At 36.1% G+C, this 288,358-nt stretch overlaps 4 protein-coding genes, 1 long non-coding RNA gene and 1 other non-coding gene across 10 annotated transcripts; 4 read left to right on the forward strand and 2 right to left on the reverse strand.

Annotated features, from left to right (window-relative positions):
* Positions 1-35,493: 35,493 nt before the first annotated feature.
* On the reverse strand, positions 35,494-126,482 carry LOC134137089 (uncharacterized). 3 transcript variants are annotated; one of them, XR_009957620.1, is made up of 5 exons: positions 126,277-126,482; positions 124,039-124,147; positions 106,365-106,531; positions 88,537-88,668; positions 35,494-35,554 (listed from the first exon to the last, which is right to left on the reverse strand). It is a non-coding gene; the product is annotated as an uncharacterized LOC134137089 (long non-coding RNA). The 3 variants fall into 3 exon arrangements; XR_009957624.1 differs by lacking the exon at positions 35,494-35,554 and adding an exon at positions 43,343-44,057; XR_009957622.1 differs by lacking the exon at positions 35,494-35,554 and adding an exon at positions 78,729-78,796.
* Positions 79,781-153,241, forward strand: IGF1 (insulin like growth factor 1). Of its 2 annotated transcripts, none has more exons than XM_062569588.1 (4): positions 79,781-79,933; positions 106,306-106,462; positions 141,084-141,265; positions 152,536-153,241. In XM_062569588.1, exons 2-4 carry the CDS (start codon positions 106,312-106,314, stop codon positions 152,593-152,595), a joined length of 393 nt encoding a protein of 130 aa, XP_062425572.1. In that variant the 5' UTR covers positions 79,781-79,933; positions 106,306-106,311; the 3' UTR covers positions 152,596-153,241. The 2 variants fall into 2 exon arrangements, with proteins under 2 accessions (XP_062425572.1, XP_062425563.1); XM_062569579.1 differs by lacking the exon at positions 79,781-79,933 and adding an exon at positions 101,671-101,901.
* Positions 153,242-164,060: 10,819 nt separating this feature from the next.
* TRNAD-GUC (transfer RNA aspartic acid (anticodon GUC)) lies at positions 164,061-164,132 on the forward strand. The gene has a single exon. It is a non-coding gene; the product is annotated as a tRNA-Asp (tRNA).
* Positions 164,133-206,633: 42,501 nt separating this feature from the next.
* On the forward strand, positions 206,634-207,913 carry PMCH (pro-melanin concentrating hormone). Its single transcript, XM_062569616.1, is given in 3 exon segments — positions 206,634-206,886; positions 207,412-207,615; positions 207,864-207,913. Coding segments are annotated over 3 exon segments (507 nt in total).
* Positions 207,914-208,167: 254 nt separating this feature from the next.
* PARPBP (PARP1 binding protein) lies at positions 208,168-256,720 on the reverse strand. The gene is made up of 11 exons (XM_062569630.1): positions 256,681-256,720; positions 255,260-255,412; positions 246,920-247,141; positions 245,261-245,371; positions 243,487-243,657; positions 241,948-242,102; positions 226,145-226,328; positions 221,498-221,676; positions 218,366-218,447; positions 209,285-209,420; positions 208,168-208,612 (listed from the first exon to the last, which is right to left on the reverse strand). Exons 2-11 carry the CDS (start codon positions 255,407-255,409, stop codon positions 208,278-208,280), a joined length of 1,725 nt encoding a protein of 574 aa, XP_062425614.1. The 5' UTR covers positions 255,410-255,412; positions 256,681-256,720; the 3' UTR covers positions 208,168-208,277.
* Positions 256,721-256,804: 84 nt separating this feature from the next.
* Positions 256,805-282,931, forward strand: NUP37 (nucleoporin 37). 2 transcript variants are annotated; one of them, XM_062569645.1, is made up of 10 exons: positions 256,805-256,891; positions 258,250-258,454; positions 260,145-260,269; positions 261,216-261,288; positions 267,034-267,128; positions 278,937-279,027; positions 280,802-280,983; positions 281,504-281,563; positions 281,926-282,019; positions 282,748-282,931. In XM_062569645.1, the coding sequence occupies exons 2-10, from the start codon at positions 258,299-258,301 to the stop codon at positions 282,859-282,861; spliced, it is 990 nt and encodes a 329-aa protein (XP_062425629.1). In that variant the 5' UTR covers positions 256,805-256,891; positions 258,250-258,298; the 3' UTR covers positions 282,862-282,931. The 2 variants fall into 2 exon arrangements, with proteins under 2 accessions (XP_062425629.1, XP_062425639.1); XM_062569655.1 differs by having other exon boundaries at positions 281,513-281,563.
* The last annotated feature ends 5,427 nt before the right edge of the window (positions 282,932-288,358 follow it).

Consider the following 288,358-nt stretch of genomic DNA (forward strand, 5'->3'; position numbering starts at 1 on the left):
CACGTGGTTAGAACTATCAGAACTAAGAGGTGATGGAAAGAATGTAGAGGGATGAATGGTCCAAACCTGTAGGCCTTCCCTGTGCATATCTTCCATTAATTTCACACAGAGAGCCATGCACAGAGCATGTCTACATCATTCTATCCCTTCGACAGGAAGATGATGACACTGGACTGGGACTCAGAGTTCAATTCCTGTCTGTGATGCAGGCTTCCTGTGCAGTTTTGGACAAATCAGGTAGGGAAGAAATCCAGGTCACATGGAAATGAATAGTAAAGCTTTCACTGACCTGAGGTCAGGATTTCACCTTAATCTGTTTGCACTGTAGCTCCTAATCTTTCACCTGAATCTGTTTTAGTGCATCCGTTTTTTGTCATAGCCATGCAGGCAAACTTTTCAAGTCAATGACTGTGTCTTAACATGAATCTCTGTGCAGTATCCAGGATCAACAGCTGATATCAGGTATGGCCACTAGGCATTCCCTGTCATGCAGCAGACAGACAGTAATAAACGAGAAGCATGTGCACATGACTTGAATGGAAACAGATGGAGAATACAAATCCAGAAGATTTAGTCTGACAAGATCACAGCACTATGCTCCATTCTTAAACCCTCCAATGTCTTATAAAAACACAGAATCTTCCTGTATGCTCTGCCTGTTAACAGAGAAGAACAATGCTTCTGGTGCAACAGAATGCTATATTCATTGATGAAGTATTCACATTAAAAATTTGTTTTTGTTTGATATTTTATTTCAGCTAACTATCTGAATCTAAGTACAAAAGCACTACAAACCAACAAAATAAAATGACTCGGAAGCATCTTTCATCTTCAGTATGTAGGAGGTGAAGAGAGATCTGAAAGCCATGGTCTTTCAGGTCTAGCTGTACCTAACCACTGGTTCTCTCCATGAGGTTATCTCTCAGTTTACAGGTTTAGCATTTGAACATTTCATACTACATCCATGCTGCTTCTAGACTGAGGCTCATACCTACAGCACCACAAGTCACTGTATGTGTATACTTTCATAAGCATAGCGATTAGAGGAAACACTGATCAAGTATGCTGTCCACTTTCATATATAATATTCTGCTATAGTGGCTATGAGTGCGGGGATGGACAGAACTCTACTGTGTTATTCTTTGTACAAATACAGCGCTAATGTTTTTCAGCATGACAGGCAATGATTTCATCACATCACTAGCTTTACCTTCAGCTCCACTTTTTCCACAAGATTTATATAGGCATATCTAATTCCACATTTCACCCCTTTCTTCCATTGACTGAAGGTGCTTCTGCTGGTCTGTGTGCCTTGCTTCTTGCATTCAGAGACTCCCGGTAGCTTTTTTAGAAGTTTTCTAATTCTTCACATTTTTCTGTCTAAAAGAAGTTGACCTTGTTCTAAGCTAAGGTGTAACTGCATCCTCCTTTTAAAAAGAGACAAAACAATACACTGTTTAGCTGCATCCATGCTAGCAAAGTAAATGTGCTAAGGAATGTTCTCTGGCGCATACTGCATCCATTCTAGTCACTTTTCTTACCCACCAAACTGGGGTGACTGAGCCAAACTGCCTACTGGGAATGGCCCTTGGCATGCACTAATTTCTGAACCACCCTTGGGAATTGTCTAGGAGAGTGCTGTCTGAGCTGAGTCAAAATGCTGCCGACATTAGGCTACTAATAGAGAAAAGTGGGATTCATCTCTCAGGAACACTGCCTGGAATTGCTTAATTTTCTGCAGGCAGTGTAGCCCTTAGTTCCTGTATCCCTGATCTGATTCCTGCTAGGCATGTGTGTTTGATCTACACGTGCAGTGTCATATTCCTCTAGTTCCTGCACAGCAAAGTCACCTAAGGCAGGTAAGCCAACAAAGCTGACAAAGAACATAAGCCAACAGAGATAGAGGTAGTATCAACAGTATTAACATAGATAGATTCCACTTTTCACATCATAAATATAAACAAATAGAGAAGAAAAACAAGAGAGAGAGGGAAAAAAAAAGGAACTGCAGAGTCAGAAATGGCTTTTTGGGATAGCTATACCACATTGCCTTTCACTCTCAAATATTCCTCCTTACAGTTCTTTGTTATATTTCTAACTCCTGACATTTCCCATCTCCATGTGTTTTCTGTACCCCCTGCCACTTCCTCTGTGATCTTTTTTCTTCCCTTCACACCTACTCAGATCTATTACTTCTGAATCAGTTTTGACATATATTTCTCAAATCATTACTTTCCCCCCTGTATTATGTGTCTCTGATTTAAATTCTCTTCTACATATTTTTTCTTCTTCCCCATAACTACAGAAAGCTCCTCTGTTTGATTCTCTCTTAATCGTTCAAGATTGTTTTCTTCCTTTTGTCTTTAATCTTGATCATATATATTTTTGTTAAAAATCTGGGATCATTCTTGGATGCCTTCCTCTTCTCATAACTCTTCATTGCTGTCTCTTGACACACTTTTTATGCACTTATTCTTTAAGACTTAGGATACCACAATGATCCTTGCTATTTATTTCTTAGCTGTAGTCCCATTCTATTGTCTATTTACCCTGTACCCCTTGACTCTTCTCCTGGACTTTCCACTATCAGTCCTCAAATAAAACTAATAATAATGGTAAACATAAGTTATTCAAAACTGTGGGAAGCCAAAGAACGTGCTTCTGTCACTGTCAGTGAGTGTTGCCATGATGGGATCATGGCAAAGACAAGTGGCCAGTGTGTAGCCACTGTTCGTTGATTGGTGGGTTGCAAGATCTGGTACACTGACATTTGCAGTGACACTTCCCAGCGCGAGTCTGGCACATTCACACCCTGACACCTGACTTTCCCTTAGGAAATTCCAGCAGCGTTTAGCTGTCCGTCTTTGCAGGTCTGCTTCAGATGTTTCAGTCAGTGCAACCCTGCTGTTAACATCCGTGTTTCATTTGCATTCAGGTCATAGACTACCTCAGTTTATTGTTTACCCAGAATTCCCGTTACTCCTCTGACTGATATTTTACATAAACTAAGGTCTAAAATCAGTAAGATATTCAAGCTTATATCTAAGGATATCTGTTCTGCAATAAGAACAGGAAAGGCAGTATAGAAAGACTTTAGATACGTCAGGCACTGGCAAGAGTTCAGATGCAACAGCCTGGAGTTTAGTGCAGACTAAACACCTAAGCATATATCCAGGTCCTTGGGTTTGTTCTGTGGCCCCAAATCCTGAAGGAAAGCCAAGCCAGCTTTTTTTGAAGGAGCTCAGGCATATCTGTACTGCCTTTTAGTCATTGCTGTGAATGCATTATGAGATTGGAGGGAAATACAGAGCATGCTCCAGTCTCTGTTGGCCAATGGCAATATTATTAGGCAAGTTTCAAGCTGTGATCAACAGCATTGGCCAACCTTTGAAAACTTATAATCAAAATAGAAGCCCACTAGCAATCCCTGAAAGTCACCCATAGACTGGGCACAACTTACTAAGCCCAAACAGGAGTAAATGGTGACATTCTGTGTCTGATATACAGGAGAACTGGATAAACTAGTGGTCCTTTCTGACATTAAAATGTCTGACTCCTTGAAGAAGAAAATTAAAAAGGAGATTTTTTTTTAAATCAACAATATTGATATTTCTATTTCGTATGGCTTGAAAAGTTTTGGACAAAGTTTATTTAAAATTTCTGTTTCTCATACCATTCTTTTTCTGTGAACACCATTAATTTTATTCAGTAGAAAATGTATTTGCTGTTCTACAACTTTTCAGAACTTCCTCTAGTCTGGAAAAGTTGTAGGGCTACAAAGCTTCATTCTTTTTCTTTTTGCTATGCTGTAATCTTTACAAAGTTGAGAATGATTTGGAAGGTCACAAATAAAAAGGAAAAGGAGAGAGAAAGGGAGAGGGAAGAACTTAGAGAATGAATACTCCCTAGACATTAGTCTTTACATGGCATTAAGTTGCAAGAGAATGTAGGGTGCAGGAAGGAAAAAAAAAAAAGGTGGGGAATAAAAGAGTGGAATATTTGTTTTCAATAGCAAAATGGAAATTCAGAAGAAACTGAAAGCTTTTCCTGAAAGTTCTGGGAAAAGGTCATTTTATATTGAAATGTTTTGTTCCAAATATTTTTTTCAGTCAGCTCTAGATAAAACTGTTTGAGTTGAACTTTTGTTTCATTGGCTGTTTAGCAGTTTCAAGACATAGATAAATCTTAGCAAACTCCCCAACTATTTCTTTGTGGGCCAAACAGCTAACATTTTTTCTTCATAGGATTTTACCCCTCCCCTTAATTTTAAGAGTTCTCCACAGATTTCATTTGATCTTTCTTGGGTTTTGGACTGTTTAAAATTTTTGTTGAAAAAATAAAATAGAAAATTGGGGCTTTGACAAAAAACACTTTTTGCAACAGCATTTGCTTTCTGTCAAGGGCTTCTTAGTTTTTCCTCTTTTTTTAAGAAAGCTCTAAAAAAAGAACATCCAAAGAAATCAAGTTTCATTTCTAGCTGAATTTTTCTAAGAAAAAAAGTATTTTCAACCAGATTATTCACATCATCTAAATGATAAGTTCTTAATAACTTTTATAAGTTAATGGATACATACAATGGATACATACTTTCTAAAAAAAAAGAAAGAAAAAAGATCAGAATTTTTGTGGTAAATAATGTTTTCTATTTTTATAAGAAAAGCTACAATCCAGCAGCAAGCTACCGAGGAGTTTCCATTTCAACTTAACCGAGGGATAAATTTTCAATCATGCTGCTAATCTAGGCTTGTCCAGTGAGAGCTACTGGCTTAGCACTGTGGTACAATCTGAAAACTGCAAAGTTTCTTTGAAATCATAGTAATACAAGCATGCCATATGGATATAAGCAATAGAGAAAACTATAACCAACCCAGAGCAAGCCCACTGTATCCAAAGGGAAACATCACTTTTGGAATGATAGAGGTTATACAACCTATTGACTGCATAGGCTGGACATTAAGTTTTGAGAGTCTTCTGTTACAATCACCTTGACTTGCACTTGTTCTAGGCTGTTATTAAAAGTTTTGCCAAAGAAAATTTTCAAGGAACCTGTGAATGTGGGGACTGTGAGGTACTGTGTGCAATCTGAGTAATTTCAGGGCAGAGCTAAGTATCCTACTTATTAGGGCCTAACATCTTATATGCTTTGCTGGATGTTTTTACAGATATGGTCCTCTACCACACCGAAAAAAAAAAAAATCCGTATATCCCCCTGTATTTCCCACTTCTTCCTGCCTGCCCCCAACCTTAAACACATGATTATTATGTGATTATGGACTTTTTTTCATACTAGGATTTTTTTGCCCAGAGTTGGATAGAGTTTACAGGACTTCTGGGACTGGGAACCTTGCAGGATGAGAATATATGCTGTAACTAAACAGTGCCATGCTCCAGTACCCAATACGTGATGGGATTTTCTTTATGCCTGTAAAGAGCACTTTCCCTCAAACCTAGTGTTAGCTTTTCAGCAGAGGCATGGAGTTTCTATTTTCTTTGCCTGCGGCTAGAAACCTTTCTTGGCTCCCTACCCAGCCAACCAGCACTTATTCTCTCAACAGTAATAATCACATCCAAATTATATTTGCTGTTAAACAATGTCTCATTTCTTTCGGAAACAGGAAAAGTGAAAATATGTATAGGAAAGCCTTTATTCCTACTCACAGTGACAGGATGTGGGGTTACAATGGGTCATGAAAGAATATGGTGCAAAAAGTGAAGGTTTGTTTGAGAACCTCTGCTGTTGAGATCAGACCCTGAAAACTGCTTTTTCTTCATAAGGGGTTGAATATTCCTACTGGCAATGACTATTTGTTTCAATTCATGCAAAAATTTGATCTTAGACTGACTTCAAGTACTTATTTATTTTGGGTTCAACCACTTAACCACCCTCATCCTTCCCCCAAAAAGCAACTATTTCTACAGTTCTAATCCAGACTGTATTTCTCAGATCACAGTTTCACATTGCCTTTTCTTTGGTGATAGTGCTGATTTAAGGAGTTTCTGATCCCTTTTTCCTTCCTACATCCAATCACTTCTGACCCTAAACTGAAAAATGTGGGCCCACACAATAAAGTGGATAAGAGAATTGAGATTAGTCTTTGCTGTAGAAACGTCTAACCAACAAAATGAGTATTGTGCTTCTGGCTAACTCTGGGCACTGAGAGAATAGATTCATTCTGTATAATATTTTTCTCTAATGTTCCCTAGGCATCCACTATAGACCACTGTCAGAATCAAAACAAAAACCATCATAAAGCCACCAAACGAATGGTTACAGTCACCTCATCTCAAAAAGAATATGCCAGAATTAGAAACATTACAGAGGAGGTTGGCAAAAATGATCAACAGAATGGGGTAGCCTACACAGTCTAGAACTCTTTAATCCTGAAAAGAGACTAATGAGAGGTGATGACATGGAAGAATTTCTATAAAAATCCTGTTTGTCACTGTTCATAGAAGAATATTTCAGTTATGATAATAATGTATGATTAAACTGTGGAACTCATTGCTGCAGGATTTGCAGAGAACATTTACACAAATGAACTCATGAAGAGATATGACAGATCTATAAAAGGCAAATAAATCAAACCTCATTAAACACAAAGATATAGTGTCTGGGTCTGCAAGCTTCTGTCTCAGGACTGATAGGAAGTTCTACTGGTGGAAGTATCTGTCTGTGTGCTATCTTTTTATATTCTTTCGCTAAGCACCTGCCATTAGCCACTGTCAAAGAGAGAAGGCGGGGCAGATGGATTTTGCCTTGACCCAGTATAGCTGTACTTACAGAACACTTTCTGGTTTATCTTTCCAGCTCCCAAAGTAACTTACATCCTTAATCTCTTAGACCATTCTTCTAAAACTTCAGATTTGGAAGACAAATATAAGTGTTTTGTTTTACTTGATTTTCTTACCAAGGATAAAAGAATTCACACCGGTGAGAGAAGGCTGAAATCTGTGTAGCCCTATCACGCATCAATTTAGATATAGAGTATACAGTTTTTAAACTTATCTAAACAAACAAACCTTTCCTCAGAAAGTTTTTTCCCATTAAGGACACTATTTTAAGCATTAAGGATGTTATTGATATTTCTACTGTTAATAAAAGTAAAAGTACTACACTCAAAACTTTCTGAATCCATCACAACCTGAAATTATTTTTTGTTCTCATGTCTGCAAGGAAGAAACTGCTGCCATTTTTATTTACAAGTAGAAAATACCCTCTAAGTTTTCCTATTTTCTAGGAATAAAACGATTGCAAACTTTTACTAGAATGTTAGGGTTTACACTTTGTTTAATATTAGAAGTTTTCAACAAGCAGCAGGGGTATATATATCAGAAAACAAAAAAAATTCAGAGCTCTGTAGCAGACCACATGGATGGATTTTAAAGATGATGTTTATTGGAAATGAATGAATCTGTCTCATAACATCAAAATAATTTTGCTGAAGAAACTATTTTCAAGTATTTTTCAGGATGCATTAGGGAATAATTATGCTCACATTACATATTTCGATACCACTGATGAGTATTTCCAGTCTGGGAAGTGACATAGGCAGAACACCACTGAAGTCATAAAACTTGTTGTTTTGTTCAAATAGGTGGCTTGCTGCATCCAAAAGGGGTTAGATCTTTCTGAGGAACTACTGTTGACTTAGAACGCAGTCACATGCACACTTACTGTTAAATGCCACCAGTAGTCTTCTGCCAGTGGGCACCAGTAACACTGGAAAAAACAGCATGTAGGTTATCCATTGAAAGAGTCCTAGTGCTCTGGATTAGAAGCTGGGCTAGAATTTGGAACTGCAAAGTGAACATCTCAGCCTTTACTGAGGGGTTGGGGGAGGAAGTCACTGGTTACATTTCTGCTGAAAGATTGCTTCATTTAGTGAGATACATTATAACATCTAATATGCTGGAAGAATATTGTAGTACAGTGGAGTGAGTGCTAGCATTTCCTAGCGCTAGCCATATAGTAGAGGTTGGGTCACTAAAGACACAACCACTGGATTTAGTAGCTGAATTATAACCCTGTCCTCTCTAGATGTTTTTGAGTTTTGGAAAATCAAATAAGAAAAATAAATGTGTCAACCAAAACCAACAACCACCACAGAGAAATTCAACCAATTAATAAAGCATAAATCAAAACCTGTAGAAAAGAAGAGAGGGTAAATTATCAGAGTTCCTCACACACCCATAAGCAGATTGTACTGATGCCTTTTCGACCTTTGTTAGCAGTGATCGTCTTTGATCTTCCATGTGACCATCACAGTGCCACTGCGTATTCTGATGTCCATGGGGCTTGCTAATCAACTCTAAAAGTGAAAGCACTGCCAAGAGTTCATGTTTATTGCTCCCACAGTTTTTCATTTCAGTGGCTGCATTGGCTTCTCTACATTTGTTCTCAGGAAACAAGAAGCCAGTATCTCCTGGTGTTCTCTTCTGAAAGCATGAACAATCATCAGTGCCTACAAGAAAGAGTCTTGTTCAGATCATCAGCATATCCTGTTAGGAGAAGTTGCACTGCTTTGCTTGAAATATTCTCTCTTAGTTGTGCTAATGGTAACTATTGTACATTCTTGGAGTAAGTTTTCTGTTCTATTCTTCATTCTTGACATATAGGTCTTTAGGCTAACCATGGTTAACCACCTTCAGTTCAAGAAACCCATTACATTCTGGCACTCATATTTTTGTTCTCCTGCCCCTACATCTCATCACCTTTATACAGTGAGATGTGTAATAAGCTTTGTAATAGTGCTCCATATGAATAAACTTATTAAACACTCCAGAATTGTATTCTCATAACCGAACTATTTCTGTTAACCCCATGTAAGTATTTCAAAGCACTTTGGTAGTAGTTGGCCCCCCAAAAATATAAATTTATGGACTGTTGAACACGATCAGTTATTAACTCATCTGGAATCGAGTGTGTATGTGGGTTCATACTACAAGCGCATAAATGATTGCTTGACAAAATGTGACATAGAACAATTTAAAGGGTTTTAAACAAGAGGTTTTTTATAAAAGGTTTCTATTTAATTCATAGAAATTATGAACCACATTCAGACAAAAGTGAACAAGACGTTCCTACTATTTTAACTTGTTTGTTTTTCAGCATTCTGATTTTTAGAAACGTGCTAATGCTTAAAGCTAGATAATTTACTCAGGTCCTTGGATCAAGAAAACTGCATATATTCTGAGACCTAAGGAGCAGAAAAGATTATTTAAAATGCCATTAGCATTTCTCCAAAAGTCAGAGCAGTGATATGTTGATATTATCTAGTGATGTTCTCCTGATCTCAGCATGTTTCATTACACTTCCAACACTTTTGCAAATTCTATGTTTAGGCAAGGATCTCCCTGCAAAGAGCCCTCATGGACCACTTCATGTTTCCTCTCGTAATCATGGATATTCTAATCATGTCCTTTTCAAGCCAGAATTTCAAATTAAAGCTTTTTTTTCAATTTCATGGACACTTTCTGAGGTTAAAATGGTTCTTTGTATAGTAGTTTCCATCATATAGATTCCTGTGGTATATGGTCTGTTTTTACCTCAAGTGATTTATAAGCATATTCATGAAACCACTCATAAGCCAAACCAGTAACCAGCAGCTGTATTTCCCAATCCGGGTATAGTTCTGTTATAGCTAAATCTGTGTGTTGAAAGGATATGCCCCAGTTTGTCTTCTTTCAGAAAGACAATCTCTAACCCACATAAATGTGTATCAACTTGGACTCTTTATTAAACTGAAAAAAAAATTAGTTTCAGCTCCTCTGTGGCAGTTCCCCAAATCCGTCCTCTTGTAATCATAGCAACATTCTCTATTGTCCATTAGCAATAAGCTCAGTGGAACATTTATTATAGATCAGGGATAAATTTGCTTAGAAATAGTAACATCTGTGAATAACTGGGTGGCCTTTTTCTTTTGAAGTCTTTCCACTTGTCCAATTACCTTACTTACTTTCAGTCAAATTCTTTTGTCACAACGCACAAATCATAGTATGTTTCCTAAATAACCAGTCTTACTCATCCCAATTGGATATTATTTCTCACTCAATTTAAGGCTCTTTTTTGCCTGGCATACATTACATAGATTTTTATAACACATCATAATTTCTGTCCCAAATAAGCACATCATCAATCATTATTTCCAGTCAAAGAGCTTTTGGTACATCTTATGTGTCAGTGGAATCCTGCAGTGAAAGTACTTAAACTTATCTGCCCAGCGAGAAAATTCTAACTAGAGATGCCAAAACCATTGGCTGATGGGGTTTTTTTTTTTTTTTAAAAAAAAAAAAAGCCTAGGCTTGACCTTCTCAGCTCTTCTCATAATATAAGAGATATCATGATAGCTTTGTCTCCTTTGATATCTGTCTCCAGTGGCCATAACATCGACCTAGTCACCTGGCATCTAAGTTCATTCAATGTATTCTAATTTTACTAACCCTTTTGCTTTCTTTTTCTAGGCACTGAAAGGATTGTTTGCACGGCATATAGGTTTTGGCAGAAAACTGGGATCTGTACTGATGTGTTGTATTACATCCTTAATACATCTCTCACTATTAAATACCTCATATTTTTAAGACTCTATTTATGTCCCATTCAGAAGATCTGCTAAACAAGTTTTGATCTTCAGAGCAGCACACAATTCCAAGAGGTTTTCTGTTCCATTATTTTAAAACCTGAGTGACGTCAGTTTAGCACAAGGTTGTTAGTGTGATTTTTGCCACACAGACTCATATTATTCTTGCTCTGTAAGAATAGTTCTGTGGTTTTAATATTGAGTAGCCATCAACTTTTTTGTTAGCCTGTTCATATTTCACTTGAGCTATTTTGAAATTGACTATCCAGGCATTCCTGGTACTGCAGAATAGTCTCTTGAAGAAAGCAGGTATATCATAGCAAAGAATCATCATATTCAAGTTGCATTGCTTCACCCTGCCTCAAATCCCAGCACCCTTAAAGCAGGATGAATACAAACAGATTGGAGTCACTTCTCATTCTTCTACTCCTGGTAGCTTCTCAACTAGTTTCTAGAAATTTTCTTCCCAGAAAGCCTTTTTTTCCTCATGCTCCCTGTGTGCCCCAGGATGACACATAAACCCTGAGCAACAATTCCTACTTCCTCCCATACTAGGACTCTCAAGCAGTGGTTCAAGTTGCCCACAGAGTTTGGGCAGTTTCCTTCTTTGGAAGGTTTCAAGACTGAACTGGATAAAGCTTTGAGAAACTTGGTCTGATTTCACACCTGACCCTGTTTTGAGCCCCTTCCAACCTGAATAATTCTATAATTCTCTTTTTTTGAGACGGAGCAAGGTCTAAATTCCTTCATTACTGAAGTTATAGAAAGTCATGGATTTGATCATGACAGCCCTCATAAAAACTTCCCAGAAGACTTCATGTTCCAGTTATACCGTGAGATAGTCAGCCTTCATTTTCTTTACTCAGACCTAGCACTACAATCAGCTGTAGCAGCAACCTAGTGGCTCATTAGGAAAGCGGCAATTCAAATGTTTTTCGCAGATGTATCCCCTGTACACAACAGTAAACATTCAATGCTCTTCCACTGGCTACTAACTCACTATTATTACCAACCAGACAATAAATGAGATAATAATTATCTTCTTAAAACTTCTCATTTCTCAGTTTTAAAGTAGATATGTGCCAGCGAACAGGATCTAAAGCATAATATAAGATTATAGGGAAGTGCTCTGGAAGTTCCCAACAAAAACTTAAACATATATAGTACTCTTTATGGTTTATGGAGTGTTCATGTATCATGGACACCAGGGCAAATCCTAACTGCTGATATCAATGGAATTTCACACAGAAGTCAAAATTTCCCACTTACCCGGACAACTTTATATTTCTAATATTAACATACATTAAAACTTTTTCAGATATAATAAAAATCAAACATGCATTAAGTACTTGCAAGATTAGAGCCTAAGATCTAAAACATCCATTTAGGTCTAGTGAAAATCATAATCTGGAGCAGAATCTAAAATAAAATCCAGATCTAACAATCCCCTCACATATTTTGCAATTTGAAATCAAGACTGTATTTACCTGCACATCTATGCAATGTCTAAAACATGTTGAGTATTCAACCTGATAAATAGTGCAGTTACAGATATATAGATAATATATTGTTTTAAATATAATACGGAAAATAATATTTTATATATATTTATATGTTTATGAGTATGTATAATATTTTATGTATAAACATACACAAAACTTAGTTCAATAGGCTTCAAACAGTCATTTCTTAAACTCTTCCATTATATTTTATGATAAGCATACTGTGACGCCTGGTCCCTCCTCCCTCCCCCACACCCCATGAAAGTTCGGTCCAGAAATGAGGTCAGTAATGTTAGGGTTAGGCAGATCTTCCATAAGATCATGAACACATGCTGCTGGCATGTATACATATGGTGATGATCTAGTCCTAGAAAGATGGCACCAAAATCATTGAGCCTCCTTGTTCAGCTGTATTAGTGGTAGTAAAACTTAGCCCCATACTTTGCTTTGTTTCCTTACTTTATAGAATCATAGAATCAGTAAGGTACCCTCCCTTCAGGTACTTGTACACATTGATAAGATCCCCCTCAGTCTTCTCTTTCCCAGGCTAAACAGGCCCAGCTCTCACAAACATTCCTCACAGGGTAGGTGCTCCAGTGCTGTGATCATCCTCGTAGCCTTACGCTGGACTCTCTCCAGTAGCTCCATGTCTCTCTTGTACTGGGAAGCCCAGAACTGGATGCAGTACTCCAGATGAGGCCTCACCAGGGCTGAGGAGATCACCTCCCTTGACCTGCTGGCAACACTCTTCCTAACGCACCCCAGGAGACCATTGGCTTTCTTGGCCACAAGGGCACATTGCTGGCTCATGGTCAACTTGTCATCCACCAGCACTCCCAGGTCCTTCTCTGCAGAGCTGCTCTCCAGCAGGTCAGCCCCCAGCTTGTACTGGTGCCTAGGGTTATTTTTCCCTAGGTGCAGGACTCTGCACTTGCCCTTGTTGAACTTTATAAGGTTGTTCTCTGCCCAGCTCTCCAGCCTGTCCAGGTGTCTCTGAATGGCAGCTTCCTCATGGCCTGACTGTGCCTGTGGAAGGTATCAACTTCACCCCAAATCAGCAACTGTTCCTCCATACTTAGGTGGAATATATCAACTACTTGCTATCTTTGAGACCCTCAAGCCATTGTTGTATGTCATGCTCTGTATCAACTCCCATCCACAGGTCGGGGGTCGCAAACAGCTTTTCCTTGGTGCCAATTGAAAGACTTGGGCCAGAAGCAGCAGAGTTTCTGCATTAGGAATAGAATCCAGGTAGAAAAGGGGAATAAATTACAGAACGCACTTAGCAGATGGAAATATTTTCCTGGACCATCATAGAATTCTCTGGAATGAGTGAGTGGAAGCTTCTCCAATTCTAACCCTTAATGATGAGCTATATTCCAGCATACAAAAAAAAAAAAAAAAAAAAAAAAAAAAACCAACTAACCAAACAAAAAAGTTAACTCCAAAGTGGTCTTTCAGTCCTTAGGCCAGGCCCACGTCTCCACTCTCCTCTGCTTTCACCCCACAACCTTGGTGCCTCTCGGAGATTCTGGCCAATACTAGAGATGCCCTGGAAGGTGGCTCAGAAAGGTCTGGAGATTGTAGAGAGGTGTCTGTAGAGAGTCTAAGGAGCAAGCACAGCTGGCAGCACTGTGTGTCTTGACTGCTCCAAAATCTTGGTACAAATTATGCTGTCTCAATATCTACGCCAGATCAAGGATCCCTCTCACAAATGTCTTTTCTTCTCCAAGTATTCATTCAATATTTAAGCAAGCACCTTGACTTTTCTCTTGCAATTAAACAAGAAATTCCTCACATTCACACGTTCCACTCTCTGTAACTATTCTACCATCCTGACTTCCAGAGTCATGTTCTTGTCTATCCCACATCACTTGTCTCTAACTTCAAATTGCTGTCATCTTTGCGTCTCCACTATTCTCTGGCCTCTGTATCTGTCATTGCTACACAGTCCTGCTGCCAACATCTCCCTACTCTCTTCTGATTTCCCCACAAGCATGCCTACCTTCACCAGTCTTGCTATCCTTCACCTCGATCTGAAGAGCTTAGGAAGAAATTGTCTCTGGGTTCTTTCTTCCCCTGTGACTGGTGAAAATCAGCTCCAGATGTTCTCAGAGAGAATGGGTACACCATAAAGCAAAAAAGAGGTATTTTATTGCTTGGACAAAACTGAGAGTAGGAGTGCACGGAGAAACTCTGGTGTATTGTGGTCTTCTCATTTCCTTCTTGCTAAGAGAAGGCACAAAGAAGTTTGCTTGTTTCTTCAACCAGCTCTTACTGAATGCTCTACCAAGCAAGTAACCAATTATAGGGGCTTTGCCCCAAACAGAATTAACATTCCATAAAGAGCTGGAAAATTTGTTATTATTGACCAGAAGACAGGATATTAGCTTTAGTCAAAATACTGTCACTTGTGAAAACACTGTAGTTCTCAAAACTTCATTTCTGTATGTTTTCTCAAAAAACTACAATAGCTTTCTGTTTAGAAGCATTCAACTCAGAAGTGAACCTTAAGTGGTCATTAGGAATTAACTCCAGGAACAGAATAATTAAACTCTTTTGCATTTCCACAGCAAAAAAGAAGAAAATAATTCTTCCCATTTTTTCCCTCAAGCCGAAAAATGACAATATAGAATAGTTTTTTAATCCCACACAATTACTTATATAATGTTTTTAATTTAGATTTCATTAAGACTTTGACAACACCCAAAAGAAAGTTTTTGTGGTCCAGTTTCCAAAGCAGGGTGTTATACTGAGGGACTTGACCACATTTGAGAAAGACTTTGAAGCTACAGAATTAAAGTCAAGAAGCTGGATTAAACACAGAGCATTACCTCCACAGCAGCCAATCAAACTGACAAATCATGGGATACAAAGTACTCCTTTTTGAAATCATGCAAGTCCCTGGGGCTTGACCTTATTACACATCTTTTGCACTGAAACTTATGCCTACAATATGCAGTGGACATTAGCACTTGAAAATAAGCTACATTCTACACCAGGTCAGGGAAGGGACACACAATCAGAGATGCAAGAGCAAGGACTTAAATGACTTGTGAAACAATGAACTTGCCTGGACTGTAGCCTCAGTGTTTATTTGTCTGTTGCCTGTGAGTTCTTTATCTATATTCTTCCAAGAAAAAAAAATCAATTAAACAGCACAACTTTCACGTACAAGGCTTAAAAAAAAAAAAAAAAAAAAAAAAAAAAAGAAAAAAAAGAAAAAGAAAAAGAAAGAAAGAAAAGAAAAAAAGAAAGAAATTGCCTTGTAGCACAAGTAGAATGTGGTTTTAAAGAATTAAGGGATTGGTGTACTGCCAGTCACACTAACTTACAGGTGCCATGGGTAATAAAGGCTTAAAATTCTCCCTCTGTTGGAACTGACATATTCTATGAAATGTTTTTGGTCTTGGATTACCTCTTTCACATTCAACATTACTGGGCAGAAAACTTTGTGCATCATTCCCCTTTGTCTCATAACAACAAGAAGGGAGGAGTACGCATGAGGAAGACTGACTAGTGATCAGCTAGAACTTTGACAACTGCTTATGAGGCAGAACAACACATCAGCAGAGCAGATCAGCTGTTCTGATCAGCATCAGAGCAGGAAAGATGGCATCAGTGCTGCCCTCTTCTCTATGAAAGGATTTTGCCCCTTTTGGGGAAAAAGCTTACTTTCCTCTGTATACTCAGGTCCTGCTCCAAAGCCACTGAAATCAGAACAAATATTTGCTTGGACTTCAGAGGACCATGAATCAGACCTATAGCCATTTGATCTAGCTGGCATGAAGGGTGGAAGTTGGGGGCAGAGTCAGGGTTCCTTGCATTCCCTCTTGTTTGCCCCAGTAGATGCGAAGTCTCTGCATTAACAGCACTCGGGCTATGGGTAAAATCCTGGTAGTAGGATGAGTCAGGGAATAGTAGGGGTGTCAGAGAAAGAAGGTGAGAGAGAGATTGAAGAAAGCTTATTCCCCAGCGGTGCTGAGTAAGGACTGTCCTTAACATTTCCCATCTGATCACTACAGAACTATTTATAACTGTCCTTGCAGGGAAATACACAAGATATTAATGGATGCAATACAGCAAACAGCTGAGTCACAAGGTCCCACCCTCACATTCTCCAGCACTTGAGCTCAGCCGTCTAGGAAGTGCCAGAAACTATAACGCATTTTTATAAAAGAAAGTGCTCATATCTCTTAGACAGCTGATGTTTGCCTGCTGTTGGCTGTTGGAATCATAGCTTTTGTCTCAATTAAGAGCAGCCACAAATATTCCCATAAACTCTCAGTAGTTATCCAATAGTGCAGTGTGAGCAGACAGATGTGTGACACAGAAGAGTTAGAACAGAGATAGCAGGTGAGCCAAGGAAGTTTTGGCCGTCCCTTAGAAAGGAAGACTTCTGAAGGCCATTTAAATGTCTGCTGAAATCAACTGCACTGCAGTGACAAAAAGGCTACTTTGCAACATTTGCTAGAACTAAGAAAAAAATCTTGTTAGATGACTCTGAACAGATGGACTTAGCAACTGGAAATGCTGAAATCTACTCATTAACTCAGAGTTAAATTCTAACAATGATTGTGCAATCAAAAACTATGGCTTAAAACCTGATTTCCAAATCAAACAGCCCTGTTTTCATCTCTCTGTAAATTCTGACAGCCTTGCCTAGCTGACTAGCTGCATTTGTTACCAATCTCAGCTATAATGCTTTGTGTTGCCACCAGGGTTTCCCCCCATTTTATTACATGCTGCCCTTTAAAACACTGCTTCCAAATAGAGGTGTTAACCAATAATGTGTTTTCCAGTTATCAGCTAAACAAACATTTGGTTTAATATTAAGCAATTGTCACATGTTTCTTCACGAAGAAGGGACTCTCCTCCCTCAGAAGCTTAGAGTAAGGTTTATGATTAAAAATATTTCCCATCTGGTGACTACAGAACTATTTATATTTGTCCTTGTAGACATTATGTAAAATACTAATGACACAAGAACTTCCTGTAGATACTCCTTATCCCTGAGTACTTTCTTGTGCATCTTATGATACATTTTAATCTTAACATTCCTATAAGGTGCTTTTAGGTCAGATGATCAGAAAGCTGGAGCATCTATCCTGTGAGGAATGTTTGCGAGAGCTGGGCCTGTTTAGCCTGGGAAAGAGAAGACTGAGGGGGGATCTTATCAATGTGTACAAGTACCTGAAGGGAGGGTGTCAGGGGGACAGGGACAAACTCTTTTCAGTTGTCCCGTGTGACAGGACAAGAGGCAATGGGCAGAAATTGAAGCACAAGAAGTTCCGCCTGACCGTGAGGGGGAATTTCTTCACCGTGAGAGTGACAGAGCACTGGACCGGGTTGCCCAGAGAGGTTGTGGAGTCTCCTTCTCCAGAGATATTCAAGGCCTGCCTGGATGCAACCCTGTCTAACACACTCTAGGTGACCCTGCTGAGCGGGGAGATTGGACTAGATGATCTCCAGAGGTCCCTTCCAACCTTACTATGATTCTGTACCTTCTGACCTCCACCAGTGATACAGCCCCAGTAAGATTAACATCAGCACTGATACCACATCAACTTACTTGGAAAACAGAAATGTCATGTCCAGAGCCACAAAGCAACAAGGAAAGGTAAGGGATAAGAGGAATACCTGGAGATAAGGGTGACAAAGACGTATCCAGAGACAAATGATAAACAGAGAGTCTCAGTACAAGCTGACAAAGTAAGGAAGTGTCCAGACCCCTGTGGAACAAAAAACTTTTTGGAACATGGCTCTTAATTTATTGTAGCAATAGGGTTTTTTTCCCTATTCAATTCTTAATTGATATTACAAGACAAAATTAACAGCCCTGCTTCTAAGCAAAGTAAAGTTAGATCCAACAACATCATTCCACAATGCAGGAAAAGATTGCTTCAGGGAGCTCAGTAGATAAATAGGTAGGACATCACTTTATGTGGATAAACAGGAATGTCAAATCAGACCTAGTATGAATTAAGCTTTTAGGCCTCTGTTAAGTCTGTAACCCTATGAAAGTTTTGAAACATGATGATCAGTAGGTGTTATAAAAAATACATACAGACTAAAAAGGCAATTGTAGGACAGAAGAACCGAAAAGACAAAATTTAGGATGTTAACAACAAATATCCTTTCTGTATCTTTGAGGGACATCATATTCTGAACATCGTATATGTGTTAGAATGCTGTTCAGAGCAAAAGCAGCATTAATTATGCCTCAGAAAGATGTAGTACAGAGCTTGCAGTCCAAGAGTACAAATTTGTCACTATGAAAGATGAATTCAAGTCTTTGTAACTCCACCTCATCCCCAGCCTGTAAATTGTGAGATTGGGATGCAAAGTGCCTATATAATTTTAGATGTATCTGTGACAGAGACCATGAGAGAGAGGCCCCTATGCAAAGCTATCTGAAGAAAATGGAGATCCTCCATAGGCAACTATTCAGTGCACTTCATTGAGCAGAGTTTAAAACTCCAAGTTATGTCAATACTTCCTTTTTTCTGTAACATTAACTATGATGAAGTTGTCCTTCTCCCCTTCCCAGCTGAAATATCCTTCTGAGGAGTTTTGACTAAGTACAACTGTTAACAATAAACAGAATTACCCTAAATTACCATCTCCAATCTTTTGTGATTAATAATGATATTTTCATTACTTTTTTCCTTGTTGTTGCTTTCCCACATTGTTAAATGTTAGGATGTTGATGATAGCATTTACCCCTATAAAAGCTTTCTTGAGGAGTTCAGCTTCATTCATTTGGGATCTATGCCAGACATTTTTGCAACCAAAAGCTACCACTTCCCTGTCCTTCTACCATTCGTTAGCTGAGTGCATTCGGAAATCTTTTGCCTTTGCTCTCTTGGCACTACCTCTCATAGGAAATTTTGAGGTGGTCACATCTGGAGGCAGAGAATTGTGGTTTATCCTGAAAATCACATTATAGGAGCACGTTATAAAAGTTTGACAATGAATGTATTAAAAAAAAAATATCTGGACAGAATAAAATCATAAGAGAGCTGACAACTCATTCAAATCCAGGTAACTGCCAATCACTACAAGTTAGATTATAACTTTGCCTAAATTCTCAGTAAAAGGGGTAGCAAATCTCCAAGCAGCACTTCAGTCAGTATCCAGACTTTGATTCCTACTGTTTATAGCTGCTTACCCCTACACAGGTCAGTACCGAGTGAAATCTTGGTCCTTCACCTTTTCTGGCCTGCCCAGGTCAGATGGATGTTAAAACAAGGATCTTTTAAGCAGAAGTAACTCCTCCCTGAACTCTGAAGCAAGGATACCTTAGGTATGTCTCTTAATCAGTGCATCTGTGATTCCATCTTCTGTAAAAATACAGTTTAAACAGCAGGCTCTGCATAAAGATCCTCTTTGGTCCTACAAATTCTTTTGAGGAAGGATAAATAGAAAGACAAGTAAAACACCATACTTAGGCAAAAAGTAATCAACTAGTGTCAGTGACAATGGATTTCCAAGTATTTTAAAAATAATAATTTCACAGACTTTAATTTTTAGGTTTGCAGAAAAGCAGAGCAATTACTAAGAAAATACATTTTATTTTATTTCATTAAATTAATTGTTATTTATAAAAAGTAAGTGAAGACACTTTAAACTTTTCTATTTTTTAATCCAAAAGAACAAAACCAAACCAAAGCAATCTCTCCCTCCCTGTTTTAAGACAATAGTCCTACACCTAAATCAGAGGCCTGAAGAAGCCCAACAGCCCAAACAGCCCAAGATACTCCTGTTACCTCATGAGTTTTTGAAGAAAGCCTACTGCAGCTACTTGTACTATGTTAACCATAAACGTCATCCAGTAATTCAAACACTGTATGGACAGACACAATGGTTGAACACTAGAACAAATTGTCTTACAAGCCCATTATCAATAAACCATCTGTCAACAGAAGACTCTAGATGAAGACAGACAAACATTTGTCCAGAATGACATATGAGTCCACCCTGAGTTAGAGGAAGTAGCCTAGACAGCTACTGTGTAGTGCATTTTCTATGAGTTTTTTGACTCAGATATTGGACTGTTAGGTTTTTTTGCAAATTTTGGAATCAGACCGGTTATGACTACATTTACAATGTCATCTGCTATGCCAAACACAGAAATATGTGGAAATAGGACTGGATTTCCCGTATCATGCGAATCTAGTTTCCTGCCTTCACATGCTTTATGTCCTATGAATTTTTTTCATAGGTCTATTGAGAATCATCATTAAAACCTGTGGTTTCCCTCCTTACCTTCTCCCTCCCACTACCCTTTTGGATAATAACAACACAGAGAAGGCCAAGAGTGCTTTCTAAACACAGTAGGACCTCAGCACAAAATGTGATGCTAACAGGAATAAGTAAGCTGCCAGCAATAGTACTGAAAGGTCTGTTTTCTGGGTTTCTGGAAAAGAAGGATGTGTGGTGGATTGGTCCCAAGTGAGAATGCAAATATTCAGTTACCTGTAACAGATTATTTGGATTGTAGGTGAATTTATAACTATAGCTCAGATTTATTGGGATGATTAGCTTGAGAGCAGTGTATCATAATCACAGCTGTGCTTCTTCTAGGCTCTGCTCACATCCAGGAATAGTTTAGCTGCCTTTGATGGCTCAGAACCCAAATTGAGACCTGCAGGAGCTAAACTTTCATATTCTGATTTAGAAACATCCAGCCTGGTGTCCACAGAGAGTTGGCTCAAGTCAAACATGTCTTTTAAAACTGGACTTAGTACAAGCCTTAGCTAAAAGAAAAAAAATAGCTTGGTGCATTTGTACTGCCACCCTCAGCACACTGTATTCTGAGTGAGCCTTATAAACACTGAGTGACTGTGAGGTTCACCATGCTCATGCTAAGAGGCCCTCCTAGAACCAGGAGTGATGGGGAACACACAAGTGGGACATCTCAATTGCTCAGCTGCAGCCAGTCTTTCTCTGGCTGAAAAGTCCTAGTGAAGACCTACTTGGTGGTTTATTCATCCCACTTCTCAGGGCATCACCTGAAATTCATATTGACCATAGATTCCCAGATCCATATTACCTTGGAGCGCGGAATCTCCTAAATGCACCCTTGTTGAGTAACTGGTCCTCTAGCTTTGTGCTAGTGAGGCTGACAAAATAGCGTCTTTTTCATTTTGTCCTCCGAAATTTTTCAGTCCAGGCACAGTCCAAAAACACCTTCCAAGAGGGGGCATGTATGTATAGCCACAAATACATAATGGTGGCCAGCTGCAAAATCTGCAGGTGCTAGATGATTTAAGTAAATCAAAGCTAAAGATGCTCAAGGGGACTTTTAGAACAATCTTTCTGAACGAGGTACTTGACCACCACACTTACAGATGTAGCCCATCACAGTGTAGTCTACATGAAGTGACTCATACAAAAAGGAGAATCTGAGCTAGCCAAACACCTTCTGAGCCTGCACAGAGAAAACAGTTAAGGGTCTTCTGGTTGTTTTAACAGGCATCTAGAGCCAAATGAAGTTACTCTAGTCATCTGCACAGTTCAGACAGTTATGACAAGACATAACAGGAGATCTGTGATTTTCCGGACTGACACTTGGATGTTAAGAAGAGTATCATGGGACATCTCAAACAGCACTAGACACTTATGTTTAAGCAGCTGAATCATCTCCTAAGTGTCGCTCAAGACAACAAAATAAAAGCAGTTTTTCAGTGTATAAGGGTAGTGAGTAGGATGATTGGAGGCAGATTTTGGGGGCATTGCTAAGTCTTGCATGTATCTGTTGCTTTGACATTCATGCCAGCAGTCACAGCTTTGCAAGTGAGCTCAGAGCACAGGTCTTAGATACAATTTTAATTGAAATAATAAGAATAAGGAATAGCAACAGAACTTTCAAATAGCCTTAAAATAATACCGTATTTATGTTACTTAAAATAATATCAAGTGTAACTAGAATTACAAACCACAATAAGACACTCATGCCTAAGGACAAGCCATCAACTACCTGTATGAAATTAAGGGATTTCATTCACACAAGTATTTTGACATAGAATCATTCAATATAGAATCTTACATCAGATTCTATTCTCGAAGAAGAACTATTCTGTTCTAACACAGAGTACACACTGTTGTATAATATAGCCATGACCAGATCTTCTTTTGCATCACTTTAATTCCATTGATATCTGTATAGAAATTTATCCCCCTTGAGAAACCAATCTTTTATATTTACCTTCAAGTAAGTACTTAGGAGAAGGGTAGTCAGTATTTTAGATCCTATGAGCCACATACCAAAAAGTTCACATAGCCAGGAACTGCAAGACCAATACAACATACCTTAGAGAGCCAAAGTAGTAGTTCACAGTGTGAGGGAAGACATCTCTCAAGGATGTCCCCATACTCCACTGTGGAAGGGAGCTGGGAGGGCTAACAAAGTTCTAGAGCAATCCAGGAATATCAGTCTCAGCAGTGTCTTCTGATTCACTTCCTGACACTTCAACTTCTCAACAGCTACATCAAGCTCAATAAACTTTCTATATTCTGTATATACTTAAGATGCGAAATGGAAAAATGTTATGGCATATTTAACTAGTCATATATTCTTTCTTTTTCTCTGATACACACTGCAGTACAACGCAGTAGAACAATCATACAAGGGAAAGCTAAAGAAAGGGAGGGTTCATAAGGTAATAACTGCTGTCTAAATCTTCCCTGAGGAGGTATGATACTTAATAAGTTTATCCTAGTAATGTTCTAGAGAAATTTCTCCACAAGTCTACAAATCAGGAAAGAATATTATCCTTTATGGAGGAATTCAGGACAGTCTATGAATGCAATAAAGAATTATATTCTTGTTAGAGGATCCTATACATTCTTACTCACGGTTATTATTCCTCGGTAAATTCTGCACAACTTTTCCATAAAAGGATATTTTAAAAAGAAATAATGGGTACATATGGTACTGGTCATATCAAAATGAGAATAATGAGCAGATTTTTTTGGAAACATATCCAAACAAAATTCTCACTGATGTCAATCAGCCTTAATCAACTGAAACTGATTAATAATAATTTAGGAACCCACTCTCAAATTCTATCTTATTGGCCCAGCAAAGATTTGAAATACTTTTCTCCCTGATGATTGAATTCATGCAAGTCAAATTTTCTAAAGAAGGCCAGCATATGGAGTTGAAGCTGACACACTGTCTATTTGAAAAACTAAATGCAATCAAATGAAGATATATATTTTTAACTCTAAAAGTTGAGTTTCAATGGATTAATCTTACATACAGTATCCTGGAATATAGCATATATTTCACAACCTGCTTGTGTTGTGTATTTGTTGTATGTATAAATTAAGGGACACTGGAAAAAAGATGTTGCATGAACATTGCAAGACCTCTGAGACTTGAAAATGCCACTGACTCAATAGAAGTAAAATGAAAAAAAATAGAAGTAGCAATATTCCGCAGACAGCAAGTACCTGGAGCAATGAAGGAGAATCTAAGGAATGAATCTAAACTCAAAATGAAAAGGCAAAAAAGGGGACAGACCCTGTACCCAAACCCATGAGCCTAATCCATCCTAACATTCCAGGAGTTGCCAAAGGAAGGAGATGATGAAGACGAGGTGCTGGCAAAAGGTTAGAGAATGATTTTGGAAGCAGGAATACCAGATCATCAGATGAAAGAAAATTTAAAAGCAGTGGGAGTAAAGGATTGGGTCACAGAAGGAAAAAAAAAATGGGCTGAAGAAGAAAGGCACAGAAAAAACATCTGCAAGCAGCACCAGTGATGGGGGAGAAAAGAAGCAGGAGACACACACCCAGGTGCACCATTGCCAAGCAGCCTGAAACGAAAACCAGCATCATTTGTGTGGGATTTTTTTCTCGCTCTCGCTCTTTAGATCAAAAGGAGAGCAGCAATGCAATCTGCTCTTTGCACAGAGCACTTTCAGCCAAGGGAAGGAGAGTGAACACACTGAAACATCTGTTCCAAGAAGCCACTTGAAAAATAATCTTATAATAGCATGGGGAAAACATCTGTGCAGCATGCACCAGACCACCAGTAGTGCAGCAGTGGAGGACTAGGAGGGGGAAGGAAGGCAGGAGGGAGTGAGCGAGACAAAGTGGAATGGGATTAGGTCAGGGGCAAGTGCCCCAGTGAGGGGCATGACCCATATGTGAAGAAACTGCTCATTTGGTGTCTTTTCTCTTCAAATCCTCAGCAAGAGGCAGACGGATTTCTCACCCACTGAGCTGTGTTTATTGGCAGATATTACTAAACATGTGCAGCTTTGAAAAATCCCAAACTACAATCGATGTGTTTGAGAGGCTGCACGAAAATCTCCCTGTCCTTGGCCTCTACTCTAGCCCCCACTCCTTCTTCCTCAACTTGCTTTATCTCTGCTGATACTGGGACATACATGCTGGGAAAACACTCAATGCTAGCTCAGGTGGAGAGAACTAGTGAAGCCAAAGTATATTTACACTATGGGTGAATTTGACCTACTGTGTCTCTTACAAAAGACAAGGCCACTTGTTTTCACCTTCAGCCTCAAAATAAACACTGACATTCAGGGAAAAAAAAATCTAAAACTGTCAAAAAACATGCACGCACATGTGCATTATGCTTTTGACTTCTCCCTTCCTCTGTTTTATTTCAAGAGAACTGTACACTTAAAGCTGCCCCTATGCAAGTGTCAGTAGCATGTCAGCAGGCAGGACGCTTCTTACCCCCACCTTGTGATGTTTTTTGCAGGAGTTTTCTAAGCAAAGTAGTCCACTGTAGTCAGCCTTTGTCTGAGCCCTCTTGGTTCTCCAAACAAGAAAAGCCTTTCCAAATCTTCTTGCTCATGGGAAAGAGTCAACAGGTCCAAAACGTAAAACTTTTCATACAAGATTTAGGTGATGTGAACAGGCATATCAAATTCAACAGAGAAGTACTAGGAATTGAAGTAATAGCTGTGCTTATGTAGGTGTAGCCTTCTGTTTCAGCGCAGACAGGAGAGAAAGGTCACTCTATTCTGTGCATAATCAGATTTCACTGTGGGAAAAGTGAAAGGGAAATGTGAGAGTCTGACTAGTTTTAAGAGTTACTTATTAGGCTGAATTAACTGTACAAAGACACAACAAAGCTGGCCAGAAGAAGACATACTGCCTATTAGGAAACAGTAAAGACTGAATATAGCAATGCACCAATGCATGCATAGATGGGATAGAAAGTAATTAGATTACTGCATTGGAACGGATTCCTGAGCAAAATGTACATATAGAGGTAGCAAAGCGTACTATGCAAAACTCTTCTTTGTATCAGTCTTGTCTTAATACTGCTCTATAAAACCATTTCTTCTATATCATGCATAGAAAAGCAGTAGGAGAAGAAACAAAAACAGAAGGGACATGCTGGGAAGTTAGGAAGAGGAGTGAGTGAGAAAGAGAGGAAGAGACTGCCTTACCCCAGATCCCAGTCTGATAAGTACCTCAGTAAGTAGGCAAAGTGTGAGGAATCAGGAAACACCCAGGATTAAGACTTTCTGCTTGATGCACAACAAGGAATGAGTCTTCTTATCACGACTTGTTGTTATGTTTCTGATGGAGGTATCTCATTTCTAGCAATGTTTGGGAGCTTTTTTTTTTTTTTTTTTTTTTTGCAATGGAAAGCTAGGATTCTTTAAAAAAAATCTCAGAAATTTACAGTGGAAGAAAGTTATTTTCTGGCCAGCTCTAACATATAGTCATATTGTCTTCAAATGGTTTTATCAGTTTAGCTTCCACATGCCCACGCAAACTAATGTATGTATCACAAACTAACAATGGTAAGAAGAAAATTATAAGAGAAAGCTGTGCTGGTTTGATCACATTGGCTTAAAATCATACTTTCAGTTAAGCAGGTACTACTTGATATGGAGAGCATGCCTGGAATTAAAGGCAGTTTCACTCCTATCTTTGTTTTTGCCAGCTGCAAATCCTGTGAATTAAGATCATTTCCAGATAAGGGATGTGAGAGGGGGACTCAGAGGAAATGCAATTGGATATATAGGCGGGGGCACACAGCATGGGCGTTGTAGGTAAAGATGAAAAGCTTGAATTTGACATGGCAAGTGACAGGAAATCAATGGAGTGCTAACGTGTGGGAGGAAAGGAATATGACTTTAGCAGAAATATTCAGGACACATGTGAGGGCAAGAATAGAGGAACCATGGGGCCAGACAGGAGAAGCTTACAGTAATCAAAGTAAGAAATGTCTGATACACTAACAACATTTTGTTCTGGCAGTTTCTTCTCTATTACAGGCAAATCAAATTTTAAGTAAAAGAGCTGTTAAGTGTTAAGTGAGCTCAAAATCTTTGACAGGTCCGGGACCAATTTTATGTTTCAGTATATTGTAACTGTGTCATGGATTTTCAAAGAGAATATTGTGCAAGGCCATACCGCTCTTATTCCCTAACCTCATTCCTCAGCATGGTATCAGCTGGAATGTCATCCAAGGGACCAGTATTCAAAATACTCTCCCACTCAAATAATTAGCAGAAGTATCAGAAATCCAGCTCTTTAATCCCTATCCTATTGTTTGGAAAGCATTTGCTCAGAGTGAGTCATATAACATATTTCACCGACATTAGTGTTATGCCAGTTTTTTTCTAAACCTGAGTAAGTTTTCTATTAATCTACACTGATGGCTGATATTCCATGGAAGCAGCATTTGGCCAGCTCATTTTACAGTATCTCTAATGTAGGTTAGGTTCTGGAGCACAAAGTAAGACGACTTGCAGGAGGAAACAAACTCCACCCCACCTGCTTTGCATGCTGAAAGACTTCTTACCAAAATGTGAATCCAGAATAGGAGCCTTCAAATCTTGGTAGAGATGTCTTATTTTCAGAGCAGTCTTGAGAGAGATTCTTCTACTGAATCTACTATTAGTGAAAATCTACTGAATATTCTTGAAAGTAGAATCTCTTATGTTGAAGGTCTGCCCTTCTCAGGCAGTATCAGTTTCCATAGCTTCTTTTACATTAGTGTGCGACAATACTATGTTGTATGGGAGTTATACTAATTTATGTACCGCATTAAATGGAAAACAGAAAATAAAAACATGGAAAGGTAAAGCTAAGGATAACACAACTAACGTTATGCTACACATGCTGTAGGACAATCTTTGCTTGTCCAGGACTGCCTTCCTCAAAATTCATCCACACTCTTTCCCCACAAACAGGGCAGGTGATTTGCCTGTTGGCACATATTTAGAGTTGACTCCAATTTAACTAATTATTTGATGAGAATCATGGTGCTTGACAAACCAGTATCAGCTGTTCATATATTGTTGGCCTTGTGTAACTCCTTCACACTTTTTTCCCAACTTGGCAAAATCAGGGTAGAACATTTTTAATTTTTACAATTAACTTTCTATGGCATAGATAAAACTACTTCTGAAAAAGAATGATAAAATGCTGTTGTTTAACAAAAAGAAAAAATATGTAATCTCAGCTAATTTATCAAACTTTCACTAGTTGCAGGTCTTTTCATTTCTGAAAGGGTAAGCTAAAGGTTCTGAAAAAGTATGGAGTTCTGAAGGTGACATATTGAAAGACAATTTTGAATTGATTCACTTAGACACTGATTGAACGATTTTTGAAACTTCTCAGAATATTCAGGGTTTATTCAGGGATTAGAGAGTTAGAATTTTTGATAGACATACATACTACACTTGTCTGTAAAATAACAGGCTGAATAAGTGTAAGACTCTACTCCTCCACTATGATCACCTTACAAGTTTCCGAAATCACTCTAAATAATCTAATAGGTCTCAGGAGAGAATACAGGCTTATCTAGAGGGGATGAAGATAGGAGGTTCAGACCAGCTGCGTTTCATTAGGTGGCCATCGGTCTTTAAAAATGCTTGCACTACACTTTTGTAGGAGATGAGGAAAACGGGTAATGGCCTGCAAGACTGCAATAACACCCTAGAAGCATGACCTGTACAATGTACCACTTAGCTTGCCTGTTTGTGGAAAAGGCTAGGGCTAATACAATTCACGGGCACACATAAGAATGGACTCTGAGCACAGGGTACCGAGTGTTAGGATCTTTGTGCTGAGAATCTCATATGCAAAAACAACATATTTGCAATCCTGAAGCATTAAGAAGGCATCAGCCTAAGTGGTCAGAGTGTGCATATCTCAAGGCTTGACCTTCTCTCAAGGAGTAAGTTCAAGGAGGAGTCAGAAAACAGAAAGCTAAATGGTAATGATGGAGGTCCAATGCTAATGAAGACTATGCAGTGTGTAGGGCAAATAGCCTGAGAATCTGTTTGATTACACTGAGAAGAGTGAAAAGAGGAGTAAAATCTAGTTCTGGCAAAACAAGGTTTTCTAGTGCTGTGAAATGAGTGTGTGTCACTAGAAAAATAATTGCTAGTGGATGAAACAATGTGGAGGTCAGTCTCTGAATAACACTAGTTCTCAGAGCAGTCATGGAGTGACAAATAAAGGCTGTGAAGTTAGAGCACCAGCCTCCATAAGACACAATTTTGACTTCAGTGGGGTCAATACCAAAGGTTTTCTACTGCTCCTGATGACTTTGTATCACCACAGGAGCACACTGTATAAATTGGGGTTGAATTATGGATATTGATGTACTTTTGAGCCTCTTTAGGAACTGCATGGCTACAGCTGTACTAGGAAATCATGCAAACAGGTGCCCATTCTCTGGCCCTTCAAATCAAATGGCATATCCTCAACAGCAAACTTGCATCCAGGTAGCTACACTCTACACCTACCCAAAACAAGGTGGTCTCATCCATATTGTTTTTTAAGAACTATCCTTGGCCCTGGACCATAACTGAGTATTACTTTGGAGAGTACAAATTGGCATGGATCAAAACTGTGCAACAGTATGCTAACAGTTGAATGTGAGAGACTAGCAGAGGACAATACTCAAATCCTAAATCCTGACCCTGGGTAGTATACTAGTACAAGTGTAGTCTGTAGGACCACAGAGTCTTGGAGGTTAAAGAGCAAGAAAAAAGCAAGGGACATTTATCTAAAGACTGGACTGAATTATTTTCTCTGAGTTGCCCATGCAATCTGTTGTACCAAAGGACAACTACTAATAAGAAAAAAGATCTTCTGAGCATGGAGTCCATACTCTACTGATTGTCTTATTGGTATCTGAAGATGGTCTCACGGATTTCCAAATAAGTAGATTTAGAGATTGTTCTTATGGTGCGAAAGTAGTTGATGAACTGAAGGACTTGAAGATAGCAGAATCTCCAGAGTAAAGACTACGGCAGTTAGGATATGTGCCCCCAACATGTGTGAAGACATGTTGAAGCCTGAAGAACATTCCATGAAAAAGCCATGGGGGATTAGGGGCTAAACTGTTCTGAGGCAAAAAACTAAAATGCCATTGGAAGCCACTTGGCTTAACTCAAACTGAAAATCTCCTTTTTTCCCTGTTTGCCAAGAAGGAAGATCTTGGCAATAAAAAAGTCCAGGAAAACAAAGAAAATTGCTAAGTAACTAATGAACAAACTAACAAGCAAAATGACAGAAAAATGATCACAAGGCCAAAAACATTGCAGCCTGTGATGAGAGCAGAGCTACATCTGAAGCCAAAGGCAGTTGAGGCAAACCAAGGAGGAAGACATTCAGACCACTCTTCATGACATGCGCAGAACACAAAAAGAAATACACCATATATATGCTGAATGGGCATTCCAAAGCCAAAAATTATCTTGGTTTGAGAGGACAAGACACGTGGGCATCTCACAGTAGATCTACACATGTACCAACACTGGAAGGAGCAATATGGTGTTTTACTACAATAGAAAAGATGGAATTCTCACTCTAAGTGAAAAAGAAAATGAAGCCTTAAATATGGCCTCACAGTGGCTCCACCATAATTGCTAGTTCCCTGCTGTGTTCCTTATACAGCAGGTCTAGTAGTGACATCTGGTACTGATTTAGGGTTCATCTGCTTTACAAAAACAAACATATTGTGGGGCCTCGTTACAGCATGCTTGTCCCTCAACTTGGTTAAACCACGTTCCATCTTGTAAAGTTGATGTGACATAAGTGTTTGCATTTTGGCCCTGAACCATGCTACAGATGTTGTAATGCTGAAGAGCCTGAAGTGGCTTAATCTGCGATGCAGGGGATCTACAAGGAAGCAGCATCATTTTCATTCCTTAAACATAGTGGCATTAACCCCTTCATGTTACCATTTACACACGTAGAATTCTCAGGCAAAAAGGCCATGGACATGGAGATCTTTCCCCATTTGTTCACACAGCCAGATACACATATTCATTTTGATTTAAACACAAAAGAAAACGTTTGTGGGCCAGACTAGGGGCTGCATGAAGTGGGCACATTCGTACAAGGTACCTGAGATAGGCCCAGCTGCTTCAGCAAAAAAAAAAAAAAAAATAATCCCAAATGCCTTCTTCAGTACCAGAAAATTAATTAAGATTTCATTGTAGAATATTTCAGTATGTACATCCTCACTTACTGCTCTGGGGACTGCATGCTGACAAAGCTGCTCCAGTTCCAGCTATTGCAGAAACTTCTCACGCTCTGCATGCTGTTCATTCTCATGTGGCATTCTCTTTCACTTTTTTGCTCCAGCTACTGTTTCTCTTGCCAATAAAGATTAGCATAACCTTCAAGAAAATCTGGCAGAAGGTCACGGTCATTTTAGGGAGGAGTAAACAGAGCAAGAAAAGCATAGAATGGGATTACTAGAATACTGTAAGAACTCTTTGCCCGTGTCATGTTGTCAAACAAAAGTATATTAGTATTTAACTCAGTCCAAATTTTTACAAAAACTCTACTAGACACCTGAGAAGTTGCATGGGTCTGGAATTCAGGACTGCATTGGACCTTAAAAATATTTATAATAGATGGCTGCTTACTCAATAATGAGTGTTTTTCCATTACTTGGGGGGAGGGAGTAGTAGAAGAAACAATTTGGTATATTTCTATTTCACATTTTAAAATCAATACATATTGTTATTCTCCATAGAGTCTTTCTCTGCCTTTTAAGTAACTGGTAGAGCAGATTTTTATTTTTCCTTTAAGAAAGAAGAAGCTGATCATATCAGTCCAGGACTTTTTCCAAAAGACATGGAGGGAATGAGGTTTCCACATACGAGGGCCAAAATACAGATGTTTGGCCTAAAATTGTTTTTATTATTTTTATTTTGGATTTTGGAAAAATAAGCACACAAGTCTCCACAAAAGAACACAAGTACATGTGTTCTCTCTATTACACTGGAAGAAAATGTAGCAACTCAAAAGGACAAAATGAGCAGGTCTGCTTTCTCTAAGCAGAGGTTTCAAAAATGGAAAAAACAAGCAGACAGAAAACAAGTGTAATGAAGGGACTTTGATCCTGAAGGAATGTCTTTTTTTTTCCAAATGAACCAAGTGGTATAACAAAGGATTTTACCTTCCCTACAAATCTTGTCTTGCCAAAAACAAAGGCGCAACGATTTCAAAAAGCTTCCACAGCAAGAAGCAGAACCAGACTATAGACCATCCAGGGCAGCAAATACGGAAAAAACAAAGGTGGAGTTTAAATAGTATATTAATATGAGAGGAGAGAGCTGAACTTATGGCCCAGTGAAATCATCATCTTTGGATCTTTTATAAACTGTTACAGGAACTCATAAGTGATTTTCACACATAATGTTTGAGGTGTGTGATCTTGATCTGGTGTTTGAATTTTACTGACAGTTGCTGACAAAGGATATGTCTGACTTAAATGACAAATACAAGCAAACTAATGTAGCCACTGCCAAGTATAAACAGAGAGGAACTGGCAGCGGCACTTCCATCAGAATTTGCAGAATAGTGTTTATTAGCTTTGGTGTATACATATGTTTTTTTCTATAGCAACAAAGATGAACAGTCATCCTCTTTATGATCAGCACCAAATCTAGTATGCTCTGTATCCTGCCTGTGAAGAGAAATGGTTTAGTCTACGTGAAGTTCAGTTTGGTAGCCAAAAATTGAAGAGAAGTTTATGATACTGAAGTTCACATCCTGTGCATATATGGGATTTCCCTATGGATCAACAAGGTAGATATAACAGCAGACCTTTCAATCTTCCAAAGACAAGTAACTGAACCAAGTGAGAAAATATAAAGATTGGTCAGTTGTCATTGCCATTTTTAAGATCGTCTAAAGACTACTGTCCCAGCTGGAAGTATCAAATAACTTCCTAGTACTGAGTAAGGCATCAAAAATAACAATCTGTGAGATCTAATCCGTTCTTCTAGCAGAGGAAAATTCTGAGATGACGTTCAATTCAAAGCAGGGTACTCAGGAATGCCCCCAGAAGTGCCAAAGACGTTAAATTCCACAATACAAGAGTGGACCTGAGATTCTACACCGAGCAGAAGAACAGCAGGATGATTTCTCCCATCCAACAACACTAAAGGCTGCAACAATTAAAAAAATTTAAAGTTAGAAGTATTTTTTTATTTCAGGTGATTTTCAGCCACCAACAACACTCATCAACCACTATATCATAGATTCTATGCATCAAGATTTAGGGAGCTGAGAAAAGCTGCAAAAGTAACCCAGCTGATCCTTAAGAAATGTTAGCTGTTTTTCAAGTGAGATTAGAAAGCAAGTAGAAGATAATAGAGTTCAATAGCTGGGTGATAAGTGAATTAAAGGTAAAATTTGGGTTCTATAAAATAGCAAGGTAACCTCTAAGGAAAGAAGAGGTCACACGGTTTTATGGCCTTCATCTCAGCAAAACAGTTGCCCGTCTTCTGGGTGGCAGATGATGTAGTCAGGAAAACTTAAATCTATTCAAACTACACAAAAACTACATATCCAAGCCCATAAACCGACCCAAAACATCTTTTTTATGATGAGCTGAAAAGCAAAAAGGTATGCTGAGAGGAATTAGGAATACTGTTGTTTGGAGCCTGGAGATGCAGAAAAATGTGTTAGAAGTGGTCATGTAGGAGAGGAGAAATTATGTGATTAGTACTAGTGAAATTTGACAGGATAGGTTCTACAGATTTTGGAAGATAACAATTCATGTCTAATGTGTTCCGTAAAAGCTATAGCGGAAAGTCATGTGGGATATTTTGCATGCAATATCTTGTTAACACCATTAAAAAGTTGTAGACGACTAAAGTTGACTCCCCACAGTTTATGGGTAAGGTACTAATTACTTAAATTAACAATATCAAACTAGGAGGTCTCTTTAATAGACAACGCATTTCACAAAAGTATAGGACAAGCTTTCCCTCAAAAATCTGGTTATTAAAAGCAGAAAGAAAAACTATGTTATCAGGAATGTCTTTCATCCCGCAGATCATTTTCTCAGTCTACACAGACAGTAATAAAACTTGAGAAATTTCTAAAACTGATGGATCTTTTCTTAACACAGGAGTTCCTGCATGGGATATTAAGTAAATTGTAAATTACTCACCATAATGGACTGCATTATGATAAATAAGGAATAGTTAACGGCTTAAAATTTGAAAAATTAAAAAATTACCTGATGAAACCAGGGCTTGATTTATTTAGAGCAAACAGGATATGTCACCAACCTGAAATATCTCTTGCTGAGTCTTTTAAAAGCTCCAGTTGTCGAGGCTTAGAGGAATAGCTGAGATGATAGCTGGGAACATACATTTAAGAGAAGAAGTGCTAAAGTAATCAGGAATTGTCCAAGAAACATCTTCCAAGATGCTCAAGAAGCCAAGATTCCACACATCTGAAAAAAGATATTGAACCAAGAAGACACCTTTCTCAGTGAAAGTGATGGAAAACTTTGTGTATTTACACTTACATACAAGCACAAGCATATAGTGCATGAGCTTTTGTACATTCACGTGTACATTCGTACGTGCATGCATACATGAAGAGGGAATTAAAAATAATGAAATGACAATGGCTATAAACTACAAATGGAAATAAGTGAGTAATGAAGTCACTAAGTCAAATGAATCAATGAATTATCATAAATCAACAAATTTAAAATAGTAATTCATTAAAAAGTATTTCAGGAAAAATAAAATCCATGAATGAAATACAGGCCAATTGCTAGATTCAGACAGCAAGGTGTGAAGGGTGATGGAGGAAAAGAAGAAATGGTCGCTAGGTATTTCAGTGACATTTGGAATGAGTCAAGTTGTGTATCTACTTTATAAGATATTAGTGCTAGATCAGAAAAATTGCCATATATAACAAGGGGGATATGAGGCAGCCTCTGTGACAATTAAGCATTTCCAAAAACATTGGCTTAGGTATCTTAAGTTAACGACTGTTCTATGAATCAGCTGACAAAATTTCTAAATCGGTGATGTAATCTTCTGCCAAATATTAAAAAGAAAAAACAAAATAGAAAAATTCTGGAAGACTAGAAAACTATCAGCTCAGTGGTAGAGAGAATCTTGCACTAAATGTTCATCATCCTAAATAGAAAAGGCAAAATATTGGAAATTTTGAAGTCCATCGTGGGTAGAAAATGTAATAGCAGACACCTTAATAGTGGCATCAATGAAATAAACAATTCAGCCTTGGAAAATAAAATTAAACTAAAAAGAAAACAACACAGAAAGATTCTTATTGAGAAAATGATGCAAACATAATTTAAAAAATCATATAACATTTTACAGTGATAATGAAACCAGCTTCATTAAAGAAAAGAATAAAATTCACTCTCAGTATTGTATAAGAGCAAAAGATAATTAAGGTTAATTTGAAAAAAAAAGGAAATTCCAATAAACACATGATGTAAGCATAGATAATTATCAGAAATTACCCCAATGTGCTTCCCTGTTTCTTTCCACCATTGCCTCTTAGAAAATTAAATGGTAAGTATCAGTAATCTAAGCAACAGCCATCATCTGTATCCACAACTTGTACAGTCATTTAGAAAAACAATATACACTCTACATGACCACAGAAACTACCTTCAGCTGCTGAATTCTTTTCCTTTTTTAGGTTGCACAAATATGACTCAAATATCACCCTAAAGTTAATTTTATCAATGTTGAAAGTCAAGAATTATTCTAGCATTTGCACCCTTGCAGGTGCCTTTTATGTATATGTAATCTGCACATATTAGAAATGGATGTTCAGACTGAAAGATGACATCATGGTTTTAAGAACCTTATTTTCTACCCAGAAAAAATGACCATTAGATCTTTCCAACGCATCTACACTGCTTCACTATTATTTTTAAGTGGGAAAAATTTGCTGAAAATTAATGAATAAAACATACAGCATAGACACTCTTATTGTATATATTCAGATGTAGACAGTAGATATTCAGTCTGAGTATTAGAAAGTGCCTGGCTTTCAAAATTTTCAGAATAAGATAAGCATCTAATTTAGGAAACCCCTTTTCAATCTCTCAAATTACACTTTAAAAACTTACTTTTGTAATTACTTTTGAAAATCTTGCCGACAGAATTCAGTTTACCATTTTGCTACTTCAAACTTCATTTTTTCCTGCAGAAGCACATCCTGAAAGAGAAGGTTAAAATTGATGGTATATTACAGACCAAACAACAGGCCTTGGAGTCTGTCAAAAAGAACTGCAAGTGAAATCAGAGGAGGAAGGTCAGCTGAACCCTCCCATGGGCTCTCCATCCTCCTGAATGGATGCCATACATCCTCAATCCTCAAAAACTCTCCCTAGGCACCTAAATTGGCTCAGCAAAGCACGGTATGTCATCGGGCTTCACATAGCAGGGCATCTGCTGAAGTCTCTCCAGTCCTCCCGTAATCATTTGTGTGTAATAACTGTTACACAGGCAGTATTTTGTATTTTTAGTCCCCAGTGGGCCACGTTATCTCAGTGAGGAATGTTTGAGTGTTGGGCATATTGGTTCCCCCAGTTACTTTTCTGTCTCTTGTATCCAATCCCCCTATCCCCAGTCTCCCTTCCTCTTAATCTCCTGATAAGTTATGGGTCATGTTGGCCCACTCAGGGAATAAAGTTTTGTTGTTGTTTGAACACTGATCCATTTCTGTTGAGCTGCAGGTGTTCCTCCCACTCAGATTTTTGGCTGTTGCTTAAAGCTACGTGCCTCTGCCATGGGCTGTTGAACAGTGGTCCCTCTATGACTTTGCAGGGGAATAGGCATGCAGAGAGCTTGGCTGCTGAATGCTTTGTGAGTGGGATGATGGAGGTAGTTGCAGAGACCAAGGAGGTCCAGCTGTGAGGCCCTTTAAGGTAGGGTATGTAAACCATGGAGTGTTAATGGCCTCTCATTAGGCTGGAAGGGTGTAGCAGCTCTGTGAATAGATGTTTCAGCCAAAAGCATAAGCACTGGACAGATGAATCATTTCACTGCAGAGCTGAGGAAAAGGGTGGCAGAAGGAGAAAAGCTCTTGTCTCTGTGGAGGCAGAAGGTTTTCTTTTTGAGTGTACCTTTCCATCCTGCAGAGCCTGATCAGCTGGCTCCATCCAGATACTATAAAGTCTTAATCAAAGCCACAGTAGCCAGTAATGCTAACCTTATTCCACTTCTCTTCTCTCACACCCCTGCCTCTTCAACCACCTCCTAATGAACTGAAAGGCAAGCAATCTGCTTCCCTCCCTTTCTTGGTGAGAAAACACCACTTGGTGCGCTGAAGCTTGTCAGCTACATTTTCCCTAGCAAACACTCAGGCATAGGCCTGTGAGGGTTTCTAAGGGTTGCTGAGGCAGCAGTCACAGACATGTACCAATCTGCAGGAAAGATCCTCAAGGGCCAGGGCAAACAAAGTCAGTGATCCTACTTGCCCAAAAGGAATGGTCATGGAGTAACACCAGGGAGCGAATGAGGGAAGGGAGGGGAGAGCTAAGGGGGACAAGGACAGATAAGCAGTGGTACGCAATTACTTTCTGCTCATCGTATGTCAGCTGTCTCATTATAAAAGGCATCAACATGCAGTTACATTCCTTCTGTCTCACTCAGTCCATTTCTGGACACTCAGTGTGGCCGTGTCAATCTGCAACAAGGGCACAGATAGTGTCCCGGACACAAGAACTGTCCTGAGTGCCCAGCCTATTTGCACTTGCTGTGAAGAACCATGCATACGGCTGTCAAAGAGGACATCACTGTTCTACTGCTTCCAACTCCTCAGCACCAACTGCTTTGTTCTGCTAATCTACTTGTACAGCAAGGCATATACTTGCTAACATAGTTTATGCAGTTTGTAATTCAGTAGCTTCTGGATTTGCTAGAGCGTCTACTATCCGTAATTCTGATCCAGAATATCAGGTTTTGTCTGGCTGTCAAAGTTAGCAACATATTAGACATGTAAAATGCTTAATGAAAATACAAAATCATTCCTTTCCTTCAGAAGAATAATGAGATTGTGTAGTAATAGCTCTAAAAAGCATGGATTGTCCCATTCTTTTGAAGAAATTGACACCAAAACTGGAAGTAGATTAATTTGAATGGCAATATAAAATTTTTTTTCCCTGTTATTTGTCAGGCATAGCAAAGCAATGTGCTCATCTTAAAAATCTAAATTGCCTCTTATCTGGGTACACAGAACTTGATGTTGTCTAATCCTTCCTTTGAAGCAGTCAAGATATCCAGGTTTTGTACTACTTGTCTTTTCCTCATCAGTAGAACAAACAAAAGCAATTACCATTCAGAAGCATTGTGAAAAGCACTACTGTAATGCATACACACAGAGCAACTGTAAACAGAACAAGTATCTTTAATGCTGGCACAACTGTGAAGTATTTGACTTTGCACCTTTAACACTCTTCTAGTATCTTTTACAGTGTAATTTATTGCTTTTTAGCTTAAAAACTAGAGATCCAACCTGAAGTATTCTACTGGTCCTCATCTGAATCAAGACTTTAAGAATCACAACACAGTCCTCTATAACACGACCCAACAGAAAAAAGGCAAGATTAGAAACTTAGCATCCTCTGTCCGAGCTTGACATTCGTGAAGGTCGAGACACAACCTGCTGAGAGTTTCCGCAGTCTTTTTACAGACAGAACAGGAATGCAAGGCCTAGAGCGTAAAAGACATTTATTCTTGTGTTTGCAAACTCTTCTGTCCCAATCTCCAGACCACTCCACACTCTCCCTACACTGATATTCTTTTCATTCCTTCAGAGTTATAGTATTTCTGTGCTTATTCTCCTCTTCCCTTCCTCCCTCTCTACCTCCTCCATGATGTTCTACAGCTACTGTTTCTACAGAAGCTGTAGAAACAGTACAGAGGATATAGAAAGACTACTTAAAGCAAGCAAGGCTAGAAAATGCAGATATCTCTAAACTAGAACTAAGTCATGACCAGAAGTTGTACAACATTGTGCAGAGGCAGGAGCAACCATCTTTGCACTGCAAATGTAGATATATCAGTTCTTTTCAAGCTAGCATGGAAATTGTTAAAATGTTGCAGGGCATAGACACTGTTCTTCATGTAGCATCTTGGAAAGAGTTTCATGGGGAATCTATTTGAATAATTTGCCCAATGAGCCTGTGAAGATGTTTCAAACACAGCAGTAATGGTCCTTTGGCTCCCTGAGCAGATGACACATGCCAAGACAAAGGGAAGATTCATAAAACCTGTGTGAAAACGTGTTAACAAAACTGTATCGAGGATGTGTAAATTAAGATTATTCAGAGAACTGCAAGTTGGCAAAAGCTGGATGAACCTTCAAGGAGAAAGTAAAAGACTCATATCTAAAACTCAGACAATTCTTCTAGTAAATAACAAGTTCCTGCTCCAAAATATGGACTCATGAGATCATTGTTATGGTGACAAGTGTAAGACAAGTATGTGTAAAACTTACCATTTGAGAAACAGTTGAAACGTTTAAATGAAACTTAAAATGAACAAAACTAGTCCTAATTAGAGAACACATGGGAAATTCCAACCCAAGCAGTTTAATTTTCATATTAAATTTTCATATTTCAATTTCTATAGCATGTCTACTAAGTGACAATAATTTGTTTTATGCTCTACAAAAAAAAAAAAAAAAAAAAAAAAAAAAAATCTTTCCATACCTGGAATTACCATACAGAATATTAACACTATATTGTTAAATAAATCTTTCATTAAAAATTTTCCCATCCAATGCTCAGAAAAATCTTAGATATAAGTTTGGGTCAAAGAGAGTCACTGACTCCAAAAAGATAGACAGTATTTGCAGAGATTAGGAAGGAAAAGAATGATAAAGAAACTAAGTAAAATTAGAATGAAAAGATAAAAGAGTTAGTTGAATTAGACAGAAAGATGTTGTATGATATTGTCCTAAGGGGCAACACAGCAAATGAAAATATGAGAGTTGGAAAACGGAAGATTATTTAATCTGGAGTATTTCACCTTTCTTCTGCACGTATCAAAGGATTTTATCAAAAAAAAAAAAAAGAAAAGAAAAAAGTAAAAAATGAGTAACATGCATGATATAACCACTTTTACATCCAGGAATATTTTAACCAGCTTGTAGCTATCCAGGGACATATTTATAATAATGGAGGGTCACTTCATACACCAGCTGGAGTCCATTCCAAACTTCATTTTGACTTCTGTTCAGAATAAAGACCTGAAGCATGTGGGGTAATAGACAGAGACCTCAGAAGTTCTACATTTTATTGCACTTTCCTACTCTCATCCTGCATATTTATGTGACTTAAAAGTCTCTCCTAGCAAATGATCCATTTACCATGTGTTATAAAGTTTTTTCTTTCTTTTTTTTTTTTTTTTTTTTGAAAATGTAGACTAGACAGGAATATGCATCCAAATCACTCCACCTGCATCAGTTTAAACTAAAACTAGCTGAAAGTAACTCATCAAAAATGTGAAAGAAATACTAACATTTAGCTTTTAGAAAGGTATTTGTGTCATTTTAGTTTGCTATGCATTGAAGTCATCTTCAGGAGCTCTAGGAATACAACTTTGGTTACAAATTAATTTGTAGCTGAGGAGGGTGAGAGAATAGGAGTTACACAGCAATATTCCCTTGAGAAATGCTAATCTGAAAATGCATATAATGTTCTTTTTTTAAAAGAAGAAAAGGATGAGAGTTCTATTGTCACTAATTTTCCGTACAATTTTTTTCTTTGAGAACATATTGAACAATTTAATTACAAAGTAGCCTCAGATTATTACAGAATAATCAGTTAATAAATCAAAAGGACTCTTTTCATGGTATCCATAAAGGCACAGAGCTCAGCAAATTTAAGGAGCAAAAATTAGCAATCTAAATAATTATAAATAAGCTACAGAAAGCAAATGTGCTTCCAGTACGGAAGTTCATTTATTATTAGGAAATGGAAACATAAAAATACCAGTGTGAGAGGCTTCACAGCCAAAGTACACTTCAGCAAAAATACTTGAGCACACTAGCCTTGAACCATTAAAGCAGATTCTAGAGCATGGATGTTTTTCTAAGAGTTACTGTGAAACTTAAAATAGAATAGATCACTAATCTAAAACCAGATTTCATACTTTCCCCTTGGTGTCTTATAGACAGGAGTTCTCTTGAATATAGAGAATATAGCTCAGCTGACCTGCAAAGCATAAAGCTTAAAGCTTAAGCAAAGGAGAAATCTCATTCAAATTAATATACATTCTGGGAGTCAGAGCAACCATACCTGTGAAGAAAGTAAACCAGTCACAGCAGGGAAAAAATTATCCAAGTGGTACGCAAAGATCAAATTGGATTTTGGCAAAATTTATTACTAAATAATCAAATCTTGAAGGTGAGAGTCAACTTTTTAATACTGGATTATGTCCAAACCAGAAATACTCTGCTTGAAGGGCAGAACTGCCTGTAAGTGATTTTCTTTAAAAAGCATTTACATACAAAAGGGGGATCAACATTGGCTCAGATGCTATGTAGATCTGATATTTTAAGCTAATTGTTATTTCAGTTAAGAATTTTCAGTTAATACTACGTGATGTATTTGAAAGTTTGTAGTCCAGAAAACGTGGCCATATTCATCCTTGAATATCAAGATAGAGACAGAAACAGGCATTTTGAAAATAAACTTGAATGAAAGTAGGTCTTACGACTTTCACACTCACATTCTAACATTAGCTGCTAGAAAACAAGAGGCATAGGTATGGCATAAATGTCTCTCTTAAACAGAGCCATTCTATCTATATAATAGACTTACAGTGATAAGAAACACTGAAAGAAATCTTTTTTCAGAGTGCCTGAAAATCTCATCAGAGCGAAATGAAATGTATAAATCTAAGGCTATTAACAGTGAAAATGATCTTGCCCACTGTAGCAGCTTTTTTTTTGTCAAAACTATGTCCAGAACAAATGCCATAGCTAAATTTAAGCATATCCTCAAGAGCTTTAGGAGGGAAACTGCAGCTTAGTGTCTGTAGCTTGAGTGAGCAAGTGAAATCGTTTCCTTTAATTGTTTCTCAAGTCTGTTCTGTAAGTCATTTTGCAAAAGACACCGTGGAGATAGTTTTGAGAAATTAGTGTAGTGCACTGGAAATGATTTCAGGCTGATTTCTGTGGAATCAAATGGGGAAATGCTGGCCCCTCTGACATCAGCAGCAAAATGTGTATTTACTTCTGAAGGAACAAGCTTTAGCTAAAGACTTTTTCCTCCATAAGCACAGCTACAGTATGAAACTATATACCTCGCTCCCTTCTATACCAAATATGAGACCTCAACACAATGCAAGTAAAACTATACTTCAGAGGAAAAAATAATACGTACTTCTTGACTTTGATCCTCCTGCTAACTTCCTAAATAAGGTTAATTCTAATGGTTCTTTGTATTATGTGGACAAAGTTCATGTATGATAAATGAGATACTCATTATATAATAATAAACCCCATGAGATGATTCTTTAGAAGCTTTAATATCCTGACTTCTAAAATCTAGGAAACAGCAAACTGACTGCAGGTTTGATACTTGTTGGTACATGGCATCTAAGTCACAGATTAGGTCCAAGAGCTCTGAAGATGAAGTATTACATTTCAAATGTAAAAGGGTGAGGAGCATTTCGTGTAAAATTTACTTCAAAGTGTCACTTGAAATGCTGTAAAATGTACTGCTATAACTACAATGCTATGACCTTTTACAGAATTATGGAACTAATGTATTCCACACGTTCATGGTATTCTCTTATTCAAATACAAATACAAAAAAAAAAAAAAAAAAAAAAGACATCATGCTTTCAAGTTTTTGAAGTAGAGTTAATTTCTTAAAAATTTGCCAAGATGTTCTGCAGATTTTTGCTGGTGCTGCATTTTAGCAGCAGTAGCATAAAAAGATTTTTCAACAGTTTAGTGGAAAATCAATTATAAATTATGTGAGGTACCTCCAAAATTTTCCACAGAAATGGGAACACATCCATTCATTTTCTGTAAAACAAAATGGCAAGGTTCCCTGCAAATTTCTTCCAGTTTTTCACCTCAATTTTTAACTGGATTCAGTGATATTCTTGTTTCATTCGTGTTCAAGACATCTTTTTACAAGAAATTTTTGTTTTCTTTTCATGTGACGTTTTCCCTTTAAACTTAGGTGGTAATTTTACCTAAGTTATGCCACGAAATCTTTTAACTTAAGTCTTTCTGGAAATGAGTTAACCTTTGCAGTGTATACCACATGGAGGTTTTGAATTTCTGGACAACACAGCTTGTTTGAATATTCATTCAAAAAAAGAGAAAAAAAAATCAGACTCCATGGACTCCATGCAGTTTTTGTTTTTTGTTTTTTTTTTCTTTATCACAGTGTGATGGAGCCAATAACTTTGAAATTGGTAGATGAGAATTTTGTATTTTAAATTACCAAGAAATAGAAAAATAGATGAAAATTCCATTTTAATTGTAACTAGGATCCACACAAGCAAAACAAAAAAAAATAATCTGCAAATTCAATTCTATACCTTATACACACAGCTCTAGTGCTGCAGAAACTGAACTCCGTCAGTGCAGAACTACCTCTGCTTACATCAAAGGGCAATCAAAGGGCAGGCAAATTTCCATTTGAGAAAGAATTATAGTATCCAGTCTCAAGAGACCTAGATGTAAAATAGGTATATTCCTTGTGTAGATGCATTCTAGAGATAGCCCCATAAGGAATACAGCAATTCTATCTTCAAACTGATAAATTCACTAGTATTGCTAATATGCTCACCATCGGATTTGTTGAGAAGACAGTGATGAAAACAATTTGAAAAAAGGAAGCTTCCTGAAGATCCTCAGGGAAGTGCAGTTGATCTTGCAATCAAGTTTCAGACAAATGAGACTACAACTTAACTGCTTATTTCTTACTTTAAAAAAGTTTATATTTTGATCATTTGCCCCCCCCCAAAAAAAAAAAAAAAAAAAGATAAAAAAGCTCTGTTCTCTCTACACAGAAATATAGAGGGCATTTAAAATTAGAAAATGCAAGCAAATTGCAGGCTTTCCCTCCCTCTCTCTGTCACATATAAATTCAGGTTTTATATGAAACAAGTAAAAGTTATCTTCCTTCCACACAATTTAGATGTAAAATGATCACATACTTGGAAAATGAAACATTTATATTTTTACAGATTACCAGCTTCCAATATGACCTAAAGGAAGGAGCTGTGCTTTACAAGATTGATTGATTCAGAAGTAGTTCTCCAAATCACAGGAAAATAAGTCTGCATACTAGGCCATGAACAGAGCATAATCTTCAGGGATGGCAGCCTGCTCTTACATTTCAAAGTCTTAAAGAACCAAAGAGGATATAAGCTGTCACATTCAGCTCATTCCTTCTACTCGCAAAAGTCAACAGGACCCTCTGACTGAGGTTCTGCTTGCTGCACCCATTCCTCATCTGGTACAATCACTGTAGTTTGCCAGCTACAAAGCTCCCTGTTGTTTCAGTCTTTCAGTGTCTCCTTTTCTTTGACATTCTTCCAACACATGCATCTTCATTCTGTTTTGAAATGTGGATCGTTCTCAAGATGCTGCTTCCAGAGTTTGGGAGAGAACGTTCCCAGAGAAAGATCAAAAATTATGGATTTGCAATTCTTCAGAAGAAAGGTGAGGAAAAGGTTCTTGGCACCTGCAGATAAAATAAAAACAAATCTTTTTGTCTAGATTTCTAAAAATGACTGTATGTCTAGACAGTCTTTCTTTAGACCAACCTTCATGTTCTAACTTTTCTAGTCTTCCACTTTGCTAAATCCTTGATCATTCACCTTATCCAACCACAGCCTTCTAAAAATTAATCTAATTCAAACTCATTGCTTTTTTGCCTATATACCCTTAGGGTACACAGACAGGCATTTTCAGAGGGGAGTTCTTCCACTCCCAGAACAGAGGTTTCAGATGGCTAAGGTACAGACAGAGCCTGGATGCAAAGATCTGGAACAAAGCTCAATCCAAAGGTTATGTCTGGGTTCTGGGAATGAGCAAGCAGATTGGTATTATTCATATTCATCAAAAAGAAGGTAAAAGGGAGGATTAATGGCAAAAAGATTTAGAGTTTTTTATTTAGTCATATCAGATTTGAGTTAACAGCTGGAAATCTGCAGGAAGATCTTAAAGAGAGAGTAAATAAGTCAGTAAAGTAAAACATGCTTTAGAATATCTAATTGGAGTATATTCTTAATGCTCTGGGACTATTTTTCAAATTTTTGTTTTCAAATATTTCAATATTTGTTTTATTTGAAAAGCATTTGGGGATATAATAATTATCACCACCACCCAAAGCTACTACTATAAATGACCTATCTCTTCTAGCTCCTTTCTATTGATGTTCCACGTACAGTCATTTCTAAAACTTGGAAAATAAATTAATGTGGCTTTCATGAAAAATGTTTTAGTTGTCTGCAAGGCAACAATGTATATAAGTTTTCTTAATGTTTTTACTTAATTAATGTAACTGGCACATCTCCGGTATTCCTCCATTGAAATTGTATCATTAGTCTGGGAAAGGTCAACAGGAAAGTGAAAATTTAAATAGAGTTAATTGCAATTCAGTTGCATTATTCTATAAAAACTGTGAGGCACATTCAGCACATTAAAGATCGATCTGATCTTTGTTTTATTCTTCCTCTTTTCAAAATCTCCATGGACTAATGTGTCCCAGAGTGTCTCTGCTACAGTTTCTAGGCTTAATGCACCTCTGATCCATTTTGTTTCTTTCAATGGTCCTAACTGAGTCCTAAACCTTGAAATGTCACCATTCATGTCACCATCATTCCACCCTTTACCCCCAACTCCAGCCAGGAAGACATTTAGGCTTCAGTTGCTTGAGATGATCTCAGCAAGTCTGACTTCAGGGCAGAACCTCCAGCCTGGTTTTCTCAGACAATGACAGGACTAGAAAGTGCCCAGCCCTCTATCACAAAGTCAATTATCATCTATGTTGAATGATAAAAGCTTCAGAGAAAACAAACCATAAGGCAGTAAAGAACTTGCATGTGAATCTTGTTTATCAGGCTGGCACCCATCTTCTACACAAGAATTCCCTGTAGAAGAATTGGAGAGCCCGATTAAACTAATCCAGATCTTTTCACCTGCCTCCTTGTCTAATGAAGTCCTTTGTGCTTTCTTTGGAATATACGATGCCACTTTTTCAGCCATATGCTGTTTCAAGCTTAAAATCTGCCAGACTTCTTTTTAATCTAATCAGAGCAGTATGGGTTATTTGTCAGAGTGAATCTTCAGAAGATTCCAAATCATCATTGGCAACTGAAGATAATCACCGTGATAGCCTCCCCGAGTCCATGAACTTTCTCTTCCCCCAGTAACCTTAGTATCAGCACAAAATTTTCCTTTATTACCTTTTTTTTATCTAGGAACATAGTTCCTGGAAATCTCTCAGAGATATTCGATAAGCTTTACAGCATTAATATGATGCATATGCCACGCTTTCAAAATATTCCAAAGTACATTTTTTTGGCTTCATTCTTTAGTATGCTGAGCTGCATAAACTACAAGGTGGTGTCTTATTCTATGATATCTTCACTACTAGAAGAATTTTGGTAAAATTAATATATTAATGTTCTAAATTTCACTAATATTAGTAATCTATTTTAAAATACATTTGATTTTTTTCCTTAAAAATATGTATCAGTTTTAATCTGGAGAGTTTCAAATGCTGTAGATTTTATTAATTCCTGCTTGTTCCTAAGTGAGACCAGTCACATACACTTCCATCTGACATATTACCCCTAGAAAAGCAGCCAGGAAGTCTGACGTCTTAAGAGCCATCCACTCTGATCTGCAGAGCATTTTAAATATAGGACACAAATAAAGTTTCCTCTTTCCCAGCAGGAATACCAGCAGTAGTGCCCCAGATTCAATTACAAGGAGCTACCCTAACTTAAGCAATATACATGAGGGATTACATTTTAGGCTATTAAGGCATTTTCTAGCATCCACATTCATATCTGCAAAGCTCAGCTGTATATGGACCATGAGTTTTGCACCACCTGTATGGTTTAGGTTTGAATTTCAGAAATATATATACCAAAGTATACATTCAACATAGCAGTAGCTGTTTAAATAGCATCAACACACAAAGGGTAAGAATTTTGCCATAGTGTCCTTAGGTAAGTTTTATACTCCTGAGTGTAAGCACTAGGTACTTTTCTACAGCTATACAGCTTCAAATTATGGGACTAATCCTGTAATCCACTTATATCTACTCAAACCCAGAGAATTCTTTGCATGAGGACTGAGTTACTAATCTAAATCTCACAAATACTTTTTTTTTGTTTTCAGCTGGAATGTATAGTACAGATTATATTTGACTACTTTTTCATAAAGTTCAGTTTCTTGCAGTGTAAGCAGAGCAAGTCTTCCATTTACATCATACTGATGACTATTGCTTTGTAATCCACAGTTTATGAAACAATTTTTCTAGTGAGCCTTAAAAGAGATAGGTTCCAGCACATCTCCAAATCACACATTAGCACAATTCCCATCATCTCAAATGACAGCCTGTCAACGTTTTCATAGAAGTCAAGTCAACATTATCAATGAGGCAAAAGAACTAGGCACAGGTATTTCCAAGTATTGCTTTCCATTACCTACATTTTCTTTTAAATCTACACAGGATCAAATTCCATTTTTTAGCCATCAGGTCCAAGCTAAAGCCAGTTTTGTTCAGAATTAGGTTGTAAAGTCAGAAATGGTTCTCAAGCTAGATGTTAAAAAATCTCTTCAGTAAACTCTGTCCCCCATTCCTTCTGCCTCTAATCCCACATGTATCCACACCCAGTTCACAAAGCAGCTCCTCTCTCTTCTTATGCTCCTATCATCTCGGACTCATTACCTGGAGACCACTGTTTTCTTTATGTAAGGAATGGCCCAATCCTCACCCCCACATGGCCACTTCTTCTCCTGGCACTGCTCAATATTCTTTTGACAACAACCGTCATAAAAATGTTGACTTCAATAGAGGTTCATAGATTTCATCTTGCGAATGATTTATATGTTTATATGCTGTGCAATCAAAAGAGGAGTTATAGAGAGAGAGAATACTAGCTGAATCTTTAATAGGCTGAAAATCAGCACAGTCCTAGAGTAAACATTATTTCCCTTTAATCAGCCTCTGAGCGACATTATAAAACACTTTCAGCCATTAAGCAGACTTCTAGTCTTAAATACAAGAGCCACTCTCCTAACATAGTCTAATAAAATGTGAAATAAGCCTTCTTCATAAAATATTTAATAAATCTATAAAAGTAGAATAACACATAATGGGCAACCCCATAAAATCCATGAAAAGTAGTATTTAGACATTATATTTCATCGTTTCTTGACTTACCAAATAGATTATCCAAACAAAATAGCCTATTGCACATCACAAAAATTAACCACATCCTAAAAACGAGACAGAGAAATATGTGGAGATGCTATTCTAATAAGGATTTCATTGGATTTCTATTGATTTGCAGAAATGGATTAGCTCCATCACTCTTGAGAGGACCATGTTTCAGTTCTCATTGAAATCATCAAAATGTCTACCATGAAAAAGAGTGAATTACTGTAGTTATATGTACTGGTAGGCTATTAAAATATTGTCCATATGACTTATTTCAGGAAAGATAAATGTATCGTATATAGAAATCTCTCCTATATAACTTAGATAGGGGAATTTCTCTTGCTCTGGATAGATATACCTTCTGAGATAACTCTTACTTGCTTTACTCATCCCAGAGCAAGAAAAGTGATAAAAGTTCCATTATCCTACATAATGACACTTGCATAAATCAGACTGGATTTGGCCTTGAAGTTAAAATGAAATAACTCCTAGAAGGACAAAGAAAAATAATTTACTAGAGAAAATACAGATCAATCAATAGTCAAAAATATCCTCAGTTTCCAAAGTCTAATTTTGGAGTTATGAATATTAGTTAGTTTCTCCACCTAAAGTTAGATTTTCTTTTAAATCCAGTGAAATCTGTGAATTTCATATAAATACTTATGTAACATATAAGAAAGTTTTGAGGAAAAAAATAAAATCCCTGTGAGGTGAAACTTAATAGATTGCAGTTGGTTGCTCCAAACTGTTTGCGGTTAAAAGTATTTTAAAAGCACAGTGTTATTACACTATGAGTAAGTCAGGTTTTCTTTCTTTCTTTTTTCTTGTTTTTCCTCTCCAGTATAATTTCTTACCAGGAACTGACACCTTGAGCAAAATCTTACATGAACCCAAATGCCAGATGTAAATTTCCCTAAGTTTTTCTATGCGACTACCTTTTTCTGAAGTATCATGTATGCAATAAGCCCAGTTTCTGGGGCACTGAGCACCCAAAAACCCAGTTAAATCAGTGATGGGGTAGCCTTTAAAAACTACTTGTAAGGCAACAATACTGACATAGAGAAAGTAACCCTGGAAGCTACTAGCATGGAGAACACCCATTGGCTCATCTGGTATTTTCATACATGAAAAGTCAGATGTTTTGGAAGCTTTCTGTCCTCAAGTCTTAGAGGGAGCTGGAACTTCACTCAGACTTACTATGGAATTTCGTAGTGTCCATCTCACAAATACACTTAGACATTTTAAACCAAATTAATAAAAAACAACTGTGTGCACTTATCTATGTGTGTTTGTATAGGTGTTTACATACACACACACGCACTCCTCCATATTGTATTCTGAGGTAGTCAAAATAAAAAACTCCTTTTGGTTTAGCTTTCACTACTTAGAGTTCAGCTCAAAAGAATGGAAACAACATGTGTATATTTTTCATACCTATGCCAGTAAGAAAGATTTGACCAGCCCTTAGAGAAGCAGCAAACCAATCACCGTATTACTAAGCTACTTACTACAACATTATCATTTTCTTTTTGGTGAGGTCTTTCAATTTGGAGACTCTGAGCAGAATATCCTGTTCAGTACGATGTCACTGGATTCTTGGTAAATTCACAGAGTCTTGTGAACTTTTGCCCTTAGCAAAACCATAAGGGTGAAACAGTTTTAAGATTAATGTAGCTTGGACCAATGTTACTAGGAAGCTACTTTTTTGGTTTGGGACTGGCAGAGCCCAATACACTAAAAAGGAAGAAAGGTAGAAGAAATAGGTCTGGTAACATAGTTCACTACGCCAGTTTCATATTAATTTAAAATTCTCCTATATTAACCAAAACAACTTGACTTTTTTGCATTGTCAGTACAAGAAAGTGATAGAAGGGGCTTTAGTATGTGGGCTTTAGAATATGTGGAAAAAATGATATCTAATATAATGACAAAAGATTAACACTTTGACTGCCAAATGCTTATTACCATATTTTGCAACTCTGACCCTCAAGAGAAAAAAATTTTGTTCATTCTTATTACAGACGTTCTACAAAGTGAAACTGCATCAAAAAACAACAAAGAAAGAGAAAGTTATTTTAGTAGTAAATAAGATTATGACAGATGCAAAAATGAAATTATCTTAAACTAAATAAAGTGTTGAGCTGAGACTCAAACTTGTGCAAAAGGGATTCCTTCTGTAAAAATAGTCATTACACAGTCTTTTGAGTAACCTGTTTTATCCAGTGATTGGCATAGGGATAATGTCTTCTGGATCTTTTGAGAACAACCCTGAAAATCACAGCTCCTGGAAAATCATGTCTCAATCTGCTTTCAAATGGTGACTTAAACCTTTATGAAAAGATAAGAACCCCAAAACTTTACCAACATAAGCTGTCTTTTCAAAAATGAGCCAGTGTTTATTGATTTCCTGGATCTGGAATACAAGCTTTTGAGTTACAAAAGTTTTTTGTCAGCCAGAGAGCGGATTAGCTGTCCAGGATCTCTTCTGGTCTATCTCTGGAAGACTTCCTCTTATCCAGCTTCTCTTTGTGGCTATATGAATGCCGAAGGAATTAATGCTGTATAAATGTGAATGTTACAGTTCATTTAGTGGTAAAGCCAATTTAAGAAGTTCCTGTCCACTCCCCAGCTAACCCTTATCTCAGCTGTTTATGGCGCCACACTGTAAACAGATCACTAAAAGCAGAATAAAGGCCACCCAGATAGCTATATCTGCACAACTAACAGTGAAGTTACATAGTCTCTTTAATCCAACTCATATGCAAGTTGGCAAGGAAAAAGATAGTGAAAAGGGTAGAAGAAAAGGGATCCATCTGCAGCCAGATCAGTTTGCTGAACTAACTTACAGAATGAATGCTCACTCCCTAATACTGGTATAGGGGAGATGGCAGGATAGAAATATGCAGTCAGTGGATAGATAATGAAGAAATTGCCTCTCTTTTTTTTTCCCTTGATCTTCACTTTAGGAGGAAAATGGAGAGACTTACATCTCAAATATAAACAAACCTATTTTTTTTCACAAGAGAGATTTTAAAGCGGTTTGAATAAAAATGATATTCTCTTCCAGCAAATTCCTTATTTTTATAGCAATGATACAAGGCACTAACAGCTTCCCATGTAATAGGCTCAGTTTAGTCTACACTACTCTGTGTTTCCTGTACTGAAAAGCACTGAAAAGCCTCCTGGGAACATGCATACATAGGAACTTGTAACAACTCCAGGGTTGTCTTCACAAATATCAATATCACCTGAAGGGAAATTGCATTACAGACAGATAACCAGCTGCTCTTTTTCCCCTTCTGATGCAACACAACAGGACTTGGACACACAGGATTAGGAGACTGATGCCAGTTTCTCTGGATCAAACTCTCACAGTGACATTGGCTATATCTGTGTGAGCACAGCCTTAAGCATCTGAGCTCAAGTTTTCAGATCTCAAATTTGTTTCCACACCTTCCCACCTATTGATCATTAAGTCCATCCAGACAGCAGGTGATACTCTAATATTAACAAACCATGTTCCCATCTAGTGCCAGTGTAAACTGTTGATTAGTCTTCCTAAAGGTCTTTTAAAACCAGAAAACATAAAATCTGAATGAATGCATTAAAATATTTTAAATGAATGTGTCCTGGGAGAAAAGATAGTGCCATTGCAGAACACAGCCTTTTGTAGTGTGAAATTACTAACTGCAGATATCTTCCTTCACTCATTGCTTGCACGGGCCCCAGAATTAAGACAAGAAAGGAAAGAGCCATTTGCCAGCAGCTTAACTCACTTCCATTAAAATAGCATTAGGCAGATAAATTTGGTTAGGGGCAAGAGATTGGTTTAGAGGTGGAAGCGTCACAGTTGGTCTAGAGTCTATACAAACAGATGCACAAGAACTAGTGTTGGAGTTGGGATTATGGTCAGAGTGTCCATGAGCAACCATCAGGGCCCAGAAACAGACCGAGTTTAAAACGGAAAGTGTTAAATGTTACTTTGGCAGAGGATGATCCTGAAACTGGAATCAGCAATAGCTAAGGTAAGATCTGGAAAGGGCCACTGGGTTCCAACTAACAGAACGCTTGCAGATGTACAATTCCAGCCTCATTTGGCCTGAAGAAAAAGATTGCAAGAGAAACCCAGCTCATTCCTAGCCTGTCTATTAATGGTAATAGTGCCCCAGAGAGTGCTAGCAGTCAGTGAAAAAGATATCCTTCTCAATGTGGGAAAAACAAAGCAACTGTGCCCAGGAACTTCAAGGAACAAAAAAGGGAATTTCAGTTATAGCACTTCCTAGTGAAGTCTTCAAAAGCATAAGACACATTTCTATACAAGCAAGCAAGCAAATTTCTCTGCGAGGATGCTGGGAAAGTAGCATATTCCTTAGAAGCTCTATCTCCATATCTGCTTGAAGCTTTAGAAATAGGACTTTATCCCCTATATACCTTTGTAAAGGTGTATATATACCTTTATCTCGTATCTCAGATTTACCTCAGCAAGTTGCTGAAGACTTTGGCAGTCAGATCATGTTTCTATGTCTGTAAAGTGTCTTTTTTCCAGGAAAAAAAAAAAAAAAACCCAGAAACTCAGTACTGTCTGTGGCAAGGCATATAGTCTGACCAACAAAACTGCGTGCACTATAACCCTGCTGACTTCAGTATTATGCCACTCTCTATTCTTACTCTCTTTCTAGAAACTCTGCCGCATTACTGGAAGGGACTGGGCTTTGCAAACAGCCTGAAATATCTTTCACATCATTAACTGACAGAGAACTTTTTGCCAAACAAACCAGAACTTCTCTCACATCAATCCTTTTGCTTGCAAGAAAAGGTGCCAATTCCAAGCTTTTTTGAAAGAGCTGGGAAAGAAGATAGGAAGGAAGAGGGTAGAAGACATCCTGGAGAAGACAAAAATTTATTCCAGAAGCAAAAAAGTAGTGCAAAGGTGCAAAAAAGCACTTCTTAACAGAGCTGTCTTTCCTCTTCTTTGTTGCACTCTTCTTTTGGGACAGACTTTTGACTCTCCTGCATTTGGAACAATGATTGTCTGAGGAAAGGAATCATTTCCTTTCTCTCTCAAGTTCAGAGATTCCCTCTTATGGGAATCTTTCAAGCTGCATGGTATCACCATACCTGAAACCATGTAAAACTTCTTTTAGAAGAGACAAATGATTAAGTAGTTCCCTATTTTTTCTCTGTAGAACAGCCCCATTATTCACCCAACAGTGAAACTTGGTTTTGAAAATACCTGTTCCCAGCTTGTAGAAGGATTCACATAGTACTCATGCCTTCTTCATGACCCTCTCCTGCTTCCCCAGCTCTCCTTCCCCTGTTCCCTTCACACTTTCTCTCCCCACAGACATACCCATTCCTTTCGTTCTAATGAGACCTAGTTCTCTCCCTATAGGAGAAGATCCAGAATCTTCCTCCTCTGAGCACGAACATATTTTATATTGCAGTCTGCCAATGCTACATAGGTGTAGCAGCAAGAGGAACTTTTTCAAAAAAAAAATCAAATGTAGAAGTGGGAGAAAGAGAATTCTGCTAATCGGTTTGACTGCTAGTAGCAGAGATCAGGTCTGTGACCTGAGCAGTTAATGGGAGGCAGACATCAACACAGGATTTATGTCATCGTTCATATTTAACCATGAACTTATTTTGCTCTGTGATGTAACGTTACTCAGCTAACAGAGCCCTACAGTCTTAAAGCTTTTCATCTGTAGGCACAGGCAAGCTTTTGTCGACATGAGCATGGCTTCTAGCATTAAAATCTTCAAACACAGAGTAGATCTGCTATGGAATCTTCCAGGGAAAATCAAATTAGACAAGAAAGAATTTCTGGGATAAAAATCTTTTTTTTTTTTCATTAAAAACAGGCCTATTCATATGAATAAATAATAAAGGAGGAAATGTACAAAGACATTTTTGTTCTTTTGGTCACCTTTAACATTTAGAAGGATAAATAGCCTACAAGTTGGATGTGGTATTGACATAAGAGGTATCATTCTAATTAATACAGAACACAGAACTTTTATTGGAGAACAAGAGCAATGAGTGCAGAACGGTGACTCTCTCTTTAAAATATTTGGAAGACAGGCGCACACTATGACCTGCTTCCAGTTTCCAGTGGTATTAGAGATGAAGCCAGTATAAATCCAGTTGTCACAAAAGGACAAGTTATAGTATATATTAAACCACAAAAAAAATACTTTCAAATAATATTAAGGGTATGACTTAAGCCCACAAAAGCTAGGAAATTCAGAGTTAGGGCTGCAACTCTGTCCTTAACTCACCCCATTTTGTTTAGTTATTGTAGCAGATATGAGCAGAGTTACATGAAACATGATGGTTTTGGTTTACAAAGGTTAATGCAAAATTTGGCATTTTTTTGTGCTCGGTAGAGTTGGCTAGTTTAGCTAGAGCTGAGGAAAACCTTCTGATAGAGTGCAAGATCATTTGAGGATCCAGATCTCATGAATTAAACATTACTAATATAATACATGCCTGATTCACTTTGTGATCCACGTTCCTGGACTTCAAAGAGTTAATTTCTTATGGAGACATTTGCTGGGAGGTGATTACTGGGCTAACGTGAGAGAAGAAAACCAGCTACAGAAATTAGTTGAAGGAGCTATATCTCTGATAACCAAGAAGAGCATGATTTGCACCAAATCCTGATGCAAAGCTATGAGGAAAGAGAAACAGAGAAATGTCTGCACAGGTTTCATTTAGCTCTATATGTGTCTTATGCTTGCTGAAGTGAAGAGCAATCGCTTTCTGGAACTCTTTCAAAACTTATGTATGTTTGCTGTCATAAATTGTAAGCATTTAGGATTTCCATTTAAGATTTGTTAAAATCATGAATCATTCTAGCAAATATTATGATTAATTCCAGCATTACAGCAAATTTCAGCCTGCCATGTTGGAAAACTTCTCTCACTGACCACGTCCTGCAGGTAGAATTGAAGTGTGGAACATGATCTTTCTAACATGTCAAACAAGCAATAACATGCATATCTGAAGAGGTGAACCTGGGATGCTTGAAGAATTCAGATTCTGATATTTGTCAGAGCATTTGTCAGACATTTGGGAGTCTGGAGCCCATGGAAGTTTGACGGTGAAGTCCAAATATCCTAAGCAGGGGGCAGATGGAGAGCGTGTACTGAAGAAACATGCAAGAAATGATTAAGTCAGAAAAAGCTGCTGAAGCCTACAGAGATGAAGGGAAATTTAAACCACATGCACATATTACTATGGAATCAGTAATATACCATAAAACTTCACCAACACAGCAGTTTGGTGAGGGTCCATTGCGGAAAATTTAATTAGAGCTTTGGGAAATAAACATTAGAACGTTACATGTATAATTTACAGAATCACACAATAATTAAGGTTGGAAGGGATGTCTGGAGATTGTTGACTGCAGCACTCCTGCTAACCAGGGTCAGCATTGCTCAGGGCCATGTCCTGTTGGGTTGTGAATGTCCCCAAAGGAGAAAGACTCCACAACCTCTCTGGACAACCTGTTTCAGTGTTTGATCACCCTCACCATAAAAAAGCTTTTTCTTATGTTTCAGTGGAATTTCCTGTTTCAGTTTGTGCCCATTGCCTCTTGCCCTTTCACACGACACCACTGAGCAGAGTCTGGATCTCTCTTCTTTACTCCCTCCCATCAGGTGGTTATACAAAGTGATTAAATCCCCCAAGCCTTCTCTTCCTGAGGCCAAACAGACTCTCCTCTTATCTCACCTGCTCCAATCCCTTAACCATCTTTGTGGATTTTGCTCCAGTAGGGTTATGTCTCTCATGTGCCCTGCAGCCAGGACTGGACACAGAGCACTCCACATGTGGTTTCCCCAGGATTGAGGAGAGGGGAAGGATCACTTTCCATGATCTGCTGGCAGCACTCTGCCTCGTAACACCTAGCATGCTGTTGGCCTTCTGGCTGCAAGGGCCCATTCCTGGCTCATCGACATCTTGTTGTCTGACAGGGCCCTCAGAGCCCTTTCTGCAATGCTGCTTTTCCAGTCAGTGGGCCCCTGCCTGTACAGGTGCATGAGCTTATTCCCTCCCAGGTTCCAGACTTTGCATTTCCCTGTTTTCAGTTTCATGAGGTTCCTCTTGGTCCAGTTTTCCAGCCTGCTGAGGTTTTTCTGAATGGCACCAAACCATCTGGTGTATCCACCACTCTTCCCAACTTTGTATTGTCAGCAAACTGGCTGATGGTGCACTGTGACCCATCATCCAGGATGTTAATAAAGATGTTAAACAATATTGGCCCTGATATTGACCCCTGGAATACATCACTAATGACTGGGGTCCAGCTGGACTTCATGCTGCTAATCAAGCCCTTTGTACTCAGCAGTTCACCTAGTCTTCCATCCACCTCACTGTCTATTTATGTAGTCCATACTTCATCCATTTGTCTTTGAAGATGTATTACATCCTGAGATGTATTTACACCAACAGACATACCTTTTTGCTGATAAGCGTGCATCTACAGAAAAATTTTCATTGGTACTGTTATGTCAGGTGAACTGTAATTTTTCCACACGTCTAACTAATCTTTCAGAAAAAAAATTTTTACACAGAGCCTTGGCTTCATTGTCGACATTATTCTCAAGGAAGTCAGGGAGAGCTGGCTTGGGCCCACTAAATACATTGGTTCAGCCCCTCTGTTGGATTTCATATGGATTCACATCAGTGACTTCATCTTACTTAAAATCAGAGCTTATGTGGTGATTGATCTCCAAAGTTCATTTGAAATAATGATCCTTTAGTTTTTATGTGAAGTCAGGTATCGGTTCATGCTTTCAAAAAATCCAGACAATGAGTTTCTTCAAAGTTTTCCAAACATTTCAGAAAGCTGGGCTGGGTCTTGAATTTGCAATGAATTTCACAACTGGATGAGTTTAGAGTAATTCTATGTTTCTTCATGAGAGTTGCCATGCTCTTCATAAAATACAGTAACCTGTGGTTCTGTGCTTCTTCGCATTAGATATGCATGAGAATCTGAATGAAAGCTTTGTGCTTTGTACTTTTAAAACAAAGCACAGAGATTTAATAAAACTGACATGCATATGAGATTCACTCTTTTAAATCCCTCTACACTGCTTTGAAATTGTGATAAATTATAACTGAAAGTACATGTGTAAGGCTTAGTTAACCTACTTAAGGAAACACAACTCTTGTAAACAGACTGTCATCTATTTATAAAAACCACATTAATTAACTGACAGCTTTTATTCTAGCTGGCCTTCTATCATCCATGCTCCAAGTGAAGACGAAAGCACAAAGCTGTCATCATTCTCCCATTCACTTCTAGACATAAATCATGGAACCCATTCTTCCAATGAAATCCAGTTTCATATCAATTTTACAGCTAGTTTGAATAGGTGTCAAAGAAAACTTTTTTTTTTTTTTCATTTAGCCTATAGGTTTACATTAAATAAAAAAATAAAAATTAACTGAAACAGCCCAGTTTTACACAATTCCCCAAATTGTCATAGATTTGCTGGAAATGCAGCCTGTGTCACCAAAAGGTTTGCTGTTTTTGTTAAATACAGTGTAAGACTTGAGGTTCGTTTACTAAATGTTTCATGCTACTACATAGATACAACTAGACAGACCATTTTTAAGAGAAATCTATATTGTAGACATACAGGAAATCAAGTTACCATCCATCGGCTGAAATTCTGACATTTTATGTTTGCCTTCTCAGCTTTATACATAGGCAAAGCACTGCAACTTTTTTCCTCGAGGCTTAAGCTTGGCTGCATTACTTTAGAATTGATGCAGGCCAAGACAATACACAAGATCACCTTCCAAGACTGAGCAAAGCCCTCTGGAACTCAACCATGTGCCTGAGCAACCATGTTGAATTACCTGATATTTGCCGTGAGCAGAAAACATGCTCATACGCTGTAACTGTTGTTTTGCTGATGCAAATTGCTTTTAAGCTACTGTGAACCAGTTGTGAGCCCTCATCAGGCTGAACAGGCTGAACTCAGTTTGTATAATGCAATGTTTTGGAGCAACCACTATCACAAATGTTATTGAAAAACAAGTCTCAGCTTAGTCTCCTTGGCAGTAATGTTCATGTTCAATAAATTCAGCATTTAATAACTCAACTTAAATCAACTATGTTTAATTTTCCACTTCCTTTCTATGAACCAAAATTTTCTCAGAAAAAGTTTTAGCTTCAATCAGTAACTCACCTGAAGAATGAACAGGAATTGACCTATAATAATAAACATTAATAAGTCCAGTCACTTAACTCAGGAAAATGTTCACAACTGAGACCTGAAACTCTGTTAAATTCAGAATTCACTATAAGCCCTAAATACAACCAATGTTCCTTGAAAGGACTGCAAATATTCTAAACAAGCCATGACCCAGTTTTCAGCACAGTTGCGCCAAACTATTTTTGTGTTTAAATAAAAATAACAAAAATGCACATTTTTTCATAGTTTCAACACAAATTCAAGGGGGCAGAAGGGGGAGAACTGTGGGCTGAGATGAGTTTCACTTTACAGTTTTGGAACAACCAAAACTCAAAGCAAAATGAACATGGTGAATGCATAGAACCACAAGAACCAAAACCAAAGAAAAGATTGGAATGGAATGTTATTACAGCTTTTATATCTATCAGGCTAGCTGGTACTATCTGGCCCCTATCACAATAGTATTTGAATAATGCATTTTGTAACGATTTTTACGTTTGTTTCTCACCAGTGAAACTGTTACTGGAATAGTGTGTATAATACTGATGCCTACACTTTAAAAAAGATATTATAAAAATTGTAAAAAGCTCAGGAAAGAAAAATAAGAATGAATCATGGTTTGGAAAACTAGCCTTAGAATGACAGAACAGAAAAGCTCAGTCTAGTTAATTTATCCAAGAGAAACTAGGTAGGCGACCTGACATTAGTTTATCAGTGGTTAAACAAGGAGAAGATTTTGGATAGTGGATATTTTTTTTAATTAAAAAAAGTAGCAAGAACTAATAGCTAGAGATTGCAGCTAGATAAATTAAATATAAAAATATGGTGCATAGTTTGGATTATCAAGTTAATAACCAACAACTTACAAGTGTTACTGTAGAATTATTCATCACTTCAAGTATTTGAATGGAAAAGAAATGTCTTAAAATATTTTTCCTAAATCCATCAAAGGGGCTTAATGCTAAGGTTATTAGGAAAAGATTTAGAATCAGATTATGGTAACCTCAGTCACAATGCGATGAATAAAGAGTGGAAAAATTCCCATATATATCAATTTATGAGACCCACAGATGACAATGAAAGTTGAAATTTTCTAATTTTCAGAAATTTCTAATGAATTATTTTCATTCTTGGCCTAACTTCCATCAATGTTAATACGATTTTTACTGTCAGCTTTGATAAAAGGAGCACAAAGTAAGTTTGAGGACTCAGGAAAATCTTACCCTTAGTGTCACAGAAGTCGACATTTGAAAGGAACTGGCTGTTTTTCTCCTTTACATTATTTTAGTAATAAATTCTTTAAGGAAAAACAAAAGTTAGTAATCTTACTCCCATAAAGAAGAATGATTTTACACCATTCCACTCCAAAGATAAAATTGTCACAGATTTGCTGTGTCACCAAAAGTTTTGCTGTTTTTGTTTGTCTCTTATTTTGAGAAGAAAGTAGCAATACAGGAAACCACAATGGAAGCCTTAGGAAATAGTCTTTAAAGTAATATATAATTGCAGCACTGTTCCTTTCTTCAAGTATTCCAGATCATATTGTTTACTGACTGTCATAAACAGAGTCGGAAGGAGAAACCTCTGCTTTATCGATCAGTGAAATGCAACCATCCTCAAATGCAGCCCAACAAAATTTCCCAGTGGCTTCTTCATCCAAAATTACACAGAATTTGAGTGAGATAGCCGGATTAGCAAAAACAGTCATCTTGCAAGAATATGCAAGTCATTTCCAACTGGATTTTGTTTTTACAGGAAAACATGCAAGAATTTTGCTATTGTTCTCCCAGAACACTGCAGTACTAACTCACAAACAAATCCTCAACTAATATGAGAGGTACTTTGCATCACCAGAAGCTCAGAACATTCAGTCAAACTTAAACTAGAACATAAAAGCTTTATTAGAAAAAGGTTTTAGTCTCAGCTCCTCAGGATCAAGATGTCTTTCCCTATATATCTTGTAATGGGACTAACCAAGATACTAGAGGTTGGTATTGGACAATGATCCAAGTTTTGCCACCAACTGAATAAAACTTCCTCTCAAGTTGGTGGGAGTTCTCCATTCTGTTCTGCTGAAGGCGTTAGATTTTGGCCCAGTAATAGAAGGCCCTGCTCTAATTAAGTTATTCATTTTTAACCCCAAGCATTCCCCTTCCTTGGTGGACCATGCCAAGAAAAATCAAAACCTGAGCACCATATAAGTAATACTAAGCAATGTTTTTTCCTGACACAGGGAGGAATCTCAAAGCTATTTAGAAACAGTGATCACCAACTGGAGCCAGACAATTCACAATATATGACGTGCTTTTCATTGAGACCATCCCCTGTTGTTATATGCTGAACTTTTTCTTATGCGTAATGCTCTTATGCATATTGCTTAACCTATAAACTTATCTCACCGAAATTACTGTTAGTTGTGTGCCTAAGGTTGCAAACGCAGAATTTGGAAGTCAGTTATTTCTTAAATATTACTCAACTTGTCACTAATGTATTTCTACTTTTTATATTTAAAACATCATTTAACTGAACGGAATATTCAAACTATCACTTTGGTCTTAGTTCTACCAATGCTTAAAATTCATCTAATTTTGCTTTTGTAGATAGACCTAATGCTCAGGCAATCCAGAATAGATAACACCAAACAAAGCTTGAATATATTACTGTGACAGTAAGCTGTCAGAGTTAGTTTAAAAAGAAAAAAAGATTTACAAATGTAACTTGTAAGTTACTTCTAAAAACTTTAAAGTTTTTAAAAATAGTTATGTTGCTTACATTTTGTAAGGATCAATTTTCACAGGTTTTTGCTTTTCTACAAAATATTTTCTACTTGTTTAATTCCTTTCAAGTGATTCACATATAGAAGTACAACAGATTGCTTTACTGATTTACATGTTCTTAGTTGTTTGTATTTTCCTCCTCTTAGAATGTCTGGTGAGGTTATGGATTTCATTCTTCTAGGTACATCTGGAGTTCTTTTGCGTTTACAAGGGCATGTGCAACATTTAAATTCAGGAACTTATGCTGCTCCTGAATAGGAATAGTCTAAATTCATGCCCAAGATCTCCATCTCATGCGGTGTATATCATGGATGGTCATCATTTAGGGAAGAACTTAATAGTAATTCCCACTTTTGAGTGCTTGACTTTGAATAAATACCTACATTTTTAAAACAGATCAACCAAGAAGTGGGCAATATCCATCAGCTTACATTACTTTGATACACATGAGTCATGAGCAGGGCTGAAACATCTTGGTGCACTGCACAGACTACTAACATTTAGGAAAGGAAGGAAGCTGCTAGTAGGAATAGCTAATATGCAAGTTATCAATACTAGAGGAGGAAAGGGGGAATAAGACACATTTTTCTTAATTTTTTAGAGGTGTTTCCTAACAGTAAAGGAATGTTAAGACTCAGGAAGTTCCAGTCTTTATATTCTCTGTGAACACGTGCTGTAGAAAGGAGAGACATAGGTCCATTCTGTCCAGCTCTGATACCTTCTGCCCTCTTACTCTCACACACTTATCATCTCTTTCCCAGTCTTGTTCTTTCCTTGAGTTTTCCAGGTTAGATGACACAGGCTTTTTGACTGGCTTCATCTCATGTAACAGTGGCTAGGCTGACATGTGAAAATCATCTGCACTAGATTTATTTTTTTACTCAACAGAGCAAGATAAGCATTTCTAGAGCCCAGTTATTCCTTCCAAATACAGATAACTGAAACAGTTCCCAGTCTAAAAGTCCCTGTAACTTTTCACTGGTGATAAAAAGGAGTCTAGGCAATCAGCTGAGATGTCAAAGTTTATGTCATAGACAGCTAAAGTTAAGTGAGATTAATCCAGTCCTTCATAGTCAAATTATATTTGTAAATCAGGTGTTCTGTAATTAAACCAAGGATGTACAGACACACAACAAACCCCCTGTGACTCTTGCTAACTATTTTCAGGTGGAAGATAAATACCAGTAATGGCAAATCTAAAAGTAATTGATGTTCACCAGCCATGTCTCATATACTAATTTCTATATTAATGGACTATTGACTGAATTCAAAGATGATATGTAATCAATGCACAAGTGAGAAGGACATGACTGATGGTAATTATTAATTTAAGATAATTTCAGTTGCTTACTATGGAAGCTGCCATGCCCTATCCATCTCCTAGGCATGCATTCTTACTCCTACTCTGATGCTAGCATTCATAATCAACAAACAAATTCAGCCAGAAAGTTAGTAGTCTTCATCTAGATTAGTTCTCTAAAGGTCATGAAGTGGGAATACGTCACCACAGGCTTAGGGACAGATGAGGTCATCTCTTTTGACAGAAGCACGTACTTAGATCAGCTTCAAGTGATTGTGAAACCACCGTCTTAGCCACAAGCAGCATGCTGATTTTCATTATCTACTGCATTCCCACAGCATGTAACCACTTTTCTCAGATTCTTGCTAAAATGCAATGTAAAACTCAATAGAGACTGCCATTTGTTAGTGCCTGAGAATCATTTGACAACTGGGGAAATAGCAAGTGAGTACTGAAGAAGTAAAGATCTTGGTGTTCAAGAGTAAACACAATCAGATCAGTGGAAAGTTTCATTTTTAAATGGGAAGAAGATAAGTGAAGAAAATTTGCAGCCAGAACAGCTCATAACATCCTGAAATTTTCATTCAAAATGGGAAGAAAATAGATATCCAACATAAAGATCGCTTCTTGACGAATTTTGCATCCCTGCTCCAAAATATAGGGGCTCAAATCTTCTCAATAAAATAGCTGCAACTTTTTTTCTTCGTTTATTAGAAATAAATGGGCTATTTGCAGCAAAACTTGCTCAAAGAAATCCTTTCTGAGGTAGATACTTATCACCGGAAAATTTGCTTAAATGGTAAAGTTTAGCTAGTGAAAACAAGATTTCATAATAAGACACATTTGAAAACTTCAGTACTAGACAGTGTTTACAGTCCCAGTAATAATACTTATACAAACCTCTATATGAGAAATTCTGGTGGTGAAGTAAGAACAGTGCTGAGCAGTAAATGCTGTCTTTTTTAAGTGCTGATACTATAGATGCTATATGAGCTTACATATATACATATAGAGCTATATGTACTTACACTGTGTGCCATACAATAATAATATGTTTTAGTACATCCTGTATAATACTCATCTTCACAAAGACATACAGAATATAGAACAACTGCTAGTCACAAATAGCCTTATGGGGTAAGCATACATTACTATCATGATGCAACTACTTATGAGCAGTTGGAGATACACTTCAGAAATAATGTTCAGCCTTAGCTGTCATGTCCAATAAATATGTATTAATTATTATCAATTTATATGACAATAGTTTTTAAAGAGTCCAGTGAGGCACTGTGTAGGCCTACTGAAAACATAGCCCCTGTGTTCAAGAGCTTACAGTATAAAATAACTATCTGACCTATTTGTCATAATGATTCTGAGCCAGATATTCATAGGGATTTTCTTGTAAGTGGTGTTTTGATTGCACATTTCTCAAAAACACATATCTCTTCAAGATCTTCTAGGTAATACACTAGTAAAAGGAAATTTTACTCCCCCCTCTCCCTCTCCCTCTGAGCCTAGTAAGGGCCCAAGGGCTAATCAAAACCACTACAGGCCTTTTAGCAACTAATCTGAATTAATCAAATCATCCCTGCTGTTTTTTGTTAATGTTTGGACAATCTAGCTTCTCTGCAGTATGCTCTAGCAGCCTGAGTGCATGACAGGGAGCCAGAAACTCCTTGAGTTCTACTTCTGGCTCTGACAATGATTCTCTCTGCGGCTTTGGGCAAAGAATCATTGTTCTATAGTAAAATGCTTGTATTGGCAAGATGATGAACTACTGTGGATGATCTAATAAAATTTTTCCATCTTTAATTTCTATGATTCTGTAATGCTAACAGCCTAAGTTTTAGCCTCTTCATCCTAAGAGAGGAGATATGTATTTACCCAGTTCGCTAGCATGCTAAGAAGGATTAAAGTTTATACAGGACTGAAGCTACAATGCATAATTAGTATCTTTCTTAGTAGCTTGTGAACCACCAACACCTCTAAAGAGCACGTAACACAAGGTCAGATTTAATAGCCCCCTTTCCCCTCTGCTAATCATCCTAGCTTGGGCTTGCTGGAAAATTCTGCCTGTAATGATTCGGTGACCAACCTGTTCTGTTTTGACCTTGCTTCTCCAGAATGTTTCAGAAGGGTAGCGCAACCTCCAAATTAGCCAATAGTGGATTTTTTTCTTCTGCAAAAGGGAAGGGAAGAGGTTAAGTGCAATAGGGCAAAGTTCCTAGAGCGATGCTTCTGCCAAGGCATACAATGACACAGTCATTCTATGAACGCCTGCATTCCCCAGCTGTTAGAACCAGCTCAATTACACCCACTGGTTGCTGACTGAAGATAAAGACTGTTATGGATGACTCTAACTTGACCTAGGGAATGGACTAAAGCATAATAGCTCTAAGTCTGAGATAATCCAAAAAATTAAAAGCCACCTTGGGCTCTCTGACTTTCCCTAGATATGCAAAACATTGGCTAGACTGGAGAATCTAGCTGTCTTTGATGATACTTAAATGGCTTCCCAAGGCTATAAATTGAGAGAAACAATGATAAAGAGCATTATAAAAATGTTGAGATTTTTTTTGTTTGTTTGTTTGAGTTCTCATATAATATGTTGTGTCTGGAACTTCCTAATCAGAATTACTGTTTTCCATTTAAATGTTTGTCAATGGTTATTTGTAGGCTACTTTTTTGTTCTGGAGAAGTTTTTTTTGTTAGTTTCTGGAAATATCTATACCATTTCCCTCTTCTAACCCCTTTTCTGATTCCCTCCAATTTATTTTCCTCATTGTAAGTGCCCAGAGCATCTCTGCCCAAGTGCATCTTTTAGATATACCATCTCAGTTCCTTGCTATTCTGAAAATAATATTCCCCTAAACATCTCGTGTTTCTTTCTCCCACTCCTGTCATTATCTCATCTCTTAGTCAGGGAACTGCTTCATTCCTCAGCCACCCATCTTCTCCTCTTTGTCACTTTCATAAAAGCTCAGAATTTCAAAACCTCCAATCCCACCAACCATCATCAAGCAAAGGAATTTATTTCAATAATATTTTTTTAATTTCATCTGTTCCTACATCTAAGTCTCCTCTCTTTTCTATGCCTGTCTGTAAAACCTTTGTGGAAAGCAACATCCTTACTTTCAGTTTTCATTATACTTGCATAAGACTAATAATGCCATACCTCTGAAAATAATTACCAAAATTTCTGTGTCTAGGAAGAAATAAGACGTATTTTAAAATTAATGGTCCCACAAACATAATTAGCTTCATATTAGCTAAGCTGTTTTATTTGCTATCCAAAGAACACCAGTCATAGCAACCTTTGTTGTCTGCTGCTATGAACCCCATTCTGTCCTTTCAATATATGTGCATGAGTCAAAAGTGGGCATGGCTGATAATATGTAATATATAAAAAGTGATGATGATGATGATATATAATACAGTCTGCTTACCAGCTATGTAACACTGGAAGTGAGTATCACATGGAAGGAGAGAGCAGAGAAGAATAACCAGAGAGTATGTTTCAATGAAGGATCATTATCAGCAGCTCTGCCTAACACAGTTCCCAAGGAACTTATTATCTCGTTATCCTGCCACAGCTGGATGTATTATAACCTATTATCCAGCTACATCAAAAATTGCCTTCCTCACATCAGGCCATGTCCAGAAGCAAATATATGGAAATGATTGTTAATGAGTTATGTCAATGCTTGGCAGGGATTTCCCTCTCCTTGTTTTACTAGTTTATAGTGCTGTTCCCACAACTGCTTTTTTTCTTAATCTATATTCTTTGATAAAACATGTACCTTTGGTCCTTGGCTTCACTGCTGTACGTTCTACTGAGGTACATAAAACAAAAAGAAGGATGATGTTCCTTGCTTAAACAGTGGCAATATCTCTGCAGGACAGACAGGTAGCTAAGCATTCTACACTCTCCACAAGCAAAACAGGGGAGAGCGATACAGTGAATGTGGCATGGACCCCTATGCAGCTCAGTAACATTGCAGGGGGATATGCTGATCTACAAGATCACCAGGCCCTCAAACTGAGAGGGAAAAAGGAGGAGGGAATTGTGATTCAGCACTCTGTCCAAATTACAGTGCATTTGGAAGTTTTTAAACACATGGCAACAGTCAGAAAACTATGCTTTGCAATGATGTGACTATATATGAAAATACTAACAATATTAATGCATTGCTCTTATGAACTGGAATTCTGCCAAATTAATTATTCCTCCAAAAGAGATCTCATTGCCATACTTTTTAAATAGTTTTATAACTTCAGTCAATAGACACTTGCTATCCTAAATTACTTGATAACAACATGGCAAAATCATGAAAATTATATACAATTACTGTTATTTACACCACATATTGGTAGAGTTGTTGGATTAAGCAATCAGGCAAACTACAGAGAAATAGTTGGTTAACCGATTATCGTATTTTCTTAGAAATGAATGCATAAACCTCAAGACACACCACAGTTAAAAGTTATTTCAGTTACTGGCAAACAACTGAAAGACATCTAGAAACCTCTGGAAAAGGATACCCCTTCCCCCAGAAAAAATTTACTTCATGCAAGTCACAAGAAAGTTATTATCCAAGCTAGGTCACTGACAAGAGATGTTTTTAATGATCCCATTGAAATTATTAATGCATTTAACAATCACTTTGCAAACTATAATATTATATCCTGGGAGAATACTGAATCATGCTGGTTACTTGGATGAAGATCAAATAAGCTCAGGATGAAAAGATCAGACTCTGAGAAAGTTTGGAGCACTTTGTGATTAATAAAAATTAACTGTCAGAATTGTTTGATTTGCATTTAAATCCACAAAAGGGAACCTTGTGTTGACTGGATTTTACCACTTGGTTTAGAATCATACTATAACAAAGCACACCTCTGCACTCAAAAAATACAAGCATTAATGCACTAGAAGGACGAATCTAATATTATAGTTATACACAAATATGATACAGTAACCTTGCAGGCAGATGGTGTAGGACTGAAACCCCACTGAAGTCCACAAAATAGAACTTACTGTAACACTCTACTAATGCATATCTATTACAGCACTTTGCAGACAAGAAATCCTTGGTCTCTCTGTTTACTTTCCAAGTAGCTTAACGATGAATAGCATAAATCTCCTAAGTGATCATGTGATATTAAACAATTATGTGCATACAGATTTCTTGTGCTATCTTACAGCGCATGGAAGATTTGCAGCCTATTGTTCTGTTACATTCCTAATTGAATTGTAAAAGATCTCATTACATTTTAGATATGATACAGACAAGGAATATTTTTTTTTTGTGAAGAAATAAAAATGTAATCATTGTGAAAGAGGAAAATGCATGGAACAATTCTGTCAAGAATGGTTTGGTGATAGTGAATCCTCCTGGGGATGAGAGTATTGAGCTAAAATCTGAACACACTTTAGCTTACTTCTCACTTCCATTAAAATTCCCTTTTGTCTAATTACAGCATTGCTCCATAGCAGGAGATGACAGGGCTGCCTCATGTTCCATCTGGTGGAGCATCGTACTTCCTGTAATCCTAACAAGTAATATTCACCATTCTGGAAACTTTCTCCTCTGCTTAAATTTACCTGTTCTTGTATCTCTTATACCTGACCACAGTTCTAATCCAGGTTGGGTAGGTGGTGACAGAAAGACATTATTCATGCAATAGCATCCTGATAGCAATTCATTTCTCTTTATCACATGAGTTAGAGAATGTCTGTCAAGTATATATTGTCAGTGGTATTGCAGGACAAGAAATATTGTGACTGGAACCCTTTCTAGTAGAAATTACATGGAGTGGCTGGACCATGGAGAGTTCTCTAGACTCTCATTCCTCCAAGTGGTTCCTCAGGTAAAAAAAGAGACATTTTGGCATGAGGGACTTCAAGAATTTCATTTACTGTTGCCTGTCACAAACATATTTAGGCAGTAAATGAGTTATTTCTGTCTGGAATACAGAAGGGCCTAAACTAGAAAATTCAATTATTTAATTCTATGTATAAAAAAATACTTGAAAAATTTACAAAGTAAGATTTAATGTTGACCAGCTCTATCAAAGTATCAGTGGTAATAGCATCCTGTTCAAAGACAAAAAGCCTGTTGCAAAGAGGAACTGTTATTCAGCAGTTAATGAAACATATAGTTAAATGTACTACTGTACAGAGCTGCTACTTAATTATATACTAATTTTCTCTGCTGAAATGAGTCCTAAATTCATACTGCAAAAAACCCCAAAACTCACATATAAAAGAGAAAAGGTAAATCTTCAGTGCTACAGGTATTCCCCTCCTTCATGCATACATTTTCTATTCATTATCCATTCTTAAATTATAATGAATAATCAGAGATAATTATCACATTTCTATAATGACAGAGAACCTGCACACGCTAAGATAGTGGCATAATTTGATATTTATGAAATGCTTCTTTATTTATGAAGCATCTGTCTAGAAATTCAATTCCCCCCACTGCAGCTTTTCATTACAATTCTAAAGCAGATGAATAATGAACAAGATTCCTATCTAGGCTATTAAAATTTGAAAAACGAATACTCTTTGATGAATCCAAACCAATGCCTCACCCAGCTACTGTATGAAGTTCTCAGTATTTTCATTTATTTTTCTGTTTCCTATTTCAGTCAGAGAGGTTAAAATAGGGAAGCCAATATCTGGAAAAGAAACAAAATAAAAGAGGGACAGGGGAATGGGTGTGTGAAACATTAGGGAGGTTAAATAGCAAAAGGTTCAGATTACAGTGCATAAAGAGGCCAGAGGAATATTAAAAAAATATGAAGCTCATAATATTGGACAGAGGATTAAAAAAACCTAGAGAAGCAGCATAAGAATATATAGATGACAGCTGTGGGTGGGTGAAGAGAGAGAAAGAATAGGAAAGGCCTGATCTTGTTCCCACGGAAGTCAATGGCAAAACTCTCATCGACTTCAGTGGGAATTGGAGAGGCCCACAGTGAATGAAACTTCATCACCAGGAGGGAGGGAAAGGGAGGAGAGCTGGAATTAATAGAGAAATGAACAGGGGTAGGGAAAATAAAAACTGAGAACAGTAATCGAGGCCTGAGGTGACACAGTCAGAAGAATATCCATAGCCAAAACTATTAGGGAGCTGAAGGCCCTCAGCACATCACAGGACTGAGAGCCTGGCTGAGACTCAAACTCTAGAGCTCTTACTCCAACAAAATTCCTCTCAACTTTCCCAGTCAAAGATTGCAGAACTGCAATCCTCACATCATTATTGATTTTGGAAATAATCTTTACTAAATATCAGTCCTGTCACCTCTACTTCACAATAATCCAACATAAAAACTTCTGGGACATTTTGTCAGGTACGCTACTACTCATTGTGGGTAACATAAGGGTAGCTTCAAGAGGCTTCAAGTCATTACAAGCAGTGCAGGAACCGATGCCTATAGCTGAGGCTGCTCAATGCTTTTGAACTTATAACTCTGCTTTCAATTATGAAAAGTGTTAGTAAATTTTACCTACTCACTTTTACTGTGTCTTGTAATAGTTCATATTTTTCTTAAAGTCCTACTTCTATTTTTTCTCCCTCAGTTGCTTAACCTGAGCATACTCCAAAGCTCTCAGAAATCCAGAGGCAAATAAAAAGAACCTAAGTGTCAGTATTATGATATGGGTCTGGTGTTAAACCATGACTTTCCTGATCTTTGCGGTACATTGTCCTTAGAACACCAATTAACCTACCACCCTTGAATCTCATCATTTCTTCACTAGCTAGCAAAGATTTGTTAAACTCATTGGCAAAGTATGTGTATCCATTCCCCCCTAGTGGAAGATAAAAGCCCTCTGCTACTACAAATTACTTCATTAGCTCAAGTGTTAAACAGCTGTGTTACATATTTCAAGAACCCAGCCCCACTGAGAACCTGAGTGATCATCCACAAAATTTCATAGGATTGAAAGTTGGGTAGTTTTTTAGTCTAATTTTTGTTGTTTTGTTGTTACTGAAGTGACGATTGCTTTATGCAACTCTCTTGTGCATGTGTATTTGGATACAATCAAAGTACACAACCACACAGTTCTAAGTGAGGTAAGGCATAATTTAGTGCACAGTGCTCAGGACTGTTTAGTGAATGAGGATAGCTACCAGAGTCTTGCCACAAAGCATGTAATTAATGTGACAGGAACATGCAGGAGGTAGAAGGATGCCCTCAAGGTTACAGAAGTTAAAGCTTCCCTGGGGAAACTGGATTGCATCACAGCTTTTGCTGCAATTCTTAGAGTCTGCTGGGCGCGTCAAATAGTCTGAAGGTCTCTGAACTAGACAAAGTGGTTGGGGTTTTTTTTGTTGCCCAGTGTGAAACCACACAGCAGGCAGGCTGAGCTCTTGCTGCAGTAACCAACATCAGTTGCCCCAAAGAGTCTCAAGGTGACCTCTACTCTGCACTTAGATTCTTCTGTAATGCCAACTAATCCATTTCAGACCAGGTACCTTGACTGTTTTAGCTATAATCTGTGTCATAGTTCTGTGCATAAAATGTGATGATAATAGTCTCCACTGGACAGGACTGTCATAAACATAAAATCATTAATGTTTGTAAAGTGTTATGGAACAGACTAAAAGGGGACTGAAATGACGAGAGTAGGTCTTCATTTGAATTTAAACCAGAGTGTACTTCTAATACTGAGATTCTGTAACATCCAATTTCATTTTCCACCTCATCTTTCTGATGTGAATCAAACTCTGAGCTCCTGCACAATAACTTTTGCGGGAATACTAGGAAGGGATGATAGAAACACTGGTTTCTTTTGAAACTATGCCACAGTGTGGAAGGACCATGAGTAGAAACTTTCCAGTCAAGTCATTAGGCTCCAGGCAGCAGCAGGGCTGGATTATAAAGCTCTGAATCCTACTGCAGGTTTTTCTTTTCTTTCTTTTTTTTTTTTTTTTTTTTTTGAAGCTTGATTATTAGGAAAAAACAAAATAAGTATTCTCCGTATTGAGCACTGAGTGCTCACTCGTTTCCTCCCCCACTGATCCCTCATTCTCAGCTGTATGTCCTAACCTAGCCATTAGACTAAGTAATTATGCTCCCGATCCAGTGAAACTTGAATGCTTTTTTACACAGTGGAATGGTTGTTGAGCAGGAATTTGATTCCTCCACCAGGGAAAGAGAGAGAAATTAACTAAATCTGTATTTCAAGCACACCAAGTGAATGCTTAACCAGTACACTATTGCATCACCAAAATCACACTGCAGTACCTCAATTCTGCTTTGCTGCCTTCTCCACTAATCAAATTTGGAAAGAATAGTGTTCCCTGCTCTTTATTGGAGGCAAGAACTTAATTACTTCACCCAGAGTTATAGATAAGGCTTCCAGTCCGAAGTGCAAGAGTATGCATTCCTGTACCCTTGTAACCTTCAAAGACGGGAAGACATAAACTATGCTTTTGTCTTCAGTAATCCTCTATGTTCACCCCTGGACAGTGACCTACTCAACAAGGTGCATAGCCCTCTGAAATATCTTTACTCTCTCTTTACATCACATACAGAGTCTGTGCACCTCACTTCAGGGTTCTGGAATCTAAGGCTACATATTATTTTTGAACTAGCCCATTGGCACTAATACAAGGGCCCAGTAGAAATAACTCTGTGCACAGAAAAAGTTATATATTCAGGAACAGGTTTGGATGGCATATGATAAATAATGCATATGGTCATATGTCAGAAAATGAGACTTCGAAGAACTACTGAATAATGACCAATTCAATGAGCACCATTTGTCACAGCTATTAATGAGGTTGGAGTTCTGTAGGAAAAGTGAGATATGGTAATGTAATTAAAAGTAGTACATAATGAAAAGCAGTATCATACCACATTTATGAATAGAGAACAAATTTATGTTGAAACAGCCACTTTACTGTTTGCATTTCTTATTTTAGTAATATCCTTTAGGAAGGGATTTTTTTTTTATAAAGTCAGTTTAGATAAAGAGATAAAATTGTTGCAGGATTATATAAAGTTTAAAATGCAATATAGAATCCCTCTATATGGCTACTGACTAAGAAATGGAGAATACAATGCATTATTACCCGCAGATCTTTAGAAGTTGGCTTGGTTTCCAATTCTTTTTCTTTTTTTTTTTTTTTGACAATTCAAAACTCCATACAAATGACTCATTTATTACAATTAAAATACCTGTGATAAGGTGATGTAATACACTAATAGTCTCACCATTCTTACAGAACTGTTGAGAGGCCTAATGAATATATTGGCCTGGCCTTACTTTCCTTTCAAGGCTGTTTATTTACACAAATTGAATTTTTGATTGGTGCAAGGAAAAGGAACATACAAACTTGTCTAACATGTACAACAGGATTTGAAATGTTCCTATAAAACTACTATAACAGAAGAACACCACAACACTGCATATATAATGCTTTTAGATAATAACATCAGTACAGTATTATTATACAGCAATTGCATATGCATCCTATCCTAATGCTGTCACTCCCCAGGCTGTCATTTTCAAATCAAGGGTCAATAATTCCCGGTGGTCTTTATTAACTCTTTTTTTTTGAAAGACCAAAGCTTAAAGCTGAGCCCATGGGGTATTATCAGATGGGAAATATTAATTTAGTAAAGCATCTGAACATTTGGAGTAAATTTGAAAACAGAACCATCTGTTATATAAACTAATCCAATAGACTCCACACTTTGTATAACCAGCCGCTGTCAAGTACGACATTATGAAACCAAGTAATAAATCTTAATTCAAAAAATGTTTCTCCATTTGAAAGGTTTGAGAATTTATTTTTCCTTTCTTGTTTTAATGTAAGCTTGATGCAAGTTGGCAGAATTCTCTGACCTGCAGGGGGTCTAGTATTCACTTAGATCCCTATGGGAGGCTGTGGATGAAGTCTCACAGAGGTCAATTGCAAGGCAAATCCTATGATACATGCCTCTTTTGTGCATCAGCCACTTACTCTCATACACACCGTGTATAAGTTCCTGCGGCTGGTTTTGAGATTGGTAGCCCAAGGTGCAGAAATTCAAAACACAGATTGCACCTAGATTTTCTGAGACAAGTCAAAATAATGAAAAATATTTCCTGCAGCAAGGTTTAAATTAAGAGTTCAGGACTTCATTCATCCTGGGCTGTGATCCCTGGTAAAAAAGAAACAAACTACCTTTCCAATAGTTAGCATGTAAATACGATTGAGTCAGGTCAAGTTTCCCCCTTTTTCATAGTGAAGGCTCTGGCTTTATGTACTAGTCACCACCTAGTTTCTTACAAGATGCCAGAAATAATTCTGTTTATGGCAGCTGGTTGAACATGTTTAAGCTGATAATTCCTGCATCTAACTTATGTAAGTCTGCCCTTGCCGCCATCCAGCGACATAGCAGAGAACTCTTTTCCTTCTAGTCTTTGGATACGGCTTCCCTTCTTAAGTCATGTCACATCAAACTAGAAGAAGTTGGGTAAACTTCCTCCCTCCCCCTCTTCTTCCTTTCATACCAATTTTATCTTTTTTTTTTTTTTTTGTATCAATGTAACATCTAAAGAGGGAAATAACTGAGTGTCTATATATATATGTCTTCAGAAGAGAACAGAAGGACGCTAGGATTCCTTCCTAAGGTTAGAAAGGCTCCCAAACTAGGTGTGTTTTCTAAGTACAGAAGGAATTTAAACTTTTATTCCTAACTTTCCAATCCAAAATATAACCACAGTTGTCATATTACATCAAAAGAAAAAATCATATTTTTGGTAGCTGTTATAAAGATATTTTGCTTTCCTGATTTTTTTCCTCAGAACATATGAGCCATAGATTTGCCACCAGGCACAAACAACATTTGTATGTACTTAGTCAATTATGAACCCCCTGGAAAAACTGTGGATATTAGTACATGAGATACTGCAGATTCATCTGGGGTTTAGGCTGCTTTGGCTTAGTTCAGACTAAAGTGTGGTGATGGAAGCCAACGACTAAATTAAGCAAGAGAGCAAACTTTTCAAAGCACTGTGCAAACAAACAGTGAAAAGGGGAGAATGGTCAGAGGAAAAAAGCGGGGGTTAACCTATTATTTTCTCCTCATCTTTACATAAATAATAATATATTACTTCTCAAGGGATTCTGCTGCTTTCAGGCATCCCACCTGAAGGCTGAGATACAAATTGTTATGAGCAAAGGAGGCAGACTATATCCTATTGGATATATATTATTAAATATGTATAACTGAAAAATTCTATGAAATTTTAATAGCTCTTAATGGAAGAGGTGTACTGTCAGTGGACCTTCTTTATTTTTTCCTGTAAGTTCATTATTTCTCTGTATCTACTATAATCAAAGGCTGATTAATCTACTTCAGTATCAGTTTTATCCATTAATCACTCAGTCAGATTAATTCACTGTTCAAGATACTCTTTGGGAATACACCGTGCAATTCCTCTTCATGTAGGGGAACATTTACTGTTAGAGTAACACAACTGAGAGTCAATCTGTGTTAGTGACTAAGTGATTCAGAGTTATATTGTCTATCCATTTTTCAGCTCTGTACTTCACAGCTATACACTGAAGGGAGAATAGGCTCTGCAAAATGCAATAAAAATTTGTTTCACTAACCAAATAAATTCCTTTATATATTGTGGCAAGACAAATAAATAAACCTGGAGATTTACAGACAGCCACCTTGGCTGACATTTCACAGAGCTGGAGCCTTCAGCAATATTCTTTGCTTAACTCCATCCTTGCAAAGCCCTATCTTTTCTCCCAAAACCTCATTTCTCATCTCTCCCCTGCTCTCCCCTTTCAGGCCCACTTCCCAGTTTTCCCTTTCTTTTTCTTTCCAAGGTGTGATTGCTCTCTTTGCTCCCTGAAGTCTCCCTCTTGATTGTTTTGCTATGCTTTAATGAGTCCAAGCCTTCGCTCTACTCCAGAAATTGCATTTACCCTTTTTATTCCCAAGCACATCTGTCTCCTCCAAGCTTTCTCCCCTGCTCTGACCTTCCTGCTCTTCAAGATTTTTTTTTGCCAAGTTTATTTCCCCTCTGTCTTTCCAGTCTCTTTTTGCTTCTCTGACACTTTTTCTACTCTTATAGCACTAAAAAACGAACTTTTAATACTATCATACTATTATTCTTTTCTTTAATTTTTGATCAATGACATACTAAAAATTTTGATAACTCAGATTGATAAGCACAACACAACAGCAGTCATTGTCATAGTTTTTTTCACCTAGTATGAGCAGGAAAGATGGGGGTTTTTCAAAACTGATCCAATCTAGCAATCACTGAAAACAATGGAAACTTTCAAGACTCATTTATGATTTCTTATACTTAGTCAGAAATTCATGCGGAAATGTATTTCTCCATTTCATTTTAAATTTACAATTTCTAATTCAATAATGAAATATTCAAGAACTATCCAAATTCAGTGATGGATGCAACAATCCCCATTAATATAAAATCATTCAGATTTTATGACCTGGTATCATCTGTATGTTGATACTTAAAAGTCTCTCATCCTATAGATTTGCTATTTTTTCCATGTATATTGCAGCGTATGATAAAAAAATAATATTCCTCTGCCTCTACCATTCCTGCCTTGTCCTTCACTGATGGACATTATTGAAAAAAGTATGTGAAAGCTTTAAATATTTGGTGAGTAAAATTGACATATCACAGGGTATTTGCAGTTACCTCACATTCTACTTTTCTGCTTACAAAAGAATTGATTTGTTTTGGAGGAGAGGAGGTTCTTCCCTATTGCTACTAAACACTTTGCCACTTACTTTGCTAGAGGCAGGATTAGAATGTAGGCCAACACAATAGATATTTCTTATTTTAATTCATTGCTTTTCTGGTGCTTTATGCTACATTCCTTAGCAAAGCAAAACTTCTACTGACTTCCTGTACTAGGTCCATTATTATTATTTAGCAGATTGACAGAACCACAGTGGTACCAACTATTACTACTGGCAAACAACATTTGAATTCATCTTCCCCTTATTCACAGGATGACTCATTCTGTGTCATACACACTTCATTTTTGATTTATGTAAGACATATATTTTAACATCCTTTCTGGGACTCTCAATTATTTAATCTATTTTTGTCATTCTATTCATTCGCTTTTTCAAGTCATTTTGCATTAATAATCAGTCTCCATTCTTCTTCATTATTTAGTATTATTTGGTATAATGGAGTGTGTGCCAACTAAGACTTCTGGATGAGTCTTTTGGATGACTGACACATTTACTGATGAAAGTTAAAACATATAAAACTTCAGACAGTAAAAAAAGCAACATATTTGTAGAAGTACTGTCTAGTTTTGAACATCATGATTGTGACTCGAGCCAAGTTAGTAATAACAGTATGCTTTTCCCAGCTATTTGTATCCATAAAAGAGATGAATATTTTCTCCTCAACAAGTCAATACTGTGAACTAGAAATGTAGCTCTCCTATGTATTTGAAATACCTTTTCAAGTATATCACGGGAGGATGGGAAGCATTTCTTTAGAAGAAGCCTTATCTATTAAAAGATCATATTTACCATCTCATTTATCAGTTAATCAATATATGTGGTCTGTTCTGCCTATAGGACCATGGGCAGCATCACAATTCAAGAGGACTGAAGAATGTTCAATGGTTTCAGACCTTTTCTTCATAGATCCCATATGTTGAGTCTCATAAACAATTCAATGTCAAGATAACTGCCAAAACCTTCTCATTGGCCAGAAGAGAAAAAAACATAGGCTTCTTCCAATCAGCTACCATAATCACACATCACTTCTACCTGTATCTTCACTGATTCCTCATAACCTCAAGTACAGGAAAAAGTTGAGTCTAAATTCTCATGCACTGTGGTTCACAAAACAATATTTTTCCTTATCAATAATATTTTCTGTTTTTCTCAGCTATGCAAACCATGACATGTTATGCAGATGTAAAACTAACTTTGGATTATGTGCGAAATCTCTATTTCTTGAAAGTGATTACACAGAATCACAGAAAAATTACAACTGGAAAGGATATTGTCGACTGCAACACCCCTGCTCTAACCAGGATTAAGTACAGCAAGTTGCTCACGGCCATGTCCTGTTGGGTTGTGAATGTCCCCAAAGGAGAAAGACTCCACAACCTCTCTGGACAACCTGTTTCAGTGTTTGATCACCCTCACCATAAAAAAGCTTTTTCTTATGTTTCAGTGGAATTTCCTGTTTCAGTTTGTGCCCACTGCCTCTTGCCCTTTCACACGACACCACTGAGCAGAGTCTGGATCTCTCTTCTTTACTCCCTCCCATCAGGTGGTTATACAAAGTGATTAAATCCCCCAAGCCTTCTCTTCCTGAGGCCAAACAGACTCTCCTCTTATCTCACCTGCTCCAATCCCTTAACCATCTTTGTGGATTTTGCTCCAGTAGGGTTATGTCTCTCATGTGCCCTGCAGCCAGGACTGGACACAGAGCACTCCACATGTGGTTTCCCCAGGATTGAGGAGAGGGGAAGGATCACTTTCCATGATCTGCTGGCAGCACTCTGCCTCGTAACACCTAGCATGCTGTTGGCCTTCTGGCTGCAAGGGCCCATTCCTGGCTCATCGTCATCTTGTCTGACAGGACCCTCAGAGCCCTTTCTGCAATGCTGCTTTTCCAGTCAGTGGGCCCCTGCCTGTACAGGTGCATGAGCTTATTCCCTCCCAGGTTCCAGACTTTGCATTTCCCTGTTTTCAGTTTCATGAGGTTCCTCTTGGTCCAGTTTATTTGAATGGCAGCACAACCATCTGGTTTATCCACTACTTTTCCCAACTTTGTATTATCAGTAAACCGGCTGAAGGTGCATTGTGTCCCATCATCCATGGCATTAGTGAAGATGTTGAATAGTATTGGCATTGGTATCAACCCCTGGAATAAACCAATAGTTACTGGCCTCCAGCTGGATTTTGAGCTTTTGCTCTTCAAGCTCAGCAGTTCACCCAGTGAAATGGACTATTTAACTAGTCCATACTTCATCAGCTGTCTATGAGGATGTTATGGGAGACAGTATTGAAAGACTTGCTAAAATCAAGATAAACTGTATCAGCTATTCTCTGTTTACTCACCAAGGTATTCATTTCATTATAGAAGGCTAGCCTATAGGTCAAGCGGGGGTTCTCCTTCATAAACCCATGTTGATGACTCCCAGTCACCTTCTTGTCCTTATAATATTTGGAATTGTTTCCAGGAGGATTTGGTATATCACCTTCTCAGGAATCAAGGTGAAGCTGATCAGTGTGTAGTTTGCTGGATCCTCCTTCTTGCTCTTCTTGAAGATAGGTGTGACACATGCTTTCTTCAGTCCTCAGTAAACTCCTCTGACTGCCACGACATTTCAAAGATACTGAGATTAGCCTTGCAATGAGATAGGCTAGCTATCAGCACTTAGATGATAATTTCCTCAGAGAGAATATAAGATATTCAGAAAACTCTATCAAAGCATTCCTGTAGGTATTTGATACACTTACATCAAAAACCAAGCTTGAATAGTGTGATAGATTTATTCTCAGGTTTACATTTCCAGTATAAAGAATTTAAATCTACTTAAGGAGATTCTTTTACTGGCCTTTCTCAGCAGTGATAGTAATGAATTATTGTTCTTACTCTTCTCAAGAAGATGAGAGTAGCACCACAGTCCCAGTCATGAAGCAAAGGCTGAACGAAGTTCACCCACTAAAGATGTGTCATTTATTTTAAAAAGTCTGCAGTAGGAAAAGATTAAGTATGTAAGTGGTCAACAAGTGATAAAGCCAGTTTGGCTCCTATGGGTTAAATGTTAAGACGACTAAGCAAATTATTGAACATCATGTTAGCAAACTTCCACTTTTTCATCCAGAAATAGTATAGTTGGAAGGAGTAGCTGTACTCTGGTCTGTGATCCTCATTATAGCAATGCTGGCCATTATTGCAGATTGCTATTTGGCATGAATAAGACAGTTCTCTCATACACCCTAAAATATCTATAACAAGGTGTTAAATTCCCAAACCAAAGGAGTATCATTCTTCTTTGACATAAACCTGTACTGACACCTAGAAGAGGCTGGCAAATCCTTCATTGTTTGGCTAATACATGCATCTCAAAGATCTATATACTGTGAGCACAGCCAAATATTTTTCTAAGACATTAACAGTGATATTTTCAGCATAGCTGATGTCTAGCTCCTGCATATGTATACCATGTCACTGTTTCCCATACCTATATATCTGTTCATTCTCTGGCTGCTTCCACAACTTGAATTTAAAAACCATTAATCACTCTGGTGACATTGGGGAAAACAACAGTGATACACAATACTTTCCTCAGTTAGTGTGGTGGTGTGCAGAGGTAGAAATGTCAAGGAATGTCTGGCTAAGACACAGCTCTATGTCAACATAATGAATTGCTCTATCAGGCCACAGACAGAGTCATTGCAAGTCCCAGTCTGTCCTCTGAGCTTGGGAGGAGAGATTTCATACCTTTTATGGTAATGACATTAAACATTATACATGGTATGGCTCATGCAGTTCAATAATAGCCCCTCCAAATGATATGGCGCATTTCACTGTCAGCAACAAAATTTTCTTTATTCTCCTACATAGGTGTGTCAGCCACAGTGCCAACCTCCATACCAGCTAGACAGAATTATTTTGAGTAAATCTGGATCACAGAAGAGCAGTTCTACGGTAGCCTTTTTCTTTTCTTTTTTTATTGTTTTGACAGGAGGAGGGAGAAAAAGGGAAAATTTTCCAATTTTTCTAGGGAAGTAAGTCTCACAAGAATTGTTGTTCTTCAGTTAAACAATGGGCATCAGACATCACTATATAGCTAAGTAATTTAATAAGGGATACAGAACAAAAAGGTGAGTTTCAGAATTTTCGTTTCATTTTTTTGTTCTGTTTTTTTTACTGTGCAATTCAATAATTTTTATTAACAGCTTCAATTTACCTGTCTGTAAATTGAAGATAATAATTAGAGATGTTTGAAAAGGTCTGAATGAGGATTAGATATGGTAAGGTTAAACAGTACAAATATAAATTTTATTAATTACAATTTGTAAAAAGCTATGAGATCCTTTATTGAAGGAGCTATAGCCATGAAAACTACTTTTCTGCTATAGCTCTCTTCAAAAGGATACTTTTTTTATCAATAGAATACAATATTCTTATGCATATCTTATTTCCATTAATTACATAGCCAGAATATATCTTTATGCCATATACGTCAAGCTATTCCAGAACACAGGGCACAGAATTGCCAGATTATTTCCTGCTCAAATAAACAAATCTTCTAAAAAATATGTCTGATCTTTATTTTAATATTGCTAATGGTAGAGAATCCTACTGCTCCAGGTTAGTTGTTCCCAGTCTGTCTATAAGGGCAAGTATGACTCTTTTTTATTTTCCATTATGAAATATGAAAAAACTTCATATGCAAAAACTTCCTATATGGAAAATCAAGCATTGAAAGAATAAGTGATAGGAAATTATAAATACTCTTTCTCTCAGGAAGTCACTCTGTGCTGTTAATTTCTTGCAGTAGCCCTACTACTCAATAAAGTAGTAAGGACATTCTCTTTCAGTCACTTTTTTAGGCACTATATCCTCTTTCTTATTTTAATTCAGTGATTCTAGTAATCCATTAAAATGCCTCACCATTAACAAGAAGTACCTGGAAGTATCTATTTTTATGAATTACTGTATTTGCACAGAAATTAACTTGCTTTATAAATTCTATCAGGTATAACGTTTTTCAGATTATTTACGATACCTTTCAGTAACGACTCTGACACATTATCAAGTTGCCCAACAAATTATCATGGATCAAGTGATCTTCACTGCCTGCCTGTTCACTCTTAGAAGCAAATGGAAAGTACTGTGAGTTAACTTAGTCCACAAGGAAGACAGCTTTAACTGAGACACATCCTTGCCATGCTACAAGCTAAGAACAACAATTCACATTTGCCACAGCTCAGCAGACACATGATAACACATTAACAGATCATAACCTGACCCAGAATTGAGGACAATAGGGTAGCAACAGCAATACTTAGCTGTGAAAAAAATAGAAGGTTTTCACTGCTGATCTATTTTTGCATCTTCTGGGATATTATGGGGGAAGGAGGGTGGCTAGGTGTCACTCAAGATCTCTAATTATCTAAAAGTGAGTAACTAACTAGTAACCTAAACTGACTTCTAGAGTACAGAAAAGCCAACATTTATGCAATATAAATATACTCATCTTACAAAGAATGCATATATATAGTTTCTATGATTCATATACACTGTTTATTTATTCATTGGTGACCAAACACCGCTTCTAAAGACATTCACTCTGTTTTCCCCAATTCCTTTTCTTCCAGACATTTAATATAAGTCTTAATGTTGAGGTCTTATTGAACTACAGTATCACTATGATCACTTTACATACAGTATCACTGTATGTAAAGAGTTCCCCATAATGCAGCATATTCTGTACATTATCAAGATGACGCTAGCAAAACATAAGCTAACAAACATGTAAAGTGTTTTAAAGAGAGAAATTTCATATATTTCAAGATCACCAAACCAGTTCAATTAATTCTGAATACTTCTTTACTAATTTGAGGGGATTCTAAAAGTATTAAAGTTCTTAAATTCTGTTTGTCTAAAATTTCACACAGTGGTAGGTTAAATCTTTTCAATGGTTTCAGGATTAGCCTTAGCTTTTAAAGCTCATACAAGGGAAAGTTCTATAGTCCTTTCATCTGAAATCTTATTTTCTTTAGGATTATAAGATAATGCATCTGGAACAACATTCATTCATCCAGGTTTGTGGTTTATCTGAAAGTCAGTCCAAATTCCTGTACTTGCAAATGACATCTGGCTAAACATGCACTTGGGTCAAGTTTAGACCTCAGCCACTATAAAAGGCTGTGGTTAGATAGCATGCTAAACTTGACACCTCCCAAACAGAGTACATGCTCTGTACACACCAGCACAACAAACTAAACATTCTTTTTTTTACCCTGTGGCTCAACATTTTCTTTCAACAGCCTTCAAGATTTATTGTCAAAACCTTTTTGAGTATTTGTATGGTGCTTTCCATGAGAACTTATGCGAAAAATATTCAAACCTACATCTGTTGCTTTCTAGTGTTGTTGAAATTATAAATCAAAATTCCAGAGTTTTAACCATTGGTTCCCAAAGGCAAAAACATGGTGCACAATTTGAACAGGCAATTAATTTAAGAAAGGGGAAAAAATCAACAAATTTAACAGTATAGGATATTGTTAAACTTCAGATACTTCAGTGTGAAGGATCCTTCACACTTCAGAATGTCTGTAAATCCAAAATCAACTAAGGTTTAACTGTAGTTTAGTCAAGTTATAACAAAACAAGGGAGCTGCAGATCTGCTTGCATCAGCTGTTTCAGCTGAGTTCTTGGTGACAAGCCTTAGCCTTTTTCATCCTTGTTATCCATTTTCTTGCATGGAGGAGTAGTGGCCTTCTTGCGTTATTATTTTTTTTGGAGCTGAATGAGAGACCCACTTTCATCTCACAATTCCTCCAGGGCCAAGGGCTGGCCAGCCTAGCTTACATTTTTAAGGGGTCACATAGAAGAATGACTCCTTTTGTATCAGCGAAGCTGGTAAATCTCTTTCTAGTCTTTCTACGTCTAACATCATTCCAGAATTGAAAAGCAAAAGATGGATATAAGTTTAAAGAAAAGCAATTCCAGTTTTCTCATCTATTTAATGACCTCTCTCTGCTGATTATAATAATATTCTGTTGAGTGAAGACCATAAGAAATTAAAAGAGACTATTATATCTGTTTAAAATGCGGAAGTTATACTTCCAGTGAACACCTAAACTATTATGTGAGGTATTGTTGTTCATTTGTTAGATGGGTATTTTTCTTTTAGGTTAGCCTTGATTAATACTTCAGCAAGACATTGAAGACAAATTATACTGTTTTAAGGCCACATACAAATACAGTCCTCGCTGTTATTCTTCCTAGACTAATTACATCACTGATGCCACATCTCAGTATTTCCCCTTTATCTCCCAGAATTTCAGGCATCACTTCTTCAGTTGTCATACCACACAAATCTATCCTCCATTAGCCTTTCAGCATTTTAATAGTAACTCTGAATACTTTTGCTGACACAAGTTATCAGCTATGGCATCCAATGACTAGACATTTCTAACTGTTTAATTAGAACAAAAGCATCTCCAAGAAAAAGTTCTTGAAACAGTAAACTGCCTCTCTATTTACCATCTTCCACCTAAAGTTTACTATCTCAGATGCTCAAGATCATTGCAGCTGGTAAACAGGCAGAAAGCAGTGGGAAGCAGAATTTATGCTAAAGAAGGCAGACAATCTATGGAAGCATGCAATAATAAAAACACAGAAGAGAAGAACATGTAACACAGGTGAATTACAAATAAGAAAAAATACTTGGTATCCTGAAAAATGAAGACAAAGAGAAAACAGAAAATGAGATAGCAAGAGAGAAAAGAAGTGCAACATGCCCCTTAGAGGAAGAGTAGAGGAGAAAAGTTAGATAAGCATTTGATTTAGTATTTTTGAAACATCTGATTCAGCTTGACTTTGAACACTTCTCAAGGTATTTGAGAATTTCTGCCTCTAAAAACGTGCTTGTATTTTGAACATATGTATTTGTATTCCTTGTACATTCTCTGCTTACTCTTATTACTGTTTTTTAGATGGCCCTTTATCTTCTTGTATTTACAGCTCTTTCATATTCCTTTTCCCCAGAGTATCTTTTTAACTGTCTACTGTCCCTTCAGCTCCAAACTGAAAGTAATACCTACACTGTTAATAGCTTAGCTATGATCTTACAATTACTTCCAGCTGTTTGTCCAGGACACATACTTTCTAGAACTATAGGTTGCTTTCTCATTTTTCTAATTGTCAGATACGGAAAACCCTATAATTCCAAACAACAGTATTGTAATTCTTTCACTAACCAGGTCGCCTTTTGTTTTCACATAATTTCCACAGAGCCTTCCCTTACATTCTTAAGTGAAAGCTCCACACTTAACGTTTGTGCTCATTAAAGATTTCCTAGTTTTTAATGGGAGTTGGGGCAATTCCCATTTATTACAGTTTATAGTACATATTATTTGGGCAATACTGCAAATGCAGTTCCGCATTCCAATAAAGACTATCCAGGTAGTGTCAATGAGAATCAAGCCTTACCCTCCACTTTCCCAGCAAAGTTCTCTTAAAGTTCCCCGTTTTGCTGGATGCAAAATAAATTGTTTTCTGAATGCACCATTTCTAGATAATTATTCTCTAGTCTTTGGAATGGGAGAGAAAAAAAATCCAGCCCTGCACATGGGGTGATTTTATTGGAATACTTTGAACTGAAATGATAGAGAAGTATATATGTTCACTGAGATAAAACTCCTCTCTGTAAAAATCAGTAGGTTACACAGAGTTAAATACCAGCCACCCAATATTAAGGCTATAAACACATTCTTTAGTTCAAATTCTCTATCTTTTCTTGTCAGTTTGATTAAAGGCTCAGATTCGATATTACTGATGTCTAAGGAACTTTAATTTTCCTTTGATAAACTGACAAAAAGTCATTTCTTTAATGTTAATCCAAAGGGCATAATGTTACAATGGACTCTCTGTGTTGCACTAAAACATGTGAAAATCTGTTCTTATCTTCAGAACCCCTTACTAGCAGCCACTACAATACCCTGCCAGATACAAGAGCACATACAGTGGATTAATCTGGAGCAATTAGCTATCAGCACTCGGTAGTTGCTATGGTGGGAAGAGGGGCATATATAATTTCCTGTAATGACAGTAACATAGTAATTAGTCCAGAATCAATCCAGGTAGAACAGGGAGTGTCTAAAAGTAAACAGGAGAACCTGAGTAAATAGTAGTCTAGTGTCCCTGCACATTAAGGATATCTGCTCCTAAAGCAGCAGGGAGGAATGGTGGTGTCTGATCTCTGGATTCTACTAAATTTACGACTTTTGTTTCAGTATTCTTTCACAATTGCTTGGGCAGATGGGTAAGCAGCCTTAAAATTTCTGTGCAGAATAGGGCTGTGCTACTATAATCATTAGTATGATGTGAAACACAGGGGAATTAGAAAATACAAAATCTATAGCAGAAGTGGAAAATTGAATTTGACCTTTACAATTCTAGGCCAGTGCTATAATGCAAGACCACCTTTCCATTCCCTTTCTGCCTTTCCTCCAGAAAGAACGCCTGAGAGATTTCCTGTGGTTATGTACATGGCACACTTAACATCTGTCTATACTTTAAATGGCTTCCCTTTATATTTTATGCTGTGTTCCTTTTAAGCAGAAACTTAACATGACAGAAGTTCAGCTCAAAGGAATTCATCATGTCTGTATCATCACTGGAATGAAATGTCTCTCCCTCTCCCACCCCTTGTTTCCATTTTCATTCAAATTGGATGGAAGAAACAGCCGTAGCAGATTCAGCTCGTCAGCTATATTGCTGGTAAAAATCTGTTTGGAAACCAGATTCCTCCACATGAAAATGTGTGTGTTAATTAGCCCCTTTTGTGTCAGCCTGTTTCTGAGCCAAGTCTGAAGAGTCATTTGAGGGCACCGAATGTCTGTTCTGAAGAGAGGCTTATATGATTGAGAGTGTCATGACCACTTGAAAAACTTTCTTCAAGGATGAGAACTTTTCTGTTGGCAACATGTTATCAGGAACATCTAGTCCAGCACCATCAAGCATTTTTCTGTTTATTTTAAAAACATGCAGACACTACAACTCCTTTTGGTTGTAGTGATACAGGGAATTGAAGGCAGAACTAAAAATGCTTGGAGAGAGACTGATTTAATGAACTAAATATATTTCATCATGAAAAAGTGCCCAGATTTAAGTGCCACAAGTTTACTTAACAGCTCCTGCTTCACCTGTAAGTCTCTTAGGCATAAGCCAAAGCTAGGAAATAAAGCTATGACTTATGAATTTCAGTCTCTATCAAGATCATTGGCAATGATCAACTGCATGACATTGGTCAACTTATAACCAGCAGAAAAAATAAAGTCCAGGGGATCTGCAAGATATGTGCCCATTTTTACTAAATGGGTAGACAACAAAACCTTCCACTTTTGGCTTATCCAGTTGTGGCCAAAAAGCCACAATATACTCCAAACCATTCTGACTTCATTGGCTCATATAGGGCCCCAATCCTCTGGATGGAACTGGAGTGAACAAAGGAAAACTAACTAATTTTCTAACACAACCAGCATTTTTTTTTCATTCCCTTTCCCCATAGTAAGTCCATGAACTCACTCTACCTTTCCCACAACTCTCTTCTCAAAGAGGCACAGGGGTTATTTTTTTCTTATAACCACCTCCAACGACATTTCTGAGGATGCTGCTTCCTTCCATTCTCACAAAATCAGAGGCTGTCAGAGGCTGCCCTCTTCCCAGAAGTCACTCACAAAGTCAACAAACAGTTTATCCTCTAACTCTAACTGTTTTGATGTTGGCCTGCCTTCCAGCAATTCTCAGTTGGCACATAGTCTCCTGCAGACCATAATCAGCTTGGCACATGTTAAAACAGCCATGCCAGGGTTATGGCCAGAACAAGTCAACTCAACTGCTGTGTTGCAGCTACAGTTTGTCTTGTTACAGTTTCAGCAGCACCCTCAAGACCAAATTCTCTGACTGCCCACATTGTCTGGCACTTGGAATGTCCTTTATATTGAACTGAGAGCACTGCAGTTTTAATGTCAAGAAACAAACTTTAAGAGGGCTCTCCTCCAGCATTCTCTGAATTCTTTATGCAGTGTAGATGCTCTGCACTCCAGTCAGCACACCCTAGTATTCCAAAATATCTTACCAAGTCACAGAGCATACCCTACCCGACCAGAGTCTCACATCACACTCTTTAACCCCCATATACCTGAATAAGATACATCCCTTCAAAAGGTCTGCTGAACAGACAGAAACCATAATATAGGCATTCCTCCTTTGTAGACAAGATATTTCAGAAATGCTGTGAAGAGACAGCTCTGCACAGCTGGGAGAAGGACATGATCATGTCCCCAGGGATAAGCAAGAAAAAACATTGACTTCATCTTTCCCTGAGAGGAGAAATATCATGAGGTAAACAGCTAGGTCTCAAATCTTGTGGATCTCTTTGCAGATGATGATAGTGGAACATCTATTCTATCTATATGACTGTAAATCTCTTCCCACCAAGCCGGAAGGAAAGCCTGGGTAGGCAGGATCACTGTTTAGCAGAAGTAAGCAGTAAGGGCAGACTGAGCAACCCACTATAACAGGATTAAACGCAGCACCATGCCTCCAGTTACCAAGGCTTCCCACAAGGCAGCCAAATCCCTTTTTCTATCTGTTGTCCGTAGATAGCAATCTGTAAGAAAACTACACACTCCTACTGGAGATGGTCAGCAATCAGGACTTCACACAGCAGTGGGCCAGAGTCTGCTATCTCCTGAACCTGCTCCTGCTAAAGAGCTCTTCTTCAGAGAACTAGCAGCACCACATACAAAACTGAAGGACAGAATCCCTGTTAGTGCTCCAGCAAGAGACCTGTTAGCCCTGCTTTTGTGATCAGCCCTGTTGCAGGCACCACTTCCAAGCATCAAGATGACATCCTCTTGGGTCAGATCACCTGTTTAATGCAGTTCTACATCAACAGCACTAGGGAGTCCAGGCAGGCAATTATATCCGCAAGGCCAAGAAGAGAGTATAGAGGGGGCATCCAGAACATCCTTAACACTGGGAAGCAAAGTAACTGCTAAAGGTTTCCTAAAGGATCATTAGTAGACATAGAGAAGGAGCTCTTCTTGATTTTTGATATTGTCTTTCGTACTACAGGATATCCTTTTTGCAGTATTATGTAGAAATCGTGACAATGGACATTTTTTTAATGAATGTACAGTGGAGAAGTCAATAGTCTATAGGACACAGAGGACTAGTGGCACTCACTCTTTTCCCATTGCACTTTCACAAACACATGCTGCTGTTGGGGGACATTTTTTTTTTCTTAAATGCTTTGAAGAACCTAGTCAGTAAATAATCTGTATTTAAATTTTCTGTTTTTTCCTAATCAACTTGCCAAAATTCATTAACAACAAGAAATTATCCTCATAAGGCAGCCCACCAAGGGCATGAACTTATCTCAGTGTTTCTGTGAAAAGTCAATATCAAATCTAAGATAACTGTGATTCCGACTGCAATGACCATAAAAAATTTCTATGGCTTTTTTTTTTTCAATTTTAAAAAAGAGTAAAAAGGTCTGTCTTCAAGGATAACACTACTTTATAAGCCTCTTCTATCCCTATGAGGCTAACAAAGAAAGCAGAAAAGACATTTACACTTAACAAAGAAACCAATTTTTGTTGTTTTATAGCAAGATTCTATGCTCTTGGTCTAATCCTCACTATATGTTGATATACATTGATAAAGATGGTATATTACTCTTACCTTGCAAGAACAACATGTGCTGAGGTCAAGGTCTTCACTGGGTTGGAATAATCAGTGACAGCCCAGCTTCAATCACTTGGATTGGAAAGGTGTTTTGCTCTCCCCACAGGCATTTTGAAGAACTCAATGGTCCTGAATGATATAGATATAGATAAATACAAATATGGATCCACATTGCCAATCCACCTGTGTCATAGGCACTGCCACTGTGCTTTAACTGAATCAAAGGCAAACTCAACCTTTCCACATAACTAAATTCCCTGTAGTCTCACCATATGATACTACCAAGGGATGCTCACTGTGCATGCCCAGGATCATCGAGACACAGTGAGCCTGAATTCAGCAAATGGTATTACAAGTGACCAAGACTTGTTTTTGGCACAGAAAAGAGCAACAGAGACATGACTAGAAACATCACAGAGACATGGTCCTCAAGATACAGCAACCGTATGTGAAGAGGGCAGCAGAATGCTGCTCTCCATTTGTGCAGTAGCTTCATCTCTTTCCTTTAAGCCTCCTGCTCCCTCTCTCATTCTTTGCCATTCTTGTTGGTCACAGCTAGTCAAAACATGCAACCACAGAAAGATCAGTGAAGATGTTGAAGGGAGACAGAGGAATTCTTTATGAAAAGCAGCATGATGAGCCATAGAGTATTTGTGGTTTAGAGCAAAGAATAGAGCAAGTACTGCTTACACGAGGTACTGCAAAAAAACTGTATCCCAAGGGCATCTTGTGAACATGAATGACGTGATTGAAAATCAATATTTATTGCAGTCTTGCCTAGATGCTTTACCCTGAGACATCCGCACTTGGAGGATCTTCTGGAGCAATTTAATAGAGCTCCATAACTGTGGGGATTCAGGAGTCATAATAAGATTCCACTATTTCTTGAGCTTGTCTTAGTGTAGGAAAGCTTCTGGGCCATCATACCTTTTCCTAGTTCATGCAGCAGAGAGAAAATACTCCAAAAAGGATTTTCCTCCAGCTTATTCTGACAACAAAAGATGTATGCCAGTTACTACTGCAACACAGTTATATGCATAATGTTTCACCGCCTTCCAAGGCCTTAATTATTTTCCTTCTTGACGCTATAGACTTTAAGATTAATGTTTATTTTGCTTTTTGAACAAGTCTGGACATGTCTACTTAATATAAGTCTAGTAAAATGTAAAATCTTGTTGATAAGGCACATAATGTTAAGTTTATCTTGGAGGAAATTCTGAAATTTAAACAACTAATAAATAAATGTTTTTTTTTTTCAGTTAATCTAGATCATTTAATTTTAGGGTTTATCACAAGTCAGTCATTTAATAGTATTCCTGAATCTGTGTGTGGTGTGCTTTCTTTTTTGCTTTTGGTACTTCTGGTGTCAGATCATTTTCAGAGTCCCTACAAATTTACTGTAAAGCATCTGTTTGACAATGAGAGAAGAGGTTGCCAGCCTTGCCAATTATAGTGATTTTTGTGGTGTGGGACTTTAGGCCACTGGGAACCAAAGGCCCATGCCAAAAAAAGAATATGGTTTTCTAGGCATCTCTGCTTCTTTCACAATTGTATTCACATACCCAATTCAAGCTATGGTTTACTAGTACATTATCTGAAGAAAGAGATTAGTTTTACATTAAGACTTTTCCCAGTATCTGATATTAAACAGGGACACAGAATAAATTCTTATTTTTTTAATCTTTTTTCTTTTTCCTTAGGAAACATCTGGAACAAATAATCTTTAACTGATTATCATTAACACAATTGTGTTGTGTTCTCAAAGAGCTATTAAAAAGTGTTAACATGGTTACATCATGAACTTCAGCTGGTTCTTATAACACATGAATCTACCCAAACCAGAAATGTTCACATAATGCATATTTAAGACACTGTATTCTGAAGCACGATTATGAGAACTTTTTCATTAAATTTAGGATTAGTTTCCCATTTCTATAGTTAATTTGGAGCTATATTTCATTACCTATTTTACACTTAACAGTACTTAAATGTAAATTTACTTGCAATTGTATAGATAGTAAGCCAACAATCAGTTTTGATAGAGGAGACAAAATCATAGGTATTATTTCCTTTTCATTTGACTTTTTTTCTATCTTGCCTATTATTCAGACATTGCCTTTAAATCATTATTATACTTGATCAAAATTAAATAAAATTCAATTAGACTTCAAAGTAAATTAATAAATATTCATATTCATTGTGTATTGAACAGTCTATAAGCATACTAAAAGCATCTCCCTTTATAGAGCCACAATGAAATATGACTGCATTTTTTACTATGGTCAGCATGGTGCATCAGAAAAACAAGAAGAAAAATGTAGCCATCTGAAACTGAAAGGATATATATAGTTAATACCAAAATCAGGGACCTAGGACCTATCATTAACATCTTCTGAAAATCTGGTCTTTTGGCACTTGTGTATCTCCTCACAGCTTTATGGAGAATAACAGTATTAGATAAACTACTGTTTTTAGTAGATAGAACTTCTTGATAGAGCTTCCCAACTAAATGCTAAGAATAGCTTGGTTAGTTTAGCAAACATAATATTAGAACAGCCAGAGGCCACATGGCTACTGAGCTCTGAAAAAAATTCCATGTATCTGGAATCAAGATTGCTCCAGACTTCTCAACTCAGCTGACAACAATGAAAATCCAGACATCACGCGGCCTGACAAGTTGCTGGTATACAGTGCATCTGGATCACATGGCAGATCTCTATACATACAAGGTCATGCAATGGGCTAAGCTAAAGAAGGCTAAGCTATGTGAAAATATAGGAAGCTGTTTCCCAGGGAATATTTAGTCAGTGAAGTTCCTCTGACTACACGGGAAGTGTGAAATAGAAGCACTTCCAAGTTCCCAAATCGAGGCGCACATCCTGTTCACATCTTGTCTCCTGAGTCAAGACCTAGGCCGGCACACTTCTCGCTTTATTCTCCAAAGAAAGGTGGTGCCCAGGTTACCTGCTTAATGAAGTAAGAATAGATACTGCCTCCAAAAACAGAGCATCATTGCTAAGTACAGTATTGACTACAATAGCACAGGCTGGTTTTCCTGTCTTCAGGCACTAGATGACGTGTGCAGCCATGGAAAAGTATTAATTATTGTACTAAAGGGAACTGAGATACAAATTCTGTGATGAGGAGAGTGAAGTATGAGCGAAAGAAGCAAGTCTCATGCTTAAAGCTCAAGAAATGACATTTGCTACTAAGATCAATGTTTTGTAAAACTGGAAAGTGGTCTGGGAAACGTTAGACATATGGCTGCTCATGTAGCCTTGATTCCATCCTTTTATTAACCTGTAATTACACGACTACATAGTATTCCCCTCCAATCCCAAATCCTTTCTCATTCAGAAAAGAAATTGAATGTACAATGCGGGCTGACTAAAGAGTTCAGGTGCAACTTTTTCATATCATGTGCTTGATTTTTCAACCATAAAATCTCCTCAACTTATAGAAGAGGGCTTGTTATTTGTATGTAGTAGCAATATTACATATTTTTCAAATGGAAGAAATATTGACTTTTATTTCAATATGACTAGACTCAAATATACCTATCACAACAAAATGTAGGCAGGAAAGCACCTAGCACACTTTTGGTGTCATGTAAATAATATACTTTTACAGAATAAAAATAGCAGAAAGTGATAAAAAATGATCAAGAAAGATTACAAGAAAAAAAAGTAGGAATCCAGAAAGCCTATCAGAGCACTATAATCTTCTATAAAAAGATTTAAAGATAATTTTTAAATAAAAATTGCAATTGATTTTAAGTCTATATGTCCTAATCTTGCTACAGAACTCATGGTTAAATGATAAGTATATTCAGTTTTAGGGCTTCTAACACTACACAAAAAAATTTCAAGCATACATGACACAAAGCTTCAAACAAAACTCAGTGTGCCTGCTAAAATTTGCTTAAGTTTTGACAAGTTAATTTTGTACCTACAGTCTTTATACCAGCTCTAATGTTATGAAGGATAGAATATCATTTCTCCTTCTGCAACCATCAAAAAATACATCAACTCTGAATTCTGCTCTGTTTAGTTCAGATGAAATGTGTTCTTGTGTTCACAGCTGATCTGGCTGAGACTTTTATTTCTGAGGAACCAGCAGCATATAGATCTGTTATTAGTTATTATAGAAACACAATCTGACAACTCAACATGTAAAGAGAAGCACAGATAGTATTAAAGGATTCACAATTTTGGAACAAGAGATCTTCAGCAATGTTTGTCACCATCACTCAGTGGGGCTTGACATTTGAAATGTCTACGAACATCGTAAGAATATCTGTTTTACTGGCTTGGTAGAAAGCTGAATCAGTCTTTAAAAGACAGAGGAGTATTAAAAAAAAAAAAAAAAAAAAAAAAACTTTGCAAAATATAGATAGATACCATGCTTGTGTATATGCTTTCTTTTTGTCAGTTGACACAAGAATAAAAAAAGATGTCTTTGTAACGAAAGGGAAACCTTTTAGATCAAAAGTTTTTTGGTCCACTGATGAAACCTACCACACTGCCTGCTATGCTTTTCAAGCCTTAAGGAAGTGTTTTGTAACTGATGGTCAGAAGCCTCTGAATATTGCACTGATGTTCAGTTGCTCACTGTAATGATGATGCTACTGCTCATAAAAACAAAGGTCTTAAACAGCAACCTGTTTAACCTCTTTGAAGAAGCAGGTATAATCTTAGATCTAGAAAATATCACATGTAATAAAAAGCCAAGCAAGAAAACCTATGGTTTAGCAAACTAAAGATGTGATAGTTGTAAAAGTAGATGTATGAAAAGGAGAATCCTGTTTACAGGATTACAGGTTACTACAAAATTTGTAGTAAATTTGTGTCCTCCTTCTCTTAAATTTCCATGAGAAAACTTAAAATTCTAAAAAATGAAATCAGCCGGTTTATGAGTCTTATTTCTCTCTACTGTTTGAACTTCTAACAAACGATAATGAAAGATAATACTTCAGTCTTTGCCCTTCTTTAAGTATTATAAAGCATATTTTCTTACTTTCTCTTACATTTTTGCATGTGAATGCAACCTTTGAGATCCATGATTTTATTTTATTTTAGAAAAGATGCAATCAATATTCTACATAACACAATGAAAATAAGTTAAAAATATTAAGCAAAGAGTAAAAAAAGTTCAAACAATTCTTACCAGTCTTGAATGGCAACCTCTATTAGCATTAAGAGAACTCAACCAGGGCAGCTGGTGCTCTGAAGCAATCCATAATGTAGCCTATTTGCCAGCAAATTTTATGCTGTACAGAAACATGGCTCAAAACACTAGTTATTGACAATTCAGAACAAATGGTAGGTTCAGAGACTGGAAAAGTTTCATGCTAATGAGTGTGATTGTAGAATCAGGACCCTATTCTACAAATCAGCAAAGTGTACATATTTAGACTAAGGCTTATTTGTTACTTTTTCTCTTCCCTAAACACCAATACATAGCAAGTACAAATCATTGGTGTCCTCCATTTCATAGGATGCAATTCCCTGTACTCTTAGATTCCATCGTTTCAGCTTATATACTCCTGACTCCTGACTGAAGCCTCCTGACTTATTTAAATAACTCAGTAATTGGACCAATGGCATAGCTTTCTTAAAGAGCAGAGTAATGAAACATGAACACTTTTTTCTAAATCTAATAATAACATTGTATAAAGACCAATCATTTTACAAACATCTTTGCAAACGTCGTCTTTGACAAGAATACTTGTGAATAGTGCATAACAAAAATAAGAAAAAGGAAGTACAAGGAAGCATCCGCTGGGAATTCTCCCAGCCATGCTTACCACTTTTGAAAGATGGCAAAGATACAATATTCACAGGGCCAGACAGTAACTTGTTACTTCATCTAAACATATAGAGGTGTTGTTCTAGCTACCATGATGTTTTCCAAGAAATATAGAACATTGCTTGCAGAGCTTTCCCTCTACAAGCTTCCAAGTACATTACAAAGCAGTTTGGAACTATCACTACTCCTATTCTACAAATGGGAAAGTGTGCAATCGATTGGAGAAATGGTTCAAGAGGCTCAGGAAATATAGTAATTAACAGGTAGGAATGATAATAACAGCAAAGTTCAATGCAACTACTACTATCTAAGAAGATCTAAAGAGATCTTTAGAGATCAGAGATTAAAGATGCATTTCCATTTATTTTAATGCACTCACATCACTATGTGGGATGCCCTGAAATCTGAAAATACAGATTGACAAAATCAGTCTCAATGGCCTAAGCAGCCACTATTTTTCCAATAACCTAAAAACATATCCAATAACAAAATAACATAAGAAAGACAAACCTGATGTAAACGAGAGTGAAAAATACAACGTGCTCACTAAAAAGGTCTTGTAGAATCACAAAATCCATGCATTAGTTTAAGCATATTTGTTCCTTTTGTCCTGCTAAATGCAGAGCTTAATTCTGTTACAAGTCCAACAAGCTTTGTACTTTAGGATTAAAAGATAGAAAGGAAAGATGATTTTGCCATTTAGTCAGACAATATTGTTTAAGATGCCAGTTGAAAAGATGGCTGTTATATCTTAGGAACACAAGCTTTCAGTTGCACTGGTTGAGTCTTTAGCACAGAGAAGCATTCATCGATCAGAAACAATATAGCTTTATTTGTGGCAATTTGTCATTGTGTGGGTTCTTTTTGTACAGTCATCAGAATTTTGGCCCTTTTCATTATTTCAGTACTTTAATTACTAAGTAGTTTCTTAATGAATGCACAGTTGATCCAAATCTAAAAGCTATAACTAGGTGAGGTTATTTGTGAGTTTGCATTACTTTCTAATTAGCTCTTAAGCTTTTGATGAAAGTAAACTGGAGGATCATCCCAGCTAATAGTTCAAATTAGAGGTGAACAATGTATCTAGATCTGTACATGCTCACTGAAGAAAAGAGAAATGAAAATGTAGTAAGAGGGTTTAGTCTGTGAAGGTACACAACTTACTGGCTTCATTCCACAGAATACTTTATAAATTTTATGAGATAAGCCACTTGTGTATTAAATCATAAGAGCAAACAGAAATGAATCCAGAAGAAAAAGTTGTAAGCAATGCAGTAGGAAGCAGATTGAACATAAATTAAATAACTTAAAAATGAACTGTGCGGAAGCTCTTTTGTTTAGAGACTTCTTATTTCATCTCTAAGTAGTAGTTTCTTCTAGAAAAAGTATAGACTTTAAGACTATTTTCCTTATTAAAATTTATGGAAGAGTTCTTCAGGCCAAGATAAAACAAATAGGTATTTTTGCCATCTCACACTGTCTGTTCTACATGGAAATATACAACCTGTTTGTGATAAAATTTAGGGTATTTAGTTCTTTCTCTTTAATATTCCTTTCTGAGTCAGCAAATTAGAAAAAAATCATATATGTGCATTAGAATCTATGCTTTAGAAAAAATAAAAGCAAAATGCCATCAAATATGTCTGCTAGATTGCATTATATAAAAATGTTTGGTCACAGATGAACCCTTCAGATGACTCTGGAAAAATAAATATGTCTCTACCTTTTATTTAAGTGTTGAGGCAAAGGTAAATTCATGTCTGAGGGCATGAATACTTTCTCTCTGTCATATAGACACTTAAGTAAGAGTAACAATCATTCTTCCTCTACCAGGAAGCTCTACAGATATACATAACCCCAGCTTAGCATAGTTCCCACTTGCTTTGTCTTCTTCCTGTGCATGCAAGCATAAAGCATTTGCAGTCATATTTCTGAGTTTACTCTCTTTGTTAATTCTGATTTTTTGCTTATTTTAGGAGTAAGAAAGAAAATCGCTTTTTGGACCAAAGATAATCTATTCAGTGCTTAACACTGGGAAAGAGAGGCCAAAATTACAGATGACTGAAACTGGGAATTTCCAGTTTAATGGAAAATTCTGGTATTCTGATTATTCTCAATCAGAACAAACTATTTCAAAATTTCCCACAAAATTAGAAAACTCTAAAATATATGCTTTCAAAAATGTTGAAACACTTTCTGTTTGGGCTTTTTAATTTTATTTATTTTATCTTATTTTTTCTTATTTTGTATTTTTGCTTTGCCAGTCATAATTAGACACTATCTCATGACTCTTCATAACATGTAATTCCATAACATATCATACCTTATATTTTTAATTAAGTATTTTCATTGTAAAAACAATGTATCTAATAGTTGGGTATCTTTTATTTGGGCAAGAAAATAAATCAATATTTTGCTTTGTACTATTTTAAGGAGCCATTGTTTTTAAATTTTCAGAAGATAAATAATACTGATACAAGGATATTCAAAACAGTAGCTACTCTAACTTATATCAGAAAATAAAATTTTACTGTCAAACATTCAATTTTAATCTTCCCAATATTTTAATCACACACTTTCTCTGTATCCTAGCTGCCAGCAATAGAGAAATTCTTTGCCTTCTGGTGATCTCAGTAGAGCTATTATTCTCACTCCACAGAACAGAGATATTACTCTCACTACTTCCAGCTCACAAGTATGTGGATTAATTCTGGCCTGTTCTTGACCTCCGTTGTTTCTACCACTGTTTCCCATAACCAGAGATTCTGGATTAAGATTCTCACAGATCCATTCTCCTCTTGAAACAACTGGAGGTTTTTTTGGTCAGTGAATATGAGAGGTTTTGATTTACTTGAACATCATTTAATCATGAAACTTGAACTTTCCTTGGTTTGCCTTATAGCGAAACTACTTTGGTCTCCATTCAATTCTACCAGTGCAATGATAGTTCAAATCGTATGCTGTCACCCTCCCAGTCACACTTATTCCTGGTTTTTCATGCAGTGATGATGCTACTTACACCACCATGAGAAAAGGTGTCCTGGATTTTCTTTTTTAAACAGTTCCTTAGTTCAAATGAATGAATAAGATTAGTTCTTTCTTAATTTCCTAACTTCTTTTAACTTGATGAAGGGAATTTTCCACTATATACCTGACCTTTCACTAACTTCCACACAACATTCCATTTTGATAAAATATCATTCCCTTTCACCCCTTTCTCCAAAGTTGTTCCCTAGGAAAGAAAGCTAAACTTCTCCAATAGTAAACATGCAATATTTTACAAATAATTCACTAGAGACTGTATGAGCTAAACAATCACTTGTGCATTTCATAAAATAATAACAACATTGTAAATAATGTATTATCTTATCTAGAAGTAAGCAAGATGATTTATGAAGCAAATAAAAAGAGATATCTCCAATCCCAAACAGCTTAAGCTGGAGCCTCAGCAAAGGAGACTAAGGAAAATATGCACTCAGATCATGCTGAAATTCCATGCAAATGTGGTGATGTCCCCCAGTTTAAACCTCTTTACAAATGGGTCATAAAAATAGTAAGTGACAGAAGAAATAGTATCCCCATTTCCAAAGAAGCCAAAGGTAACGCTTATGCCAAAGACTGCTCTTACAGGAATCCCAGACCATAATGCCATAAGAAGGCCTTATGATGGGTTTCAGTTACCTAAACACTGATGCTCAAGGCCATTTGAGATGCCCTAAAGTAGGCAAGAAATCTATATGCGGTTAGCAGATATGACACGAGAATTATGGGAAATCAGTATCTTTCTGGAATGGAAGCTAGAGGTCACGCAGCACATCCTACAGTACTAAAATGACACTAGGTACCTAGGTTTAGGCGAATGAACACTGCCTTTAATATCTAATTTCATGACCGGGGAGGAAAAAAAAAAAAAGAAAAAGAAAGGAAATCAAAAAAGAAATAAAAATGTCACAAAAAATACAGTTCCCATTGGCCCAGTCAACCAAATTCAGTCACCAGTCAGCAAACTAAGTGGCGACTGGTAAGGCATCGTTCCTACAGAAGGCTCTTCTGCCTTTTTTAGCGGCTACTGGCAGTGGCGTGGGTGGGATAGGAGCATTACCAAAGGTACTCAAGATATGTCTATCACCTTTTCACAATCCATGAATCTCTCTGCTTCTGTGTAGGTTCTGTGCAGGGTGAATTTCTTTAAAACAACATAACAAAAGTCTCTGCTTGTCTCTGCTATGTTGATATAATGAAGAACATCTGTTCACCTGCCACTTCTATCTTCTTTCATCCTACCTTCCACCATGTTCTCAGCCCTAAAGAGGTGACATCTATTACACTGGTTCTATTCTTGCTTCCAAAAAATCTGCAATCCCAATATGAGAAAAGAAACAATAGTCAGAGACAACAAATAACTAGGTATAGGTAACTGTGATTCAATATAGGAGAATGCAAGAGGACAATATACTTATTGCCTTATTATACCTCAGACCTTTGGGGGGCATTGTGGTAAGGTTGCTACCTTTCTAGGAGGGATTTAAAGAGGGATAATATACATTAATTAATAATAGTTTGGGTAAGAGTCCCTGTTGTCTAAAATGGAGTTCTCATTGGAAAAACTGACAATGAACATTATAGCATGTCAGTGATACAGCATGTCGAGGATATTCATGCTATCATCTTTTAAATTAGAATAACTATGCACACTCCAATTGAATAGATACTTGTGACCTGGACATCTTTTATGAGTATTTTTATGACTACCAAAAACTCTATAGCTTACAAGTGTATTTTATTCAATGAGGCACAAGTAACAATCCTTTTTTCTACATGGTTTGTAAAGTAAAAGTATGATTGTCAAAAAGTACAATTAGCAACAAAAGGGTATAATTAGCAAGGAGGAAATGACACATGTCCACTAGTTAGCAGACTACTATAATACAATGAAGGTTAAGAGATGGCTCTGATCATCAAAAGAGAAGGAAAGCAGTGATTCCATGATAAATATGTCCTGTGAAATACTTAATTTTCTAGAAAAAGGGACTAACTTTTTAGTGAGGAAAGGCATTCCACTATCTAAGAGTAAGTTCAAACAGGTTACTATAAAAAACCTCTCCTAAGTTTATCCTATTTTACTCCCTTTTCACAATATCACTTTCAACCAAGAACTAATAGAAAATGGTGAAGTGCATCAGAAACTTAGACTTGATGGGTGGAAAAAGGACATAGAGTTCAGAATGGCTACGTGGTAAGAAACAGGATTAGTATTTATGTAAGATACCATGATTCTTTGGCTACCATGAATGCCAGAAGTTACATTCTTTATGCTACTCTTGCTACTCTTGCTCATGCACACTACTTTTACGATCAGTGGAGGTCTCGTAAAACCTAGGAGAAAGCAAGTAGTGAGGGAGTAAAGCAGGGTTTGAAGCTGAGGCAGTAGAGAAGTGAGGAATGAATGGATTACTGCTATTACCCTAGGAGAAAAAGGAAGAGGAAATACATTTACTATCTCTAGTCCTGTAAGAATCAAAAATACAAGCAATCAGAGATTTCATCATTTCTCTTCCAAAATTCATCTAGTAGGCTGTTCCAATAAGTGATAAATGCACTTTGAGTTATAGCAAGGTCTGTCATGCTATGTGCAGAATCATATCACTATTCATGGATCTCAGAAATTCAAAGAGAAGAATAAAATATGCCAGGATACTAAAATACAGTTCCTGTACTGAAAATGTGTATTAAAATATATTTTAAATATTGGTAATACCTGAATTAAACAACCTTACTTCGACCCTCCAGTGATTCTGCCATCATACTACATTAGGAGAAAGAAATCCTTTCCAAAGAGTAATCAGCTTAGCTAACCATACACCATTTAAAACTACAAAGAACGGAGTATTAGCCATTCAAATTAAATGTGTCCTTTCTGCCTGGCAAGCACCATACAGTTCAAGGTGGATTTGAAAACTGAGAATGGATCTGAGCCAATATGATCTCAATTGTAATTTTCAATAACCAGAGTACAGCTAGCACCTCAACATGTAACTATCAGTTGTATGGAAAGGGACAAGGACAAAATGCAATGTTCTGAAACAGTTTTTATAGAAATCATGCACTGTTTGTGACATGTATTTGGTCTCTAGAGTTGCAGTCTGGTTTAATCATCTACTTTGCCACCTTTCAAAACGAAAGGGTAACAAGTACAAACTGTATCTATAAAACAGCATCACAACTTTATTCTCAATGGCTAAGTATTGAAATGCAAGCATACATTATAAATAGAAAAACAGCTGGCTTGGAGCACATTGCAAGCCACTAACACAGTTGAGGGATTTGAATGACATCATAACCCGTGAGAGCATGTTGCTGGCCAGCTGGTGTTATTTATAATATGCTCATAATTGAGGAAAAATAAAAAGGCAAAAGTTAGGTATTACAGAATAAGCAAAGTTGAATCCTCTTTCTCTTAGTGTTGTTTAAATTGTTATCGAGAATTAGGAAGATTATTAATACAAAGGGGAAAATCACTTTATAATTACAACAGAGCATTTAAGATTAAAGTCGTGGAACAGTCCCTTAAACTAGGCTACTTGTATTACTATATTCATAGCACTATAGATTCTAAGAAATGGTATGACTTCTCCCGTGTGGTTGCTAAAGGATCACAGAGCTATTTTGCCCTATTTACAAGTAATGTTCAGCAGCCCTTTTATTTTTAGCAAATTAAAAACTGGTATTTCAGGGTTAATAGCAGAGAAGGAGAGAGCTTTTAATTGTTACTCCGCATATAGGTGTGCCAAGATCAATAATGTAAACGTGCATTTAAAAGTAGATAACTGTCTGCCTGTCTCTCTATATTACATAAATAAAATGCCTGCATCTCTATGCATAAATAGAATACATGTACATGTATATGCAGGTACACAGATACGCAAACAATACCTTCATATACATATTTTTGCATGCATTTTAAATTCAAACACACACACACACACACACATAAATACAAATACACACAGAGTCATATGAAAGTTAACCAGAATACATTTTCTTATTTTTCATGGCAGCATAAGCTTTTTTGTCTGCTAACCCCTCAGTCACTAATGCACATTCTTTTAAAGGGAAAAAAATATGCTTCTGTGCTCTAGTTTTAAAATGCAAAGGTATGATGTTATTTGTCACCAAGCCCAAAAAAGTCCTTACTCGGTAACTTTGCCAGAAGAGGGAGAGAGAGAGAAGGCAAATGCTCCCCCAGCTGTTTCCTGTCTACAGTGTCTGTGTAATGTAGATAAATGTGAGGATTTTCTCTAAATCCCTCTTCTGTTTGCTAAATCTCACTGTCACTGCTAAAATCAGAGCAGATAGAGCCTGCGCAATGGAATAAAGTCCTCAATATTGAAATGTGACATTGCTCTCAACATCTCACATCTCTCTGGATTTCTTTTTTCTCATCATTACTGCTAACAAATTCATTTCCAGACTTTGCACTTTTAAGAAGCAATGGAAAAAATCAACAGTCTTTCAACACAATTAGTTAAGTGCTGCTTTTGTGATTTCTTGAAGGTAAATCTTTACTACTATTTCAAATCATTTTTGAGTTTTATCTTACTGTGTATTGTCTGCTTCTGGTTTGAAGAGTATTGTGCACTTTTCAATAACATTATTTTAGAACTGAGAATTATTTATAAATTGCTGAACATGCAATTTTATGTGATCTGGAAAATGGCTGTATGTAATAGTTGCAATTACATAGATAACTGTAAGGGTAAACTATTGCAGATACATGTCTTAGATTTCACTTCTATTCAGAGAACTTTACAATATTTCAGTTATGTCATTATTAAAGGGTCCAATTACACCATTGTCTATATTGTTAATTAATGCCTCTGAAAACAAGAACTTTTAGCTGTTTTCTGCAGGTGCAGGTTTTTTCAGGAATGTAGGCTTTATACACATGTTAAGTTTCTGCAGTTTTATATACACAGTTATAGATAAAATGTTCATACTTTCACATTAAAACTTTTAAGGTAGCTGTCATTGCAGCAATTTTCTGGCAACGTTTTTGTGTTCACTTATTTTTTGCTTTCATGTATTAAAAGTAAATGTGAAGTTCAGTTTATTTTCTGCATTAGAACCCAGCTGCAACTCTTGCTGAGCTTGCATATTTGTATGACTTAAGCAATTGTACATAAAGAAAATGGAAATTATCCTATATCTTTTTCTCCAAGTTTTCCCTTGTAGGGAGGGCTGTTTCATGAAAGTTTTCATGCAAAGTTTCATGTTATGATACTATATTTTCTACTTACTAATATAAATTCTCTTTAGATAAATTTGGCTTCAGTAGGTGCATTGACCTGTGTTTCTGTCAATTGGCCCTAGGTCAAGTTTCCACTATCAGCAAAATTGTATCCTTCAAGACCTCCCTCTCCCTCTCTTTCTCCCTCTCTTTTTTTTTAGTGGTTTGCAAGCACACTCTTATGCAGTTGACAGAATTCTCCTGTTTAAATTGTTTAGGGCCTAATTATTTTTTTTATAGAGTCTGACACTTAATCACATGCATCTCATTCCTTAATGTGATTCAAGAGAACATGTCTGCAATTGCAATGGATGAAACCATTCCCTTAATTTACAAGTGGGCATCGCCTCTAATATTCTTGAACTGTGAAGATGCTTTTTCTTTAAGCATTGAGCAATGCATTAAGAGACATAAAAATAATGTGATAGCTCCTCATTTGGTGCATAATGACCAGCTTCCTTGGAATCAAATGGAATATATTGATTTACACAGGTTAGGATATATCCCAGCTTCTTTAATCAAAGTTAACAGTATTTAAAGTTTGATTCATTCTAAAGTATGTATGCTTTATTTACATAACAATTACTAGAGAATACTTCTATTACATAGTAATTACCTACTTCTAACTCTACTATGGCTTGGTAATTTGCTCCAACAGCTATATATCAAAATGTAGGTTTGAACCAAACTCTTTTCTATAGCATGTATTTTCCATGAAAATATTTATATTTTTAATTACCATAAATGCTACTAAATGTTACTAAACAGTGACCAAGCATGTAAAGAATTTTATGTACAACTTGTGCCAACTGAGTTTGTTAGAATAAAAGTACTTATAAAGAAAACTTAAGATGTAAAAGAAATAAAGAGTGTTCATATATGACATTCCTTTGTGGTGCCACTCTTCTGGACTATTAAAAGAGGAATGCAGCAAAAGCCGGTTATTTTACTGAAAAAAAGAGGAAATTCCAGCTGTGAAAATATGGTCAGTCATTCTATGCAACTAAAAGAAGTGCTTAACCAGGCTCATCCTGAACCTGTATTCAATTTCCAAACGTAATTAGATGCTTCAGTAAACCCCACCCACATGCCAATGCATTTTTTTAAAAAAACTCTCAACTTTCTAGTCAAAGTGGGGATACTATAAGCACCCTGTCTGTTTGTAAAGAACATGAAGCCATACTGGGTTACAACTTTGTATTTGCTTAAGAATATTCCCCTCAGACTTAAATGGGAACTTTGATCTTATCACAAACATATTGAATCTTCTAATGTTACATTTAATTAAAATGATGAAGTAAAGTTAAAATCTTAACTCATGTTTTGGAATTAGTTTTAATGAAACAGCACTTCATTTAAAAAAATAATTGATTGGTCCCTAGCAACATGTGAGTCTTTTTTCTTTTCCCCAAAGTTTTTGCTTGTTTGCAAGTTCTTAACTGTTTTTAAATTTGGGGATAAAGTGCAGAAATTCTCTGTGGTTTATACTGTGCAGCTTTTTTGGCCTCCACTAAAGGAAAAACAGTGGAGAATCTGTCTTGTCCTAGTTCAGTGCTGATATTTATCTTAAAATGTAACCCAGCTGAAAAGTCTAAAAAAATACAAAATTGTTAAATGTCTAAGATTTATGTTTATTTCTGGCTCAAAAGTTATACAAGAACAAACTGTTAAATACATAATGTTCTTACATTTATAATGTCTTTTAGCCTTCTGAGGCTGTGTGTTAAACAGCTCTGCTTTACCTCTTCAGAACTAGGAACCGGTAACCATCTTAAGCTGCAGGTGCATTACATTCATCTTAGAAATTTAAAAATATGGCAAGGGAAAAAAAGAAATTGATGTTGTTAAAATATGGAATCATTACAGGAAATAATGCCTTATGTTATTATCATTCATTTATAATCTGATCTTCCTCCATCTGCCATTGATACTTGTTGGCCTTTCCATTGTAAAGTTGGATAAAGACTCTTGTGAATGGGGAGATAATTATTCTTTCTCTTTATGATATGTCATGGGATTCATATTTGTTCATTATTTTCACAGTCGAAATATCAGGAAAAAAAGTGCGATACATTCTGACCTATTTATAGATTTTTCTCCTATTCAACTCTGACTTAAGTTGAAATAGGAGACTTATCCAGAAAGGTGCTAAGGTCCTTTGGGAAGAAAATAAGCCTTCTTAAAAATTATTGACTTAAAGTAGAGAAGGCTTAATAGCCCAGTGGCTCAGGTCCAATATGAGCAGATAACAAATAAATTCATCATTTTTTATATATATGTATATATATGTATAGCAAAAAATATGAGGGAATGGTCTCTGGAACCTTGAAAGAAACTTGAAGGAAGAGTAATCATTTTACTCTGATTACTTGCACTTGTCTATATAAAACAGCTTTAAGCCAAGGCTAATTGTGCATGTAAGAAGGATTTGTAACTTCTCACCTGACTGGAGTACTAACGTTTACCTTGAAGCAGAATCCAATTATAGTATCTTTCAAAACTAACATTTTTGTTCTGTTTTACTAAATCAACTCAAAATATTAATTCAGTGCATGCCTCATCCAACACAGCCCTGCTACCCAACACAAATGTTTTCCTACTATGCTAATAACAGTATTCAACAAAAATACTATCTTCTTTGACATATTGGTCAGATTGTTGATTGATATAAATAGACATAAAAGGAAGCGGACAAATGTAATGGTTCAAATTTATACCCTCTAAGGACTGGCCTTTCTTTAGCCGTACGTCCAGGAAAAAATTAGTTTGTATATCCAATATAAGAAAGAAAACAATCATCACCTCTGTGTATATCCTCATAAACAAACCTAAACACAGTGGATACAGTAGAGACCAGTGAGTCATGCTTCCATTAAACAAATGCAAGTCCTTCACACTCTTACTAGATCTCCTCTTAATTTACTGAATTCTTCCAATTGTTATCTTCCTAGGAGATGAGGACTGGAAGAAAATTCCTGAGTCAATGAATTTGGTCCCCTAATACAGAAGGTGCCACATCAACTCCTCTGTAACTTCAGAAAGCTCTACTTTAAAACCTTTTCTGTTTTGTCCTGGTGTTTCCATTTTCAAAGTGGCAGGAGAATCACACAGAGTTCAAATAGTTATGAACAGTCTTTCTCCCAGCCCAAATTTCCTTATGTCCAGTTTACAGCCATTTGTTCCCGTGTCAGTGTTGTCCTTTGGTTTAAACAGCCCTTCTCTGTCGTATGCAACCTCCACCTTCCTCAGTACGTTAGCAGACAGCAGTTGTAGCCCCTCTTAGCTTATTGTCCTCAGACAAAACAATTCAAGGCTGTCTAGACTTTCTAACGGTAACTATTCTGGGGTAACTTCCCAAGTCCCTTTGCCTGTGTTATTCTTGCATAACCTCCTTTTGCAGTAAGAACCATAAATCATGATCCATTCTAGAAGGTTCTTTAAATACATGTGAATGTGAAACAAGAATATTCACTAGGGGAAGCCATCAGTTTACAAAATGTATGGAATATGTAGAGTACCAATATTATTGTGAGACCTTTCCTGATGTTGTGCTTATTCATGTTCAAGAAATTACACTACATATACATTCTCAGCTCGTAGGGGTACAGTATCTCATTTTCTTTAGGACTCTGCTGGGAAACTCTGACACAATACTTTTGCTTCTTTGGCAGGTGAAGATGCACACTGTGCCCTACATTCATTTCTTCTACCTTGGCCTGTGTTTGCTTACCTTAACCAGTTCTGCTGCTGCTGGCCCAGAGACGCTCTGTGGTGCTGAGCTGGTTGATGCTCTTCAGTTCGTATGTGGAGAGAGAGGCTTTTACTTCAGTAAGTCAACTCTTTCTTTCATACAACTGCTAAACTTCTCCTTGTAGTCCATTGGGGTTTACAACTGCTCTAAACAAGCACAAGAATAATCAAATTAGGCTGCGAAGTATTACTACTATTCTCTTTCTCTGAGATGTTCAGATTTTGAGTGAACATGAAGTCCTAGCAAAGCACAGAGCTATGCCTGTGTTCAGCCTCTCCAAGGTTTTAATGAATTTTCCTTTTCAAACTTATTACTGTTTTTAACCACTTCCCAGCTGTTGCTATTCCACCTGCTATATTGCAGCTTTGTGCTGGCTGACATTGAAATTAATGGAACAACAGGACATGCTTAGACCCAAGATATTCATGTGGCAGCACTACATGTACCTATTATGTCAGACTACTTGTAAACAGTTTAAGTACACACTGTATCATATTAAAAACACAATATGCTTCAACATCTGGTTTGAAAAAAGAAAATCTGGAAGGCAGAAAGTAGAAAGTTACAGCATCCAAGTATCCGCATACTACATCAGTTAAGTACAGGTGAAGGCAAATTCATTCATGGTGAGATAATAAAGAATATTGACAGTACAGACAATAGATAAAACTAAGTCTGTAACAATGTGAATGTATTAGTGTTTGAGCAACATTTTAGAGCAAGACCTACATTTTGGGTATGAACATCAAAATATTTTTCCTTTATTGTGTTTTAAACTGTGCAAAGCTGGAGTAATTAGATGATTTAACTCTTTTATCTTAGTATTTTCTTACAAGTAATGTCAAGATCAAGAAATACAAAACAGGTAAATAAAAGAACCCTATTTCTAATTTTCAGCTATTTGCTACTCAAATACCAGGAAGGTAATGAACCTTTTAGCTGGGAATATATTCACTCGTTAACACATATTAAAACATGCAAGAACATGTGTGATCAGACCCTCTGAAGCTAGTGTTTACCCATTATAATAATGTATCCAAGGTTGCTCTTGTTTGAAGTTACCTTTCTTTTAGGGCCTTTAATTTAAAGAAATCCAGATTTCCCCAACATGCAAGTTGCTGACCTTTTCACTATCTTTTCACTATCTTTTTGTCACTTTCTATTAAAGTTTATCCTTCTGAAACTAGAAATCTTAGTTTCATGTATGCATGCTCAGTAGTTCATTAGAGAACCCTTAAGTTCTGTACTTAACACTTCACCTATCACTGATCAGTTCTAGAGTGCTGTTTAACATAGCATATTGATGCTAAAGAACATTAAAATATTGGGATCTCTCTTAAGGAACTTTAAATATTTCAACCAGCTATCTGTTTGTTCATTTGAACACCATTTGTTTGTTATATTCAGCAGCATCTGAGTTACACTTAAGAGGTTATTTCAGTGCCCTACAAATACTTTGTTTTGCATGGCTGCAGGAACGTAAAGGGAGTCTGTCACCTCCTCCTCTTGTTCCTACCTCAGAAGACAATGAATATGCTGGATCCTTAGAACAGCATAGCAAATTTTTTTTTTTTTTTTTTTTTTTTTTTTTTTTTGGTGCACATATCTTAGACATATTTCCAGTCATTTCTCTTTGGTACAACGCTACAACGTTTGCTGCTCGTGTGGGGAACGATCACAGTTGCTTACAACAGCGGCTGCTACTGTCAATCAGACCTGAAGTTATATGTACTCTTTGTTTTCCTTAAGGTAAAAATATATGTAACATGCTATTCATCAGCAATAAATGCCCTTGTTTACAACCTCAGTTATTTTAAAATTAATTAATCTGTTTCAAATTTCTACATTCCCTAAACCAGACCAGCCTTATTTAAAAATACCAGCATAGCTTTTGGAAGTTTTAGAGGAGCTCATCACCCTTGCAGTTTTGTCTTTTTCTTTCATTAGTATAGACACTCTCTCTAGTTTTCTTTATTATGTGTTTAAATTTTCAGTTTTCACCTAAAATTAATAAAACCATTGACCCCATTGTAAGGAAGCCTTCTGTAAGCAAGAACCTATAAATTGTCCCAAGTCTATTCAATATCCTAAGAATTCTCTATCTGATCACAGTTGTTTTTTCTGTTTTGTAATCTCATCAAGGTTTTATTAATGACTGAAAACCTGGTTTCAGGAAAGTCTTGAACTGTTGTAATCAACAGACTGCAATTCAACATTCAACTGAAATTTTATGCAGTTAATATATGGCCTTGGGTGCTAAATAATTTAGATTCCAAATATGACCCTACTTGTGATTCATGAGCAATTTAATCTGTCTTAGTCTTCTCCCTGTTATTTGTTAACATTTAATCTAAAATATAAAACCATAGAAAAAATAAGTCCAGTAACATTTGTAAAATATCTTGAGATCCTGAACCTCATATCAAAATACTACAGAATGCAACATATTATTGCGAGTAAAAAATGTTATTCCATCTCATGACACTTTTTAAGAAGGACATATCATTTGCAGAGGTAAAAGTCCAGTGAACTTTTTTTTTTCTTTTATTGTGAAAGGACTATCAGTTTAAATTGTATTGTAAGCCTCCTATTCTCACTTTCTTATTCTTTTATATAAAGTATAATCAGTGGTTAAGTTTGCCTTTAATTTTTTCAGGAAATAGTTGTAAGAGAAGGTTTCTTCTTCCATCAGTCTGTATTTCACTAGAGATTTCAAATACAAAGACTACCTTCTGACTGAGGTGGAACTCCTGGTTCAGATTCAAGGTCAAAGCTTCTAAATATTCTTTGGGAATTGTGGGTGGAAATGAAGATAGAATTAATTGTGTTGCTTTCTACTGAAACTCTGTATTCTACAATGACAAGGCTATATCTACAGCTAGGACTGGAAGAGAAAAAAATTCCTTTATCTAGTTTATCCTGCTTGTGAAAACTAACTTTCTAGCAATAAAAGGAAATTCTTCACAGCTTTTGAAGGGATGCACCAACTACTTACTGCGCACAAAGAGAAATATTGTATTGACCTCAAGAGGAAGCCAGAAGCAGTTTCTAAAACTTTCTTTCTTCATGAGGTAGACTGGAAAAGAGCTTTTTTTTTTTCCTTTTTTATTTTTCTTTTTTTTTTTAGGGGGATGATGCCACAAGAATATAGTGCATCTGCTTTCTGCGTTTTTCCTTGGTCACATATAATCCCAGCCAGTACTGGCTACTTCTTTGACAGCTTTTACTCTCCCATAATTCATTAGTACAGATAAGGTTGTGGTCACCTTGTATTTAGCAACCTCTCTCTAGCAGGATTTCTCTCACTGAAGTACCTGTGCACTGTGTTATGTTAGGAGAAGCCAACAAAGAGGGAATCTGGCCACAGCTTTCTATTCCTTGCAACTGAACCTCTGGAAGAAAATCAATGGCAGTTTGACATAACTGTCCTCAGTTAACACTTTTCCCATTTCAAAAAGTCTGGATTCAATAGTCTTGAAGCCTGTCATGTTCATTTGACTGTTAATGCCTTGAAAGGTCTATCATGCCATTACAAAACAATGCTGAAGGTAGAGACTGTAGGGAAGACTGCAAGGGCAAGTTTCAAGACACTTATAGAAGTGTTAGCCTGGGAAGGGGAAATATTTGCTGGAAATAGTTGAGTCCTCTCACATGATTTAGTTGTAGATTACTCAGAAAAGGAGATTGTTTCATTTTCCTCATACAAGTTGAATTTGATGGACCATCACTCATTCTAACTCACACTGTGTCTTGAGGACTCAATACCATGAGTAAGGAGAGAAAATGTAGTGTCTTGAGGACTCAATGCCATGAGTAAGGAGAAAAAATGCAGTTTACTCTATGGAGAAAATGCTATCTTCTTTTTGATTCATTTTCTCCTCTTTTATTCTTTTCCAATAAAAAGACACTAATTTGGCTAATAAAACAAGTAACTGCCAATAAAGAAATAGCCTTATTTCCTTAGAAAGTTTTGCTCATTCTGGTTTCTAAAGCCTAAGTTAGATGGCAATAAGTATCTGAGGCCATGGCACAGAACATCAATTTCATGAGTTTATAAAGCCTTTTTTCAGTTAAAAAAAAAAAAAAAAAGCAACCTTGGTCTTTAAGTGAATCTTCTGAAGCATCACTTGCACAGAAAACAAGGAGCTGAATTTAGAGATCTGACACAGCAAAGCTCCACTGGTATTCTTCAGAGGATGGAGAATGATCTAGCACATGCTTCCTTATACCCAAGAATGAATCCCACAACAGACATAGGCTTTACTAGTGTCCAGCCTTTATGATCCCTGCATTAACTGCTTTGTGGAGAATAATTACAAGTTTTTACAGCCTATTTTTTCCACTAAGATGATTAGAATCATGCAGTGTCCTTGGGAATATCCTCAACTCTGAGTAGCATAAGAATAGTGAGTTATAATCACCAGAAAATCACAAAGAGACAAAATTTTGGGTAATCAGATCTGTTATCATATCTCATTGCTTTGTAGAACTGAGGTATAAATGGAAGGAATTGCTGCCTTACAGAGGAGGAAATTAAGGGCTTAGCAACAGGCAACTGTGTGTTGCTTCTTCCATTCCCTTTTAGTTTAACAGCTTCTCATTTACTTCAGGAAGTCTGCTTTTAAGATGTTTTTAAGGTTTCTAGGCCTGTCAAATCTATCAACATAATTACAATAGAAGGAATTGCATTCAGTTCTTTAACTGCTTCATACCTGTAGGGACTATGAGTCATTAGCTCCTCTTTGTGTCCCTGACTGAAAGCAATGTTATGTTATAACATAACATAACATTACGTTATGCCCCGGAATGGAATGCTGAAAAGCTGCAGTGGACATACAACCTATGGTGTCAGTGACACACTTACAGACTTTGAGGAGAAATCCTGGTCATCTTAGCTATGTCCACACTGCAACATATGAGATATTGTTTTTAAGTTTCTTGATCTGATTACATGCCCCATTTAAGCCAAACTCCATATCAAGAAGAGGCTTGAATGTGTTCCTCAGCCTTTATCTGCAGGTTCCTTACTTCTTAGAGGAAAGCTACTATACTGGAAAGCTAGCCTGGAAAGGAGCAAAAGTGTGCTTTTATCAGGTCCCCAGAGTCAGTGGTCAGGGAACGAGGACTGTAGGCATAATGACTGATACACCTCAGTAAAACAAGTGGCTATGGTGGTTTCAGGAGTGAAATCAATATATAATCAAATAGTGGCTGATGAATAGTAGACCAGTGTGCACTCTGTTGCCCCTTGCAGAAATCATTGAAGAAAAAAGCCTGGTTTTCTCCATGGAGTACAGAGGGAGCCTAGGAAGATTTAGTTTCTAAAATAGACTGAAGTTGGACTCTACAAACAACTCTCTTCTACAACTAATTCTCTTGTTCTCAAGGTTTTCATAGTTTTCAAACCAGTTTGCTTTTCATTAGGTGGGACCACATTAGTAATAATAATAACAAAGAGATGATTGAAAGCAAGCTATTGATCAAAAAGTCCCCACTACCTAAATGAAATGAATGCAGTTTCTCTGTAAGTTCAATTTATATGTGCCCTTACTAGCTTTTAGACATGAAAGAAGGCAATGCTTCTTATGATGTTTGCCTTTATCTATGCACTAGATCAAATTTCAAATTTAGCAAAAAGCTGTTATTTGACATCTGAATACTTAATTGCAGTTAGCTATATGTGTATTTAATGTATTGTTTAGTCTCATGTTAGCTAAATTCACTTAAAGAAGCTCTTGGCAAGATCAGCATTAATTCTTGGCATAGCTGCCTCTCATACTTTTTCACTGAACCTTAAATACCAGGAAAAACCCTTCACTGACCTCAGTTCTGGCATTTGCTTTATGCAATTGGCCAAAACTTTTGCATATGGTCCTTTTCCTTTGTCCTGATATTAATAATCGCTTTGCAATATTTGACCAACAGCAGCAAAAGTCACAAAGCACCAGACCCACACAGTCTCTTAATTAAAACCTTTCGTATTATCTACTTGAGCATCTATGGCAATCTATATGGAGTACTCATTCAAAGAAGGAAATTCATATAGCCATTTCTCTAAAGCTTACTCAGTGCTTCAGCTATTATGCACCTGTTTCAACCCCTCTCATCACAGAAAGTCAAGTATAGACTTAAAGCTGAGTCCATTTTAGGGCTTTGTTGGACAAGGATGGACCAAAAAATGTTTGTTTAGCACTACATAAATGTAAACATTTCCCTGTGATATAAATTTAACTGTTCAAAAATATGACAACAAATGAAAGGAGTAATGGGCAGTTGAATCAGTCCTGGGTTGCATTAGGAAGAGCATTGCCAGCGGGCTGAGGAAGGTAATCCTTCCCTTTTACTCAGCTGCACTGGGAATCCTGTGTCCAGTTCTGGGCTCCCCAGTACAAGAGAGACATGGAGCTACTGGAGAGAGTCCAGAGCTTAATCATCAAAGATGATTAAGGGACTGGAGCATCTCTCCTATGAGGAAAGGCTGAGGGAGCTGGAAGTCTTCAGCTTGGAAAAGAGAAGACTGAGGGGAGATCTTATCAATGTGTACGAGTAGCTGAAGGGAGGGTAAGAAGAGGATGGGGCCAAACTCTTCTCAGCAGTGCCCAGTAATAGGACGAGAGGCAACAGGCACAAACTGAAACACAGGCAGTTCAGTCTGAGCTAGAGGAAAAACTTCTTTACTGTGAGGATGACTGAGCACAGGAACATGTTGCCCAGAGAGGCTACGGAGTCTCCATCCTTGGAGATGTTCAAAAGCCATCTGGACACAATCCTGGGCAACATGCTCTAGGTGATTCTGCTTGAGCAAGGGAGTTGGACTAGATGATCTCCAGAGATCCCTTCTAACTTCAACCATTCTGTGATTCTCCAATTCTGTGAATCTCATGTACAGTAAATTTAATGTGTTTTCAAAGTTTTTGTTCTTACATGACAGAGCTGTTTGCTTACCTCAGACCACATACTTTGCTGATGAGAATTAGAATAATGTCTTTAGATCAAAAGAAACAATACCATGTAATATCTGTTAGTGTTCATCTTTCTTCCTTTCTGAATCAACTGCATATTTATATATTTTCTGTCTTCTTTTTGAAATTCAGCCATGATCTTAAATTTTCCATCTATGAAATAGAACAATGTTCTACAGTAAGAGAATATCTGAGACACCAGACCCTTTTGCTTCCATTACATGCCCATAAAAGTGTACAAGTGGAAAACAGTACCCTGTTCGAGCACTTCCATTTACAAATTAGGACCTACACCCAAAACCAAAATTGTATGGTTTTTTTATACAAAACTATTTGTTTATGTTGTTTGTGCCTTTGTGTGTTGAACAGAAATTTACACGAGTCAGAGGATACAGAAAAAATAAGAGGTCGATTCAGACCATTTTCACTCAATCCAGCTCAGTGAACAAAATGGTTTCTTTCAGAAAGTAAATATTATAACAGTACTCATTAACTATTTCTATTACCAAAGAAGTAAAGCACCTAAGTAACACCCCAAACCACTTATAAACAGGAACTTCAAAATGAATACTCCTGAAAATTGTTTTGACTTAAACAGAATGTTCATTAATAGTCATCTTCTACTAAGGCTGTGGATAAAATCTTACATTACACATACTAACTCTGTATTTCACTAACAAGTTTGAATTCTTAAGAATTTTTAAGTGTTGCATTGCTAATACAGAGACAGAAGCAGCAAGGGGTTGTGTGCAAGGTGGTAGAGAAGATCATTATGGCAGGCACAAAAAGATGAGCACATTCTAAATTAGTTTTGATGGCTGTGTGATACGACATATGAAGCATCTGGTTTACAGCAGAGGGTTTGCAATAGCTATACTGAAGATTTCTTCTAACACAGTCAGCCCCATCAAAATGACCACATAAGAGCTTCTACTATCACAACTTTTATTACATCTCTTTGTAACTCTTCATTGATTACTCCAGGTTACATGAAAACTAATAGGAACATCTATTTTAGGTTAACATGGCAGGTATAAATTGAATCATACCTTGAAAGTCCTGTAGAAAAGTAAGAGGTAGTAATTCGTTTACATATCCCCTGAATTCCTGAATTACTAGTCAACAGGTCTTCCATGAAAAAACTTAGTTTTTTCCTACGTATTTCAAGTTTTATGTTTCTTTCCATTAAAGTTTCCAGCCCTTCACAGACATATTTAGTTTGGCAGGAAGAATCTGGTGACTCATATACTGAAGAGATTTGAGAGCAAGCTACTGAAAATGTATCTAATTTCTTCTTGTGTAATTTGGGAGCAAGCTACTGATAGTATGTCTAATTTTCCTAGTTTAATCAGATGTATTATTGGCAAATATATGTTCTGAATAAAAGCCATATTTATTCCTGAAATATATAGCTAAGATTAAATGCAAAAACACCATGCATATTTGCTTTTAGAACATTCCTAGCTTTTTTTAATTGCTTCTGGCTTTATACTCTAAATCAATGGGCACTGAATGAAAACAGAGATACTACTGAAAACATTTGCATTATATTTTAGAATTTAGTAGTATCAAAGAAGTGCTCCTTAATGACTGGGGGGGGGGAGGTGGAGGTATCTTTTTTTTTTTTTCATAGTGGAGTAGAGGTGCATGGAAGAATAGGTGATGTTATTCCCCCATGATTTGTATGGGGGATAAATGTACTAGAAACATTTTCATTTGTATTTTGTATTGATGATTCTTGCATAACAATACAAGTACACTTATCTATGCCTAAACACTGAGATAATTTTTACACTGTTGTTCACATTGATTCATTTCTAGACATATGAATATACGTGGCTCAGCAGTTTTCTAAGAAATTGAGACAAAAATACAATTCGAAACAAGAGTGACATCTAAAAATGAAAGAATCATCTAGTATGAGATTCTCACAGGAATGACTTCTCAAAGACTTAGGTAATTTCACCTCTATTTAAGGAATTAGATATAGCAGACATAATATAGCTATCCCAAGATACAGTCATTTCAAAAGTGAAGTAATCAACATAATATCGTCATCCAAAAAATAATAGTAAGATTTTGTGTAAAATTTGACCCCAACTTTCTTTTTGCAAATGTTATAATAAAATTGTAAAATTGCAGCTATAATGGCCTTAAGTCAATTATTATGATTTTTGTTACATATTCACCTCATTTTAGTTTTTGAAAGTAGTAGAGATTATACCATAAAAGATAATTGAATTACTTTCTGTTATTACTGAAATGAAGAAGTAATAAAATGAGCAGAATTTGTACATGGTGAGAGTCTTAATATCTGTAGCTTTTTTCAAATATAAATTGATTGTTTGATATGAAACAGATGAAGGTCCAATCTGTGAAAACAGATTTAAAGTTTTTGAAAAATCAGACTTGAAACCAACAATCAAATAATCAACAACAGATTCTGAATGTAATCTGACATCATTATCTCCAAGTTGTGAAACACACAGGAGTGCTCCAGTGTTAATAAATTTCTTTAGGATATACTACCAGAAACATATCAACCCTTCTGTACAGCAGAGAAAAGAGAATTTCTTGAGGAAAAGCTATTCTATATTACGATATTAAAGGAGAAAAATGATAATAAAAGAGAAAAGAGTGAGAACCTATTTATTCATTGCTCCTAAATTCTCGGCCTTGTCCAAGAGCTTCTGTGCTTCACATCCAATCAGGAGTCCATGGATGCTATTTCAAGGTTATCTGCTAACTGCAATTGGCTTTGGCTCAATCCACTGAGGATAATATGAGCTAATTTGAGGAATTCTCCATGATAACTAGAGAAAATAATTACCTCTTATCATTGATTTTCCTGGTCTTTTGGCCATAAGTATCATTGTGCCACAAATATTTTCCCTTGACTTGATTCCCACTGGTTTCTAACCAGTCATCTGCTTTTCCAAAGAATTACTCTCTGAACTTCCGATAATTTTCCCTCTGTATTATAAATATAACAAAGAGGGTTTCTCTTGTGCAATCAGTAGAAACTGCTCATGCCTGAATTGGAAGGGGTAAATATACATTTAAAACGTATTCATTTTTCACATCCACTCAAGCCAACACAAAGGGATGGTATTATATTGTTTGCATTTCAAGTACACCTACCAATCATATATGGTGTAAACTATTAAAAAATATCCGTTCTTCACATTTCAGTAAATTTGAAGTACCTAAACTGGTCTTATTTTTGTGGCAGCTAGGTATATACGTTAAAAAAAAAAAAAAAAAAAAAAAAAAGGCTTAATTGTTTTAGAGGTGTCAATCTATTTCCAAAAATGGGTGTAAGTCTCAGGAAAAGTCAGTGAGACCAAAGAGGCTCCTAAAAGCATACGGGGCAGATTTTCGATGGTTTTAGGCATTGAAGAAGCAGAGGGACACCCAAGGGATTTTCAGAAGCAATCACGTACCTAATTTGCATTGGAATCAATGATAGAGAGTCCTTGGCAATCTTTTTCAATACTGTATCTATGTTTTTAGTAGCCTCAGTATCTTTGGAATTAGGAGTCAGGATCCTTAGCTACTTCTCAAAATTTTGCTTATAAATCTTAATGAATGCTTGTGAAAAATCTATCACCATTAAAAGCTCTTTAAAATAAGAATTGTCATAATGACTTGGCTTCCTCTCTGATGTGAAACATACTAATACGCTTAGTATGAAATCTCCTTACTTCTAGCATAAATGTGTGAGGCATCAGATGAAGGCTAATAATTCCCTAAGTGAGCTAAAAATAATGAAGTCTGAATTGGAATAAATATTGTAAGAGGCATTCTGGAACAGACAGTGGTTAATAAGAGCTTAGAATGCTACCTTTCCACTAACCTCATTTGCAAGATGCCAAAGTCTAAATAGGGACTACAAACAACACAGAATAGAGAACTAGCACAAGAAAAACAATCATCATCGCAGGAAGCTGGATACAATGAATACTTTATTATTTTCTTTGTCTTCTAAATTGAAAAGTATAACTAAAAGTATCTCAAAAATCTTTAGGAGTTATGTCTGTAAGATGTTTTAGTTTGGAGGCTCATGTATACAGACTTAGTCTCCACTGCAACTATCAGCACCTGACTACCTGAAATTGCGTTCAGTGTAAATGCACTGTAATGTTAGTAGTGAGAGAGTCTTCAGGTTTTATGCAAAAGTATTAGTTTGTGTGACTCCTAATAATGCAGGGATCTATACATTAAATGTGTTTTTCAAAGGAGTCTCTAAATCAAACAGAAGTGTCTAATGAAAGAACTAGTTACTGAAATGGTCTTTCATTAGCCTAGGTGGTCCTAAGAATCCCTTAAAAATAGGCAATGCTAGCCTTAATTTTGTCACTTTATGTGGTCTCAGGCAAATCAATTTTATATTATGACAGTCTGTCACTAAATGACTACAGTCTTTTTAATAAAAATTTCATTAGCAGGTTACCAAGGATGAAGGCTTCTTGGGAGAAAGAACAAGTCATTCAATAATTTATTATCTTTATAATGTAATGTGTGGTCTCATGTCCTATTGACTTCTAAGATCCAAACACTGCAGACAATAAAAAATTAATATTTTTCTCATAAACTCTTCTTGAGTGCTCATCACAAGTATTTGATTGCAGCACTCAGACAAATACATTATATTCTACAATTTCGCAGGAAATTACCCATTGCTCAGAGCATTCATAGGTTTTTTTGCCTTAGTAATTGCATATCCAACTGGAGATGGCAAAGATTCATTTTGCAAAGTAATTTTAACATTTCTGCTAATACTTTATGTGTTCAAAACAGAATACAAATGTCAACTAATTAAACCTAGAGATATAGTTAAGTAGTACTGTCCCTTTACACAGGGGAAATTGAAGCCAAAAGACAAAAGCAGGTTTTATAGTATATGGCTGCAAATGTACTGCTTGTTCCAAAGAATCTTCACCATATGCACTATCCTACCTAAGGTAAGAAAGAACTTTTGACAGAAGAGCAATCAAAAGCAATATGATGCTCCATTTTTTCTTCAAAGCTGCACATCTTTCCAAAGAATTATAAGCTTCTTTCTGTTTTCATTGGAGCAATAGGAATTACCTCATTCCTGCAAGCTGCAAAACTTCCAGGACCGGTGCTGTGCAGGGCAGGAGCAGAGCACTGACCAGGAAGAGATGCTATCACCAAGTGGCTGGTGAAAAAACAGAATTCAGCAGGGAATCTCTGACAATTTTATCTGAATGAAATCTCTTAGTCCAGAGATCTGGGTTTAGACGAATGGATTAAAAGCAATTAAGAAAAAACATTAACTCTTTTATTTTCCTTTTCAGCTAACATAGAAGTTAATTAAAGGTGGTATAGACAGGCCCTACATTTGTTCACAGTGTTCATAATGCCCTGTGGCTGTGTAAACATCTCTCAGAGCTAGGTGCTAGGCGTTCAGCTGGAATAAGTAAATCACCACTTTCAGCAATTACCGCATGATTTAGGCTTATCCACTCATGGCTACTATATTGAAACTACCAACAGGATGTCAAATGGTTCAAATAATTGTGTGATACGACTGCTAGCAGAGACCACTGGTGCATTTCTCAACAGTCACTATATAAAAATAATGCTTTTCACTTACCCAGTTTGTTGCCAATGGACACTAATCTACCCCCAAAAATCCACTTTATATGTCAATTTGGCTTTTTTTCCCTACTTTTCTCATTTTGCATGGTTGCATACTATATTGTATGCAACATTCAAAACAAAGGTGTTTGTTCTGAACGACCTAAACAGATAGATAAAACTTGGTGGGCTGAGTTCATCCTAACTGTCCTTAACTAGACTTTTCAAAGGAACTGATAGCTTCTCATTTTCACATTGTTAGTATATGTTGACCATCCTTTGAAAACATATGGATTTTACTGCTGCCCTGTTGTCTCAGGAGATGGGAAAGTTGTCTAGGAAAACTGAGACTGAATTCTATCTCAATAAGAGACTATTTTCTTGCTGAAAAAACTATAATTACAGAAAAACTGAGCCTGAAGTACACAGTTGAAATCTAAAAGTCCCATCATCTCTTATTTTGAGTCAGTACAGAGAATTCACCTTTTCTTTGAATCACCCCTCTCTCTTCAGTCTGTATTACATCCTTGTGCCATTTTAAAAAGAGTCATAATGCTATTTTAAAGTACTGTTTTGAATTTATTTTAGACACATTTAAACTACAGTAATTTAGCTGGCGGCAGCTTGATTTCAGTGCAGCCAGTGAGAAAGCAAGCAATCCAATGACCTCAAGTTCACTGAGATTTCTGGAAAACAAAAACAAGGGCTTGGAAGGCCAGTGCTTTAACACATAGAGAAATATATTGAATACTTTCAAAGATATAAAATTCTTAGAACTGCTGGACAGGCTTGTGTGTGTGAACTTTCCTGTCCAAGTGACATTGCTAAATACCATGACTCCAATCAGAAGGCTGACATCACGTTGTTGTGTAACTCATAACCATAGCAATGTCACTTCTTCAAATGCATTATACACGCACTCAGCAGCTTAAATTTTCAATAGTGTCAGATGTTAAATAAAGCACAATTCAGGAGATTTTCTTTGAAATATGAGCTCTTCATAATTTTTGGAAGGAGGAAAGAGAATGTAAAGCTTGGTAAGCCAATGTTAGCAGTGCGAGCTTGGATTCAGAAAACAGGCACAGTAAAAACAGGCTTCATGACCAATACAACTAATAGTGAGATAGAGATAGGTTGATAGGAGAGCTAATTTTAGTGCCTTTTAATGGACAATAATAAACTTAAGCTTTTACATCACAAATAGACTGAAATTGACCTAAATGTATGCAGTAACAAATAGCACAGCGCTCCCAGGCTGCTGAGTAAACGATCTATGGGGCAGGCCAGGTTCACTTGGGGTAGGTCAGGCCCAATGACTATAAGCAGTGGAGAAGAGCACGTGAAAGAAACTGGGAATGTAATCTTTCTCTCTTTTTCTTCAAAGCTACACACCTTTCCAAGGGATCATGAGCTTCTTTCTGCTTTCAGTGGAGCAACAGGGATTCCTATGAGCTGCAAAACTTCCACAGCAGGTGCTGTGCAGGGCAGGAGCAAAGCACTGACTGGGAAGAGATGCTATTGCCAGGTGGCTAGCGATTAACAGAATTCAGTATTGCCGGGGATTAATAAAGGGAAGAGACATGTATTCTTTGCTCCAGGTGACACAGGGGTAGCGAACATGTTATAGGTTACCAGTTCTAGAATACCAGTTCTATACTGGAGCTATGAATCAGAGACACTGTATCAGACTGAATGACCCTTCATATAGTCACAATCATCAGCAGTGGCATAATGCAGCCATTACCCTCCATGACCCACTGAGGAAACACAAATATTGTTTCATCCGTCTAACTTTAAACTATGAAATAAAGACTTACTATATTCCTTAGGCCACACCATCCAATGAGTTATGAGGCTATGTTTTCACAAGATAGTGGATGATACACCCCACGGTGTACCATCCTCTGGGATAGACTGACTTATAGCTTCTGTGGCATGAATTTCTCTGGTAACAAATAACAAGAGTACTGTCTACTCTTTCAACGCTCAGCACTTACAATTGCCACTTAAAGCACACAAGAATTCTAGACACAGATTACTTCCAGCACCAAACACACAGTCACTGGATTTCTTGACATGCCACACAAGATGATCTTGTTGCTAATCAAGCTCTCATATGTACAGAAGATTTGTTTATAAATTTTGCAATCATAAAAAGAAATGGTGGCATGTTGAAATGGGTAAGTCCAGTAGTACACAACTATGGATAACATAGTCCTTTTCCATGTACTCCTTGAATCCAGAAATAGGAATTCTGAATATAAGAAGCCTCACTGGTATAAGCCATCTCTCACCTTTTATCTTTCAGAGGACATACTGAGTGTTCCTTTAGACAGGCAGTGGATAAAGAATAAAGCAGCTGTGAGGGCTATGGCTATTTCTAGCTCTGGCACTAACTAACTTACATAACTTACGTAACCTTGCACAAATCATTTTATCTGTATTTGTCTTACTTTTACAGTGTGTGAAAATGAGGAAATTATGTTTATTCACCTTTTAAATGCTTTTGAAATCCATAGATTCAGGTAACCATTCAGATCTATTCAAATCATATTTTAAGCTCACACATATGTAACTCCCCCATTGGAAGAGTTAAAATTTTAAGCAAAATGCCATTTTACCAAAAGTAAGATAAATTGCAGGTTATACTCTATCAAACTGAGGGAAGACAGTTCATTAAATACAATAAAAATATATCTGTTGACATAAAGGATGAAAATTAGCTACTGCTTTCAAAATAGAAATTACTGTATGTCATATAATTGCAGAGAATCCCTCAAACCTTTTATAAACAATACTATACAATTATATAAAACTTAATGGAAAGTTAAGTAGGTCACCCCAGCAGGCCCATTGTCTCCTGCAAGTGTATCGCACAGGCTTCATAGGTTACATGAGGCTGATTATGCTAGCCAAACAAGTTAGACAATAATACCTCTAAGTGCTGAAAGATATTGCCTTTGATTTCAGCAGAAATAGATGTGGGGCTTAATATATGCTGAACAAAAAGAACATATTGAAAAAGAGAACGGTAGCAAAAACATAAGCTTAGTTTGCAATTTATCTGTAATCATCCTTGCCTTTCACCTTGACGCTAGCTTTCTAATACTTTTCTTCATCTGAAGATAACTGCGAAGCTTCAGTAAATCACAAGCTCATTTCTTCATGTGTGCTTCAGATTGCCCTGTAAAGCAAACTAGTGCAGTGTTTCAATCTTCATTTTACTTTGGGGTGTAAGTTCTGAGTCATCATCATTTGATTTTCCCTGAGCCTCCAGCTCATATTTTCTCCTTTTCTTCCTGGATGTGTCATAACAAGTGAATTGTAACATCCTAGTTAAATGGTAAAGGCCAGCAGACATCTGCTGGCGACACAGTATTGTGCTCTTGCTCTAATTCTCTATACAATCTTCCACCTTCCTTGTATCCTCTCCATAAAGTGGTACAGCCTAGCAAGCAATTTCCTTTCATTCTTCATAACATTCTGCCAACACTAATACAAAGATGAGGCAATAAATCAACACAGTCACCTCATGGAAAAGCCCATTTGCTTTGCATGTTCTCTTCCTAGCCCTGTTCCTATCAATATTCCAACAGGTTATCTTCCCTGTAGTCAGTGACTTCCCTGTAAGTAGAATACGTGTTACTTCCAGGTCAGCACTGTGTTAAGTATCTATGAAGGCATTATTCTTCAGAATTGCTAAGTAATTTTGCTTTGGGAAAACCAGCTGGGAAAAGTTCTATTCTTTCAAATTTAATAGAGACTCTGTTCAAAAGTCTCCAAGGTTTCCTAAGGAACATTAGAAAAAAAATCCCCTAGTCTGAGCTTTGAGATCTCTATTATTAATTAAAAGGAGTAAATGCTCTATTATATTTACTTTTAAAATAGTCATTTTACATTAGAATTGCATGTAGAGGAAAAGAAGGTGAGAACTGGCATAAAAAAAAAAAAGAGTGTCACGGGGAAGGCAGAAAAATTTCATCTGAAAAAGATGGATCAAAAGAAAATGGAACTTAAGACAGAACTTTTAAAAGTTCCTATTAAGATCCTGTATTTGGCAGCTACTTCTCTGAACTAGAACTTTGATTCTTTTGAGAGTGAATCATGCTTGAATCAGGTTTCAAAGGACAATTCTCCTTTTGCAAACACACAGCACATGAAGCTGCATCCAGTTTTTCTTATGGCATCTAGCTGGGCAGTATACTAGCAATTGCATATTGGTAGCAGCTACATAAGTAGCAGTTTGCAGCCCTGATTGAAGCCTATAAATCAGTGGGACTTCAGTTTCTAAATCATTTGTGGATCTGATTCCTAAGCCACTCCATCAATTCCTTCACACTTATGCAGCATTTTGAATTAATCAAGAAATGAATGTTGTTTGTGCTTCTGTCTTTGCTAATGATATCAGAAAGAATACAAAAAGTCCACAAGTCTGTTGTATTAAGGTAGCAAGATTAAATGCTCTGAAGCTGGGATCCTTTGTATAAGCAGATCTTTCTGTTCTCAATGTTTCAGATATCTCCATATCATGATCCCTGTTTTCTAAGATTATTGCCCCTCATTTGCTGCAAGCCCTTTGTTTTTGTTGTTGTTGTTGTTGTTTGTTGTTGTTTTACTTTGCCTCATTTGCTTTATTCACTAAACACACCACCAGGGTCTCTAATGCTCCTCTCTCTCCTTAAAAGTACCTACACCACACCACTGAACCACAAAGTAGTCACATCTTGCCTAACTTGAGTCTCAGTAGAACCCAACAAACAATGCTTTTAAGAGAAATTTCAGCTCAACATTCAGAAAGAGAAACGTCAATATTGGACTGCTAGTTCTGTTATGCTAGCAATAGTAATGATGGTAGCCAGTCTAATTAACAAAAGAATTGCCAGATGACAATTTCTTGACATTATCATGAAGGTATAAAAAGAAAAACAGTTGTGGAAGCCTGATTCTTCAGAGAATTATACTAATAAATATGTATACCAGACTGATAAATGCTTTCCTTTTTCTCTTTCCCAAATTCCGTCTTCACATCCTGGAGGTATGAGGGTTATTTGATAAAACAGTGCCCTCTCCAGAGAAGAAGTCGTTACCTTTTAATACAGGGTGGTTTCTTTTTAATACAGGCAAAATCATGAGGCTTCTAATCTTATTGTCAGAAAGGACTCAATGGTTTTAGCTGACACATTTTCTATTCCATCCCTATACAAGAAAAAAAGCAAAAAATAATGACAATAAAGATGCTATGCACAAATACACAAAAACTGAAGCCAAGACAGGTAGGTTGGTTGAAGTTATTACAACTTTAAGGCAGACAACAACATTAGAAAGTGTCGAACAGTCAAAAATGTAGGTGATGCTACCTGCTCCAGTATTAGCATCAATGACAATGTTATGTTGTCAAACAGTTATAATTTACACATATCATTACCAGACTGTGTGTTCTGCTGTTCAGCTGATGATAGTCTTAGGGGATATTTAGTTTGCTTTTGTAGAGGTATTTTATTTTCAAAAACATACATGCACCACACATGCAATAAGGCAGTATGAATTGTTCTTTAGGGATTGGGCTGCCCCTCACTGATTCCAGCTTAAGCTATACCAGATGACTACTACAAGAGCTAACCCTTAGTCTTTCTTCTACATCCACTAAAAACAACCTCAAATAATTGTACCAGATGACTGAGACAATAATGAGTGAATGGTCCATGAAGAACTCTGGAGAGGTTTTAGCAATTTCTGTAAGATAATAGTCAAAATGAATACGAGCAAGATACAGGAGAGGGTGCAATAATGTCTGATTTCGTCTTGGAAAAAAAAAAAAAAAAAACACAGAACAAGTGTCCTATCACTGATATTTTATTGTCAGCCAGTATGGTGTCTAAATGTGAAAATTCACAATATGAAATAATAAATTAGGAATGTCTTCTCCATTAGGAAACAAATACTCAATAATTACTGCCAGCTTGAGTATTAAACTGTTAACAGTATATTTGAATTCTTAAATACAGCATTTCTTAGCAATTTTACAGTGTGTCAGTTTGAAAGACATTGTAGACACTTGCCAGATATGATACAGTGATAGAGGAAAACTATAGCAGAGTGTGTATTTATCCTTAAATCACCTCTCTCTTTTTCTCTCAAACCAAAGATAAATAATTTCAGAATTTCCTAATGATCTTGCAAGATAAATATTAAAAGTTAATAGAGCTAGAAATTACTATACTAAAATATTATATTTTTTCATTCTAGTGCTAAGAACATAAACCTTTCCTAAGTCCTACTTATCAGCCCAAAAGACCTAATGCAATGACGTCATGCTGGAGTAGGGGGAAAGGATAATCTTCCTCGTTGTTGCATTAGTAAAGAATGACAAGCAGTTCTGATAAATATGCCACTCATCACGCATATATGTTTAATTACATCCAGTCCTAAACTCTGTTACATAGGACAGATGTCACGGATTTTACAAGTCATGTGTTGTTTTCAATATTTCCAATATCTTTCCTCCCTACAGTACAGCAATATGTTCCAAGCATTTTTTTTCATGCTTCATCGCTGCTCTTCACCTTCACTCCACCAGCTGTCACTCCAGTGACATTTCCCAAGTATGAAGCTGACAAAGAGCAGGGTAAAGCTTAAGTGCTTAAGCTGTGGAGATCAGTAGCAATATTTTAAAATATCAGCATAAGTCAGTGTTTTGACAGTAATTTCTAATATTGTTAGTTGAATGGACAATAGTGTTTATCCCACAAGCAGTCACATTGAAATTGTTCCAGTTACTTTAGAAACTGTTAAAAGGTTACCGAACTACAGCAGATGGATTCTTTACCTTTAAATTTGTTGATTTTCTACTATAATACTTCATTTAAAATATAAATAAATGTAGAAATTCTAGCCAGATTAATACTAAGAAATTTCTGTATTGGTAGCTAAGAAACTACTAAGAATGCACAAAAGAGGCCAGAGTACAGGACAGACATTGGAGAAGTATTTTACTTCCTGATTTGCACATATTCTCTGCCAATTTGTTTTTCTCATTGTAGAATTGTAATTACTGGTCAAAATGATCTGTGATTCTAGTCTACAAAAAGGTCAAGAGGAGTTACCATATTGAGGAACATTTCTGCAGCACTTAAGCTTTCTTCTGACCTTCTACTTCTTGTCTGTTATTTGAGCTACTATAGTCTAAGATCCAAATACCCTATAGCACTAGCATTTTGTTCAGTCTGCAAAAATAGTGGTCCCACTACTAAAATTACATTAATTCAGCTACTCCAACAGCAGACGGACAACTTGACACAATTTTCAATAGTCTCCAAAAATCTTACCTCTTGACAGTGATTTTAGGAAACATTCAAAATAGGGTTTCCAGTTTCCAGCTGGCTTGATTACAGCATTCTTCCATTTTCATGTGTGTCTATAAACTAAGGAGGGAGTGAATCTAAACTTCTCTTTGTTCAGTTAAATTCAATAATATTTTCTGTTCTTATTACATTATGTGTCAGGAAGGAAAATTATCACAAGCCTCTCTGCCCTGACCATGAGGTGACATCATGATTATGCAGAAGCAATTTGTGTGAAGCACGGACACAGCAAGCTCGTTATGCCCTATAGCGTAGACATACCCTTACATTGCAGCATGTTTTCACTGCTCTGACTTCCAGGCACTGACACACTGCTAAAGAAGTGTGAAGGAGCCCCCTAGTGTAAAAAAGAAACCGGAATCGACCGTCCATATTTCGCACGCAACGCGGCAAAACAATGCCTACAAAGCCACCGCCAGTCTCCAGGCTTGCCAGAAGCGGCGACAACTATAACATCTCCTGGATCTCTACACTGAAGTAAAAATGCACATATACTTAATGCTGGTCTTAATGGGTTTTACAGATAATGCCACTTCAGGGCTACTGTGACCGAGCTACAAAACTACTGTTAATTGAAAAAGCAATCCAAAACCTTGAGAATGAGGCAGAAATAAACTGCAGGTGCTGGCAGTTAAATAGCTTGCTTGAATTTTTCTAAAGTACAGAAGACCATAAGAACTATGGATAAAAAGCATTTAAAGGACAGAAAGCCTTTTTGTAGACCCACCATACAGGGTTAATTTTATCAACTGTGGGCTGATCTCACACACACACATATCTTCCAGAGGTGTAAGCAGTTTGCTCTGTAATATAAATAATACCTGGAAAATTCTAGTGCTCAGATCTATTAGCTACTGATATTGCTTCGCTGTTTAAAGCTCTGTCTCTCTATCATATATGATATAGAAACAATTTTCTGTGTATGTTGCCACAGCATGCAAATTCTCTAGTATCCTTGTAATATATGCAGCAGAAGACACAAAAAGCCATTAGAAAGGCAATATATGCAACACTAGCACCTGTGGTATGCTCTGGTGACACTGCATAGTAGCTCTTGGCAAAAGATCACAGTCACACACACACACAGACAGAGAGGGAGGGAGAGATTTGGTCTCCACACATGTCAGTATAACACAGATATTTCCTGTGACAAAAGTTTTGGTGTACACTTTGTATTTACTAAGCTAAAAAAAAAAAAAATCAGAGATTATGTTTATTTTGATTGTGTTTCATTGTCAAAATTATAAATGAGATATATATTAGATTTACTTTGTCTACAAATGATATTGTTCCTGAAGTTGTATAGAGCAGATGTTACACGATAGTTTATATCTGTGTTTTTAATCTTCAAGAATTTAGAGTGAAACCAGCTGATTGCATAGCAGTTTCACAGTGCTGGCTGGAAAGTAAAAACAATTCTGAAGTTTAAACTGATAACTGTTTATTTAATGACCTGCTGTCTAACTACTAGAAGGATAAGCAAAGAATACCTAGAATGCTGGAATAAATTTAGGAAATTCATTGGATGAGTTATTAAATGACATTAGGACACTAGAAGTAATGTGCAAGAGGCATAGCAAAAAGAGGCATGAGAAACTGCAAACAATTAAAAAAAATCACAAGAGATACAGTTCAGATAAACATTTAGAAGCCCAGGAGAAAAAACTTAGGCCCATTGTAGACAAGTGAAATTTTGAAGTTGACTTCATTTTACTTCCCACTAGGATTTCATCCTAGATGAAGACCCGAAACTTTTCTGAATTTCACAAATGGGAGGAATGAGTTTTGCAAAATCAGAGCATCTTTCTGCTTCAGGTCATTGAGCTGGAAATCTTGCATGAACAACCTCTCTCATTAAACTTCCAGAACTTCTGACTTCCGGCCAGGCTGCAGTCTCCCTGGGTTATTTTGGTACTTCCTTTTTCGGCCAGCATAAAGGAGTGCAGAGGAATGAAAACGAAAAACAAGGGGAAAAAATAATGCAACTTTCCCAAACCACAGAAAACTTTCATTTGGTTTACATTTTGACCAAAGGTTCAGTGACAGCAATGGTCATATTTTATCTAAAAATCACTCTGCAGGGAAAGAACAGTTTTGGTACAGGAGGACTAAGAGGGAGAAACAATGTACTATTAGTATCTACATTCACACTCAAATCATATAAATATTAAAAGTGCAGGAGGACTGTTTATGGATTGCTAAGAGATTACAACTATTATTGCACTTATACAGTAGTTTTTGGGGGGAGAATCAGCAGAAGCTTGATATAACATAGCACTTTGTAGGGAAACTTGAGTGGCTAAATACAAAATTAATATGACAATGGAACAAAAAGATCTTTCTAACTGCAGTGTCTGTGTTACTTTAAAACAACTTAACCTCCCCTGGACACTAGCCCATTCCTTGAATTGTATGAAATTAGACTGCAGAAGCAAATAAGAAAATATTACAAGGATTACTGGTTAATTGATGTGGAATTATTTGTTTTCCATCCTATTTGGCTCACCTTATGTACACTAATACCAGATTTAATTGTAAAACTTAAAGATAAGAATTTGAAAATATTAATGGTCCTATAAAGTCAAACTTTGGGCAACAATACAGAACATCTAAACATCAGTTTCCCATGTGCAGCTTGAATTCTTAAGGCCATATTTGAATACCAGATTATTAGCTTCAGATACAGTCGATTAAGTTATTTGTAACTACAGAACTAAATATCTAAGGGCACATAACAAAACATTTGAAAAGCCCCTAATACTGAGGCTTGTGTTCCACTAATGTCTTCATATACAACCCAACATCTCTGCTTTCAGGTGATCAAAAGTCTTCTTCAAAATCCTTCAGGCTTTGAGATGCTTTAGCAATTAAATAAATAATAATTGAACTGTAGATGTTGAAGGCTTGAGAATTAAAAATGGCCGTGTTTTCTAATAACCAATACAGGTATAAAAGAGATTCTCTAGAAATGCACTTCATAAGAATTACTTGGCTCTAAGTTGCCATTTTTCATGTATTTTTTTCATTCTGCGACAAAGTTAATGAAACTAAACAGATATCGCAGTTTCTACAGTACTTCGGAGAACACATATCTAGAGTTTGCCATCATAGCTTGCGTGCTTCACAGTAAGCCTTTTTGCCACTTTTCACAATGAGGAGAAATCTGCATAACTAACATAATTCCTTAATCAAAACATGCAGATTTCAACCTTTACACCTTGCAGTCTAATGAAGGGGATGTCATGATACCACTGGCCCGGGGTTGGAGAGAATGATTTTGTAGACTGAAGTATATCTAACAGAGTTAGCATTTACAAAGTCTTATACATTAGTGTAGAATAAGATAAACGAAAAACTATACAGCCTATCAAAGATAGTTATTCATCCCACTTCTTTTCGACCAAACTACATTCTTTGCTTAAATACCTATGGATGCACAAAGCTGTGGCTCAAAAGTCAGTCCAATCCATAATCTAGTATATGGGATTTAGAAGCTAGACCAGTTCCAGAAAGAATTAGGGTGAAAACTTGATTCTTTTCAGATAACTACTTCAACATGACCACAGCAATCTTAAAGTTTATAATATTCCTGATTAATCCAGAGGACACACACCTAGTGAAACAAAAGGACAAGATGGACAAACAAAATAAGCCACTGAGAAACATATTTAACTGATGCTGAGGTTATCAGTCAAGTCTAAAGAAGACAGAAAGAAAATATAAAGGGAAGGGAATAGCTCTGGTTACTTAAGAAAAACCTTCTCTTTAAATAGAAATGAACTTTCTAAATCTCTAAATTTCCCTGAAATGGCCATGAAAACTTCATAAGTAAGAACTTCAAAAAAAAATCTACCTTGAAAATCACATTCCCCTTTAAAAAATTGATTGGAGAGGGTATTGTCAGCCCTGAACAAGTAGGATTATTTCCAACTTCCTTTATAAACAAACTTGACTGCCTATAAGCACTGCAGTCTTCAATGATTCCTGCAGAAACTGCAGTTTTGATATTTAAAATACTATACTAGAATCACTTTCAGTCCACACCATACCAGAGCTGCTTTGATTATGATCCCCTTGCATCTCTTCAGTAATGGCAAGATATGCTGAGCGGCCAAGAAGAAAAAGACTAGTTTCATTCACTGTTCAACACTGGCTTCTTCTTGCTTATGCTGCTGTCACTAGAACTGATTCTTCTAGCTTCCACTGCAGTATTATATCTCTAAAGCACAGAGTAGAATCCTAGCATGAGTGAAAGGTGAATCAAGCATAGCAGTATATTTTAGCTAAGACTTTGTTTTTGTTATGAGACAAAATTCACTGTCCCTGTCTTGCCCCAGTAACTTCACCCTCACTCCCTAAAGCCTATGTATTCCACTGGAAAGTGGAGCTTTAGCTCATTAAACAAGTTTAAGAGGAGCACCGTGACCTCAGTGTAATGTTTTCTTCCAAGATTAGATTTTTATAAGCCCTCCTGACTCAAAAATATAATTAAGAGAAGACAGGTATATGGATAAGGCATTGGCCTAGTCCTTAGTAGATGCAAGTTCAGTTCCTGGTGCTGTCACAGGCTTCTCCTGTGCAAGTAATTTATTGCTAGATTCTGTAAATGTTACAAAGATGTAAACATTGCAGAAAAAGATACTCTGCAAAGAGCTCTCTTAATTTAGGACAAGGTACTGCTTAATGTCTGTGAAGGCAAAAGAATCTGATAATCTTTTTGTCTTAATTCGCCTGCCGAATGCAACGGTTAATTTGTCTTTGCTAATCAGAGCTCTTGTGAAGCTATTTGCACAAGTGAAAATATCAAAACAGCCCCAAAGTAGCAGACAATCAAAAAAAAATTCCTGGAATATAATTCACATTTAAAATTTTGGCTATAAGAAAGCTATGTGCAGGACGTCAAAAGCACTATGTAAGTCATCTTACCATGCCTGAAGTAGGCAACTGCTTTATAATAATTACAGGAAAGTTCAGTAACTGAAAATCTAACCATTATTCAGACAGCACTGTTCAAATTACCACACAGGTACAAAACTGAATCTGGTTGTACAAGGTTGGTTACTTTTCGCTGACAAAGACCATAGTAATGATAATCAGATCTTACTACTGCAGACCTACAGCTACAGAGGTTAGAATACAGTGCAGAGTAAATCCACTGAAGCTAACTGCATTACCCATAAACAAACGTAGTGTGAGTGCAAAGTGAGCCAGTTGCTTGCTGTTACTTTTTTTCTCTCCTGCTTTCATTTCAATTGTCACACTTGCTTCTAATGAGGGAAGAAAAATTGTCTGTCTTTGCAGAAGATAATGATGATAGTGGCCTGCTCCCAGCTGGTAACCTCCTTTAAGGACTATTGCCATAGAAATAGAAATAAAAATTGTAATATGCGTCATCATAGGTGCACTCATGGATAGCATGACAGGTATGAATAACTTTATTTCATTGTTATACAAAAGCCATTCAAACATTCTGCCTCTAGCTAGATGTTGATATGGAAATGCAGAAATATATACATCACATTTGTCATTTGTTATGTGCTTTTATTTCTCAGAATACAGCTGAAGAAGAGAGTCTGATGGGCACTATGTAGTTAAAATATTCATTATATAATGAAAAATAAGGTATTGCTTGTTACATGTTCAATGTTATTAGCTCTAGGAAGTAGCTATTCTGCTTCACTGTACATCAGTATTCTTTTATTCTTACGTTCTTTGAGGAATCACTTCACATCCACTGCCTGCAAACCTTTCTAGATGTCACTAAGGTATTTATTCACTGAGCTGTAAGGCTGAAAGAAAAAGCAAGAAATTGTTCATTATCAGCCTGATCTTAAGCCCACTAAGGGCAATACAAGTCTTTTCACTGATTTTAGCAGACTTTGGATTAGGGTCTATACAAGTAGCTTCTGGCACCTGAGTCATCGGGAAGTAATCATGGCTATACTAAGAGATTTCCCAGTGACTTCAGTGGTGCTAGGAGTTCACCCAACTATGTTTTTTACCTTGTAATTCATTCTATAATCCAAATAAAAGGCAGCTTTACATTGGCCATAGGATCAGAAGACTATAAAAGGTCATATCATGATTGACCGTCCTTCCTCCACACACAAAGGTAAGCAGTAATTATTTACTGTGAAAACATACATAAGGCGACAAGACAATGTGTTCTCATTACGGGTGGAAGACTGTATTACCATTGTCCTGGATGCACTATAGTGTGCAATATTCAAATGTAACAGTGGCCTAGTAGTTTCTGTCTTGTCCTAAACCTTGATAAACCTGGCTATTCTTGTAATAGTGAATTTCTATCCAGCAAAGCATTTTTCTTGCCAAAGTATATATATTTTTGGCAGCATCTGGCACTTTCCAGCCCTGGAATCTGATGTAGGCTTGTAAATTGTGCTATGTTGGCAAGGTTTTCACCCTCTAGAGCATTGAATTGGTGTAAAATAATACATTGTATTGTTTCCTACTCCTTCTGCTAAGTTTTTTTCCTCAAAAGGATTCTAAACTCTAAAATTTCCGCTTCCTATCCCAGTGCAATACTCATGAAACTATAGGTCTTGCTCTTCACACGTTGCAACTGGCTTGGAAATTACTGTGTGAAGCATAATGGCTCTATCACATGCAGAGTATACTTAATGGCCTCCAAACAGCAGCTCCATAAAGAACACTGAGGTCTATCTGTGAGGGAAAATTGTTACAAACTCTATTTTGGAAGTAAATTTAGGGAAAGGGGATTTTGTTTTTAATTAAATATACAGTGAAGAAAAAAATCACCTCTGAAAGCATATTTCTAGATGAAAAAATGACCTTCAATCATGTGGCAGACTGTCTGATAAACACAGATCAAGTTAAAAATTAATGTACCTTTTGGAATAAATCTACATACATAGACAAATTAATTTCTCTGTACATAGATTTGTCCTATAATCTGCTATCTATGGTTTTACAGAAGTGAAATAGATGTCTTAGTCTCCATTTTAAATGTTATGAGATTTCATTTTCTCATAAGGTGAAACTTGTAAGTATTAATTATTCAGGCAAAATTCTCAATACAGTCAGGACTTGATAGATTTCTCTTACCGCAGTGCTAGTCAAGGACCTATGTTTTCTCAATCTTATCCAGCTAGAATTTTAGAGGACAAAGTCTTTAACAATGAGCAAACATCTTTGTGCCTTAGATTTGGTAATTAATGCAATCCAGTATTCTACAAAGCGATAACCTAATGCAATTTCTCAATATTAACAAATGCATATGCTGCCATAAAGATTTTACTTGTGCATACCGATAAATTTTATCCTCTATTTTCATGCATATTAAATTAGACTTCAGAGCTAGAGCATCCATTCATTGAACATTTATAAATGCTAATATATGCTCATTTTGATGAATACAAACAACAATCAGTATAAGCCTAATTATTTTACAGCACTAACAAAACATAGATGGAAAATGGAAACTAAATATTAAATATTATAGCTTCAAAATATATGCAACTTATTTCCATGAAAATCAGATTGCCTATTTTGTAAAGTTTAAATCTTAAGGTATTTCTGTTAAGAGACTTTAAAACAGATCACAAGATCTTTTGCTTGCTTTTTTGTTTGTTTTAATAGATCATAGAAGTATCAAAATACAGGCATTTCTTGCTCATCAAATGTAGACTCGTAATTTTCCAAATTCTGATTAGAAACTCCAGAGTACATTCGAAGTATATAGCAGATACAATACCATATGTCTAACCTAACAAGAAGATAAAATGTGATATCAAAATACACGGATTTTGTGTATGTATATTTAAAATTAAAAAATTGAGAAGAATACTGGCATGACTATACAAAACAGAGACAAAGAGGTATGGAGATATGTGATTAAACAGCAGATTGGCCAGTACGTTTTTTAGGTCAAACATATGTCATCATATTTAATTATTAAAATGGGAAAATAGAGACTGGCTTTGAATTCTACCAATGACATGTATCTTGTGACTAAGGACAAATCACTCACAATAGAATTCCTCTTGTTTGAATTCAGCTATGTGGATTAAGTTTTGTGTACGCTCTAAGGGTAGATCACCTAGCTTTATCTGTAGTCAATGAAGAGGCATGGACTCTTTCAGAGGACAATTCATTTCATTTTGAGCAAATATCCAGGACAGGGAGAATAAGTCACTTTCCAGACACTTCTGTCTATTGACTCAACTATCTTAAACTAGACCTCTAATTGTAAGATAGTAAAGCTAGGTAAGATGAGTCTCAAACTTAGCATACCTAGTCTTCTGTGCAGTCACCTAACGCAAAAGTAGTCCAACCATCAGCTCCCTGCATGGATCTAACCTACGTTTCCAGCTCTGTATATTGTAATGCTCAAGCACACTGCCAGTAGATCAAAAGAGGTAATCTTCCCCCTCTACTCAGCCACATCAGGAGTACTGTGTCCAGTTCTGGGCTCCCCAGTACAAGAGAGACATGGAGCTACTGGAGAGAGCAAAAGGCTACGAAGATGATTAAGGGACTGGGCATCTCTCCTATGAGGAAAGGCTGAGGGAGCTGGAAGTCTTCAGCTTGGAAAAGAGAAGACTGAGGGGAGATCTTATCAATGTGTATGAGTAGCTGAAGGGAGGGTAAGAAGAGGATGGGGCCAAACTCTTCTCAGCAGTGCCCAGTAATAGGACAAGAGGCAACAGGCACAAACTGAAACACAGGCAGTTCAGTCTGAGCTAGAGGAAAAACTTCTTTACTGTGAGGATGACTGAGCACAGGAACATGTTGCCCAGAGAGGCTACGGAGTCTCCATCCTTGGAGATGTTCAAAAGCCATCTGGACACAATCCTGGGCAACATGCTCTAGGTCCCCCTGTTTGAGCAGGCGATAATCTCCAGAGATCCCTTGCAAACTCAACCATTCTGTGATTCTGTAATAGTATAGCAGCACACGGCCTCATCCTTGTTGGCCAAGCTACAGAACAATTCTGCTGGACATACTGCATCATAGTATGCTTATATGCATCCTGATACAGTAAGCTATGAACTAGACACTGGTAAATGAGACAAAAAAAATTGTCGTCAGATGTCTCTGGAGAATCGTTTACAAAGGTAATTCAAAACTACTATCAATTCCACAAAATTGAACATACTGTTTTACTCTGATGTTTTAGAAGAAACATTCTGAGCTGCTCAAGTCAAAAATACAACACAGAACAAGATTACATTACACTATTAGGACCATATCTTTTCACACTACTTTAAAAGCTACAGTCATAGCTGAATATTGATATTAATAGTATGTAAGGTTAGGAATATAGTTCACTTTTTTGGATTTATGATATTTTTCTAAAATAAAGTCTAAGCAGCATCCTTAGGTTCTGTTGCTGAGATAAGAGACACTATGTACAGCAAATATGAAGAGGTATGTAACACCTCCAGGACACATTGCCCCAGCTCTTCCTCTAAACAATAGATGAGTTTTGTGTTTGTTCTGAGCTATTTCTCGTGTAACTTTCTACTGTTAATATTACAACCAGAGGCTGTAAATCTTTACAGAATGTCTAGATAGTTTGATAGTTGAAACTTATACAGTCCACCAACATTGGTGTTTCTGACATTGATATTGTCAGCAGAGTTGAACCAATGGTAGTATCAGGAGATATTTTGTGGCGGGAGAAAAAAAAAAAAAGAAAACAACAACAACCACCACCAAAGGAATCAAGCATAAGCAAGACCTACTGAATTACTCCACGGGCCTTGAATTATTTGAAGGGAAGTGCTATTAGTACAGAAGCCAGCTGTTTAACTATTGGAATTCTGTAACTTGGCCCGCTTTCAGTGAACTTCAGAACAGTATCACTAAACTTCATATCTGTTTGTAACAGAAGAAACATTCACATATTTGGTACAGTAGATTAAATGAGAGCCAAAAATTCTATTAAGTAAACTTTGACCTACATGATATGAAACCTCTTTTGAGCTAACAACTGACTAAAAAGGAAAGAAACCTCCAAGGACATCAGTGTACGTCAGTGAAAAGGAATGCCTAGGACTGTTATATGTCCACAGAGAGCACTTTGAAGGTTGAGTAAATACCAGGAACTTTTTGATAACAGCTGGGAGGCAGCACTGAAACTGTGTCAGAATGAAGAGAAAGATCTATATGGGTGCTCAGTATACTGACATAGCAGGATCAGTCAGTATTTTAAGGTCATATCATCAAAAAAATTAAGGAACAGAAAACTGATATTAAATATATAGGACTACCAGCCATTTATTTTCTCATATGAATTTCAGTCTAGAAATTAAGTTAACTGCTTACTTAAATCAGTCCCCATGTAGGCAAGTGCTCAGGCATGTGCTTAGTGCTGAATACAGGTTTTAGTCTCATTAACTGCAAATAAGCTTGAATATTTACTTAGATTTAAGTGCATATTTTACTACCTTGATTAACTGGACCTATCAGACCTGATTCTGTGTCCTTCAGAAGATGGGCAAAGTACTGATACTATCTGCAGAAGTGATAGTATCTCCTTGTAATACTTTATTGCATCTTCCTCTGTGATAACATGTCATTTGATTACTGTGCACTTAGCAGGACAGTAGCAATTTTAAATTAATTTAGATGTCAGATGTTTCTCAAAAGTAGAATTTAGAATTATAATTCTAAAGAATTATAAGAATAGCCATTTTTCCTGTTCTTTTCTGCTTATTTGCTTTGTTTATTTTACAGCACTTCAGGTAATATGAATTTCTATTTCATAAGAACTTCAAGCTTACTTAATTTGCTTTTTGCTTTCTTTTCTTTGAAAGACTTTGGGAAAACTCTTTTTTTAGAGAAAAGTTCAATAATGGCATTAGGCAAATACTAACTTTTTTTTAATGAAGAATAAGAATTTAGTATGCCATGTAACACATGAATAAATCAGTCTACAAATAAATGTCAAGTTTCATCATTGATCACAGCACTGATGTGTCAGTGATTCCATTCCAAACTCATTATATGCTTCTCAGAGGTTTTTAAAAGAGCTACAAGGTGTTGCATCCTGCTTTCTAGATTTATTAATCTATCAGGAAAAAAATAGCTTGCATATAGCTTTGATTTGTCTATAGCAAAAATAATTTTGAAGTATACTGAGATTTTCAGTTGAAAGATCCCAAAATTCAGGATTCATATGTACTTATGCATATGATGGCACAGGAGGAATGCTGTAACTAATAAACAAATTGGGCTTGACAATGCTTTGTTGGTACTGGAATTATTATATCAACTGTGTATATAGTTAAATTCAGATACCAAGCAGTAAAATGTCTTGCATTTGATCACACAATAAGTGAGTAGCTAAGATGAGAATAAAACCTAAAACTTACAACTCCATTCTGTCATAAAAAAGAAGTCTAATTCCCTGTGTGATACACTGTGATGATCTCATACACACAAATGTATGAGTGATGTTATTAAAAGTTAGAGCTGATAGCTATGGTTCCTTTATTTTAGGTATAGTCAAAGAAAGACCAAACATATTGCTGTGGAAATGGCTATATTTACTAGAAAGTCATAAATTTCATATTAGAAATGATACTGATGTTAGTGTGATATAACCTGTTGGAAAGGGGAGGGTTTTTTCTTGTCTCTGGTAAGAAATAATTCATGAAAGAAAATATCTGATTATATAATTGAGCTAAACTTAAACTGACAAAATGTAAGCAATGTTGCATAAATGCAAGCTTAACACGGACAAAGTGCCAGGAACTATTGATTGTTAAAGGAAGGGAAAGACTTTCCAAAAGATACTCTCAATCCACAAATTCATCTTTGTCTTATTTAATCACGACAGAGCTAAATGTAACCATATTCAATGACAAAAGAGATGGCAAATTTTCGGACCTTTAAAATTGCACTTTTCATTTGACTTTTTCCTTTAAAACTCTTTAATAAGGGATGGATCCTTTCAGAAATGCCAGTAAGTCATTAGTCCTTCTTAGAAGAACACTCTGACCAAAAAATATCACTAAGAAAAATTACTCCAAGAAGCGTTCTGTAGAGCACTTGCCTCCAGTAACTGACTTCAGTAAAGAACAAGAGCATTTGTTTTCCTAAACAATTTTTACAAGAGAAAGATGTTCATAGATCTGCTACTCATGGAAGGAAGATTTCTTCTATCAAGCTCTGTTGTTAATCCATTGAAGTCCTGGCCAAGACATTTCATCTTATTGACTCTAAATTTTCTCACCTACAGATCATACTATCTTTCTCTTCTGAATGCTGTAAGGAGCTATCATTTGTAAGATTTTCAGAAGCGCAAAATATTACTAGTGCTAAAATTTTCTATTAGCTTGAGAGATGTTTTTTCAAAGATAAATTCTTTTCTGGGTAGAAAGGTTGAAATAAGTCAGTTGAAATTAGTAAATGAACTGTCCATCATTATTTTTACTATTATCAATGGTACCTCAGAGAATCAGCTGAACATCAATACCTGTTAGCTGCTACGAAGTACCATTTAAAGGAAGATCTTAAATAGAAGCTTCTAGAGTATGCTAGCTCATAAGAAATTGGTAAAATATAGAAAAAAAGGTAGGCTTAACTAATCAACTATTTGTACCCACAGTTCAGATGAATCTATGAGCAACAGTTACACACACGTATCCAGGAACAGAATTTGCCCTTCTGTGTTTTAAATGGGAAGTGAATAAAACAAAATGCAGAAAAGTTCCCAGTATCCAGCACACCAATGTCACTCCACATTTCATCTTAATTGCTAGTTTTAGAAAAGTAGTAGGCTAAGAGAATCTGATTAACAGGCTTCAGAATAATCTCCAGGGAAAAGCTTGTAATTTATAATATAACTTAGTGAGTAAAAATAATCTTGAGTTTTTCCTGTATCTTCATATTTATATACTTTTCAGTGATACACAGAACAATGCACACATGCACATACACACAAATCAAAATATTACAGTAATCTAGTCCTGGCTTGCTGTTCTGTTTAGTCTTATGAAACAAATAATTTAGCAGAAAATGTACAGTATAGAGGCCCTCAGTGGATTACAATGTACCAAGTAAGCATGTTTTCCTTTAATTTATAGTCCCTGGAAAAAATTATTTAAAAGGCCAGTTGTCTGAGTTTACAAAGCTCACAGGGATAATTAGTTCTTAGCTGAGTGTATTGCTGGCTAAAATATTAGACATATTTTACCACTAGAGGTCTTTGCACTTACGGATGTATGGTGGCCTCAAGGGTTCAGTGAATTTATGTTTTAATCAGGGAATTGCAAACTGTATTGTTGTCCCCTAATGGACAAATGCAGGATGGGTAAATGAATGTCAACCTAGAATCTTCTGCATAAGCATAGTAGGCATGAGTATCCCAGAGAAAAACTGGAATTTTCATCTTTGTTGATGGTCTTATTCCTTATCTAGCTTGAGCAATTTCTTAAAACTCAGTCTCCTGTTAAACTCTGTGAATAATGGATTTTTAGTCTTAGTGATAAAACTGAAAAGAGAAAAAAAAAGAGAGAGAGAGAGAGAAATAGTTGAGCTGACTGAATTGAGTTACTTCATTTTTGCTCATGGGACATTTTTCTTTTCTTTTTTCCATATTTTGTAGGTTTCATCCAATGTGGATCATTCTCTAAATGAAAACATTTAATGTTGAAAATATCAAAACAAAACATTTAAGCTTTTCAGAGTTTTACTGTTTGAAACCAAATTCTATCTGAATTTAAAAGTAGATGTAGTAAGTCAGCAACTACATTTTTGTGAATTTATTGCTCATTCACTTCTAATGTCATAATAGGGCAACTACACCTCTAACTGTGTTGCATAGAAACTCTAAGCCGAGGAAAGAGTGGATCTGTAATCCTTGTACGGCAGTGAAAATAACGCCTACTAAAGAAATCAAAAAAGACTAAGAAAAACAGAGTATAAGAGTTCTATGGATGAAAATGTCAACATTTATCAGAGCTATATGAGAAACGCAAAACATTCACTAATCAAGTACTTTCTACAGCTGCTCAGTGAAAACACAAAACACAGGAAAGACCATCTAATGGCAGTCTCATTTCCCATTGTGTACAATATGAAATCCTCTGCCTTTATCTGTTCCATGAGTCATCTTCCTACTTCTGCTGCATTTTATTGGTTACTGCATTACTTTATTTCCTGCTTCCTGCTAGTTTTTATCTTGCAGCTCTTATAGCCTGTATAGTGGTAAACAGTATTTATTTCCCCTTTTGAATACATTTTAACTTCACATGGTTGCTCAAGAGAGCCTTCTTTCATTAAAAAAAGACTTGCCTAACAACATTGTCATTATTCAGAAGAGAAATACTACACAGGCACAATCTATGATCTGTATATCAGCTATCTCAGCCAGCTCAACAATCAATTTTCATCCAAAAGTTGAAGAGCAGATTTCCTTTGTTAGACTTCCAAATGCCAGATTTCAGCTGCCTCCCTCCTCCTTTTCAATGCCAAGATAGTTCAAGAATGTCTTTTAATAATACAGTTCTAAGCAGAAAAGATATGATTTGCTCCAATGCTTAAATAACAATCATCCATAGACAGAGATCAAAACTGGCCATTTCCCGGGCAGTACTTTTGAGAGCCGCAGCTGAAGACAAGGTCTTAAAATAGATACATAGAGGTTGTCTTACAGCTGTCATAGCTGATTCAGATACAATAACTTAATTTTCTATGATTGCTTCTAAGGTCTCTGCATTTTCTTTCTAACATAAAATTGTCTTTTTCTTTTTCTTTTTTTTTTTTTTTTTTTTCAATAGGTAAGCCCACAGGGTATGGATCCAGCAGTAGACGCTTACACCACAAGGGAATAGTGGACGAATGCTGCTTCCAAAGCTGTGACCTGCGGAGGTTGGAGATGTATTGTGCTCCAATCAAGCCACCTAAATCTGCACGCTCTGTACGTGCTCAGCGCCACACTGATATGCCAAAAGCACAAAAGGTAGGCCAGGCTGGAAAACAAGCAAACAAACAAAAACAAACAAAAAACTCCAAAACAAAACACAGCAAAAACTCCTCTCTTTTAGGGAGAATTTTGTCAATGCTGGTAACATAGGCAACAACTGATGTGATCATCTGAACAAACTGAGATTTAGTAGCTCTTTTGAAAAACAGTGGCTGTAGTAGAAAATAAGTAGAAAATTAAGTGTTTATCTCCATCTCACCTCTTAGAACATTAAACAAAAAATTGAATTGCCAAGCTAGTACCTGTGAGACTTCATTCTCTTTCTGAATAATAACTGACAGGTACTTACATTATTCAACCATCAATAGCACCAACAACCTCTTTCAACCAAACACTGACTGATTAACAGTTGATCTATTTAGAACCTCCTCACTCATCTTTCCATGTCAAGAAGAGAAAATGAGTGACCAGGAAGAAAAATACAGCTCTTGCTATTCATGTTTACTGTGTAAATGAACAAATGATTTTTTTTCTTTAGTCATTATTTTGTCTTTTTGTTTTTTTATTTGCCAGAATCAAATTAACTGGAGAGTCAATGCAATCATCCCAATGCAATCATAACTACTTAGTGTTTAATACGCATATTTTTCATGCACTTCAAATATTCTTTTTTTTTTTTTTTTTTTAATAATCCTGGAATTCAGAATCTGATTTTTGTCCATGCTGTGCTAGATACTGCACCTATACGAATTTAAACAAATCTCATCTGCCCTCAATAGAGTTTAGAGTTCAGATAACCTGTCTTTAGATAGGCTACCAACAGGCTCCCTTCCAACTCTCTCCTGGTTGAGCTCTCAAAATCTGCTTTATGTATTATCTGTCACCTGCTGCAATCTTCAAGTGACATATTTTACTGTTGACAACTCTATCCTACACATATATTGGCCCCCGCTCCTGCAGTTGCCTAAAATCCTGTTATTTTTTTTAATCAGAAATGAAACTGCATGAAAACCTAAGATTTTTCAAGAAGTCAGGAAATCAGCAGTATACATTAATTAATTTCCTCAACATCAGCTTTATAAAAAATAACAATCGTAATAGTCCCAGCATCCATTTCTTTTCCATAAGTCAATCCACAAAAGAGAGTCCTTTTCATCTCTTCCTCGCTTTCCATACTTTAAAGAAATGACTGTGTGATTCTTCATGGGAAGTACCACCTTAGCAATAAACGTCTCGAAAAGATACAGACAAAGATGAGTGAAGTCTTCTATACAGAGAGATCAACTATGGACAAGCAAACCCTGGGCTTCTTCCCATCTGGGTACACATATGTTTATGGTTTGCAGGAAAAGAAGAAAATAGGCTTGGCCAGTAACTTCCCTGTTTCTTCCAATATTTGTTGCTAGGGTGATGGGAAAAACCTTTTGTAACTTCCACTAAAAATTCCTACTAGCTCTCTGATAGATCTCCATATCACTTTCCTTGGAGTGCCAAGGAACAACATAATTCTCTAACCAGCTGTCCCCTTCCTAATTCAAGAGAGAGATGAAACGCTCTTCTTACAAACCAGAGGGATCAGAAGAGAAGCCTAGCATCTTTCATTAGCAGCAAAGGAGAGGGTGTTTAATGGAGGATATCATAAGAAAAAAAAATAGAGGAACGAAGTAGTAATCGAGAGAACCCAGCAGGGAAAGAAAGCACCTATGAAAGGAGGAGGAGAAGAGAACAGGTGAAAGGAAGGAAAGTAGAAAAGGGCAGGGATAAGATAATATGAAGAAGAGAGTGAAGAGTGGAGGAAAAAGGAAGGGAATTATATAAGGAGGCTGAGAAGTGAAATATTGAAGAACTGAACGAAACACAGGCAATGTGCCAATGTCACACAGAAAAGACTGAATTTTGAGTTTTAGTTAACCCAATGTAACATATGTTTTCACTGTTCCTTGCATTGAATAACTTTTCCAAAAGCCTAGAACCTAAGGAAAATTTAATTGGAGCACAAATTCAAACTCTTTCAAATCCTAAAATGAAATGCGAAAGTAGAGATATAGGATTTTTCAAAGCTCAGGCAACTTTTGGGTCTTCAGAACATTAGTGAACACTAAATTCAGTTTGTAAATAAAAATTATCAGATAAATGGAAGTAAAATTTCAGATTCTGTGTGACATATGAAAAAGCAGAAGATACTCAAAAAATACTAATGAGTACATATTTTCATTTAATAAATATTTTGTAGTCAGCTGCTTATATCTGAATTAAGAAAAACAATGCTACATTCGAACATTTTATTTTTGATATGCTCCCCCAGTATGAATGCATTTAGCTAATTCATGGTGTTGATATATTACTCATTTTAATGAAAAAATCAATTATATTAAAGTTTTTTTTTTTTTCAGAGTTGAGCACATTTGCTTTATCTGCTTTAAAACATTTTGCTTCTCTAATCCTATCATTTTCCCCAGAAAGTCAATGGGAATACTTCTGGGCATCATCTGTTCTGTCAGTCTTACCTACGCTTGAGTTTGAAGTACAGTTCTAAGCCAGTTTCACCCACTCAGACTTGAATCTCTCAAAATAATTGCCTCTATATTGCTGGTACATGAGCCAGTCTCCTCCCTTCCTGCACACCTGAGCTTCTCTGTCTCATAAGCCCATTGGCTTGCACCACTCCTGTCTGAGTGAAAGGTACTACAGCTAATCAAGGAGCCTGCATTCAAATATGAGCTTATCTCCTAAAGTAACCAATACATCCTCAAGTAACCAATAAAGCCTCACTGGTCTTCTGTAGGATTTTCATGGAATTCTCTAGGGCAGATCAGGAAATATTTACAAAGACTCCGTCTTTCAGGTACTGCTTGTACCTGCACAAAGTCAATAGTTACTTTATAATGGCTCTTACTTGATCATAAAATCTTGCTCATGAAGAAAATCCTGAAAGAATGGGATCTTAGTGCTGACGCAATCCCTTTTCTAGCTTATGATTTATAGATTTTAATATCAATTTATTTTAAAAAGTAAGGGAATGATACAGTCTTTGTTTGCTTTCATAAATAAAGATGCTATTGAACACAGCCAGGATTTCCTGACCAACATAAAAGAACATTACTAAGTGAAAGATTAGGTAACTAATAAAATTGGACAGTTCAATAAAAGATTTGAATGTGTTTGACACTCAGAGTCAGTATAAACATTTTGGAGAAGATAATTTGTTGTTCTTCAGAATAGATAAATTTATCTTCCTCTGCGTGTCTGAGTGAACTTTGTCAATACTAAGCTATTCCTTAATTCTTCTCCCCTTCTTTATTATAACACTTCAGAACTGAATTAGCTTACTAGAAATAGGTCATCACATGGGCTTGCTAAGACAAAAGACTACAACAATAATTACACTTACCAATAAAAACATGTGTTTCAGAGGTCTTCAGACACCCTGTAATAGCTTATGGATAAGGTAGAGTCTTAAATATTGTCATCGCTTCAGTGACGACACTACAGTGAGAAGCCAATGCATATTCATAATTGAGTTTAAATTATCGTATTTATTTACACATAATTTAGAAGGTAGTTGTGGTTTTTTTATGAGTATCTTACAAGAAAAATATGTTTTGCTTACTGACTACTGAAACTAGACATAATTAACAAGTCAGTAGAATAAATTTCATATTTATACACCTTTCATTCCCATGATTTCAGCAGCAATTTTATTCAGTGTGTCCATGGGACAGAAAGAGCCAGGCTACAACTGTAATTCAAATTCAGTGCTACAAGGGACAACAGGAACCAGGTTCAGGTTATTATGTTATAGTAAACAGGAAATTTAATTAAATATGAGACAAAGAGAATAAATAGTCTAAATCTGTGGTAGGAAGGTAATGCCAATGTTCAACTGGAGAAATACCTTATGAAAATAAATATTTTACTCAGAAAAAATAATTTTTCATACCTATACCCTCTCTTCCTTCCACAAAAGAAAAATAATGACTGCTAATCCTTATAGGCTTTGACTTGGAAAAAAAATACTCTACAGAACTCTTCTGTAGAGACTTTCATGTAAGGTTCTCAAAGCATAGATATATCTGAGACCCACAGCACCACAATTACTAGACGTTATTCTTATTTAAATAGGAGTTTTAAGGTAGGATTTAGTGGAACATATAAGCTGTTAATCACTCTGAAATTTCATACATAATCTATTTCTTACACCTTTCATACTTCCAGTATAGTTTTTATATGGCATTACCTCATAATCTTTCCAACAGCAAAAACCCTTGATTTGGGTTTTGGTTTAAATGTTATTGTAGAAGGTCTACTTTCCAAAGTTCTTGAACAAATTATTCCTCCTATGCACATTTTTGTAGATTGGCAGATCCTCAGTAAACTCCAATGGAGTAGGGTTTCCTGTTTATAAGTTAATGTTGATTTGTGGTCATTAGTGCACTTCAAACAAGTATTTCTACACTACAGATGCAAACTTGACTGATGAGGGCCAATGATTCATTTAATTAATGTAATTAATTAAATTTTTGTGAATCCAAAAATGGCAATCTGCTGACAGAGGCCAACCTCAAGAGCTAATTTTGGTCCAATTACAGAGACTGCACATGTACAGTCAAGCACAATAGCTAACAAACATTTCCTTCAACATAAAACCATTATTTTTCCTGTTATAAGATCTTTACTCACAAATAACCATGAAAGGGCAGGTTTAGCTCAGTTGGTTAGAGTGTGGTGCTACTAGAGCCAAGGTCACAGGTTCAATCCCCATATGGGCTGTGCTGAGGGTTGGACTAGATGATCTCCAGGGGTTCCTTCCAACCTTATATTCTATGATTCTATGAAAAGTAAAGAAAAGAACTCCACAAAGTCAGGAACATTATACATAACAGCATATTCCCAGACTCACAAGCAAAGAGAAAAAAAAAAAAAAAAAAAAAGACAATTAGAAACATTTTCTTATTGTCACAGCTGCCATATGCCAGCGAGCACATCCCAACCTTAACTCTATCCTTATGTTGATGCTTAGCTTCCACCACCTCTTTAGTTGTTCTTTTGCCTTCAACTCAGGACAAAATTACTTTAAACTGGAGCAGCCAAAGAATATACCAAACATGCATAACTGTTTGTACAGGGCAATGACATTGCAGCACAATGCTATCGCTATAGTCTAACCATAACAAATTCTCTAATGAACAGATGGGATAACTCAGAGCATCTTTCCAGCTGGATTTCAGCACTGTGGGCCTTGAGGAAGTTGTGAATGACAACAGTATACAGTTCCTATTAGCCCTCAACAGGCAAACTTCTTTCTCAGACATCTACCTAAAGGATACCAAACTCTCATCAAAGAGTGTGTCCTACTGGAAAAGAAGTATCTTCCCCCTTCCCTGAAATATTTTATATTCTTTGAGTCTCAGCAAACCTATCTGGTTCAGCAAGTCTGTCTGGAATGAAAAAAATGTTTGTGGTATGAGAAGGTTTTTGAGCATAAAAATCATTTTCTCCAATGTGAAACAATAAATACATCCAAGCTGCAGTATATGGAAGTCCACAGTGAAGTGGCGCTTCCATTTTTAAATGCTCAGAAGCTAGCATAAAAGAAGAACAAGTCATCTGCTAATATTTGGTGACAACTGGACAGTAATCAGTGAGAAAATGCCAAAGATTTGTAAAAAATATTCTTTTTTTCACTAGCCCTCATGTGTTGATATAACAACGATCTGAAGAAGAATTTACAGAAAACCAATATAGCTGGCTAAAATTTAGGTAGCCATTTAATTTATGTCTTTTGATTAAAAATATTCTTCATCTGAATGTGATCTAAAATGAAAAATTATTCCCTAAATTAGAATAGGATTTATCTGTATAATCTACATACAGTCAATCTGTGCTCTGTAATACAGTGCCCAGATTCCTCAGCAAAATAGCAGCTGAATAGAAAAAAAAAAATGGTACAAAATATGTAAGAACGAACTATAGGCAATGGGGTTTCCTCTAATAGGGTTCTTATGGAAAGCTAAGGTGATTAAAACCAACTTTCAGTTTAATATTCCAAAATATCAAGCAAAATTGGTTCAGGCCAACTGTTCTGGATTATTTAGCTATGAGAAATAAAACTGTTTTGCATTCCATTGCAACACTAAGACCAAAGTGATAAAGATTGTTTTTCTTTTTTTTCAGTTTATTTAGTTTTCTTAGACATATATTGCTGAATAATTAATTAATCATCCTATACTTAATTATTTGACTAAATTAATGATAATTTTAAGAAGATTTTAAATGATGTTTTGAAATGGAAAAGTCAGAAGTTTCATGTTGCAAATGCTGAAATTAAATGTTTTGGTACTTCCAGACAAAACTATTTTAATTGCAAAATGTCAAAATAAAGCTTTTTAGTTTCTTGCAGTTTTATCTCTTTGGGGGTGAAATTGATCTTCACTAATGTACTTTCAGTCTCCAGAAAACTTCAAATTTCAGGAAAATTAAAATTACTCAAAATTACTTGCTTTGCTTCTGAGTGTGTTAAAAGCTACCAAAATTTAGTGCTTAACCTTTTTATGTGAATCATAATGCTATTCAAAACAGAACCCCACTTGAACAAACAGTTACAATAATGCCTTAAAGTGGAATTCAATGGAAACAGCTACTTGTAGGTTTAATCAAATAGGTAAACTTTTCAGGGTCAGAATCCAGTGAATATTCTTAGTAGTCTTGCAGCATTTTTATAAGCTATCCTATTTGGAATTGAATGGAATTCATCAGCAAAAAAAAAAAAAAAAATCATTCTTCAAAGAATAAGGGAAACTTGAACATTTGATTGAATAATCCATCAAACTGGCAGAATCTGTTGTTCATTCATTTAATGATCGCTCACCAATCATGCTTATCCAGTGTGTGTTTGTTAACTTATTTGTTACTTGAATCCTCTACTGAAAGCTTTCAGTTAGAATTCTTAATGTTAAAAAAATGAGTTATTTAGATACATATTAGGTATTTATCTAGCCAGAACTAGTCACTAGGAAGTTCTCAACTTTGTAATATATATCCATTATAAAATTTTCTTTAGTTATCTATATAAGCAAGCAAATTATTAAAGAGGACAGAACTTAATCATTTCTAAATGATTAAGCATTTCTAAAACCAAGAGAGATATCTTTGAATTTTTAGCAAAGAGAACAGGTGTGAAGCCCAAGCATATATTATACACATATACATGCATGTATATATACATATACATGTTTGTGCGTGTGTATGTATATATGTTCACATACATATTTTTTAACCAAAGTCTATGTGAATAAATAGAGATCCCATTTTCAAGTTAAAATCTCATTTAATGAGAAAAAAAGTCAGCTAGTAAGGTGGGAGTAAGAAACAGTGAGAAGCTTCCAGTATTTGTACTAGACAGCAAAGCAGAGGTTTCCCATCTATTTTCGCACTATGTTTACAGTTTTAAACTGTGTGAAATAGGAACAAGAAGAGTTCTAGTTTCAGTGTACATGTTTCCATCTATCTTTCTTTCTTTCATTTCTTCTGAGAAATGCTATTAAAAGTCTACTTATCTTTAAATGAATTAAAATTTAACAGTAATTGGGAAAACTGCTCAACCGAAATTTAAAAAGCAGCTATCCTTGCTGTTCAAGGAAGGAAACAGAGCTATTTCCTCAGCACTTTCCAAAAAAGGAAAAACTGACCTTTTGGAATGGAACACTGTCATAGCACAAAATTCAGATCACTTAATAGTACAATGCACCACGAAAATTACTGCATGAAAGTGAACTCTTAAAGCTGATTTTAAAATCCAGTAAATAAAGAAGATGCAGAAAGGTATGCATCCTGAGCAAAAGGACCAGAGAAGTAGACATCTTGATCTAATTTCACTCTTCCTTAGATTTCTAGGCTTTATTTTTCTTTTGGTCCCATATGCAGAAATATACATAAATATATGCCAACAAAGTAGCAATAGGAAGCAGGTTCTTGCAAAAGGTCAGATGCTAGCCAAAATCTTTTCAAATTTTATCTAACTTTTGAAATTTAAATAAATACTAAATGGAACCAGAAGAAGGAGGGAAATTACCTTAATATTTTTACTTTAGGAAAATACCTTTAAGAAAACAGAAAGAGATTGCATTACTTCTCATTTATTTTTTGTAAGATTGGCAGTATCTTTTCTGATTGGCCCTCTAACAACTCACAGGCCAAAATATGCATAATGGCACTAATCCTAATTTCTATTACCTCTACGCCACATTACGAAAGCCAATGAGGGAAAATTTAGGTGTAACAGATAGCATAATTTGGCCTGTTCACTTCAGAAATTTATTTTTTCCCATTGCTCACTTTCCAGCCTTGTTATTTTGTTACTAACCACACTGCCCACTGAACTAAAAAGCTTCTCAAATAGACTCTAGAGAGTTCGTAGCTAAGTTATAATGTCTGTTACTACAAACACTAGACTTTTCATTTATTAGCGTTAAAGCAAGAGGATTTTTAATGCCAATATGAGGTCTGAAGTCCACTGTAATAGCACAAGAACAGTGCTGCATGCTTCCCAGTACCCCTCATCCTAATTAAATGACCTACTATCACTGAAGTAGCTCTTATCCTTATGTTAATGCTATGCTGTCTCAAAAAAAATCCTCTCTTAAGATAGCGTGGCAGAAGTCTGCACTTCTCTGTTCACAAACTGACTTAAAAAAAAGTCTGACTAAAAAAAAGCTGACTTTTTGTAACTGTCATCTTAAATGCTTACTGTCTTTGTCCAAGTCTGTAATGTCAGCTCAGAGGACCTGACACTGAAACAAGCATCACAGACAACAATCTTATTTTTAATTACCATTTTTTCAAAAAGTTGAGGAAAAAGGGCAAGCTCTTGTATACCAGTGCAAACATAGGCCTGAGAATCTGATTCAGGCATTCACACTTTGTTTTCAATGGCCTCAACAGTTCATACTTGCAAAAAACGCGTTATAAGGGTCAAAGCACTTTCTGAAGTGCGTGTTACTGCCATCACCGCCAGTGCCACCACCGCCAGTGCCACTTCTTTATACTTGTGGATTAAAAGGCTGATTCTAGAAGAGAAACAATTCTGAAAGTAACCTGCCACCTTCCCTCAATTTCAAAGGCAGCCTGTGTGTTATGCCAGCAGTAAAAGCTGTAACTGAAACTCTGCTGCACTTTAGTATATGCTATGTTTGGATGATTAAGCCATTAAAGCCATTTTGCTTTGTTGCCATAAGGAAATATTAAGCCAATGACTAAAGAAATTGCTGTTTTCTTGGTGCTTTCTTAGTGCACTGTTACTAGTATAATCATTTGTAGCATAAGGCAGGATCTTTAACAACGGAAGCCTCCCGAGACTTGCTGTAACAATGATTCCAGATAAAAATCAGTGAAAATGGAAGGGTTCATCCAGAATGAGTACTTGGAGGTAAAAACTAAGCTACATTTTAGGGTAAACTAAAGACAGACACAGTCATTTTGAAAAAGCTGGATGAGAAACAGGCAAGGGAACAGCAAAAAATTTAATTTGTGGATGAGCAGAATTTTTTGAAGTTTCTCTGTTTCTATATTCAATGCATACTAAGGAAGATCTCCTATAGAGGCCTTCATAAAATTTCATGAAGGCAAGCCAGCATTCTATTGAACTGATCTTTGGAAATGTCACTAGATGGTCAATCTTTTTTTCTTCATTTAATATTGCTTTTCAGATTAAGGTTTACAAACAAAGAAATTTCTTCCTCATGAATATTTTACTACTAATGAATATGGCTTTCCAGTGATGAAAAATCTTAACTTGGCTCAATGTCATAGAATGGTAAGGTTGGAAGGGACCTCTGGAGATCATCTAGTCCAGCCCTCAGCATAGCCCATATAGGGATTGAACCCACAACCTTGGCATTATCAGCACCACGCTCTAACCAACTGAGCTAGGTGTCATTGATCATTTGTTGGTGGTATCATTATTTTAACACTTGATAGTATCACCTGCTTTTTTATATTCTAAAAATAATAAATCATTTCATAGCCATCAGATTCTGACCCCAAAACCTGTGAAAATTAATGAGCTCTGTGTGAACTCAAGTTTTGATATCCATTATCAGTTTCTGATATACTTGGTCATGTTTAACAGAATAGTATTTATATATATATACATATATAGTATTTATATATTTATACATATACTATTTATAGAATAGTATTTTATAAAGAAAGCATTACAAAACCCTACTGTAATTAGCACCAAATCAAGCTTCCATTTTCTTGCTGTCCATCACAAAGGCAGGTAAAATTTTCATCACTTCCTATATTTTAGAAGAGTTTAAGTTTCCTTTTTTAAGGCTGAAAGGCACGGCTGCAGACACATGCCTCACCTTTCTCAGTGAGGGATTTTTATTTTTGATTTTTATGAGGACAATAGACAGGGTTTCAGTAAATAAAAAATTTTCTTCCTGATGAGGATTATGAATATGGTGTGACACTTCCTAGTTTTCCCTCTAGACTGGTACAGAATGGGCAAAGATTTATGTCCAGCTAATATTTACAGGCATGGTAAATGAGGAAATCAAACTTGCTGCAACCATCACTGCTGCTGGAAAAGTACCAGTATGTGGAAGAGAGTGAGCTAAGGGCTCTATTCATTCCAAAACCTTGATTTGCCTGGCACATTACCTTTTCTGTTTATGAAAACAGAACTGATTTGACTGCAGCTCCTCCAGTGAACCGGTACTTATTATCCTCCTAAAAGCCTTATCTGAGAAAAGACTCACATGTTTAACATGCAGTTTGTAAAATACAGGCAACAGAGTCCCACTCAGCAATTTTGAAAATCTCTGCTCACTGCCTACCAAAACCCGGGAGGCTCCATAAAGCCCCTAGTCACAACTTGAAAGTTTACTGGGCCCTATACATCCTGCTTTTGCAAAAGCTTTTATTCTGAAAGAAATAAAATCTTTGTTACCTACTGTATGTCTAAGCCCAGTCAGGTCCCGGCATGCAGAGGTTTCTTCTGCCAAAATGCTCCCAAATAACAATTTCAGTATGGTAGGCTTTCTCTGAATATCCTTTATGGGCAAAAATGTAATTATGTTGGAACTATTCAGATCAACAATAGCAGCAATCAAAGTGCATCTGCCTAGGAGAACTGGGAATTCAGAGTACAGAAGTTTTGTATAGCCAAGTTCTCTGTGGGCTGCAGAAGGGATCTAATAATTCCAGCATTCAGGATAACTGTTTTCCTACTAACACAAGTTGTATGATCATATGGCAAATTAAAATCTATTGAGAATAATTATTTTTTTCTACACTTCCAGGAAGTGCATTTGAAGAATACAAGTAGAGGGAACACAGGAAACAGAAACTACAGAATGTAAGAACATGCCATCCACAAGAGTGAAGAATGAATGTGCCATCTGCAGGATACTTTACTGTAAATAAATTATTTGTTAACATTGGAAGACTTAAAGAAAACTATGGTTTAATAAGCTTGATGCAATCTCAACCAATGGGCATTCTCCCAGTGAACAATGCAACTAAACATTCCAATATTAAGTCTTTAGAGAACAGAATGTTTTAACCAGCCCAGAGCTTAAAAAAAAAAAGAAAAAGAAAAGAAAAAAACAGAAAAAAAATCTGTGGTTGATATATAACTGTTTGTTAACCTGTTTTAAATGTCCTGCACAAAAACTCTTAAAGTCCTGTGCCCCTCAAAAGCCTAAAAATTTATGGGCCTTTGATGGATCCAATTGCACTAAATTAACCTAGAACGCTGGCTGCTGGAGTCATTCATCAGCCTTGTCTAAGTGTTTTGTTTTTTTTTTTTATTTGCACTTCTATACAAGAAACAGGCTGTTTGTTTTACAGTGTCTGAAAACATTGTTTGTCTATCCCTTCGTATTTGCACAGTTTGACATTCCCAGTAGCAGCAGCAGTAAGGTAACATATACAGTTTTAAACATCCATTAATTCCATCTGTGGCATTTTGACAGAATATGGGTTATAGATACAGTCATTTTAGGACAGTTTTTTTTTTCCTTCTCTTGTAAAGCTGCAGTTTATCGCAATTTGTGAGACAAATGATTTTTAAAAGCAGTTAAAGCATACATAGACTCTCAAACCATTAATGATTCTTCCAGGTAATTGTTTTGCAACAGTATAGGTAACTTCTTTCTTCCTCCATATAATGCAGTATGTAAAATTTAGCATATCAATAATACACATATATCAAACAGTATGTAAAAATCTGTTTTATAGTACAACGGTGCTATTTTATAGTTTGTTATATGAAAGGGTCTGGCCAAAACTGTAAGAGGTAAAAGCAAATATGGAAATACCAAGCCAAAGATGGAATTTAAAAAAAAATAGTTTTAAATTTATTCAGTTTTATTTTTAAATGAACTTAAATGGCTTTAGATTCCAATAGGATAATACCTTTTCCTTCTTCAGAATAAAATCCAGATATACTTGTTTCCTTTTAGAGATTCAGATGATGATGTATTTATTTGCAGTTACTTGGAACATGGATTCATAGATGCATGGGCCCAGAGAAGACAATTAAAAAGACAGCCTTCAAATTATTTCAAAAGGTAGCGTCAGGCCTCATTCTTTCTGAAATATCAGCATTCTACTCTCTTGTGAAAGAGAGTTAATCATGTTCTCTGCCATTTTAATTCTTCCCACAATCTGACGAGACTAAATTGAGTGTTAATTAGGCCACCGTGCACATCTATAAATCAGCAAATGCTAATCTAATCACCAAATTACAATGTAAAAAGAATCTTCAGGAGGGGATGAACCATCAAGTCCCTCAAAATGCTGCTTACAATAGCCTTTCATGTATTCTCATACAGGATTTCTAGATAATATCTGCCACGTCACCTTGATATGGAATGCACTGTTTCTACTTTGAATAACAGTTTCCTATGCTCCATTTTTGTAAATTAATTCAGAGCTAGATTAACCATGCAGCAAAGGGGATAGGTAACCAAGAGCATCCCAAGAAGAGCAATTAACTTAAAAGAAGGGGAGAGAAGGCAGTGGAGAATGAACTTCCCATCCTGTCCAGACCTGCAGTGTGGTTCTACTCATCTTCCTCCTGCCATTGCACTGCCCATGGCAAGTTCAGACAGGAGAAGCAGCATTGCTTGGTCAGCCCAAAGAGGGCAGGGGAAATACTATATAAAGAGAGCAGTTAGAGACATAGGAAGATGCCAGATCAGATCTGTAAAGGAAATATCTCTTTAAAGGCTTAAATCTGCCAACCCTTGCCTTCTACTGAATCCATGGGAATAGATGACTGAATTATTGATTCCTCAATTGTTTCATTCCTTTAGAAAAATTGAGTTTCATATTTGTTCTAAGGAAAATGCCATGCATTCTCATGCAACTCTTTAAACCTTCCTCTCTCTGTGAAATGCATGTTTATAAGCATCATGCTCTCATAAAAGCAGAATAGTAAATGACTAAATGGAATGTATCACAGCTGTCACTGACAGAGATAGGTATGTTGAAAAAAAGGGAAGAAGGTAAAGAGAAGCAGCTAGAGAAACGAATGTAAACTATTTACCACCACTTCAATAAACAGAGGTAGCAATTTTTATGTCTGTTAGAACTCTCACAGGGGACTTTTTGGTGGGGAGATTGAGGGGATGGTTTTACTTCAATGATTGTTAAGAATTCTGACGGGCACTCTAAGAATAAGCCATTATTTTGAACTGTCATAAACATAATACGTATTTCCATTTTGTGTCCTATGACTCCTGTCCCTTACCTGCTCTCAAGATCTGGGGGGAGGAGGGAGAAAAAATATTAACTAAAAAAGTAATTTGCAGATTTCCCTGGAGATCTAGCTTCAGAGATAACATTTTATTGATGCTAACCAGTTTTTCTGAAAAATTAGACATTATTGTATTTTTTAAATTGCTGCAATTTAAATCCAAATTTTGTTCCTATCTTGGGGTTCATGTAATCACATTACATGCCATTGTATTTCTTCCCCTGATTACCATAATCAGAAACGGTCTCTGGTAGCCAACATTATCTAACATTAGAACTTGACAAGTGTCCAGACAGTTTATAACAATTTTTGGAAAGAAATTAGAATAAATGAGTGGCTAAAAGCTTCAAAGAAAACATCTTGTTTTACAGGGAAAGGAATGGGATTGCAATAGAGACTAGATCCACCACCACAGAGGTGAGAAATGCACGGGTGGGGAATGTGTATTTGCATGAGAATTCTCCAGACCTATGGCAGAGAGCGCATAATGTACTAGTCAGTGTGAAAGAGAAGGGCTGCATAAGCTTAGCAGTCTCAATAAATCCGCTACTTAAAGAAGCAAAAGTATGAGCTAAAACACCTCCCTCCCCAAAAGTACAAAGTATTCTGGCTTGAAAAGCTTCTTAGAGAAATTCGAGACTTCAGCTAGATTTTAAAAAGCACTCTGGAGTTTTAAGAACAGAGCTCTTACTGGATGCTATTTATTCTCATAAATCACTTAAATAGTAAAGAAAATCCCACTCCTCGTCCTTCCATATTATGAAAAATATGACAGAAGTCAAAGATGCTTGCATTCGAGAATTGACACAAAACTCCAATTATTCCACAGAATGGCACTGAAGTACAGAAGAAAAGTGAATTAAGTCTCTGTTTTCAGTAAGTTTAAAAAAATCTTCAGATCTAAATCCACTGAAGTTAATATATCTTTTCAAAGTAGCAACATTTGAGCCTCAGCTCCATAGTAACCATAATTAATCATTAAGAGTTTTCAATGGAAAATGTATAAATTCTATATTCTGTTCAAAATGTACTTACAAACCTACACTTACACTTGTGTGAAGAGCTCCTATGAGGTTCATTTGTACCATTAAAAAAAGAGAGAAAAGAAAATTAAATAACAGGATACTGCAATCTGTCCCTGAACATGCAAGGAAGTAGGTACATTTTGCTCAAAGAAACTTGCAGTCTTAATAGCTCTGTTAAGATTAAAGGGTAAATTAGTGGTGAGCTTTCCTTACAGAATTGAATTCCATTCACAACTAGCAGCTATGTTCAGTTGCCCTATGAGCTGGTTGTTGACTCAGTATCAATGGTTAAAGTTAATTAAGGAAGACTCTATGCCAAGCCCATGTCTTCTTGGCTCCCTGTTTTAACAAGCAAGTGCATCATAACAGAAGCTCAAAAAGTGCATGTAGTATATTTGCTTTACCTTTTACTGATTTGGCCAACAACGCCAAAGTGGTGCTATTGTTTTGTTTAAGAAAGTACTTGACTAAAATATAAAAGAAAGCATAAATATTTTTTTAAAGTATGAAATCAACAATTATATAGGTATGGTTATTAAAATAGAAATACAACTAGCCATAACTTTTCATCTTTTTGTCACTCAACAGTAGAAAAACAGCTATTAATCGATGGAGATGGGGCAGGAGTAAGAATCAAAATGCCACAAAAATCCATCGATTTGAAATGCAGTTATGATTCTTTATTCTAATTCATTAACATAGATGAAAAAAAGCATTTGAAGTCAGGAGAGAATGGACTTGACTGCAAGCCGATCAAATTAATGCAAGTCCTGCGTCAAGCTGAAATCAATGTTGAGTTTCACTTGAAGTCAGTGGCATGATAGGATCGAGATTTTCATACAGCAAATCTTATTTTTACTTGATAACCTTCTTACTCATGACATGCCTCAAAAAGTCAACATTCTTTCACAAAATAGGACAGAGAAATGCACTTGATCTTGACAAGGAACAAAGAACAAAATACTCCTAATATGTAACCAATGTTATTTTTAATTCTTATCAGTATTGAATTGTGAGAAAAGGTTGAAATTTATGGCTAATAGTCTGTGAATTTTCTTTTTAATTTTTTGTGGTCACTATGAACATCCTAATGTGCACAATTACACATTTCATTGTTTTGTTTTTAAATGATGGTAAATTAAGCCCAAATAGAGATTCTTTGAACCTATAGACTAGATAGAATACTTATGTTCTGATGAAATTATAATCAATATATTTAAAATGTTTTATTTTTAGTCTGAAAAGGAATAGTAATAATTTATTCGGGGACTCAACCTATACTGGTCCCTCTTTTAAGGATACTGTTCTGTATAAACAAGTCTTCCAGATTCCAAACTTATATTCAAAATAACATTCATTCCTCCCTTCCCCCCTGCCCTAGCAAATCTAGTTTAAAAAAATTTGCAACAGAAGTTTTATTGCCTGTTTGTGCTGGGGGGTTGCTTTGTTTCGCTTCACTTAGGGTTTTTTTTGTTTGTTTGTTTTTGTTTTTGTTTTTGTTTTTGTTTTGAGGCAGGGGAAAGGAGGAGGACATGAGGTTTTCAAGCAATTAAGATTTTTCCTTCTGGCTGCAAAGCACAAAAAAATAAAGAACTTGCCTTGATGAGATTATTAATTATCCAGTTCATGTGTGGAAATAGCATTAAGTAAAGCAACTGGATTAAAGTTCAGTTTTGAAAGAGGAAAAAAATAATTAACATAAACTTTTACTCATTTTAGTCCTACACTATACATTTTGCTTGTCACAGCATTGTAATATTCTACTGGACTATCACTGTCCAAACACACAGTATCTGATATATATAAATCTTCTTTGATTTACATGAAGGGTGTTGTGAGATTATCTGAAACTTGATTACATATAATACAGTATAGAGATACCAGCCTGGCAGAAACCAAAACAAGAAGGACCTCACAGATGCTTACATTACACTAGGAAGTCTCATACTAGTTGCATAAAGGGTGTGTGTATATATGTGCGCGCGCACGTGTGTGTGTATATTGCTTTTCTTCTTTTTCTTCTCAAGTAAAATTTGCCTTTCTTGCTTATTACACATTTTTTATCATGGATTATATTCAGTAATCCAACTGGAATCTAATTTTAGAGAAACATTACATACTATGGGTGTTACAAATTAAATCTGACATTTGAATTTCATACCTAAAGAGACGACCTGATTTTTTAAACATAAGGCAGTACTCTATTGTCATCCAAAAATCAGACAAAACTATTTATGTGTTTAAACCTGGTTGTAAAATCCTAACTCTGAGTACCTTGTTTTGAAAATACTGACTTCAGAATTTTGCTTTATTTCATTCTCCTTCAGATGATTTCTTTTAAGTGAGAATTTTAAAACGTAAGCATCCCTCTTGAGGTAAGAATAACGGGTTATACAAAGAGAGCAGAAAGAGGAGTTTTGTCAGTTAATCATGTCACTTTAACTATTTATATATAGAATTAAATACTCCTTATAAGTAGACTTCATACCTCTCTATATTACCCATAACTTCTTCAAAAGTGGGAAAGACTTAGTATGGCTTCTGATCAAACCGTACCCCAATATGTAACATTTTTACAACAAATTTTATATCATCATTTTTGATCTCTATTGTTGGACGACTTTTCATTTTGCCAGGTTGGCCCATGAAAGTTGTAAGAATCATCAACTTGATACTTCTGCTGCTAACCATTCTTTCCCACAAATATTTGACATATGTACATCTACTTACTATATTTACACAGTTACTTGACTGAAATTCTTAACAAACAGCATCAGTATAGTTGGGAGATTAATTTTTTCCCCGTGAGTTAAGAGTATAAAGCATTCCTTAACTAAATCAAAGACATTTCACATTACTGTACTTTACATTCATTAATACCATCTTGTTTCCCTAAAGCAACAACGAAATACTCCATCTGGGTAAGAAGGATCATGCTTCATATACTCTTGCGTTAAGGAAAAAAGTTTAATCAGATGACAACAATTAAAACTGATTCTATGAAAGTCATATTTAGTAGTGAAATATTTAAGTGTGTAGGTTTTAAAATCGAATGCTCCATAACCTTTTGTTTACTGGCACTGACATGGTCTATGGTGTAAAAAAGTCCCCTTCAATGTTAAGCGAAAGCAAAGGATCCAAGCCCAATATACTAATATGCTAAAAATGAAAGAGTCACAATGGCCTTATTTTGAGCACAGGGATGAATTCTATCTCAGATTATTTTTATTTTGTTTTAGATTAAAATTTCAAATTAAAATCAATATAAGTAAGAACTATGTAGGAATTATGATACTCTTCATTATTTCCACTTAGAAACAAATCCGAATATATTAAAGCACAGGCAAGCTACACTGAATCATACAGTAGGTAAAATTTACCCCTTAGTTTATAATCATTTCTAAGGAATTAGTTAGACTGAATTTGACAGAAATTCAGTACAAGATAGAAAAACAATTTTGATAAGTGTATAATCATAATAGTCGCCTGATTAAACTAAGTCTTATCAAACATGAGCCAAAATGCTCCAGTGAAAGCATACTTGTACTTCTTAATGTTCTGAACAGCTTCACTTCTAGTCTGATACTTCATGTTGCATTTATCAGAATGTGACAATTCTGTTTTAGTCTCCTAATTCTTGGAGTCTTTGAGGTTGAATATTAAACATGTTCATCAAGCCTCAGGATTTTAAGAAACAAATCAGAAGACGCAGCAGTATGTGCTGCTGATAATCAAATCATATATGGGCTTTCTCTTCTCCCAAACTGTCTGTAAAGCCACACAAAAGTGCTAAATGAAGAGATTAATAGCACTTGTTTTTTAGGAGGTCACTCTTTCAAATACAAATATTAGCTGTCTTCTCTTTCTTCACTGTTGGACTTAAATTGATATCCTGATGAAAACTTGGGTTTACATGATGCAAGCGTGAGTGTGGATAGATGAATTTCTGATTTCACTACTGAATAATGCTAGTATTAACATTTCAACTCATTGTAACCAAACAGTGACAAGTCTTAAATGTTCACTCAAAACCATGTAAACTCTTTATTAAAGATCTAACTGGATTTATTCTTTCTTTTTTATTTTCTTGTGCTTACTCGTAATGTCACTACTTGATGACAAGTAATATTTCATACTGTGTATGTAACATCGTGTTGCAGAATCCCCCAAATACCTCAACAATGTCTTTGTTGCGCTACTCTCCCCATTTAGCACTTATAGGCTTTTCTAGTAACAATAAATCTAAAAAAAAGAGCTCCTAATATGTACAAATATAAAAGAAATTATCAAGAATTTTTGCTAGTTTGCAGTTCATGTAATACCATCTTGACTATTCTCTTCCCCTCTCTCTAAAAGCTGTCTAAAACAGTAAACTTTGCTCCATAAATAATAGTGTATTCATGCTTTTAAAGGCTTTATATGCATTTATGGTAGGTAAAGGTTGGAAAAGGTAGTTGACTGATTTTCCCTTTTATCTACTTTGATTTCAGTAAAGGGCTTTGTCACTCTGTATACATAAAGGCTAATGCACCCTTTGGTTTGTAGAATGTATTGAAATGTTTGCAACCCTCTTGGTATCAGGTCCAAAATGTGAAGCATTACTGTTAAGAGGGTATCTTTCTAATGTATTTGTATGTATAGTTTACACCTCTGTGAGGTCTAATAAAGGATTATGGTTAATAACATACGTGTTGAAAGGTCCTCCTTTGCATATATTTTGTAGTAATTTACATTATTCTTTTCTTTTCCCTGGCATATATATTTCAGCTTCTCAGAATACACCATACCCAGGACATACCTTAACAGGATAAATCAACTTCATTGTTAAGATTGAATAGACATTGAAAGTTAACTAGTGGCTCAAGAGCCTGGACAAAATGAAGAGTCATCAGAAGGAATTATCAAATCTGTAAACAAAATGAATAGTTATGAAAGACCAGAACCAAATTGTATTTACCCACAAATGAAAACAGCTGGACAATTACCTCTGGTATAAAGTCACTCACTCAAAAGCTCCTTGGTGTTTGAGATCTAGATGTAGCAAATGTATACTGGCATTTCAAAAGATCACCAAGGGACATCAAAGAAACTACAATCTACTACACTTTATAGCTCTACCAGCTAAATTGTTCTCAAGACTAGAATCTGTAGGTATGCAAATAAATACGATACATGCAGAAAAATCAACACCCCTACTGAAGTTGTGCCTCACAACTGTATTGGGAGTCCTCTGGAAGAATAAGCACATGGACACAGAAGGTCAAGGTGATACAGTTCACTTGGATTTCCAAAATGATTGTAACAAGCTCTGTCATCAAAAGGTCTTAAAGACACTAAGCTGCCTAGAAATAAGGTGGAAATTCTTCACAAGTCTCATTACCTAATGAAAAAAACATAAAAAGAGAAAGTAGGAAAAATGAACAGTTCATAGTAGAGGGAAGCCATATATGAAATCCTGTTTTGGGCTCCATTCTGTTCAACCTTTTCCTAAATGACGTGGAAAAAGAGTGAACAGTAAGAGTACAAAGGTTATGGATGATATTAAGCTGCGTGGAGTAGTAACAAGATTCCTGACTGCTGAATATTACAGAAGGACCTTACAGTACTGAACAAGCAGATGAAATCAATGGTAATTAAATTCAGTATTGGTAAAATAATGCATCTGAAGAAAAAGAAATTATACATGAAGATATAAGCTCCAAGTTTATTATTATTATTAGAAAATGAGGTTTGGGGATGACAGCACTTTCAAAATATCAGTTCAGCATTGGCAGAGGTCAAAAAGCAAATCTGAAAGACACACACACACACACACACAGAAAGAAAACATCAACATCATTATGCCACTGCATAAATGAATAAGTCAACCACAGTTTGTACACTGGGTGAAATTCTGGTCCCCCAGGCCTTCAAACTATAGAAGAACTAAAAAAGATACAGAGAGGAAAGATGAGACTAACTGAAGTCATGGGATGGTTTTCATATAATAAATAGATTAAAACTGATCAGTGTGAAAAGGAGTGCTGAGAGAGGAGGTAACAGATGCCTACAGCACTCAAGGTACACAAAAAAGGTAAGTAGAGAACAGGATGAAGATCTGGGAGTTTTGGAGCACCAAAAGGAAATAGTATGATAATTCAAAGCAAACAAAAGAAAGTAGTTCTTCACAAAGTATGTCATCAAGCTGTGAAAGTCCTTGCTGCAGTTACATATACTAGAAGCTGATATGAGTTCAAAAGACAACTAGAGAAATTCATAGAGATAACAAAATATATCTTGGTCTATTAAATACAAAAGATCACACTATAACTTAGGTTGGAGGGAACCCCTGGAGGTCATCTAGATGAACTCTTTGCTCAAAGCAGGTCCAATTAGATCAGGTTGATCAATGCCTTATACAGACAAATTCTGACTATCTAGAAGTGTGAGATTCCACAACCTCTCTTATCAACCCATTCCAGTATTTGATCATATTTGATCATATCTAATTGGTATTCTAAATTCTGTCCATAGCCTCTTGTCTTAGCCTTGTGCACCTCTGAGATGACTCTGGCTTCATCTTCTCTATATATTCCCCATACATGGTTGACACAGCAATAATATCTCTTCTTAGCCTTCTATTCTTTAGGTTGAACAAGCCCACTTGTCTCAAGGTCTCCTTGTAGGTCACATGCTCCAACCTCCTACTTATCTTGGTGGTCCCTCTGCTGGACTTGGGTCAGTATGTCAATATCTTTTTTGTAATCAGGAGCCTGAAACTGGACACACGACTCCAGATGCTATCTCACAAGTACCAGAGAGGAAGAATCACTTACCTAGACCTGCTTTCTACACTTTTCATAATGTAGTCTGATATGTGGTTGGATTTCTTCACAACAAGGACACACTGCTGACTCATGTTCAACATGTCCATCAGGATACTCAGGTCCTTTTCTGCAAAGCTGAGTTTTAGCCAGTCAGCTCACAGCATCAGAGCTGTACAGGATTATTTCATCCCAGATGTAGGATGCTGCATCTGCCTTTCTTGGACTTCATGAGGTTCCTATCAGCCCATCTCTCCAGCCTGACAAGGTCCCTCTGAACAGCAGCTCTACCCTCCAACATAGCAATCAAATTGACATTACCTATGAATTTGTTGGGAGTGCTCTCTGAACCATTGTCAATGTTGTTATTAAAGACACTAAACAGTATTGGCCATCACAGTGATCCTTGAGGAACACTTCTAGTAACTAACTGAAAGTTGGATGTCATACTGCTTATCGTAACCCTTAGAGCCTGGTGGTCCAGCCAGTTCTCCACCTGCCTTATTGTCCATTTATCCAATTCACATTTCACTAATCTGGCTACAAAGATGTAGGAGACTAGGACAAAAGCCTTGCAAAGCCAAGATACACTGTGTTACAGAATCACAGAAGGGGCTGAGGAGCAGAAACCGAAAGAGCCACCACCAGCCCTAGCCAGAGACATGGAGCAAGCACTGTGGGGAGTGCTGGTGGAAGTGTCCAAAGTGAGAGCCGTCCACCACTCTGGGAGAAGGACTGGGAAAAAATAGGCCTTAGCAGAGGATGGTTTCAATCCATTGACCTCTGGATTATGGGCCCAGGACACTCCTGCTGTGCCACTCTGCTCCCTCCACTCTGCCCACTCCTTTCCACTTGTCCACACAGCTAGTCATCCCATCACAGAAGGCAATCAGGCCAGTCAGTATATCAGCCCTGGTAAATCTGTGCTTGCTGTTTCCAGTCACCTTACAGTCCTTCATGGGCTTGGCTTCCAGGAGAATTTGCGTCATACCCCACCAGGGATTGAAGTTAAGCTGACTGACCTGTAGTTCACCAGATACTCCTTCTTAGTCCTCTTGGATGGGCAAAATATTTTCCTTTTTTCAGTCACCAAACACCTCCTGTGGTTGCCATGACCTTTCTAAGAAGACAGAGTGCAGCTTCATAATGAACTGCACAGCTCCCTCAATACCCTTATAGGCCATCTGATCCCAAGAATTTTACATCTCCACTTGGCTAAACCCTTCCACCCTCACTCCTCGTTAGTATAGTGGTGAGTATCCCTGCCTGTCACGCGGGAGACCAGGGTTCGATTCCCTGACGGGGAGATGACATCACCTTTTTCAGTAGGAAGAGTGTTGGCAGTAGGTCGAGAGAGGTGATCTTGCCCCTCTACTCAGCCCTAGTGAGGCCACATTTGGAATACTGCATCCAGTTCTGGGCTCCCCAGTATGAGAGAGACATGGAACTACTGGAGAGAGTCCAGCAAAGGGATACAAAGAAGATTAAAGGACTGGAGCATCTCCTCTATGAGGAAAGGCTGCAAGAACTCAGGGAGAATTTATGTGTATAAGTATCTGAAGGGAGGGTGTTGTGGGGGTGGAGCTGAACTCTCTTAAGTAGTGCCATGCAACAGGAAAAGAGGCAATGGGCACAAACTGAAACACAGGAAGTTCTGCCTGATTATGAGGAGGAATTTCTTTACTGTGGGAGTGACAGAGCACTGGAACAGATTGTCCAGAGAGGTTGTGGAGTCTCCATCCTTGAAGATACTCAAAAGCCCTCTGGACAGGCTCCTGGGCAATGTGCTCTAGATGACCCTGTTTGAGCATGGTTGGACTAGATGATATCCAGAGGTCACTTCCAACCTCAACCATTCTGTGATAATTCTATCTTCCTTTGTCTGGGCAATGCTTCACTCAGTCAGACTCTGCTGGTAGACGCATGGATCTGGGAGGCCTAGCTACAGGGAGGCCTGCTACAAAAAAACCCTCTATCTCAGGAAGTCCCTGAATTGTAAATCAAAGGAGAATGGGAAAGTATCATTACATATGCCTTGTTCTAGTATTTTTCCCTAGATATCCACTTTGGCTTGAGTGTGAAACTATTTCCTGGACTGGTTTCTACATCTTATCTCTAACTTCCTACAGCCATTCTTATATTCTTATCCCACTGGCATAGTAGCCATTCAAGACTATCTATCTCTAAGTGAGAGACAGATAGCCCTTAAAATAATATCCTTAACACCACATTCTCTACTTTACATTCAAATATTTATGGTGGATAATTTTTAAACCTACACTGTCTTAACATAATACTTCAGAAATTTATAGAAATTTGTGCTTAAAGATATTCACTCAACAATATTAAGCATTTCATTCTAACTCTCTGATGATGAGATGTAGGTAACAGAGACCACAATTTGTGGATTTAGCACATGGCCAAGTAACATTTTTAAAATCCATTCATTTGTAATCTTAATCACAATTTTTAAAAGTTTTAGACTATATGTATTAAATCTTGCAGAAAAAACACATACTTGTTAATAAATACAACTGTAGAGTAAGGTATGCTAACACTATCAAAATAAAAATACTTCAGAGGGATTCAGAAAAAGTCTAAGAAATGACCAACAGTTCAACAAAATCAAAGCTTTAGAGGCCAGCTCCTTTCTTCAAATGTACATTACCTAAGATGTAGGTAATTTAACTATTCACAGAACCTTTCATTCAAAGAGTTCTAGCAGATTAACCAAACCTGGATATCAGCTTAATGGGAAATAATCTTATTCATTGCTGTAACTTGAAATGAGTTTCAGACCACTAAAGAGAAAAATCAGTCTACAAATCAGTTACTATTGGGGGCCAGCAGGACTTCTGGAAGCTTAGTAAAAGTGAGGAGTATGAACAGCAGCTGATAAAAACGTCAGATGAGATTTTTTTTTTTAACTCATTGCTGCAAAGTTGGTATTCTGTCCATAGAATTAAACAGATATTTTTTCTTGTGAAACTTTATTCAGCTGGGTGGACTTTTTTACCTATATTTTTGTAGTGTTTGGCACTTGATTAAAAATATTCAGACATTATTGCATTAATTTTGTCTTAAGATTTTATATTTTAATTTATTATACCTCTTGAAAGTACTTTTTGATACAGTTGATCAGTGGTGATTCTAAGCCAATTTTTCATGTTAGTAAAAAGACGTTATTTCTGAGAAGTATGTTTTACCAATTGAGAGGCTGACAGAACTATTAACATCCATAAGAGTTTGCACACGTTGCACTATGTTCCAGCAGTACACACATTATCTGTGGTTTTGTGAAAAGAAGTCATTTGTCATCTCTATATTTTGACAACCAAACTGTCAAGAAACGATTGGACAGAACAGGAAGAGAAGTGTTAGTCAAACTGAGACAAAACAAAGATGAAAGCAGGATTTTCAGATTACTTCTGGGCTGGTTTTGTTTGTTTGGGAGATAATGGAGACTTAACCTTTGATTCAACAATCATATCAATTAAAATAGAGTTTCTCTGTAGCCCTCCAGGACACTCCTCAGCATGTGCTCTAGCCACTAAATTATGTTATCACTTTTTTTCTGTCTGTTCCATATATCACATATTCTTGCTACATAGTGAGCCAGTTGCATTAGGAGAGGTAGTAAATACTCCCCCAGTCCTTCCCAAAAAGAAAAGGCTGATAAATCTACTGATTTAGGCATTCTCTCAAGAAGTAAGTAATAAATATTTGAATGCCTCCGGGTCAAAGATGGAATCAAATCAGATCTCCTGTCTTCTATTCATAATGCCACTACTTTGCACTTTAAAAAGAAAGCAGCAATGCCAGCATTCATCTGGTGCCTGAAACAGTTTCATTAAGCATGCCCTAAGGCTTCCTATGAGATCAAGGCCTTCTAAAACTTAAACACTATGCCAAGCAGGATTCAAGATCCCAGAGTGGCTTACAGGTGGGATAGGTATCTTAATTCTTCAGAGGAAACAATTTTGGGCACAACACTAATCACTTGAAGATCTTTTAGGTTAAAAGACAATAAAGCATGGAGAATTCAGGTATTCCAACCATTATCAGCCCAGTAAAGCTGCTCTTTAGATTGCATTCTTGGCCAATTTTGATCTAGGACTTAACATTATAGATATATATTTTCTTACAAATTCTTTCAATTCTTTCAAGTAGCTCATGTTTCTGCCACATCCATCATTTGTCTTATGGTCCATATTACACAAATACTAGTCTGTCATATATGTTTACATGTGGATTTGATTGAAACTGCTCTCAACTGCAGAGTCTCTACCAGAATCTGTATTCATACTATGCAACAGAGACACTTATCTTCATTTCACATTCTTCAAACACCTGCTTTTCTAAAATCATTTTGTGTTACTGCCTTTCATGCAGGTCTTCATTTATATGTTGCTCTGATTGCTGGTGCTCCCAGCTTCAAACCCTTTTTATTTGTTTAAATAGCATTTAGGTTTTTTATCCAACTTTTTAACTCAGTTCAAATACTTCATGTTCTTCATGTTCTCTGCTATACCAGTCAGAACACCAACAGCTTCAGTTAATATTAGAACATTCTCTTCTATCCTTAATTTCACTTTTCCCTCCTTCTATTACAGTGTTCATACTCTCTGCAAGCATAAAAACAAGATATTTTCCTTTCCTTTCCTTTCCTTTCCTTTCCTTTCCTTTCCTTTCCTTTCCTTTCCTTTCCTTTCCCTCCTTTATCCCATTCATTACCCCTTAAATTCACATATTCTTGTTCTGATTTTTGAAAGAAGACTTCAAAAGGGTATGGGAAGGTTTTGCACTGTTTCCTAACAACAGACAGACTCTTAATTTTCTTACAGTCCTTGGTCGTCTTTATGTAGATAGCTCTTTTTGTCAAAAAATGCTTTACTAGGTAATACTGTGCTAATTAAGCAGCTGCCATTGTCACCTGTTAAAATTTCCTTCCAAGTGGGCATCAGTTTAACAACATTTAGGTAACACAATATATCCAACATAAGAATATTCTGCAAATAAGTATTTAAATTTTCATCTGAAAGTGATTTTCCAATGTTTTCACAAGTCATGACTCCAAAAAAGGTCATTTATTCCATATTTTACTCAAAAACCATGCCTTCTGACATATCGTGAGCATTCACTGGTATACTGCATGTACCTTCTTTCTCGCTCTCTTTCTTTGTCAACTATTATTTTGCATGTGTGCATGTTTCTCCATACAGAAAGTATCTTTGCCAAACATTCTTTCCTTGTCCCTCATGTTCTAGTAATTATACATCCACAGAATCTCACAGGAGAGACTTTTTTCCATGCTCTCTGGCTTCTGTGTGAGACAATAAGTCTAGGCCATGAGGAAGGAACTTTGTTCTCCCCTTTGCAGTGTTCACTACTTCTTCACACTTCCCAGCAGCAGAGAAATACAGTAATTTATTTTCTTAGAGATGAATATTTCCAAAGAACATTACAAAACATCTCTCATTATGGCTCTCTGATCCTCAAACATGGGAAATGAATGGTAATGTTTCTATTTTACTATGTTGGATACAACAGCTTCTCCAACATCATACAGCATACTTGTGTCAGATATACATAAAGAGCCCATGCACTTGATTAACAAGATCAGAGTTTAACCCATGCATCCACAGCACTTCTCCAGCATCTTGTGATTTCTTCATGAACTGTGACAATAGTTTCTTAAATTCTTTCAAGCATGAAAAAGGTGAAAATCAAGAGAATCTGAGAACCTACTTTGATTTTGACATTCTTGGCACTAGCAATACTTAAAGCCACTCTAAGCATTGGACTACAAAGAAATAGGACTACTTCTAACTTCTCTACTAGCAGAAGATGACTAGCAAAGCAAGAAGAAAGTCTATTATACTTCTACTCTGTTCATAAACATTTTCCCCACAGCAAAGGAACACTCTCCAGGGAATTTTCAGAAATACTACAACTTAATTTGTTTACTGCACAGTGCAAGTGGTCCACAGGTTCTAGCCTACTATCTTTTTACTTACAGAGTACTCTTCCTCTTATCTCTACAATATATGATTTTTCAGCTTCACAAAAAGCTGATAAAAACTTAAGGCCCCAAATGAAAAGCTGAAAGGTTCATAAAGATATCAGAACAACAATGTAATGAACAAAGACAGTTTTCATTTGGAACATTTATCCTATGCTGCAAAAAATCTGTTCAATATGTGGCTAAAACCAATATTGAATAATTTCAAATAATACATAGGATTTTTTCCTGTCCAGCTTGCCCTGTTACCAAGAAAGGGCTACCAGCTTTAGAGTGTACAGTTAATTACAGGTACCACTTGAGAAGTGAATAAATCTGAAAAGTTTTAACCTCAAAAGTTTCAGGAAACTGAAAGACCGAATGCAAAAATGTAAAACCTGATACATAACAGTAATTATATAATACCCTATGATGAAGGCCCCTCTGAAAGTCTCAGTTTAGAAATGTGTCATAGATTACTGAAGCCTGAACACATTATCAAGGTGGTATGCCATATAATTTGAACATAACATAAAAATTGACAGTAACTAGTACAGATAATTATGTTATGAGATCATGAATGAATAATTCTTTCTACTTATGGAACATCTTAAAGTGTTTTTCAGAAGAAAATGAAACAGAATTATCTCCATTTTGCATTAGAGAAAAGCGAGAGAGAAAATAATTCCAGCTAACTTGTTCAAAAAATTATAGCTAGTCAGTAACAGAACTAAGAATCCGAGAATTCCAATTCTGTTTTTATATCCGCTGTTAAGAACAAACATCTTGCTAGATTCTAGGTTTCTAGATTTGGAAAATAAAGCACCTAGTATAGGACAGATCTGGTCAGAAAGCTACAGAAATCAATTGAAATTACTGTCAAGGCCTTTGAAATGTTTATGATATCCTTTTCCAGTTCCAAATAGATCATCTATCTTTGTATGTCACAATACTACTCCAATGCATTTAAGTAAATTTGCTGCCTGTTTCAGTTTACACTGTTTTTATAATCCATAGCCTCTACTGTTTCAAATTCTGTCTCTGCCAATCAAGAATTTAACCTCTGTAATAAAATATATACATAAAGTCAACTCAGACTTCACAGAGTTACTTCAAAGAAAAAACTAAGCCATTACAGAATCAGTAGGGTCAGAAGGGACCTCTAGAGATCATCTAGTCCAACTTCCCAAAGATTTCCTAGTGCTGGTTCCACTGGGGCTTGAACCAGGACTTTCTGCGTGTAAAATAAATGTGATAACCACTACACTATCCCTCTATAGCCCAATTACATTAATTTGAACATCGTGTTAACACATTACATTATCACACAGGAATATATTAATCCCACATTTAACACACAAGTACTCAAAAAAAAAAAAACAGTTTCTACAGCATAAACACTTGCATGTTATCAGCAACTGCTACATTCTTTCTTAATACTTGCTCTGTCCATTGGGTTGCACTACAGATATTACGAGAGGCAAAGGGTAGATGCTTCAGAAAAGACAAAAAGAAAAACAAGCTAATTCAAGAAGATAATTAAAAAGAGTTAGTTATTGCTGATAGAGATCCCCTTTCTTACGACTAAGTGCTTGGTAAAATTTATTAATATTACAATATATTTACAAAGGAAACAAGAGAAGATTGCAGCAGCCAAACAAGCTGTAATATAATAAAGTGTGCTAATTTACCAGCTGTTTAAAGTTTTCAACTTTCATTGAGAAAGGTTTCTAAAAAATTCTCAGTGTGAAAATAATTCCTTCAGCCTCTGAAGAGTAAAATCAAATTTATATAAGAGAAAAGACTAACAGGAAATTTAATACCTACTTATCAGAAAACAAATGCAGACAACTAAAAACTGAATATTCGTCAACACTTCTAATGACATCCACAATGTTATTTTTTACACTTAATCAAATGAGATTCAGACATTTTTTTGAATATGGAAAAGGCAATATACTGAATTCACATGTCAATTATTTGTCATGCTTTTGCTCAGAAAAGAACTAAGATTTTGATCACTTTGAAGACTTGGCAATGACATATCTGTTTACACAACTGTGTCATGGAGAAAACAGTGGGAGGATGTAAGCATCTCATAACTGATTGAAGAAAAATGTTCATCTCACAATGAATTCAAGAACCAAAGAAGATCAGATACCGAAGAAAATATAGCACATCCTCTGATTAAAAATAATAATAAGACTCTGCCCCAAATATATATTTGGAAAATATAGAACAGAATATTTCAACAATTTAAATTTACCATTCAAAAAAATGTTTTGATAGAGAAGATTATATGTGCAGATTATGTACTGACAGATCAGCAATTTCAGGTGAAAAAGTTTGTTTAAAACTTCTCATTCTGATGTCCTAGAGCATGTAGAAGAGCTAATCCACAGCACGGAACTGAAGAGAAATACCAGCTGATCTAGGTACATGTCAAAAAGCCAATTTACAACTTTCATATTAAAGTACTTATTTTGGTCATCCACATTACCAAAGGCAGGCCTACATCTGTATACATCATAGGAGATGAACAAGTTGTTTGATTGCCGTATTAGAATTCATTTGTACTAACTTTAACTTCTAACTTTATGTTAGCATCTACTTGACTCACTAAGGAGAAAATGGGGGGGGAGAAGAATTTCCAAAGAATTTTCATTGTTCTCCACTGTGGATTAGAACTCATCCATCACACTTACTTGTAGCACTGAAAAGCATAGTTTCCAGGCCTCCTCTAAAGGCAATGGAGAAAGATGTCCTCCGAAAGCATCATCATTTTGTCTGGCCAAGCAGAGGATGAACTACCCACAGAATTTCCTCCTTCCAATGCCTACAGAAGTAGCCTAGACATCTAACTGGCTACAAGTAAAAGCAACTAATTTATTTAAATTCACAATATAGGGACAGAACAAGACTGTCATTTGTTTTTAGCTATTGATGATATTTATCAGTCTTTCTAAATATCAAGCCAGCAACGGGGTCTATCCTGTTAAATTCCTTTGTCTTCTGTGAATCTCAGAGGATCATGACCTGCCACTATCTCACTAGGTACTTACAGTTCTAAAGATTGCAGATTTACAACATGCTCACTTGATCACATGTCCTCTGGTACTCAAGAGAAACAGAATAAAAGATTATGTTCTCCATAACTTTGAGTAGATACTTAGTATTTTAAATGTTGATGAACCTTTCTGTTACCACAAAATCCAGGATGAAAAAAATCGTGACAAATCTTTTCATGTAACAATTTAAAATGCCTTATTACTCACATTACATGATGCTAGGGATCCAAAATTACAGTCCCTGCACTGAGGAATTTCTCACATACTAATACAAAGAAACCACAGCAAAGAGAAAAAAGGCTGTTCTAATATTTTGTACATAGATTTAATGATACAATAACAAACATTCTTCATTTTTAACAAAAATAATTTACTGATGCTGTTTCAATAGGAATTGGTTTAGTCAAACACCTTCAAAACTAGGCATGAGAGAGTAAAAATAGGAGGGAAATATACTAATCTTAGAAGTGTTAAGGCTTCCACTGGAGTACCATGTCAGTTTTTGCATTAAATTTTACAGATGATGTTGAATGCAGAGTACCAAAAGGGATACAAAAATGACCAGAGGTCTAAAAAATGACATGAAATGAAACATGACAGACTTAAGTTTGCTTCCTTTTACAAAGAGATGGCAGAGAAGATAAAGCACATAAAAAGCTTGCTGCATTTCATTAACTGTATTGTCCAACAGGTAAGCAGGTGATACTAATGACCATTAACCAAAATATTAAATGTTTAGTAGAATGTTAAAGAAATATGTAATTAAGTTTAAAATGTACATTCTGCATGTTTTTTCTTAATTCTACTGAGTAGATGTTAAAATCTGTTTTTATCATGAAATTTTAAGCTCAGTACACACACACTTCTGAAAAAGCTACCTCATTTGTTCAAAAATACAAATGACATGCCAACAGCTGTGGATCAACTATTGTTGCTATCTTCAATGCTTTTTTAAAAAAGTCTTTCCTCTAAACATGACATAGATGTAATATATTAACTCTTGTATCTGACAAACAAGGAACTATTTACTTTTTGCAGAAGTTGTAGCTGAAATCTGAAAGAGTACCAGATTTCAGATTCATTGTATATCCTTTTTGTGGCTAGCATTGTTTTGGGTCCTACCTCTGGTGCAGATTCTTAGGTATGTTCAGCATGCAAAATATTCTGCTATCTATTTTTTTTAAATACATAATTTTGATGTCGTCCTATCTTTCAATAACAAATAAATCAGGAAAAGTTTATTTCATAGCAATGGAAATCCTAAAAGTTTATATAAACACAATTAATACAGTGGCAGCATGAAAATATTCACAACTAGCAGGGCTCTTTGCTGTTCCACTGGTTGGGAAAAAATTTAATCATCTAATTTCTCCCTTTGGGATCACATATATGTGAAGCAGCCAAAAGGATAATTGGAGAGGGAAAGAAAGTCAAAGAAGCCAATGGAGTGGGAACTAGTATGCTAGAAAGTGTCAGGCTACAATAAGCAAGAGTAACAGTAGTATCATGGAGAAAAGAGCCTGAGATGATGATGAATAGGGAAAGTATACTAAGGATGACTGACTAGTTTACCTCTGTGAAAGCTTAAGCAGTGCTCATTTGGTTCCTTTCCTCATTCATTTTCACGAATCTTTCTTTGCTTGCTTGCTTTCAGTCCTGCCTTCTCATTTTGCCCCCTTCAGATTTGCTCTGTAGCTTCACATCTCTAAGTTGCTGTAGCACTTGTAGCCTCAATATAGTCAGTTTTGTGAGTTTTGGTGAGTTTGGTACTCAGCTGCCTGTCTAACATGACAGACACAGAACCTTACAGGATTTTGAGAGGAGTTACAGCTTTCTGGCTTCAGCATAGCTGAATGGATGACAGCTCAAATGTGATGCAAGTTTGACTAACAGAATAATACCACCCATACATGCTATGTGCAGTGAGTGACAGCAGCTCTGAATATTTCAGCTATACATTTCTTATATTAGAAAACTAAAAATAGTTTAGCTATGGGCCTGCCTAAGAGCCCTATCCAAAATCTAGTATGATAAATAGGAACCTTTCCTTTGCTATTAATAGGACTACTGAATATTTTCAGGTTGGCGGGAGTTTTTGTTTGTTCTATGAGAAAGAGAGAAAGCATTGCTATTTTGCAAGGCAAGAATTTTTTTAGAGCACCAGCCTTAAAATAGGCAAGTAAAAATAACGGTGGAAGAAAAGTTGCCTAAAATCATTCTGATGTATTCACGTCTTTCATTTCAGAGGGAAAAATCAAGCATTTCAATTTTGGCTTTTTATTTAAACATTGATTACCTAAACAGTTTGTTGCTCTGTGTACGTTACCAAACACAGGTTCAACTTCCACACATGTCAACTGATCAGGCTACTGAGATGAGAAAAATCCTAAAAGTCTGTGCACAAGAATAAACTGAAAACTCAAACTTCCTTAAAAATATACTCGCTATATGAGCTTTAGAGTACTAAAATTCCAAGGCTCATGCACTAAGCAATACTACTGTTAGACAATTTTATGTGCCAGATGTCTTAGAGGAAATGAGAAAAGGAAAAAGAATAGTAGCTTTAGTTCATGAAAATATGATCATGCTTTTTAGTATAGGAAAACTACAGGCCAAATGCTGCAAGTCTTAAATTGAGCAAAATTCCCACTGCAGTCAAGTTTTGATTGATTGGAAATCACAGATTTTGGCTCAGTGCAACTGGGGCAAGAAAGGTATGAACCACTGCGTTGTTGTCTAAGAATTTTATATGGATAGTACTACCACCACATTCCCCACAATAAGAAAGTTCAAAAGCACATCAATAAAGGGAAAAGGAAAAGAAAATAGTCAGTTTACTATTAGCTTTAGGAGGATTCCTAAGTAAAGCTGTATATGACAAATGAAAGTGCTCTCTAAAAATTACTACAAAGAAGTAAAGCACATAGCAGAAACCAAGAAGTTAAAAAAGAAAAAAAAAAAAAAAAGAAAAAAGAACAAAACTCCATTCTAAAATTTGTTTTTAGTTAAAAATAAAATTGTTCATCATTCTTAGAAAACTGTGAATTAAGAAAAGTGAGAGAAAAGTGGGGACAACAAAGTCCACTACAAGGATGGAAATATGCTTTGGACTTGAACAGACCTGGCAAAAAAGAACTGTTTTGGTATGGTTGAGATATTTACTTCCAAACGGTAATCAAGGACTTCCTGTGCTTCAGCACAAGAAAGAGTGCAATCAATTAAAAAAAAAAAGAGGAAAAAGAGAATAAACTCTAACTACCTGGTAAATATTTTAGAATTAATTCAAGAGTCAGGCAAATAAAGTTATTATTGTTACTATCTTTACTGTGTCTCCTGACAACATATGAATGGGATAAGCTTTACTGACCTCATTCCAGATTCTGTCAGAATATTGGAGAATGTACCAACAGTAAAAAGAAATGGAGTTCATATATCTTCCTTTTCAAATAAACAAGAAACAAAGTAAGGACGCAGTATCTCTAATTCTGAGTGCTTAACAAACCACAATATCTCAACTGATTTCATAATCATTTAATTTTTTATTTTTATTCTCTTCATTTTGCATAAAAGGATATTCAGATGATTCTTCTAAAGCATACTGCAATGGAAAAAAAAAAAGTTTTTTCCTAATGATTTTTTTATATTTTCATTTGTGTGTGTAAAGATTTGCAAGAAATAGACGGAATGCCTCTTACTCATTTCTGTAAAATGAGATTCTAAGATGCTTGACCAGAGTGAGACATTTCCTGTGTAAAAAAAATGAATTAAAAACAAATAAAAGACAAAGTAAATATCCTAGGATTTAGCTTTTGCTGCCATATTGCAGCTTCCAGCTTAATGCTTTTTGTCTGCTCTTTTCATTTGGAGTTCACATTTACTGTCCCTCACTGACTTTTATCTGTTGAAAGATAGTGCTGAGAGAACAGTAGTTAAGAATACAAACTTACATTGTTTAATATGATAGGGGAATATTTATTCTAAAAAAATATAGATAATTCAGGAGCCAGCAATTTTGAAGTAGGGAAACTAATTAAAAACACAATACAGTATCACTGGAAAAAGGAAATAAATTAAGGAAAAACACAGATAGGTTCTGTCAATAGTTGAGCCAGAATTTTAAAACACTTGAATAAAAAGTAATTCCATAAATATTCACTAACAGTGATAAATTTTTAAGGGCCAAGGGGAAAGAATAGTGACATAGTTACAATCAACCATGGCATAACTATAATAAAGTTATTTCCAATAAGACAAAATGTATCAATAAGGGTGTTAGAATAAACTTTAGAATGGTATTAGAAAAAAAATATAAATGATGGAGAAGTTTCTTCACTCTTCAAAACTAATTTCCAGTTTCCAGTTACCTGACATATGGAGAGTGGCTGAGAGAGCTGGGAGTGTTTAACCTTGAGAAGAAATGGTTCAAGTGGATCTTATCGGTGTGTATAAATAGCTCATGTGTGGGAGTAGACGACCAAGCCAGATTCTTCTCAATGGTATCTTGTGAAAGGACAAGAGTTAGTGGGCACAAATTTAAATACTGGAAATTCCACTCAAACAAATAAACAAAAAATTACTATGAGGGTGGTCAAACACTGGAACAGGATGCCGAGAGAGATTGCGAAGTCTCCATCCTTGGAGAGGAAACATTCAAAATCTGTTTCGACATGGCCCTGAGCAGTCTGGTCTAGTCAATTCTGCTCTGACTAGATGATCTTCAGAGGTTATTTTCAACAATTTGGTAACCCTATGTTTCTATAAAAACAGAACAAAATAAATGAGGTTCTCTGGGGGAAATTGGAGTTGTTAATTAAAGTATTTTCTCATTTCTATTTCCAAAAGGAAGGGCAATGAAATTACAGACTCTTGAACGTTATGTTGATAAATGGAAAAAATCTTAAGAGCAAAGTTTGCTACATCTCTTTCCAAAAAGTCAATCTCAGATATTCTAAAAGAATTTTGAAAGCAAGAATCAATTTGCATTTCTAGATGTGATACTTATCACATAGATGTCACCTTAAACCATTATCAAAGCCATTGATCTGTATATTTAATTTTTTAAGACCATAGCTGTTGTTAACATCATCTGCAATGGGTTGGCTGGAGACTATCTAATGGGAGATGGGATGGGAGACAATCTAATATTCTTATGTGCCATGGTGTCTGTGTCACCATTTTTAATCTATTTTAAAGAATTTAAGTTTTAATCATTTCAGATCCTTTATTCCCCCAAATCTATGTTGAATTGTTATTAAAAAGAAGTTGATAAGTAGCTAACAGAACAGCCGTCCCTTCCCAAGATACTGAAATTTATTCATAAGCTTACTGTAAAAATGGAATCACACATATACAAATAAGCAAAGGACACACATATGGCATGATGCCTTCTAAATGAAAATGCCCAAATCTTCTCACTTTTGATGCCAAGTTTCACATAAGTGTAGGCTAGTGGTTAACAAGTAATTCCAGCTTGTCCATTCTTTAGCATTGCAGAAGAATCAGAGGTATCAGAGGTAGAATGTGCCTGGATTTCTGTTTGAAGACAACTTGCTATAAACTGTGTAAATCCTGGAGCAAAGTGTATTAAATGCAGATATTTCGTGACAGAAAACAAGATTTGAAGCCAGTAATTGCATTTCTGGTAGCCCTATCAAAATCAAAATGATGAGAAAAATTCTGTTGCTTCCAAGATTTTTCTCATTTGATCAATACACACATTTCCATGGTGCATGAACCTTCCCACAATTTTTTAGTATCTTACTTGACCTACATTTGAAAACAACATTGAAATACTCATATTTCTATGTTTTGAAAATTAGCAAAATTGTCTTGGAAGAAGTTTCTAGCCCAATGTCCTTGAAAGCACTTTGATGATGAAGAAAGCAGTAACCAGCTGCTGTTTCACAGATGCTGAAAAGCATGAAACAAATGATGCTGATTGTAATGATATGTTGCAAAAGCAATAGCAGTAGAGCATTTCTGTTGAAGACAGTCTTCCTGTTAAACAGAAGACCAAGCACAGACTCTTCCTCTTGTTCTGTATAATATTACTGCTACAGATTGCAAATCTCTTAAAATGCCAACATGGTTCTGACTAATATTGAAAAGAAATTAGAAGAAATCTAGCTAAGGACCGAACAATATGAGCTGAGACTCCTCTGTAAGTGGAAGTTACAAAAAGCTTTAAGTTAGCTAGTAGGAAATGGAAATAGGAACTGCAATCTGACAACATCCAAGTAGAGATTTCTTAAATTTAAATTATTCTAGTAAAGTTATTTTATTTTCCTTAACTTCTGCTTGAGACAAACTTCCAGTCATAGTTACAGAACTTACTTTTAAATAAAGCTAACTTCCCCAGTTCTATCAGGACTACCAACAAAACATGCAAATGTATTTGATTGAAAATTGGAGGTTTCCTCCTCTCCTCCATTGAAAATATCAACAACAAAAAAGGAAAAACATCCAGGTACAAGTAAAAATAAATACCGATTCAATTTTCCAGTAATATAGTAATCTATCAAGAATCCATATTTCCACTAGAGAAAAGAACCATGTAGATAATGTTTGCTGGCCTAGACTGGAAGTATAATTCATCATAGCACTGAATAAACTCATACTGATCTTGAAGGAAATAGAGGATATTTATCCATCTTAGGAGAAAAAAGTAATTTTAGGATTGAATCTTCAGTTAGATTTTATCTATATGGGAACACTAACATTGATAGCAACCCTTTTAAAAATCTTTTAAAAGTTTAAACTGATTTTTAACTTTTAAAAAAAGATTAGTTGAACTGAAAACAGCTTTAGTGCATCTAAAAATTCATCAGTGTTTCATGTAGTGATGATAAATGTGCAGATAGGTATTAACACTGCTGCCGTATGTGACGATTCTCTGAAGAAGTCTATAACTTATAAACTTGGAATGATGAAACAAATGTGTTTCCAAACACTGATCTTATATTCTGTATAAAGTGAAGACAAAGTTTTAGACATGAACAACTGGTTAGATGAATAGCTTTTTTAAATTTTATTTTATTAAAACTATGATGCACCAATTATTCCATGCATTCTTCTTAAATCCTACATGACCAGTCATTTCTGTTTCTCTTTTGGATTCTTTCCAATTGGTCCACAATTTTCTTGAAAGGTATATCAAAAAGGTACAAATACAAAAAAGCTGGCTGATACTATAAGAATAGAAGTTGAGCCTAAAGGTAATCTTAGAAATTAATTTCAGAGCAACAGTTCCTTCTCATTCTTTAGAAATATCTGCAGACTTCAAAAAATCCACCTCGAGAAACTAAAAAATAATCTTATAAAATCAACAACAGAATGAATTCCTTTGGTTCTGAAAATCCTTCCCTAAACTTTTAGAAACATACCTAAAATTAGATTCTCAAGTCTTTGTTCAGGTACTTGTATGTATCCCAATATATTGAAAAAATTTATGTGTTTGTATATAACAGTGTGGACTCAATGAAAAACTGCTCAGAAACATCAATGTAATTACATAAAATAAATAAAACATACAGATTTTTCAAGTCTCTGAGCTTACCCATTATCTATTGTAATGAAAAAAGCAAGTATTTTAAAAGTGGAGTCCTACTGCATTGGATAAACAACAGAAAAGGGAACAGCTAGGCTGGTCAAGATTCAAGGAAAAATTTCAGGATACATATGAACTTAAACCTTCCTGAATAGCAGTACTTCCTTGAATTAAGAAGTATAGTCCATCCATTAGAGAAATACTAGCACCTATTTTTCATACCTATTCCTTCACAATACTTTTTTTATCACACTCAGAGAGGAACCCAAAAAATTCCAGGAAAACAGTTAAGTTATTCTACTGATTACAAAATAACCAGATGCAGTACCAAAGCTCTTCTGACTAGCTCCTCAGCATTACATAAAAAGAAATATCTCACAAAAACTTGGAAAAAAGAGATATTTCCTACTTCCAATTACTAAATTTTAAAAAGTGCTCATTTTTGTTATTATCAAAATGAGAACGTCTTTCATCATAAAAAGCAGACCTAAACGATCAGAATGGAAAAATTCTGCCCTATAGAAAATGAAATTCATCACCTAGATCCAGGAGACTCAGAGTCATCTAAGTCTTAGATGAAACTTTCGAAACAGAGCTTAGGATTTTCCATTTAGACAGCTGAAACTGAAACTACAGCTGAATTTTTCTAGGTAATAAGTATTGGGTGTTTATACTCAGTGTTCTAATAGTCTGTTAGACTTCTGATAGTGTTCTAGATTCACAAGAAAACAGCAGAGAACAGCTACAGAAAAGTAAAACGCTTTCTTGTAGAGCGATATCTCTAAAAATCTTGGTAACTATAGTAGGAGTATTTATGCTTTCAAGCGCTGGCAGTCTAAAGAAGTTACAAAGACAGTTTTCTGGACTATAATTAAATTTTCAAGAGATCTAGACCTCAGTTTAGATCCAGTAAAAATTTATATTTACATTGCTCTGGCCTCCTGAAAGTACACCAGTTCAAGCTAATTTAGTCAGGGTTGAGGGGTTTTTTTGTGGGTTTTATGGTTTTGGTGTTTTAATCAATTAAAATATATTTTAAAATGAAATCAGTAGATGAACATGTTGCAAAAAATGCTAGAATATTATAAATTCTTAAGTTTTTTAAATGTTTATGTTACGTATAGATTTGCCAGGTGCTAGGACCTTGTACAAATACACAAAGCTATCCTATTGTCTCAATTTGGCAGCTAGATCAGTTGGTCATAAAAGTTCTCTCTCAGACAGAAGAATCCTACATGAAAAACTCTAAAAATACGTATGGTGAGGGACAAGCTTGCACTAAGCTCTGTTTTGCACTGCAATTTGCTTCTGGCAAAAGTTGCTCTCTGCTTTGTTACTTTTCTTTTATAAAAGATAGAAGTCCGAGTCTCAAAAGCATTGTAACATCTTGAATTGTACTAAACCAAAATTCTCTAATAGAATCCTCTGGCAGAAGGATACACAAAAGAATCAGTAACATAATAAGCAAGAAATTTAGTTTGTAATAATTTTTGCAAAACACTAATGAATCTAATAAATGACTGCATTTTTCTTATTAAAATATGTTTATTCTTGTTTCATACAGAAATAAATCTGGTACAATTATGCTTTTTGAACATATGAAACTGTTCATCTGTCTCCTAAAAACTTTCAAGTAGCTGCAAGGTTCAACAAATTTGTTAAGGTGCAAAGGTATCAGAGGCACTAGATTTCTACAAGCTTTATGTAATCAATAGCTATGAAGAGGAATGAGAGCCTCTTAATCTTCCTACATAAAGAAGGGCTGTATTATGAACTCTTACTTGACATCAGAAAGTCCAAATCAGAGATGGCCCTCAAGAAATACGCATGGAGAAAGGATTCAGTCACTCCCTGCTCAATGAAAAGCGTTTTTTTAGTAGTATGTTTCACAAGCATAGCTGGGAAGAAGGAAAAAACATCATTCTATCTCATATTTCCTTTTTTTTTTTATTATTATTTTAATAATAACCAAAAAGAAACACCACATTTCTTATCATCAAATCACATATTTAGACATAAATTTCTATAGGCATCTTTATGGAATATTACCACTATTCCTTCAAACTTTTATACATATATACATGTATACATATGTGTGTGTGTATATACACATATGCACACACAAGCATATATATACAAGGTAAAAGGAAAAAAGACCATATGTACCAATAACAGAAAGTTATAAAAGTCAGGAAAAAAAATAATCAGAGCAACGTGAAATTTTAATGTGACTAGGAAAACATTAGTCTATACAGCAGACTTTTAAAGCAAACAGTTGTGAACAGGTCTATCTCTTTTCCTGAAATTCCATTGTGAAAAGACTTCTACTGCATTTCAACCTCCCCTAAACTACCTTAAATAAAGAGAAAAGCTCTATAATACACTTCACACAGCCCAGATATTTGTGGGTAAACAATATCGCTTACTGTTAGTTTTACTGTGGCATTCATTTTGGTTTTGCAGCTTTTTAGATGGAAGAGGTAACATTACAGTTGAATGAGATTCACAGTAAATAGTCTAAAAGGCTCATTTCTAGCAATTACTAGACACCAAGTATCTTTCTCGTTGCAAACAAAATGAAGCAACCACATCTATTACCTAATCAACCTCTACCATTATTTTGCAACAATAATATTCCAAAATAATAATCATAGAGTAAGCTTATACTATAAATAGATTTGCTTTGTACTTGAATTAGAACAGAGAATCAAGACCACTTCAAACGGCTTGATTTAAAATTTAAATGAATTAACAGCAGTGTATAATTTCTCAGTGCCATGCAGTATAGAGGGAAAGATTTTACAGAACTATTTTTTTCCAGTACAGTCTACAATATTGATAAGTCATCATGATATTACTGTTAAAATACAAAGTAGGCACCAGTATCTTTTTTTATTCTACACCGCTCAATTTAAATTTTAAAATATTTATCTTCTAAAGGACATAGACTTTCCAGGCATTACATCATTTTTCTTCAAAAGCATTTAAGATAACAGTTTTAAAGTGCATGTATGACTAGTATTTCATCTGAATTTTAGTAGTGTTTATGCACCCTCCAGTCATGTGTGCTCTCCTGCAAGAAAATTAAATAAAGCTGTCCAGACGTACTTTCTCCTTCTACTAAATGCTTATGAAAGTGCTTATGCCTTTGAAAAATATCACATCAATCAAGAATCAGAGTAAAATGCATAGTAATATAAGTAGTATCATTGTTTACTATGATTGTAGAATACAAAAGCCTCAGTAAATATGTAGATCCAATGATGTTTTCACTACTGAATCTACAGCAGGTTTCGATAGCAGTCTCTCCTATTACTGTGCAGGCTGATGAACCTATGCTAAAAAAGCTGGTACTACTCCCTCCTTTTCATACTCCATATTACTATACACACAAGCAAACTCCAGGTGTTAAAAAAAAAAAAAAAAAAAGAAAGAAAGAAAGAGAGAGAAGGTTAAAAAGAGTTTAAATTTTGGCAAGTGGGGGGATTTCCTCAAAGTTTTTCCACAAGAAGTGGACCACTAGAAAACCTCACCATGTAAATAGAACTTCTACCACTCAGAAGTGTTGTGTTAATTTTAGTGTACGATAATCAAACCTTATGACCCCGTCAAAAGAAATTTTTATCTATATATTCATCTAATTAGTCAATTAACAGAGTCTACATTTCCATTAGATAAACACTAAATTAAGTGATTTTCTCCCAGAAAATGATATCACGATATCTCTTCCACTTCTTCAGCTCTGAATTACAGCCTTTTTTTCTTTTAAAATATTCTTACATGATGAAATTATATAGGTAATAAATTCTGAAGAAAGATCTGCTGTGAATTAGAAAGCAGTGGAAGTTACACTTTTTTTATTCCAAGTTAAGACTGCATCAGAAGCAAACAATAAGTCCGAAATAAAAATATGCCCAGTCTCCTTAAAGTTATTATCTGGCCTCTTAATGTCACTAGAGGTTAATGAAGACTAAATTTGCTTTGATTGCCTAATATTCCCCTCCTCACCTATTCAGCTATTCTGCAGTTACCAGTCCATATCACATAATCAATGACCTGTAAGAGCAACAGATCTGGGAGAAATTAACTCAGGCTCATAAGCATGACATCAGTAAAGGTGTCAAATACCAATTCTGTGTGTGGCATTGACAAGAGAATCACATTCCAATTTTGACATGCAAGCCAGAGGTTTATGCCACTGCTCTACCGTCATATTTAAGGCACACAGATGAATCATGAAGATCACACTGCTGCTGAATGTTTGTGTCTGTTCAAGGACAGAGAGAAATCTCTTCAAAAGTTTCTGTTAGTATCAGCACTAAACTCATATTTTGATAAAACAAAATATGAAAAGGCAATTCAAATCTCTGATCAGAATACGTTCATTCAGATGCAGCACTCTAGGTAAACTTTATCTTTTCCCCTTTGGCCTGTAATTCTTTGTGTCACTAAGTTTTTTGTGCCTCACGCTATCATTTTGTACCAGCAATGTTCTCAAAATGCAAATTGCTAATGATTTTTCTTAGACCTGTATAAATCTGAGAAATATATGTAGCTCAGTGCAGCATTTCCAGGAGTAGCATAAACATCCTTCCACATATGTCTAAAATAATGGCAATTAAAGCTTTATTTCATGCCTAAAGCTACTGCTATACTGAATAGACATGATGCAACATTTAGAAAATAGTGGTACTCTTGTATACGGTATACTATTTCACAGGGTTCACATACCTGTTATGTGTTTGAATGGATATCAATAAAACATTGATTTTTTTCCTCATTTATTATACTCTTCCTAGTATTTTTAGGACTTTAGGGTTCTATAATACTGGCTTTATTGTGTCATGTATTAATCGTGCAACAATAAAAATATTTGAATTTTTAGGTTCAAAGTTGCAGATATATTAAGCTCCCCTCCAATACACACACACACACACACAAGTAGATCAAATGATAGCATAGCAATGAAATATATAATGTGAAAGAATTCCCTAAGTTTATAATGTCAAACTATATTTTGGTACAAGATTTTGAAGTTTAAATTGCTATGCTTAGTACAAATGACAAAATTGCTGTTTTGTAGGCTATGTTACAACAGTAATATATATAATTTATGAAGTTAATTATAGATTTTATATTAGAAACTGAACTATATAAACCCAATCAATTTAGTTTAATGAAGGAGGTTAATTGATGACTTTTTTCCTAAGTAGAAATATTGAGTTTTATTACTAGTTTGGGGGGTTTTGTTTTTGTTTTTATTCTAACAAGCTAGCCAAAGACATTAAAACTGACGACCAGAAACAGAAACTAGCTGACTTCAGATGAGAAATAAGGAGCACAGTTTCAAACAGAGGGAGGCTTCTCCTTTAGTTTAAGTCTTCAAACTAGGATGTAGATGATTAAGACACTTATTTGAAGTCAACTGTAGATATAACTGGCATATAAACTTCTATGTGAAGTTTTGTAGGCTATCTATGAACTACTGTGGCTTTAAATATTTTTGAATAATTTAGAAATTGCTACTGAAAGTATAATTATTTTATCTACTAAACTCTCCTTCTCCTGGTCTTCCATAGATAGATATACAAAAACTCAATAAATATGACATGAATGTCTGTTGTATGCCAACCACTGAAAAACATATCTAACTAGTTATCTATTAGTGCATATCATTAAATGACAAATCAAATAAAATTAAGGTTTTTAGAAATAAATGGGATTATAATTTTTACTTGGGTAAAACTTTCAAAAGTATCTAAGTAGTAGAGAAAAGTAAGAACAATTTTCAGAAGCAACTCAAGCTCCTAACTCTCAGGAGAAATTGGATAAAAGAGTCAAAAACAGTTTTATAAATGGGCTGGAAAGTAAAATTTTCAAAAGTACCTAGGTCATCTTGTTTTATTTAAAACCTCAAGAGCTAGGAAAGAACAATAATAATAATAAAAAGCTTTACATTTCTCCTCCTAATTCTTGTACAACAACTATGAAATACACATTAAGACATTACATGTAATATTTTCATGAGAACTTCAGATTTCACAGCATTATCATTTGAACGCAGTTCTAAGATTGGGAATTGTAAGAAGTGCTGTGCTTTTTTTCTCTTAAAACATGCAGACTTTGTTTCTTTAATATGATTGTGTATATTTTTTACATCAACAAAACTACTCAACGCATAATATTTCTGTTTCTTTGATTCCAAACATATAGCATATTGACCAAACAAATATCTATATCTTATGTTTTGTAGCCTTGTAAACTGAAATAGATCATTTGTCAGAAGTTCAAATGCTACTCATATTTGCTAATTCTAGAACTTCTGAGACAAATCTTCATTTATAACTTCTTGGGACTGCTCAAACACAATGAAAAGGGCAAAACCACAAATAGTCAAACTCGACACCGACTCATGCAGCTTACCACACAAGAATAATCTCATCCTTTTACTCAAATGGCATCACAAACACAGCCCAAACACAGACCTCCAAAATATGTATCAAGTGGAGAAAAAACTTTACAAATATAGTTAGTTAACAATAAAGATTAACATATTTTACTACTCCAAAAACATTAAGATATGTAAAACCTGCCACATTCCTACAATGTAGATCTGTGAAAAGAAAAATAGTATTTATGAATATGTATCAGACAGTGGTAAACAAGAGATGACACAAATTCTATTAATATTTTAGATTGTACATCAGATACTCCATTATGAGAACCGCTAGTAAAAGGTCATTTCGATGCTGATGACTATAATTACTTCTGTCTTAATTCTAAGTGAGAAGGAGGGAAAAAAAAGAAAAAGAAAAAAAGTAGTCAGGAAAAGTAACCATCTAGTGTCATAGAAAAATACATGGGAGAGCTAGAGTATTCATTTTTCTAAACCATGCTGCCATTTCTAAACCATCAACTGGTACTCATTTTCAACCTACACAAATAGTTTAATGAATATTTGAACTAATGCAGCTTGGTTTCCTTCAAACTTTTGTCACAGCATCCAGCTGAAGCTTTTCCTACATTTGGGACTCATGTCAGTTCTCTGGAGTCTAAAAAAGTGCAAACTCAGGCACAGATAGATTGTCCTTTAATTGGGAAACTTAATGGGTCTCCCTTCTCCTAGCCACATATTTTAATGAAACTTACAGGGATTTATTTATCTCTAACAACCTTACTTCTTCCCATCCCCAGCAAACTTAGCTGAAATTGGCAGAGCTAGCAAATTACCGAGAAAGAGGAGGCAAAAGCTGACAAGACATTCACAAAATCTACACACAATGTAATTTTCTAAGTCTCATTTCCTTAAGAAATCAGGCTAAAAATCATTACATATATGTCAAAAATGTAAACATTCCTTATCAGGTCAGAAGACAGAGAATTTCTTATGGAACATGCTTCTTGTGCTCTATAAACTCCAAGTTTGCTTCATTCCACAACTATATACATGGATCTTGAGGAGAGAATGGGAGAAGCCAAAGTCAGCTGTACTACCTCAGTTAGTAAAAAATAAAGATGCTTTGTCAGCAACAAACCGCATGCAATTTGCCTGACCACTGGCCACAGATTAGAAGATTGCATCAGGGTAGTTTGAATTTTGCCCTGTATTCCCAAATCAGCCTAGGTTTTGAGTTTTGCCCTGTATTCCCAAATCAGCCTAGGTTATTTAATAAATTTAGTATTGTTTCTGAGTAAAGGCTAAGTCATAAACATATTTCTCAGTGAATAATTTTCAGGTGAAAAAAAAATATATAGACCTCGGGAGATACATGCAAAATACACAGTGCAAATGTTCTTCCTTCCCATCAATGTATGGAGCTGCTCAAATATAAAACTAAGAATTGAGCGGGATGGTATATAGTTTCAGAGATAAGAATACAGTGCTTGTTCCCCAGCATGCTGCTAAAGAATAATTCTTTAAAAAACAGCACAGGATTGTATTCTAGTTGAATTATACTGATACAATTTTCTCATTTGAGGATAAAATTAAATGACAGTAACAAGAAGTAATACTCATTATCATCTTAATAAATTTCCCTAATCACATATGATATCACCAAACTCAAGCTGGGAGCTATTCTAATGCTACCAGCAATCCTACTCTAGCGAACTAACTGCACCCAGTTATGCCACAGCAGTTGATGAATAGATACGTAATGATGTTAAAAATATTTTAGGAGCATTGATGGCAACAGAACAGTGTAATCATTTAGACAAGAACACACGGCCAGTGCTGCAAAATGAAAGTTGCCTAAATTAATCATTGGCTATACTGCTGACATGCTTCAATAAGACACGGGTTTAAGTGCTGTGTTGATTTAAGTCCATTCTTCTTTTTATTCTCTGAGCAGGATGAAGCATTATTTACCAAGTCTCTTTTTCAGCAGGACTTTGTCACCCCTTCCATGAATAGTATTCCTGCTACCAGAAGTCTCTCACTTTCAGAAGCACTTAGCACAAACACACTTTCACAGAAAAAATTCTTAACAAAAGATATTTTTGAGGTTGTATGTACACGTATTTTACATAAGAGATCACAATATAACAACTGTTCTAGTTAAAATGTGATAATTGTATACCTGTGAAAGCTTCAGACAAGCACTTTTATTATGTGCTTAACTAACACATTCCACTTCCGAAAGTGATGAGCAAAACCCATGAATAAATCACTCAAAATCCACTTATATTATGTACCCAACATAGATCCAAGATCACCACACAGAGAAGTGATACTTAAAAGTATGAGGTTACAGGATTTCACTCAAAACTTGTCTCATTAGCTAACTCTAGCTCCAGCTTCTTTTTCCCATTTATCATTTAAACTGCAACATTGCCACATGATTTTAACTACTATCCATTTCCTCATGATTTTAAAATGCCAAATTCTCCTAGTCACCATTGTCGCAAAGCTGGATTATTTTCAAAGACTACAGAAAAGTTATTGAGATAAGCTTGAATTATCACAGAATAAAATGTGTTCCATAATTTTCTAATCTTTTTTTTTCCTCAAAAGGACCCTCCAAACTCTTAGATCTGTTTCAATTTACTCTTTGAAAAAGATCTTAATGTTTTTCACCTCTATTCCTTAAAACAGATACAGTATACATAGGCAACTATAGAAAATCTGCATTTCACCATTAACCTACAGCTAAAAAGAATCTAACTCATATTTTACGAATTTTGAAAGTGACTTTGAAGCGCACTAGTTAAATAGCAAGTTACTAGAGCAGATATACAAATTACTTAGAGAATTATGCAGCTTCTGTTACAGGCAAAAAGCCAGAAATTATCAGGGAACCTTGAAAGCACAATGTGTCTTATAATAAGTGCAAGGGTATTGTATTGGTGAATGGAGAGGGTACCCTACTTTTAAGTTATAAAATGCTCTGCCATTCCTGTATATGAACAGAGGAGGGATAATACATATTAAAGAAAGATTAAACTGCATAAGTTAATGAACGGTTCATTACATTGGAAGGCTTATTTATGAATGTTATATGCCTGAAAAATATATGCAAAAATTCTGTGGAAAATCCTATGGAAAAATAATACTTTTTGCATACTCACCTATGGCATGCAGACAACATAAAAAAATGGGATACTGATTGTTACTGTTGTGATTAAAAATATAGCTTCCTTTCTCTTTACTCCGAAGATTCTTAGTTATATAAAAGATCAAATACTGGCCTCCATCACACTCACAGATCTGTGCACTTGGCCCTAATTAACAGCACACATTTTTCGGAGGCTGAACGTATATGGTCAAGACATGCTTAAATATGATTGTTTAGGTAACTATCATGCAGTTGCAATTTCCTGATTTCAGTACAGCCCTGTAGATAGGTCATACGGAACTACAAAGACTGAATAATGGTCTTTAATGAAAGTTTTTTAACTGTCATAAATACCATATACCATAACTGAATATAGCATACTCCATGATGATTTTGTACAGCAAAAGAGATGAAAATTTTGTATTTCTGTGCTTACAGTTTTAATTTTAGGTATTGCAACTAATTCATTATACATTTACGGATTAAACTTCCTTCTTGATTTGAAAACTTAAAGGAACAGGAGGTTCATAATTTAGCGTAAGTGTCTATACAAACTTGTGATTAAACTATGACTTATCTAGCAAGGAAAGAACTGATATCTTATCTATTCAGCAAAGCATGAAGCTTTAATTTATCTTCCATTTTCAACTCATTGTCAATTCACATAATGCTTTCTTTTTACAGGTTCTGCAAACAGAATATGATTAAACAAAATATAGTTTCATTGATACTGGTGTTTATAAAAATGCATAATTTTATTTTCCAGACTGACCATGCATTTTAAGAAAGGATGCACAATTTAAAAACAAGTTATGCTTATATAAAAATAAAAATATTTCAGGAAATGAATGAGGATGACAGTTTTTGAAAATGTGAAAAAAGAAGAGCTATGGTTCTCTTTTCAGCTGCTAGAATGGCATTGGGATAAAAGGCAGGTAAAAGTTACTACTGGCAGACTGAGAGACTTCTATATGACGAGCATATAAGGGTCACATCAAGAAAGGAACTGTAGCCACAAAAGAACATAAAAATTTAGTAGTAATGAAAGAAACTGTTCCTACTCAAACAAGCAAAACATATAAGCACTCTTCTCCACATAGGATACAGTATACAATCAGCCTGAAATGGAAAAAGCTACATTTATCTCACAACAAACTCTTTCCTCAACAGCAAGATCTACAAATTCCTGTAAACCACACCACAGTCATATAGTCTTTTGACTTGTCACCCTCCTCCTCTTCCAGCTGGCTGTAGCGAACTTCTAGACTCCAGGGACATATGTTCTTGCATATGTACCTCTTTTCTCTATTGCATAGTACATAGGATAAATATATACATACACACCTGGCTTTCTTCCTGTTCCCTTCTTATAAGAATAGGCAGCTGTTTCCAAGATCCAGTTTTGCCAGGCATTTAAAGGTGATGCCATATCACAGAACTGACCATTGACTGCATTACCCGCTCTTTGTAATCATCTTTCCAAAACTAACATGCCTAGCATTTGGAGATGTTAACAAGATGCCTTTTATTATTAGTGTCACTATTATTATAAATAACCTGACAGAAATATTTACATTTCTCCATTATTCCACTCAAATATCAGACTGATGCTTGGCTGAGTTTTAAGCAGTCTTATGCCAACAGCAACTTTAAGTTTGTGACATTGCTACATGCAAGATCATGCAAAAATCTCCATTTTAACATGCAAGATCATGCAAAAATCTCACTGAGGACCCATTTCCTAATCTCAGAACATTCAAAGATAACTACACTTTTGTTTATGTCTACATTTACACAGATAAATTTACTGTAATGAAAAGCTATTTTATGTCAGCATATCATAAATTTGTCTTTTCTAGGAGCATACAGCCTCAAACTCCCACTTACAAAATTCCTGTATAATAGAACCATTATGTTTTCAAATTATTGTATATCCATGCTCATACACACAGGTAACAAAACACTTCATTTGCAAAACTGATTTCCATATATATAATGACGTGTTTTGCTATTTATTTTGAGAAGTAAACTATTCTTCTCTTTATATTAAAAATTATAACTAACAAATACTTTTGATCCGTAATGACTGGCTTTTCATTTTACTATGCTTTCACCATTCTAGTTCTTTAGGCTATAGTCAAATTCTGCTATTTCTTAAAACAGGTAAATGCATAAGTCTAATTAGATGACTAACTTTGGAGATCACCTCTGCTTGCTAAAATATTTTATGATTTAACAAGTCATCTCTAGATGACTACAACACAGAAAAGAAGTTGCAATTTCACATTTAAATGGAAAATAAAAGTTATATGAGCATCTTTTGATAACTAAAAACTGATTTTTCATTAAGCAAGAAAGCTCTCAAAGATATATACAGCTAATGACAATACCTTAGCAAACTATAGAGCTTTCTTATTTCTAATGAAAAAAATATTTAAAGGACTGCAATCCTTTGTATTCAAAGGTAGTCCAGATCTTGTACAATCATTATTTGGCAAGTACTGCAGGGACAATCTTATTGAATAAAATCAATGTCATATATTAATTATTTAGCTTTTGTACGCATTTTGGTATGCTGATGATAAACTCATTTCCTCAAATCTGAGTTTCCTCAAATTTCCTCCTATTCTCAAAACATTTGCTTGTTGATGAACGAAAATCCAGCAACGGGAAAAAAAAATCCAGATAATTACAATTTGAATGCTTTTCTCACATCAAAACACGGTTGGCTGTTAAGACCATCTACGACTTCCATCTACAAAAATATTTCAAAATATTGTGTAATCAGAAAGGATGGGGCAAGAGAGGTCTAAATAGGGACAAATACATTGAGTGTACAATAAATAAGTGCTCTTATGCACCAGTTCATTCTAACAATACCATAATAAATGTATGAAACTTTTCCTTAAACTAAATTTTACATGAGGAGGAGCAAACGAACCAACTGGGCACCTGCCCTTGTTATTTTAATATCTTACCACACAGTTATTCATATATTACTCTGTGTTTTCTAAAGCATGCATATCCAGTTTGAAGCCAGTGTTACATACTATACATGTATCAGCCATTAAACCTTATTCATGAGGTTATTTTATACTGTGTTGCCAAGAAGTACGAAATTATACCATGTGGTTGCCTTCCTCAGAGTTTTGCTTCTATCCATGCTTAATGACCCTATAGCAAATACTATGCACTTGCTGCTCATTGATTAAATATGAATAAGACAATGGGTTGTCCATCACTTGCCACAAGTGAACAACAAATAGAGAGTTTCCATATTCAAAATTCATGTAACACATTTTCTGGAATGTTCTATGGCTATATTTAATATATTAAGACATTAATGTAATTATTTTAAAATAAAAGTCATGATAAACATGTACTTATTTAGAAGTCATGCATACCAACATCCAGAAAAGCTGTTAATGATTAGAACTTGTGACATCCTGAAAGACAGAAAGAACAATCAAATACATCACTTGAGGTTAAACATACTTTTATGTTTAAAGTACAAATTCATTCATTAAGCAAATGAACAATTTTCTAGAAGAAGTCAGAAGGAAGATCAGTTCACTCTGAACTAACAGATCATGTTGTTATTAAAGACATTTCCACTCAAATTTACATCCTGAAGAAAGCATTTTTAATTATCATTCAGATTTTTAGTAGATGAAAAATAAATCAGGTAGACGATTCAATGTTAAATATACATCTGCTGGAGCACAGGAGATATTAATTACATAGAAAAAAAGAAAAGATAATATTATACCAATGTTTAGGAAAATACTAACAAATTTAGCAAACATAAGATTCCACTGTGATGTAAGAATGAACTCAGAATTATAAATCATGGATTCATTGAAGTTGGGACTGTGGAGACAGTTGACTCCAACATCCCTGCTCAAACCAGGGTCAAGTACAGCCAGTTGCTCAGTGCTGCATGCAGTCTGGTTGCAGGTATCTTCAGGGATGGAGACTTCACAATGTACAAAATGCCTCTAGGCAACCTGATCCAGTGTTCAAACACCCCTCACAGTAAAAGAACTTTTTCTTATATTTAAAATCAAATTTTCTGTGTTCCAGTACATACCCACTGCCTTTGGTCCTTTCACTGGGCACCACCGAGAAGTCTGGCTCCACCTTCTTTATTTGCCCCGTTGGGTACTTACACAAATTGAGAAGATTGCTCTCCTAGTCTCTGAGGCTTCTCTTCTTAAGGCTAAACAGTCTCAGCTCTCTCACACTCTCCTTGTATAAGAGATGTTCCAGCTCTTCAATCATCTTGTGGCCCAGTGCTGGACTTGTTCCAATATGTCCATGTTTCTTTTGCACAAGGGACACAGCACTCCACATGTGGTCTCACGAGCACTGATTAGAGGGGAAGGATCACCTCCCCTGATCTACTGGCAACACTCTACATCACAGTTTGGTCCAGGATGCTGCCATTGGCCTACTTTGCTGCAAGGGCACATTCCTAGCTCATGGTCAGCTTGTTGTCTGCCAGGACCCTCAGGGCCTTCCCTGCCAAGCTGCTTTCTTGCTGGTCAGCCCCCTGCTTGTACTGGTGCCTTAGATTATTCCTTTCCAGGGGCAGGACTTTGCCTCTCTCTGTGTTGAATTTCACAAGGTTCCTGTCAGCCCATTTCTCCAGCCTCCAGTCGAGGCCCCTCTGAACAGCAGCACAACCACCTGGGTGTACCAGCTACTCCTCCCAGTTTTGCATCCCCTGTAAACCTGCTGAGGGTGCACTCTGTCCCATCACCCAGGTCATTAATAAAGACATTAAACAGCACTAGCTCCAGTATCAACCCTTGGACTTCATGATACTGATCATAGCCCTTTGAGGCCAGCTGTTGAGCTAGTTTTCAGACCACCTCACTGTTTACTTACCTAGTCCATACTTCATCAGTATGGACAATATTATGGGACAAGGGTTCAAAAGTCTTGCTTAAAAAAAAAAAAAAAAAAAATCAGCTGCTCTCCCTTCATCCACTGAGCCGCTCATCTCACTGTAGAAGGCTGTTAGGTTGGTCAGGCACAATTTTCTATACCCAGGCTGATTTCTCCCCATTATTGTCTTGTCCTCCACATGTTTGAAAAAAGTTTGCAGGACAATCTGCCTCATCACCATCTCAGGGACTGAGCCTGTAGTTCCCTGGATCTTCCTTCTTGTTCTTCTTGAATACAGGAGTGACATTTGCTTTCTCCTAGTTCTCTGCAACCTTTTCCATTTGCCATGACCCTTCAAAAATAATTGAGAAGGGCCCCACAATGACATTGACCCACCTCCTCAGCACTAGTGGTTGCATGCCATCACGTCCCATGGACATGTGCATGCCAATTTGTTCAAATATTCCTTAACCTAACCCTTCTCTACTGAAGGTAAGCTTCTACTGCTGCAGACTATTCGTCTGGTCTCATGGTGCTGAGATTCCTGAAGACAAATCCAAATACTAGAGACTGAGGTAAAGAACGCATTGAGTACCTGAGCCTTATTCATGTCACCAATTCCTCCGCTCCATACAGCAGTGGGCCCACAATTTCCCTAGTCTTCCTTTTGCTTCTGATATACCTGTAAAAGCTCTTGTTACCCTTCACACACTCACAAGATTTAATTCCAGGTAGGCTTTTGTTTTCCTAACCCAGCCTTGCCATTCTCAGACAGTGTCTCTATATTCCTCCCAAGAATGTTAACTGAATCCAGAATATCAAGAGGACTGTCTCCTAACTTACAAGCTCAGTCAATTCTGGACAAACAGAAAACATTGTTGAAAGGATCAAATCGTTATTGACCTATGAGTAAACTATGTGTAAAGGATACAGAAAGTCAGGGAATAATACATGCAGGACAGTAAATATATTCCTGGCTATAATTACGTGTTCAGATTTAATGAATTTCTCTTCTTTCATAACATTATTAATGGAACCTCAGAACTTCTGGTCCACTCCTATTTGCATATCAGTCTGCTGATTAACTTCTTTATAGCATCACTGTATGCGTTCACAGTAATTCCAAACATACAGGAGACACTACTCTTCCTTTATGCAGACAAGGAAAAAAAACTCAGGTTACATCCTTTGAAAAGGTCAGAGAAGTATTGGCCAGAGAATTAGTTCTGTGAAACTTCTGTCACCAGGATATCTTCCATCATTCATTTTACACATCTGTGAGACACTGAAGAAGAAACAACTGTTGTTTTACAATGACTGTGAATTTCAAATATATTTCCCATAAGTATGTTACTGTGTTGATGAAATAAGGTTCTAAACAAAACATACAGATTTGAGGAGGGAGTAGGAAGAGGGGGAAAAAAATGAAAAAATTCCACATCAAAGTTTCAGTGAGGGTAAGTTCAACTTATTACAGTATACACCCAGCTCACCGTCGTTTTTTTTTTTTTTTTTCCTTATGTAATTCTGCCATGTGTTCACTACTCAAAGTTAACTAAGACCTGTTGGGATCTGATCTGGATGAACAAATAACACAGCCAATACTAAAAGAAGTTAGAAAACAAAATATCTTCAACACTTCTGAAGCACAAAGCTTGGTTTCCAAAAATTTGTAAGTAAGTTTGGGTTAAGTGATAGGTAGATGTAATCTCCATCTTCTGTTTCAGTCAAGAAAAACACCCACCAAAAACCTAGACGAGGGCTCAAGATTGTACCATCATTATAATACTAAATAAGATAGTGCTGGGTATAGGAATGTTACTTTAAGGGCAAGCTGGGCAAGCTGTTCTGAAAAGGATACACAGGTTCAACAGATAGTCTGGAGCAGTGTACACTGAATTCACATCCCAAGTAGAACAACATACTAAACCACTGTACATTCAAAAAGAATCAACTACAGTCGAAGCTGTAATTTATGCTAGTTCACATGTAACATTTTAGAAAAAGTAACATCTTGCAGGTAAGTAATCTGCACAGTCTGCAGCCTCCTACCAATAATGTATAGCATAAAGGCCAGGAACCTTTGCTCCCTTCAATTTCACTTACAATTCAATGTTCAGAGCAGACAGCCAGCAAAAAAAATGAAAACAAAATATGTTATGGGATACATACTGAAAACATTTCAAAGAATCAAATGCACTGTCGGACAAGTAATTATCCTTTGAATGTGAATCAACGTGGCTTAATTACAAATGGCAGACAGTATCTCCCCAAATGGTGAGACTGAGGAGTTTCAGCCACAAATAGTACTTTTATCCAAAACTTGACATCTAAATAAATGGTCAAGTCAAAATCAGTATTTTGCAATGGTTATTGTAGCAGTACATCTCCTCTTGTTTTCCCAAATAAGATAGATGATGATGATTGCCCACTAGCAAAATGATCCTCTACGTTCAAAACATAGGTATACCAAATGCTAAACACAGGGATATACTAGGCTAACCAACTTCATTTCTTGCTGGAAAATGAATCGACTCTTACAAAATATAAGTCTATCTAAAAAAAGGCAGAGAAAGCCAAACCTTTCAAATTTCCATATCAATGTAAATAATTCTCCTCGATGACTCACTGAGAACAATTCTAAATTCCACAAGAAAACACTGCTGTTTAAAATAGCACTAGTTCACAACTAAAATGAGATGATTTTAAATTAAGCTGTTTGATAAGCAGTATCTACATCAAATTAACTGAAGTTTGGTTTAGTTCTTTATCTTGTGGCATTGATCTTTGTAGACCTGGATGCTCATTTGTCCAATGGCCTGCTGCCATAGTTAACAATCCGAGTGCCAGTGCTTATAGACTTGTTCAAAGCTTGCTGAAAGCACTGGATAACAACAATCCACCCATCTGGATTGTCAACACTAAGGAAGCAGACATCTGCCAAAGTTATTTGGCTGACTCCAAAAGGCTCTCATTTATGGGAATTACAAGGCATCCTGGCATAGAGGTACATAATATGTCCAGAAACTTATGTGATTTCTCCTGGACAGTTTCCACTGGAATCTCCAGTGTGACTGCCATTATGTGCAGTAAGTACTGAAAGCTCCTATAAATATCTGGCTGTACTTTTGAATATCTATAGTAGCACAGTCTCATCTGCAAAGACAACATAGTGCAGAAACTGCATGATTAACAGCCTGCAACTCCTTTTCCTCAAAGCCTTTGAGATGGGTGTTTTAATCACCTAGAAAGTTCACTTACTTGAGATGAAAAAAGACCTGACTATAACTGAGGTAACAGAAGTAGATGCAACATGACTAGGTTGCTGGCAGAGATAATGTTCAAGAAGAAGTTTTGCAATGATACAATAATCACTAAGTCATAATGTCACTCCTAAATCTTGAATAACAATCATCATTATTACAATTTGTTTCCGAGCAACAGGGACCAAAAGGTCCAAGTGATCTTAAAACAAAAAATCATTTTCTACCGTTTGAACAAGAGAAGGAATGCAAGTAGCTCCAGTCAGGTGTTAAGGCAAATCTGCAGCATGATATCTTAATATGGTATCACAGATATGCTCTATGCTCTGTACTGAAGAAGGAATAACAGTTGGTAGCTACTTTCAGAAATGCTTGATAATAACCTACTGCTCTAATTAAGAGGTCACAAATCCTGTGATCTCAAAGCCTTTGTGGGCTTTAAATTTCACTTCACAGTAACAAAGATACCTGCTTCCTAGTGCTAGGAACCAGAAGAGACCTATGCCTTAGGTGTATGACTCAGCCTGCCATATGGAGTTTACTAGAGCATTTCTGTGTTCTCTTTGGGCATCACAGCTTCTTGTAAACACCTCTGACCTTTGTGTTCATTTCAAGAATGACTTACAAAATTGTGCATTTCAAAAATGTACCTCATTTCCAAAGCACTGTAAAAATACTTTGTGGACTCATCATAATGCAATGTTATTGCTTCACATGAAGCAAGGTTCTTAAAACTTGAAGTTTATGCTCTATCATAAGAACAAAATCTTAGTAGCAAAAAGCCTCAGAAGAAAAAATTATTCTTTTTTTAAGAAAATAAACAGAGAAATAAATCAAAAAGAAAACATTACTGATAAAATTGTCATGTAACTGTGTCTGGATTTTTACAAAGTGCAGTGTACTATGTGCCTGGATTATGAAAATAAATTGTGACAGAGCTGGGTTCATTCATCTTTTAACCCCATGTGGGCAATATGTCAACCCTTATAGTATAAACAAGATTTATCTCACTAAAAGAATGCAAACTCAAGCACATGGAACACGTGTTGTTGTTGTTGAAGCAATCCTTCAGCAGAACTTCAGGAGAAATGAAAGAATCGTGACAATATTGGTAATAACATTCGTTCACCTTAACCAGATTTCTTTTTTATAAGGTCACAAATAGAACTGCTGCTGCTTTCAAATCCAAGCCATGATCAGTCTTAAGATATATCAGCACATATATCAGCAAGTTTCCACTGCCCTTTATAGGACTTTAGCCACTACTGGTTCATGGGTCCAGACCACTGCTTCCAGGAGGCAAAATTTCTGAAGAATTTCTCCTACCCCAGTGCTACTTGACCAAAATAAATGACTCACTGCAGCATTACCAAAACTGTACAAATGGTAAAGAGTAGGAATCATAGGAATCCTAACAGATTTGTACAGGATAGCCAATTTCACAGCCTCTCCCAGATGTCATGTATTCAAAGGTAGTCCAGAACCTCAGTTAAATTTCTTGCTTTTTTCTGTACTTTTTCCTAGCTGAAGTCTTCCCATCTCCCCACAAGGAAAAAGGAGCCTCAGTCTTGCTAGCCCTTTTTAAGATTATAAACCATCTTACAAGGAAGCTCTTGCTGTTGCTTTCATGCAAACTGACTATGGCTCATCCATCCAGTGTGCACTTGGAACTTTTCTCAAATCCTCACCCAACAGACTAATTCAGCTTTTAACAGAACAAGCACATAACAGCAAAGATGGGTATATAAAATATAGTTTGCTTGATGAGGTACAGCTGATTGGAGAGCCAAACTGACTGAAAAGCTAGTGTCAAACTAGACACACCCAAAAGACAGGGGTTCTGGCAGACATAATAAATCCTTCTAAAGACAGATTGAGGTTAGCAAAGTTGAAAAAAGGGCATAAAGGATTTCATCTGCACCCTCAAGCCTAAAGCTCCTCCTTGGATTATGGAACTAAAAATCTTAACTATCTTAAATCTAACAGCAAGTAAAAGCTTATTTCAATCTGTTGTAATCAACAGGACAATATTTATAATTCTGCCATTCAATTTTTGCCTAGTAGTCTAGCTTTTATACGGTATGTTCAGCATTATAAAACAAAAAATAGACTACTAAATACAATGAAGTATTAAATTGAATCCTTAATCCTTTATTGTCTAATAAGGAGCCAATATTCAATCAGGAAACCTCATCTTTTTGGATTCATTGAGAGTCCCTTAGAAGAGGGGGACTATTTTGCAAAAGGTCTTTCAGAATAAAAAGCTTAGTATTTTGGGTTTTTTTTTTAAACCAACAGTGAAAAGAATAATTCACTTAATTTTAAGCATAGCGTATTGGCAAATTATTCACTAGAGACCACACCATTTCATTAAGTGGAAAGAATCCTAAGGAAGGAAGGACACAAAGCAATAAGCATGTCTTTCAGTATAATCTGAAATATTCAAAGTCTAATTACTTTTTATATGAAGTTGCCTAAACCTTTAACATAGATATATCTGTAATTGTAATATAATCCAACATATAACATAATCTATATTACAAAGATATATATCTATATCTACATATATATCTATTATAAAGACTTATCTATTTTCTGATTGCTCTACAAGTTGCAATTTCAGAAGGCAGAATATATCTGACATATGCTTAGTCTACTCATCTGTTAATTCATCCTCCAAAATCTAAGTTTTAACACTTAATAAAATTGATAATATGTCTCTTACTAAGACCTGATCAGACCATTCTTGCCACAGAGTAAGGCTTTTAAAAATAAGGTAGGCTCATTCCACCTTTTCAGAATCATTATGCTAAATTTCTAAATGTTAAAACTGCAAAGAAAAATCTTCAGAGTTTAATCATTTTAAGTACTTTTCGGTCTTATCTGAGAAGCACCTCACTTTGGCCCTACAAATGGGCAGCAATTGTGGAACACCACTGTATTTTGTTACCACACACAGTCAAAAAGCTAAGTATCAGCAGGCATAAAGCTTCTTTAGCATTTTAGATATAAGAACACATAATATGTGTTTATACAAACAACTAGTAATTTTAGCTTTTATATGAATATTTTTTATTCAAATTCTCTGATTTCAGAACATGGAAATTGCTCCTATGCACCCATACACTTGTCCTGGCACATCTCTAAAGTTATTGTCATCCAAAAACCTTAATTTCCATAGTAAGACTTGTCAAGAAAATGTAAAAAATGTGAACAGAACATTATTTCCTATAGAGAGGAATATGCAAGTCTTGCACAATGGCTTTGAAAGGTTTAAACTGGGTCATTAGTCTCAGTGAGATACTACTTGTTCAAAGATAATTTAAGTGTCAACATTTAAATAACCTAGTTACTGTAGAATAAAGGAAAGGAAGGATAACTGACTTCAATTTAGTGTGACATATTAAGCTGTAATTTAGTACTGGAAGTGGAAATGGTTTACATCAAGTCTGGTAATTAAAAAGAACACTAAATCCATACAACCTTGTTGAGCAAGCAGGTTGGTAACTAAAGGTAACACTTGATTTTGGAAACTCAGAAGGACAGAGACTAATGGTGGGCAAAAAAGAATCAGTACTGCTAAAAGAAATACTGGAAAAAGCAATCAACTTAACGATCTGAAGGCACATGGATGAAAACATGAACAACGTTCCACATAGATTTGTCAAAAACAACTCTAGTCAACCTGAATAATTTCTTATTCTGATAGGGTTATGCCTCTTGGATGGTGAAAAGCAATACATACACTTCTAGACTTCAGCAAGGTTTTCACATTTTCATGCAACACACAGCATAAACTAGCTAGTAAAATAATGGTCTTTATAGGAGAAAATAATACTTGCTGGGTATAAAACATGTTGGAGAAAACAGACCAATTATCAACGGTTCACTGACAAACTGCAGTGATGCAGAAGGAAAAACAAGGGGAAAACAAGCTGGCATTAAAATAAACTAGGTATTTAAGAAAGACAGTCTACGTAGTGAGGTGTTAAGACAGTGAAAGAAACTGAGTGTCCCCCTTCAAGAGAAAGCTCCAGGCTGTGGATCCCAACTGAACAAATGCAAAGGTAAATGCAAGAGATGCAGCTAATCCCAAGGAAGGCGTTGAGATTTCAGACACAGCTTATCCTCATCACTTCCTATGGTTGAGCGGTAGCCAGCTTCTTATCAAAAGTTCTTGCTAGATCTGATTTACATTCTGCTTTGAAGGGAAAGAACTGGCTATCTCCAAAAACATATATAAAAATTCTGTGATTCTTTTTCACAGATGAAGTGGAAAGTAGGAACTGCTGTTTTGAAGCAACTAAATCCTTTGGGTTTTTTTGACCTACACTTCGCATTTGTATCAGTGCTAAATAAATCACAAATCAGTTAAGAATACCAGCCTACTCTTTTTAATCTGTCCAAGATTAAAATTCATTACAAGAAAAAAGATCATGGAAAAAAAAAATCTATGTCTGAGAAATCAAAACAGATTCAGCTAAAGGCTTAACACAATGCTCAATGTATACTGTTAAAATGCATCATTCAATAAATACCAGAGATTTCATTTTTAAAATATCTAATATATTTAGTTACTTATCAAGGAAAGAAAATGTCAGTTTGTTACTTAACACTACTCAAACGTTTTCCATGCCCTCGAGATACGTCATGCACACAGCTCCATGCTTTCACATTCTCTAAGGCTAAGAAAGATGTTCCATGTTATCTCCTCTGCTATTAGGCAATCACACAAATGAACAAGTGCACTATGAAGGGTTTGGTTTAGTTTTTAAATCAAATTTCCAAGCTTCAAGATGTGCAACTCAGTTCAACTGACAGATAGCATCTAAGCATGCTTGAATAGGACTGAACTACAGCTATCTGTATAAAATCTACAAGACTCAAATTAAAAACAAAACAATATAAAAAAAAAGTGCCACGTTTTAAAATCAGAACTGTGGGAAGTTATCACTGACCACATATTTTTTGTGCACTTCTAAAGTTTAGTAAAAACATTACATAGATTTACAGTTCTTTAAATACCTCACAATGCAAGGAGTATTTCTGCTCTGTTAATAAAAAAAAAAAAAAAAAAATCCGGCTTTATGTACAAGGTATACCTATTTATTTATTGCTCAACAGCCAACACTAAGCATTGGGTTCAAACATCAGGCATGAAAATTACAGTAGTAACAAAGCTAAGTCAAACTGCTATACTGTTTAGCAATCAATTTCTAGAAGAATTCAAAATGAACAGGAGACATTCCAGACATATTAAATATCACCACTTAGATTTTATTTTCCTGTACATACCACATCAGATTTCAGATGTTAATATTTCATATTTCATGGTAACCAAGTTCCATGTAGAAGAAGAGTTTCTTAAAATTACTGATTGCTCTGTAAACAACAGTATTATTTATCATATAGATAAAAAGCCAATTTTATAAACAATGGCAAAATGTAGATGCCAGTATATTAATAGTAATGTGACTACCATAAAACATTTTACTTCCCCCCCCAACTCAAAAATTTCAAGAGGAAAAATAAAAAAAATGCAGGTATCCTATTAGATCATTAGGATTCCCAGGGATATTGCAAGATGATGTGCAGAATGCATTGTAAATCTGCACAAGTACGAACATTATCTGTTGCTCTAAATAGGCAAAAAAGGCGGATACAGTGTCTATAGAATCTGCAATAACCAGTTCATTATTCTGTGTGACTTGACAAAATACTATGCTACTGATTTCTTAGCAGTTTAATCAGGAGGTTTTCTACTAATTGTCACTACAGCCACCTCAGATCTTCAACAATCATAACAATTAACAGCCAGTTAAAGAAGCACAAGAAGCTACTGGAAAGAGTATCATATGTTTGCCTTGTTCTTAATTCTTCCACAGGCATCAGTTTACACATACAGTAGATGATTACATAGACACTGTAGATGGACTTTTCAACTGATCCAGATCATTCCTATTTTTAACTATTCTGTTTGCAAAATGAAACAGAAGCACTTGAGACCAATATCATATATTTGTGATACATGCTGCATACCTTTGAGTACTAACTCCAGATAAGCAGATCTTCTCACAGATGGAATTACTGGGTGGATAGCATGTTCCTCAACACTAGTCTCAACTTGTCATATACCAAAACACAGACAAAAGCTTTGCTCCCAATGGCAGCTCTAGACCAATCCTCCTCCCAATTTGCCCAGGCTGAGCTAAATGAAAAGATCCATCATTTCAGCTTGAAAATGTTTTTTCCTTTGTTAATTGAATGAAACTGTAAAAACACTGAATGTGGAGGGAAGAGGATAAATTATCAAAAGGAGGTTGGCTAAAAAAGTTTAACTATACACATTTGGCTTTCAAAATTGTTTTCTCTAGAGCCAGGCTACCACACTCAAAGAAAGCAAACCACTTCAGTTTCCCCATGGAAAGTACAGGCTCCATAGGAAGGAAATGAAAACAAAGATAAATTACAATCCTGTTTTTGAGAGATGCTCTCGCTGGAAAGGATTAATACACTTTCATCAACTGGGGAAGAGCAGTCATATCAAAATGTCTCCTAGACACAATCTACGCAGTCCAGTATGGCATATTCTCTCGTGAAAGGCCTTATCAGTAAGCTACTTTAGCAAGGCACCCTGTTTTTCAAGGAAATTTAGCAGTGAGCACTGCTTTAAAATCTCAAAATCCCAGCAACTCTGTTCAGTTCTTCTATGCGACATTCTCAATCTGTGGAAAACTTACGTGACACTGCCTACTTTCAGCAAGTTATTCTTCTTACTGTACTTCCCTACAACTATGTAACACTTCTCAGCAACATCCACATTTCCTCTTTGTACTTTTTTTAAAACCCCCAAGAGTGTCCAAAGGTCTTGATTTTTTTAAGCAAAAACAAGATAGGTGAGGATGATTCAAGGCCCACCTGGATGTAACCCTGTCTAACATGCTCTAGGTGACCCTTCTGAGCAGTGAGGTTGGACTAGATGATCTCCGGAGGTCCCTTCCAGCCTTGCCGATTCTATGACTCTATGATCTCCTAGCTATGATTACATAACCAGGGGTTAGGTTTAGCTCAGTTGGTTAGAGTGTGGTGCTAATAATGCCAAGGTCGAGGGTTTGATCCCTGTATGGGACACTTAGTTTGAGGGTTGGACTAGATGATCTCCAGAGGTCCCTTCCAACCTTACCAATTCTATGATAAGCTAATTTGAGTTTATGTAAGGTAGAAAGGCAGAAGGAAAGAAACACCTGAAGCAGTGTTTCTCAATTATTGAAGCTAAAAAAAGTGAAAACAGCAAAGCAAGGTAGGCTACCTTGGTACCAAGGTAGGCTGTTGAAAGATTCAACACATATATTGGGTGACAGGAGAACAGACAGACAAACTCAGTACAAGCCTAATAATTTAACTTATCTGTTTGGGGTTGGGTTTTTTTTTTGTTATTGTTTGGGTTCTCTTTTTCCCCCCAAGTCCTAATGTGCCAAGAGAATGATTATGATGCTTTTTAGACTTGTGTTACATACCCAGAGTAATTTTGATCCAAAATAAAATGTGGATTGAAAATCCAAATATAGATTAAAAAAAAGGTCCAGTAAGTCAATCTGTCCCTCTAGAAAAATGCTGTTGTAACAACTATAATATAGTATCAAATAATAACACCTATTTTGGGGGGTACATTAAGTCAATAAGGAACAAAACAGCAATCAAGCCTTGACATTATATTTTTAGGTAACATACTAAGAATACAGTGCTCTTCTGTTTTTGAGCAGTCCTGTACAGATTGCCCCTCAGTCTCTTGAGAGTCAAATAAATACTTTGATGCCTCTGTGTACAAAGAAATATGCAGAGAATCTTGCAGAAATGTGTGCCAGGCTAGCCAGTCTCCAGATCATAGATATTCAGTGAATTTTAAGTTGATTACTTTTTGTTTATTTAAAAGACAATATTCCTTATTTGTCTCATTTTCCCCTTCCCCAAAGTTCTTTCTGTTCTGTACTCCCTTGTTATTCTTTTTTTTGCACTCGCAATGGTACAAAGAAACTCTACGAAGATTGTGCCTTTAGGCATTAATAGATATGATTACATAATTCAGACGAAGAAGTGCCATTTGTAGTTTTGAAGCATGCCTGAACTTAAACAGCTCGACTGGCACTTAAACACATAAATAAGAGTTTTCATTTTTCAAGATTGTAACAGATATTAAGGCAAAACACATCATACTTGCTGTCTGAGACTACCACCGAGGTTTAGACTATTAACTAGTAATCTAGTTTTCTCCTTCACACCACATCAGCAGTAGGTGCCAGTGAAGACCTTGAGAATACAAGTACAAAAAAGAGAACTAGTGCAAGAAACTGCTATTACTAATAAGAAAAAAAATTTTTTTGTTTCTAGTGTATGAAATTACAGAAAAAGCAGGAAATGAAAAAAAGAGCGAGGTAGGGAAGTAAGGGGGACATCTGTTCTTTCTGCTTAGTCAGTTTTTTGGTCAGTTTCCAAGAGGTTTGCCCCAACTAGCAGGAGGCTTCGTCTTGATTCTGTGCATTAATCTTAATGATTGCAATAAACATGAATTTAAGGATTGGAACCAACTCAGAGGAACACAATCACTGAATAAGGTGGTTTGCATCACTGACAAAGATTTGAACTAGATTTGAACAGGCCCCATTTGCTTTCCAGATGAAGTAAAAAAGAATGTTATGCAGAAACTCTACATTTCCTTCCACAGGATAATAGGTAAATCTTCAGAGCCTTTTCTAATGAAAAGCTGAAATTTCATTTTCTTTCTGTATTCTTAGCAAACATATCTGACTATATTATACTTGTAGCTGGGTAACATTCTACTTTCAGAAAGCAAATGCTGACAAATACAATTACTTGGGTGTTAATAAGGATTTTTAGAGATGGGCTCTTTGCATAAGGTAACCTGCCATAATAGATACAGGAACACAAATTAATGACTTCAGTTCTAACACAGTAGTAGTCCAAGCTATTGTTATATTTCAAGTTTTTCAACTCTTTGGTAAATCTGTTTTGCTTAAGAACTATGATAAATTAAGATTTACACCTTTACAACGGTCTTGCGTACTTAGATAAATTAGTTCTTTTTCTCAAATTGCCTTAAACAGAAATTAAGCTTTATAAAGAACACAAATGGACATTACTATTTCCTGTGAACTTTGCTATACTGATCCATCAAAAAGAACTACTAATCTGTACTGTTCTAGAAACATAAAAAGAAACAAATTATCCAAGCTAAAGAAATGTTTAAGTAGTTCTTAAACAATATATGGGATTAGAAGGATTATACAAAAGGTTACTGTCTTTAATATGAGTCATTTAAAAAGAGTGAACTCATCAGTCATTGAAGTAGTTTCCATTCACTCTGAAAATATATAAAGCAAGCACAGACATACAGCATCTTAATTTACAGCTGAAGCTCTAAAAATCTGAAAACTGCTTAATTTCCATGCAAACATTAAGTAAACAAGAATGTGTATCTCATCATACATGTTAATACTCTCTCTTTCTCTTCTTTCTCAAGGTTTTCTAATCTCAGTGTCAAAGTCTCTGCAAAAGGTAGAAGACGAAGATATGCTGCTGAGCACATTCAGTCTAGGAAGAACTCGAAATGGCGATAGAATAGAAAACAGAGGAGCTACACCTTTGCTCAAGCATTATAAGAAGATTGAAGACAGTAGCTTTTTCGATGAAGAGGAAGACAGAAACCCAAAGTTCTTTGTAAGTTTTCAGTTTTACATGCTTGGCTTAATTCTAAAATGGAAATTTTCTTTATGGTCCTTTAGAAGACAAGTGCAATAACTGAAAACTGGTGAATACATACAAAACTCAATTCAGCATAATATATTCAAGGATAAAATTTTCCAACTACAAGTATCTAATTTCAAAATTTTAAGTAAGTAACTTAGGCAGTTGAATAAAAGAAAACTGATTTTAATCAGAACTATAAGTAGTCAAAACTTGTGGAGGGTAAAAAGGCCTAGGTATGTGTTTGAAAACCTATTGTTGCATATAGTGACATGCAGAAACTACTTTACCAAGTAAGAGAGTCATATTAAATTAACAGGTACTTTACTGTAAAACCATTTTAGCCAAAGTTGTAATGCAAGGCATTGCTTACTTTTAAATTATCAATGGAAGTATTGGGATTGAACATAATTATTAAAAAAAAAAAAAAAAACAAAAAAAACCCCACAACTAATTAAAATTTTTAAAGACAAACTTCTACTCTTCTTTTCCTTAAAACAAGATATAGGTTCCAAACATGATTTCCTAAACTAAGGTAAGGCAATCAACCTAGGTACAAAGCAGCTACCTTATTTTGCACTGAAGGGAGCCATGGCTTTTCCAGCTGACACTGAAATTCAGAATATTGAATCAATACAGGAAAGAAGAGACATCGAGGATGAAGAAAATTCAGCTAAATTCCCTATAGGAAGAAGAGATTTTGACAGTAAGTATGCTTTCATTTTTACACACAAATGATTTTATTCTTGTAAAGTGTAATGCCGTATCTATACAATCATTTGATAAAGGTTCTTTTAGAACCTACATATCATATTTAGTATTTGCTAGGGCTGATGAAATGTTCTATTTTCAGTTGATGTTCAGTGTAATTTTTTTTAAAAAACAGTATTTCCAGAGACAATAAAGAATTCAGTTCTTTCATGATTTAAACTTTCAGAATTTTTTTTCCTTTAGTGCTCAGGTGTATGTTGGGAAGAGTCTATCGACCTTGTTGGCAAATCTGAAAACTACTCGTCTACATGAACTTCTTTAAAGAAAATCAAACATTTCATTATAAATTTAATGCAACTTGAAGTTACTGTGTATTGCTATAAACATGCATCTACAAATACATTCACACTGCAATGTAGAAGGAAACATGATTCACTGCCAAAAGATAACTTAGCTGTAATTACTAATGACGTATTGTTATTAAAAATAAAAGACATCTGCATAAGCCAGATTTGTAAATATTTGTCTAATTATTCACAAGCAACTTTCATGTATTTGAGTATGAGGGGAAGGAATTCATGAATTTCACCTTTTTCCTGCAAAAGTATAACTTCTGAAAAAGTCAACATACCATATATTTGAAAATAAAACCAAGATTTATAGTTGAAAAAAGTGAGTTAGTTTTGCCTGACCAGCAATCAATTTATTCTTGATTGCAGTTCTGCTGCTTTTTCCTGTCCCACCAACTTTACTGTCCAGTTTCTTCTGGGGATTGTTTGAAATCTTAGATCTTTTAGCATTTTTGGGCAGAGATAGCTCACTTTGCTTATCACAGATTATTTTGTCATTATTCAAATCCATCTGTTCATTCTTGGAATTTTTGTTTCTTGGCTGACAACTCAGTTTTCCCATTTCTGTTTCACTTCTATTCCGGTGAACATTTTCAGAAATAGTTCCAAGCGCTGGTATGTCAAGACATGAAATCATACCTTCTGTCATGTAAAAATATCAAAAACATATGAGAAGAAATAAAAAGTTACTTGGGATAGTTTGTTCTTTTTTTAATCACAAGACTGTCATGTGATTTTTATTACAACTAGTGCTTTGTAAATAAAGCAAAACTACTCTATTCATTACAGTTACATTTGCTATTTGTTATTCAGTTAATCAGTGTACTGTTATTTTGAAGTGACATTGCTCAAAAACATATAATATCAAATACCTTACAGAAGTGGATTTTTAACCGTAGGATGTTGGGAAAGTTCTTAAATTATTTAAAAGTTATATATACAATACAGCTTACATTGGATAGGTAAAAATTTTTTGAATGACAAAAAATAAATTTCACTTAACTTTTGTAGAACAAGAAAAGTTTTTAGGAATACAAAGTTGTCTTTTTAACCTCCTGATAACACCAATACACCTTTCAAAATAGAATTATATTCTCAAAATACCATTATATTTTAATATAATTAAGAGCATATTTTCAAATTAGCATTAAAATTATAATGTAAAGATATTTGACTGATCATAGGATACACAAAACAATGAAACATGCTTTTTCTTCTTGAAAAACATCTACATTTGAGTTTTACTAAAGTTTACTTTGGTAATATTTGAAATATTAATATGACATTCATTTATTCAGTCCTAATATGGCTTACCTGTGAGAGATTCATCTTTTAAAAGTCGCTTTTGTGCACGATGTATGCTACTTTTGAGGAAGTGCTGACCCTTAATTTCACTCAATGCATCTTTATATGTACATGCAAACTGGGATTTGATTGACGGTTGCTTCATCTGCAAATATTGATTGGTATTAGCTTTAATTATTTACAAGAATAAAAACAGAATGCCTTCAAGATTAGTTAAATAACAAGCTTCCTTTCCTCTGTCTCATGCTTATAAATCATCTAAGATAACAGAAAAAAAATACACTCACATCAAGTATTTAAATAACTCATTCATGCATTTACAAAGGATAAAGGCTTTCTAGAAATAATTTTAGAAGAATTCTAAATTTTTTTAAGTATTTTTTCATCTCTTGTAGAAGGTTGTATATACATTTTTAAAGTTTCACCCACCTAAGATTTTCCGTCAAAGTTATCTCCCTCCTTTGATAGACTATAGACCCTACCATTTTGAACAGTTGTCATAGCTACTACAATTATCATATTTCTACAGGCCATCATCTTTGAAATATCTATCCATAAATGCCAATTATAGGATGAGTGTCCTAATCCAATCAATGTATTGGATAAAAGCATAATATCAATACAAAGAAATGATAACTAGTACAAATTAAGCTTCAATATACTTAAATCTAAAACTGAAGCACAAAATATTATTTCAGCTCTCTCAGGTAAATTTTGGATTTCCCATTTGTTCAAAAAATAAAGTCAGTTCCATACTGAATGCAAAGGTCAGGAGAAAAATCAGGATCAGAAATCTACAGCATTAGAGAACACTATCGCATTTAGTTCTGTATGCTCATCTGCACCTACTAGTTTCTGAAGCAAGAAGCCTAGTCCCATAGCACAGCTTAAACAAAACGTGTGGATCAACTATTAAAAGTTATAATATTGCCTTTATATCCATAGTTCCTGGAATAAATAGTTCCAGATCAAATTTCTGCAGTGTAGCATTAAGTTACAGTTTCTCCAACTACTATATCAGCTTAGAATTTGAGGGTCAAGCTTTGTCTTTTCTTGCCAATTTATCACAAACACAGCAGATTATGTGAAATAAATTCTGCCCTCCATTTCATTTGAAAGTCTACTGAATTATACAAAAGAGATCAAGATGTATGTGTATTCTGTATACAGAATACCATATATTTGAATTTCTAGCCAGTAACTATTAAATGTCAAGAGTCAATTCAAGTAAGTTTGAGCTGAACTGGTGCCACAGTACTAATACTAGGAAAAAACAAAACGTAAGAAATGTTGTCATTAGTGAAATGTTGCTTTTTAAATATACAAAGGGACTAGATTTGTATAATAAGAGGACTACTGGCACTTTTCAGATTAAAAATTTTACAGCATACAAGTCTAATTCTTAACACAAGCATGTTTAAATCTTATAGTTTAACCCTGAGATTTTATCTGGAACAAAAAAAACCTGTAAGGGTCAAACTTAGAACAACAGAAGACAACACATTCCCAAAAGTCTGCTTTCACAGGCGTCTTCATCCTCCAAATTCACTGTTACAGCTTATACCACTTTCATCAGATCCCACTTTCACTCATATAAGCCAACAGATTCTAGCTTTTTATCATTAAGATGTAACCTGAATATCTCTGCCTGGCACTGCAGTTGGCCAGTGAACAAACCTACGATCTTTTCAGGGGAGAAAAAAAAAAAAAAAAAAAAAAAAAAAAAAGATTTATTCACAAAAAAGATTTATTCATTTCTCTCTGATTTAATATGCCTTAGTTAAGTCTTTTAATAAGTCTTACTTAAAGCTTAGTATGACCTTCAAGAATTAAAAAGGCCCAGTCTGCCCACATGTCAATCACTCCCAAACTAATTTCCTGTGACAGGTAACAGCCTGAGAAAGAAAAGCAGAATCTATAGAGAGAACTAGTCAGCGTTCCTCCTGACAATTCTGTTGTTCTCTAAGGGTTAATCTCCTATGTATTAACCACATTTATCATTGAATACCACCACATATGGAGAAATTTATTAAGTTTTGTATGCTGCGAGTTTATATCTAATCTCTCCGAGTCATTAACTGTGTTTATACTCTTTTCAGAAGAATGTTTTGAAGGATAAATAAGTTATATGCACAGAACCATAAAAGTAATTTGAATTAAGTGCAATTCAAATCTAGTTTACTTAAACTTCAGCATCCTAGGTATACAATTAAAATTTGCAGCATACAAGGGGCTTTAATTTCTTTAACTTAAGGTCACACTATTACTAAAAATATTTTTGAGTATTTTCTGTGTTCCTTCAATTCTTTATCTTGATCCTTTAAAATTTACTCAATTCTGAACTACTGTTCAGCAAATGTCACACACTAAAAAACTGTGCAACCATAGTCAGATCTATTGCATGCTCTACATATTGTATAAGGCAAATAAATCATAATTCATGCTGAATTGATGAAGATACAATAAACAAAGAACATCAAATCTGGGCAAATAAGCCTGTTCATTACCATTCTATAACCAACAAAAGCATTCAGTTGTGTTTTGGGACATCAGGATTTCTTTTTACCCAGTCTCTTCTCTAAGTCAGCTTGCAAAGATCAGAATATGTGTAGCCAGAGGACAGAAATCAAGCTCAAGCACTGAACAACTTGCAGCACAACAAACATCTGTCTTAGGTTCCACTTCACTGAAGCTTGAAATATGCCTCAAAACTTAACTCTCTATTGCGTCATATGCCATTTAGTCATTTACAAACAACATGCAAAGCTATAGCTGTTAATATAGCTATTTCAACTGATGCTAGTAGCAATCTAAAGGGCATATGTGAATGCAGAGTGCAAGACCATGCAAATTTATTGTAGCATTCAAACTTCCCAGCTGCTCTTGGAATGTATTTGTCAGTAAGACAATTATATTACATTGAGCAAGTTAACAATAAGAAAATCCAAATAGCCTCAAAGTAGAAAAAGAACACAAGCTCAGTGCTGAATTAAAAAGTAAAGTTTCTCCATTTTGTTTTTAAAGAAATGTTTTAAAATGTGAACATAGCACATAAAATGAAGTCTGTCAACAACCTGAAATAGCTCTTAAACATCAATTCCCTGACTACCACCAACATCCCAAAGTCCCACAGCTCTGGAAAAGGAAAAAGATGCTGGGAACCCAACTTGCTAATCAGATAGTTGTGTACAAATGGTATAAAATGAAGTCAGGCTTACTGCCCTCTCTCTTCACCAGAGAAGGTCAGTACTGTTAATGCTACATAAAGAAAGAGTTTCTCCTGTGTTTCAGACACAGAGGTTCACTGTTACCACTCTCCAGCCAGGAGAAAGCACAATAGAATAAAAGACATCCTGTGTTTCAGTGCATGTAGGTCAATTAGTGGACCTACTGAGGAGGTTAAGTAGCACATTCTCCCACCTTGACTCTTTTTTTAATCTCAAAAAGTTTCAGTTGTTTGTAATGTGAATATAAAACATTCACATTTGTATGAAATATTAATGGTGCATGCTCTATTTATTTCTAAAAGTTAGTTGATAATCTATTCCAGATCTCCTTCCAGCATCTGCATACAGACAGTACTGCCAACATTTAGTTAGTAAGAATGTTCAGATTGGGTTTTTATACACTGGAATGGCATAATAGAATTTGAAAACCTACATCGTAACAACAAACATATGTTTTTATTTTCCAGCCAAATAATTAGAGTACTTTTTGGAAGAGGAAAAGAGAGATAAAAAGGAAAAGAAAACTTCTCTTCTCCACTCTTACCCTTGTTCTTTTGCAAAAAATAGGAAAGGTAAGCTGAGGGAGGAGGGAGAATATATATATATATATATAAAGGGAAGAGAAAGAAAACAATAAGTGTTAAATGTCATTGCCAAACCAAAGTATCACTTTATTCAAACACAAAAAAAAGTTTTGGCTAATAGCTCAGGTAAGTTTTTACCGTACCAAATCTATCAAAACTTTTAGCATGACGTTGTACCAGCCTCTCTATATCCAAAATTAATCTATTACCTTTTCGAGAATATTCAAGCTCAAATCACCTGATTATTGGATTTTGAGAGTACTCAAAACTTGCAGCTAGAGATCCTCAGAAAGTAGGTTAGAGGTCGGGTAGAACCAAAAATGGTATTTTCCACACAAGTATGGTTTATCAATTAACTGACATTTTTAAAAAGTAATAAAGTCTTTCTTCAGATTTTGTGCTGAACAACTTTTTCTCCCCTCCCCCTTTCTCATCCAGCTAGTCATTTTTTTAGCATGCTCTATAAACTTTGAAACTAGTAATCAGTTCTGTGTTCTCCATAATTCTATTCCACTTTGAAATAAACATTTTTTGCTACAGTAGATGAGACTACTACCTGAGGAAGATTGCTTTCTCTATTACTGTGAATTTTCTCTTCACAAGTATAGTGGTCATACAGAAAAATCTTGATAACTTCCTGTTGATAGTTTTCCAACTCACAGTTTATTTGTACTGGAATCACAAATAGGCAAAACAATTCTCTTGAGCAACAGCATTTTGAGAACTAAGCAACGAAGAATAACAGCAGTGCATGAAGCTAGATATTAAGTCATTTTATATAGGCATGATTAAGTCACATGAGAAAGGCAGGCTGGAATTTTCTGCTTTGTGGACCTTTTTCTTGGAAGAATTTCCATACACAGTAAAATTACAATGAACTTCAAACTTGCCAAGATTTGGTAGAGCTCTTTAGCCACAAGTTCTTTAAAAAGTAAAACTACAGTTACGTTCCCAATTGGAGGAAAATAGTATCTCATATAGGAAAGGTTGTCTCCAGTTATATTAAGAGAAAAATGTATGCCAAACTAGTTAAAAGTCCTTACAGCTGTTGTGGGACAAATATGTTAACAATGAAGCACAACTTCAAAAATAACATTACATTTCAATGCACCAAAAGGCCAAAACAATCCTAAATTAAAAAAAAAAAATTAGTTACCGATAGTTACTGCATGTATTTTATGCTCACAGTCTAAACAGCTTTTGTTCCTTCCTTCTCTACTCCTAAATATTCTCAGTTTCAGTCAACTCCATTTGTTTAGTTACAATATTTCACCTACAACTGGAAACTCCAATTAATCTTTTCTGGTGCAGCATCAAAAGAAGAGATATGACGACCTTTACTACACAACCAGTTTGTTGTCTTAAGTTGCTCTAGCATCTAATCAAAGCAGGTGATTGCAACAGCCCTCCATCCATTCCTCTCTCACACAAATAAACAAATATTTACATATCCCATTGAAATCAACAAAAATAAGTCAAATAATGGGGTACCTACCCATTTCAAATTAACAAAAATATGATTCAAAGTATCAGATATAAGATTGGATTGGATTAACTCTTTTTAGATAAAACTACCTCACCTGCCCAATTAAACTTTCTGTATTTTTATAAATCAGAAAGGAGCAAAAAGGACATCTGGCAATAGAGGCTTAACTTAATAGATGTTCTGTAGACCACTTTCTAAATTAAAGACCACTTCCACAAAATACCATTCACCAGAAAAGGCTTCCCTATAACTGTACATAGCAAATTGAAATACGATCCGTTTATAATTTTTCTCTCAAAGGAAGATGAAATGAAACTGAGTTTCTCTTTATTATTCTTACCTGCTTTTGCTGGAGGGGATGAAAAGGTGGAACATGCTAGTTTCCCAAACTTCTTCCTCTTCAAGGATAAAGAGTGATAGCTTTGCCTCCTAAGAAATGCCTTTATAGTTGGGTGGTCTTTCTGCATATCTCTTTCAATATTTAATGAGCAATGAAAGATGAAATATTTCTTTTTTTGTCTTTCACTCTTGCCCTGAATTTCAAAGCAGCTATGGGGGCTGACATTTTCCAGAAGGTATTGCATTATTCATCGTGCTTTCACTCATACTTTAGTGGCTCATTAATCTGAAGTTTGTTTTGGCACAACGGAAATACCCACAGATTTATTTTATTTTTAAACATGAATTCCAATTCATAGTTACCTGTTTATTTTGTCCACTCTCCATATTTTTAAGTTGGACATTAAACACACAGGCATGATATTGTGCCCTAAGTTTAAATATCAATCTGCAGTCCTTCACATAACTCTGTAGATGTGAGAGATCAGTTCCTGTCATGGAAGGTGGAAGCATAATTATTTTTTAATTTAGTGAAGTGTCCTATTCTCCTTTTACTTCCTAAATTTTCCTAAATTTCGGTATTCAACATAGAAATAACAGATAGGATACCATCCTCAATGCTAAATGTACCAAGAAAAATGGAACTAGGAACTCAAATTTAACTGTATCAGCTGAAAATCAACAGCTGGCCATTCACTGAACTGTTCATATAAAGATAATAGCTGAATTTGTGGATGTATTGATTCACAAAGAAGATACAGACAGAGGAAAAGAAGGGAAACAAAGACAGGGTCCAATAAACTGTTCAAAGGAAAGAGAAAAAGGTACAGAGAATCATGCAACAGAGTTTAAAGTAGAAAGAAAACCACGAAAGTCAAAGACAGTCAAAGTTTCAAGAAGAAAAGCAGAGTTCTGTGAGAGTAGAGATGAAAGATGAATATTCAGAGTAGTAGCTCTGTGTTTCAGTTAGAAAATATTCATTGGTTATTTGGCAGCAGCAATTTCAGTGGACTGCAGGAGAAGCAAGATTAAAGTGTTTATGAGAACATCAGAAGAAAAACTCCAGATTAACAGGGCTATGGTTTAGTTCAGATTGCAGTGTTTGGCTTATACACAGAAGAGAGAATTAAAGAAAAGAGAATTAAAGACTATGTGAAACATTCAGACATTATATCCTGGGTAGGACAACTTTCTACGGTGACATATCATTGAAGAGCATTCACAATCTGAACTGTATAAATTTTCTTATCACTTCTTAATACGGAAAAACATTTTGAAATATTGGCCTCAATTCCATTCTGTATTCTGTCTCTCTGATACAATAGGGTGCACCTGAAAAAAGCCTTGAAGAAGAATGATGATTAGAAGAGCAGCCTCAGTATTGCTCTTCACAGTTTAACACATCAGTGACACACAATTTATCATTCCCTTTGCTAAAGTAAGAGAAGAGTCAGTCATCACAAATTTAATCTATAAAAGATAACACTTTAGGCAAGCTTTACAATCTAAGATGCCAAAGAAAGTTTAGAAGGGCCAACAGGATACTTTAGGCTTGTTGCTTGTTCACTTTGAATTTTAGTTTTCATAAAATGTTGCTTGTATTAGACATTGTATTACGCACTAGAGGAACATCAAAATCAGTTTTAAAAGTTGTTTGAAAGATCTCAAGAATTATTGTATAAAAATACTGAGACATTTCATTCTATTTTGCTATAGCCCCATTCTACGTTAACAATCTTGATGAAACAAGGCTAGGATGAGAGTTTCACAGAAGATAGACTTACACTGTGTTAACAGGGCACACATAGGAGTCACAGCACCTTTATCAAAATCCAGTCTTACCCCCCCCACCCACCAAAAAAAAAAAAAGAAAAAAAGAAAAAAGAAAAGAGGCACAGGAAAGCGCCACTATGAATCTTGACATTACAGTGCAACCGTTCCTCCTTCTGAAGTAGGACTCATTCAGTTACTTAGACCCTTTGATGAGAACTACCGTAAATGCAGAAATTTTCTCTGGAAGGTAATCTCATGATTTTGATTAGCGAAGAAGTGCTTTCCAAATGAGTAAAAATTGTTTCATAACACGAATCAGCCTCAAGATCCACATTTTTGATAGTTTGTGCTGGAAACCAAATTCCTAACCACCTTTGTAAGTTTCCAGAAAAGGTCTCAAATGTGACAGGTAAGTACTTACAGATAATAAATACTTCGTACTTTGATTAACATAGTTTTCTTAACCAAATAGAGGTTTTGTAATTAGATTCATGAACAGCTATTTCAATGTATTATACAAACAATATATCACATTTGTGCTATTAGATGAATATAGCTGCAATTTAAATATGCTTTGTATAGTAAAATTAATGTCATGAAAGTCATATTCATAATCATTTTTCATAATTTGCATAGTAGTTTAAAGCTAAATTCTGCTCCAGTGTTTACCATAGCTAGTAACCTCCATCACAATGTTAATGAAACTGGATTATATTTAAAAATATATTCTGGAAATAATGATAGTGCACTTCATTTTAATTCCCTGTAATGACTTTCTACTTCTCAAATATGTAACATGTTAAAATTCCCTTCACCTTCAATGGCAGAAAGACACTTTTCATTGTGTTATTCTAGGATTAACTCTGATACCTCAAAACATCTCTGTTCTCTTCCTGATATATTAATCATATTTGTGTTTTTAATCTGTTGTCAGAACTAAGATTGCAAAAACTAGTAAATAATCACTTTTATGTAGCTCTCTCTGGAAATGCTGTAGAAGATAGGACCTCTCTCTTCCTATACTCCCAATACAATATTGAATTTTGATTGTTTACCCCAATCAAAAAAAAAAAAAGGGGGGGGGGAGGGGAAAGAAAAAAAAAGCTTTATGTAAAATACAGTACAAGAGACTGCAATTTTCAGGAATATTAAAGGTGTTCTTTTAAGTAGCGTCACTTACAATCCCAACATGCTGCTGCAATGTTCTATTTCATCCGGAAAGTAACAAGAGTCTGCACTAGCATGCTTTATTTTCTTGTTCACTGAGAAATGTTATAGAAATGTCTTAGGAGTGTCACAAACAAAAAATGATTGAAAAAATACATTAAAAAGTCATTACTGCACTTTGAGAATGCCAATATTATCTAAACTGAAATTAGATGCCTGTACTCAGGCTTTGATTTTTTTGTTTGTTTTTTCCTTTCATGTAGCTTCAGTTTTATTTTTACAGTTCTGAAATATACAAACTGTTCAAGATTAACTTAGTGTCTCCATTAAGATATCTTCATTAGTAAATACTTTTGAGTAAGTTTAAAGCCTTTTCTGGGGTACTAGATACTTTTTCTCATATTTCATCAATGCAAGTTAGACCAGTAATCACATGGTTAATCGCAACTACACATTAGTTATGGAACAGCTTTTAGACAAGTATTTGAGAATTTTAGCATTATTATTTCAGTACCTTATTTTTTTTTTCATCCATCGATTTCTGAATACGCTGTCTAAGAGGTTTTGGAGATGATCCCCTGGATTGTACTGGAGATCTATATTAAAAAGAAGTAAGAAGTAATTAAATCACATAAATGCAATTAGTTAAGAAAAATAAGTGCCACATTAAGTTCCTCAGAAACTGGAAGGAAAGGAAGCCAAGCATCTTCTCACTCCAGCCTTACTTTTTCTCCTCTCCTACATAACCATATGTACTTTGACAGCTAGGGATAGTATAATGAAACTGGACTTACAGTTTCAATTACTGATCTCATTTTACAGTTTATGTTTACAATATTGTAGTTGTGCAACCACAGTGTTATTCTTTGCAATGCTAGTGGTGAGTTATCAAGTCATCATTCTACCTCCACCCCCTTGAATAGCATCTGGTTGACATCCAGAATAATTTTCCTCTTATTTACATACTTTTCAATAGAAGTATTCATACAACCAACTGAATGCTTCCACTCTCCTATATTTCAGTATGTGAACAGTTGCATACATTGATGAAAGTCTGATCCATATAAAAGGGCTTTTTTGTTCTTGAAATAAAAAGATCTAATTTGTCTTTCTGTAAACAACAACTTCTGAGTGTATCCTCATAGAAGGCCAGTGTGTATGAACACAGTTGTTTCATTTCAAAAGAAACTTTGTAGGTGCCTCAGTAAAAAGATTGTTTTTTATTTTATTTGTTTACATTTTCCTGTGGTGTGAAATTTCTGTAGCACCTTACAAAGCTTTTGCCATTTAAATTGGCAAAATACATAACTTCTCTAGTTCATCATGCTCCCTTCTGTTTTGTTTTTCTGTCTCATGAGTGCTCTTTAAAACACGTAATAGAATCCTCCACATCCCATTTTTCCAACACCTGATTTACCTAATTAATCTAAAAGTTTATTAAAACAAACAAGAGTTAAAAAAAAGTTCTCTGAATTGCCAAATTTTAGAAAAAGAGATGCTCCAATTTAACCTCAGTCTTCATCTGAAAAGTAACAATGACTCTCTCAAAATGATCAGATTCCAGACAAAACTGGCCACAAACTTTAAATATATTTTGGGATTCTTCAGTAATGAACTCTCTAGAGATAACACAGTGTTGTGAAAATCCACAATACAGTAAAATAATTACCATGTGATTAAAAACCATAAAAGAATAACTATGTAATGTAATCAACCATCTGATACAGAAAACCTTAAATTAATCAAAAAAATTTTGAAAACCACAGTGAAGTTTACTGCCAAATGTACAGCCGTTTATCCTGTAAACTGTTCCAGATTTATTATTAACAATATAGATTAACAAAAGACGGCAAGCACTGTAGATCAAGTAGTTGAGAGATGAGAATTAACAAAAATAGTGGTATACCTCAGCAGTATCTGTACCTCAGGAAAAAACGAAGTGACACTTCAAATACTATTCTATATAATATTAAGACGTTCAGCACTTGTAAAGCAATTAGAGCCTCAAAGTAAGGCTGCTATAGAAATGTAGAACATTAAAATATTTGACAAAAACTAAGAAAAGGTATTAAGTTTGCAAATTTCCTTATTTCGTCCCAGGTTTTGCAAAGCTTTTTTTGTTTCTCCTAAAACAATTATTTAGGATCATAAATTCAAAACTTTAAATAAATTACTTTTAAATTGATATTTTTAATTGCAATCACACAAATGATATTAAAATATGATATAGTGGAAAATAAAAACTAAATCAAATTGAACCCTAAAAAATATTACAGAAAATACAAGAATTTGTTTAAATTATATTATAAAATGCCCAGCTATCAGTACCTGCTTACACCTAAAAGTAGAAGATTATGTGAAACAAACAATTTATCTATATGTGGAAAATTCTAGAAAACTAATTCAACTGAAAAATAAAATGAGTTAAGTAATACTAAAACACTCAGTGGGCACTCTTATTCAAAGTCATTTTAAATACATTTCAAATTAAAAAGAGCTGCTTAAGAAGATAAGCCAAACTCTCTACTTTAAATAACAGCTGTGCTTAATTCAGAAAAAAACTCCCACAAACTAATGTGGGTCTTGAATCCTTTCAAATAGTACATTAACCTAAATCTGATAAAGTTTTTTTTCATTCTGATAAAAATACATTCAGTGTGTGGCTTATTAATTTAAAGAAACAACTTTAAAAGTAATTTGAAATTAATTTTCCTGAAAGTAAAATAATGGAAAAATAAGAGACTGAAAGCATGGTTATTTTACTCCCACTACATAATGAAATAGAAATGCATAGCAACAGCTACCCATAATTATTTGAGACATAAAAAAGCACTCTGCAATTAAAAAAATATTAAAGGGTTATCTAGACTTATTAGTAAAATTAATTGTCTTTAATTTTATTAGAAAGTGCTTGTTCCTTTGCTTTCATGGAAACTGAAGAACTGTAAATCACATGGAACCCTAAGTTATTATATTTTTGGGGTCCTCCATCTTCCAGTTTAGGACTCATACACACAGGTGATAACATTCTTCTTTTTTTAAAAAAAGAAATGTAAGCTACTGTTGCATAGTGGCTTAGGTGCCTTAATTTTCTATATTGCTAAAGGCCTTATACCTGCAATCCTCTTGCCTTCTCTCCACCTACAACTCTATCTTTTCACCCAAGCTGCTGGGGCAGTATTTTCCCCTGCTGCTCTCAATCCTTCTTCCCCACTTTTCTGCTCCTCTGGTTGTAGCTTCTGGTTTGTATTAGGGAACCCAATAAGGTATGTGCACAGAGCTCAAAATGCAACTAGTCATGCAGCTTCTGCCCTGTTCAAAGCATGCTCCAGTCAGCAGTAACGGGACAGCAAATAGGGAAAATCAACAATAAGTTTGAGCAGGCCCTGAGGAAAACTGTATAGTTACTCTGAGGAAAGTACTATTGGGGAACCAACTGCTGCAGTGCAGAGGATGCCCTGGAAAGAATGCTTGTCTGGCTGCAACTCTGGTTCCTTCTCTTCCCAACTCATCCCAGGAAGAGTTCTCCTCCTCTTCTCTTGCTCTCCTCCTGTCCTACCCCTCCACTCTCATATCAATGGTTTGTCAGTCATTCTGTATGAGGTCCTCTCCAAAAAACAAAAACAAAAAAACTTCCAGTACTCACCTGAAGAGTGTCAAAACAGAGGTCATTCCAAACAAGCTTAAGTTTTCATCATCATATAACAGTTCTGCTTTATTTTGGGTAGGAGGATTGGCAGCTTCTTCATCCAGAAGAGCAAGTAAGACCTTTACAGTATCTCTGCCACAATATACAGTACCATGGTTTATTGAATGTAATTTTGGCTGAAAATAAGTAAAATTAAAAGGAATATACAACAGGAAAAGTCATTAAGCCAGGCAATTAGCTCACCTGCAGAAGCAACCTATAACAAAAGGTGCAAAAATCCCCTCCTCCCCTTTCCCAGTAAACATTTATGGAGTAATTTCCACATAGGGAAGTTTCTTTCTCATCTCAAGCAATTAGAGTTTAGACGACTGCCAGCTGGAGGCAGAAACTCATTGCCAGCTGGAGGCATACACTGAAGAACAAGTCATACAGATAAGTATTCAAATCTGTGATGAAACTATGCTGCAGAAATTAATATATTATTTCCTCACAACAAATTTGAGTGCTGGGGGGCACACAAGCATATTGTGGTAAAGTCCAACTCCTCTGACTAACTGAATCTCCAAAAACAACTGGTTAAAAGTGAGATTTCCACCAAGATTTGACAAGAGAGGTACTTGGCACAACATTCTCGTGGTTGGAACAGAACGAATTCCTCACGATTTTCCACAAGAATGAAGAAGTCCTTAACGAAAATAATAACCCACATCTGGAAATGCTCAGTGCTACAGTGAGCAGTACAGATGTAGAACTTCATAGCCACTATGAGACTGCAAGAATTGCAAAAGTTTGCTACATTTTTCTTTAAAAGTGCTAGGAGTTCTGTAGAGGAATTTAGTGCTTAATATACAGTAGTAGATTTTAAAAACTACAAGCTGTCTTATTTACCCATACACAAAAACAATCAATAGCCTAAATTTGTTCAGAAGGACAAGTAACAAACTGCATTTATCTAATCAGTTAACTGCTTTTAAACATATTCTTGAAAAGATCAAATTCTATTTTCCTCTCCATTTGATTACACATCAATTAGTGTATGTAGCTTTCAAGAAACCATAGCAACATGTCAGTCAGATACTATAAGTTATAATCAATAGCTAGAAATAGCAATTACAGAAATGGTTGTTATATAGTTTTATAGAATTGGCCTATTTCAGTACCACTTAATTTCCTCAAAATTTATTCTGAACCGTTTCACAGTCATTACATCACCACATTATAGAGTTTTATAAAATGTCATGCACGTCATGGTAAATTTTTATCTTAATGAAAAGAAAAAAGAAATACGGCATTATCTTCACTGATTACGCACAAAACAAAACAGAAACAAAACCAAAAAAAACAAGCCCCCAAAACTTTAGAATACAACATACACTCTTAGCTACCAAAGGATGACCAGAAACCTCACAGAAGTGGCTTGGTATGCTGATCATGAAATAAAACCCTATTGTCCAAGGCACCACAATAACTTTGGATAAAACAACAATCCTTGCCACAAAAAGATTGCTGCAAAAATTGTTGATTAGTCTTTCAAGGGTAATGACCATTAGCTATTCCAGACAATTCTGGTCAATTCCAGAAACACTAACTTTTCTCAGGAAGAAATTAATCACAATTCCCACTAGTCATTCATGCAAACTTCACTAAAATGTAATTCCCCCCTCCTGCATAATATAATTATTTTTTCTAGAGCTCGGGATTCCTATGAGGTAGATACTTGCAGGAAAACTGAGCAATGGTGAAAGAAAAGTGCCAGAAGAAACAAGTATTTTTCCAATAAATTAATTTCAGGTATATTTTATGAGGAAGCAGCCTTCTCAGTAGCTAGTGGAGGCATCATTTAGGCCACACCTGGAGTTCTGTGTCCACTTCTGGGGTCCCCACTACAAGATAGACATGGAACTACTGGAGAGAGTAGGGCTACAAAGATGATTAGAGGACTGGAGCATCTCTCTTAGGAGGAAAGGCTGTGAGAGCTCAGCCTGTTCAGCTTGGAGAAGGCTGAGAGGGGATCTTACCAACATCTATAAATACCTTTAGGGAAGGTGTCAAGAGGATGGGGCTGGATTCTTTTTGGTTGTGCCAAGAGACAGGACAAGAGGCAACAGGCACAGGAAGTTCCACCTGAATAGGAGGAAGATTTTTTTCCTGTGAGAGTGACAGAGCACTGTCAGGTTGCCCAGAGAGGTTGTGGAGTTTCTTTCTCTGGAGATATTCAAAATCCACCTGGACATAATCCTGTCTAACATGTCTAGGTGACCCTGCTTGAGCAGGATGGTTGGACTAGATGATCTCCAGAGACCCTTCCAATCTCAACCGCTCTGTGATTCTGTGATTTTCAGCTATATAAATAAGATCAAATTTTAAATTTGCATTTGAAGAAGTTATTCAATCTCTTACATACAAAATAATATAACATCCTGTCAAAAACATAACTTATTCTGAGTAGAGAATGATTTTTTTGAAAAATTATAGCATCAGAGTTTAGGTTCTTTCTTTTTTTTTTAAAAAAAAGAAAAAAAAAAAAAGTACCAAGTCCTATACAAAAGTCAGTGCAGGGCATTAGATTTTTGCTCTTCTAAAGGATCTTAATAAAATAATGCAGATGCTCCAAATTTCCTACATAATTCAAATTCATTCTTAAATACTTATGGAAAAATATTTTGAAAATCATTAAGGGCAACTTATCTCTCTATATGCTTAGTAAAACCTTCCTCTACAAAAAGCTCCACCAAAATCTGAAAACTGATGTCTAACATTTGTCTGTATTCTGTCTTTGAGTAAGCATTAGCTATTTTAAGCCAACCAGCACAACAGTCACATCCAGACTGTAAACATCTCTGATGGCACTCAGTTACATCCACACTATGGCAAGTACGGTGAGTATGGACATTCTGTTATGAGTACAGCCGGAAGGATGAGCTTAATGCCTGTTACCCTCTGTTACATACTCAAGTTTCCTCAGAGAAGAACTAGAGTAGAATCTACTCATCCACCAGCAGACGGGATGGTCCAACAATGAATGCACTTAAGACTCAAGAATAAAATTTAGGAAAACTTCAATAAGGAACTACAGATTCACACGCATATAATTAAGTTTGCAGGCTGCCTTCACATGCCTAGTTTGAGAAAAATATCAGCTTCACACTGTTCTTAGTGAAAATAAGTATTTATCTACATTTATCTTGACTACATCAAAATACAACCATTTTTGCTAAGCTTTACCTCAATAAGGTTACTGGTAAACATTTCTACAGAGTCATTAGACTATGAATTTTACCTGTGGATAACAGTAAGAAACATGTACCATTGTGGAAAACCAATTTTTGGTGAATTTCTCTGAAGAAAGAAGTTTTTTTATAAAAAGTTTTACCTGACTGATATTGATTTAATTATTTATTTTAAAGTTTTATCAGGAATACAAGCAGATGGAGTGACTGAGAAACAGAGGTAATTGATTACAGTGATCATGTTTCCAGACAGAAGCAGAGAAAGTGGTAATATGTGTAAAAGGAACACAGAAGAAAGATGTGGAAGAGAAGCAGGGAAATACAGGTGATGAAAGATTCAGGAGAATAGGAAAATGAGGATGAAATACATACTCCAGCTATTCAGTACTGCTCAGTGGAAACACCTTTTAACCAGTTATACTAGCCGCTAGAGTCTGACTGGTTTTAGCTCCCACAGAAAAGCAAAAGCATATTGGAAGTCTGATATAAAAATCTTTTTAAAATCTTACGTTACCATGAAGTAATTCAAGTGATTTGATAATACAAAGCATTCTAACTTTATAAGCACATCTAAAGTGCAAACAAGTTTTTTAAAGTTTCCTAGACAAAAGATATACATGACGTTAATCAATATGATTTTATATATTGACAAATAATGTAAAACAACGTTCTTAACCTCATTGGTGTTTTATCACAAAAAAGGTCATAATACAAACCCGAGTAAATCTGAGAAATCAGAAATAAAAAGCATGCATTCTGCTCTCCACACCTGACTTTAATGCTTTTACTACTGAGGAAGGAATAAAACTTTTAAATTCTTTTAATTACAACAGTTTCATTGCTGTCTTGAAACACAAAAGAGAAACCTAAGCTTTGACTTTTTTATTATTATGTCTTTCCCTCATATTTTACCATGTGTTGGACTTTTTTCACATTTAACCTTATTCTAAATTTCTTACCTTTAGATATTTGATTCTGAGTTAAAACCTATCTAAATTACCAATACACATTCTCAAATCCTAATTCCACTTTCACAGGGTTTTTTGTTCAGAAATTTGTTACAGTTCTACTATCTTCAAAACAGTGGCAAACCAAACAGTTGTAAGTATTTACATCTAGAACAGCTGCAAGACTAAATTACATTCTGAATAGTATATTATTTACAATTCTGATGAAATAAGTTTAGTTTAAATAAATCAGCTTTTTGAAATGCACACTATAATCCTCAGTATCCAAATCTTTTGACAAGTTGAAAACCACATTGTAGAGGAAATAACACTGCTCTGAATTATTACGAAAATACTATACTCCATTTACAGTCCTTTACGAAAAGAAAAATAAAACAATACAAAGGAAAGACATTTGCTTTCTTGTAAAGCTAAGTGGTAAAAAGGACAAAAGAAATCCCCTTTACCCGTGCTGGACTAACTCCAGTGGTGCTGGCAGTCAAGACATCATGTCGTGAATCGGTAATATTTTTAATCTTCAAATCCCAATCTTGTACAACTTCCTCTACTGCTCGACAGAAAGGATCCCTGTTGCTTCGGCCTTTTATCAAATGCATCTTCACTGTTGACAGAATTCGCCCCCCTGCGATTCTGAAAATAGGCATGGGGTCATCTCCACATTAATCTTGGCAGTACTTTAGTACACCTATTAGTGTTGAATATAGCCAGTCTTCACAGTTAATCAAAACTCTTCAGAGAATAGCTTTGATCTTTTAAATTAAACAGCAGTGTAGAAGTATTGTCCAACATAATAGCCTACTAAAAAAATAAAGATTATAAAAAGGTAATGAATTCAGCATTTAGTAATACTCTGAGCCACAAAATAAAATCAACTTTTCCATAAAAGTTCAAAGAAAAGTTCCTCCTTTAAACCTGTATATTACTGTGTTGCTCATAAGCCATGAGTGTGAACAAAACGTTTCAGCAGAACTCAGATTCTAATTTAACAACCTAGTAATTTTTTCAAGTCTTTTGTGCTTCATCAAAGTGCTTCAGAATACCAATCTGCTTTTGATTTTATTAAAATAGATAGCAATTAGACTAAATGAACCCTACTTTCCATAAACGCATATATTAATCTCTTCATCACCTAGAATACCTACAGAAAAGATCATATACAAATATACTAGTTTAATTATGAAAAGTTCATATGGTCTAACATCAGAATTTTGCAGAATTGAATTTAATTAATATTAGGGTCTTTATTTCAACTGTTCTAATGGAAAGATGAGAAGGTATTTATGAATGCAGCTAAACTATCAGTTCGGATTGTTCATTTCTTTTCATGGTCCTGTACCTTGGATCATCCACATTACATGCATCATAGATTATTTTTGGAATTGCTTTTGGATTAAAAGTACCAAGTCTCCTCCCAAGAATAACCGTGGAGCAACCAGCAGTTGTAGTGGCACAGAGGATGCTCCAATAAGCAATACAGAGAGAATTAAACCATGTCTTATTCCCTCAGACTTATAAGACTTACATCATCTATAAAAATGGAAATATGGCAGGCTGTCATGTAGCCCTTTCATTATCCTGAGCATGTGAAAAATATCTATTCTCGAAGAAAACTCAAAGTTCTTACGCCCAAAGAATGGCCACAGGGGACCAAGGTGAGCCCAAGGCCATATGACAGTGTGTCTTAAAATACTCCAGACCTGGAGAATAGGGAGAAGCAGTTTAATTCCAAAAATTTTGCTGGCATCTTTCCATTCAGGGGCTGAAAATGCTGCCTTGGACAACACTGCTCGAAATAAATAAAATAACATGTGCATGGTCACATCATAAGAAAGGAGAAAATAAATGTTATGAGTGAATTGCTTAGTGTGCAAGAGTAATGTGTTGAAACATAATCAAAACTGAAATATTGAAAGAAGGCTTAATGGAATCTAGACGATATCTCCAGAGGTGCAAAACACTGAAATTAAGTAGGAGGCTGTTTCACCACTGCTTGGGTTTGGGCAGATGAGAAAGCATCACAAGGATACATTTTTTAGAAAACAATTCATACAGAGAATTTATCCTTCCCCACCCCCAAAAAAACGCAGAACTCCACATGTTGAGAAAATATACTCAACTGAAATTAGGAGACTGAGACAACACTTGGGAGATGTATCATATAACATTTGTTATATTGTTATAAGGCAGTGCTGGAGACAAGATGCTTTGCTCAATGAGCACTTTTTCTATTCTTAAAAAAAAAAAAAAAAAAGAAAAAAAAAAGCAGATTCTTTGCAAGAACAGTAGACTTGCAAAAAAGAAAACAAAACCAGTCTTCCAATGCAGGCCTTTTAAATTTGTGATGCTAAGTTCAGCATTGATTTTCTGCCAGAGCTACTTTATTTTATGTTTATTTTTTTTCTTTTTTTTTCCCTCTTTGAACCCTTGTGTATGTAATTCCTTGCTAGGTGCAAAACTAGCTGCTGTCTTCCTGACTCAGGACAGGCTTGCCACCTTGTATATGTCTCTTTCAAGTTACAGTTTCATAAAGCATAACGTTAGCAAAAGCAATTCTTTTTGTCTAGAGTTCCTGCTCTAATTCTTCCTCTACAGTAATCCTGCTTCAAGATTTGTTGCAATAATCTATCTTCCTTCTCTAATCAACCTACAGTTTCTTTCTCAGACTTAGGGAAACACTATGTTGCTGCAACAAGTAGACATTGTACAGGATGGCCAAACCTAAATCCCGTCATCTGAACTGTTAAATCTTGTTAAATCTCTTAAATCTTGCCTGTAACTTTAGAATTACTGATGCTTTACTTTGTTTTTCTACAGTTAAGTTTATAATTCAAATAAAAGGAGAAATGCAGCATTTTAAGCATAGCTTAACTCCAATCTATCTAGCTCATACACCAATAGTGTTGAGTAACACCAGCATTGGTGTTACTGTACCACAGATTAAAAAAAAAAAAAAAAAAAAAAAAAAAACTCCATATTTGTTCAGATGTCCTAAAGTCTGAACTGCTATTGGCACTTATGGGAGAAATTTCAGGTATGTCTATGATGCTGCAAATTACATCTCTGCCAAACAAAACAAGACAAAATAAAACAAAACAAAAAGCACTCAAAACAGTGCTAATGCCTTTGATGCTTTAGGTGACAAAGGCAAAAGAGATGATTATTGCTAATATTTCAGCTTCCTCCATGCTCAGTAGCTCCTACATACCATGTGATACCATGTGAATTCAAAGACAACTATGTTTTGTACATATGAAGATGAATTCCAGCTATGAGTGTCTCCATCAAATGGAACTCTGCCTATCTAGACTCATACTGCAAAATGGAAAATAAAACGGCAGGGCAAGAGAAGGGCAGGGACTGAGTCAACATAAGAAAACTGGTTTGTTTATACTGTTTTCTGTTAAATTATATGGAAAGGAGGAGGCCAGAGACCTTGCTGTTTTGGGTTATTCTGGCTGAATAAAAGTCATGTAAATAAATCAGAAACCCTGAAGCAAACTTGAAACTTCTTTGGCTTTTTCCAGGTACTCAAACCCAACTATTGCCACACAACTCTCAGTTTCATCTTTTAAAGATTATTCATTTAACAATAGTAAAATACAACCCAATTCACATTAGATTTGTGGGATCAGTTAAATATCGAAAGACTCTGCTTTGCAAAAGTTTAAGCATTCACTTATCCAAAAAAACAGTCACTGTGTTAAGTCTCTCTGCACACAAGTCGAGAATTATCTCGTCTTAGAAAGGATAGTATAAAAAAAAAAGAAAAGAAAATAATAAAAAAAAAGGAGATGCTGGTGTGCCACTGCTCCAAAAAACACAGTTCAGTCTAACCACAAGAGAATGAAAAGTTCAAGGAGGGAAAAAAAAACATGCAGTGCAAGCTGTCAAGAGGTAAGAAGAGAGCATTGCTGAAGAAAATTCTGAAGAAATTTGTCTCAGTGATACATATAGGAACTGTAGCCAAGTCTCCTTATACTTCTTGCCAAACTGCTTTATTTCCCTCTGCCCTTAACTGACACTTTCCAAAATAATACCTTCAAATAAGAGAAGTATTGTATTAACAAGCAGCATCTGCTCCACTAAAACTGCATTAAACCTAGAACTCAGTAAGACAAAAAAGCAGATGAAGTGATTGACTGAAGGTAACTATTTTTGCAAGCCAGTCCTTTCTATCTACAGAAATGTGGAGCTTATGTACATTATAATTTCCATACATTTTATATATGTAGCCTGGAAGAATACAGATTATTCTATACACTGCTAGGCATTAGTTAATTCATGTAATCTATCCCTAATTTAAATGCTATATAGCATATGCAATTTTTGATTATGCTGTAGCTTTCCACAAAGGAAAAAAATTCTTGATAAAAACACATTCTATGTTTATTTTTTTGCCTTTACTACCCAATGCCAACTGAGGATATTTGCTATTAGAAGTAAAGTTCATTTAATCTCTTTCTTCCCATATTCCTTCTTCTTTTCCAGGAAAGAGTTCCAGTTCCCCATCAGATATACACAGTACTAGCTGGAGCAAAGAAAAGGAAAAGTTTATTCATAATTCAGCTAGAATTCACATAAACAGGCCAAGGCATAAAATGCTGATCTAATCTGTGTGTGGATTAGTACTGAAACACCGTGCCATTTTACACCAGGATATATTATAATAGAATTCTCTATATCGTGAGTTTTGATTTTATAAGGCTTGAATATATTTATAAAATATTTGAACTACTTCATTTCTGTTATATTGTAAATACTTCAAAGCTTTCTATAGAAAATACTAACTAATGAAGTCTTATAGTTTGAAAAATACAGTCAATCCAGTCTGAATAGGAAAGGTATTCTTTTAACAGTTATATATGCCATCAAAAGCACACAGGAGATGGCTAGGGCACTGTCCAAGTTCATAGTATCCTTTCTGTGGCAGAGGAATATCATGTGCTTCCCAGAAAAGACAATTCAAAAAACTTAAGAAATAAGTACCTTAAAGATGGAATTAAACTAACTCAACAGTGATGATAAATAGTTATATTTAAAATAATAAGTGACCCACTCTGATACATTGCTCTTTTTATAGGTTTACATTACCTAGACAATCAGTTAATTGGTTGAATTTAACTTGACTGTAAATATTTGATATTGCTATATAGTAAATCTTTTTATATGAACCGAAGAAGGTGGAAAACTTATCCAACTTACAATTCCTAACAGCTATGAGCAGCAAAGATTTATTTTGAATATGGAATTACATGGATGAAATTATCTACCTTTAGACTGACCTATTTTCATCAGTCAGGCTGATACAAAGATTAAGAATTTTAATTCTTCCAAGTTTGAAAAATGAGCAAGAAAATTGAATTCAAGAACCAACTTGGTACATCAATGGAAGCAGTAACACTTGTCTAAGGCAATAGAGAACAGGCTGCTGACATGAAATATTCTAAGATAAAGTGTTTCATTCTCACCTTCTTGGCCTTTTGAGGCATATTGAAGGAGGACTCCCATCAAATCCAGTTAGCAGTAAACATCTGCCAGCTACCGATATAAGAAATATTAAAAGATAGCAGGGAGTTTTTGTGTGTTTGTTTTTAAACATCAGTAAATGTTCTTCTCTTTGAATCATGTGCAAGAATATTTCTTTGTTCAAGAGGAATGAACTAAAAGAAGGCTCAACTGGAAAACCCACAGCTCTCCTTATCTATGATAGAAATAACCAAAGAAACTGCTTTATAGTAATTATAAGGCTTACCAAAAAACAAACAAACAAACAAAAAATTCCCCACAACTTTAAAGTTACCATCTGCCACTTACTGTCAAGGAATGTTCAGACCCAAAGCCTGGATCTGCCAGCACTTTGATTATCTTCTATTGAGTGGTCTCAACCAAGTCAAACAGTGGCCAGCAGTGGCTCATCCAAGATTGCCCAGTAAATCCATGGCAGAAAAGCTAGAACCACACACTCCTTCCCTTTTGCAATGCTGCATTCCAGCTACTGAAGCAAAGGAAGATAGGGTCCAACAAACACCACTGTCCATTATATAATCCTGGTTTATTTTTTCATTTATTTTATTATACTTATTTTCCATTACATTCCTGATTTATTCTTTTATTTTCTGTCCACAAAATAAGGCAGGACTGCTGGGTGGGTCAGGTGAAGGGGTGACATGAGACCACACAATTCAAGACTATTTTAATGCATGGTTCTCAGAGGACTGAAATAAGACTTCACAGACAGTCTCAAAGTGTTTAGCTTTACAGATTTAATGTTCTATTAACATTTTTTTTAATTAATCATTCTCAAATATTTTAGGAGATGATCACTATCACCCATTAGCCACTTTTGACCATCACTGACCCTTACTGTCATTTTTTTTTTAATGGAAAGACCTATAGAAATAACCTAAATGACACATTTGTTTGACTCATTCTTATGAACAGCTACAGATCATAATTTGGAAAATATTATATTAGTAAGTTACATTTCTGTAGCTTTTGACAACAGAGAGGACAGCATATAGCAAAAGCTTACCAAGTTTCCCTATTCGCTCATTAGCGTCCCCATGCCATCTTTCTTTCAGTGATTATCTGCAACTTCTCTCACACTGAGGGACCTCTGTCCCATCTCCCTTCTACCCTGCCAGGATGACTGTTTGGAAAGTCTGTTTATGAACTATTATCCAAGAACGAGGCTCTGAAATAAGACACTACTTATCTCCAAATTCTATCACTTTTAAGTATCCTTTTTTTCAGTAGAGTTAAATTCAAAAGACTTACGACATTTAAACTTTGATAAGAATTGACAGAAGGAATGGCTTACTACCCTCAGCACAAACCAGTGCTAAAAGAAGAATAAACATTTCAGGTGGGATTCACTGCGCTCATCCACCAGCCAGAGAAAAACAGATGCCTGCATTAAGATAAAATCATATGCTAGAAATGCCTTGTTCATCATTGATTCTAATGGGAGTTTAAAAAACTAGTTCAACATAAAACTCTACCTAATATTAGGCATTATAAGTCGTAAGTCATCTTCTGTCACTGATTGTTTCTATTAAAAAACAAACAAAAAACCTCAGAGCTCATGCCTGTTTAAGCTCTTCTAACTTACACTATTTGTGTTCCGGTCCTGTTTATTGCCCATTCAGTTTTCCTTATCAATCTAGTCTGTTTCTTATGTTAAGGGCCATCAGTTTATAAAAGAGATTAATTGCATGCCTTGTAGATCTTGCTCTTACTGAGATTATCACATAAGCAAGCTTTTCTATCTACCTAGAATCTAACTGACATCATCAAGAACTCTTACAAAATTGGAGCCTAAGACTGCAATGTTAATATGAGGCAGAAGCATTTATACTTATTTTCTGGAAATAAATCTTTTGTGACAAAATACTAAAGTAGCATTAGAAACAGAGTTGAGAATGTGGACAATATTCAAAACCTGATAAAAAGCAGAACAGACTCCTGAAGCCCATTCCAAGAACAGGAAAGAATATATCAAAAATCTATTATACTAGGGTCGGTATTTTTATTTTTTCATTCTAATTTCTCCAGCAGAGGGGGAAAAAAATATATGACATAGTTATGTAAGATATGCAGTGGGAAAAAATGTCTTAAAACAGATTATAAACATCAAGTCATCACATTAGCTACATCTGTCACAGGTAAAAACAACCCACAGCTGCTTTCTTTGTTACAGATACAGCAAGTAGATTATTTTAGAATAATCTAATAAGAAGTGAACTGGACAGACACCCAGTTTTTAAATTTGGAATTACATGAACAGATTAGCAGTCTAATTATGATCTCAAATACAGAGTCATCTTAAAACAACTCCTCTCCTAGAACGCTCTGTATCACAACCCTTGTTCTCACAGGGGAGTTTATCCTCCCTGACATTTGCTGGAAGAGCATCATGGTGGAAGGCAAGCAGTCCAGTTAATTCCAGAAGGTGTGAAGGATAATTTCTTGGTACAAGTACTTAATGGGCCAGCCAGGGTGACACACAGCTGGGTCTGCTACTCACTAACAAGGAAGAAGTGTTTGGGTATGTGAAAAAAATCAATAGTAGCTTTGGCTTTAGTGGCCATAAAATAGTGGAGTTCAAGATCCTAGAGAGTGAGGAAGGCAAGCAGCAGAGTATAGAGCATGGACTTCAAGAGAGCAGACTTCAGCTTATTCAGTGAACTGGTAGGTGTGTTCCTGTGGGAGGTAGGAAGCTCTGGAACACTGGCATATCTTTAAGGCAGCGTATCACAAGCATAAGAACAGTTTATTGCAATACTCAAGAAAACGTGTAGACTTATAAGGAGACCAGCTTGGTTAAACAGGGAATGAATGATAAAGCTCCAATGCAAAAATGTAATACACAGGATAGGGAAACAGGAACAGACTATAAAGGATGAATTCAGAAACATTGCTCAGGCATGGAAGGATGGTGTTAGGAAACCAAAGCCCATTTAGAGTTGAGATTTATGGGGAATGGTAAAGGCAACAAGAGCTTCTATTGCCACGTTAGCATTACAAGGCTGAAGAAGGAAATGATGGACTGTTGTTGAATGAGGCAAATGATTTAATGACAGTGAACAGACAAACTGAGGCACTCAGTCCCTCAGTCTTCTCCAGCAAGGCCTCCCAGGCCTCTATGGTTACAGAAAGATTTCATGAAGGAGAAGAACTACTAGCAGTGAATGACAGTCAAGTCAGGGATTATGGAGAAAACACATAAAAGTCCATGGGACCAGATAGGCTGCATCCAAGAGTGCTAATAAAATTGGCTGAAGTCCTTGCAAGGCCAAACTATCATCTTCGAAAGGTCATGCAAATTAAGAGAGGTCTCCAACAACGCAGAAAAACAAATGTTGCACCCATCTTCAAAAAAGGCAAAAAGGACAATCTGGGAAACTACAGACCTGTCAAGCCTCACTTCAGTCCTGCAAAAATCATGGACTAAGTCCCATTGGAAGATATTCCTGGGCATGTAAAGAAGACAGTGACTGATAACATAAATCATGCTCAACTAACCTATTTGCCTTCTCTACCAAAACATCTGAATTTGTAGACAAAGGGAGGACAGCAGATGACATTGACTTTAAGCAAGGCTTTCAGCACCTTTCAACATCTTAATATTCTCACATCCAAGTTCAGATGCTACATTCTGGCTGGATGGACAACTAGATAAGTAAAATCTGGTTGTATAATCAGATTCAGAGGGTAACAGTTAAAAAGTCATATTATATTGGGCGGCTGATAAATGGACTACTGCAGGAGTCTATCCTGGGCCTGTCCCATTTAACAACTTTACTAGTGACCTGGAAGCAGTGACCAAGCACACGCTCATCAAGTTTGCAGATGACACCAACAGTAAATATGTTTGAGGGCTGCCATTCAGCAGCACCTAGAATGGACGAATGGACTGAAAGGAACTATATAAAATTCAACAGGTCAAAGTCTTGCACTCAGAAACGGATTTTTTTAAGTGGTACAGGCTGGAGGCTAGCTCTGTAGAAAAGGATCTAGGTCTTGGTGAACAACAAGCTGAATGTGAGCTAGTAGGGTTTCTCTGTCAGCAAAGAAAGCCAAAAGTATCCTTGCCTGCATTGACAGTGGCACAGCCAGTACTTTCAGGAATGTGATAATCCCTCTGTAATCACAGGACTACTGCATCTAGTTTTGGTTCTCCCCAATCCAGAAAAGACACTGATAAACTGGAGCAAGTGGATAGAGTGCCACCAAAATGGCCAGGGACTGATGCACGTGCCCTTTGAGTGAAGGCTAGGGGATCAGCTTGTTCAGCTTGGAGAAGAAAAGGCAAGGGGGTGGGGGAGGGGGAGAGAAGGGAAGACACACACACACCCCTACTAGCAGCCTTCCAGGAGAGGATGAATGGATGGATATAGGAAGGACAGAACAGAAAGGTTAGGAAGGGGAGTTGCCCTTTATGAGAGACTAGCTGGAATTCATGGAGCTCTGTCTGAGGATGAAACAGCTGAGAGCTTATGGGTCAGGATTAGCAGGCAGACCAACATGGGTAATATTGTCATGGTTATACTATAAACTTCCTCATCAGGAAAAAGAAGTAGATGAGGCCATCTTCAGACAACTGAAAGAAGCCACATGTTCACTGGCCCTAGACCTCATGGAGAAGTTCTACTATCCTGGTATCTGCTGGACAGACAACACAGCAGGGCACAGGCAGTCCAAGAGGTTTCCAGAGCGCACTGATGACAAATTCCTAACACAAGTGTTCAAGGACTGGTTGGGGATGTGGAAGTCAGGGGCAGCCTTGGCTGCAGGGACCATGAGACAGTGGAGTTCAGGATCCTGAAAGGAGGGAGTAGGAAAAAAGCAGGATCATAACCATAGATTTTGGCCTCTGGGGAACTGCTTGAAAGAATCCTGTGGGATACAACCCTAGAGAAGCAGGGGAGGAGTTCCAGGACAGCTGGCTGATACTTCAAAGATTACCTCCTTCAAGTCCAATTAGCAGAAAAATCAAACAAAGGCAGCAGCAGACCTGCATGGATGAAAGCAGCGCCTGACAGAACTCAAACACAAAGAGCAATCATACAAGAGGTAGAAGCAGGGACAAGTGACCTGGGAGAAACAGAGATACACTCCGAGTCTGACTGTGCAGGTACCAGGTTAGGAAAGTCAAAGCCCACCTGGAGTTGAATCTGGCAAGGGACATGAAGGGCAACAAGAGCTTCTAAAAGTACGTAAGTAACAAAAGCAAAACTAAGGAAAATGTGGGCCTACTGCTGAACGGGGCAGAGTAACTGGAGCAGTCTGGGTAACAAAGGACATGAAAAAGACAAAAGTACTCAATGTCTTCTTCACCTCATTCTTTACTTGTAAGACTGATCTTCAGGAATCCCAGGCAGCTGAGAACAGAGGGAAAGTATGGAGCAAGGAAGACTTGCCCTCAGTTGAAGGGCATCAGGTTAGGAAACATTTGAATTAATTGCACATACAGAATTCCATGATTTGTATATATTTGTGCATCCTGACAGGTTGCATCCACAGGTCCTAAAGAAGTTAGCTCATGTCACTGCAAAGCCACTCTTGATCATCTTTGAAAGCCACTTTCAAAGTCACTTCCATCTTCCAGAAAGGCAAGGAGGCAGATCTGGAGAATTACAGGCAAGTCAGGCTCACCTTGATCCCTGGGAAAGTGATGGAGTAACTCATCCCAGGAATCATTTCCTGACACATGAGTACAAGAAGGTCATTGCAAGTAATCAACATAGATTTACATAGGGGAAATCATTTTTCACCAATCTAATAGCCTTCCATGAAGAGATGATCAACTTTGTAGATGAGAAGAGAACAGTAGCTGTTGTTTATCTTGGGATTAAAAAGGCTTTTGACACTGTTTCTCATAACATTCTCACACAAACCAATGAAGTTTGGCTAAATACAGGGATGGTGAGGTAGATGGAGAACTAGCTGAACTGCCCACGTCAGAGGGTTGTAATCCACAGCAAAAAGTCCAGCTGCAGTCCAGTCACCAGTATCATAGGTGTGGATTCTGGGGCTAAAATTGTTTAACGTCTTTGTTAATGGCCTGGGTGATGGGACAGAGTGCACCCTCAGCACGTTTACAAAGGATGCAAAACTGGGAGGAGTAGCTGGTACACCCAGGTGGTTGTGCTGCTGTTCAGAGGAACCTTGACTGGAGGCTGGAGAAATGGGCTGACAGAAGCCTTGTGAAATTCAACACAGAGAGAGGCAAAGTCCTGCCCCTGGAAAGGAATAATCTAAGGCACCAGCACAAGCAGGGGGCTGACCTGAAAAGTAGCTCCAGACCCTAGAGGTCCTGGCAGACAACAAATTGACCATGAGCTAGGAATGTGCCCTTGTAGCAAAGCAGGCCAACTGCACTGGGGTCAAGGGAGGCGATCCTTCCACTTTACTTAATGCTAGTGAGACCCACATGTGGAGTGCTATGTCAAACTCTGGGCTCCCCAGTACAACACAGAAATGGGCCTACTGGCACAAGTCCAGTGAAGCGCCACAAAGATGACTGCAGATCTGGAGGATCTCCCCTATGAGGAGAAGCTGGGATGAAGCCTGGAGAATAAGGCTTGTGGGGTAGAGAGGGGACAGAATCCAATCAGTGTGTGTAAATATCTGATGGGCAGGAGTAAAGACAGGCTTTTCTCAGTAGAATCCAGTAATGGAAAAAGAAGCAGTGAGCACAAATTGAAACATCTGAACATTAGAAAACACTACTGTTAATGCCACCGAGTGCTGCAACAGGTTGCCCAGAGAGGTTGCAGAGTCTTCAACCCTGGGGGCTATTCAGAATCTGACTGGACACCATCCTGGAGACACAGGAGCACAGTCCTGCTCTAGTTGATCCCGCTTTGAGCAGGGTGGGGGGAGCTGGGCTAGACAATATCTAGAGGTCCCTTCCAACCTCAACTGTTCTGTGATTCCATGAACACCTACAAGGATGTAATCAAGAAAATGGAGCCAGACTCCTCGCAGCGGTACTTGGTGCTAAGACAACAGATAACAGGCATAAATTGAAACAAGAGAGGTCCCAACTGGATATAAGTTGGGAATAAGGAAATCTGGAAAGGAATATAAGGAAAACTTTTTACCATAAGGACTTACAAGCAGTGGAACAGGTAGCCCAAAAGAGGCTGCGCAGTCTCCATCCTTGGAGGTTTCAAGACTCGACCAGATAAAGCCCTGAGTAATCTAGTCTGACCTTGTAACTGATGCTGCTTTGAGCAGGATGTTCTACTTGAGCCTTCCTGAGGTCCCTCTCAGCCTGAATTATTCTATGATCCTAAATTCAGAGTGCTTTGCACATGCACATCTCCCAAGTTAAAATTTCAGGATGCAAGACTAAGGCTGTGTGAATGATACCCAATTAACCCAAACATTCAATACAAGACTATATAAAGTCTCATATGCTTTCTTTCCCAAAGCAGTATTATATCTTCAGATGTAATCGCAACTTCAGAAAGGCAGAACTCAAGAGAAATGGCATTTCTCCTATCAGGAAAGATCAATGCCCGAATCCACACGAATGCTCAAATTAAATTATGTAACTTCTATAATTAACTGTGAAAGACTGCTCACGGGCCTGACAAGAAGATCCACTCCAAAGCGTAATACTCGCTTCTTTAGGCTTAAACTGCTACTAATGTGAGCTGTGCAATAGTGTCACCTAGCGGTTAGTGCTTACAACGAAATCAGAGCCCAAGTTGGGGCAGGGGGGAGTACCAAAGCACCAACAAGTGCAGTCACCAATAGGACAAATGCCCTTCCATCACTTGGTTTTAAATCACACATAGATTTAGGGGACTCGACAGAAGAGTTCTTTCTGGATGCCAGAGGCATTACTATCTGGTCTGAAAGAGAATGACTTCCAGAATGATAAATAAATATTACACTTTTTCATTTATACCATCAGAAAAGTCTCCAGATCCTAAGGTGTATAATAATCATACACTTCATCAGCAATGCAATATCAATATGTTTCTTGCACAAAATGTAAATTATACAAGTTCTTCATTTACTACATAAACCTTGTTCCAGCAAGTCTACTTAGAATCTGTAAATAGCTTCAGGGTTGCAAGTCTTGTAAGATCCCAAAACTTTAAGTAACACTTGCTGCTGACTATTGAAATTTCACCTACTTCTTCAAAACCTACACACATCTGTAGAGTGAGAAGAGTCAAACTTCAGTTAGTTCAAAATTTCAGAGAACTGTTCTGCTCAGTGAATACTCCCTGAAACTACTGAAGTTTGTTGTAAGCAAACTTTGAAGCAGAAGTGCACTTCCTGCCATATTTGAGTCAAATCATTGTACTTTCATTAAATTTCCACCAAGATGAGCTTTCACTCATCTACTGTTCAGTTTCTTTTTTAGCTGAATGACTGGAGCACAAAAAAAAAATCTTTTATTCTCAACAGATCAGCATATACTTGGTTGTATTTTATCTACTATGTTCAAACTATTCTTAAGCATACCTCATTATTGTCCAACATCTTCAATTTCATTTCTAAGTTTTTAAAGCAAAAGAACATAATTCAAGCAGATGAAGGAAAGTGTCTTTTTGACATGTCTTCCATGATCATAAGGGCTACTTCATATTTTACATAGGTTCAAATTTCATAAAGTCTCCACTGCAACACCACTAGCTGAGACTTTGAATTGTCAGGGAAGTAACAACCAAAAATACCATAATTTTCTTGCAACACAACAATACTGAGACCTGGTTTTGTACCTTGACAAACCTCAGAGAGATAGTAATGCCACAGATAGGTTGTATAGTTTGCTTTTAGATTTCTGAGCAGGCTTCTAAAAACTAAGTAACTAAAAACCTTTGTTGTACTGTTCCTTTTCTCCCAGTTTTAAAGACTACAGTAGCAACAGAACTAAACAGATTTCCTGCATAAAACTCCTTCTTCTGTAATTCAGAGTAACTGTCAAATCACAGGCAAGACATACAGGCAGCCCCCACTCATATGGCTTACTAAACACTTCAGAGAGAAAAAACAGTCATTTATTTTTGTTCATCAACATTGTTACCCCTTAAGGTTTCTAAGTCATATCCTAGTCCTACAGTCTTTGAAAACTTCAGCATACTAATGAAGATTCTTTCAAGAAAGACAAAGATAGCCAACCGAATGCTGTATTGTTCTAACCTACTACATATGAAAAATAAAAACATTAATAACAGTATTTCACATCTTGCAGTTAGAAAACTTGTATAGAGCCCAGCAGCAGATACTAAAAACAGCAAAGAAGTACAGCTGGCTTCTATTTTTCATCAGTGATACAATCAATGAGAACTAAACATAAAAGTGCAACCTACTGAACATGCTAGAATCTGATGCTGAAATGATTTATATCTCAAAGGGAGACAGGCTGTTGTACTATCTAAACTGAATGACAACAGGAACTAGGACTCTGAAAAAAGGACAGCAGGTAGAGCCACAGAAATCAAAAAAAGGGGGGGAGCAGCAGAATAAATAGCTCAATGCTTAAAAGAATTTCCAAACTCTAGACAATTCTCCCAAATCAAAACTGGTCATTACCAACAACCATCCTACTCTGATTTTTCTCACATGCCTTAAACAGAAGAGTAATTAACAAGATATGACATTATATGTTATCCTTTGTTGAATTGTAGGTGCCTGGAAAAAAAATAGTCTTTTTGCCCCCAAAAGATAAATTGCTGCAAATAGATGTTTTTTCCATTTCTTGTCTTTATAAATTTATAGTGCCAGACACGATTTAAACAAAGAAAAAGCATATATTAGATGTTGGGTCAAAAAAATCCTTTAATCACAAACACAGACAGCACATCTCTAGCATCCAGGAAGCTCAAATGAAAGAACAAAAAAATAAAACAGGGAAAAATGTAAAAAGCTAAGAAAATACTTCCCAATTCTAGCTTTAGAGAAATCTAAACAGTAATTTATGTAATGCTTATGGTTTGCTTATAACATTTTCATTTGAACTGCATGTGGATTAGACTCAATTCAAGCTCAAAAAGTTCTTTAGGATTGAGGATAGGACTATTATATTTTATTTGCTGAAATTCTCTATAACACTTAAGAAAAATTCATCCTTCTTTTTGTCCTAATGCCAATGTCAGCACTTACCATTTGGAATTACTGTCTTGTACTCATGCTTCTCTTTGTAATTAATGTAACATTTATGAGGCATCCTAAAAGACCTAACCTCTCTGGTCTTCAAAAATACTCAAAACCAGTAACTTCACCACAGCCTTCCCAAGAAGATTCTTGCATTTGTCATTTGTAGTTAAAAATAAGAGAGGGGAAGAAAGGCTAGATAACCAATGTAATTGTCAGTTCTTAATATCAAGGAAAGAGGAGCAGCAAAGACGACTACTTTGTATAAGTACAGCAAGATTACAAAAAGGAGTCAAGTAACAAAAATATCAATTTATGTATTTATCTATCCCATAAGCCTGAAGTGTTTCAGAGGTTCATTTACAATTAGGGAATGAAGCAAATACAGGCACCGATTTGCTAAATATTTAAGATAAAGAATAACCTTAAAAATCTAAAAGTTTGCCCTAGTTGTTCCTCAAAATATAAATATTTTCTAATAAGAAGACTTAAGATGTAGAAATCTACTCTGTAATAGTCTGTAAGTAAATAATTAGATTTTATTCTCTTTCTCTCACTGAGACATATGCATGTTGGGGCGGGGGGGAAGGTAAATAAAGCACTCAGTAGGAGAGAGAAATTCTATTACCTTGGATCCAAGACTTCACCAACAATTTCTTCCAATTTGTCAATAAAATTAACAAAGTTTTTAAGCCCCTTTACATGGCTTCTTAAAGGATCAAATAATGAAGTTGCATAGCCTTTTCCTCCAAGTTCTACAGTTCGGATAAAAGATGTTGCCATCTATGAACAGAAAAATATTTAGAAACATGAAACAATAGTCCTATCCAGCATGAACGTATTTTGAAAAAGTGATCCACTCCTATGAATATACAAATAACATAGGAGAGCTAGTTGACAGCAGAAGTAATCTGAAACAGATAGAATGTGTCTTAGTAAGTTTTGTACATGTTCCCATAAATACTTGCAAGATTAATACTTAACAGTGCAGCAATATACAAAACCTACAAAATAAAATGAAAATGACCCAACCAATTTGACATTTTACATTGGCCTTTCGCTAATTCAAAGAAAACTTTGTTAGCACCGGGTATAATTTTTATTTTGCTGTTTAAATGCACATGCTTGCCTCAAAAAACTATTCTCACATTCAGAGGATAGCCTATAGCCTGAGAATTTTTTCAAGGTGAGCCTCTAGAAGTTGACATCAGCAGTATTTTTTTTTAAGAGGTGTAAATAAAAGCAATATATACTCAAACCTTCTGAAAAATTATGACATTTAAGGCTCCTATCATCACAGGTACCCAGTTCTGAAAGCTTCCGTATATTTTATATAGTATTAAGACCCTGAAAACAAGAGATGTCTCCAAATCAGAACAACTTAAACCATAACACCTCAAATTTTAAGGCAACAGCCAGAATAGCCATCTTAGTGTTTCTCTAGAAAAATAAAAGTAGAGATAATAATCCATTTTGCCTGATACAGATGCAGTAATATCAATTCTGCAAATAAATTTTACTTTCAGACTATACAGCTAAATTACAAAGCTCTTAAGACTGGAAAGAGTACAACTGGAATTACTCTAGCAAAGAAAGTAAGCCTGCCAGTATTCCTGCATTTGTGTTAAAGATTTCCTGTGGATCAAGTACGGTTCACAGGACCTCGTCTTCCCAATGGAAAATATTTTGACTTTGCAAGACTCTCCAAGACACATATGCCAGAAAAGAAGGCTTCTTTACATGGTAGAGAAGCTTCCCCTTTGGCAACTCTGAAGAAGAGGTAAGAAATCCAGTTCAAACACAAACTTTTTTTTAAATACAACATTAATAGAGCATCAGGAGCTAAAATAATTAATCCTGGAATTGAGGATTTCACAAATTTTCCATATTTATTCAACCACAAAATCTGAGAATACGGTTGCTTCAGCAACAGTTACATATCTGAACTTTTTTCCTTGGACTGCTATTGTCTATTACGCACAGCTCACTGTGCATGCAAAATCTGATTCTTTTGACTTTCAGAGACTACAAGAGTTCTTTGAGAATTCTTATTCCTCTAATTCTGACTGGTTTTGAGATAGCAATGCGCTGACTCTAACTACTTTAAGTATAAACACCTTTCATGCCAAACTAGGTTCTTCCAGTAAGTTTCATTTGACACACATACCAGAAAAATGGACATTTTTCTCTTCTGTGAAGCATGCTTCAGGTTAGTGAAGGCTTCTCTACCAAGTCCTCTATCAGGAACATTTAGAATATGAGCGAATGCCAGATCATTCTTAAAATTCACCAACAAGCTTAAATATGAATAAACAAACTTCTTTGCCAAGTGTGTCACCTGCATAAGAAAGCATCACATTAATTAGCCATCACACTGCTAAATTATGTTCTAATTTTTATAAAAGTTAATGAAATATATAATAATAAGACTTTTGGAAAAGTGAGAATTTCACCTTACCTAATTTCAAAGTAATTCTGTATGCATGAGAATTCTAGAAACACTGATCAAAGCAAGCATGATGAATGTGTGTTAAAAATTACATATACTATACTTGAGAATTTACAAAATATTTGTATGATCTGTAAGTACTAAAATTGGCTGTCAATCTCTATTTTGAATTTTCTACTTAGAACTTCTTCATAGATATTCCTTTTCTATCCCAAAGCAAAATATTAGCACCATTAAACCACATAAGGATTTGTCATTAACTTCATTCAGGACAAGATTTTAAACACTCCTCCAGCTACATCTCATATTCAACCCACCCCTCCCGCCAACACTCATGGGATTTTAATCACAAAAACTCCACTGACTGAGGAATTTGTCATAAATCGTAGCCCAGCTCCACCCACAAAACTCCACTCCACCAAACAACTTTAAAATTACTTCTGTTGAATAGAGTCCAGAACACTGCCATAACAAACAGCCCCACAACTGAAGAATTTACAATTTTGTCATACACACATGATCATTTATGAAAGAAAAGATGATTTGAAAACCTATGTTTCACTCAACAGGAAATACAGGACAAAGATGTAGATGGTCAAAAATATGTTGGTATGGGGTCTGAGAAGACGGAGTCCAGAGAAGAAAAAAAAGGGCAAGAAATATTTTTACCACACACGGCCAAGTTTTATCACTACAAAAGGCATATGTTGGTGGTAGCAGGGCTATCTAGGGAAGAACCATAGTAACAAACACATGAGAACCAGAGGGCATTTCACTTTGAAACGTTCTTTCAACCAGGTGTCAGACACTTGGGGAGACGTCTGCTTGCTTATTCAGACCTATCTTTGGAATTGTACTCAAGCATCCTGCCGAAACTGCCTCTTATCATGAGGGAAATAAGTTTGGAAATGACAAGAGCTCTAGTATTTTGGGCACCTGTATATAGTTTCTGAGATTCTTGTTTTAGGGTACTGAAAGGGTCAGAGAAGAGAATCCAGTATTCCCAGGAAGCCCTCAGTCCTCTACTAGGACAGAGACATCTTGTTTGCTTTGCAACAGCACCAATACTGCTGCTGTTAAGATTTCCTTCTGTATGTAAGGGAATATGAGCTAAAAAACTCCAGCCCAAGAAGTTTACTTCCCCTATCACCTCAGTTTGCAGCACGGAGCAAATCACTTGACTCTTAGTGAATGCAGCATTTGAAAGACAAGTATACTTGCAAAAAAAACGTATTCCCTGGTATTTCAAGATGGATTAAGTCTACATCAAGTGACTACCATTAGACTAGTTTCTTCAGTGCAAGTTTGTGCCCTTAGCCCTGTTCAAGCATCTACAATACACAGAAGTGATACGAGTTTGAATACACACACCCTACTCTAAACTAGCAATTCTACTAGCAATAATTGAAAAAGAAAACTATGTCATATTTCAACTTGTGTTAACTTTTGCATATATATATAGAATAGTACAAAAAAAACAAACAGTTTTTACCTTCACATTCTCCTGGTCCTGTCTGTTGACTGGTGTAGAAGGAGCAGAGAGAGATGAATTATTATTTTCTGGTATATTCATTACACCAGAAATAAATTCCAACAGTTGAACCTTTAAGAAAAAGGATTGAATACACTTAAATCTGAAAATGAGTGTAATCAGAAGTAGTATTAAAAGCTAGTAAAACTATGACTTTCTCCAGTCATAGTGTTTTGAGGTTAGAACAGCCTCCACAAGCTACTTTTTCTTTCATCTTTGAAAGTACAATTGTTTTAGGAGAGAAATGAGGTACAATACTGAAATTAACTTCAAAAAGATATCTGGTATAGGAATGTAAGACATTCACACTAAACCCATCTGCTTATCCTTGGGCAGAACATTTAACATGCTACACTCTGTTTAGAAAGAGCTCATTAATTTTCCTAAATCCTCTATCTTTCACATAATAGCAAAAAAATGTCAGCTTCCCTGCCCCACCTGAACTTCAGTCCTTCTGATAACCTCTTTTATGTCTAATAATTATAGGATTGTCTGGGTATAGGCTCACTGATGCTTTAAAGAGTAGGCAAGCTTGTTAAAAGCATACTCTTCATAGAATCATAAAATAATTTAGGTAGAAGGGACATTTGCATGTCATCTACTGAAATTCCAGAGATGACATTCCACATGGTTTCTGGGCAACCTGTTCCAATACTTGACCACTTTCATGATGAAAAAGCTTTTCTTTCTTACTAGGGCTGGAAGGTAAACTCTGTGTTTTAATCATGGTGTAAATAATAATTAATATGTTCATAATTAATACTTCAGTGCAAGTAATGTCCAGAGTTCAGTTACTTTAATAGCTTCTCTCATATTAAAATGACCATCTAATTGAACATAATACAAATTCAGAAGATGAAAGAATAGTAATTTGGTTAAGTCTAGAAATACTAAAAGAATAGACATTAAGAGCACAGAATCTAATAAAATATGGTGGTATACCTATGTTTCTCTCAAACATATCTTAAATTGATACTTTATATTTAAATTAATTTATATTTTGATCTGATAGCATACAGATTAAACAAATTCATCTTACTTTCACAGACTGAGAGTGGAATACACACTACAATTTATCTAGCCTACAGCATGGCCTCACATCAGTACTATCAGAACATTTAAGTAACAATAAACTACAAAGATGTTTGACCGAGAGGCTGAACCACCACCTTTTCTGGTGACTAGAAAAATCTAACTTGGAACTATATGAAGTATAGGCATTTTTGTTTAAGAGTGTCGTATTTTTAAGGTGACAACTATTACACATACTTTGACTGAATAACAATATATAACTAAAGCACCACGGCACTTCTTAATCACTAAGTGTTGTTCTGCTTGTATCAAATTTCTACAGTCCATTTTTCAGTTCTGTTTCTGAAAGAAAGAAGCATTCTTAAAGAGGAGCTGTGAGATCCATCTACCACACTGATACAGTGAAAATAATTTTTGAGTGGATTTAAGAACTCTAAAAGATTTAGCAATTTAAACGCATTTGTTTTCTGCATAGAAAGTACAGTAACATATGAATAATTCAGTGCTTTTATATGTATTTAGAAGTATTAAAAAAATCCATATAGACATATGTCAAAACAACATTGGAGAAAAAAACAAAATACTTACAGGGGTTATATTTTCAGATACAAGTGCAAGTTCATAACACTTCTGCCATATGTCTATCAAATCTAACATATTGCTACTTGCTAAGAACGTATCGTAGGATTTCTTTTGGTCAGCATAATTTTCCGGTTCTTCCATGTCATGTGATAATCCCAATTTGTCACGTAACAAGTATTTCCAAGTTTCCACTACCTCACTAAGTGATACTGTGAAATCTCCATGGTGCTAATAAAACAGGGGAAAAAAAAGCAAAAGCATTGTTTTGTATTCAGTATAGTTTTAAAAGTAACACTAAAATAAGCCTATGTCTATATATTTAATGTATTTTTAAATGCCTGGTATAATCTAAATATGTAATTTACTGTAATTACTTTACTTGTAATCTTACTTGTAATTGAAGTTCTTCCACTGTCTTTCTTTACAGTTATCTTTTGGAATATGTAGTCCTTGTTCCTGATGTTTAAATAACAGGCACATATATTGTGCTTTACTCATAAAAAAAATACATATCAACTTCAGCATGATTAATGCGTACAAGTATTTGCAGTAATAGTTTTCAGCATGGCTGGCACTTACAGCCCAAAGGCAGCATATACACCTTTATTAACCTGTTTCAAGCAATACATCTGGGAAAACGTATGTCCAAGAAAAGTGAGTTTTTCCTAGGTGAATATACTTATACTTTAGCATGAAGTAGTTAGTGTTGCTATATATATCTGACAAATACTGAAATCTGACAAATAAAGCAATAAAAGTGAAAAGATCTATCAGTATACAGCTACGTACACCCCTTAGTACTATAACCAACTATACAGCATATACTGCAATCTTCTACCTAGCTTCTAGCCCACTTCTCCTGCCAAAATGATTATATTCCTTTGTACCTTCCCACCACACTCATTCCAAAAAGGAAAAAGAATTACTGTTTGGCGGTAAGTTAAGAGCTGGCAACAATGGCAACAGCCGCCACCACCTTGAGAGAGGGAAGCTCTGTTGATATTTGGTGGACAGAAGAAAAGAGTAAGACATCAACAAAAAGACCTAAAATCATGTTGAATCAGTTTATCATACATTTTCAAAGAAATTATATCAAAGAAGAGTTATAACAGGTGCCTCCACTATTTAACATGTAAAAGTTTGTCAGGCAATTATGCCTAAGCATTCCTGAGATAGTGAACACTTAACTGTAAGTAATAGTTTGCAGATTTGTTGCACAGAAGTTCTAAACTAAAATAAAGGCAAAAAAAATGAAAAAGTCTTCTTTAAGTGGGAGAACAAAAGAAATCAAGAACAAGAGAGATTTTACATTTATAATGCTATGTGTAATCTTACTTAGAAAGCAGAAATAAGAACTGAAGTTGCTAGCAAAGATGGATTGGCTAGGAGGTTAGAAGAGTGACTGCAGGGCAAAAGTGGCAAATGAAGTAAGCTGAAACTACTACAGCAGGCAGGAACATATAGTGAAGCTGGAATTCACCGAAGTTTAAATCAAAGTAAGCAACTGAGCCATATGATTTGAGTCACAATCTGAGAAAGTGTTACTGAAAGAACTGGGAAGCAAGCCTGCTGCAAGCAGTCACCTCACAAAGAAGCCAGAGGACAGAACTTTAGTTATTGTTATACTCTGAGAAAGAAGTAATCAGGTATACTATATAGCCCTATTTCCGTCCTGAAATTGTCTTTTCTTCTTTCAGTAAAGTACTATTTTTTTAAAACCAAGTGATTCACAATCACGAGTGGGAAAAATCAGCTCATTGAACATCAGACATTTTAAATTAAGTTTTCCAGTTCTGAAAAAACGGCCTAAGGCATTGTTTACTAGGAACTAAAAGAAACCTGAGCCTATCCCTTATTGCTGCCAGTAGGAGAGATAGGTGTGATGTCAACTTTTAAAGGCTGCAACACTGGAGAAGTCAGAAAATCAATTTCAATCTCTAAGCTATACAAGCTATATACAGCCAAATATAAGCAACATATAAGAAGAAAGAAGGGCATTAAGATGCTGCCTATAGTAATAAGAGAAAATAAGTGGTAGGAGAGACTTTTGACTGAAGCCATATACAAAGGATACAGTTTTCAGGGATTAAGCCAAAGTAATAGACAAATAGACAAAAGATAAGATTTAGGATACACTCCTAGCCTTTGCATTTAGAATTTGTCCTTTATTCACCAATTACTGTTAACCTACTCTTCGCCTCTGGCCCCAGACCTTCCCTCCTGCACTGTCTTCTGCCTTTCCAATTACTAATCTCCCTGAACACACATACTTCATTATATTCTGTATCTACTTTCCCCTTGCTCCCAAATCCTGGCGTTTTGTCTGTTCTCCATCATAATCCTCCATTTTACACCCGCAAGTTTATTGCAGACCTTTCTATACTGTTTCTTACATCATCCCCATGCCAACTTCTCCACCATTACTTCCTCTGTTGCTTCTTTCCTATCTGCTATTACTCCTTTCTCTTTCACAGGATAGGCTCCTCATTTTCCTTTGCACCCTGCTCTTTGATCTATGCATCAGTCCATCAGTCCTCGCTTCATGCTGTTAATTCTTTTTCCACTCAGGTTCTTCTGTCTGTATGAGACCATTAGAATGAACACAAGTAATTTTGTGATTATAGTAAGTTTTCCAGTTTTCACCAAGGAACAAGATTGATGCTACTGATATTTAAAGCATCAGCCAGTATATGGCATTAAAAAATGCAATATTATATGTAATACATTATATTACAGGATACAAATGCCTCAGTATTGAGTGACAGGACTTGCTTTGCTAAGTCAATAGTGGCAGGTAACTCTGGTAGGGTTTAATTTGTTTTCAAGAAGTTTTCGTATTAAGCAGCTTTAATCTTGATAAAATAATTACATACAAACACCATTAGTAACTAAGTAAATAAAGAGACCAAAAGCAATTCTAATCACTTACACTGCTCTAGTCCCCAAAATCTCTCCTGTGCAACTTATCACTCATCTTTAACCAAAAGACTTGGTTAAATATATGATTCCAACCACATTTCCTGAAAGTCAACCATTTTGGTATTGCTTAGATAAAAAACTAAGAGTAAAAATTCCTATGAGTACTCATAAATACTACTTTCAGGGTACTTTCTATTAAAAGTACTTATTTGCCATTTAAACTGTGCATGGGTTAGAACAGCTCAGCACTATGAACATGCATGTTATTCCACAGATTACATTAGAGTATTTACATGAGACAAAATATATTACTTTAATGTTCTTTTAGTCATAGACATGAAATGTCTATGATTTCATGTCTAATATGTAATCATACTGTAATCCAATTTAAACAGATCAAAAGAGCAGTAGGTACCAGGGGGAAAAGGAGGAATGAAAATGCTTTTCTCACTTAGTTTTGAAAAAAAATTCCTCCAGAAGTACCAAGCTGAAATACTATTTTAATACAGTATCTAATAAATCAAAATCTTTCCTTATATAACCAAGGACCTGCAGATATTAACAAAATTTAGATTAGTGCTGCAAAAATATTTTAAATCCAAATAAATTTGCACCCCAGGTATCAACTTTCATGATCAGGTTATCAGGTGCTGACTGTGACGCTGTACTCTATTATTTATGCAGTTAAATGTCAAGAGCCTCTGGTTTTAAGAGCGGAGGGAGGAAGGGAAGTGGTGTTTTGCAATAAGCATTAGCCAAATCTTTCGTGCTTTCATTTCATGATAGACATCAGAAGGATTGCATTTCATAGGCATAGGACAGTAAAGTATTATAAAGCATTTTCACTTCTTCTTGACGGTATGGGATATTAGGTCTCCTTATTCTTTTGTTCTAGTGTTCGAAATCCAGTAAAAAACTTTCATATCTAAGGCACTTTTCTTTATAATTTGTAGGTATTGCAAGCTTTCTAAGGCTAACTCTGTTACAAAGTAGCTTCTACTTTGCTATAAAGTTGTTCTAAAACAGAAAGTTGTATGTATTTTAGAGTACCATGTTCTCTCTTACCTTCCCCAAACATAGAGTAACTAATCACTTTCTGAATCTGTGCTTTCAAGACTGCTGTGTTTAACCAGCATGCAGGAGTGGTCTCTAGTTCTAGTCTTTCGAGCACACTTTGAGACTGCAGTATTCCTGTTTGGCATTGTTCTTGAGTTATGAGATTCTGCAGTCTAGCAATCTCTGGTCCTATTCAGCCCTTCTTGCAGGCATAAGCTCTTTTATTACTAGCAGGAGGGTTCCTTAATTATGGTATAAAAAAAAACATTAAAGTAATATAAAGCATTTTTTTTGGAATAAGTTTCCAATTCCAGTGAGAGCTGATAGTGCTGCAGGCAAGCTTAGAAGTTGGCTTACAAATGCTAGTGCTTAGACATCTGACATTTGTTACACTGATATCTGCCAGAACTCAAGCCAGTGAAATTATGGGCCAAGAGCTCAGAATTAGAGAAATGCCAGTATACCTTGCATGGGCAATTGTCTTGGACTGGATACTTTTTAAGAAGAGACGGAGGGCAAGTAGGAAAAGCACCCAGGTCAAAGAGAGAGGAAGTATAGAGTTGTATCGTCCTGTTCAAGGAGGACTGGAAGTTACAATACTTGTGGAACAGTAGAACAATAAATACTTGCAAGAATATGATCCTGAAACAGACAGTTAGAAGGTAAAAATTGTATCCAGCTAAGCAATAAACTCTATTATTTCCAATGGTGCTGATAATTTTATTATCATAAAAGTTGATAGCGTTGATTTTAACAAAAACTAAGATAGGAATTTTAGCATGCTCTGCTTAGTAGCAAAACATTCTTATTTCCCTTTCCAACCTTCAAAATAGAAATCTAAAATACTACAGAGGACAGGGAGAAGAGAGGGAGTGGGAATTCTATTGATAAGCCAGGCAGGAATGTGCTTTAAGATTTAAGTGGAGGAAGTAGCAAGAGTTTTAACACTGTTAAAACATCTGCAGCTGATAAGCAATACAAGAATACAAGAAGCATTATCTCAACTATTTATGACCTGGTTTCATGTGCTATGGCAAAACAGTAAAACAGTGTCAGTATAGCAGTTTCAAGAAACTTTAACTGAAACATTCATTGCTTTAATCTTTCAAGCATTGAAACAGCATCTCTCTTTAGCATTACTACAAGATGTTACAAGCAATGTATTGTGTCAACAGTTGGTAGGATTCTTGTATTATGAAAAGACAGAAGATACAACTAATGCTGTAAAACAACTTTATGTTATTTATTTGCCATATGGAAACAAGAAGATTTGGGAAAGCATATCAAAAAATGCTGGATTTTGAGTAGAACTAAATATTCTTCAGACAATGCAGCAAATGCACTCATGGAAGCACAAGGCCCTGTAATAAAATCACACACCAAAATTGATTTTACACAGAATCAGTAAGAGAAATACAAGTTAGTAAAGGGAGAACATTTATAAGAACACTATCACCTTCTTCCCCAGTCTGATGGTCCTAATCCCAGAAAAGAAGAATCACAAAACACCTAACAAGTCCAGGAATTAAGATTCACATGCTCAGGTGTTTTTATAAGATGTTCAGATTTTCCCCACTACCAGCTAAAACATTGGTGGTCTGAAAGCGACAAGTTATTTTTTGTCCTGAAGATTATTATAACCTATTATATATGTATAATCAACTGAAAGCAATTGCTGTCCATCTGAACTTCACCTTGAAATTTGTTACTTCTATTTCAAACCCTCAAGGAAATTTGTTCTTCTTGAAAGTTTACCTACCTTTTACACCTACACCAATCAGTCTATTAAAAGCTATTAATTTCATCACAAACGTATCCCACTCATGTCCTTGCTCCATACAGCCACTACTGTGCTGCACAACAAGAGTATTTTCAGAGGAAGTCAAACTGTAGCTATCTTTTTCATCATCAGTATTCGGTTAACATTTATCACAGCGTTTTATCCTTATTCTTAATGCAATTTAAGACAAAGAAAGTAGAAAATAAAGTTTTTTGGAGCCCTCAAAAAAGCTTAATTATTTTGTACTTCAACTGGAGATAAAGATTACAGTTGAAGACACCACATCTATTAAAATTGTCTATGCTTCTAAAAGAACATTTGTTGTTGTTGTTCTTTTTTTAACCTGGCCAATCACTAGTCTGTTATAACAGTTATTTTTCTTACAGTTTCTGCCATTATCATAAGAGATATATTCTACAACAGCTACCCTAAGAATACAAAATTCTTTTACTTAACAAGTCACAGACCTATAAGGAATATATTTACAAACTGTAATACTCTGTTATCTTAAGTTTTAGTGCTGAACAAAATATAATGACTGTACTTCACTCTAACATGACTAAACCAACCTCAAAATGAATAGCTGATTGAAAAAGTTGAACTTCACTTCAGAGGCTGTACATGCAAGTCTTAAAATAGTTTTAATCCATATATGCAAGGCAATGTTATATATACAGGAAATCTCTCTTATTGAACTTATAAGTCTTAATAGACTTATTATAGAATAGTTGTAAAAAAATTTCAGCACATGGTCTTTCTTCCAATTTGAAATAAAAGCAGCAGATTTCAAAATTAAATAAAAGTTGAAAGCGATCACTAATTTTTTTATATAATCTCTGAAAAGAAAGATGCTTGCAAAGAACAGGAATCTGTTAAAAAAAAAAAAGGAGGAAAGTGGATTAAAGTAGTTCTCTAGGGAAGAAAGTGCTGATTTATAACCTGCTAGGGAAAGAAATAATAATGTGCCATAAAGAGATCATTTTCATCAGATCTGTTATTTTTTGGCCTCCAAAAGAGTTACACGTTTTATGTCCCAGAGTTGTCTGTGATTCTCAAGGGAAAACTACTAAACGTTTTCCAAAGACATGAGAAGTATGGTAATTGCCTCCACAGGTAGTTTTGTATTCTGATTTATCAGTTCTCTGTGTGAGTTCATTTTGATGCACAATCATTTTCTAGTTTCACCTACATAGGCATTATGAGGGCATAAGGATTCTGGCTGAAATATATTACACTCTGGAAAACACCAACACAGAATCTTGGAATTCTAATGGTTCTGCTAGAGTTAATATTTACTACAGTGAGGAAGCGTTGGCCAGTTTTATATTTATTGTTTAGATAAGAGATGTATACATTCCCTGCATTTTAGACTAGAGAGATTTTTCTGATGATTAATTCAGTTAGGTTAAAGAGCAGTCCTGGAAACGCTTCGTTCAAAAAACCTCATTTCAGTATAAGTTGAAGGGGAAGGGGTCAGTAATATCTTACAACCAGAAGTGAACAAACTGAAGAGTTTTCTTTGTCTCGAGAGGTATCATCACCTAGGTGAAAAGCTATTAAAGGTTTATATTTCTTCTTGCATTTATAATGCAACCATTAGACAAGTCTCCCAATGACGTTGATAGTTCTCATGGAGAAATAGCTTACTGACCTAAAAAAGTATTTTAAAAATATTAAAGTGGTTCTCATCAGGCTTGACTGTAGGTTACAGTATTTTCTGGTATGTTTCAGACGAGTGCTAATGCCTAATCTTACAGCTATGACAAGCTTTTTCGGGTGACAGTCACATCTCCTCTCCATCATTTAACATGTCTTATGCACGTGCAGAGAAGGTCATACACTTCCTAGAAGTAGTGAGTACACACTCACAGCATATATGTAGAGGTCTTGGTCTACATCTGAGGACTTTCAGGAAAGAATGCAGCCAAGAACACACTGCTGCAAACACTGCTTCTGGAGCTATACCAAATTAGCCTTACACTCATTCTTCTCATGTCAAGCCCCAAAATTTTTAGGGGCCCTCAGCAAAAAAGTAAAAAGGAGAATCTTGAACCGGGCAATGGGCCAAATGAATTTTCCTGATGAGGCAAATGCCATACAAAACTGCCAGTTTTCCCACCCTGACCTACCACAGAGAAGAAATATTTGATGAAAATGAACTGGTTATATGACCAAGCAAAATATAATAGCATTTAATATTAAAGTTTGGAACTCAAGGATAAAACTTAGTGTAGTGGTTATCACATCTGCTTCACATGCAAAAGGTCCCGGGTTTAAGTCCCAGTAGAACCAAAACCAGGCAATCTTTGGGAGGTTGGACTAGATGATCTCCAGAGGTCCCTTCCAGACTTACTGATTCTGTGAAACCATTTTCTGTGAAACTTACAAAAACTTTCCTTTTTCCTTTTACAAGCCCTGATGGAACAGAGTGCCTAATCATACTAATTTTATAGTGTTTGCTAACCGTCAGTTAAAACAAAATTGAGGTATCCATCATAACTGATTCAAGTAGGGGCATAAACAAAAAGCCTAGTAAGTGAACCAACTCTGAGTTGCACTAATCATCAAGAATGTACTGAAAGAACACCAACCTGTTTATTGACTTCAGCCATTGAGAGCTGCAGTATCATCAGCATGCAATCTGCTCCACATATAGTAGTCCTTTCAGAGTTTGAAAATAAGGACCATTGTCTTCTGAAACTCTTGATCATGTTTAAAATCTTCTGCTGAAAAGCAATCATTTCCTAGAGAACACAGAGAATTAAGATAAATAAAAATGAATACAACTTTGCAAGCAAGGTTTATATACATATGTATATATATGACATGCCTTCATGAATATTTCATGTTCCCTTTACACATCACACTTGTATAAAAGAATTGTCACACACAAGACAGTTTGTCTCTGAAAGCAGCCAGTCTAAATGCCCCCAGAAAGATAAAAACCTCCTTGGAGACAGTCTATTACTGTACTATCTGCATCCACTATACTTTCAGACCAATCTCTATCAACAAGCCCAGAGATTAAATATTGTTTCTGAAAATTACTAGGAAAGACACTGCTAACACTTTTGTTCCTGCATTAAAAAAACAAAAAACAAACAAACAAAAAAAACATAAATTGTTTTATGGAGTTTTTTTTTCCAAAATAAGTTGTGACCTCTTCTGTTTCCTTTAGGAACGAGTTCAGTATCAGTTTTGAATTTGACTAGTTTGTGCTTTGGTCTTTCCCAGCTTTTTTTTTCTTTCAAGACAAAGGTACCTGAGACTCTTGTCCTGCTGCCTTTAAACCCATTCTCCGAAACATGAGGGCCCAACATCACGTGCAGTACCCGCAGGAACTGTGTCATTTACTTATAGAACACAAAATTAACCTTTTCCCTTATTGTATTTCACCTCGTTTACACATAATCCACAGCGGTTTTTTGATTAGCATAACCATAAAGAATAAGCAGGCATAGAAGAGTCATGAACAAACAGGAAATTTCTCATAACAAACAAGACAGTTAGCAGCAGCTGCAATGATTTATTTTCCAAGATGTTTGTGGGGGACAACTTGCTTTATTTTATTTCCGTTGACATGAGCGAGTCATGCTGGCAATAAAGGACACAACAGCTGAGCAGATGCAAGTCGGTGTGGGGCAGACAATCTCTCCCGAGGAGTTTCTCCATGCCTCCCCCTCACCACCACCCAACGTGAGAGGCTTCCAAGGAAAGAGCCGAGTCACTCGGAGCGAGCGCTTAGTGAAGCGCCTCAAACAAGAGGGGAAGGAGGGAGCAGAAAGAAAGAAAGTAGAAAGAAACCAGCCCCAAGTCCTATCCCAACACCGCTCCCGCCGGTTTGAGGCTCCCGGCCGTAGCTGCCCCTCACGCCGGGGCAGCCTCACATACAGCGCGAAACCGGGACACCTCGCCCCTTGCCAGGGGCAGCTCCACAGCCCCTACATCCCCCAGGTTGTAGTAGCCCTCCCCCCAGCCAGCTGGGTCCTCCTGCTCCTCTAGAGGAAGCTACCTGCTAGCACAGCCCAGGTGCGAGACGGTTAAAGCCCGTAACTGTCCTTCCTGGCGGTTTAAACTTAAATGCGCCGCAGCTGCCCAATGAGAGGGCGCGAGCCGATGACCCGGAAGCAGAGGGCTGCGGGTGCCGGGGTAGGACTGAGTCAGTGGTTGGCGGGAGCGGCGGCTGTGGCGTCGCCGCTGCTGGGCGCTTTGGGGCCGGAGAGGTGCGTGAGGGGCCTCGGCGCTTCAGCGACGCGCGGGGGGGCTCTCCCGGCGCGAGGCTGGGGCCAGCCGGGCCGGGCCGGGCCGGGCCGGGCCCGCGGGACTGGGCGGGGAGCGGAGCGGAGCTGACAGCGTCGTGGGAGGCGCCTGGCAGCCTCGCTCGGCGCTGGCGGCTGGGCTCCGAAGGGGAGAGGAGTGAGCAGCGGGGGGCTGGGGGGCACCCACGCGGCTCAGTTGCCGGAGGTGTGTTTCCTTAAGGACCTAAGCTAATAACATCGAGGAAACTTTGAATTAAACTGGTCTGGCCAGCTGTGTTGGTGAAATATCTTAAAAGCAAGAAGCTTACTTGAGAAGCAACTGGGGTTAATTTGGCCTCAGTAAGAAACCTAACTGTGTAAGTGATCTGGCTACAGTAACTGTATGGTGGTGTGTCATCTTGCTGAATGACAAAAAAGACTGTAACTGCAGAGAGCTTTTTTGCATCTTGGTGATGTCCGTGAAAAGCCTAGGTGGTTCCCAAGCAAAAAAAAAAAAAAAAAAAAAAAAAAAATCAATCTCTAGTGCTGAGACCTTCAGACTGCTAACTCAGCAGAATCTGTCATAGAGCTCAAATACAAAGCTATTTTTACACACTGTATAATTAAAGATGTGTTTTCCCTGAAGACTTAAACTGAAGGAAGCCTGTCCTGGGGCTGGAAGGGATGATGCTCTTCTCAGTCAGGTATCTCACCTCCTCTTGTGCTAGCGCTGGAACCTGATTTGCTTGAAAACTGGTCAAATACATTGAAGTAGTAAGTCATAGACAGGCAGGCTTTTCTTCTAGCTGACAACTAACTCCTCCTTTTAGTGGGGAAGTATAGAGGCTGTGTCTGCAGTTGGGTTGGTAAAGTCATCAAACAATATTTTAATGTTTTGCATAAGAGTATTCTCATTTACAGTTTTGTGGTTCTGATTAACTGTGTTCTTAGTTAGACACATACTGACCTTTAAAGGGGTGCATTAGAAAACAGAATTTACAGGTAGTGATTCATCATTTGTTGTCCTTCAGCTGAAAACTGAGCAGTTCTGTATGTATTTTCTGGTATGTGCAGTGACTTAATCTCCCAGCACTTTTTTGTTTTAACGCTGATTGTCAATAATAGCACAATATTTGCTGTTGTTGCTGAAGTCTGTATAGACAGCTTTGAATGTGTAAGTAGGTTAGTTAATCTCTGGAATTACATGTTAAGTCTAAATATATTGGGCTTAAATATAGCTTTTTTTCTTTTTAGATATGGTATTACAGTAAATTTTATTTGAGTCACAAATACTTTTTCTTTATGCAATGTATAATGCTTGCCTTTTCAAACTTTGTATGTAGGTCTTCATCCTGTAAAAAGACATCAATATCCTGATTTAGTCCACTGAAAATGAAGCAAGATTCTACTAGAAATGCTGCTTACACTGTGGATTGTGAAGATTATGTGCACGTGGTAAAATTCAATCCATTTGATTGTGGAGACGCATGTTCCCTAATTGCATATGGTGGCAATAATTATGTAGTTATTGGGACTTGCAGATTTCAGGTTAGTTTGTGTTGTGCTGAGATTGTTTATTAGTTGCTTCCTAAAACTTAATTTTTCCAGCAGCTCTGGTGCTCAAAGACCCAGCTCAAAGCTGCTTTTCTGTTTCCCCTCACTCCATTTTAGCAGGCAGTCTCTTACCTTTTGTTCTCTGAGAAAATACATATTTTGCTTATATGTATTTTATACAAGTTGGTATAATTGAATAGTGAACAGTGCACTATGACATTACTGTTTTGGTATTATGAAGAGATTGCAATGAAACAGTAGTAAGCAATCCCATCTTTATTATCTCTTGGTGTTGGTGACTGCTCCTTGGTAACTTAGGCAGACAGCTTTGAAATACATAGCTTAATATTTGCTGTTCATTGTGCAGACTGTAATTTTTTGTCACAATCAGCTCCTTTCTTTGCATACTTTATTCTCTGTATATGTGCTATTTAGTTTTAACTCTCTTCTACAAGTTTCAACTTAACTGAAAAATGGCAACGATTATGATATTTTGAAGATAGAATATTTTTGTTTTCCAGACCTGTTTTGCTTTTGTTTTCCTTTGGATCTCTCTAACAAATTGTTAGAAACCAAGATATGTTTTCTTACTCATAGTTTTTTTTTTTTTTTTTTTTTTTTTTTCATGTAAATCATGTAATGGAAATATTTTAATACTGTGTACTGTATATCCTGTATCAGGTTCTCTAATGAGCTTTTTGTGGCCTAGGTGCTTGAAAAACCAATAGGAGAACATTCTTGTCTTTGGAATCTACTTCTAAGATTTTTTTCTTCTTGAACTCCAGTTTCTATTATACAATATTATTTTTGCACTTAAATATTTGACAAAACAGTATAGCTGCTCTATTATTATTCCTCAAAGTCTTATGGTTAGAAATTTTCTGAAAAGTACCTAGTGCTAACGAAAAAACCCTATTGTGCTCTGTATTGCCCTCTGCCATGTTTTTAGTGTAGGTTTTGAAAGGGGCATAATATAAAGCTCTGACAATGCAGGTACAAGCATTTTTTTTTCTTTTCTGCTCCTGTAGTGCTCTCCTATCCCTCTGTGCGTCCTTCACATTTAAAGTCATTGTGTTTTGAAGGAATATAAGCAGGTTTATTTGAAGCTGTCTGCTTCACTGAGTCCCAACTCTGTCTAATCTTTGCCACCATCCAGTGTGCTCGCCTCTGAGGAGAATAGACAAGGCAGTAGGTATGGGCAAGTTAGATATACTTAGGTGTAAGTTTCTAGCCCTTCCTGTTTGAAAAATGTTGTTCTTGAAAGGACAGAATTATTCCACAGTGCAAAATGAACTCAGAGAATAGAGCCTAAATCGCATGCTTGCTTTTGTTCTCATTGTTTCTTTCAATTGCAGTATTTTCTTATCATTCTGTTATCAATAGCTTTAATTATATCTAAGTAGATATTACTTGCCCAAAGAATGGGCTCGATGTCTCTGTAACTTGATTCTGACTTCTGTGTTCTGCATTGTACTGTGGCCTGAGACCAGCATTTTTTTTTTTTTTTTTTTTGCTAGTATTTACATATTTTCAAGTAAGTATATCCAAGTTTTCGCTGTGAAGGAGTTACAATCTTTTTTAATACAACTTAAAAGCCTTTCAACTTCATACTAGTCTGAATTGTTAGCAATCACAAAGACACTGTTCTAGCTTAACTAACTGTAACTAACTGTATATCCTGTAGGAGGAGGATGCCGAAGTGGAAGGGATGCAGTATAAGACACTAAGAACGTTTCATCATGGAATCCGAGTTGATGCCATTGCATGGAGTCCAGAAACTAGGCTTGATGCTTTACCTCCTCAGTTAAGGTATTTAACTATACAAGTACAATAAATGCTCATCTCTTATCTGTTCACTCTAATTCCTTAAACCAAACTAAGTTTAAAGCTTTGGGGTGAAATCTAGTTTTGTAGAAATCCCTGGCACATCTCTGATCGCTTCATTAGAATGACTATTTCATTCTTAAGGTCATCCTTGTTTTCTGTTTTGTGTCATGTCCCCTTACTCTCCACTATTGAACTAGTGATAAATACTTTTTTTTTTTTCCCTCCAAATTCAATATTTTAATGGTGCTAAAATATAGTTAGTCCTTTCTTCATACTTCTATCAAGAAAGAACTCTGAGAAACTTTGCTGTGGATGAAACTGATATAATATCCTGTCCCTTATGAAGCTACACGTAATGTTCTATGTAATACGGGCTGTGTTTAGGAGCAAGTCTGATGCAATTTATGAGACCAGTTGGGGTGTAGGTCTAGAAAGAGAGTGAACTGGTAAATATGTGCTTACCAAGAATGGAAATGTTCTCAGTAGCTTGTAAGTGCCTTCAAAATTCTCATTTTTTTTTTTTATTGTAGCAAGCTATATATTTATACAGTCTTTTGTTTAAAATATATTAAAAGCTCGTTTATAGTCTTATGTTTAGGTGTCTGAAAACAATCTCCAAGGTAAATTTCAGTGACAGATACGAGACTTAGTTAATAGTTGGTTCAGAACTAGCTTTGTAACAAAGCTTCTATTTCCTTCCATTAAAAAGTATTCTTGCCATTCATTCATCCTGTGCTATAGATAAGCTCAGTTATAATTTTGAATGCCTGCTGCACAAACAGTTAGATAATCAAAAGATGAATTATAAATTTAAAAAAAATAATAATTTCCTCTTGAATGTCACTTTTCATCTTTAACTTGGTGTGGAAATCTGTAAAGAGGCTACTGTGTTAGTTGATAAAAGCTTTTCTGTGTGCAATGATTCTAGATTTTGTACTGCTGCTTCTGATAGGAAGTTAAGGCTATTTACTTCAGACTTGCAGGACAAGAATGAATATAAGGTAAGGTGATTTTAAACTATTTAAACAACTATTTTTGGTTTTTATTCTTTTACTGTTTATGTTAAGCAACTAAGCTGATTTTAAACATTTCTTCAGTCCCTAGCAGGGTGTAATCTTTAACTCCCCATCTGTCCCATTTCAGCTAATGTTCTGCATGAGATAGATCATGGGTGTTGCAGCTCCTATAGTTATCTCTAAGGAAAGTCATTGTATTGCCTTTTCTATCTTTAAAAGTGGGAATAACGTTGTTTGTTTGCTATACAATCTTTTGATTAACATTTATGTAACAATTGAACCCAATTTTAGAAAAGGAAGTAGAGGCTTATGCGTGGTCTAAAACATACTCATAAATAGAATATTTTACAGGTAACGTTCAACCACCATGATGGAAAAGGCTCTATTGCATATGAAGACCTGTAAAGTTTCATGTACACTTTTTAACAGCCAACTTTGCTTGTTGGAACCCTCAATAAGGAAAGATACTTAGTACGTTATTTCTATCAGTAGGGATCTGGAAAATTGCCACAAAAATCTTTCATACAGTAGCAAATTTTAAGAAGGAATATTGAATTTAACTCTAACTAAAGCCAACTACAGAAAACATGCTCATAGGCTGTCATTTTTTATTTTTGTTTCAGAAATAAAGTAAATGTCTACTTGAAATACAATTTCCTTTTATTTCAGTTTGGATGGTAATGTTCTTAAACTAGTGATATAAAAGATGTCAGTTCTAGATACTACCTCCTCTTTATAAACTGAAGATCTGTTTTGTTTTGAAGCATCTACATCTGAACTCCTACATCTCTCATCAAGGACTTAGACATGTACATATTCTTCAAAATTCTGCCTTTGAAACAATATCCTAACCCAAGTAGTAATATACTTATGCTAACTAGTTTGAATTTTTGTTGAGGTCTCAGCCAGGAACAAGCAAATATAGTTAATAATTTTTTTTAAAAAAAGTCAAGAGTGCTTCTTCTTGTTTAGTACTTTGGGGTATGATAGAGCCTCTGTTAGTGAGTTTTTATGTAGTATAAAGGGGAAGCAATTTGACATTCCATTGTGTTTTGGTAATGTGTATTAGTAAGACAATAATATCCATCATACAGAAAGTAAATGAGCTGCAGATGTCACCTATGCGGTCATACTGATAATGGAGTGAATAAAGCCATGGCATAAAAAGTAAAGATGAATATAACTGGAAAATACATTATACTTTCTTTAGAGAAAACATTCTTTGTTATTGCGTACATTCCCCTACCCATTTCCTTCTTTCATGCTTGATCCATCATCTAGCTGGCTCTCACATGGCTTTGTCACCCAGACAATGGGATACCTGACAGAGTTGCAAACAACTTTGGCACTTCTAGCAAAATATTTCTGTAAGTTTTTTAAAGAAGTTAAAGCTGTTTGCTTGTGAATTTAAGTTTAAATCACTCCTTATCAATGTGATCTATTTATATGTATTTATATAATATCTGCAAGTCTCTTGATACTGCAAGCAACAGGTTTTGTTATACAGATTTTAAAAAGTTAAAAGATCTATCAAGAAACTTAATGTTCCATGTTATATCTATTGCAAATTGAGAAATTTATATAACTCCATTCATTCTCTCTTCTGTAAACTTACAGATAGTTATCAATGGCAGGGCAGAGGATGGTTGAATGATGAGTAGAAATAATGTGTGAAAACTTGATGGTATAGGTGCTAAATTCAGCCGGCAAGTACTTTTTGATTTTTTGGATTCACGAGGAGCCTGATTTTAGCAGGTGTTCTATGGCAAGTCTCTTGACTTCAGTGGACTATGCTGCCATGGATGAGTGTTGTTTTTCCCTATTTGCAATAAACATCAAAGCTATTATTAATAAACATCCAATAAAAATAATTAACAAATCCTTATGGTTTTGCATAAAATTGAAAGTGGTAGCTGTGACTCTTACTGTTACACCTCTTCCCACCCCCTTGTCTAGTTCATAGAAGGTACTCTTCTGCAGCTTTCGGAGCAGACTTCTCTTCATGGCTATACCAGCTTTCAGGCTCTTGCACATCAGCATGAAAAACAGACAACACTAAAGACTAGAAATTCCCAGGAGATCTTACAATAATAATCATTTCTAAGTTCTTTTCTAGATTATTGTTAACAGATGATTCAGAAGAGCAAACATGGCAACTCAGCAGCATAGTCAACTGAACACTTTTTTTCATAATGGAATTTCTGTGATTGGTTACTATTTTCACAGTTCTGACAAGGTTTTCTGGCTTCTGGTCAGCACAAGTGAAACTTGCACTTCTAATTCAGGGGAATTTATTATACAGTAGCTTTGATTAGATACCCAGAAATAAGTTTGAAATGCTCCTTTCACATTAAGGTGACAAATATCTTTAATGTAAAAAGGTTCTACAGCAAATAGGTTCTTCCACCTTTAGGACTTCTTCCTATGTGAAATGCTATTATTTACAATTGCAAACTTCTATTGCAAAAAGAAGTTCATTGTATAACACTTCAGAATATTTTTTTTTTTTTTTTTGTGATAGGGAGCATGTACAGAGACTACAGATGATATAGCAATACCGAGACCACAGATGATATAGCAATACAACACAAATTGGACACAAGAACGTGGTATTTAGGCTGAGCAAGCCATATGTACTAGCAATTTAGGAGTTATTTTGCCACAGAAGGAAATGAGCAATTACAGTATCTTAATTGTTCAACTCCAGTTTATATGAATAAGCTACTGAAGTGTCTGTTGATAAAGATAAATGGATCATAGAGTTTTATGTTTGTTTAGGGTTTTTTGCTCAATTGAAGAGGAGCTGTGTGTGCTTCTTCATTTTTGGTTCTTAGACAGTACTAATAAGTTTTAGCTGTTAGCTTTGTTCCTACCAGGTCTATCACTTAGTCTATGAACCTCATTCAGGATGTACCCAAGACGAAGGAAAAAGTAAAAATTCATCCTGTATATGAATCCATCATTCTTTTTCTTATTTTTTGCCTCAAAATGCCCCAACAATTCAAAAACATCATTTTCATCAACATAAATATACTAGTTCACATCCTTTTCCTTCGCTAATGAGATCCTTACTTTTAGGTAATCCATCCATCTTATAGCTGGATGATTATTGCCCTATATACTTTTTCACAAGAAAAAAGTTAACACCTAACTCAAGTTGAAAGTATTTTATGTAATCTCAGGTGTTCACAGATTCTCAATTAGCTATGTTTGAATTGATTTAATAAACAGGCTTGATATACTAGTTTCCTAGTTACATGCAATTGGAACCTCAGGCAAAACTATTTCATAAACTTGGGTTTGAAATTCATGATGAAAAAATGGAAGACTGGTTCGTTGTGTAATGAATACTTTATACATGGGATTTTTAGAAAAGGTACAAAACATTCAAATACAACTGAAGTAAGTATGTAATGACAGTTAAAGTGTAGTCTCTGAACATTGTCTTTTATAGTAAACATATAGTATGTTACTTCTGGAGGGATATACAGAGTAATCTTACGCTGGTTCTCAGTGGAAAAACTGTCTTGATGTAATTATCGTCAATGAACTTCAAGCATACTGAGTTTTCCATTGTTTTGTCAACATGACTAATCCAAACTTCATGGGTTGCATCAAGCCCAGAACAACAAACACACGGTAAAATGTGACTGATAGAGCTTTCTGAAATCTTTTCTTCTTTTTGAGGTTATCATTTGGAAATGTATTGTGACTTCTTTCTCCCTTCTCCTTCAAATTTTGTGTAATAGCATATTTCATCAGAACTATGGAAGTAAAATGATGCAAGAATTTCAGAACACTGAAATCTTTCTAAAGGCTTGCATTTCTGCCTAAGTAATTTAGTATTGTTTAAAGATGGATTGGTTTTAGTATAATCCGTTGCGTTTTATTAAAATAGTAGCTATTGGAAAAAATTAAACTGGCTGCTGAAAATTTTTTGGTATTCAATTGACTAGGCTGTCATAAAATCTTTGGAGAAGGGACTTAACTATTGTGTGTGCATTACAAATTAGTTTTGGTCAGTTGTGTAGGTAGCTCTTTTGAGGAACAAGTAAGCTTGGAGAGCAGATAGCTGGAGAAATGATTGTTTTCATTTCACCTTGTTTTTCTCTGCAACATCTCTATGTCATGCTGTTATCCAGATGGATGTTTTCCTTTTCTTTTTCTGATACCTTGCTAGCAAAACTGGAGCAGCCATACCTTGAGACTTAATCTGTGGGGCTGAAGGGGATAGAACAGTAGCAGACATAACAGCTACACATGCGTATTTGGTTTTATGTCATAAACTCTATTGATGTTGTTAATAAGAAAAAGCATGTTAGAGCCTCACATTCAACAACTGATATCTTAACTGAATACAAATTTTCTGATGTGACCAGATGATTTAATCTTACCTAGGCTTCATGTGAACAAATTTCAAAGTACTTCAGACTTTGACTAGACCCCAAATGAGAAATTTTGCATGCTTGCTTAATGCCAAATGTGTGTAAGTTCTACTTACGTGGAATTGATACTAAAAATATATCTTGATGTTTTGGACAAGATAACTTTATATTTTAAGGATTTTTAGCTATCCAACTTTTATTTTTTACTAAAAACTGTGGAATTTATATTTATTCAGGAAAGGTATGCTGTTGATTTTCATTATGGATAAATTTCAGTATTTTGGAACAAAAAAATCATGATTAATGAATTTCAATCCAGAACAATAATGTTCAATGTGAGATGACTTAACGTTTATTGATATAACTGTAAAGGTTTACTTTTGACTGGAAGTTCACATGTGTATTCACACTGTGGGTGCCTATATGCTATTATTTGAGAATGGATAATCTTAACTTCCTAGTAAGAAGTGTGTGTGCACTGTACTTCATTTTCCTTCATCTCCTCACAAGAGCATATAAAGCAGACAGCACAAAGCACGGTGTTTGTTTCTCTGAAATCTTTGATAGAAATTGTACTTGATTGTTGAAGAAAAGGATGTTATATGGCTTGCTTTTGTTTACCTGCTGTTGCTTTCTCAGTTTTCATTTTATTAAAGCCTTTAGTATGCATCATTCTTTGTGTTTCATCTCCTTTCATTGAGACTTTTTTCACTGTTTTTTCTAAAGGTAGCCTTTTGGTCCTTTGCTTTCTTTAATGAACATCTCTTGAGCAATGTGCATGCTGACTGCTTGGGGAAACGGCATATACCAGACAAGTGACTGGTTTATTGCTGCATCAGAAAAAAACACTCCTGTGGCTTGCAGTAATCCTCAGTAAGAACATACATCAGGACTATCATTCAGAGATAAGAGTTATTAATCAGGGTTCTTTAAGCTGTGTGGACCATGTGTACATTCACTTCCTGCCCATTCTCCTCTCTTTCTGCGATTTATCATCTGTTTGCAAAACTAAATGGCTGAAAGGAAGACGGAACAGTTCTGATGACATCCACTTATTTCTGTCAAGCAAGAACATCAATCTGAGCTCTATGGTAACTACAAGGAATAGCAGTCTGTTCGCCTACGGTGTGAATGTACACATGAATTAGGCCTCTTAAAGAACTTCAGTTACTGATGAATAACTTCTTTTTTTTTCCCCCACATGTAAAATGATAGCTTCATTTTACACTCATACATCTTTCCTTTAGTGGGTCTATTAAATACATTGCAGACTGCTAGAACAGTCAGCTCTGTTACAAAAATTTGTAACATTAAGATAAAAATATTTATTTTTTCTGTTTGACAGACATTTGATGGCCACTCAGATTACATTAATGATCTGGTATTTGCTCCCAAAGAAGGCCAGGAAGTTGCAAGCGTGAGTGATGATCATACCTGCAGGTATGTATTTTGTTCAAAATATCACTGAAGTAGTGCTATGGAGGTTTTATGTTCTGTCTTGAAACTGTGATCTGTACAGACTTTCTATTCTGTAATCAGATAAGGCAAATTTAAAACCAGTATACCTATGTGAACTTGTTAGCTTACTCAAATTTATTAGCCTTACTAGGAGATTCCATAGTCTAAGGACAGTACCGTACTAACATGGTGGTGTCCTGGTAGTTTGTAATACCAAGCAACATATTTAAGTTCTGTTGGCAACTGAAAATAAAGGGGAAATATGGCTAAATACTTTTGAAAAACACGAAATAAGGTTTTGTAGGACAGGAGGTTGTTCCTTCTTGTCAGAAGGTTTCCCCAACCTCTTCTCATAGTGCATATGAATCTACAGAGTTGCTATTCTTCACCCCTGCGGTGCAGCTCACAGTTGGGAAGAAGGAGGGAGCTGCTGTGCATTGTTAGCAAGTTGTTGTAATAATGGCGGCAAGCTTGAAAGAGTGTCATCTTTTGACTTTTCTTTAAGATAGCTGGGATAATTCAAAATTTGGCTCAACTAAGGAACCGTTTTAGTTTTTCAATGATATATGGGTTATATATTTGCTCCTAAAAGTTAGCAACTTATAAATTCCTAGATAAAGGAACAAGTTATGCTTAGAAAAAAAAATCTTATTTTTTTAGATGAGCTTTAAAAAAAAAAGAAGAAAGAAAGAGTCTTCTGTTTGAAGCAAGCTTCTACCTGCTAAGAGACAAGGGAGTAGCTTGGGGATGGTTATTCTGTGTATGAGATTTTCTAAAGGACAGATCATCAGGTGGTATACATCACAGTCTAGTGGCTTTAGTTGAGTTACTCTGTCTTTAATTAATTTAAAATCTGAAAGGCCAGTGATTTTTTTCTTAATACTGCTAGGGAACTCAGAAATATTACTTTGACCAGTAGGAAGACTTTCTGTAGCTGTCCTCTGTCTCTTCCCAACAAAATCATTAGGAATAAGTAGTAGAAATGTATGACTTACTCCAAGTTTGTTCTGATTCATTTCCTATCCTTGATTTCTTCATTAAATCTAAACTAACATTGTATGTTCATTTAGCAAAGAGCTATATGTTTGGGGTTTTTTTATTTAATGAAATGCTCAGTGTTCCTGGGATGAAAGAAATCTATTTTAAAGCTATAGCCTACTTGATATTAAGTTAAAGGGAAATAAAAATGATAAAATTAATGTATGTTATCAAGATTTAAACTTAATAATTTTCAGGAACTTTGAAAGATGTTTTATGCAGTAAGCCATGAAGTCTTTGGTTAAAAGCCATGGGAAATAAGTAGGATTTTTTTTGGCTACTTGAGTTCTTATTTTTTCCATTCATGCATGTGGAGCATGAAGACTTTTTTATTGAATTTAAAGGTTACACTTTCAAAGCTAATGGAAAATGCATTCCCTGGGACTTACCAAAATCATTCCTTACTTACTGTGTAATTTGCTTCAACAGTAATGTAAGAAGAGGAATCATTTTTCTGTCTGTACTGAATTTCTGTTCTGAATTTTTCTTTTCTCAGACTACATCATCTATTAATTCGTTTGGAATGAAGTACTTGAACAATTAGTACAAGAACACATGCTTTCCAATGTTTGCATATTGCTCTGTTAGAGTTTCACTTTTAGGTGTTAATAATGACATAGTTAATGTCTCAGCATAGAATCATAGAATCAGTAAGGTTGGAAGGGACCTCGGCGATCATCTAGTCCAACCCCCCTGCTCAAGCAGGGTCACCTAGAGCATGTTAGACAGGGTTGCATCCAGGCGGGCTTTGCATATCTCCAGAGAAGGAGACTCCACAACCTCTCTGGGCAACCTGTGCCAGTGCTCCGTCACTCTCACAGTGAAGAAATTCCTCCTCACGTTCGGGGGAACTTCCTGTGCTTCAATTTCTGCCCATTGCCTCTTTTTCTGCCACATGGGACAACTGAAAAGAATTTAGCCCCATCCCCTTGACAGCCTCCCTTCAGGTACTTGTACACATTGCTAAGATCCCCCCTCAGTCTTCTCTTCCCCAGGCTGAAGAGGCCCAGCTCTCGCAGCCGTTCCTCATAGGGCAGATGCTCCAGCCCTCTGATCATCTTCGTAGCCCTACGCTGGACTCCTTCCAGTAGCTCCATGTCTCTCTTGTACTGGGGAGCCCAGAACTGGACACAGTACTCGAGATGAGGCCTCACCAGGGCTGAGGAGAGCAGCAGGATCACCTCCCTTGACCTACTGGCAACACTCTTCCTAATGCACCCCAGGAGACCATTGGCCTTCTTAGCCACAAGGGCACATTGCTGGCTCATGGTCAACTTGTCATCCACCAGCACTCCCAGGTCCTTCTCTGCAGAGCTGCTCTCCAGCAGGTCAGCCCCCAGCTTGTACTGGTGCCTAGGGTTATTTCTCCCTAGGTGCAGGACCCTGCACTTGCCCTTGTTGAACTTTATAAGGTTGTTCTCTGCCCAGCTCTCCAGCCTGTCCAGGTCTCTCTGAATGGCAGTGCAGCCCTCAGGTGTGTCAGCCACTCCTCCCAGCTTGGTATCATCAGCAAACTTGCTGAGGAGGCACTCTGCCCCTTCATCCAGGAAATCTTCATCCAGCATACAGATCTCTCAGAGTATATGCAAACAACTTTAGATCTTTCGTGATTTTCACTCAGCAGTAAGGTTAGTGGAGATATCTAAAGGAACTGGTAATGGGTTGCCTTAATCTGGGTTAACTCATCTTCAATTTTCATACGTTAAACAGTGTTGCCAAAAGCTGCAACAGTGACATCTCAGACCTGGGTTTGGTTTTTTGGATGGAAGACAGTCAGTGTGAGTTGGATAGTGCATAAGACCATGATCATGTATTCAAAGAAGTTTTTCCCTTTAAAATGTTACTGTGGAGTTCAGCAGTTCTTGCTGTTTCTTGCATGTAGTCTTTGTAGATCTGGTAGGTCTTGCAACACTAGATTCTTTTTCTCAGCTACAAAGTAGAACTGAACTAAAACTTTTGTATAAGAATAATTACAGTAGCCATCTGTGTTAGGCAGCTAAAATAGATGTTCTATATGCATTCATAGATGAGGAAAGATATTAGTGTATAAATATGGCCTACACTTCATATATCTTGTGTTTCTCTACTCCTAGAATCTTAAAACTAATAACCTTAGAAAGTAGTTTGTCTGAAAGAAGTCACCTTTAGAAGATGCGTAAACCCCATCATGTTGCAGTTATTCATAATCTTATTTATTTTAAAGATCAAAATTCCCCTAGTTGTATCTGCAAAGTCATTTGAAAAATTTAAATTCTGTCTTAAAATTTTTATCTTTCTTATTTTTTTCCCCAAGAATGGCTGTATTTTAAGATGGATGAAGCTGTTCATAAGCATATAGTTAATATATCTTTGGCAGGATACTGTCCTTTCAAACTTTGCCCTTTTTTTTTATACTAGACTATAAAGTAAACTGATGGACAGCTGCCTGTATTTCACTTTTTTATGCATTTTATAATTGCTTTAATCTTTCATGAAAATTGTAAAGAAAGTTATTTTGAAAGTGTGATTGCAAAATTTAAATAAGGTTTAAGTACTGTTAAATTATTAGTTTAACAAAATTTTAGTGGTCATGCATGTGTAATATAGAGTACAATTAAAATAAATATAAAACTAAACATCTTGTCATAAAGAATTTGATTTTGAGATGTTTATACATTTTTGCGTAGAGCCAGATGTGATCATAGCAGTAATCAAAAGAAAATTTGCTCTTGAATCTAAGCTATTTTTTTCCAAATCAACTTGTTTTTTCATGATACAACTGTATATTTTTTGTTTCAGTTGCACATAAATACTTCATCGATTTTTGAAACTGGAGTAATTTGCTTGTCTGCTTTATGGTATCTTAAGATCTTTTACAGTAGCTTAAAGGAATATTTCATTTATTTTTTTTTAAATCATGTTACGGCATTATACATGTCTCTGAACATTTGCATTAAGTGTAGGAACACATGCATATCACTTTGCTAATGAGAACTATGTTACTATGTTTGCAACTCCCTGTGCACCACTCTAAAAATATATATATATATATATATATATATTGTTGGCTCTCTTCATTATGATTTGGAAGCACAATATAGGAGCTGCAGGGATTCAGATGTACAAATCATTTTGTTCTGATACTTAATAAAGCCTTTGCAGAAAGAACATAGGAAGTGTTTGGAAAACAGTATGAGCTTAACAGACACCCCTTGGCTGTTGGTAGTTCTTGCCCCTATCTAATGTTTCTTGAATTATTTCCTGCAAAATATCCTGTTAAAAATCACTACTCTCCCACTTGTGCTAAAAATTAACCTCTGACTGCTAAGGTGTTGGCTATTCTGACCAGACTGCTGAGATGGAACTTGAATCTGAACTGATGCTACCTCATAGCCCACCCTTTTATTTAAGTAATTTTTTTTTTTAAACTATCAGTATCAGGCCTTTCATAGTGGCAGCATGGGACTCTGTCATGGTCATCAAGTCAAGTGCTGGATTGGCTTCTGGTTTGGGGTATTTTTAATGAGGAGGATTCAGCTCTTTATTATTTATTTTTATTTCTTGAACTAAGCTTACTCTCTCCTTTGTGTGTAGCAGAAAAGAATACACAGTTGGCACATTCGCTGCTTCATCTGAATGTATTCACTATTTGACTCCTTTCTGAGTTCAACTAATGACTGCTCAGCTACTTAGGTCATGGCTTATGGAGCTTCATGAAAAAAGGACTTTGAAATTATCTATCAGTCACTGTCAAGTTCAGTCTTCTCTGTTTCACATATCACAAATGCCAGTCCCTCAGAGAGATTTGGTCCATGGGCAGAGTTTGGTATCACTGCAAATTAAATTAATTAGAGTCCCAAAGTTTACTGCGGTGTCTTTTGGTTTTCTTTTTTTTTTTAAGGATTTTTGGGGGTTATTCTTGTGTTATTTTGTTTAAGTCTGTCTATAATATGACAATATGAATAAAAGCAAATGATGACTCTTTTCCTTTTTTTGTCATATGTTCTTTAATCCAGTGCCAGCACAGGTTGCTCTCGTGTGTTACCTTGTTAGTTCAATGAATGTTTCAGTCTTTGGCCATGTTGACAAACTGCCATTCTTGTTTATTGCTGCCTCCAAAATTCTATTTTATCAGTATCTTCCCGTTTTTAGGGATTTTTGCAAAGATTCTCCCCTCTCTCTCTCCCCTTCTCTCCCCCCCCCCCCCAAAAAAAAAAAAAAAAAAAAAAAAAAACTCTGTATCTAATTTCATGTTATTGTAACTTTAATCTGATTGTTGTTATATAATTCCTTGGTGTCTCTTTATGTAAGCAATGTCATACCAAAATATTATTCTTTCTGCAGAATGCTCATTACATTTATCAAGCCAGTTATGTATTTTAATAGATTAAAATAAAAGAGGACTTTGGATTATTGTCCCCTGAATGCAGCCTTATACAGCTTCTGTTGTACTCTGTAGTCACTAGGCAAGTATTAAATGGGCTCCTGCTGTGGTATCAGCAAGCTTTAAAAAAAGAAATTAAAAAATCACTTCCTGCATCAAACATTTGGATTGTTATTTCAGTTTGGTCTTAAGTGTGAATGAATGAGAGTTTAATTAGGAAGTATTCAGAACATTCAGAGAAATTTATGAAATGATAGCTATTTCCTGTGCAACACATTATGACTTATGTTGAGGGTCATGCAATCCTAGAAATTAATCTAACCTATAAATTGTTAAAAATTGAAATGGTTTCATTAGATTTAATTGGCAATCACCTTATATTTTAGAAGCTCACTGGCAGAATTGGAGTTGACTTATTCAATAATGGTCATCTCTGAAGCATGTAGTTGTAGGTCTACATTAGAAACAGGAAGCTGATAGATACCTAAAGCAGCTATTTTTTTTCCTTATTTGAAAGGCTACAACTGAAGTTTTACATTGTTACCAAAAAAAAAAAAAAATAGTTTAGTCACTGACTTTGTTTCAGATACACAAATACTACTACCACAGAAATAACTTTATCTCAGTTGTTTCTGAGTTGTGCCTGTCCTTGCAGTGCCTATTAGTGACAGTCAGCTGAAACACCTGAGATAATACATGTGCAGTTCCCTTACCTCTCATGCTTCTGCCATCATTGCAGGTAATAATCACAACTCAACAGTTTTAGCCAAAACCAGATTGTTACTTGAATATCAAAGTTGATACTACAAGATGCAAGAGGGAAGATGCTTAGGTTTTAATGTTGAAGGTTTCTAATGACTACTTCAACACTGTCGTTTCCTTTGGCCACCAGAAGAAAATGGTGAGCATGGGTCAGCTTTCTGAAAGTGGAGTATTTACACATCTACTGTAAGGAGAAGGCTTTTATTTTAATGGTTCAAGATTATGTGAAGGCAACACTGCACAGGCACAAATTTAGAAATCTGCATGCTGAGTCCAGAGCCAGTTTAAGATAGGTGTGTCTAGTGGGCTAGTGCTAGGCAGCTCAGATAAATTTCCTCTTTTCCCCCAGGTAAGTGTTCCTGTGACAGCTCTTTTGCAAAGTGCACTAATAGGGAGTTCTGATATCTACGACTGCTCCAAGTTCTGCCATGGGGAGCTGTTAGCTGGGAAGTGCACTGTGATTTATATGTATTTAAAGTCTTTATTTTAGTCTGTAAGAGAAAATAAATGGCTAGTAATTACCGTTTATTTTATGTTTAGCATTACATTTGTCTCTTTGTATGAATACTTACAATCTCTTCCCACAGATTGTTTATTAAATAGACCTCTATATTTACAGTAGGAAAGCAAACAGAATTTGGAAAGGTGCTTCCCTAGGCAGGGTTGTATATTACTTCATTAGTTCTTCACAACCTACTCGCATGCTTAAAGAAAGCCCTTGTAGAATCCAGGCACTTTCCCTTTTTCTTGAAGGTCACAAAAGTATTCTGAGTGTTAACACTAGGGTAAAAGGTTTGGATTTTTTTTTCTTTAATTCAGTGTACTATCTTTCTTGGGGAAGTTCACTAGAATTTGTAGCAGTCTTCATCTCTACAAAACAAAGTTCTTAAGCATATTTTTGAATCAGTTTTTTTCCCATTATCAAAACAACAGAGAACAACAAACTGGGAATATGACAGTGTGAACTGAAACAATACAGATTTTTTTTCATATAAATGCAATTACTCCATTGGAATTTCCTTCCTCTTGCAAAAGGCAGTCTGGGATTTTTGCAAGCCTGAATGGCTAGCACCTGTGCTCAGATGTAATGCAGAAAAGCATGGATCATCTTATGCTTTGTCATTATCATTACTTGGGTATCAATCCACTGACTAGGAGAAAAAGTGCTGCTTTCTGACACCCTTTGGCAGGACCAAAATTTTTATTGGATGTATTTCATCCATGTATCTAACAATCTAATTTTGACTAGCTTAGAAAATTTGAAAAGAGTGTGCTCTAAAGTGATAATGCTAAAAGCTGCTTGCTATGTCATTGATTTATCACTAGTAACAATACCTTAACAAGTAAAACAACTCTTTTCTTATTAATTCTTTTGTTGAGCTGTATACAGTTGTTGTTATTTGTCATTTTTGAAAGAATTACCTTATAGCTGTTCTGGAGCACTACCTTTGAATCAAACCAAGATGCTGCAGAATTTTTGTCTCATTCTTCCTCACTCCCTCTAATCTGAGTTTTCACCTGGCTTTCTAATTTTGTCATCACTCCTCCTCTCTTCCTGAGGAGCACTGGTGCAGCTTCCAAGCTAAATTTTTACAGTTCCATTTCATCCTGCTTTTTTTTCACATCCCACCCCATATCCTCCTTGGTAACTACTTCCATACAGACTTGATAAAAGACCTGAGACCTGGCCAGTGTTGGTTGTATTTTCCATAGCATTAACCAATCTCTGCATTTCCATTTTCATTCTGTGAGATCTTCACCTTGCTCCTTGTGCTCAAAGTGGAATGACTTTCTTCTTTATCATGTGGTCTCTGTAACAGGACTCTTACTTCTCCTTAGTCCACTAAGTTTTTCAGGGGAGATGGGACCTTTTCATGATCGATTTTTGCTTTCCTCCTAATTTTTGCAGTCATGCAATCTGATCTGTAGAAAAATGCATGTTCATGCCTTCTTACCTTGTCTTGTATTGCTTTGGCTAAAAATGTCTTCACTATAATTGAATGTTGTGTCTGCAATGTTTGAAGGTGCACGAGCATAACATCTCCCAAATAACTTTGTTAATCTCCCAAATAACTTTGTTAATCTTCCTTTCTCCCTGTCTCCTGGAGTTACAAGGAAATTTCACTCTGGAATAGTTAACTTGGATATTATAAGAAAGCTTATTGGACATGTTTAAGAATAGGTCAGACAGTAATTTTGAGTATAGTTGATCCTACTTTGTGGTAGGGAATTCTGTTAGAGTCAAGGTTTCTTCTAGCTCACAAGTCTACTCTACTTTTCCCCACCCCCTTAAGGACTATTGCAAAGCTTATGCTAAAAGCATTCCTTTTTCACTTGTCACTTAGGAGGATTTAAGAATTGTCCGAAGGTTACAATATGTTTTTGTTCTTATATTTTTCCCAAGGATGATTTTTTCCGCTTAGAATAATTCAGTATTCAGAAAGTTAGAATATAAAATAAGGGTAATCTCTGTTGCCACAAGACAGGTTTTCAGATAGTCTAATGAAAGCTTCGCCAACTCTAATAGCAGTCATCATGAAGCCTACATAAAATATAGTTGTTTTAATGTAATTAAAATATTTCTGTGCTTTGAGATAACTGTAATTGTCATTGATTTGTTAATAATAGGAGGCAAAAAATGAAATATTTTTACATATCTTCAATGGCATTTGCACATATGTATAATTTTGTATTAGTTTAAACGTAGAGTACTGCAGCATCAGATTTCTCATTCCTTAGTTATCTAGAAATTAATGAATTCACTGAGAAGATTACTTACCATTTGAGGTTATCATTATTCAAACTTTGGCCTTTATTTGAACTTTGGTTATTCAGACTTTTTCCCTTAAAAATTATTGTGGCAGCTTTTTTGAAGCCCAATAAAAACCCTGTAGAACAACTTTTGGGAGGAGGAGGAGAGGGAAGAGAGTGACACTGTGCAGGGTGACAAAAAAAAAGGGTGGGGAATTTGTGGACTTCAAAGTGGACTTTATGATTTTGTATCAAAGCAAACTAATCATGTTAGCAGGGCTTTTTGGACATGCATGTTCTGGAATACTGGACTAGGAAAATAGAAGTATAAGGAAAAAGGAGAATGGGAGACAAGATGCTCAAACTTTATAGATTGATTTACATGAAAGGAAGGTGGAGAAAACAGGAGATCTTATTTTTCAGCATCTGCAACTGAATAAGTTAATATTTCTGAGTAATTGAGTAACTGAAATCCAGTTTGGCTAAAATTTTGGGTTTTGCACATTTATTACTTCTCTTAGTCACAGAAATACTAAAAAAGACTTTATTGAATACATATGTAACTATAAACTGTCATAATAACATGGATTTCATGCATTCAGTCAAGGATTTATTTTGAAATATATTGTCTCTTTATTTGCAAAACTAATTGATGTTATATTTACTATTGATAAAGTAAGAAAATACAGAAGAGTGGTATTTATACCTTTTTTTCCTCTCCTATAGGGTTCATTACTAACAATCTTACCATTCTGGGAAAATAAGAGATACAAACTTGGAATTTTATAAACAACAAAGTTAGGGAGAAAGCATAAATTTTTGTCTCAACACCTAATAACCTCCTTCACTTCAGGGAAGGAAACATGATGGCATGCTCCCTTGGTCAAAATGATTCACCATCTTCTATTATATCATAATTTTCTCCCTGCACAGTAAATACACATGGAAAGTGTTGATTTGACTTGGACAAATCTACAAGGCAAAATTTCTGGCAGTAGAAGAAAGTATTGTATGTTTCTAGATTACCTAATCAAGTAGATATTTCATTTTTTAAACAGTTGTCAGTTTTTTGTTTTGTTTTTTTTTAATAGAGACACTGATCCTTCAAGATTAGAGACCCTGTGAGTTCTACAGGGAAAACAAATAGATCTGTTGTGGTTTGGCATAAGAAGATAACATTGTTCATTAAATATTTTTACTTTATTTGGGTATATTTTGTCTAGACTTGTGATTTATTATTTAAGAGTTTTTTGAAATCTTAAAGCTGTAAACACCATGGTGAGATATAAACTGAAAAAGTCTGGAGGAGGACAGCAAAAATGCTCTAGAATAAACAATAATACTGCATAGTCACTCAACTATAAAGACTAAGAAGAAACTTAAATTTGGCCATTTCTAAGGCTTTGCATGTCTAGGAGGGAGGATAGAGGTATATATTTCTGTATGAACATGTATATTAAATACTATACAGACTTACAGTTGGGGTTGCTATTTTTGCAATTGTGATACCTTTGTCCTACAACTGAGCTACTGATTTTGTAGGAAGAGAGGCCACTGAGGAGTGGCTGAGATGTAAAATACCCTCAGTTGTGTTTTTGTTGTATCTTATAAACTAAGCAGGTTCATTGCTCCTTAACACTCATATGGAATGCATCCAGAGAAAACTCACTCACTCATCGGAACTAGTGTTGGTGATTTAGCATACTCCTCCCTGTCAATCAGTGCTTACCCAGTACTGTTGGTTGATTCATTTTATTAATTTATTTTTAACTGCCTGATATGCACAGTAGATGTCTCTAAATCAAAAGGTTAAACCAAAACGTGTGATACATTTATTGAAAGCTTACCGTGACTTTTTGTGGTCTAGTATACCTTTGCCACAGATCCTTTTCCTTTGCTTTAGCTTCATTTTTAGTTTCTTGTTTCTATTACTAAATCTTGTCTTTCTGGGGGAAAAAAAATGTAAAGTCAAATATTAGTTGAGCAAAGTGCTTTAGTACATCATCTAATTACCCTTTTCATGGTAATGTGGATGATTTAAGTTGCTTGGTACTTTGCTATAGTTTGCTCATACCAGTCAGACAAATACTGAGCTTCCCACTTTGTGTCATCTCACTGTTGTTTGTGGTGTAACACAAAGGCTGCAATATTGAGTTAGGAATAAAATGAGCAAGTTTCATCTAGGTTTCATGTCTAGACAGCTGAACTTTTGAATTATTTGGATGTTACCCATTCAACAGAGGTTTTGCCTAGTTTGTCAAAATTTAAAATATTATCTTTAATAACATAAATGTTTAATTTTGTGTGGTACAAGTTACTATCATGAAAGTTGTATTTATTGTTACAATTTATATTTAACATAAGACATTGAAATTCCCTTTGTTATCTCAAAGCAAATGTTAAGAGACTGACAGATACTAGTTTATTTTATTGCCCTAGCAGACTGTTCATAAGTACATGGCTGTAATTACCATGTTAAATGTGTGAGCTTTAATAACCTGATAACTAGGCAATCAAAACAAAGAAATATTAATCATAGAGTAGGAATATGTAGTTAGAATTTAACCACGTGCATCTCCAGACTTCTAAAAATAACATTTCTAGTTCTGTGCGTGATACAATGGAAGATATCAGCACCCACTGCTTTCATTGACTTTATCCTGAAGTACTAAGCATCTGCAAATTTCATTCTAAGTGTTCTGTTAGTCTATTTATTCTTGAAGTGATAAAACTTAAATACCACATTTCATTATTTCATTTGCTCACTTCCCTTGTTAAAACTGTGAATTTATTGGAGCACTGCATGTTAATGTGCAGTCAAATACTTTACTTTTTTTTTTTTTTTTTTTTTTTTTTTTTTTTTTTTTTTACTTTAGGATCTGGGATTTGGAAGGAAATGAGAAGGCCCATTTTGTTTTACGTTCTCCTGGAATGAGTGTTTGCTGGCATCCTGAGGAGGCTTTTAAGGTTGAACTTTGCAGCTTTTTTTTCCTTTAAAACAACATGAGGATGTACTTCTCTAAATTGACTCGCTGATGTGATAGTAAGATTGAAGTTTGAGGAACCAGTGTACCTTGTAACTGTATATTGGTTGAATCTGTTAATTTGAAGTCACTGTAAATTAATTCCCATTTACTCCCATTTTCCTCATCTTACCCTCAGTCCCTCACTCCTCCCTTCAAAAATATTCCTTCTTGATTCCAGGCATCACTTGTTGATAACTGATCTGCTGATTGCGTATTCATTTACAGTCACCAGAAAGAAGTGCAAGTTTTTCTCAGCCTTGGTAATAAGGTTCACCAGTAATACAGGCTCCTCTGAAGCAAGCCAAGTATTGAAAAATATCTGTTCTGAAGTTAGCAAGGAATTTTGTTCTGCTCTTGCTTGAAATATGTGCTGAAAAATGAAAAAAAAATCAATAGACTGTAATTTTATGTTTGTATGTCTGCTCTCCTGGGAAGAATTAATCAGCTGATATATATCAAAGTATTTAGTGTTGTTAATGGCCTAGCCCTTGCAATCTTGGATTTAATCTTTCTGTTGTACCAATCAATAACTGCCTTAAGCATCTAAATGGTTCAGATGACTACAAAATTTCTAACATAGAAAAGCAGTCAAATAAAGTATGAAAATACCTGGGTGGCAATAGGGAAAAAGGATCAGTTTTCTTATCACACTTCCCACCAATATCCAGTCTTCACTAAGAATAATGGTGATTCAGGTAGCATCAAATTTAATGCATTTGCTACTGGGCGACTTAACACAGTTAACACACTAGTTAACACAGTAAAATTACTGGATTAGCCCAAAACTTAACTGCAAAATCTCAAAATATTACACAGCTCTACGCATATTAACTTGTCTTTTCCTTGACCTTTATCAGGCAGCAGTCACAGTTTTCTTTTAAAGAAAGACCCCTTCAGAAAGCTAGTGCAACTTTACGGGCTGATTGCTTCAAAGGTTATTGCAGGTCGAAATGCTTACTGCGTCATGTCCGTTAGATTAAAAACCAGAATATTTCTGTGCCAGTTTTCTTTTGCAAAACAAACTTGGATGATACTTGGGAGGGTATTTACTTTGATGTTTCTTTATCTTCCTTAAGTATTCTTGATGTCCTTCTGAGGAATCATTGAGAAAAGCTCTTTTATCATTTACTTAGAAAGCTCTTTCTACTAACTACGTGAATGTATTATATGGATGAACCAAAAGACGCTATACAAAATTATTAAGCATGAATCCAGATTCTGCAATTACACTGATCAGTATTGTTTTCTTGTACAGCACTATCTCTTTGTCGGTTCATTGTACTTGGGAGAGGAACTTCTTATTTTTAAAAGCATAACTATTTTTATGATTCTGAAAATACAGTACATCTGTGGTTGTGAACTGGAGCTTCTGGGTGCCATAATTATACACAAAGATGTATGTTAGGATGTATATAGTGAGATAAAATCATGTAATAATTTATATATATTGTATAACAAGTATAGATTAAAATGCTTTTATATATTTATTATATAATATAACTGGAAGAGTGTTCAGGTGAATGTTTTGTGGTACGACGTGTACTCATGTTAAGTCCAAATATTAATACTTCTTTGCAGCTATACTATGTTTGCATATCTGCAACAGTAAAGTAATTGCTTTACTACTTTTTAGAGTAGAAAAGCTATTAAGATTCAGTACATGCTAAGATGTTTACAAAGTTTTATGAGAATGCACTTTTTAATTTCTCTTCCAGTTGATGGTAGCAGAGAAGAATGGAACAATACGATTCTATGACCTGATAACCCAGCAGGCTATTCTGTCTCTGGAGTGTGAACAAACACCACTGATGTCAGCAGACTGGTGTTTAAAGAATACTCTTAAAATTGGAGCAGTTGCTGGAAGTGATTGGCTAATTTGGGACATTGCCCGCTCCAGGTATTAGAATAACCAGGAGGGATTTCTCTGTTTTCTCCTTAAGTAGTACTCGAGAAGATGTAGCCACTTTTTGTTAATCACTGAGTGTTGGTGCAGTATATATTGCATCACCTACTCAATAAGTAAATGAAAACTCATCAGGATTTATGAAATCAATACAGACCATTCACTTTCATGCTTATTTCTACCAATACACATCTGTTTTTTTTAAAAAAAAAAGTGTTTCTTTTTGTCCATTTGAGATGACATCTCTACTGTTTACATCTCATTGCAAGCTTTATGCATCTGTCTAATTTCATTATAACTTCTAAATCATACACACATAATTACTGAGCCATAAGAAACTGAAAAACTACTTCAGTTTTCCTACTCCTAATTGAGATGTTAGCTCCAGGAATGCTCAAGTTTTCCCTCAGCATTTTCATGAGCAGTTTGCCCCTTCACTGTTTAAATGATATGCCTTTGGTACTTAGAGTATAAACTGTGGTTGTATGCAGAACAATTTTTTAAACTAAAACAGATGTTTTAGTTATCCACAGGATAAGAGACCTGTCCATGTGGATCGAGCCAGATTATTCAGGTATAAGTGTTGTCTCTATTTTGTATTTTCTCTCTCTATAAATATACCTATATGCATGCAGTTGTGAGTGTAGAGACCCAATTCTGTCTCATTTGAATTTTTAGGAGGAGTCAGTCTATAAGCTTAGTGAAACTTGCATATGAATAATATTTCCATTAATTTATTCTGTTTCAACAGTATGTATATGGGACTGAGGGTGAGGTATTGTTTAAAATGAGCCATTTCTCTAAGTTTAATTATCTGGTTCTAATGGAATATCTGGTGGCTTCATATAGATAATTGCAAGGGCAAGAACTCAAGTTTGTGTGTGCTTCTGATAGTCTAATGGTGATATTTGAAAGATACATTCATTTTATTCCTAGATGGTCCCGAGTGAATGAAAATCTGTTTGCAACCACTGGATATCCAGGCAAGACAAATACTCAACTCCTGGTACATCATTTAGGACATCCTCAGGTAAATTTTTGGTTTCAGCTATTTGGATATAGTTACTTCTGTTCACTTTAAATGAAGCTGGTAAATAGTTACAAGGTACAATTAAAAACTAGACAAAGCCATCCAGAAATGCTGCTTTGTTTATTTGTGTTATTTTCTTATCCCTGCTGAAAGAAAAGCACATTGCATTTAACCTGTTATTTAATATATTTTTTGGTATTTCTAATTCTGAAGAGGATAAATTAGCTGGTCTTGTATTCTTCAGGTTTGAACTAAATATATTTTAAATTGTTAATGAAAATATATCCGGAGACAATGCATGTACGTAGGAAATACATTTTTTTGTTGTTGCTAAAATTAGCATGCATTTGTGAAGGTCACAGTAAAAATATTATCTCAAAAAGTACTAGTTGTGAGTAACTGTAAGAGGAAGTAATTTCATTTAAAAAGAATTCTAACTTTGAAATATGCATTTGAAATCATAATAATGATAATTGAAGTAATTCTTTTGTCACGGAATATTTTGTTGTATCTTATTTAATATGTAGCAAGTAACTGCTAGAACTAGAGGTAGCAGATAATCAGATTTTTCAGCTTGATTTCTCTTTTATTTTAACTGTATTTGATAAGGAGCATTAAATCTAATCTAAATTATTTATTTATGCAATTTGGTATATGTGGTATAGTAATCATTTACATTGTATATTTTATTTATATTTCTCTCTCTGTCTCTGTCTCTTCTTTTTAAGCCCATTCTTATTGGCACCGCAGCTGTAGGATCTGGTTTGACATGGCACAGAACTCTTCCATTATGTGCAGTCGGAGGAGATCATAAAATTTTCTTTTGGGTGACTGAAATGTAAAATAAGCTTTTGTTTGGATTATTATACTATAATGTCCTTTCTGTAGCAAAACATAAAGGAATTTACTCTTTGTACTGATATTTATTCACTGAGAGAACAAAAGAACAAAAAATACAAAACTTTTATGTTTGATTTTTAAGTTGCAAATATAACAGTTTTGATAAAATCAGATATCATGCACATAATACTTGCTTATTTTTCCATCAAATAAAATATACAAGGTTTTTTTTTAACTTTGTACGTGGTGTGAGATGAGTTTTTAAGAGAGGTTTTGGTGTTGTTTGGCAGGGGCGTTGTTTTGTTTCTGTGCTAAAGCTCAATTAACACAGCACAAATACTTTGCAATTACCCATACAGTACCTACAGCAAGCACACCTGCCTCTGTTGAACTTTCCTGGCCATCAGCATCTTATAAAAAAGAAATAAAATAATCGCTTATCATAAAATGTCATCTGTAAGTCTATTTGCTGAATTAAATTACAGCCAATTCAGGATCAGGACAGCAAAAAGTGAGATTACAGTCACTCAAAAAGTAAGACCATTTTTACTTCTCATATTTGAAAGATTTTATTATTTTATTTTCACCGTTGTCTCTGTCCTACCCTATCTTTTTAGGAGAGACAACTTAACTTCCTGAATATTCTGTTTATTTAATTGACAAAGATGTTCTACTGACTGCTCATCTTAAAAAAAAATCAAATTTTAGAATAGTCATCTAATCCTTTTTCTAGGAAAAGTCATCTTCTGCTTTTGTGGTATCAATGTAAAATACTACTTGGAAAAATTCTGTGCTAATTCAATTGATATTGCTACAACCTGGAAGATCCTTTAGCCTTAAGATTTTCTTGTCTACTTTAAATTCAATTTGCCCTCTTCTTAACAGGAAAGACATTTTATTTTGTGTGTTATTTTCTTTTACCTTGAAATTCTTACTATTTTTGTTTGATATATTGCCACAAAAACAAAACAGCTGTAGCAGTAATAATAAATATGCAGTAATTAGCATAGATCAGGAGTTTTGATTTATGTAGCTGACAATTTCACTGCCTGAATATACTCTGTTATAATTAGGCAATTCCAAAGGATTTTGAAGATCCTTTTTTACTTTTTCCAGTAGGGTTACAATCTGCTGCAGCTTGATGTTATGTCTTAGTACAGAAACAAAACCTGTGTGCTTGATTATCTCTCTGAAATGCCTGTACACCAATGCATGCAACATGGGAATAAACAGGAAGAATTAGAGAACTGGAGTGTATCGAACTCTGCCTTGGGTTGGATGAAGAGCAAGTCAAGAGCTTATGGGTAAGGATTAAGGAGCAGGCTAATGTGGGTGACACTGTTGTGGGTGTCTACTCCAGGCCACCTGATAAGGAAGTCCATGAGGCCTTCTGCAGACAGCTGAAAGTAGCCTCATGATCACAGGCCCTGGTTCTCATGGGGGATTTCAGCCACCCTGATATCTGCTGGAAAGACAACACAGCTAGGCACCAACAGTCCACAAGGTTCCTGCAGAGCACTTACGATAGCTTTTTGACACAGGTGATAGGAGCCAACCAGGAGAGGTGCACTGCTGGAGCTTGTACTACCAAACAAGCAAGGGATGGTTTGAGAATGTGAAGGTTGGGGCAGACATGGCTGCAGTGAACATGAGATGGTAGAGTTTAGGATCCTGTGAGGAGGAAGCAAGTAGGATCATAACCCTGAACTTCAGGAGAGCAAACTTTGGCCTCTTTAGGGACCTACTTGGGGGAATCTCATGGGTTAGGGCCCTAGAATAAAGAGGAGACCAAGGGGGCTGGTTAATGCATCCTCCAAGCTCAGGAGTGGTGCATCGCTATGACTAAGAAGACAAGCAGAGGGGGCAGGAGACCTGCATGGATGAGCAAGGAGCTTCTGGCAAAACTCAAACAGAAGAAGTATACAGAATGTGAAAAAAAGGACCAGACACTTGAGAGGAATATAAGAATGTTGTCAGCATATGCAAGAGATGTGATGAGGAAGGCTAAGGCTCATTTGGAATTAAATCTGGTAAGGGATGACAAGGACGACAAGAAGGGCTTCTTCAAATACATCAGCAACAAAAGGAAGACTAAGGAAAATGTGGGCTGAATGGGATGGGGGCCCTGGTGACAAAGGATACAGAGAAGGCAGTTACTGAATGCATTCTTTGCTTCAGTCTTTATTGCTAAGGGCAGCCCTCAGGAATCCCAGACCCTGGAGACAAGAGAAAAGAGTCTGGAGAAAGGAAGACTTTCCCTTGGTTGAGGAGAATCAGGTTAGAGAGCATTTAGGCAAACTTGACACCCACAGATCCATGGGCCCTGAGGGGATGTGCCCATGAGTGCTGAGGGAGCTGGCAGATGTTAGTACTAGGCCACGTTTCATCATCTTTGAAAGCTCATGGAGGACAGAAGAGGTGCCTGAAGACTGGAAGAAAGCCAGTGTTACTCCAGTCTTCAAGAAGGGCAGGAAGAAGGACCCAGGAAATTACAGGCCAGTCAGCCTTACCTCCATCCCCGGAAAGGTGATGGAACAGCTCATCCTGAATGTCATGTCTAAGCATGTGGAGGAAAAGAAGGTGATCAGGAGTAGCTGGCATGGATTCACCAAGGGGAAATCCTGCTTAACCAATCTGACAGCCTTCTGTGATGGCTGGCTGTGTAGATGAGGGGAGAGCAGTGGACGTTGTCTACCTTGACTTCTGCGAGGCTTTCAACACTGTCTCCCATAACATCCTCCTAGGCAAGCTCAGGATGTGCAGGTTAGATGAGCAGCCCAGTATTGTTCAACCTCTTCATCAGTGACCTGGATGAAGGGACAGAGTGCACCCTTGGCAGTTTTGCCAATAATACCAAACTAGGAGGAGTGGCTGGGAGAGTGGCTCTGAGAGAGCTGGACAGGCTGGAGAGGTATCCAGGGAGGAACCTCATGAAGTTCAACAAAGTCAAGTGCAGGGTACTGCACCTAGGGAGAAATAACGCTGGGCACTAGTACAGGCTGGGGGTTGGCCTGCTAGAAAGCAGCTCTGCAGAGAAGGACCTGGGAGTGCTGGTGGATGACAAGTTGACCATGAGCCAGCAGTGTGCCCTTGTGGCCAAGAAGGCCAATGGTCTCCTGGGGTGCATTAGGAAAAGTGTTGCCAGCAGGTCAAGAGAGGTAATCCCTGCCGCTCTCCTCAGCCCTGGTGAGGCCTCATCTTGAGTACTGTATCCAGTTCTGGGCTCCCCAGTACAAGAGAGACATGGAGCTACTGGAGAGAGTCCAGCAAACGGCTAAAAGTATGATTAAGGGATGGAATATCTCCCCTGTGAGGAAAGGCCGTGAGAGCTCAGCCTGTTTTACCTGGGGAAGAGATGACTGAGAGGGGATCTTACCAAGGTCTATAAATACTTTAAGGGAGGGTGTAAAGAAGAAGAGGCCAGACTCTTTTCAGTGGTGCCAAGTGACAGGACAAGAGGCAACAGGCACAAACTCAGTCACAGGCAGTTCCGCCTGAATATAAGGAAGAACTTCTTCACTATGAGAGTGACGGAGCCCTGGAACAGGTTGCCCAGAGAGGTTGTGGAGTCTCCTTCTCTGGAGATACTCAAAAGCCCTCTGGACAGGGTCCTGGGCGATGTACTCGGTGACCCTGCTTGAACAGGGGGGTTGGACTAGGTGATCTCCAGAGGTCAGTTCCAACCTCAACCATTCTGTGATTCTGTGAAAACCTGATCTTACCACAGAATTTCCTTCTGCTAGTTTCAGATGAGTAACTCTGCATGCCAAATTAAAGCAATTTGTATAGATAGAAATTGTTGTTAAAAATGCTGAAATCTGGTCATATTGGTAGGCTTTCAGTATAAGAGATAATTATTAAAATGATATTTGAAATGTTGTACAGAAAGCAAAGAAGTTATTTAATACAACAACAGTTGGTGTAAAGGTATCCAGCAGGCTTAAACAAGGATAAATATTTTGGTATTACAGTAGTGTCTAGTCAGAATCAGTTGCATGAACCTTTTGACCCCCTTCTTTTTTTCTAAAGTATTCACCCACTCACCCACACTCAGTGCAATCAAAACACATATATTAATAAAAAGAAGTATTCCTATAACCTTATAAAACTGTTGCAGGTATCCCAGCGGGTTATTAAAAACAAAAAAGTGCAGAACAAGCAAAGTAGCACAGAAAAGTTGATAAAAGTGCAAGTGTGTCTCAGAAGTGAATAACTACTTAGCACTCAACCAAGAATTTTATTTACAATGGCAATGTTCTCTCTGCCTTTTCTAGCGTGTATTCTGTGGACAATACAGCAGCTTCCATTTGTCTGCCATGACAATCTCATTACATGTCTTATGTTGGGGTTGTCCCAGGGCTGTTGGATTTAGTATGTGCTAGTTTATGGGAAACCGCACTTAAAAGCAATGGTATTAGATCAAAAGCTAAGAGCTGCATGCTCTCAAATAGAGTCATCGTGCCTTTGGTATCATCTTTTCAATTCACCTCTGATCATGTTCCAACATAACCAAAGCATCCCCCCGCTGACCTCTCTCCCTGTCTTCTGATTTTCCTTCCATCTCTGTCCACTTAGTCATTAATTTTGGGCCAAGACTTCACAGTGCAGTTAATCTGAATTTCTTCCTTACCTGTGTGTGTCTTTTCCCCTGAGGCTTCTGGGGAGATGTCCTCCTCAGAACTGAAAGGGCTTTTGAAGTGAAAGAAGCAACATTGTTTTTTTTTTTTTTTTTTTTTTTCAATCGTGGAAAGAGATACAAAAACATGTCTCTGTTGATGTTCTTGACAAAGCTGCATGTGAATACTTTGATCATCTCAAAATGCTTTTATGCAGTCTGTGTTTACTGGTCTATTTTAGAAATTTCTGATCATTTTGTTGGCTGAAATACGTAAACTAATACAAAGATTGCATTCTGAAAGCATCTCAGAATATTACATTTTGAACTGGAAGAGGTGGTAATCCCAGTAAAGCTAATTGCAAAAATTTTAAATTACTTAAGACAGAAGGCCTTGGTTTGCTACCCCCTGAAAATTTTAGGACAGTAAAAACAGCTCCTTCCTATTTCTCCTTCCTATTTTACTGAAGGACTTTTCACTATGTTCAGCTCTCAGTTATCAGATATGAATTAAATCAGGTCCCACCTTCCTCTAGCTGCTGTGCAGTTGTTAGTTGGACAAGGATTGCTTTCATGGAGGGCTCCCAGCTGCTCATTACTGATGAACTTGCCCTGCTTTCTGCAGAGATTAATTACAAGTGAAGGTACTAAACATGTTTTACAGATTATTTCCAGGTGAATTTTATCATTTGTGTTTTAAACAGTTATTTCTATCCAGAAAGCTGGCTAATTGATACAGAACCCACATAAATGATGCACCAGCTTGCAGATAATATTTTCAGAGAATGGTAAGCCGCCATGGTGTGGAGAGCTTCACCACCCTCTTCTCTTGTAATGCAGCAAGTGTACTGAAGTGTCTAACGTTTCCTGCATTGAGCAGCAAT

This window comes from Rhea pennata, chromosome 1, assembly GCF_028389875.1.
Source record: "Rhea pennata isolate bPtePen1 chromosome 1, bPtePen1.pri, whole genome shotgun sequence".
Classification (NCBI taxonomy): Eukaryota; Metazoa; Chordata; class Aves; order Rheiformes; family Rheidae; genus Rhea; species Rhea pennata.

What these genes read in the sequence shown, in the direction of transcription:
- IGF1 (XM_062569579.1), top strand. Translation starts at nt 101,839, where the DNA reads ATGGAAAAAATCAACAGTCTTTCAACACAATTAGTTAAGTGCTGCTTT. An exon ending in GCTTTTGTGATTTCTTGAAG is followed by an intron (nt 101,902 to 106,305) that starts GTAAATCTTTAC and finishes CTTCTTTGGCAG; the next exon opens with GTGAAGATGCACACTGTGCC. An exon ending in ATATGCCAAAAGCACAAAAG is followed by an intron (nt 141,266 to 152,535) that starts GTAGGCCAGGCT and finishes CTACACTTCCAG; the next exon opens with GAAGTGCATTTGAAGAATAC.
- NUP37 (XM_062569645.1), top strand. Translation starts at nt 258,299, where the DNA reads ATGAAGCAAGATTCTACTAGAAATGCTGCTTACACTGTGGATTGTGAA. An exon ending in TTGGGACTTGCAGATTTCAG is followed by an intron (nt 258,455 to 260,144) that starts GTTAGTTTGTGT and finishes TATATCCTGTAG; the next exon opens with GAGGAGGATGCCGAAGTGGA. An exon ending in TGGGACATTGCCCGCTCCAG is followed by an intron (nt 280,984 to 281,503) that starts GTATTAGAATAA and finishes AAACTAAAACAG; the next exon opens with ATGTTTTAGTTATCCACAGG.
- PARPBP (XM_062569630.1), bottom strand. Translation starts at nt 255,409, where the DNA reads ATGATTGCTTTTCAGCAGAAGATTTTAAACATGATCAAGAGTTTCAGA. An exon ending in TATCTGAAAATATAACCCCT is followed by an intron (nt 245,372 to 246,919) that starts GTAAGTATTTTG and finishes TTTTTCTTAAAG; the next exon opens with GTTCAACTGTTGGAATTTAT. An exon ending in CTGGAGTTAGTCCAGCACGG is followed by an intron (nt 221,677 to 226,144) that starts GTAAAGGGGATT and finishes ACTTATTTTCAG; the next exon opens with CCAAAATTACATTCAATAAA.